The 278,107-nt window shown below is 45.1% G+C and overlaps 1 protein-coding gene across 1 annotated transcript; it reads left to right on the top strand.

Moving 5' to 3' along the window:
* Positions 1–89,556: 89,556 nt before the first annotated feature.
* LOC141059709 (scavenger receptor cysteine-rich domain-containing protein DMBT1-like) lies at positions 89,557–239,073 on the top strand. Its single transcript, XM_073555826.1, has 22 exons — positions 89,557–89,624; positions 93,324–93,356; positions 96,959–96,988; positions 97,486–97,800; positions 117,648–117,680; positions 125,656–125,685; positions 136,506–136,559; positions 137,546–137,587; positions 145,694–145,756; positions 147,635–147,664; positions 148,162–148,476; positions 159,296–159,322; positions 160,855–160,884; positions 165,039–165,080; positions 167,457–167,519; positions 183,918–184,077; positions 184,440–184,654; positions 185,171–185,309; positions 210,790–211,010; positions 221,919–222,094; positions 224,347–224,735; positions 238,686–239,073. The coding sequence occupies exons 1-22, from the start codon at positions 89,561–89,563 to the stop codon at positions 238,936–238,938; spliced, it is 2,724 nt and encodes a 907-aa protein (XP_073411927.1). The 5' UTR covers positions 89,557–89,560; the 3' UTR covers positions 238,939–239,073.
* The last annotated feature ends 39,034 nt before the right edge of the window (positions 239,074–278,107 follow it).

The following is a 278,107-nucleotide window of genomic DNA, read 5'->3' as shown; positions in this document are numbered from 1 at the left end:
AGCAATCAAGATTTCTGGCTCTCACAGACCTGTAACTTCTTCTTTAAGAGTCTCCTCTTTCCTCCACTCATTACCTGTAGTAATGGCACCTGTTTAAACTTGTTATCAGTATAAAAAGACACCTGTGCACACCCTCAAACAGTCTGACTCCAAACTCCACTATGGTGAAGACCAAAGAGCTGTCAAAGGACACCAGAAACAAAATTGTAGCCCTGCACCAGGCTGGGAAGACTGAATCTGCAATAGCCAACCAGCTTGGAGTGAAGAAATCAACTGTGGGAGCAATAATTAGAAAATGGAAGACATACAAGACCACTGATAATCTCCCTCGATCTGGTGCTCCACGCAAAATCCCACCCCGTGGGATCAGAATGATCACAAGAACGGTGAGCAAAAATCCCAGAACCACGCGGGGGGACCTAGTAAATGAACTGCAAAGAGCTGGGACCAATGTAACAAGGCCTACCATAAGTAACACACTACGCCACCATGGACTCAGATCCTGCAGTGCCAGACGTGTCCCACTGCTTAAGCCTGTACATGTCCGGGCCCGTCTGAAGTTTGCTAGAGAGCATTTGGATGATCCAGAGGAGTTTTGGGAGAATGTCATATGGTCTGATGAAACCAAACTGGAACTGTTTGGTAGAAACACAACTTGTCGTGTTTGGAGGAAAAAGAATACTGAGTTGCATCCATCAAACACCATACCTACTGTAAAGCATGGTGGTGGAAACATCATGCTTTGGGGCTGTTTCTCTGCAAAGGGGCCAGGACGACTGATCCGGGTACATGAAAGAATGAATGGGGCCATGTATCGTGAGATTTTGAGTGCAAACCTCCTTCCATCAGCAAGGGCATTGAAGATGAAACGTGGCTGGGTCTTTCAACATGACAATGATCCAAAGCACACCGCCAGGGCAACGAAGGAGTGGCTTCGTAAGAAGCATTTCAAGGTCCTGGAGTGGCCTAGCCAGTCTCCAGATCTCAACCCTATAGAAAACCTTTGGAGGGAGTTGAAAGTCCGTGTTGCCAAGAGAAAAGCCAAAAACATCACTGCTCTAGAGGAGATCTGCATGGAGGAATGGGCCAACATACCAACAACAGTGTGTGGCAACCTTGTGAAGACTTACAGAAAACGTTTGACCTCTGTCATTGCCAACAAAGGATATATCACAAAGTATTGAGATGAAATTTTGTTTCTGACCAAATACTTATTTTCCACCATAATATGCAAATAAAATGAAAAAAAAACAGACAATGTGATTTTCTGGATTTTTTTTTCTCAGTTTGTCTCCCATAGTTGAGGTCTACCTATGATGTAAATTACAGACGCCTCTCATCTTTTTAAGTGGTGGAACTTGCACTATTGCTGACTGACTAAATACTTTTTTCCCCACTGTACATCAGTGGATTGTTTCATCGCTGGAGCACACCCTTCTTCTTTTCTGCCAAAAACTCATTGTGGGAACGTCGCCTAAGGGAAACTGTTGGGTAGGAGAAAATCGGGTGTTACATTTTTGTTATTAGGGTGCAGACAGTTTTTGTTTCTAGAAATGTATAATGGTTGTCTGAAAATCTTTATGCAGGCCAAGTGCCCCCTTATCTCTAAGTTCTAATCCAGCCATGAAATAGGAGTATATTTCCTGAAAAGTACACAAATTTTTTTATATTATCTTAAGAGCTTCATTTAAAGGATTCCTAAAAAAAAACCAAAATCTCCCATGGCGAATAAATCTGCCCATTTACCTTTTATAATGAAAAATGGATGCCATCGTGTATGTGTTTTTTGTGACATATTCATAGGCTTGTCAAAAAGGACACATTTTTTGTCCTCTACAAGGGTCCCTCTGTTGTCATTTTTAGCACTACAATTCTCTTATGTGAAAACGAGGCCATTGGCTTCAGACCCACCAGCCTGGCGCTGCCTATATCCATAGCACTGAGTAGCTTATAGCAGGGTTAAATAGAAGAAATATCATTTTGATTAATTTGTCACTTTTTGTTCCATTCATGGAGGCTGGTGTTGAGTGATGGTTGTCCGTCACATTATATACATGCATTGTTAGCTATACGTTATCCATGCTTTCATTCATTGTTACAATATAGTCTGCAGCTCGTGTCCTATTTCCTATGGTTCAGATTTCACCTCCTTATGTTCTTTCACTATAATTAATGGGGTTATCTGGAACTATTTATTTTTTTAATACGGGCCTAAGATCTAGTAGGCAGATAGTTGCTACCTACCTGTCTGTTGTAGCCGGCACCGATCTCCGTTGACGTAGACCGCTCCTGCTGACAATTCTCCAGCTTCCACTGACGTCGCTTCGACATTGAAGCGGTTTCTCTTCCGTTGACTGCTGATGTCATGCTGATTGACTATTGGCTCCCTGCTGCCTAACTGCGGGGAGCCGGATGTAAATCACAACGACATGGGCAGTCACATCCAGAGCAACCCTGAAGAGCTGCTGTGTTGATGTGGAGCAGGAGCAGTCAATGACCACTCTCTGCTGACGCCCCGTAGAACATGCAGGTAGTTAACAACTACCCGACTGTTAGCTTTTAGGCCCTTATTAAAAGAAAAAAAAAATATTCCTGGATAAACCCTTTAAAGGCTTCAGTAGGCAGCACAAAGTTAGGAGACGACTAATCTAAGCAGCTGGAAAGATGTGTCATGGAGCCTAAGAAAAAACAGGGTATTTCTAGAGTTTAATTATTGGTTCTCCTGCAGAGGACCATTAGTGCAGCTTTACATGGTGACTGCAGGTTTTCATTACAGGGAACCTGTGTCGTTGCACACATTTTCAATCTGACAGGTTCGCTTTAATATATTTTTTTGGGGGGGATGTATGAGCTTTTGTACATAAAATTAGGTTGTAGACTCTAATTTTGTGGAGTATCCATTATTTTTTTTACCTTATCGCAGTTGAGACATCATAGGCTTGGTTGAGGTTCCTTCACTACAGTTCCTTCACTACAGCCAGGCGCCTACCTCGACACTACAGTTTGGGTGACGCACCGTGTAATCACTGGGTAGTGTACCAGCTGGCCTGTTCTACACTTCTTAGGAAAGCTCTATAGATTTCCTCTCTGTGAGAGTAAATTCATGACATTTCCTATTTGTATTCTTTTTAGGCTATGCTCTATTCCTCATATCGTCTAGATTGGGCTATTTTAACCAGATGACTATTTTTTTCATTTAATTATAAAAAAATAATAATTTATTTACCAATATGAAATGGCTCATTGTGATCTGCTTTACGTTGTGTGTATATATTGTAATGCATAAATTAGTATTTTTCATGTTTCTTAAATATCTATTTTCTTATAAATCAGATATGATGTTCCTTTTAATAAAAAGCTTTTAGTTGCACCACGTTTTGCTAGTGATTATTTGGCTGTGTGTGGTAACGGTAATGTCTGGTGTTTTGGGTGAATGTAATTGTGTCATTTTACTGACTTTTGCAAATTCTATTGGTTTCTGTTAGGCGTCGGATTTCTGCGTTTGCTCTGCAGGGATCCAGACCCTCACATTCTGTAGTCTCCTGCTGTTTACTGCAGAGGAGATTGCATTGCAGCAAATCTCTCCTGAGGCTAAGGGTACCGTTACACTTAGCGATGCACCAGCGATCCCGGCAACGATATGGATCGCTGGTGCATCGCTAAGTGGTCGCTAGTGAGCTGCCACACAGGCAGATCTCACCAGCGACAGGGATCGGGGGTCGCTACTTACCTGTCAGATGTGGCGATCCTGACGTCCTCCCGCCCGCGTCCACGCGTCGCTCAGGAAGCCCAGCAGGAAGCGCCCGACGAGAAGTGGTCCAGGACGTTCTCACGCGACCAGCGATGAGCAGCGGGGGAGCCGGTCGGAGGTAAGTATAAGACATAGCGATGTCGCTAGCAATATCGCTATAACGTTACAAAATCGGTGACGTTACAGCGATATTGCTAGCGATATCGCTATGTGTAACAGGGGGCTTAAGTCCTTCTGTTCTCTTACTGAGCATGCTCATGGGACAATCTCCCATTGGAGATTGGGAGTCATGTGCTAAGGTCCCGCTCCAGATCTCATTGGTCCATCTCAGAGTTCTGGAAGCTTGGGGAAGGTCCTGGCTGTTATTAAAGGCGCGCATGGCTGTTCCTTCATGCGCTAGTATAGACTTACTTGCTGCTCATTATAAAACCCCTTCCCTCTGATATTACGTATGTGGTTAGGGACTGAGTTTAGAATCAGCGCCAGCGCTCCTCTGCTGCAACATCCACAGCTGCTAGTGTCCGATATTGCGCTTGCGCCTTAGCCTTGTCGTTTAGTGGCAGTGTCCACGCCACGCTGCAGTAGCAGCCCCTTTGCGTCCACAGTTGCGACACTCCGCACACGGTAGGTCTAGATGGACGTAGTGCCGCCGTCTTGGGCTACTCCTGTGACCTGATACCGTGTGTGCGTTTTTACTGAGTACTGTGACCTCAACAGGCTCAGTCTTTTGTATTTGTATTTATTTGGCATTCCTGTTACTTAACAGATTGCTCTGCGCACCTGGGTGACGTTTAACTCTATGCGCATTACCGCCATATTGCTCCTGCCACCACTTAGCAGCGGTTATATCACCTACTGCACGGTGGACCCCGAGCGGCGAACGCACTTTATTATTATTTTTATTTAGTGCGTTCCGCCGTTCCTAACAGTTTCTCTATGGCAAATGTATGACTGATACTAAATACAGTGGAGGAAAAAAAGTACAGTATTTATTAAGCCACCAATTGTGCAAGTTCTCCTCCCACTGAAAACATGAGAGAGACCTGTAATTGACATCGTAGGTAGACCACAACTATGAGAGCCAAAATGAGAAAACAAATACAGAAAATCACCTTGACTGATTTGGCAAGATTTATTTTGCAAATTATGGTGGAAAATAATAATTGGTCATTAACAAAAGTTCATCTTAATAATTTGTTATATATACTTTGTTGGCAATGAAAGAGGTCAAATGTTTTCTGTAAGTCTTCACAATGTTGGCATACACTGTTGGTGGTATGTTGGCCCATTCCTCCATGCAGATCTCCTCTCGAGCAGTGATGTTTTGGGTCTGTCGCTGGGCAACAAGGACTTTCAAATCTCTCCAAAGGTTTTCTATGGGGTTTAGATCTGGAGACTGGCTAGGCCACTCCAGGACCTTCATATGCTTCTTGCGAAACCACTCCTTCATTGCCCTGGTGGTGTACTTGGGATTATTATCATGCTGAAAGACCCATCCACGTTTCATCTTCAATACCCTTGCTGATGGAAGGAGGTTTGCACTCAAAATCTCATGATACATGGCCCCATTCATTCTTTAATGTGCACGGATCAGTTGTCCTGGTCCCTTTGCTGAGAAACAGCCCAAAAGCATGATGTTGCCACGCCCTTGCTTCACAGTAGGTATGGTGTTCTTTGGATGCAACTCAGCATTCTGTCTCCTCCAAACACGACAAGTTTTGTATCTACCAATCAGTTCTAATCTGGTTTCATCAGAACTTATAACATTCTGACAATACTCTTCTGGATAAGCAGGGGGACACCTCAGGCACTGCAGGATCTGAGTCCCTGGCGGCGTAGTGGGTTACTGATGGTAGCCTTTGTTACGGTGGTCCCAGCTCTATGCAGGTCATTCACTAGGTCCCACCTTGTGGTTCTGGGATTTTGCTCACTGTTCTTGTGATCATTTTGACCTCATGGGGTGAGATCTTGCATGGAGCCCCAGATTGATGGAGATTATCAGTGGTCTTGTATATCTTGACAGCTCTTTGTTCTTCACCATAGTGGAGTTTGGAGTGTGACTGTTTAAAGATGTGGACAAGTGTCTTTTATACTGATAACAAGTTCAAACAGGTGCCATTACTACAGGTAATGAGTGGAGGACAGAGGAGCCTCTTAAAGAAGTTAGGCTAGTTTCACCTAGCGTTTGAAGGTGCAGCGGACACTTGCCGTGAAGCTCCACCCCTGCCGTGCCTCCTCCGGTCAGCTCTGCCTATGGGCGCAGGCCGCTGCATGCTGCCTGCGTACCCTATCTTTAGTATTGGGTAAACAGGCCGTGCGCAGGTATGCTTTTGCCGCCGCATGCGTCCTCCTGACGGTGCGGCGGCCGCACCAGAAATGCAACACGTTGCGTTTAGTACAGGTCGGCGCACAGTCAAAAAGACGCATGCAACGGTATACCTGCGCACGGCCTGCATTCCCAATGTCAAAGATAGGGTACGCAGGCCACATGCAGCGTCATGCGCCCATAGGCGGAGCTGACCAGAGGAGGCGCAGCATGGGGCGGAGCTTCATGGCGAGCGTCCACTGCGCCTCCAAACGCTAGTGTGCAACTAGCCTTACAGGTCTGTGAGAGCCAGAAATCTGGCATGTTTTTAGATGACCAAATTCTTATTTTCCACCATAATTTAACATAAATCTTGCCAAATCAGACAAGGTGATTTTTTGGATTTGTTTTCTCATTTTGACTCTCATAGCTGTACTCTACCTATGATGTCAATTACAGGCCTCTCTCATCTTTTTAAGTGGGAGAACTTGCACAGTTGGTGGCTGACTAAATCCTTTTTTCCCCACTGTAGGTCACTTTGCTTGTGCCCATATGTTACATATTTTACATAGTCATAATAGGGTAGATCCCTTATACACAATGATGCACCAAAAGTCAAGTGTGACAATCGCTACATCCATACGTTTCATTGGGGTTGTACAATGAGGAAAATGAGGAAGATATGGGGTCTCCGGACCCCCATTCTACTAATCCACGTTCATTGGGCATCCCACCAGTAATCATACATTTATCACCTATTCACAGGATATATTTTTGTGAGATAACCCAAGATCGGAACAAATTCAATATTGTCAAAGCCCCTGGACCAGATGGCATTCATCCATGGATATTAAGGGAGTTGAGTGCAGTATTTGTATCTCATCTTTTTAGAATCTCTTATTGGTGCCACAAGAATTGAAGATGGCTGACGTGATACCGTTATTTAAGAAGATTGTTCTGTGAAATTTGACATAAGTGATATCCAACATTATTGAAGGCATTATAAAAGTTGACCTGCAAAAATATATTGCAGAGAATATTATAATAACCGACAATCAGCATAGATTTATGAAAGAAGTTGTGTCTAACAAACATGCCGGGTTTCTATGAGTAGATGAGTGCAAATCTGGATATTGGCCATGTAGTTGATATGATTTATCTGGACTTTGAAAAGAGCAGCAGCCTCTTCCTGAACGTCAAGAAGGAGGCACTAGGTGACATTACAAGTTGTTTATATGTGAATGTAAATACTTATGTCCCCCCAAAAATTGAGAAAAGTATTCAAGTAGTGATACCTTTGTTGGCTAACCAGAGAAATTCTATTTGCAAGTAAGCTTTCAGGACTCAAAAGGCTAGATTACAAGTCAATTACTGAGAAGAGACAGCAACATTTAAATAGGACTTTCAACAGGACATGAGGTGATGCTTGCTAGAGACAGGCCAAGGAAATCAAATTAAGGTTTTTGTTACATATGCAGATGAGGACCAAGTGTTCTATTAGAGACCTGAAGACCTTCTTGTGGAGGTGTGAACCGTGTCCATGTAATGAGTCATGAATCCAGGTGTCAAATTCAGTCCTATTGTTAGAGATTGAAACGTTTATAAATTTGAACTCCCAAATTTTTCTTTCTCTGTCGCTATTAAAATGACCTTTCAATATTAGGACTTTTAGATCTGCAAAGCTGTGTCCAGGTCTAGAGAAGTGTATTCCTACAGGTGTGTCCAGCTCATTTTTTATCGTATGTCTATGCAGATTCATCCTTGTTTGAAGTTTTGTTTTGTTTCTCCTATGTATGTCCCTACATTGCACCTTGTACATTGTATCATGTACATGAAATTGGAGGATGTACATGAAAAATAGTCCATGATCTTATAGTCCTGATTTGTGTTGGGTATGTGGACTTTATCTGTTGGTGATATGTATATATGTGAAAAAGAAGAGGGTCCAATACTGACCCTTGTGGTACCCAACTGTTAACTGTGACCCATCTGAGTGTGTTCCATTAATAACCACTCTCTGTTTCTTATCAGTGAGCCAGTTGTTAACATATATTTCCAGTACGTCCATCTGACAGCACCATGGAGGACGTCCTCCTCCTCCTTACAGGGACAGGAAAAGCACACGAGAGGTTAAAAGGTCATGTCCCACCCCCTTTCCCTCAGTGTTTTTCCTGTCCCTGCACGGAGGGACACATGAGAGACTTACCGGAGGGGCTCAGGGGATCGTACGGCCAGTCCAAGCCTTCCCCTGTCAAGAGGTCCCGGGGCCGAAACTCTCCGAGGGGGAGTCCCTCTGCCCCAAAGGCCAGGAGCAGGACGACGCTCCTGGAGGGAGCCGTTCCTCCCTATGGGAGGCTCTCGGCTCCAGGACGGACAGCCATAGAGGCGATGGTCGGCTCCCCGTAGGCGGCTGGCCGAACCGGCACCGACGAAAGGATGGCGCGGGCGGCCCTGGTAGGCAGGAGTGAGGCCTCCAGCAGTCCGCCATATCGGGCGAAGGCCGGGCCCCCGTGGCAGAAAGACACAGCAGACCGCCGCAGCAGGCGGGGGTCGGCTCCCCGCGGCGGCAGGCCAGGCGGCCGACAAGATACCGGCGCGGTCGGCGCCGGGAGGGGAGCGACGGCTCCTACAGGCCGCCATAGCAGGCGGAAGCCACGCGGTCAGCCCGGGCAGGAAGTGGGACGGCGTATCGCGAGAGGTCGCGCGTCACATCCGGTGACGTCACACGCCGGCCTTGAATCTCAGCGTGCGCTACTGAGGTCCACAGAGCGTGCTCCTGAGGTCCACAGAGCACGCTACTGCCACAGCGCGCGCTTCTGAGCCCACAGCGCACGCTTCGGAGATCCACAGCGCTCTACAGGCCGCGCCAGGATGGAAGGAAACGCTCCAGCAGGTGGAGGGGTAAGTGCGTATAGCGCAGACCACCCTCCCCCATCCATCCCCACAACCCAGATCTAAGTAGAGCCCCTTCTGTATTATTAGGAGAAGGTAACCCCTGCAGAATCCCCCTCGGGGTGAAGGACCCGGCAAAGGCCACCTCCAAATCAGTCCGATGCCACATATGCAGGGTAAAGCTGCCAGACACCTATAACAAGACCCTATGCGGACCCTGTACCTCAAGGGTCATAGGCGAGGAACAGCCATCCCTCCTTGCCGAAATGAGATCACTGATAAGGGAGGAAGTCCGGGCCTCTACAGCCAGCCGCGCACGTCGTCAGTCCCCCAGCCCAGGGCCGAGTCGCAAACGTCCAAGGTGGGAGGCAGACCCAGAGTCGGAAGCAAGCCCTAGTGAGGAGTCTGACTTCCGGGACTCAGATCAGGAGGAAGAAGGCGAGATACTGGGGGACAGACAGGATCAGAGCAGGAAGTACCTGTTCAGACTGGAGGACACGGACGAGTTGGTCCAGGCAGTCAGGAACACTATGCAAATAGAAGAAGTCCCTAAACCACAGTCTAGACAGGACTTGATGTTTGGAGGACTAGTGGCCAGGAAACAGGTGGTGTTCCCCGTAAGTGAACACATCAAAACGATGGTCCAGGAGGAGTGGAAGGAGGCAGAGCGTCGGTTGATACTCTCCCGAGACTTTAAAAATAGACTGCCTTTTGATCCCGAGGAAACCCGGGCATGGGAAGAAGTCCCTGAAATAGATGTCCCAGTCGCCAAGGTTACAAAAAAAAAACGGCCATCCCATTCGAAGACTCATCAGGTCTTCGAGACCCGATGGATAGGAAGGCGGACGTCTTGTTAAAGAGAGCATGGGAGATGTCGGCGGCTCTTATTAGAGCCAACATAGCAGCCACCTCTGTGGCCAGGTCTATGTTTTTGTGGATGGGGCAGTTGGAGGAACGCCTAACCAACAGGACCCCTAGATCAGAGATCCTAGCGTCTCTTCCTCTCATGAAATCGGCCACGGCGTTCCTATCGGATACGTCGGCCGAATCAGTAAGGTTTGCAGCCAGAAACAGCTCCCTCTCTAATGCGGCCTGAAGAGCAGTCTGGCTTAAATCCTGGTCGGGGGACAACGCTTCTAAAACTAAGCTATGCTCCATCCCTTTCTCGGGCCTGAGGGTATTCGGGCCAGCCTTAGATAACATTCTAGAGCTGGTGTCCGATAAAAATAAGGGTTTCCCAGAGGAAAAACCAAGGCGGCCCTAGCCCTTTCGGAGAGGCTCCTTTTCTAGGAGACAGACTGAATTCAGGGGTTGGGCAAGGTCCAATAGAAGCTCCTATAGGAGCTCCTTCAGCCAAGGTGGGAGGAACAAGGGTCCCCCATTCACGTCAACATCTAGATCAAGGAGGCAATGACGCCATAGGTATTGGGGGGAGACTTCGTCACTTCGCAACAAACTGGTCCCGAGACACCCACAATCAATGGGTCCTCAGAACCATCGCGGAAGGCTACAGCATAAAGCTTTATTCTCCTCCCCCCGAGAGATATATTGCCCCCACTGTTGTCCTGGAGAACTCCGCAATGTGGAAGGATCTACAGGACATGGTAGACTCAAAGGTCATAGTACCAGTTCCCCCGACAGAAAGAGGAAGAGGGCACTACTCTTCCCTGTTTTCGATCACAAAGCCATCGGGCGAGGCTCGTACCATCATAAACCTGAAACCGCTAAATGCCTGGGTCAGGTACAAGAGATTTCGGATGGAATCGATCCGTTCCGCAATCCTCCTAATAGACAGGGACGCCATCATGTGTACCCTAGACCTAAAAAAGGCTTACTACCAGGTCCCTATCCATCCCTCATCCCAGAGGCTACTAAGGTTCGCGGTCAGTTTACCGGCCCGGACCTGCCACTTCCAGTTCCAGTGTCTTCCATTTGGGTTGGCCTCAGCTCCCAGAATCTTTACAAAGCTGGTGTTAGAAGTGGTGGCCTACCTGAGAGATCAGGGTATCGTGATCATTCCATATCTAGACGACTTCCTACTGGTGGCAAGATCCAAAGAAGAGCTCATTCGCGACACAAACCGAGCAATTACCGTAATGGAGTTCCTTGGCTGGGTGATCAATTGGGAGAAGTCGGACCTCAGGCCAGAGACCAGGAAAGTATTTCTTGGAGTCCTTCTAGACTCAGCCGACAGAATATCTTGGCTACCCGAGCAGAAGCAGAGGACCATTCAAGCCAGAACCAGAGACCTGTGGAGGCGTCAATGCTCCATAAGAGAGGCAATGGAGGTCTTGGGCCTCATGACGGCCTGCATCCAGTGTGTCCGATGGGCCCAATTCCACTCGAGATCATTACAGAAAGAGATCCTCGCGAGGTGGGACAGAAGTCAAGCATCGCTAGACAGACCCTTAAGGCTGCCAGAAAGAGTAAGGGAATCCCTTCGGTGGTAGACACAGTCCAGAAACCTTCAGGTGGGCGTACTATGGACAACCTCTCCATATGTGGTAGTCACCACAGACGCCAGCGCGTGGGGTTGGGGAGCCCACATAGAAGGGAAGATCTTCCAGGGGAGATGGCCAGTAGACATCAGGACCAGATCCTCCAACTTCAGAGAGCTCTTCGCGGTCTGGGAAGCGTTGCGAAGAAACCAGTCGGTACTAAAGAATCGTTACGTCCGCATACTATCCGACAATATGACGACAGTGGCATTCCTGAAGCACCAGGGAGGGCCCAGACATCAACCACTACAGGCCCTAGCGGGAAAGATATTCGCGTGGGCCGAACGAACAGTCCGATCTGTGACCGCAGTACACCTAGAAGGCTCTCAGAACGAAGTAGCAGACTACTTGAGCAGACAACGGATCCACCCGACAGAGTGGGAACTGAACGAAGAGATCTTCGACCATCTCTGTCAGCGTTGGGGGACCCCCAGTATAGATCTTTTAGCAAGCCGAAAGAACTCGAAGGTCCCCAGATTCTATTCCCTGAATCCGACGGACCACCCGGAAGGCGTAGATGCAATGAGCCAGACTTGGGGAGAATCCCTCGCTTATGCATTCCCACCACTGGCTCTCATACCGGCAGTGCTCAGGAAGATACGCGAGGACCACGCAACAGTGATGTTGATCGTTCCATACTGGCCAAAGAGAAGCTGGTTCCCTCTTCTAGGGGCCATGGCAGTAGGAAACCCAGTCGAGCTACCCCTGCGGAAAAACATCATCCACCAGGGCCCGATCTACCACCCAAACCCAGCAAGACTCCACCTATTGGCTTGGATCCTGAGAGGGACATCCTGAAGGCAAAGGGATTGTCGGATCAGGTCATATCCACCCTACAGGCCAGTAGGAAACCGGTGACATCCGCAATCTACCAAAAGATATGGAAAAGATTCTGTCTGGAAGGTGGCAGGTCCGATCTCGGGGCACTCTGAAAGTACAGATTTCCGACTTGAGCGCCTTCTTTGACTACCAGCTAGCCTCACATCCCTGGATAATCAGATTTATAAGAGCCACGCAGCGCCTGCGCCCCACGATTAGGCAGTTAACCCTGCCTTGGGACCTGGGCCTGGTACTCAGGTTTCTCTGTACGGAACCCTACGCCCTCAGCGAGAAAATAACCATCCCTGCTCTCACTCGTAAACCGGCCTTCTTAGTAGTCATTACCACGGCCAAAAGAATAGGGGAGATCCAGGCCCTGTCCACTAAGGACCCATATCTTCAGATAAGAGATGACCTTATAATCCCAAGGTTAGACACGGCATTTACCCCAAAGGTAGCCTCCGCAAAGAATCTAAACCAAGAGATAGTGTTACCATCGTTCTGTGACAATCCCCGTAATAAAAAGGAACGGCGTCTTCACTCGCTGGATGTGAGGCGCGCAGTTCTAGACTATCTAGAGGCCACCAATAGCTGGCGCATCGACCAAAACCTGTTCATCCTTTTTGGAGGTAAAAATAAAGGGAAAAAGGCCTCTAAGGCGTCCATCGCGCGCTGGATTACCTCAGTAATCTCTGACGCCTACCAAGCCGAAGGCGCCAGCCCGCCAGATTCCATAAAGGCCCACTCTACGAGGGTGGTATCGGCCTCATGGGCGGAACGGGTGGGGGCCTCGGTTGATCAGATCTGTAGAGCAGCAACCTGGGCCAACCTTAATACATTCTGCAAGCACTACAAGCTTGATGTGTTAGCTGGTCAGCAGACCGCATTTGGGAGAAAAGTTCTCCAGGTGGTAATCCCACCCTGAGGAGGTGCTTTGGTACTCTCCATGGTGCTGTCAGGTGGACGTCCTGGAAAATAGGTATTAGACCTACCGGTAATGATGTTTCCAGGAGTCCATCCTGACAGCACGGGTAGTTCCCTCCCTGTTATGTTATACTACGTTGTATTATGTTATGTCATATGCTGTAATATGATTGTTTCATTAAACTGTTACTAGCATCATCCACCTTGTGGTACTTGTTAAATCACTGAGGGAAAGGGGGTGGGACATGACCTTTTAACCTCTCGTGTGCTTTTCCTGTCCCTGTAAGGAGGAGGAGGACGTCCTCCATGGTGCTGTCAGGATGGACTCCTGAAAACATCATTACCGGTAGGTCTATTACCTATTTTTCCTCCAGTCCTATTGCGGTCGTATTATGTAACAACCTTTTAAGTTGCATCGTATCAAACGACTTTGAAAAGTCCAGATAGAGGACATCCATGGCATTACACACGTTCAGTCTTGAACTTACCTCTCCATAGAAGCTGATCAGTTTACATGTTGATACTGAGCTATTCTTATCAAGATACTCCAGGATAGCACCTCTTCTTATAAGACCCTCAAAGATTTTGCCCACAGTAGAGATTAATTTACCGGCCTATAATTTCCATGCACAGATTTTGTCCCCTTTTTGAATATTGGCACCACATTTTGCTATGGTATAGACCCTGTTATCATGGAATCCTTGAATATTAGAAATTATGGTCTGTCTGTCGCATTATTAATTCCTGTAGTATTCGGGTTGTCCACTTTAGTGTTATTGAGGCGGCGCCATGCTTTCTGCTTGGTTAAGCAGGTAACATTTAGTATGGAATTAATGGTGTCCCTGATCATGTAATCAGTCACTGGATTTTCTTGTGAGGAAGGTGTATAGTAAATTGGCCATATATGCAGTATGTAAGCTAGGGGGCAGGTCAGTGAGGGATCAGTGATCTGTCAGAAGCCGTACTGATGAATACCTAATCAGAGCACCACATGAAGACCCCCCCAGGCTACCCTGGGGCACAAGCATATCATTAACTCAAAACTGAAAATAAATGTTAAACAAGAACCACAAGACGGATTTCATCCACCAAGGTATCATTGTAATCAGTTTAACGGCGCCGATCTGACAATGTCTGTAGGTTACTGTGCACAATCCTGCTGACAGGTTCCCTTTAATGCTGGGAATAACCCTATAGAGAGATGAACAGAAAAATCTTGCGCAGTCTGATCCTGCAAACATATTGGTGTCCATCTGTCCCCTTACTTCTTCCTACGATCACACATTTTTAGAATTTTTTTTTGTTCTATAAGAAGTTTAAAAATTGGAAAAACAAAATCAGAATTGCTGGCATTTTCCATCAGTTTTTCTGTTAGTCACACATGACCTCCAAGATAGAAAAATAAGCAGCTGATTACAGATCCTGAGGCTTGTGCATTGTTACCATTTTTCAGGAGATGCAGCGCTCCATAGCGGGTTATAGTGACCTCCACTGGAAATCCTTGGGTACTACAACACCTCTGTTGGCTGCTATATATATAAATGTGGCAATTACCATGAAACTCGATCTACAGTAAAAATAATGAGAAACTAGAAACCATCATGAGTGGATACGCCGGTCTTCATACATGAGTTGCTTATTATTATTTATTTATATAGCACAATTGATTCCATGGTGCTGTACATGAGAAGAGGTTACATCAAAATACAAATATCACTTACAGTAAACAAAACTAACAATCACAGACTGGTACAGAGGGGAGAGGACCCTGCTCTTGCATGCTTACATTCTACAGGATTATGGGGAAGGAGACAGTAGATCAGGGGTTGCAGTAGCTCCAATGGTGTTGAGGTGGCCGCGCGGTCATTACAAGTTGTGAGCTTTCCTGAAGAGATGGGTTTTCAGGTTCTGTTTGAAGGATCCAAATGTGATGGATAAACGGATGTGTTGGGGCACAGAATTCCAGAGGATGGGGGATATTCGGGAGAAGTCTTAGAGGAAATTTGGTGAGGAGCAAAGAAGCGTGGAGGAGAGTAGGAGGTCTTGAGAGGACCATAGATTACGTGAGGTAAGATATTGAGAGATTAGTTTGGAAATATACTGAGGAGAAAGGTTAGAGTGACTTTGTAGGTCAGTGTAAGGCCTCTTTCACACATCAGTTTTTTTGCTTCAGGCGCGATCCGGCGCTTTTGACTAAAACCGGATCCGTCGAAATGCAATGCCGGATCCGGTTTCCCCCCCCATTGACTTGCATTAGAGCCGGATCGAGCCGGATGGCCATGCGTTTCATCCGATTTTCGCCGGATCCGGCAATGTGACGTGATCCGGCGTCTGGAAAAAACGTTGACTGTAATGTTTTTTGTATCCGTCAAAAAAGGCGGACACGCCGGATCCGGCGTGTCCGGCTTTTTCATACAATGAAAGCCTATGAGCACCGCAATGCGCCGGATCCGGCGACAGCCGGATCCGCCGGCCGGATCCGGTTTCTTTGGTCTGAGCATGCTCAGTAGCTCTGCCCACAGGACATATATAAAAGCAAGACAATGGGACCCTCAGCCACACCCAACATGCCACCCAAGCCAAGAACCAGGAGCAGGAGAAGGCAGCAGACATCTGCAGCAGCAGCACCATCAGCACCACCCCAAATGGAGCAGCATGCTGAACAGCGGGAGGGGAGTCCAGCAGCAGATGAGAGACGGTAATTATCAAATCCCCCATTCCTCCAAACTAGGGCTATGGAATATCAAGATATTCATTGGCCCTTTGTTTCTCTTTATTCAACAGCCGCCCAATAGATGCAGCAGCAGCAGCAGCAATGGCAGCAGCAGAAACACCACCCATAGCCATGGAGTCTGGCCATGAGGAAGACAGCACATCTTCAGGGAGCCCTCCCTCGCATCGTCAGCGTTTGACGGTAAGTTTTTATTTCCAAAATCCATCATCTCTGTAATATATGTGTATTCATTGCCTTTTATTTCAAAACAGGAATCACAAGATGAAGAGGAGCTCCCAGAAGAAGAAGGAAGGGGTGGACAGACACTTGGAGTGGGCTCACAATTGGTAAGTTTTTTGCATCAAACGCAGAAACACAACATCACACTACACACAACACATAGAAAACAATGTTCTGCAGACCACACACAGCAAACAAATGTCTACATCCAAAGACATAACATTTTTTGTTTTCTTCTCTAGTCTTCCCAATCTGGTGCTCGGCCAAGAGGTCCTCGCAGTGCCTCCCAGGGTCGTCGGCGACAGCAACGCGGCGGTCACCAGCGTGTAAGTATAAATATTTTTGCTTTGGTTTTTTTTGCACTTTTTATTTCATTTCTTTTGTGGAGGCTAATTATGTTATTTTTGTCTTTTTCTTTAACAGCCTTCACAGCGTGCTCCCGACTCTGACGGTGAGGATGGAGGGATTGATGTGGACCGCCTCATCGATCTCGTCAGAGAAAGGGAGCCGCTCTGGAATATGGCTGACCGACGCCACGCTGACCTGATCGTTACCCGACGACTCTGGGAGGAAATCTGTTCGCTCCTTGTGGACCGCTGGGAGGACCTCGAAGCTCGGGCCCAGATTAAAGAGCGTAAGTATATACAGTACCGGTTGCTTGATTTAAACCAGTGTTTCCTGAACTCCAGTCCTCGTGGTCCCCACGGATCATGTGTTCAGGATTTCTATTTACTTTGGAAATCCTGAAAACATGACCCCTGGGGACCATGAGGACTGGAGTTTGGGAAACACTGATGTTGTATACTAACCACTTTGTCCTTTCTCGTTTCAGGGGAGAGAATTGTGAAGGGGTGGCGGTCTGTGAGGGATCGTTTCAAGAAGGAGTTCAATAAAGAGATGCGGGCCCCGAGTGGATCTGGAGGACGCAGGAGCAAGTACAAGTACGCACAAGCCCTGTCGTTCCTCCGGGAGACAATGCTCACCAGAAGGTAAATATTACACACCACATGTGACAAAAAAATGTTTAGATGTAACTTTTTTTTTTCCAGCCAGGGCCATACCATGTCACTATTTTAATTGTTTTTTTTTCTCTTTATTCCATAGCACGGTGAGCAGCACTCGGGAGCCTGCACGATTGGACCCTTCTGAGGCGATCCCTGAGGAGACCGGCACCGAGGGACACTTCGACCGCCCCGGTACATCTGCACCTTCCCAGCCTTCCCACACATTCGAACCATCTGTCCCATCCACCAGCACAGGAGCATCGTGGCCGCCTACATTACATGAAGCTGCTGGTGAGGAGATCGCTTTCCCTTTACCCCACCCTTCTGCCCCTGCCACCTCTAGTACACCTGCGGGTACTGGGCGGCAGCGGCAGAGGGGTCAGGAAAAGACTTATGCGCCAGAGTTCTTGCATCTGAATGCATCTTTCCAGAACTGTCTAAAAGTCTTGTCAGAGCAAATCTCCGCAGGCTTTCAGCAGATCAACTCCAGCATTCTGGAGGTGAAGACACTTCTGCAAACCATGCATTCAGAAGCAAGATCTTCGCCAAACCACACCTTTTTCAGGTCTGTTGTGGAGCGCATGACAACACTATCTCCTACCCAGCAGATGCATGTAATGCATTCGTGCCACGGTGCTCTACAGCAGGTTACCTCCCAACCTCCACCTCCCACCACTGTAGTTCCTCCACCTGCACCCCCTCCAGCCACTTTCCATCCTCCCCCTCCTATTACATCTGCACCCCCTCCAGCCACTTTCCATCCTCCCCCTCCTATTACATCTGCACCCCCTCCAGCCACTTTCCATCCTCCCCCTCCTATTACATACCAGCAACCTCCCCAGTACCAGCAACCTCCCCAGTACCAGCAACCTCCCCAGTACCAGACATCTCCCCACTTCCAGCAACCTGCCCCGTACCAAACTCCTTCCCCGTACCAAACTCCTTCCCCGTACCAAACTCCTTCCCCATACAACTTTCCATCAACATCATCTGCTCCTACAGTCCCTGCCCAACCCTCCACTCCACTGCCCACCACCTCTTCTGCCTCCCACATGTCCACCCATTCTGTAGCTTTTTCCACACCATCACCTCTAACTGTTCCTTCCCCACCACGATCCCAGTCCTCTCTCCACACTCCCAGTGTCGAAGTGTCCCGCAGCCCCTCCAGCAGTATTTCCACCCCACACTACACCGATTTATAATATGTGTGTATTTTAATAAAAATGACCAGTTTTATGGTTTCAAAGCTTTATTAAAAAAGTTTATTAAAATTTAAATACAGTTTACTAAAAAAAACATTTTTCAATAAAAGTTAAATTATTTTACACTGGTTGTCTGTCATTTCTTTCTGCGGCCAAAAAGGTTAAATACAGGGTATTTAAAAGGTAAAATGGTATTCAAAACTAGGTATATAACTGTGGGTAAATTTTAGCTTTTTGCCACAGTTGTGTTCCTGGTTGTGTTTGAAGCAAAGTATTTCACCTAAAAAGTTGTGTTTATTGTTGGTGATTTCCTAACAATGTACACAACTTTTGTTAAAAGGTGAAATACTTTGCATAAAACACAACCAGGTACACACCTGTGGCCTAAAGCTAAAAATAGAGACCATGACAAGATAGCCAACTTTGGTTGGCAAAGGTATATACTGTTGGTACAGAAGGTACACAAGTTTGGTTAGGGCACAAATCTTTCACACTCTGTCATCCTGCCAGTGTACTCTGCCTTGAGGTGACATAAAGTATAGTGCAAAATTGTCCCTCATTACTGAAACCGTCACAGAACTTCTAGTGGTAATGTCATGGTAATCTTGCTAGGTGGTTTCTTCAGAGGTGTCCTCAATGGAAATGGGTTCCTTGCAGATAACAAAATTGTGGAGTACCACGCAAGCTTTGATCAACTCGTCAACAGTTTCTGTCTTGAGGTTGATCGCAGTCAATAGGACCCGCCATTTGGCTGTCAGAATACCAAAGGTACATTCAACCATTCTTCTTGCTCTTGTGAGGCGGTAATTAAAAATGCGTTTTGGTCTTGTCAATCCTCTGCTAGAGTACGGTTTCAAAAGGTGTTCTGACAGCTGGAAGGCTTCATCCCCTACACAGACAAATGGCATAGGTGGACCAGATGTTTGCGGCAGCGGTCTAGGTGGTGGGAACTGGAAGGTGTTTCCATACAGTTTATGCCCCATGGCAGACAGTTTGAAAACTTGAGAGTCATTGGAGCGGCCATAGGCCCCAATATCAACAGCAATAAATTTGTATTCCGCGTCAGCGATGGCCATGAGGACAATTGAAAAATATTTCTTGTAATTGAAATATTCCGATCCCGATCCGGCTGGCTTTACAATGCGGATATGTTTCCTGTCCACAGTGCCCAAGCAGTTGGGAAACTGACATATCTGTTGAAACTTGTCAGCAATTTCAATCCACCTCTCTGTTGTGGGCTCTGGTAAAAACTCTTCAGCTAAGGAGTCCCACAGTGCACGGCATGTGTACTTCACTATTCCAGATATGGTGGAAATCCCGAGTCTGTACTGGAAATGCAGTGACGAAAGGGATTCTCCAGTTGCAAGAAATCTGTGGGGAATTAAAAAACAATAAATTAGTTTTAAATCACAGCATTACATACCAAAACTCAGCTATAACACTTGGAGATACAAACTACCACCAACAAGATTGCAGTGAAAGTGTGCTCTGATGCGATCACATCCAATAAATGTGGCTTACCTTAAAGTCACCATCAGACACTCTGGGGGTGAAACAGAGAAGCGGGAATAGGTGTCTACTTTTCTTATGAGGTGTGCAATGCGCTCCACCAAGTAATCAAAATTCTCCATTTTCATCCGAACATATCCAAAAAATGTATCCGGGTTTCGCCGAAGGTCCATGCAGAGTGTAGAATAGACCCCACACGTCATTCTCTTGGCTGTGATGGGGTGGATCCACAAACGTCGTCTACGATGCCTGATGCGCTGCTGTCTCGCTCTCTCCTTCTCCAGAACAATCACCCTCAAACGATTCGCCTCCGCTATAAAATCCGCCAAATTCTTCAAAATATTTCCAATGACAACATCCATCTTCGCCAGTAACTTGCTCTTCTCTCCAACCTGCACTTTCTCCTCTACAACCTGTCAAAGAAGGGCTGTAGGAACACGCTATATATAGTTTTCCAGTAGCCAATCCCGTTCGGAAGGCCACAAGGGTCAATTTTAAAAACCGGATCCGGCGTAATCCGTCGAAAAACGGATAGAAAAACGGATGAACCGGATGAGACGGATCCGGTTTTGTCTGTCAAGAACAAGACGGATCGGCAGAAAACCGGATCCGGCACATCAGGTTTTACAAAACATTTGCCGGATCCGGCGTTCCGGCACGACGCCGGATCGCGCCTGACGCCGAAAACCTGATGTGTGAAAGTAGCCTAAATGGTAACTCCCAGCAGTCAACAATTAGGAAGGTGGAGAGCTTAGATTACAGGGGTTGTCCAAGACTAAGATATTGATATCAAGTTTGTGGATGTCCAATATCTGCTTGTTACCAGATGGCGTTATGCCGCCGGTGCTGGCTCCATTCCAGCGGTGTTCATGTTCGCTCTCCTGAAGCTTGTGTCACATCGTTACAGTATATCACGCGATCCCTGCGCCCAATTAGCGCTGGCTTTACACATGTCACCTTCAAACGAATCAAACATAAAGAGTAAGTAAGAGCTGTGGCATAACATTGTGACACGAGCTCTGGGAGAGCGAGCGCCAACACCGCTGGAAAGGCGCCAGCATCGGAGGCGAGTATAAGTGTCATTATTTTACCAGGGCAAACATGCTAATTGAGAAGGGTAAAAAACAAGAAAACATTTTTTTTTTCAGTTTACCACTGCACTTCAAACAGAGCCGCAATGTCCAAAAGGTCCGTGCACGGAATACTCCAGGCCGGCAACCTCGAACAATCAACACAGTAGTGATGGTAGAAAGAGGGAAAGACATAACTTTCAGCACAATAGAAAAAATGTCCAGTCAAAAATCTAATTTATTTATTAAAAAACTCACTTCATCAAAATGGTATGAAAAACTAAAGAAGGAGAGGAGAAAAGGAAAGAAAAGCATATGATCTTTACATGTTTCAGACTATAGGAAGTGCTTATTTGTAGCGGACAACATATATATATATATATCTAATATAAAAAGCTCAAAGTGTGTATGTATGTGTGTATGTCCGGGATAGGCATCCGCACCGTCGCAGCTACAGCCACAAAATCTGGCACAGTCTCACGTCCCCGAGAGCGTCCTAAGCTATGTTATGAGGTGAAATTTTAACCTCGCGCGTTCCAATTCACCAAACAATTTTGCCCCTGTCTACATAATGGGGAAAAAGTGTGTGCGTGTCAAGCCCCGCCCCTCATTATGATGTCATAATGCCCCTATCTACATAATGGGGAAACTGTGTGCGTATCAAGCCCCGCCCATCATTATATCATAATGCCCCTATCTACATAATGGGGAAACAGTGTGTGCGTATCAAGCCCCGCCCCTCATTATGATGTCACAATGGTTGCCATGGTGACGCTGATGTTATCAAGCCCCGCCGCTCATTATGATGTCATAATGGTTGACTATGGGATGGAGGATGTGTGATGGGTATATGGGCACTGGACTATGGGATCGTGGATATGTATGATGGGTATATGGGCACGGGACTATGGGATGGAGGATAATAATAATTTGTTATAACTAACCACAGTTAGTTACTATGCCGGGGCAGCGCCGGGCTCTTCATCTAGTTAAAATATATATGATATACAAAATATAATATACAGTATATTATATAATAAATATATTAAATTAATATATAAAATACATAAAATGTAATTCTATTGCTTGAACTTACATTTGTTTTGGAAAGGTCTCCTGATCCTTTTTGTTCTATACATGGTGGCTGGTATATCTCACGATATATGTGTGTTTATTAGAAATACGTTATTGATGCTTTCATTCACTGTTACAGCACAGTCCTAATCAATGCTAATCTATCACTGATCACTTTGTCATGTCATGATTGTCAGTGCTCAAGCGAGCAATGCCCAAATTCTGAGGTATGCAGGGGCACGTCTGAGAATCTAAAGGGGTTGCAGGACCACGATTCACATGATCTTAAAGGTGATGGGGGCATAGTTTATAAGCGAAAAAATTGGTAACAGGTTCCCTTTTATTAGTGATTCTGCACTGACAATGTAGCCGCACTGATTAGCAGCTCTTAATGCTGATTCTTGACTGCAGTTCAGTACTGAGCGGTGGCCACCAACAGGAGCCAGTGATGAGAGCCGACCATGACATCACACTTTGAGACTCTTGGAGAATGAAGCTCTCTGTTCTGATGGGGCATTTCAGAGCCCCGTTTATAGGATGGGTGGTAGACCCAGCGGTCAGACTCCTACTAATCCACAAAAGGATTAATATTGGAAATAAGCGTGCCTCAAGAGCTTCAGCCACCGTTTAAAAGGGGTTATCCTACAAAAACATGGTGATTGGACCCCGAGCGAACAGCATAGTAACTTTTAATCAGAGGCGTAACTAGTGTTTTGGTTCAGGGGGGCAAAACTTCTGAGCGAGCCTCTAACCAGGTAACTTTGATTACAACTCGGTGACGCCCCCTAATAGTGGATGTAGGAGGTGACTGCGCTATTACTGAAAATAATCTCTATATAAAGATCAACATGGATATTACCGCCATATGGTCAGTGGTAAATACCAGTCTTATAGAACATATAAGTGATTACTGCACAGTTATAGTTAGTGACTTACCGCTGACGTTCTTTCTGATGGAATCGTTCACTTTTCACGTCTTTTCCATCTGGACCAGACCGACAATGACAACGTCTCCAGCCAGGACTCAGCTACAAAGATTACAACAAAGACATGTTTCACTTCTCATATTCCAGCCCCATCACCATGTATCCCCAACCTGCATAAACCCCTTATTCTGCTGATACCCCAATGCTCAGCCGCTGCTGCCATATGTGTTCCTTTTACTGCACCTGATACCCCATTGCTGAGCCGCTGCTGCCGTATGTGTCCCTATTACTGCACCTATTGTGTGGTTCTGTGTGCCCTCTAAATTCTAAAGCATCCCACTATATATAGTAATGCCGGGTGCAAGTGCCCTAGAAAACAGTGACCACATTTTGTCCCCTAGAATGTAATAATGCCCTCTGTGCCCCATTTGACAGTCACAGTAAAATGAGTTCCCCTATAACAATAAGTGCCCACTTTACATTTAATAATGTTCTGATTCTCCCCCTGTACAGCTCCCCTATACACAGTATAATGCCCCCTCACTGTATATATACTGATCCCCCAGTGATGGCTCCAACACTGTATGATGGCCACCTCACTGTAATCTCCACATTGTATGATGGCCCCCTAGATAGCCTCCATATAGTATAATGCACCAGATAGTTCTCAATATAGTATAATGCAGCCCCCTTAGGCAGACTCTACAGTATTTTGCCGGCCCCCCTATGGGCAGACTCTAGTATATTGCAGCCCCCCATAAGCAGACTGTAATGTAAGGCAGCACCCCCCTATAGGCAGACTGTAATATAAGGCAGCACTCCCCCATAAGCAGACTGTAATGTAAGGCAGCACTCCCCCCCATAGGCAGACTGTAATATAAGGCAGCACTCCCCCAGCGACAGACTGTAATATAAGGCAGCACCCCCCCCATAAGCAGACTGTAGTATAAGGCAGCCCCCACCCTATAGGCAGACTGTAATATAAGGCAGCACCCCCACCCTATAGGCAGACTGTAATATAAGGCAGCACTCCCCCATAAGCAGACTGTAATATAAGGCAGCACTCCCCCCCATAGGCAGACTGTAATATAAGGCAGCACTCCCCCAGCGGCAGACTGTAATATAAGGCAGCACCCCCCATAGGCAGACTGTAGTATAAGGCAGCCCCCACCCTATAGGCAGACTGTAATATAAGGCAGCACCCCCACCCTATAGGCATACTGTAGTATAAGGCAGCCTCCCCATCCAATATAGGCAGACTGTAATATAAGGCAGCACCGCCACCCTATAGGCAGACTGTAGTATAAGGCAGCCTCCCCATCCAGTATAGGCAGACTGTAATATAAGGCAGCACCCCCACCCTATAGGCAGACTGTAGTATAACGCAGCCCTCCCCATCCGCTGTAGGCAGACTGTAGTATAATGCACCCCATAAAAAAATAAATAAATCTAATACTCACCTCTCTTGCTCCCAGCTCCTGTGCTGCTCACTGCTCCCGCTCATCTCCTGACAGCGGGTGCCGGGCAGCGACATCATCTCACCCGCTGTCAGTGAGAGGGGGATGATGGGATGTCAGCTGTATCGGCAGCTTAACCAGCGATCGATGACAGGTGGGGGGCCCACTGCTGATCGATTCTCCCTGCTCTGCCGCAGAATGTAACTGTATCGGCGGCCTGCACACGCCGATACAGTTACAGTAGCGTCCCCTCTGCCCCCCCGGTAGCTACTCTACTGCTTTTAATAATTAGTGATAACTTTTAATGTTGGGAATAACCCTATAAAGGGAAGAACAGACTGACCCTGTGCAATTTAATCCTTCAGACATATTGTCATCCATCTGTCCTCTGCTTCTTACTAAATACACTTTTTTTTTGCATTTACTGTTCAGTAACTGGTCTAAGAAGATGAAAAATCAGAAGACCATAATTGCCATCACTTTTCAATTAGTCCCACATGACCTCCAAGATTAAATAAAAAAAAAAGACTATGTCAGATAAAATATATTGAAACAGGGTGCAGCTGTACTGGGGAAAAATGTTCAGATGGATGGAGGAGATTTTATACTAGGATCTGGGGAAGAGAGGGTAGTTGTGCAAATAACAGGATAGAGTGGACACAGAGAGTGAGACAGTGGCGGTCAATAAGGATGGGGGGGGTTGAGACATGAAGGCAAAGTAGGAAGGTGAATAGAAGTAATAAATGTGCTAATAATATTAATTGACTGCTGGCAAATGCAAGATGTCATGGGTGACAAACGTAGAGGGTTACACTACTGTAGGAGTACGGTGCACAGGAAATAAAATGCTACAATGCTGTGGCCTGAACAAAACTCTGCGGAACTGATCTAAAGGAGAAAAGTTGCAGGAGGGACAAAATTAGGCAATGCTCTGGGTCAGGTGACGATGACATAGCCAGCCTTTAATATAAAAGGTCAGCATGTGTGTCAAAATGTGATATTTGTTGCCAAGGGAAGTAGTAGGTGCTTCTTCTGCAGCTCCAGCGGCCGAGACAGTAGGCCGCAGCCTTGTGCTACAGCAAGGCCCAGACTCAGATGATGGTCAATCACCAAAGAACAGAGCCATGCCAGTCAAGGTACAGACTTCACCCATCGACGGTCAAGGCTTGTGATCTAGACGACACCTGTCAACAGTCAAGGACCAGCCCTCATCGATACAGACCAAGGAGACACTTGAGGATAGCCAGTCAGACAATAAAGCTTGGGCCAGTCATCGGAGGAAACATGTGCAACGGGCCGTGACTTTCAGCACGAACTTACAGTACTGAGCGAGGGTTGCAGGACAGATGGGTCTGGATGATGCTAAAGCGTCCCAGAGGGCTGACAGACTTTGTTAGTAAATCGTGCAGCTAGTGAGATGGAGCAGCAGCCCTTGTCAGGGTCCAGAAAGTTGCAGATGTTCCTTGAGACTGTTCCCGCCAAATAATGTGTTTGCCTCCCCCTTCCCAAGTAGATCTCGGTTGGACTGTAGACCCTGAGCTGATCCTAAAATTCTTCATTGTATAGTAACCCACATATCTGTCTATATAATTGTTTGCCAGTAATTCTGTGAAAATTGTTCCTGTGTGATGTGCCTTTAATAATAACCCTTTTACACATATAATTCTGTTAAGTGAATTAAGTAAATTGCTGTTCCCGCCTGGTGCCGCTGTGGTTGCATTTAGTCCACCTGCTTCCACTACATTCAGAAAGGACAGGAAAGACAAAAAATGTGGAGGTGTACATTTTCGTTAAATCCCACTTAAGATCTGTTCTTAGTGAAGACATTGCCGGGGACTGCGCCTGTGTAGAGTATGGGTACATGTACATGAGGATGGAAATAACGGAAAGCTGGTTAACCCCTTTACTACCAAGGGTGGGTTGCACGTTAACTCCCGGGCCAATATTTACAATTCTCACCACTGTCCCTTTATGAGGTAATAACTCTGGAACGCTTCCATGGATCCTGGTGATTCTGATATTGTTTCCTCGTGACATATTGTACTTCATGTTAGTGGTAAAATTTCATTCATATAACTTGCGTTTATTTGTGAAAAAAACGGAACTTTGGCGAAAATTTTGAAAATTTTGCAATTTTCCAATTTTGAATTTTTATGCTCTTAAATCACAGAGATATGGCACTCAAAAAACGTAATAAGTACCATTTCCCACATGTATACTTTGCATCAGCACAATTTGTGAACCAAAATTTTTTTTTGTTAGGAAGTTATAAGGGTTAAAAGTTGACCAGCGATTTCTCATTTTTACAACACCATTTTATTTTTACGGACCACATCACATTTGAAGTCACTTTGAGGGGTCTATATGATAGAAAATACCCAAAAGTGACACCATTCTAAAAACTCCACCCCTAAAGGTGCTCAAAACCACATTCAAGAAGTTTATTAACCCTTCAGGTGCTTCACAGGAATTTTTTGAATGTTTTAAAAAAAAATGAACATTTAACTTTTTTTCACAAAAAAATTACTTCAGGTTCAATTTTTTTATTTTACCAAGGGTATCAGGAGAAATTGGACTGGAAAAGTTATTGTGCAATTTGTCCTGAGTAGGCCGATACCTGATATGTGGGGGGAACCACTGTTTGGGCGCATGGCAGAGCTCGGAAGGGAAGTAGCGCCGTTTGACTTTTTCACTGCAAAATTGGCTGGAATTTAGATTGGAGGCCATGCCACGTTTGGAGAGCCCCTGATGTGCCTAAACAGTGGAAACCCCCACAAGTGACCCCATTTTGGAAACTAGACCCCCCAAGGAACTTATCTAGATATGTGGTGAGCACTTTGAACCCCCAAGGGCTTTACAGAAGTTTATAACGTACAGCCGTACAATTAAAAAAATCATATTTTTTTTCCACAAAAATGATCTTTTCACCCCCTTTTGGAAGTGCATTGAGCAGCAGGGTGGTGTACTGGTAAAAGAGAAAAAAAAAATCTTTTAAATCTTCTGCCTGAGCGAGTGTGAACGAGCTGAGTGTGACCTGAGAGTAAGTGCGAACTGTGGTAAGTGTGTGACTTGAGATTCAGTGACTTTGGATTCAGGGAGTTTCCAAGGGAGGTATTACTGAATTGCTTTTATATTTTATTAATACTTTTTATTTATTTTTGCTTATCTTATTGTCTGGTGCACTCCCCATTAGTATGTGCTCCACTATTGCCAATGCAATCCAGTGCACGTCTTGTCGCATGTATGAAATCCTTGACCAGCCGGTCGAGGGTGCATACTGCTGTGCAAGATGTGAGCACGTTGTGCATTTGGAAGCCCAGATACTGGATCTAAATGTGCAGCTGGCAACACTGAGATCCATAGGCAATATGGAAAGGAGTCTTCTGCTCACTGAGCAGATGCTCAATGGGATAGATGGGGGGGATGCTATGTTGGAGCTGCAGGAAAATGAAGCAGCTAGCTGGGTGATAGTTAGAAGGCGGGGTAGAGGGAAGAGCACCAGGGAGGCTAGTCCTGATCTGGCACACCCCAATAAGTTTGCTAAGTTGGCAGATGAGGGGAGTGTTAGTGCAGGAGTAGCACTGCTGCAGCAAGGCATGTCTTCTGAAAGCCTGAGGAGTGTCTGCTCCAGTAAGGGTGGAAATAGGAGAGCAGGGCAGGCCAGACAGGTTCTGGTAGTGGGAGACTCAATTATTATGGGAACAGATAGGGCAATCTGTCACAAAGACAGGGATCGTCGAACGGTGTGCTGCCTACCAGGCGCTCGAGTCCGACACATCGCTGATCGGGTTGACAGATTACTGGGAGGGGCTGTTGAGGATCCAGCGGTCATGGTGCACATTGGCACAAATGACAATATATAGTCTGTTCAGAAATGACCGAAGAAATAAGCGAGGGGGAGGCGTGTGTTTATATGTAAAATCATCCTTAAAACCCATCCTTCGTGATAATGTATATGAATCTAATGAAAATGTAGAGTCCCTGAGGGTAGAGATAAGGGGAGGGAGGAAAAATAATAAATTACTGAATTACTGATAGGGGTTTGTTATAAGTCTCCAAAAATAATGGAAGCAACAGAGAATATCCTCATAAAGCAAATAGATGAAGCTGCGACTCAAGGAGAAGTCATTATTATGGGGGACTTCAACTACTCTGAAATACATTGGGGAAGCGAAACCTGCAGTTCCAGCAAAGGTAATAGGTTTATGACAACTATGAGAGACAATTACCTTTCACAACTGGTTCAGGACCCAACAAGAGGGGGGGCACTGCTAGACCTAATATTAACCAACAGGCCAGACTGCATATCAAATGTAAGGGTTGAGGGTCACTTGGGTAATTGGGTAATAGTGATCACAAATTAATAAGTTTTCATGTATCCTTTAATAAGATGTGTAGTAGAGGGGTTACAAGGACACTAAACTTCAGGAAGGCAAATTTTCAACGGATGAGAGATGATCTTGGTGCAATTACTGGGACGATATCCTGAGACATAAAAATACACAAAGAAAATGGGAGACGTTTATTAGCATCCTGAATAGGACCTGTGCACAATATATACCGTATGGGAATAAACATGCGAGAAATAGGAGGAAACCACTATGGCTAAATAGAGCTGTAAGGGGTGCAATAAGAGATAAAAAGAATGCATTTAGAGAATTAAAGCAAGTAGGTAGTGATGAGGCATTAACTAAATACAGAAGATTAAATAAATTCTGTAAAAAGCAAATCAAGACAGCAAAGATTGAGACAGTGAGACTCATTGCCAGAGAAAGTAAAAATAATCCTAAAATATTCTTTAACTACATAAATAGTAAGAAACTAAAAAATGATAGTGTTGATCCTCTTAAAAATAGTCTGGGTGAAATGGTGGATGAGGAGGATGAGGATGAGGAAAAAGCCAATATGCTAAATGACTTTTTTCAGCAGTATTTACACAAGAAAATCCCATGACGGATAACATGATCAGGGATAGAAATTCTCCATTAAATGTCACCTGCTTAACCCAGCAGGAAGTACGGCGGCGTCTAAAAATCACTAAATTTGACAAATCCCCTGGCCCGGATGGGATACACCCCCGAGTACTGCAGGAATTAAGCACAGTCATAGATAGACCATTATTTTTAATCTCTAAAGATTCCATAATAACAGGGTCTGTACCACAGGACTGGTGTATAGCAAATGTGGTGCCAATATTCAAAAAAGGGACAAAAACTGAGCTTGGAAATTATAGGCCAGTAAGTTTAACCTCAACTGTGGGTAAAATCCTGGAGGGTTTTCTAAGAGATACTATACTGGAGTATCTGGTGAAGAATAACCTCATGACCCAATATCAACATGGGTTTACCAGGGACCGTTCCTGTCAGACTAATCTGATAAGCTTTTATGAAGAGGTAAGTTCAGGACTGGACCAAGGGAATGCAGTGGACGTGGTGTACATGGACTTTTCAAAAGCTTTTGATACGGTGCCACACAAAAGTTTGATACATAAAATGAGAACAATGGGGATAGGGGAAAATATGTGTAAGTGGGTTAAGAGCTGGCTCAGGGATAGGAAACAAAGGGTGGTTATTAATGGAGCACACTCGGAGTGGGTCACGGTTAGCAGTGGGGTACCACAGGGGTCAGTTTTGGGCCTGCTTCTTTTTAACATATTTATTAATGACCTTGTAGGGGGCATAGAGAGTAGAATTTCAATATTTGCAGATGACACTAAACTCTGCAGGGTAATCAATACAGAGGAGGACAATTTTATATTACAGGAGGATTTATGTAAACTAGAAGCTTGGGCTGATAAATGGCAAATGAGCTTTAATGGGGATAAATGTAAGGTCACGCACTTGGGTAGAACGAACAAGATGTATAATTATGTGCTTAATTGTAAAACACTGGGCAAAACTGTCACTGAAAAAGACCTGGGTGTATGGGTGGACGACAAACTCCCATTTAGTGGCCAGTGTCAGGCAGCTGCTGCAAAGGCAAATAAAATAATGGGATGCATTAAAAGAGGCATAGATGCTCATGAGGAGAACATAATTTTACCTCTATATAAGTCACTAGTGCGACCACACTTAGAATACAGTGTACAGTTCTGGTCTCCTGTGTATAAGAAAGACATAGCTGAACTGGAGCGGGTGCAGAGAAAAGCGACCAAGGTTATTAGGGAACTAGGGGGTCTGCAATACCAAGACAGGTTATTACACTTGGGGTTATTTAGTTTGGCGAATCGAAGGCTTAGGGGTGATCTTATTACAATGTATAAATATATGTGGGGACAGTACAAAGACCTTTCTAATGATCTTTTTACTCTTAGACCTGTGACGGGGACAAGGGGGCATCCTCTACGTCTGGAGGAAAGAAGGTTTAAGCATACTCACAGACGCGGATTCTTTACTGTAAGAGCAATGAGACTATGGAACTCTCTGCCATATGATGTTGTAATGAGTGATTCCCTACTAAAATTTAAGAAGGGACTGGATGCCTTTCTTTAAAAGTATAATATTACAGGGTATATACACTAGTTTCCTTAATATTGCGTTGATCCAGGGAGCTAGTCTGATTGCCGTATGTGGAGTTGGGAAGGAATTTTTTTCCCCAATGTGAAGCTTACTGTTTGCCACATGGTTTTTTTTTGCCGTCCTCTGGATCAACATGTTAGGGCAGGTTAGGATAGGATATAGGTTGAACTAGATGGACTTAAAGTCTCCCTTCAACCTTAATAACTATGTTACTATGCTACTATGTTACCCCCAATTTTTATTTTCCCAAGAGTAACAGGACCCCAAAATTTATTGTGCAATTTGTCCTGAGTACGCTGATACCCCATATATGGGGGTAAACCACTATTTGGGCACATGGCAGCGCTCGGAAGGGAAGCAGCTCCATTTAACTTTTTTGGCTGGAATTGAGATCGGACGCCATGTTGCGTTTGGAAAGCCCCTGATGTGCCCAAACAGTGGAAACCCCCCAATTCTAACTTCAACCCTAACCTTAACCCTAACCTTAGCCCTAACTCTAGCCCTAGCCCTAACCCTAGCTCTGACCCTAGCCCTAACCCTAACCCTAGCCCTAATGGGAAAATGGAAATAAATAATTTTTTTTTTATTTTATTACTTTTCCCTATCTAAGGGGGTGATAACGGGGGGGTTTGATTTACTATTTATGGCGGTTTTTATGTTTGGCAGCTGTCATACGCTAAAAGACGCTTTTTATTGTAAAAATAGTTTATGCATCACCACATTTTGAGAGCTATATTTTTCCATATTTTGACCCACCTAGTCATGTGAGGTCTTATTTTTTGCAGGACGAGTTGACGTTTATATTGGTACCATTTTCGGGCATGTGACATCTTTTGATCGCTTTTTATTCCGATTTTTGGGACGCAGAATGAACAAAAACCAGCGTTTTGGGGGGTGCGTTTACTTTAGGGGGGGTGCGTTTACACCGTTCCGTGTGCGGTAAAATTAATAAAGCGGTTTTATCCTTTGGGTCAGTACGGTTACAGCGATACCTCTTTTATGTCTTTTTTTATGTTTTGGCGGTTTTATGCAATGAAAACAATTTTATATAAAAAATAATTATTTTTGCATCGCTTTATTCTGTGAACTATAACTTTTTTATTTTTTCGCTGACGATGCTGTGTGGCAGCTCGTTTTTTGCAGGACAAGATGACGTTTTCAGTGGTGCCATGGATATTTATATGCGTCCTTTTGATCGCGAGTTATTGCACTTTTTGTTCGGCAGTATGATAATAAATCATTATTTTTTGCTTCGCTTTTTATTTTTATTTTTTAAGCGGTTCGCTAAAGGGGTTAACTAATGGGACAGTTTTATAGGGTGGGTCATTACGGACGTGGCGATACGAAATATGTGTACTTTTATTTATTTTTTGTTTTTTTATTTTCAAAAAATGAATTTATTAGGGAATATTTTTTTTTTAAATTTATTTAGCGATTTTTTTAAAATTATTTTTACTTTTTTTTTAATTTTTTTTACTTTATTATAATGTCCCATGGGGGACATCACTGTCCTGTGACAGATCGCCTATCTGTCACATCACAGATCGCTGTGACACAGGAACTGCTGCAGGCTTACTCATGCCTGCGCTCTGCGGGCAGTGAGGAAGCCAGCTCCCTGCAGGCCCCCGAAGGTCCCCGTCGCCATATTGGATCCGGGGATCTGCAGGGAAGGCGATCCCCGCAGCGGCTCAGCACGTCGCGCTGCTGCGGGGGTCGCAGGGAAGCACGGAGGGAGCCCCCTCCCTGCCGATGCTTCCTTTAACCCCCGATAGACCGCGATCATGTTTGATCGTGGTGTGCCAGGGGTTAACGTGTCGGGGGCGGTCCGTGACCACGCCTGACACATTGTGCCAGGTGTTAGCTTTGATAATCAGCTGACACCTGGCCGCGATCAGCTGCGCTCCCCCCGTGAGCGCCGCTGATCGCATTAGACATACTATTCCATCCTTGGGACTTAGGTCCCAGGTCACATGGCTGGAATATTATGTCCATTGTAGGAAAGGGGTTAATAAAGTTTGCTGCACGCCTCCTGATAGAGCTGAACAGATGGAGGATGAAATGCTGCAACAAATTAAAAAGGCAGCATAAAATAATAGGGTCCTTATTATGTGGGATTGTATCTATCCAGACATTCAATGGGGCATAGAATCTTCTGGTTGTGCTAAAAGCTGCAATTTCTTATCCGCAGTTCAAGACAATTACCTCGCTTAGTTAGTAGATGAACTGACCAGGGGAGATAATCTGCTTGATCTGGTCCTGTCAAATAGACCAGATACAATTTCAGATCTACAGGTCAGGGAGCATTTGAGATGCGGCAACCATAATATGTTACGTTTCATTGAAATATTCAAAAAAACATTTCAAAGGGCAAATGCAAAAGCCTGAAACTTTAGGAAAGCTGATTTCAACAAATTAATGAAAGAGCTTAATCACGGAGATGTTTAACCTCCTTTCTGAATTCGAGCGTATATTTACGCCAATGTAGGACTCTCTCCCTTTGATGTGGCCACCGGCGATGAACCCACATCTTTCCCGGGACATGTCAGCTGTTTTGAACAGCTGACATGTGTCCACAGTAGCCACGGTTGGAATTGCGATCCACCCATGGCTATTAACCAGTTAAGTGCTGCTGTCAAACTCTGACAGCTGTTATGATTGGGTTACCGAGGAGGAGAGCAAGACCAAGCTAAGCCACAGAAAACCAGAGAGGTTGGTAACTAAGCGGATTGCAGACCCCCGATCCTATCCACACAACTAGCAGTAGCCGTGGAGAGTACCTACGATGACCCTAGACGCCTCGGCACAGCCGGAGAGCGAAATAAGCTTAAAGCAAGAAAGGGGAAATGTAAACTGGCCCAGAGCAGACCCCAAAGGAATAGATAGCCCCCAAACATATATTGTCGGTGAGACAAGATGAAAACACAAATGCAGGTAGGAAAATAGACTGAGCAAACGATGGGGCCCACAATAACTAGACAGGACAGGAAAGGAAAGACTCTGTCTGCAATCACGCAAAAAACCCTGCAAAAAATATCCAACATGTCTGATAGAAAAATACTGAAGTCGCACGACTTCGCCCACTATATCAGCACTCTGGTATATTCTGAAAGCAGAGCAAAAAGAGGCCAATATAATAAGGGACAAAAACAAACTGGCACAAGCAGTAACATATGGATGGAGATTCAGCACAGCCCCAGCCGGAGCTGGCTGACCACACAAAACTGAAATAGACAAAACCAGATCAAATGTGAACAATAGCAAAAGAACACTTAGCTGAGCATCCAGGGACTGATCTGGAAACTAAGACCTCAGGAGGCAGGAAAAAATCACCAGCAGGGATAGAGGGAGTTGGCAAGGGTATCATGGTCAGGTACCGATAAGTTGAAAAGCCGACCCTTGCGAAATTTACACCCAGGCATTAACTCAATTGCACAGTCATAACTCCTATGAGGAGGCAAAGATGTAAATCCAGTCAGAAACCCCAGATCTCCAATCGTCCTCCTCATTATCAGGTGGCAAGCCTCTGTTAATCAGATCAGCTCCATTACCTCCAGTAACCACCAGAAGGAGCCCACAAAGAGAACTCGCGACCCCTCTGTCAATATAACCAGCTCCACTACCTTCACTAGTAACCAGAGGTAGGCCAAAAAGCGAATTCACAACAGACAGCGGTATTTAACAAGCGTTTCCGGCAATCGCGCTGAAAATACGCACACCGGTGACCCACGTCACGTGATCGCAGTAATTCTAGCGCATAGAGGCGATCTGATCATCGCCTCTATGTAGCAGAGCCAATCGAGTTGTGGCATCTTCTAGTTTCCTATGGAGGCTATTGAACCATGACAAAGGTTAAAAAAAGTGTTTAAAAATATAAAAAAATAAAAATATAAAAGTTCAAATCACCCCCCTTTCGCCCCATTCAAAATAAAACAAAAAAAATAAAATCCCACATACACATATTAAGTATCGCCGCATTCAGAATCGCCCGATCTATCCATAAAAAAAGGATTAACCCGATCGCTGTAAAAAGTCAAAACGCCAGAATTACATTTTTTTTGGTCGCCACGACATTGCATTAAAATGCAATAACGGCCTACCAAAAGATCGTATCTGCACCAAAATGGTATCATTAAAAACGTCTGCTCAGTGTGCAAAAATAAGCCCTCACTCAACCCTAGAACACGAAAAACTAAGACGCTACGGGCATCAGAAAATGGCGCAATTTTCTATTTTTTTAAGAACCTAGACATTTTTGGTGTCTATGAACTCGTAATGACTTGGAGAATCATAATGGCAGGTCAGTTTTAGAATTTAATGAACCTACTAAAAAAGCCAAACAAAAAACAAGTGTGGGATTGCACTTATTTTACAATTTCACCGCACTTGGAATTTCAAGTAGGTAACGGAGACCAGAACACAACCTAGAGTACAGAGCAAGCACACACATATCTGATGAGCGAAGCTCCAATTGGTAATGGTCTGACCATTGTCAAAGAGCTAAATAGCCCTGTAATCACCTAGAACAGGTGACACCTGCAAGTGCTCTCACAAGACCCAGCCATAGCTGTCAATGAATTCACAAATATCTTTGCCTCAGAACAGGCAGCAGTGCTGTCACCCACAATCCTGACAGCTCAGCAAGGCCTTGATCCCATAGGGCGGCAGAATTGTCAGTCACAGCGTCCCTCAGACACTGTAAGTAGTGGAATCATGACTGTTCACCACCTGATATAACTAGTTTAACAATCAAAAAAGGGAAAAAAAACCCAGCTCACCTGTAGCTGCATGTGGTGAGTGGAAGCACAGAACCCGTGTAGTCTCACGTGCAGTCAATACAAAAGGGAGGAGTTGGTTCAGCTTCCAATAAAATCCCAAATTTATTACATTTTTCACAAAGGCAGTTGTACCTTAGTGTGCTCGAAATGCATAGCTGCTACAACTGCCTTTGTGAACAATGTTCTGCTATGACTCCTATTTATATTTAATGTAATAAATTTTGGATTTTATTGTAAGCTGGAGGAACTCCTCCTTTTTGTAATAACTAGTTGAACACAAGAAGAAGTGCATCTGTATCTCAGCAAATTAAACACTTACAAATCCCCCCGGGGCCAGATGGCATTCAGCCACAGATATTGAGGGAGCTGAGTTTAGTAATTGGCAGACTACTGTATCTCATCGTCTTAGACTCGCTTGTAATATGGTTGTTGCCATTGAAGAACTGGAGAATGGCTGACGTGGTGCCGATATTTAAGAAAGGTAAGAAGGTGGATCCAAGCAACTGCCGTCCGGTTAGTCTGAAATCAGTAGTGTAGGCATCATAAGAGATGACCAGCAGAGGTATATTTCAGTAAATAATAAAGTAAGTGACAACCAGCATGGATTCAAGAAAGATAAGTCGTGGCTAACCAACATGTTGGGTTTTAATGAGGATGTATGTGCAATTCTGGATGCAGGTAATGCGGCTGATGTGATTTATCTGGACTTTACAAAGGCATTTGATACTTTACCACATAAAAGCCTTATACTGAAGCTACAGAAGCAGGAACTGGGGGAAACTATATGCAGATGGGTAAGGAATTGGCTAAATGACAGGAAACAAAGAGTTGTCATAAGTGCAGGGCCGTATTTAGACTTCATGCTGCCCTAGGCACTTTTAGTGCTGCCTCCCCCATTGTGAAAGTAGCCTTTCTTCCCAGTGCAGCCATCTCCCTAGTGCAGCCATCTCCCCAGTGCAGCCATCTCCCTAGTGCAGCCATCTCCTCAGTGCACCAATCTCCCCAGTGCACCCATCTCCTCAATGCACCCATCTCCCCAGTGCAGCCATCTCCCCAGTGCACCCATCTTCCAAGTGAACCCATCTCCCCAGTGCACCCATCTCCCCAGTGCATCTATCTTCCCACTGCAGCCATCTCCCCAGTGCAGCCATCTCCTCAGTGCACCCATTTCCCCAGTGCACCCATCCCCCAGTGCAGCCATCTCCTCAGTGCACCCATCTCCCCAGTGCACCCATTTTCCCAGTGCAGCCATCTCCCCAGTGCAGCCAACTCCGCAGTGCACCCATCTCCCCAGTGCACCCATCTCCTCAGTGCACCCATCTCCCCAGTGCAGCCATCTCCTCAGTGCATCCATCTCCCCAGTGCACCCGTCTCCCCAGTGCAGCCATTTCCCCAGTGCACCCATCTCCCCAGTGTACCCATCTCCCCAGTGCAACCATATCCCCAGTGCAGTCATCTCCCTAGTGCAGCCATCTCCTCAGTGCACCCATCTCCCCAGTGCACCCATCTCCTCAATGCACCCATCTCCCCAGTGCAGTCATCTCCCCAGTGCACCCATCTCCTCAATGCACCCATCTCCCCAGTGCAGTCATCTCCCCAGTGCACCCATCTTCCAAGTGCACCCATCTCCCCAGTGCACCCATCTCCCCAGTGCAGCCAACTCCCCAGTGCACCCATCTCCCCAGTGCAGCCAACTCCCCAGTGCACCCATCTCCCCAGTGCACCCATCTCCCCAGTGCACCCATCTCCCCAGTGCAGCCATCTCCCCAGTGCAGCCATCTCCTCAGTGCACCCATCTCCCCAGTGCACCCATCTCCCCAGTGCAGCCATATCCCCAGTGCAGCCATCTCCCCAGTGCAGCCATCTCCTCAGTGCACCCATCTCCCCAGTGCAGCCATCTCCTCAGTGCACTCATCTCCCCAGTGCTCCCATCTCCTCAATGCACCCATCTCCCCAGTGCAGCCATCTCCCCAGTGCAGCCATCTCCCCAGTGCAGCCATCTCCCCAGTGCAGCCATCTTCCAAGTGCACCCATCTCCCCAGTGCACCCATCTCCCCAGTGCTGCCATCTCCCTAGTGCAGCCATCTCCCCAGTGCACCCGTCTCCCCAGTGCAGCCATCTCCCCAGTGCAGCCATCTCCCCAGTGCAGCCATCTCCCCAGTGCAGCCATCTCCTCAGTGCACCCATCTCCCCAGTGCACCCATCTCCCCAGTGCACCCATCTCCCCAGTGCACTCATCTACCCAGTGCACCCATCTCCCCAGTGCAGCCATCTCCTCAGTGCAGCCATCTCCCCAGTGTACCCATCTCCCCAGTGCAGTCATCTCCCCAGTGCAGCCATCTCCCCAGTGCACCCATCTTCCAAGTGCACCTATCTCCCCAGTGCACCCATCTCCCCAGTGCAGTCATCTCCCCAGTGCAGCCATCTCCCCAGTGCACCCATCTTCCCAGTGCACCCATCTCCCCAGTGCACCCATCTCCCCAGTGCTGCCATCTCCCCAGTGCAGCCATCTCCCCAGTGCACCCATCTCCCCAGTGCACCCATCTCCCCAGTGCACCCATCTTCCAAGTGCACCCATCTCCCCAGTGCACCCATCTTCCAAGTGCACCCATCTCCCCAGTGCACCCATCTCCCCAGTGCAGCCATCTCACTAGTGCAGCCATCTCCCCACTGCAGCCATCTCCCCAGTGCAGCCATCTCCTCAGTGCACCCATTTCCTCAGTGCACCCATTTCCTCAGTGCACCCATTTTCCCAGTGCACCCATCTCCCCAGTGCAGCCATCTCCCCAGTGCAGCCATCTCCCCAGTGCACACATCTCCCCAGTGCAGCCATCTCCCCAGTGCACCCGTCTCCCCAGTGCACCCGTCTCCCCAGTGCACCCATCTCCCCAGTGCAGCCATCTCCCCAGTGCACCCATCTCCCGAGTGCAGCCATCTCCTCAGTGCACCCATCTCCCCAGTGCACTCCGCTCATTCTCCACCCGGCTCACTCTCCCCCCCACACCGCTCACTCTCCATCCCCCCCACACTGCTCACTCTCCATCCCCCCACACCGCTCGCTTTCCATCCCCCCACCACCGCTCACTCTCCTTCCCCCCCAGCACCGCTCACTCTCCATGCCCCCCACACCGCTCACTCTCCATCCCCCACACCGCTTACTCGCCATCCCTCATGACGCTCACTCTCCATCTGGCTCACCTGCTGCTGCTTGTCTTGTCTAGCCAGGCACCGGTATCTGTTCTTCCTGTTTATGTGAGTGTGCGGTCACGTGGTACTGCTCATTAAGGTCATAAATATGGGCGCCACGCCTATGAGAGCAGACTGGCATCCATATTCATGATCTTAATGAGCGATACCACGTGACAGCACGCTGATGGGTCACCCCCGCTGGCTTCACCCAGGGCTGTGGGGTACTCGGTATCGGGCCGGTGTCAGGGGGATGATGTGTCACAGCAGCGGTGACCCGGTCCGTGGCCCTGAGCCTCAATATTAATGGCGGTGGTGTTTGTTTGTAATGTAAAGTTTGTGGCGCCACCCGTGGTATTTGGCAAGTAAGATGGTAAGCCAACGCTGCTTGCAGATCCACTGGGACTGATGATGTGATGCAGCTAAGATGGTGTAGCTCCCCACAGGTGGAGCTGTAGTCCCAGGGCAGTGTATAGGTGCGATGGAGGAGTAAGGACACAGAATGGTGTAGATATTGATACCCCCAATGTAGCGGTGCTGATGTGGGAATGAATGGAGGACACCAGGGCTTGCAGTTTCAAAGCTTTACTCACAGTTCGTAGTGCACACAGGTGCCCGCTTCGGTACCGTGTCCTCCGGGACAGAGGCCCAGCCAATCTCCAGGCAAGATAGGGCTCTCCCCGCCAGCACCCCTCCAACATGTGCCTTTGTTGAACGACTCCTCTATATCGCCTATTGGTGTGAAGAGCTCCAGCACCGTGGTTCTCTGAAGTTCCTCCTGTCAGATGTTCGTAACAACTCTCTCTCACTTGTATGACAGACAGCTGTAGCCTGCTTCGGGGTCTCCCTTCTCCTGAATCCCGGCTCTCTATCCGTTTCGCTGTTGTGTCCCAAGTCTTAGATGGGAGTAGTGCATTTACAGCCAACTACTCCACCGATGTCTGCTGCAGAACCATAAGTGTCCATACAACCTCGGGGACCGGGCCCCGGCCGTGCTCTGAGAACCTATAGGCAGGGTTCCTATCCAACCCACTCTTCCTCTCTGTTCTCCTTCCACTTCGTTCCGTACTTGTCTTTCTCTCTCTTATGGAAATGCAGGTTACAGTTCTACGTCTCTCTTTCTCTTTCTTCTCTTTCTTTCTTCAGGAGCTCTCCACTAAGACCAGTCATCAGCCTCTCCCAACTGATTGTCTTTCCTCCACCTGAGCTCCCAACAGGCTGACCTTCTGCCAGCCTGCTCTCCTCTGGGACTCACCCCAGACTCCGCTCCGGTCAGACTGACCTCGACGGCCCCCAAGGGACTGACCTCGACTCCCCTCTGGGAGACTGACCTCTAATTCTATCTTTCCCAGTCTTTTTATACTAACTCCACCCACCTCCCAGCACATCTCGTGTTACGAAGCAGCTAGTTGTCCCTGCTGAACTATCCTGTGTATGGGATGCAGGTGTTGGAGTGTGGCAGGGAGTTCCCACCTTACCTGGATGGTGGGGCACTACACCTTAGGAGAAGGTGCAGTACCTCTGTGGCGACTGAGCCTCAGGGGTGCCACACTGACACAGGAAGAGCAGATATCAGCGCAGCTCAGGAACATCGGAGCTGCAGTGCAGGCACCGCTGGAGGAGGTGATTATGATGGGGGGGACGAGGTGGAGGGACGACCCCCGGACTAAAAAAAACAAATTAAAAAAAAAACAAAAACCTTGCTCAGGTGCCGCCCTTCCGCAGAGTCCCACCCTAGGCACGTGCCTACGAGTGCCTAATGACAAATACAGCCCTGTATAAGTGGTACATTCTTTAAATGGGATATAGTCAGCAGTGGGGAACGCAGGGATCTGTGATAAAACCGATTCTTTTTAACCTCTTTATTAATGACCTTGTGGATGGGATTGAGAGTAAAGGTAAAGGGTCAGTCGATGATTCTTATTCTTTGCTTACGAGTCACGACACCAAACTTTGTAAGATATTAAAAACTGACCTTGACATTATAATATTGCAAAACTATCTGGATAAGATGTGTGATTGGACAAACACTTAGAGTAATGTAGAGTAATGCACCTACAACGGAGTAATCCTATTGCTTGTTTAGTTTAGTAAAAAGACGCCTCAGAGGAGATCTCATTAACATGTATAAATATATGTGTGGTCAGTACAAAACACTGGCACATGACTTATTCCTTCCAAAGACCATACTAAGGACCAGTGGGCACTCATTATGGGTGGAAGAAAGGTGATTCCGGCAGCTAACTAGGAAAGGTCTCTTTACAGTTAGAGCAGTCAGACTGTAAAATGCCCAACCATAAGAGATAAACTCTATTACAGCTTTTAAAAAAGGGCTGGATGATTTCCTTAGTGCACAATACAATGTGGGTTATAGATACAGTAATTTAATGATAAAGAATGCATAATTGGTGGAGAAAGGTTGAGCTTGATGGACCTAGGTCAATTTTCAACCTATGTCGCTATGTAACTATTGTTAAGGAACTTCACTCTGGGTTTGTAATGTGCAATGGTGACCTCCAGTGGAAATCATTGGGTACCACAATGCATCTACTAACTGCTTTATGAATGTGGCTACTAGTAGAGTTGAGCGAAACGGGTCGGTCATATTCAAAAGTCACTGACTTTCGCTGAAGTCGGGTTTCATGAAACCTAACCCGACCATAGCGTGAGGTCGGCCACGAGGTCGGCGACCAGAGCGCCAAAGTCGCGTTTCAAAAGATGCTTCCAGCGCCCTTTTTCAGCCAATGATGGAGGACGCACACTGTGGGCAACGCGATGACATAGGCATCGGTCACCACCATCTTTGAGAAGGGCATGCAAGTGATTGGCTGGCTTTGTGTGGCATCACAGGGGCTATAAAAGGGTGTGAACGCCGACCACCATCTTACTCATGCCGATCTCAGAATAGGGAGATTTGCTGCTGCTGCTGATTCTGTAGGGAGAGCGTTAGGCAGGGAAGAAGAACCAAAAAAACTGCTTCTGCTGTTAGCGATTTCCACTTACAACACATTGTGTGCAGTGACAGGGGAGGCTCTATTTTTGTGCATCAGCTCTGTTGGTTATTAGGCTGCCTTATAAGGCTCCCTGATAGCTGCATTGCTGTTTGCACATTGCTGTGCAAACTGCTTTTTTAAAAACAAAAACACTTTTCTTCCTCTTTTCTGCACAGCTACCAAGGGTTCATTTTTCCACCCTTTTGTGTGTGCACTGTGCAGCAGTCCTGCTTATTAGGCTGCCTGTGTCCATACTTGGACTGAGAGCATCATTGTCAGCGTCCTCAAATCTCTAGTGAGATCCAAAATCTCACCAATCCTATAGACACCCTCTACCTTGTCATACACCATCCAATTTCAGCCTGTTACATTGAGGTGTAATCTCTACTGGGCCAGAGACAATAGTTCTGCGTCCTCAAATGTATAGTGAGATTCAAAATCTCACCAATCCTATAGACACCCTCCACCTTGTCTTCACCATCCAATTTCAGCCTGTTACATTAAGGTGTAATCTCTACTGGGCCTGAGACAATAGTTCAGCGTCCTCAAATCTATAGTGAGATTCAAATTCTCACCAATCCTATGGACACCCTACACCTTGTCATTCACCATCCAATTTCAGTCTGTTACATTGAGGTGTAATCTCTACTGGGCCAGAGACAATAGTTCAGCGTCTTCAAATCTCTAGTGAGTTTCAAATTCTCACCAATAATAGATAGACCTTCTACCTTGCTTTACAGTACCATATAACTGGTGGTATTTTGGGTACATTTTCACAAAAATGAGCAAGTATGGTGGAAGACGCCATGGAAGTGGGCGGGGGTTGCCAGCTGGTCCCGATGGTGGTGGTGGTGGTGTTGCATCTGTTGGTAGTGGCAAAAGCACAATAGCACCTAAGGCAGGAGGTGTTGAGCCTGCGTCATCGTCTGGCTCCACAAGGCCTCGAAGGCTCTCTTTTCTGGGAGTAGGTAAACCACTTTTAAAGCCGGAGCTTCAGGAACAAGTTTTGGCTTACATTGCTGACACAGCCTCCAGCTCTCTCGCCTCCTCTTCTGAAGTTTCAAAAAATAAAAGCACTGAGTCATCATTGGAGGCTCCTGGTCAGGAACAACACCTTTCCTTGTGTCCTTCACCCCTACCAAAAGTGAAGGATGTGGCAGGCCACACTACCGATTACTCCATGGAACTCTTTTCACATACCATGCCTGGGTTAGCAAGTCAAATCGTGAATTCCCCAGTCCAAGATGAATCTGACATGGAGTGCACTGATGCACAGCCACTGCTAGATTTTTCTGCTGGTACATTCACTCAGAGCACTACATTGTCCTCGCAGTGTACTGAGGCAGAATCAGACCCTGATGAAACTCAGGTGCCCCTTCCCGCATACTAAACCACCTTACACGGTGACACAGAGGAAGGTACACATGAAATTGAAGAGGAGGTGATGGATGACCCAGTTGTTGACCCAGATTGGCATCCATTGGGGAAGAGGGTGCCGCTGCCAATAGCTCAGAAGAGGAGGAGGAGGATCCGCAGAAGGCAACGACATCGCAACAGCTGTTATCTGGCAGGACCATAGCAGTCCAAAAACGTGTTACAAAAACCAAAAGAGTTGCAGGACAGCTTGGCCAGACGGTCAAATTAGCACAGCGTGCAAGGTCTCAAAATGTCTTCCATAGTAGGAAGAGTGCAGTGTGGCATTTTTTTGAACAAAATCCTAATGATCAGGCAAAAGTTATCTGTAAGAAGTGCGCAAAGACCTTTAGCCGAGGGCAAAATCTGAGAAATTTGAATACCAGGTGTATGCTTAGACATTTAACCACCATGCACTTGCAAGCGTGGACGGACTACCAAACCTCACGTACCACATGTGCACCTACTCCGAATGAAGGTAGTCAGGAACGCTACATCGCTTCCCCCACTGTAAGCTCACCGGTTAGCACACCACCAGCAGCAAATGTCAAGGTGTCGTCGCAAGGGCAAAGCAGTCATGGAATCACAATGTTATAGCTATGAAAGACGGAATCTAGGTCATCAGCAACACCACCAACACCATCACCATCATCAATCCTCTCTCAGTCCGCCATGTCCACCGCTAGTTTCACCATATGCAGCTTTCAAGTCCAGCTCACCCTACCAGAGACTCTGAGTAGGACAAGAAAGTACTCATCCTCTCATCCGCGTACACTGGCTTTGAACGCCCACATTGCCAAACTAATCTCGTTAGAGATGATGCCCTACCGGTTGGTTGAAAGCAAAGCTTTCCTCGAGCTCATGGCCTACGCAGTACCATGCTATGACCTACCCAGTCCTTTTCGCGAAAAGCCATCCCAGCCCTCCAAGTGCATGTGAAAGACAGCATTGTCCATGCACTCAAGCAATCAGTGAGTGGAAAGGTGCACCTCACAACAGATGCATGGTCCAGTAGGCATGGCCAGGGTCATTACGTGTCCATCACTGCGCACTGGGTTAATGTGGTGGATGCAGGGTCCACAGGGGACAGCGGCAGAAGAACAGTGCTGCCTAGCCCAAGGTATAGGAAACAGTTGGCTGTAGGCGTTCGACCCTTCTCCTCCTCCAGAAGCGAAAGCTCGTCCACAGAGCGCACGAGCACTCCATCCGCAGCTGGCAGTGTTGCACACGAGGTGTCTCACTATCGAACAGCTAGTGGTAAGCGTCAGCAGGCTGTTTTGAAGATGATGTGTTTGGGAGACAACAGACACACCGCGGAGGTACTAGCCGACTACTTGCAGCGACAAACTGAGTCATGGCTGGGCAGTCTACATCTTGAGGCAGGCAAGGTAGTTAATGATAATGGCCGGAATTTTGTGGCAGCCATAGCCCTTTCAAAACTCAGACACATACCTTGCCTGGCTCACACCTTGAACCTGGTGGTGCAGTGCTTCCTCAATAATTATCTGGAGTTAACAGCCCTGCTCCATAAGGTGCGAAGACTGTGCTCGCACATCCGCCGGTCGCCCGTACACTCCAGTCGTATGCAGAAGCTGCAGCAATTGCTCCACCTTCCCAAGCACCACCTTATTATCGATGTTGCAACAAGGTGGAACTCCACCCTGCACATGGTTCAGAGGCTGTGCGAACAGAGGCAGGCTGTAATTCATTTGTGGGAGGATACACGGGCAGGCAGTTTGCAGGCAGACATGGAGTTGTCTGGTGTGCAGTGGTCGAAGCTGAAAGACCTCTGTAAAGTCCTTCAGTGTTTTGAGGAATGCACACGGCTGGTAAGCGTAGACGACGCCATCATAAGCATGAGCATCCCACTTATGCGTCTGCTCATGCAAACTTTGACGCACATTAAGGAGCAGGCGTCTGCAGCCGAGGAGAAAGAGGAGGAGGGAAGCCTTGATGACAGTCAGCCATTGTCTGCTCAGGGAAGTCTCATGGACGAGGTGGAGGAAGAAGAAGAGGAGGAGGAGGAGGATGATGGGGATGATTATTTTGGGGAGGAGGATGCTTCTTAGGGGGCAAGAAAAGATGTTGGCGTGGCAAGGTCAGGTACAGGGTTTGTGCGTGACTGGAGGGATGTGGATTTGCCAGAAAGTGCTCCTCCACCCAGCACTCGCAGTGCATCATTGACACCTGGAACATTGGCCCACATGTCTGATTTTGCCTTGCAGATCCTAAAAAGGGACCCCCGCATTGCCAAAATGATGAACGATCACGACTACTGGTTGGCCAGCATCCTGGATCCACGCTATAAAGGCAAATTCCAAAACATCATGCCACAGGAGAACCTAGAGCTAATATTGGCTAACAAACAAGCAGCTCTGGTAAACCGTTTGTTTGAGGCATTCCCAGCACACAGCAGCGGTGATGTTTTTCCAACAAGCCGTAGGGGGCAACATGGAAGAGGTGTTCGTGGTGCACACAGCCGAAGAGGCGTTGGACACAGGGGTTTCATGACCATGTTGTGGACTGATTTTTCAAGTACCGCTCACACGACTGGTAATACTGCATCGATCGAAAGTGACAGGAGACAGCAGTTGTCAACTATGGTAACAAACTACTTCTCCTCCCATATCAATGTTCTCCCTCACCGGTCATTCCCCTTTGACTATTGGGCCTGTAAACTTGACACCTGGCCTCAATTGGCACAATATGCCTTACAGGAGCTCGCTTGCCCTGCTGCTAGTGTGTTATCTGAACGAGTCTTCAGTGCTGCTGGATCAATCCTGACAGAAAAAAGGACCCGTCTGTTGACCCAAAATGTTGATGATCTAACCTTCATTAAAATGAACCAAGCATGGCTTTCAAAGGATTTTGTCCCACCCTCCCCTGCTGACGCATAGGTTGCCAGAAAAATGGCTTGCTTTTGTCCTCCTCTTCCGCGGACTTCTCCAATTACTCCATTTGCAGCTGCTGAATGTCCAACATCATCATATGACAATTTTTCCACCTCCCTAACTGGGCTGCCTCCCCCCACAGGGCCGGGGTCACCACCTGGCGCACGCACCCGTGCGAGTGCCATTGCCCTGGACAGGTGGGTGGGCACACTGTTTGGCAACGGCACTGGCACAAGGTCCCTCATAGTACAATCAAGTGTCTCTGACGGTGGGGGTGCACACTCGCCGTCAGACACACCGGCGTACTATGAGGGGCCTTGTGCCAGTGCCGTCGCCAATGAGTGGGCCCCCCTGCTTGCTCAGGATCACAGCACTTGCAAAGTTGAAATACTTACCTCTCCCTGCTCCACCGCCGTGACGTCTTCCGCGTTTCCTGACAGTGACTTTCTGGTCAGAGAGCACGATGACATCACGTCTGTATGCCCTCTGCCTAAACAGTCCAAGTGCAGTGAGATGGAAGATGGGGACGACGAGGAGTCCAGACTAGTACAGGGATTCCCTAGCGAGGAGACATTTAATTGTTTTCAATGTTGGGACAGCTATTTTTGGGGACCACTATACTCTGGAGAATGATATATGAAGCCCACCATACACTGGAGCATTCCAAAGGTGGACATCAGACACTGGAGCAGCATTTACAAGGCCCATTATGCACTGGAGCATTAGAATATGGAGCATTATTTGGGCCCATAACACAGTGGAGCTTCATCCATTGGGACCAACATATACTGTAGCATTATGTGGAGCTCATCATATACTGTTTCAAACATTATATGGGACCAATGATGGAGAAATATATGGGCCTCATTAGTCTGTATAGCACACTATGCGGTGGCCATAATACTGTATGGAGTAATATACTGTCTGTTTTTGGAGCTATTGGAGAATTTAAGATGGATATCAGTCATGAGATGTAAGAAGTGAAGTATTTTTCATTGTACTATACTGCTATTTCTCTGCCGTATCAGAGGATCATGAATTGTGGCATGTGTTAAAGGAGCCCATTGACACTCTTTGGCCCTGGGCCCACGAAAATCTGGAGCCAGCCCTACCCCCCCACAACTTTAGCCAAATAACCCCCAGTTTTCATTGCCTAACTATTATTATAATGTAAATTAAGGTTGACAGGCTTAAGTAATAAGAATTGATGTTTTTGGCATTAAAATGGGCACTGTAGGTGTGTTTCCTGTCCTCCACTCACTGCTGACTTTTCTTCCCCATTGGCTTGCATTGGGTTTCGTGTTTCAGTCAGCCTTCGACTTTTCACGATAATCAGCCGATTTCGTTCGACATGACTTTTGAGAAAGTCGGGTTTCATGAAACGCGACTCGACCCGGAGAAAAGGCAAAGTCGCTCGTCTCTAGCTACTAGTATGAAAGCATCATCTATCGCAAGGGTCAGGGTGCACAACCTTTTTTAGTCCAATGGCCCCATTGTCATGTTTTTCAACTTTTAAGAGCAGCAATGAATCTTAAGCCACTGTTAGTTGCACTAATAGAGCTTATGGTTTTGCAAGTCAGGCTGTAGTTTTAAAGGTACAATTTTGAGGTACTGTACATACAATTTTTTAATACATTTTTTTGAGACAGGAATGAAGATCAAAAAACAACAATGTCAGTGTTTATATATATTTTACTCTTCACAACGCTTTCCTTATGGGTTAAATAAAATTTTATATTTGGGTAGATCTGAAACCTATGCGTCAATACAGAATATGCTTATTTTTATTTTCATTTCTAGATTTTTCAATGGGAAAAATGGTATGTGGTAGAGTAATTTGAAATTTTAGTTTTTTTTTAATATGTTTAATATCTTTGTTTTTCCCCATTTGATTCAAAAAATCGCTACATCTTCCCTGCTCACCAGTTACCTAAATTTATTAACCCAAGGTTTACTTTTTTTTCCTGACATTTGTGATGCGGAGGCACCAACCTATGTGCCTGTGAGGACAAATATGAGGCTCCCCTTGTCAAATGGATCCACTAAGCCCCAGGTCTGAGAAGGTACATAGACCGCAGGCATTGGTATAGCTGGCAGGATGCCATGTGGGCAGCAAGGATGTGGCACACTTAGGAATATTAGGAGCAGCAGGACGGATGAAGTGGAAGTCAGCAGGGATTGAAGACTGGACTCCTTGTGCTTCCTCCCTCTACAAATGTACCTATACCCGACATTGCCATTTCTGTGTGTGGTTCCACTATTACTCCCCAGCAACATGCCTGCTGTCTTGGGGTCATACTTGACTCCGAGCTTTCCTTTGCCCCCCACATTCGATCACTGGCTCGCTCTTGTCATCTGCACCTCAAAAACATTTCTAGAATTTGACCTTTTCTTACTTTTGACTCAGCAAAAACTCTTACTGTTTCTCTTATTCATTCTCGTCTCGACTATTGTAACTCTCTTCTAATCGGTCTCCCTCTTACCAAACTCTCCCCTCTCCAATCTGTCTTGAATGCTGCAGCCAGGATCATATTCCTCACCAGTCGTTACACCGATGCCTCTACCTTGTGCCAGTCATTACACTGGCTACCCATCCACTCCAGAATTCAGTATAAACTTAATACCCTCACCCACAAAGCCCTCCATGGCTCAGCACCACCCTACATCTCCTCCCTTGTTTCATTATACCACCCTACCTGCGCCCTCCGTTCTGCTGAAGACCTGAGGTTAGCGTCTCACTCTTCAATAATCAGAACCTCCCACTCCCGTCTCCAAGACTTTACACGTGCTGCGCCTATTCTTTGGAATGCACTTCCCAGGTCAATATGATTAGTCCCCAATCCCCACAATTTTAAGCGTGCCCTGAAAACGTATTTATTCAGACTGGCTTATCGCCTCAACACATTAACCTAATCTATCCCTGTGTGGCACAGCCAAAAGTTTTACCATAACCAGGTTCCCCGCATCATGCTCCCACATGCTTTATGCATCCATTAGCCCTCTGTGTCTGTACTGTTACACACTTAACATTATGGCTGGTCCAAACAATCAGGGCAACTGTTACCACCCACCTTTCATGTCTACCTCTTTCCTCATAGACTGTAAGCTTGCGAGCAGGGCCCTCATTCCTCTTGGTATTTGTTATAATCTATGTGATTATTGTTATGCTGTAATGTCTATTGTCTGTACAAATCCCCGCTGAAATGTAAAGTGCTGCGGAATATGTCGGCGCTATAGAAATAAAATGTATTACTATTATTATTATTATTGAAGTAGGTTAAGAACACTGTACACAGAAAGTGGACTACTCCAAACTAAAGTCTTGAATCTCAACGCTAAGACCATGGGTGTGTGTCTTAATGCACCTTAAATAAGACTAGGGAGATGACGCCATTGAGCCATGCCGGGCAACCTGCAAAACCTTATGTGCAGCACAGCAGAGGGCAGTGGACTGAGGTGAAGAAAGCAGAGCCCGGGATATTTGGGAAAAGTATGTAGCAACCAAAAACCTTGTTTCTTTCTCATGTGAAACTTATTTTACTCTGCTAGTGCTTCCTCTGTATGAAATGGGAGATTATTTATTTATTTTATTTATAAGTATTGTCATATTCTCGTTTCTGAGTCAGTATTTTATACCAGGAAAGATCTTCAAACAAATAAACAGCATGTATGTAAGTACTTGGATAAGAATACAATAATTAACCAGAGTCAGCATGGATTTGAAGCAAACAAGTCATGCCAGACTAATCTAATTTCCTTCTATGATTGAATTACTGACTTGGTCAATCAGGGAAATGCTGTAGACATAGTATATATCAACTTCAGCAAAGCATTTGATAAAGTATCAAATACTATCCTTAGGCTAGTTTCACACTAGCTTATTTTCCACGCAGCGCTCAGCGCTGCTAAGCCCCGCCCCCTGCCAGATCCCTGCCCGCCCCATCCGGTCATCGCCGCCTACTATCGCACACGGCTGCATGCGATCTGCGCACCCTATCTTTAGCATAGTGTGCGCAGACCGTGCGCTGGCCATGTGCTAGTAGGATTTTAGTGTGCGCTGCGCACTTTTGAAGGTGCGCCGAGCGCGCCAAAATGCAATATGGTGCGTTCGACACTCACCGGCGCACCTTCAAAAGTGCGCAGCGTGCGCTAAAATCCTATTAGCGCACGGTCTGCGCATGGTCTGCGCTCCCTATGCTAAAGATAGGGTGCTCAGATCGCATGCAGCCGTGTGCGATAGTAGGCGGCGATGACCGGATGGGGTAGGCAGGGAGCCGGCAGGGGGCGGGGCTTAGCGGCGCCGAGCGCTGCGTGGAAAATAAGCTAGTGTGAAACTAGCCTTATTGACATTCCTCAACCAAGAATCTGCAAAAACCCTTGTCCATGCCCTCATCATCTCCCACCTTGACTACTGCAACCTCCTGCTCTGTGGCCTCCCCTCTAACACTGTCGCACCCCTCCAATCTATTCTAAACTCTGCTGCCCGACTAATCCACCTGTCCCCCTCTATTCCCTGGCCTCTCCCCTCTGTCAATCCCTGCACTGGCTCCCCATTACCCAAAGACTCCAGTTTAAAACCCTAACCATGACATACAAAGCCATCCACAACCTGAGTCCTCCACACATCTGTGACCTCGTCTCCCGGTACTTACCTGCACAAAACCTCCGATCCTCACAAGATCTCCTTCTGTACTCTCCTCTTTTCTCCTCTTCCCACAATCGCATACAAGACTTCTCCCATGCATTCTCCCTACTATGGAACTCTCTACCACAACATATCAGACTCTCGCCTACCATGGAAACCTTCAAAAAGAACCTGAAGACTTACCTCTTCCGACAAGCCTACAACCTGCAGTAACCACCGATCCACCAAACCGCTGCACGACCAGCTCTACCCTCGCTTACTGTATCCTCACCCATCCCTTGTAGATTGTGAGCCCTCGCGGGCAGGGTCCTCTCTCCTCCTGTACCAGTCGTGACTTGTATTGTTTAAGATTACTGTACTTGCATGTATTATGTATACCCCTCCTCACATGTAAAGCGCCATGGAATAAATGGCGCTATAATAATAATAAATAATAATTATAATTGAAAAAATGACCGAGTATGAGATTAACAAGGCTACGGTTAGGTGGATTCATAACTGGCTGTTAAGAGTGGCGGAAGGCACTAAAAAAAAAAAAAAAATTAACCCCTTCACCCCCCAAGGGTGGTTTGCACGTTCATGACCGGGCCAATTTTTACAATTCTGACCACTGTACCTTTATGAGGTCATAACTCTGGAACGCTTCCATGGATCCTGGTGATTCTGACATTGTTTTCTCATGACATATTGTACTTCATGTTAGTGGTAAAATTTAATTCAAATAACTTGCGTTTATTTGTGAAAAAAACAGAAATTTGTCAAAAATTTTGAAAATTTTGCAATTTTCCAACTTTGAATTTTTATGCCCTTAAATCACAGAGATACGGCACACAAAAAACTTGATAACTAACATTTCCCACATGTTTACTTTACATCAGCACAGTTTTGGAACCAAATTTTTTTTGTTAGGAACTTATAAGGGTTAAAAGTTGACCAGCGATTTCTCATTTTTACAACACCATTTTATTTTTAGGACCACATCACATTTGAAGCCACTTTGAGGGGTCTATATGATAGAAAATACCCAAAAGTGACACCATTCTAAAAACTGCACCCCTTAAGGTGCTCAAAACCACATTCAAGAAATTTATTAACCCTTTAGGTGCATCACAGGAATTTTTTTTGAATATTTAAAAAAAAATGAACATCTAACTTTTTTTCACAAAAAAAATACTTCAGGTTCAATTTTTTTTATTTTACCAAGGGTAACAGGAGAAATTGGACTGCAAAAGTTATTGTGCAATTTGTCCTGAGTATGCTGATACCTGATTTGTGGGGGGAACGACTGTTTCAGCGCATGGCAGAGCTCAGAATGGAAGGAGCGCCGTTTGACTTTTTCAATGCAAAATTGGCTGGAATTCAGATCGGACACCATGTCACGTTTGGAGAGTCCCTGATGTACCTAAACAGTGGAAACCCCCTACAAGTGACCCCATTTTGGAAACTAGACCCCCAAGGAACTTATCTAGATATGTGGTGAGAACTTTGAACCCACAAGGGCTTTACAGAAGTTTATAACGTACAGCGGTACAATTAAAAAATCATATTTTTTCCACAAAAATGATCTTTTCACCCCAATTTTTATTTTTCCAAGGGTAACAGGACCCTAAAAGTTATTGTGCAATTTGTCCTGAGTATGCTGATACCCCACATGTGGGGGTAAACCACTATTTGGGCGCATGGCAGAGCTCGGAAGGGAAGCAGCTCCATTTGACGTTTTTGGCTGGAATTGAGATCGGACATCATGTCATGATTGAAAAACCCCTGATGTACCAAAACAGTGGAAACCCCCCACAAATGACACCATTTTGGAAACTAGACCCCCTAAGGAACTTATCTAGATGTGTGGTGAGAACTTTGAACCCCCAAGGGCTTCACAGAAGTTTATAACATAAAACCGTACAATTAAAAAATCATATTTTTTCCACAAAAATGATCTTTTCACCCTCAATTCTTATTTTTCCAAGGGTAACAGCACCCTAACAGTTATTATGCAATTTGTCCTGAGTACGCTGATACCCCACATGTGGGGGTAAACCACTATTTGGGCGCATGGCAGAGCTCGGAAGGGAAGCAGCACCATTTGACGTTTTTGGCTGGAATTGAGAACGGACACCATGTCGCGATTGGAAAACCCCTGATGTACCTAAACAGTAGAAACCCCCCACAAATGACACCATTTTGGAAACTAGACCCCCTAAGGAACTTATCTAGATGTGTGGTGAGAACTTTGAACCCCCAAGGGCTTCACAGAAGTTTATAACATAAAGCCGTACAATTAAAAAATCATATTTTCTCCACAAAAATGATCTTTTCACCCTCAATTCTTATTTTTCCAAGGGTAACAGCACCTTAAAAGTTATTGTGCAATTTGTCCTGAGTACGCTGATACCCCACATGTGGGGGTAAACCACTATTTGGGCGCATGGCAGAGCTCGGAAGGGAAGCAGCGCTGTTATGATTGAGTCACCGTAGGAGGCAAAAACAGAAATGCTAGCTAAGTCCAGAAAACCAGAGAAGTTGGCAGCTATCGGATTGCAGACCCCTGAACCTATCAACACAACTAGCAGTAGCCATGGGGGGTTCCTACGATGCCCTAGACCCCTCGATCACAGCCGGAGAAATAGCTAGGCCTAAAGAAAGAAAGGGGAAAACTAAACTGCCCCAGAGCAGACCCCAAAGCAATAGGCAGCCCCCAACAAATAATGACAGTGAAGCAAGATGAAAACACTAACACAGGCAGAAAGATAGACTGAGCAAATACGGGGCCCAATCTAGCTAGATAGAAAAGGACAGGAAGGCTGCAGTCTGCAATCCGTGAAAAACCCTATGAAAATAAGAGCCAACAGACTGACAGTGAAAAAGGCCCTGAAGACGCTAGGCTTCAAAAAAGCTATGTCAGTACTCAGGAATATTCTGAAGACAGAGCTACAGGCAAAAGGAGATTCAGCTCACCCCAGCAGGGAATGGCAGAATCCAGAAAAGCAAGGAAAACAAAAACAAAACACTAATGCAAACAGGCAAAGCAGAAAAACTTAGCTTAGAGGAGCAGGAATCAGACTGGTGTCCTAGAAGTCCACAGAGAAATCACCCGCAGGGCAGAAGGGCGTCGGCAGCCTTATATCCAGTCCGTGACTCCACTCAGCCAGTCATCCTCATCAGGTTCAGGTGCCTGATAATCAGGCTCATTACCTTCCTTCACCAGAATAGGGAGTTCACCAGACCTCAGTGACGAAGGGGAAAATGAACTCACAACACAGCGCCATTTGACGTTTTTGGCTGGAATTGAGATTGGACACCATGTCGCGATTGGAAAACCCCTGATGTACCTAAACAGTGGAAACCCCCCACAAATGACACCATTTTGTAAACTAGACCCCCCAAGGAACTTATCTAGATGTGTGGTGAGCACTTTGAACCCCCCAGTGCTTCACAGAAGTTTATAACGCCCGGGCATGAAAATAAAAAAATCGTATTTTTTCCACAAACATGATCAATTAGTCCCCAATTTTTTTATTTTCCCAAGGGTAACAGGAGAAATTGAACCCCAAAAGTTGTTGTCCAATTTGTCCTGAGTACGCTGACACCCCATATGTGGGAGAAAACTACTGTCTGGACACACGTCAGGGCTCGGAAGGGAAGTAGTGACGTTTTGGAATGCAGACATTAATGGAATGGCCTGCGGGTGTCATGTTACCTTTGGAGAGCCCCTAATGTACCTAAACAGTGGAAACCCCCCACAAATGACCCCATTTTGAAAACTAGACCCCCAAGGAACTTATCTAGATATGAGGTGAGCACTTTTAACCCCCAAGGGCTTCACAGAAGTTTATAATGCCCGGGCATGAAAATAAAAAAATCGTATTTTTTCCACAAACATGATCAATTAGTCCCCAATTTTTTTATTTTCCTAAGGGTAACAGGAGAAATTGGACCCCAAAAGTTGTTGTCCAATTTGTCCTGAGTATGCTGATACCCCATATGTGGGAGAAAACTACTGTATGGGCACACGTCGGGGCTCGGAAGGGAAGTAGTGACGTTTTGGAATGCAGACATTGATGGAATGGTCTGCGGGTGTCATGTTGCCTTTGGAGAGCCCCTAATGTACCTAAACAGTGGAAACCCCCCACAAATGACCCCATTTTGAAAACTAGACCCCCTAAGGAGCTTATCTAGATGTGAGGTGAGCACTTTGAACCCCCAAGGGCTTCACAGAAGTTTATAATGCCAGGGCATGAAAATAAAAAAATCGTATTTTTTCCACAAACATGATCAATTAGTCCCCAATTTTTTATTTTCCCAAGGGTAACAGGAGAAATTGAACCCCAAAAGTTGTTGTCCAATTTGTCCTGAGTACGCTGACACCCCATATGTGGGAGAAAACTACTGTCTGGACACACGTCAGGGCTCGGAAGGGAAGTAGTGACGTTTTGGAATGCAGACATTAATGGAATGGCCTGCGGGTGTCATGTTGCCTTTGGAGAGCCCCTAATGTACCTAAACAGTGGAAACCCCCCACAAATGACCCCATTTTGAAAACTAGACCCCCTAAGGAACTTATCTAGATGTGAGGTGAGCACTTTGAACCCCCAAGGGCTTCACAGAAGTTTATAATGCCCGGGCATGAAAATAAAAAAATCGTATTTTTTCCACAAACATGATCAATTAGTCCCCAATTTTTTTATTTTCCTAAGGGTAATAGGAGAAATTGGACCCCCCAAATTTTTTTTCAATTTGTCCTGAGTAGGCTGATACCCTACATGTGGGGGTAAATCACTGTTTGGGCGCATGGCAGAGCTTGGAAGGGAAGGAGCACCATATGACTTTTTCAACTCAGAATTGGCTGGAATTGAGATCAGACGCAATGTTGCATTTGGAGAGCCCCTGATGTGCCCAAACAGTGGAAACCCCCAATTCTAACTCCAACCCGAACCCCAACACACCCCTAACCCTAATCTCAGCCCTAACCCTAACCCTAGCCCTAACCCTAGCCCTAACCCTAGCCCTAACCCTAATGGAAAAATGGAAATAAATACATTTTTTTTATTTTATTATTTTTCCCAAACTAAGGGGGTGATAACGGGGGGTTTGATTTACTATTTATGGCGGTTTTTATGTTTGGCAGCTGTCGCACGCTAAAAGACGCTTTTTATTGTAAAAATAGTTTTTGCATCACCACATATTGAGAGCTATAATTTTCCGTATTTTGACCCACCGAGTCATGTGAGGTCTTATTTTTTGCGGGACGAGTTGACATTTTTATCGGTACCATTTTCGGGCACGTGACATTTTTTGATCGCTTTTTATTCCGATTTTTGGGACGCAGAATGAACAAAAACCAGCGTTCCATGAATTTCTTTTGGGGGAGTGCGTTTACACCATTCCGCGTGCGGTAAAATTGATAAAGCGGTTTTATTCTTCGGGTCAGTACGGTTACAGCGATACCTCATTTAGGTCGTTTTTTTATGTTTTGTCGGTTTTATGCAATGAAAACTATTTTATATAAAAAATAATTATTTTTGCATCGCTTTATTCTGCGAGCTTTAACTTTTTTATTTTTTCGCTGATGATGCTGTGTGGTGGCTCGTTTTTTGCGGGACAAGATGACGTTTTCAGCGGTACCATGGATATTTATATGCGTCTTTTTGATCGCGCGTTATTACACTTTTTGTTTGGCGGTATGATAATAAATCATTATTTTTTGCTTCGTTTTTTATTTTTATTTTTTAAGGGGTTCGCTAAAGGGGTTAACTAATGGGACAGTTTTATAGGGCGGGTCGTTACGGACGCGGCGATACCTAATATGTGTACTTTTATTGTTTTTTTTTATTTTCAAAAAATGAATTTATTGGGGAAAATGTTTTTTTTTTTTTACTAATTTATTTTGCGATTTTTTTAAAATTATTTTTACACTTTTTTTTATTTTTCTTTTACTTTATGACATAGTCCCAGGTGGGACATAACTGTCCTGTGACAGATTGCTGATCTGTCACATCACAGATCACTGTGACAGATCAGCGATCTGTCACTGGCAGTGCCAAAGGCTTCCTCAAGCCAGCTTCCTGCAGGCCCCCGAAGGCCCCCGTCGCCATCTTGGATTCGGGGGCCTGCAGGAAAGGAGCCCCCCGCAGCAGCGCTGCACATTGCTCTGCCATGGGGGGCTCAGGGAAGCACGGAGGGAGCCCCCTCCCTGCCGATGCTTCCCTTTAACTCTCGGTACACCGCAATCGTGTTTGATCGCGGTGTGCAAGGGGTTAACATGTCGGGGGTGGTCCGTGACGCCCCGACACATTGTGCCAGGTGTCAGCTGTGATAATCAGCTGACACCCGGCCGCGATCAGCGGCGCTCACCACGTGGGCGCCGCTGATCGCGGTAGACGTACTATCCCGTCCATGGGCATAGGGGCCCGGGTCCCATGGACGGGATAGTACGTCTCATGTCAGAAAGGGGTTAAAGTGCCTTCGCCACTTGGGGTCCACCGTGCGGCAGATGGCAAAACCGCTGCTAAGGGGGGCAGTGCACTACAGCGGTAGTGTGCACAGGGTTCTAAATCACCCAAGTGTAAAAGAGGCAGTCTCTGTTATGGGACACAGAGATGCACAGAAAAATAATAAAGAAAAGGTAACGCTGAGCCTGTTAAACGCACAGGGACACAGCGGCACACGTACGGTAGCCGAACACAGGAGTAGTTAAAGTGGCACTACAACCAAACGGACTTACCATGGTCGCAACTGCGAACGCCACAGAAGTCTGCAACCGCAATAACGCAAGCGCGATGCAGGACGCTTTGCTGCTGAGATGGCTGAAGCTTGAGCGCGCTGGTGCTAGCGCTGCTACTGGCTGACCCAATCACTCACACATTCGTAATAACCGAGGGAAGGGGTTTCATAATAAGTCATCCACCAGACCAAGCATCCATCAACAAGCATACAGCAGCAAGTATCAGAAAATACTAGCGCATGGCATAACGGCCATGTGCAATTTTTATAGTGACTGGGACCTTCCGGAAATCTCCAGAGACCTGAGCTGAACCAATGGAATCAGGAGCAGGACCTGAGCACCTGACTCCTGAACTCCAATGGGAGCTCATTCCAGGAGCATGCTCACAAGCTGGCTGAAAGGACTTAGCCTCTGGAGATAAATGTGATGATCTGGATCGCTGCATTAGTATGGCAGGATACAGATTCCTAACACTGGCTCAGCAATCATACTCAAAGAGTAGTAATAAATGGTTGCACATCCAATTGGAAAAGTGTTTCAAGTGGGGTACCACAACTTAAGGCTCCGCCCTGGCCCTAATGTTGTTCAACATTTTTATAAATGATCTAGAAAAGGGAACTGAAGGTAAACTAAGCACATTTGCAGATGATTCAAAGCTAGAAGGGATAGCTAACACTAGAGAAGACAGAAAGGATTTAGAAGGACCTAGATAAGCTTAAACAATGGGCAGCATCTAATAGAATGGTATTTAACAGGGAGAAATGCAAGATTCTACATCTGGGCAAGAAAAATGAAAATTACATCTATAGAATGGGAGGAATAGAACTAAGCAACAGCATGAGTGAAAAAGACTTGGGTATAGTAATAGATCACAGACTGCACATGAGTCAACAGTGTGAGGCAGCAGCAAAAAAGGAAAACACAATTCTAGGATGTATTAAGAGAAGCATAGAGTCTCGATTACGTGAAGTATTTATCCCCTCCTCTTCTCCTTGGTCAGGCCTCATCTGGAATACTGTGTCCAGTTCTGAGCACCACATTTTAAAAAAGACATTGAAAAACTGGACCAAGTTCAGAGAAGAGCTACCAGGATGGTGAGCGGACTGCAAAGTATGTCCTATGCAAAACCAAAAAAACACAATGTGTGCATATACCCTAATGAAAATAAATAATTAAAAAAGCAAGTGCATGAAATAGTTAACATAGGGTATTTAGTAAACACTGTTTTTTGATAAAAAAAGCATAAAGCCGTCCCCCCGCAACAAGGTATACCTAATTTGGACTGTCCAATTTACTGTCCCATTTGGGTATAGCTTTTTGCGGTGGGACAGCTTTATGCTTTTTTGATCAAAATACAGTGTTTACTAAATACCCTATGTTAACTATTTAATGCACTTGCTTTTTTACTTAATTCTTTTCATTAGGGTATATGCACACATTGTCTTTTTTGGTTTTGCTTGTTTCTATGGCCAGTGTGAACATGCCTTTACATCATGCATGTTTTCAAGTCATACTCCAACTCAGTTTTCTGTTTTTTTTGTGTTTTTTTTCTAATGTATGTCCTATGAGGAACAGTTAAATTATCCCATAATGTTTAGCTTGCAAAAAAGAAGGCTAACAGTAGACTTAATAGCTGTCTACAAATATTGGAAGGGATGTCATAGTGTAGAGGGATCATCATTATTCTCATGTGCACATGGAATCATGAGAAGTAATGGAATAAAACTGAAAGGGAAAAGATACAGATTGGATATTAGGGAAAGCTTTTTGACAGTGATTGTGATCAATGAGTGGAACAGGCTGCCATGAGAGGTGGTGAGTAGAGTTGAGCGAATTGGGTCGGTCAAATTGAAAAGTCGCCGACTTTAGCTAAAGTCGGGTTTCGCCGATCGAAACCCGACCATAGCGTGAGGTTGGCCGACCCGCGCGCCAAAGTCGCGTTTCAAATAATGCTACCAGCGCCTTTTCTCACCCAATGATGGAGGACGCACACTGTGGGCAACGCGATGACATAGGCAGCGGCCACCTTCATCTTAGAGAAGGGCATTGAAGTGACTGGCTGGCTTTGTGTGGCGTCACAGTGGCTATAAAAGGCCGTGACCGCCGACCGCCATCTTACTTCTGCCGATCTTAGAATAGGGAAAGGTGCTGCTGCTGATTCTGAATAGGGAGAGCGTTAGGCAGGGAAGAAGAAAAAAATAGATTCTGCTGATAGCGCTTTTCACTGTACAGTTAGTGTGCAGTGAAAGGGGAGGATTTTTGATGTGTGCAGCAGCGCTGGTGGTGATTAGGCTGCCTTTTAAGGCTACCTGATAGCTGCATTGCTGTGTGCACACTGCTGTTCAAACTGCTTTTTTTAAAGCACTCCAACTTTTATTATTTTGTTCTGGTCAGTTACCGAGCGTTCATTTTTTCACACACTGTATAGCGGTGTACGCTCCTCACACACTACCATGTACCGGCTGGTATCACAGACAAATACAAGCATCTGTGTGTGACTCTGGAAAAACAAACCGAGGAAATTTTCCATTTTTCCAGACCTACACCGTAAAGAGCTATCCGCTTTTCAACAGTTTCGTATATCTGCTGTTTGATAACAGTCAAAACTATACAGAGACAGCGTGTGTCACTCCATATAAAAATAGACAGAGATTTACAATTTTCCATACAGACACCGTATAGCGGTGTACGCTCCTCACACACTACCGTGTACCGGCTGGTATCACGGACAAATACAAGCTATCTGTGTGTGACTCTGGAAAAACAAACCGAGGCGATTTTCCATTTTTCCAGACCTACACCGTATAGAGCTGTCCGCTTTTCAAACAGTTTCGTATATCTGCTGTTTGATAACGGTCAAAATTATACAGAGACAGCGTGTGTCACTCCATATAAAAATAGACAGAGATTTACAATTTTCCCTACAGACACCGTTTAGCGGTGTACGCTCCTCACACACTACCGTGTACCGGCTGGTATCATGGACAAATACAAGCTATCTGTGTGTGACTCTGGAAAAACAAACCGAGGAGATTTTCCAGACCTACACCATATAGAGCTGTTCGCTTTTCATACAGTTTCGTATATCTGCTGTTTCATCACGGTCAAAACTATACAGAGACAGCGTGTGTCACTCCATATAAAAATAGACAGAGATTAAAAAATTTTCATACAGACATCGTATAGCAGTGTACGCTCCTCACACACTACCGTGTACCGGCTGGTATCACAGACAAATACAAGCTATCTGTGTGTGACTCTGGAAAAACAAATCGAGGAGATTTTCCATTTTTCCAGACCTACACCATATAGAGCTGTCCGCTTTTCAAATAGTTTCGTATATCTGCTGTTTGATTACGGTCAAAACTATACAGTGGCAGCGTGTGTCACTTCGTATAAAAATAGACGGAGATTTACAATTTTCCATACAGACACCGTATAGAGCTGTCCGATTTTCAAACAGTATTGCATATCTGCCGTCCGCATTGCGGTCACATCTATACAGAGTCAGCGTGTGTGTGACACTCCGTAAATACATATACGGACATTTCCATTTCTCCATACACCGTATTGAGCTGTCCAGTTCTCAAACAGTATTGTATACCTGCTGTTCGCATTACAGTCACATCTATACAGAGTCAGCACGTGTGTGTGACACTCCGTAAATACATATACGAAGATGGTTAGTTACACAAAAAATGTATACAGCTGTACACTTCTGATACAGTACCGTATATCTGCTTGTTGGATTACGGTCAAATACATACTGGGAGAACGTCTATGACTAACAAAATATATACATAGATTTAATTTTTTTAATACACCTTACACAGCTGGACGCTCCTCATACAGTACCATCTCTCTGCTGGTATTTTTGGTAAATTTTCCCAAACATGAGGAAGTATGGTGGAAGAGGCCGTGGACATGGGCAGGGGGGCGTGGCTGGTACTGATGGTGGTGGTGCATCGGCTGGTTCTGACAAAAGCACAATAGCAGCTAAGGCAGGAGGTGTTGAGCCTGCGTAAACGTCTGGCCCAAGAAGGTCTGTAAGGTTCCCTTTTCTTGGAGTAGGAAAACCGGTTTTAAAGCCGGAGCATCAGGAACAGGTTTTGGCGTACATTGCCGAAACAGCCACCAGCTCTATTGCCTCCTCTTCTGAACGTTCGAAACCAGCAAGCACGGAGTCATCAGTGCAGGGTTCTGGTCAGGAAAAGCACCTTTCCTTGTGTCCTTCTCCCTCACCAAAAGTTAAGGATGCGGCAGCCCACACTTCAGATTACTCTATGGAGCGCTTTTCACATACCATGCCTGGGTTATCCAGTCAAATCCTGAATTCCTCAGTCCAAGATGAATCTGACATGGAGTGCACTGATGCACAGCCACTGCTAGATGATTCTGCTGGTACATTGACCCAGAGCACTACATTGCCCTCGTAGTCTTCTGAGCCAGAATCTGACCCTGATGAAACTCAGGTGCCCCTTCGCGCTTACTATACCACCTTACAGAGACAAGAGGAAGGTAAAGAGGTAGGTGCAGATGACTTTGAAGAGGAGGTGATGGATGACCCAGTTCTTGACCCAGATTGGCATCCATTGGGGGAGGAGGGTGGCGCTGGCAATAGTTCAGAAAAGGAGAAGGATCCGCAGCAGGCATTGACATCACAGCAGCGGTTATCTGGCAGTCCCGAAGCTGTCCAAAAACGTGGACAAAAAACTAAAAGAGCTGCAGGACAGCTTGGTCAGACGGTCAACTTAGCACAGCGTGCAAGGCCAGAAAATGTATACCATAGTAGGAAGAGTGCAGTGTGGCACTTCTTTGTCCAAAATCCTACTGATGAGGCAAAGGTTACCTGTAAGAAGTGCGGAAGGACCTTAAGCTGAGGTAAACAAGTCAGAAATTTGAATACCAGTTGCATGCCTAGTAGAGTTGAGCGACTTTTGGTTTTTTAGGGTCGCGTTTCGTTTCGTGAAACCCGACTTTTCCAAAAGTCGGGTCGAGCAAGATCGTCCGATTATAGGGAAAAGTCGGGGTCGTCCCGAAACACGAAACCCAATGTAAGTCAATGGGGAATAAAAGTCAGCAGTGAGAGGAGGACAGGGAACACACCTACAGTGCCCATTTGAATGCCAAAAGCATCAATTCTTCATAATACAAGTTACGCACTGAAAAATGGGGGTTATTTGGCTAAATTTGTGGGGGGGGAGGGCTGGCTGCAGGTTTTCATGTGCCCTGGGCGAAAGAGCGCCCCTTTAACACATACCACAACTCATCATGCTCCGATACGGCAGAGAAATAGCGGTATAGTACAATGAAAAATACCTCACTTTTTACATCTCATGACGAGGCCCATCTATTTCTCCATACAAAATCATTGGTCCCATATAATGTTTGAAACAGTATATGATGAGCTCCACATAATGCTACAGTATATGTTGGTCCCCATGGATGAAGCTCCACTGTCTTATGGGCCCAAATAATGCTCCAAACATAATGGGCCCCATTTCTAATGCTCTAGTGTATAATGGGCCCTGTAAATGCTGCTCCAGTGTCTGATGTCCACCTTTGGAATGTTCCAGTGTGTGGTGGGCCCCATCTATCATTCTCCAGAGTATAGTGCTCCCCAAAAATTGCTGTCCCAACATAGAAAACAATCAAATAAGTCTCCTCGCTAGGGAATCCCTGTACTTGTCTGGACAGGTGCTGTAGCTTGCTTAACAGCTCGCCAGCCGTTCTCACGCCCAGTATGGATTGCACGTGATTGCACAAAGGTTAGAAAGGGTACCGTATCCCTGGATAACATGTATGGATAGCGTACACATTCAAAATATATGTCTATACAGCATGAGGCAGGCTCAGACGGTGTTAGGCCCAGTATGGATTGCACGTCATTGCACAAAGGTTAGAAGGGGTACCGTATCCCCGGATAACATGTATGGATAGCGTACACATTCAAAATATATGTCTATACAGCATGAGGCAGGCTCAGACGGTGTTAGGCCCAGTATGGATTGCACGTCATTGCACAAAGGTTAGAAGGGGTACCGTATCCCCGGATAACATGTATGGATAGCGTACACATTCAAAATATATGTCTATACAGCATGAGGCAGGCTCAGACGGTGTTAGGCCCAGTATGGATTGCACATCATTGCACAAAGGTTAGAAGGGGTACCGTATCCCCGGATAACATGTATGGATAGCGTACACATTCAAAATATATGTCTATACAGCATGAGGCAGGCTCAGACGGTGTTAGGCCCAGTATGGATTGCACGTGATTGCACAAAGGTTAGAAAGGGTACCGTATCCCTGGATAACATGTATGGATAGCGTACACATTCAAAATATATGTCTATACAGCATGAGGCAGGCTCAGACGGTGTTAGGCCCAGTATGGATTGCACGTCATTGCACAAAGGTTAGAAAGGGTACCGTATCCCTGGATAACATGTATGGATAGCGTACACATTCAAAATATATGTCTATACAGCATGAGGCAGGCTCAGACGGTGTTAGGCCCAGTATGGATTGCACGTCATTGCACAAAGGTTAGAAGGGGTACCGTATCCCCGGATAACATGTATGGATAGCGTACACATTCAAAATATATGTCTATACAGCATGAGGCAGGCTCAGACGGTGTTAGGCCCAGTATGGATTGCACGTCATTGCAGAAAGGTTAGAAAGGGTACCGTATCCCCGGATAACATGTATGGATAGCGTACACATTCAAAATATATGTCTATACAGCATGAGGCAGGCTCAGACGGTGTTAGGCCCAGTATGGATTGCACGTCATTGCACAAAGGTTAGAAGGGGTACCGTATCCCCGGATAACATGTATGGATAGCGTACACATTCAAAATATATGTCTATACAGCATGAGGCAGGCTCAGACGGTGTTAGGCCCAGTATGGATTGCACGTCATTGCACAAAGGTTAGAAAGGGTACCGTATCCCCGGATAACATGTATGGATAGCGTACACATTCAAAATATATGTCTATACAGCATGAGGCAGGCTCAGACGGTGTTAGGCCCAGTATGGATTGCACGTCATTGCACAAAGGTTAGAAAGGGTACCGTATCCCCGGATAACATGTATGGATAGCGTACACATTCAAAATATATGTCTATACAGCATGAGGCAGGCTCAGACGGTGTTAGGCCCAGTATGGATTGCACGTCATTGCACAAAGGTTAGAAAGGGTACTGTATCCCTGGATAACATGTATGGATAGCGTACACATTCAAAATATATGTCTCAGGAGGCAGGCTCAGACGGTGTCAGGCACAGTATGGATTTGACGGCCCAGATTACACAGCGGAGAAGCAGGGAGAGGTAAAGATTGCAAATGCTGGGGCCCTGGCCAAGCAAGGGGGGCCCACTCGTGGGCGTCGGTACTGGCACTGGGCCCCTCATAGTACAGCGGTGTGTCTGACGGCGGGTGTGCACCACCACCGTCAGAGACACTTGATTGCACTATGAGGGACCCTGTGCCAGTGCCCGCGCCCAAGAGTCGGCCTACCCACCTGTCCAGGGCAACGGCACTCGCACGGTGTCGTGCGCTAGGTGGTGACCCCGGCCATGGGGGGGGAGGCAGCACAGTTAGGGAGTTTTAGAAAGTGGCATATGTTGATGTTGGACATTCAACTGATGCAAAAGGCGAAATAGGTGAAGTACCAGGAAGAGGTGGACCAAAGCAAGCCATTTTTCTGTCACCCTATGTGTCATCAGGGGAAGGTGGGACAAAATCCTTGGAAACCCATGCGTGGTTCATTTTAATGAAGGTTAGATCATCCACATTTTGGGTTGACAGACGGGTCCTTTTTTCTGTCAGGATTGATCCAGCTGCACTGAAGACTCTTTCCGATAGCACACTTGCAGCTGGGCAAGCGAGCTCCTGTAAGGCATATTGTGCCAATTCAGGCCAGGTGTCCAGTTTAGCGGCCCAATAGTCAAAGGGGAATGACCTGTGTGGGAGAACATCGATATGGGAGGAAAAGTAGTTTGTAACCATAGTTGACAACTGCTGTCTCCTGTCACTTTCCATCGATGCAGTATTACCAGTTGTGTGAGCGGTATTTGAAAAATCAGTCCACAACATTGTCATGAAACCCCTGTCTCCAACGCCACTTCTGCTGTGTGCACCACGAACACCTCTGCCAAGCTGCCCCCGGCCCGTACGGCTCGTGTGAGAACCATCACCGCTGCTGTGTGCTGGGAATGCCTCAAGCAACCGATTTACCAGAGTTGCTTGTTTATTAGCCAATATTAGGTCAAGGTTCTCCTGTGGCATGATGTTTTGTAATTTGCCTTTATAGCGTGGATCCAGGATGCTGGCCAACCAGTAGTCGTCATCGTTCATCATTTTGGCAATGCGGGGGTCCCTTTTTAGGATCCGCAAGGCATAATCTGACATGTGGGCCAATGTTCCCGGTGTCAATGATGTACTGCGAGTGCTGGGTGGAGGAGTACTTTCTGGCAAATCCACATCCCTCCAGTCACGCACAAACCCTGTACCAGACCTTGCCACGCCAACATTTTCACTTGCCCCACGAGATGCATCCTCCTCCCCTAAGTAATCATCCCCATCATCCTCCTCCTCCTCTTCTTCCTCCACCTCGTCCAGGAGAGGTCCCTGAGCAGACAATGGCTGAATGTCATCAAGGATTCCCTCCTCCTCTTCCTCCTCATCAACATTGGCTGCAGACGCCTGCTCCTTAAGGTGCGTCAAAGTTTGCATGAGCAGACGCATAAGTGGGATGCTCATGCTTAGGATGGCGTCGTCTGCGCTTACCAGCCGTGTGCATTCCTCAAAACACTGAAGGACTTTACAAAGGTCTTTCAGCTTCGACCACTGCACGCCTGTCAACTCCATGTCTGCTCTCAAAGTGCCTGGCCATGTATCCTCCCACAAATGCATTATGGCCTGCCTCTGCTCGCACAGCCGCTCCACCATGTGCAGGGTGGAGTTCCACCTTGTTGCAATGTCGATAATGAGGCGGTGGTTGGGAAGGTGGAGCAATCGCTGCAGCTTCTGCATACGAACGGAGTGTACAGGCGACCGGCGGATGTGCGCGCACAGTCTTCGCACCTTCTGGAGCAGGGCTGTTAACTCCGGATAATTTTTGAGGAAGCACTGCACCACCAGGTTCAAGGTGTGAGCCAAGCAAGGTATGTGGCTGAGTTTTGAAAGGGCTATGGCTGCCACAAAATTACGGCCGTTATCACTAACTACCTTGCCTGCCTCAAGATGTACACTGCCCAGCCATGACTCAGTTTGTCGCTTCAAGTACTCGGCCAGCACCTCGGCGGTGTGTCTGTCACCCAAACACATCATCTGCAACACAGCCTGCTGACGCTTTCCACTAGCTGCTCGATAGGGGGACACATCGTGTGCAACAGTGGCAGCTGCAGATGGAGTGCTCGTACGACTGCGCTCTGTGGACGAGCTGTCGCTTCTGGAGGAGGAGGAGGAGGAGGAGGGTCGAACGCCTACAGCCAACTGTTTCCTATACCGTGGGCTAGGCAGCACTGTCCCACCACCGCTGTCCCCTGTGGACCCTGCATCCACCACATTAACCCAGTGCGCAGTGATGGACACGTAACGGCCCTGGCCATGCCGACTGAACCATGCATCAGTTGTGAGGTGCACCTTTCCGCTCACTGTCTGCTTGAGTGCATGGACAATGCGGTCTTTCACATGATGGTGGAGGGCTGGGATGGCTTTGCGAGAGAAGAAGTGGCGACTGGGTAGGTCATAGCGTGGTACTGCATAGGCCATTAGTTCGCGGAAAGCTGTGCTTTCCACCAACCGAAAGGGCATCATCTCAAACGAGATTAGTTTGGCAATGTGGGCGTTCAAACCCAGAGTACGCGGATGAGAGACTGAGTACTTTCTTGACCTACTCATAGTGTCTGGGAGGGTGAGCTGGACTTGAGAGCTGCATATGGTGGAAGTAGCGGTGGACAGGGCGGACTGAGAGAGGGTTGATGATGGTGATGGAGTTGTTGTTCTTTCTGATGGCCTAGAATCAGTCTTTCGTTGATATAACAGTGGGATTCCCTGACTGCTGTGGCCTTGCAACGACACCTCAACATTTGCTGCTGTGCTAACCGGTGGGCTTACAGTGGGGGAAACAATGTAGCGTTGCTGACTACCTTCGTTGTGATCAGTTGCACATGTGGCACTTGAGGTTTGGTGTTGTGTCCACGCTTGCAAGTGCATGCTGGTTAAATGTCTAAGCATGCAACTGGTATTCAAATTTTTCAGATTTTTCCCTCGGCTAAAGGTCTTTGCGCACTTCTTACAGATAACCTTGGCCTGATCATGAGGATTTTGTTAAAAAAAGTGCCACACTGCACTCTTCCTACTTTGGCAGACATTTTGCGGCCTAGCACGCTGTGATCTTTTGACCCTCTGGACAAGCTGTCCAGCAACTCTTTTGATGTTTGGAACCTGTCTTTGGAGTGCTCCGGGCCTGCCAGATAACAGCTGTTGCGATGTCGATGTCTGCTGTGGATGCTCCTCATCTGAGCTATTGGAAGCAGCACCCTCTTCCCCCAATGGATGCCAATCTGGGTCAACAACTGGGTCATCCATCACCTCCTCTTCTATGTCATGTGCACCTTTCTCTGTGTCACCGTGTATGGTGGTATAGTGTGCAGGAAGGGGCACCTGAGTCTCATCAGGGTCAAAATCTGGCTCTGTACACTGCGAGGACAATGTAGTGCTCTGAGTGAATGTACCAGCAGAATCATCCATCAGCGGCTGTGCATCAGTGCACTCCATGTCAGATTCATCTTGGCCTGGGTAATTCACCATTTGACTTGATAATCCAGGCATGGTATGTGAAAACAGCTCCATGGAGTAATCAGTAGTATGGCCTGCGTCATCCTTCAATCTTGGTTGGGGTGAAGGACACAAGGAGAGGTGTGGTTCATGAACATGAGCCTCCAATGACGACTCAGTGCTTTTACTTTTTACAACTGAAGAAGAGGAGGCGATAGAGCTGGAGGCTGAGTCAGCAATGTAAGACAAAACTTTTTCCTGATGCTCTGCCTTTAAAAGCGGTTTGCCAACTCCTAGAAAACTAAGCGTTCGAGTCCTTATGTAGCCAGACGATGACGCAGGGTCAGCACCTCCTGCATTCGGTCCTATTTTGCTCTTGCCACTACCATCAGATCCACCACCAACACCATCATTACCAGCTGCCAACCCCCGCCCAATTCCACGGCCTCTTCCACCAGCCTTCCTCATTTTTGGTAGAAATGTAGACAAAATCCAACAAACTATATAGTAATGTAAAACAAGGTACAAGGTGTCTATAGGACAGGGGAGTTTTAGAATTTCTGCACACACTTGTGGACAGTGGACACTTGTGGATTGTGTGCGGCCCACTGATATCTGAGCGCTATGTGACACGCTCGATGGCACAGCTGCCTGTGACCAAAGTGACGAGAGGATAATGGAGATTTTGAATCTCTGCGTACACTTTTGGACACTGGACACTTGTGGATTGTGTGCGGCCCACTGATATCTGAGCGCTATGTGACACGCTCGATGGCACAGCTGCCTGTAACCAAAGTGACGAGAGGATAATGGAGATTTTGAATCTCTGCGTACACTTTTGGACACTGGACACTTGTGGATTGTGTGCGGCCCACTGATATCTGAGCGCTATGTGACACGCTCGATGGCACAGCTGCCTGTGACCAAAGTGACGAGAGGATAATGGAGATTTTGAATCTCTGCGTACACTTTTGGACACTGGACACTTGTGGATTGTGTGCGGCCCACTGATATCTGAGCGCTATGTGACACGCTCGATGGCACAGCTGCCTGTGACCAAAGTGACGAGAGGATAAGGGAGATTGGATTGCTTTTAAAAAAGCAGTTTGCGGAGCAGTGGGTAAACAGCAATGCCAGCCTGTCAGGAAGCCTTAGAAGGCAGCCCAACAACCAACACCACTGATACACCACAATATAGCCTCCCCTTGCACTGCACACACAGTGACTTGTGTGTTGTGCAGGCCAAATCGCTAGCAGCAGAAGCAGTTTTTTTGTCTTCTTCCCTGCCTAACGCTCTCCCTTCAGAATCAGCAGCAACCTCTCCCTATACTAAGATCGGCAGAAGTAAGATGGCGGTCGGCGTGCACGCCCTTTTATACCCCCTGTGACGCCCACCAAAGCAAGCCAATCACTTGCATGCCCTTCTGAAAGATGGTGGTGACCCGTGCCTATGTCATCACGTTGCCCACAGTGTCCGTGGATCCTGATTGGCTGAAAAAGAGCGCAAAACAAACTTTTGAAACGCGACTTTGGCGCGTAAGTCGCCGACCTCGTGGCCGACCTCATCCTAGGGTCGGGTTTCGTTTCATGAAACCCGACTTTGCCAAAAGCCGGCGACTTTTGAATTTTTTCGACCCGTTTCACTCAACTCTAATGCCTAGACATTTAATCAACATGCACTTGCAAGCGTGGACGGACTACGAAACCTCAGGTAGCACATGTGCACCTGCTCCGACTGAAGGTAGCCAGCAATGCTCCATCGCTTCCCCCACTGTAAGACCACCGCCACCGTTAAGCACACCACCAGCAGTATATGTTGAGGTGTCGTCGCAAGGCCAAAGCACTCAGGGAATCACAATGGTTTTGTAACACAACACTGAATCTAGACCATCACCACCAATACCATCACCAACCCCCTCTCACTCCGTCCGGTCCACCGCTACTTCCCCCATATGCAGCTCTCCAGTCCAGGTCACCCTACCAGACACTCTGAGTAGGACAAGAAAGTACTCATCCTCTCATCTGCGTCCACTGTGTTTGAATGCCTACATTGCCAAATTAATCTCATTAGAGATGATGCCCTACCGTTTGGTTGAAAGCGAAGCTTTCCGCGAGCTCATGGCCTAAGCAGTCCCAAGCTATGACCTACCCAGTCGGCACTTCTTTTCTCGAAAAGCCATCCCAGCCCTCCACCTGCATGTGAAAGACTGCATTGTCCATGCACTCAAGCAATCAGTGAGTGGAAAGGTGCACCTCACAACAGATGCATTTTACAGTAGGCATGGCCAGGGCCGTTACATGTCCATCACTGCGCACTGGGTTAATGTGGTGGATGCAGGCTCCACAGGGGACAGCGGTGGTGGAACAGTGCTCCCTAGCCCATGGTATAGGAAACAGTTGGCTGTAGGCTTTTGACCCTCCTCCTCCATAAGCGAAAGCTCGTCCACAGAGCGCAGTCGCACGAGCACTCCATCCGCAGCTGGCAGTGTTGCACACGAGGTGTCCCACTATCGAACAGCTAGTGGTAAGCGTCAGCAGGCTGTGTTATAGATGATGTCTTTGGGCGACAACAGACACACCGCAGAGGTACTGGCTGACTACTTGCAGCGACAAACTGAGTCATGGCTGGGCAGTCTACATCTTGAGCCAGGCAATTTAGTCAGTGATAACGGCCGTAATTTTGTGGCAGCCATAGCCCTTGCAAAACTCACACTTTGAACCTGGTGGTGCAGTGCTTCCTTAATAATTATCCGGAGTTAACATCCCTTCTCCAAAAGGTGCGAAGACTGTGTTCGCACATCCGTCGCTTGCCCGTATACTCCAGTCGTATGCAGAAGCTGCAGCGATTGCTCCACTTCCCCAAGCACCGCCTAATCATAGACATTGCAACAAGGTGGAACTCCACCCTGCACATGGTTGAGAGGCTGTGTGAACAGAAGCAGGCTGTAATGCATTTGTGGGAGGATACACGGGCAGGCAGTTTGAGGGAAGACATGGAATTGTCGGGTGTGCAGTGGTCAAAGCTTAAAGACCTCTGTAAAGTCCTTCAGTGTTTTGAGGAATGCACACGGCTGGTAAGCGCAAACGACGCCATCATAAGCATGAGCATCCCACTTATGTGTCTGCTCATGCAAAGTTTGACGCACATTAAGGATCTGGCGTCTGCAGTGGAGGAGGAACAGGAGGAGGAGGAGGAGGGAAGCCTTGCTGACAGTCAGCCATTGTCTGGTCAGCGAACTGTCCTGGACAAGGTGGAGGAAGAAGAGGAAGAGGAGGAGGAGGATGAGGGGGATGATTATTTTGGGCAGGAGGATGCTTCTCAGGGGGCAAGAGAATATGTTGGCATTCCAAGGTCCAGGGTTTGTGCGTGACTGTAGGGATGTGGATTTGCCAGAAAGTGCTCCTCCACCCAGCAGTGGCAGTGCATTATTAACACCTGGAACATTGGCCCACATGTGCGATTATGCCTTGCGGATCCTAAAAAGGGACCACCGCATTGCCAAGATGATGAAGAATGATGACTACTGGCTGGCCAGCATCCTCAATCCACGCTACAAAGGCAAATTACACAACATCATGCCACAGGAGAACCTAGAGATAATATTGGCTAGCAAACAAGCAATTCTGGTAAACCATTTGTTTGAGGCTTTCCCAGCACACAGCAGTGGTGCTGGTTCTCCCACAAGCCGTAGTGGGCACAATGGAAGAGGTGTTCGTGGTGCACACAGCCGAAGTGGTGTTGGAGACAGGGGTTTCATCACCGTGTTGTGGACTGATCTCTCAAGTACCGCTCACACGACTGCTAATACTGCATCAATTAAAAGTGACAGGAGACAGCAGTTGTCAACTATGTTTGCAAACTACTTCTCCTCCCATATCGATGTTCTCCCTCACAGGTCATTCCCCTTTGACTATTGGGCCTCCAAAATGGACACCTGGCCTGAATTGGCACAATATGCCTTACAGGAGCTCGCTTGCCCTGCTGCTAGTGTGTTATCTGAAAGAGTCTTCAATGCTGCTGGATCAATCCTGACAGAAAAAAGGACCAGTCTGTCGACCCAAAATGTTGATTATCTAACCTTCATTAAAATGAACCATGCATGAGTTTCAAAGGGTATTGTCCCACCTTCCCCTGATGACACATAGGTTGCCAGAAAACTGCCTCACTTTTGTCCTCCTCTTCCTCGGACTTGCCCAATTCCGCCATTTGCAGCTGCTGAATGTCCAGCCTACACATCAACATATGCCATTTTTTAAACCTCCCTAACTGGGCTGCCCACCCCCCCAAAGGCTGGGGTCAACACCAGGCGCACTCGGGCAAGTGCCGTTGCTCTGAACAGGTGGATGGGCCCACTGATGTCATAAGGCACTGGCACAGGGCCCCTCATAGTACAATACAGTGTCTCAGACGGTGGGAGGGCCCACTCGCCGTCAGACACACCAGCGTACTATGAGGGGCCCTGTGCCAGTACCATCGCCCACGAGTGTGCCCCCCTGCTTGGTCATGGCCACAGCACTTGCAAGTTGCAATACTTACCTCTCCCTGCTCCACCGCTGTGTAGTCTGAGCAGTTAAATCCTTCACAGGGACGGCCACTAGAAATTTGGTGTATTGATCGATGATGGTTAAGATGTAGCTATGGCCTGTCCTGCTGGCCTCTACCTTCAGATGATCAATGGCTACCATTTGTAATGGATGTCAACTTACAAGCGGATGCAGTGGTGCTTTATGATCACCTTTCACAGTTGTGATAGTCACAGACGTGTGACATTTCTGCCACCATTTTTCAATGTCTCCTCTCATGCCAATCCAATAGAATTGCCTATGGTCTGTGGCTTCTGTCTTTTGCACTCCAAAATGACCAGACACATCATGATAGGCAGTGAGGACCATGGGTACATTTCTCCCTGTGATCACAATTTGATGGAGACGAGTAACGGTGATGTGATCCACGCTACTGTGATAAAGCAATCCTTTCTTCACAAAGAACTGTTTTCGCTGTCTCCACAGACACAGTAATTGAGGGTCTGCATCGCCTCTGCAACATCTACTGGGAGGTTTTCCCGCGATGAGTATTTCCCAATTTTCTGCTAACACTCGACTTTCCGTCTCTACTTGTATCCTTGTAGCTTCCAGTAGCGGAGAGTCTGGACTGACTTACTGAGATTGAAGCATATACGAAGATTTAAAAGTACCACAACACTGTATACTGGTGTACGCTTCGAATACCTTTCCCTTTTTCTACTTTTTAAATTCTGGTGTAATACATACTGAGCCTGTGAGTGTCTGAGTCTGACTCCGGAAGTATAGATGGAAATTTACAATTACCCCTAGACTGGATACACCTGGTATGTGCTGATACAGTATCTTTGTTCAAAATTTTTTATTACGGTATCATCCATAGTGAGTGAGCGTGTGTGGTTTACACCTTCTATATATATGGTGAATTGGAGATACCAATTTTTACCCTATACTCGATACAGCTTGTATCTTGTTATACAGTACCTTTGTTTGACATTAAGTATTATGTCAAATCCATACTGAGTAAGCGTCTGAGAGTGACTATGGGACTATGTATATGGAGATTTCAATTGTACCCTATAATATATATACTTGCTATCTTCTTATCCAGTACATTTTTTACAACAGTTTTTATTAAGGTCAAACCCAAACTGAGTGAGCGTATGAGGGTGACTCCGAAAATATATACCGAGATTTAAAATTTGGCCAACACTGTATACAGCTGTACGCTTGTGATACAGTAACCTTTTTTGCTATTTAGATTCTGGTGTAATCCATAATGAGTCTGTAAACGTCTGTCTGTTACTCCGGAAATATATTTGGTGATTTAAGATTACCCCAACACTGTATACAGCTGTACGCTTGTGTTACATTACCCATTTACAGCTTTTCATATTCTTGTGTAATCCATACTGGGCCTGAGAGCGTGTCTGCCTCCTGAAATATATATGGAGATTCTGAATGTTTACGCTATACTATATATACCTTGTATCTGGTGATACTGTACCCTTTTTCAACTTTTTATTTTATTGTGTAATCCATACTGAGCCTGTGAGTGTCTGTGTATGACTCATGAAATATATACAGAGATTTACTGTTATCCCTAGACTGTAAAGAGCTGTATGCTTCTGATACAGTACCATATATCTGCTGGTATTTTGGGTCCATTTTCCAAAACATGAGGAAGTATGGTGGAAGAGGATGCGGACGTGGGCATGGGGGGGCCACCTGGTACTGATGTTGGTGGTGGTGCATCTCCTGGTAGTGCCAAAAACACAATAGCAGCTAAGGCAGGAGGTGTTGAGCCTGCGTCATGGTGTAGCTCCGGAAGGCCTATAAGGCTCCCTTTTCTGGGAGTAGGTAGACTGCTTTTAAAGCCGGAGCATCAGGAACTGTTTTTGGCTTACATTGCTGAAATAGCCTCCAGCTCTATCGCCTCCTCTTCTGAAGTTTCAAAAAATGCAAGCACTGAGTCGTCAGTGCAGGCTTCTGGTCAGGAGCAACCCCTTTCCTTGTGTCCTTCACCCACACCAAAAGTGAAGGATGCGGCAGCACACACTTCAGATTACTCCATGGAGCTCCTTTCACATAGCATGCCTGGGTTCATTAAAAATGGGGCCCATCATATACTAGAGCATTCCAAATGGGGGACATCAGACACTGGAGCAGCATTTACGGGGCCCATTATACACCGGAGCATTAGAAATGAAGCCCATTATATATGGAGCATTATTAGGGCCCATCATACACTGGAGCATCGTCCATGGGGACCAACATATACTGGAGCATTCCAAATGGGGACATCAGACACTGGAGCAGCATTTACGGGGGCCCATTATACACTGGACCATTAGAAATTGAGCCCATTATATATGGAGCATTATTTGGGCCCATAACACACTGGAGCATCGTCCATGGGGACCATCATATACTGTAGCATTATGTGGAGCTCATCATATACTGTATGGAACATTATATGTGACCATGACCAATTATTCTGTATGGAGAAATATATGGGACTCATTATTCTGTATGGCGCACAATGTGGTGGCCATAATACTGTATGGAGTAATATACTGTCCTTTTTTTGAGCTATTGTACAACTTACAATAGATCAGTCATGTCATGTAAGCAGTGAAGTATTTGTCATTGTACTATACCTATATTTTTGTGCCGTATCTGAGCATCATGAGTTGTGGTATGTGTTAAAGGGACGCACTGACACTCTTTGGCCCAGGGCACACGAAAACCTGGAGCCAGCCCTACCCCCCACAACTTTAGCCAAATAACCCCCAGTTTTCAATGCGGAACTATTATTATGAAGTAAATTGGTTGACAGGCTTCAGTAATAAAAATGTATGCTTTTGGCATTGAAATGGGCACTGTAGGTGTGTTTACTGTCCTCCACTCCCTGCCGACTTTGCTTTCCCATTGACTTGCATTGGGTTTCGTGTTTCAGTCGGCCTCCGACTTTTCCCTATAGTTGGCCGATTTCTTTCGACCCAACTTTTGTGAAAGTCGGGTCTCATGAAAACCGACTCGACCCTAAAAAAGGCAAAGTCGCTCATCTCTAGTGGTGAGTTCTCCTTCAATGGAAGACTTCAAACAGAGTTTGGACAGACATCTGTCTGAGATGGTTTAGTGAATCCTGCATTGAGCAGGGGGTTGAACATCATGACCCAGGAGGACTCTTCCTTCTCTAACATTCTATTGCAGCTGATGGTTGGTTACTGGTTTATGTCTCCTGGCATTCTCTGTATATTATGTTGTTAATTACAGTTGTGTTGAGAAGGTGGCATCCAAAACAGTTCATCCCATGCCACCTTCAATGTATAAATTCCATAATTTTTTTTTTCAAATTCTGCTTTTGTCAATTTTATCTTCAAAAGAACCGTAGGTCTGCGATAATCAAAGCTGCTAAGCCTAAGTTGGTTGAGCCCCAGAGATTCCAAAATTTAGAATCTAGAAATTCCTACATTCCCAAAAAAGGCATAAATTGTTCAATAACTAACCAATGGCCATAGAAACGTACACCAGTAAATAGACCTAAAAGTGCAGTACTCTAGTCCTTGAAGGCTTGGTACAATTAGATCTGCTGTGTTTACCGTGCAAAATAAGCCAATTATTTCAGGTATTGGAAAGATTTGCTTTTGTTTGCAAAAATTACATTGATCAAAGAGGATTTTCAGGTTCTAGACAAAAGCTTTAAACATAGGAAAGGGCAAATTAATTTATGTCAACATGAGAATGGGACGCTTCCTATCATGGCTGTCAGAAAAAGGTCACCTGATAAAACGATTATGTAAGTATCTAGGAGCTGATTACATTGTTCTACATATTTTCAAATGTTGTCAGGTTCGACTATGATATGAGCCATTTCTTAAAGATTTTGATCTCCTGAACTCAAATGTGACAATGAAAATATTTAGTTGTCTCTTGTTTCTTTGATATCAGAGCGTTTTCCTTTTACTGTTAAGATAATTAATGCAAAAAAATTTCAGTATTTTGAAGCATTATTAGTGTTTCAGATCTAAAGATGCAGAATATTTTGTATTGCCAGTTTTCTGATATTTATTTAGAGGAAGCTTAGCAACAATTGAAATAACTAAAACATGTCTAAACACTCTTGCGAATTATAAAGTTACAGAAATTGCACTACAAAATGTGGTCCTCATTCAGTAACAACTCATTTTTTCTTGTCTCTTATACTCCTCATCAGATCATCTCTTACAGTTGTCCAACAATAATCTGCAAACATTGATAATTCCATTTTACTTTGATATATTTTCTCCATCGCCACAATATCTTGGCGAAATCTCTCAGTGTGCTCGTTGCTCATAGCTCCCTAGTTTGAGATGTAAATGTAAAAAAATGTATCTTTAATTCCTTCACGACATGCGCCATACTAGTACGGCGCATATCGTGTCCCCCCCTTTGATGTAGGCTCTGGCGCTGAGCCCACATCTTTTCTGGCACATTAGCTGACATAATGTCATGATCTGTTTAGTTTGTGGGATTAGGTAGTTCAGAGGTTAATCTGGACGGCCTCACTCTGAGATTCTGGGAGGCTTCTTATAACCTCATTGTGGGCTCATTCCTCGTCGCTTATACTCAGACCCTTGGCTGAGTGTGTGTGACCCTGGTGTGCTTTGTGCTTGTGCTACTTTATGCTTGTTTGGTTTTGATCCAGTTCTGTCCCTGTTATGAGTTCTGCCTGTCCCTCTTGTACTGCGCAGCTATCTCCATGTATGACTCATTGCTTACGCTCTGACTATTCTCTGCTTGCCTCTCTGGTACCGCGCCGCCCTCTCCGTGTATGACCTCTGCTTGTCTGACCCGAGTTTCCCTCTCGTCTACTACAGGATCCCTGTAGTAAGTATCCTACAATCATCTCCAGCAGTAGGACACTAAGCCCCGCCCCCTGTGGTCACATGATCGTAGGTCCTTGTGCTTCTCACTACCTTCAGCATCACAGGTCCCGTCTGCCTGAACTTTCCCTGCAGTATCTGACCCCGGGCCCTCCCGCCGCGTGGGTGAGTCACCCTGCTCAGCCGTGGCAGTTCCCTGCACTGACAGGATCCTGATACATAAGAATGGAACAGCCAAGGGTGGAATCGCAATCCACCTGTGGCTGCTAACCCGTTAAATGCCACTGTCAAACTATGACAGCGGCATTTAACGCGCACTTCCAGCAATCGCGACAGAAATCCCGCCCATTGGTGACCCACGTCATGTGATCGTGGGTCACCGATGGGTCGGCATAACAACCAGAGGTCGATCAGATTATGACAGCTTGTAGTCTCCCATGGAGACTATTGAAGCATGCCAAAAGTAAAAAAAAAAGTTTTTAAAAATATTACAAAAATAAAAAAATATTAACGTTCAAATCACCCCCCTTTTACCCCATTCAAAACAGCACAATAAAAAAGCTAAGATACACATATTTGGTATTGCCGCATTCAGAATCACCCAATCTATTAATGTGAAAAAAGAATTAACCCAATCGCTAAGCGGCGTAATGAGAAAAAAATGTAAAACGCCAGAATTACGCTTTTTTTCGACGCAACCTTGCATTAAAATGCACTAACAGGCAATCAAAAGATTGTATCTGCACCAAAATGTTGTCATTAAAAACATCAGCTCGGCACACAAAAAATAAGCCCTCGCCCAACCCGAGATCGCGAAAAATGGAGACCCTACAGGTCTCGGAAGATGACGCAATTTTTTTTTTTTACAAACGTTGGATTTTTTTTTCACCACTTAAATAAAATGAGAACCTAGACGTGTTTGGTATCTATAAACTTGTAATGACCTGGATAATTATTATGGCAGGTCAGTTTTTGCATTTGGTGAACATGGTAAAAAAATAAACTAACAGTTGAGGAATTGCACTTTTTTTGCCCATTTTTGAGTACACAGTATGGTAAAACCAAAGGTGTAATTCACAAGTACAACTTGTCCCGCAAAAAACAAGCCCTCACATGGCCATATTGACGGAAAAATAAAAAAGTTATGGCTCTGGGAAGAAAGGGAGCGAAAAACAGAAACGCAAAAACGAAGCAAGGCTCCATCATGAAGGGATTAAGGACATGTTACAGCCAAGATCCTTATAGGTTTTGAAGAGATTTTCCATCAAATTCATAGTTATCTGCTCTTAAGTTTCCCAAAGATTAGTAACCACTATGGTAAATGCTACCCATTCAGCCTTTTCCTGGTCCTCCAACAAAAGGACAAACTCCTCATCTTGAAGAAGATTACGAATCTGAGGTTAAATAAAAACTCCTTCCTTTATCTTTGCTTAACTCAAACTTGGAAATTTATCAATAAGATACTTCAATGCTTTCACATTTTTATCCATTGTCTTTACAAAGTTCTTCATAAGGCCCAACTTGATTTGCAGTGATAACAAAATCTTATGTGAGTCAACAAGTGCTGGATGCAGGACATTTTTACTTCCTGGCTGATGTGAATGTCCGAGAGGCCAGTCTCTTTTATTGTAGTGATATTCTCTTGCTCGAATATCTCACTCACACAGAAAGCAGCAGTAGTGTATCCACCCTGGGTACCAAGTAAGAGGGCAACCACCTTTTAAGTCACCACAGAGGGACCATAAATGTTGGTCATAGTTCAGGCACCTCAACAGCTGTTTCATGTTGTCACAGGTTCCTTTCATGCGGACTACATTACCAACTGGTGTTGAAGGTAGCACATTGACAATTATGCAGCAAGACGGCTTTTAGGCTTGTTTTGGACGAATCAATGAGCTTCAATTGAACTGTTAGTGTTGTTACATGCCACAAAATCGCCCTCCATGAAGAAGTATTGGACAAGATATTTGTATGATGGAATGATTGGATACTGTAAAATCCTCTTCTTTTTGCTTGAAACTCCTTTCTTATTGGGGGACACTATGCAGAAATGGCAATTGGTATTGTGATTGGTTGGCTCTCTCCATATCATTGGGGCTTCAAAAAGCATAGATTGTCTTTTCCCATGCAACCACTGGGTAAGATGTGATATACTGTATGTCCATTGCAGCTTATGAGTGGAGCCCAACTCTTGTCCTAATTTCCTATTCTGCAGATGAAATTTCTTCTGTTACCTGATTATTTAGAATTTGAAAATTTTAAAAGGATTCTGTCACCAGTCTTTTAGCCTATCAACTAAAAATATCATCTACTAGAGTGTTAGCTATACATTCCCCAACTACTTTTGAAACCCCATGAATCCCCCATAAAAACATTTTATATTGCTCCCGCGCTGTATCTAAAACTATGTCCCTGAACACAGCAAAATACTTCCGAAAGATAGTACTTCCGGCGCATGGGCACTAATGTTTTTCTGCTTTGCCCGCAGTTGGGCCAAGCATACTGCGCACGCGTGGGAGGCAATTTGAACGCGCACCCGCAGGACCTGTACGCGAACAACGCTATTCACAGAATGGAATGCGTACAGCACGCCGATTTGGGGTGGAGAGAAGGACGAGAACCAACTCCCATCGGACCGGACTGAGGATATTTACATACAGCGCGGGAGCAATGTAAAAGGTTTTTATGGGGGATTCATGGGGAGTCAGGGGGTTTCACATGTAGTTGGGGAATGTATATCTCACACTCTATTAGATGATATTTTCAGTTGATAGGCCAAAAAACATCTGGTGACAGATTCCCTTTAAGCCTCAGTGTAAAATCTGTACACTGCTCTTCTCCTTTCATGCGCCATTTACACAACTAGTGTAATAAAAAGTGATCAATAAGTCATATGTACCACAAAATCATATCAATAAAAACTACATCTCAGTATGCAAAAAAAAGCCTTCCTATACTTCCTTTGAAGGAAAAATAAAAAACGGAGACACAAAGAAAAATTGGATCACCGTTTCAAGAACTCTTGTCCTAATGCCATTGTAAATAAGGTGTTACTCTTCATATCTTATCTATGACCAAATTACTTCTGCTCTTCCTTATCCCATGACACGGACACTCAGATTACAGTTTCTTAAGGTTCCTGTCAATTAAGATAAAAATTATGTAATATAAACTTATCGACAAAAAGAAAACTCTAAAGTCTAAATATAAACAGGCCAGCACGTCCAAGTATGACACAAGTTTGTTCTTTATTACTTTGTTTGATATTTAGAAATGCACTTATATGTTTATATATTCACAAGCTGTGATAATTTCAAAAAGGGGGTGCTAACCATGCAGGGTGCCCCCAAACTTTTGCATCGGCCCATTTTCCTTTTTGAAATTTGTAAAATGTAAACGATGAAAAGTTGAAAACATCTATTTTTTTGCCTAATATACAAAGGAAACTTGCCCTCTTTAGCGTTAGCTGTTTTGGAGACCATTTCATCTTCAGCTTGCCTAACATTTCACAATAACAGTAATTTTGACAAGTCCCCAATGCGCTCGCCATAAAACAAAAAAATAGCTTTTATTATACTCACCTATTGGGCGGTCTGCTCCGATGGGCGTCACTGTTCTTGATCCAGCGCCTCCTCTCTTCATGGTTCATGTGGATGAGGCGTTCTGCGTCATCGACACAATGTCCTCAGTATTGAGCTCCTGCGCAGGGGCAGTTTTTTTTTGTCTTGTCAAGGTCTGAGCAAGGTACAAAAGAAAAACCTAGCGACAGGTTCCCTTTGATCTCAGCGGTAGAGATGGAAAACATGGGCTCTCTACAGTACAGTACTGCTCTTCGTTCTGTAGGCATCAATTCACTATAGGCCCGTGGGATGTAGAACGGCATGGTGACACATTGGAAAAGTCATGGGCAAATTAACATGGTGATGTTTTTTCACTGGGACTCTGACGTTATGTATTGGCGATGATGTCACCACGTCAGTTCATTCACACCTTGTGACTGTCTGACAGTGGGCTTGCTGAGGTCCTGTCAGTAAATGATTTTTTTCTTTTCATTTTAAAAATACTTGTAGGGAGATTGTGGGGGCATCATTGCCTATGGGGATATTTAAAGATGTTATCTTTGATTTTTTTTCACTTTGTGCCTAAAAACCAACAGGCAGGTACTTGCTATACAGAGGCAATTACTTGGCTGTTGCACCCGGCGCCTGCTCAAAGTAGTGTCATGGTCACGCGCGACTGCACACACCGCCTCCAGCAGGGCGAATTTATATGACACGCGTGACCCTGGATACACCGGCTCCAGCAGGGTGAATTTAAATAATAACACGTGCAGCCGGATACACCGCCTCCAGCAGGCGAATTTCAGTAGTACACGTAAGTCTGGATACACCGCCTCCAGAAGGGCGAATTTCAGAATAAAGGGGAAAACCAGGGAAACAATTACAATGGTGGCCCTGCGATAGGGAAACGGGGAAGTGGAAACCTCCTGCACTCCCCTGAGTCAGTGTCTCTACACTCCTAACGATCCCTAGGCCGGTTCCGCACCGGGCGCCGATCAGGATACCTAATATCCCTAGCTCGCCCTGCACCTAGCCCTTTCTAGTGAAGTGGACGGTGCAGACACTAATCCCACCACTGCACTGAAACACACATAAGGGAAAGAGACAAAAAGGGCAACACCACTTAGCTTTGCTCTGTTGCTAATGCTCCCAGCAACAGAGTCCAACACCTGAGTGCATCTTCCTCTGCTCGAGTCCAACACCTGAGTGCAGCTTTACAGCAACAGCGTCCAGCACCTGAGTGCCGCCTTGGAGCAACAGAGTCCAGCACCTGAGTGCAGCTGTCCAGCAACAGAGTCCAGGACCTGAGTGCAACTGTCCAGCAACAGAGTCCAGCAACTGAGTGCAGCTCTACACCATAGCTGCCACTCCACCAAGCTTTGCAGGAATTCCTCACTGACACCATAGCTGCCACTCCAGGACTCTGACTGAGCTGCCCGGGACTCTCCTCCAGCTCCTTCCTTCACCATGGAAGGTTGGAAAAGACCAATAATATCACCAACCGTGGGTGAGCACAACTGACACACCTTTATTGAGCAATCACACCTGTTAGTGATTCCCGTGCAATAACACTAACCACCACCTGGGGCAAACTGGAAATAAAAACACCAGTGCAATGACCATAACGGCCACCGGGGGCAAAAACCAACCTTAAGCTCACAGCTTAAGGAAAAAAAATGTTACTTATACATTTATCTGTCAGATCCCACCTGGATCATGACAAGTAGTGACTGACCCCTCCTGCCGGTGATTCAGCTGCTCTTCATCAATAGAGCAGCTTTTCTTCATCCAGGCTGCTCTGTCGATGAGGTGTGACCACCGACGTTATTCTGATGGACAGCTGGCTTCCCACAGTTATGCAATGGGCAGCCAGCTGTCTATCAGCATGACGTTGGCAATTACATCCTGTCAAGATAGCCGAGTGGAAGATAAGTCACTGTTCCATTGGCATGGTGTCAGTGGCAGCTGCTGAATCGCCGTCAAGAGCGACCTCTGCTTGTGTCTTAGCACAAGACCAACACCAGCTTACACAAAAGGCAAAAAACTAAGACATCTAAATTCATTGCTATAAAAAAGATGGTTATAGTGAAGAAACAACAGAAGCACTATTGTGAAAAAGATTATCAGATAAATGTCACATTCTCACTGAGGGAAACAAGCGTATGCCAAGTGAGTCAGGAATGGGGAATTTCGGGTTATACATGGCGACCATGAAGATGAATAGCTGTCCATGTAATACAAGAATGGCATGGGTCTGCAACAATAGGAACCACTCTTCAATAGCATCTCTTCATTTGGCTTAGGCTAGTTTCACACTTGCGCCTTTTAGCGCTGCGTTTCGAGCGCACATCAAATGCATGGGAAAAACGTGTGCAAACGCTTATTAACGCTGCGATTTTTCGTCGCATCATCATGCGCATTTTGACAAAAAAACGCAGCGTTTGTATGCGTTTTTAAGCGTTTTCCATGCGTTTGCGTTTTTTATGCACATGATGTCACAATCACAGGAGGAAAATTCTAGAAAAATTCTTGCAACAGACACCACCAATGGGACATCAGTGGGTGTGTTATGGGAATTCTTTATATAGACCCTGTCTACAGCCGTATTCTTCACATTTGCTTTCTTTTTCTCGTGTCAACATGGATCTGCGCTGGAAGAGTTTTCACTTTAACTTGGATTTGGACATCGCGATGGCTCAGGCTTATGCAGTTGCTTACCATCAACAAAGGGAGAGAGACAGCGAAGACGGCAGCGGTGGCATTTGTGGATACATCCGATTGTTGAACTCCAAGAAAGCCGTGGAGCATACCACACCCTCTACAGCGAGCTACAGGCAAACCCGGAGAAATTTACTGATTACACACGGATGTCCCAACTAAGCTTCAGGGATTTACTCGCTCGTGTTCAACAATCCATCCGGAGACAGGACAAACAGCTCCGTCGTGTGATTCCTCCCGTGGAACGGCTCCTGGTCACATTACGGTACATTATATTTACCAACCAATGCTTGCATAATTTTCTTTGTTGTGACATGTACTTTTCCAAACCTGGCAGAATTATTTTTATGCTATGTACTATTTTTTTTTCTTTTATTGTTTTAAAAAACAATATACAGAAAGATTGAATTTTAAGAATAATTGTAAACTATTTTTTGCTTTGAAACCTAACTCATCGGGGAGCTCTGTGCAGCAGGTTAAAATTGTCATCTCCTTGCTGCGCGGCGATCCCCAGGATTGGGCCTTTTCTTTGACACCCGGAGATCCTATTCTGGCTCATGTGGACGCGTTTTTTCAAGCCTTGGAGTTGTTGTATGATGAACCTAATGCTATTGATCAAGCTGAGAAAACCTTATTGGCATTGAACCAGGGTCAGGATTCTGCAGAGTTATATTGTCAAAAATTCCGAAAGTGGGTGGTCCTTACTAAATGGAATGACTTTGCCCTAGCAGCTCTCTTTCGGAAGGGTTTGGCAGAAACCGTAAAGGATGTTATGGTGGGATTTCCTGTTCCCTCTGGTCTTGATGACTCTATGTCATTGGCCATTCAAATTGATCAGCGTTTACGTGAACGTAAGACTACATGAACTTTTGAACGAACTTCTGAAACCATGCAATGTGATAGGGTTTTGTCTAGGGAGCAACGTCAGGAGTTTAGAAGGTGTAATATGTTGTGTTTTTTCTGTGGGGATGCCTCTTATACTATTTCTGTCTGCCCTAAATGAGAAAAGCGTTTTGCTCACACATTTGCGGTGGGCAGTGTACAGCCTAAGTTCCTTTTGGCGATTACCCTGATCTGCTCCTTGTCTACATTTTCCGCTAAGGCTTTTGTTGATTCAGGAGCAGTTTTGAATCTGATGGACTTGGACTTTGCTAAATGTTGTGGTTTTCCCATGATACCCCAGCGGACTCCTATCCCTTTGAGGGGTATTGATGCTACTCCTTTGGCGGAGAATAAACCCCAGTTTTGGACCCAGGTAATAATGCGGGTCGCCCCGGACCACCAAGAAAATTGTAAATTTTTGGTGTTGCACAATTTGCATGATACTATTGTTCTGTGTTTTCCTTGGTTGCAAACTCATAATCCTGTTTTGGATTGGAAATCTGTGTCTGTGGTGAGTTGGGGTTGTCAATGTGTTCTTAATGACACTCCTGTTTTCTCCACCTCTCCCCAGTCTCATGATATTCCTGACTATTTGGCTGATTTTTCTAATGTATTTAGTGAGAGTAAGTCAGCATCTTTGCCTCCTCATAGGAGTTATGACTGTGCAATTGAGTTAATGCCCGGGTGTAAATTTCCCAAGGGTCGGCTTTTCAACTTATCTGTACCTGAACATGATGTTATGCGATCTTATATCAAGGAGTTGTTGGAGAAGGGTCATATTAGACCATCTTCTTCACCTTTAGGTGCTGTTTTTTTTTGTGGCCAAGAAAGATGGTTCATTAAGGCCATGTATTGACTATTGTTCCCTTAAGAAAATATCGGTTAAATATCAGTACCCGTTACCCCTGATTTATGATTTATTTTCCAGAGTTAAAAGTGCCTGTTGGTTTACCAATCTTGACCTCAGGGGGGCGTATTATCTTATTCGCATCAAGCACGGGGATGAATGGAAGACGGCGTTTAATACTCCGGAGGGACATTTTGAGTACCAGGTGATGCCTTTTGGGCTCACTAGTGCCCCTTCTGTCTTCCAATCTTTTATGAACGATATTTTCCGGGACTTTGTGGATACGTTTTTGATCATTTATCTGGATGATATTTTGATCTATTCCAGTGATTGGGAGTCTCATGTGGAACACGTCCGGACTGTGTCCCGGATTTTGAGGGAATATTCTCTGTATGTTAAGGGATCGAAGTGCCTCTTTGGTGTACAGAGGATTTAATTTTTGGGATTCATTTTGTCCCCATCTGCTATTAAAATGGACCCAGCCAAGATACAGGCCATTTATGATTGGGTTCAGCCCACTTCTTTGAAGGCTCTCCAGAAGTTTATGGGTTTTGCTAATTTCTACCGTAAATTTATAAGTAATTTTTCTGGTATTGTTAAACCACTGACTGATTTTACTATAAAGGGCGCTGATGTGGTGAATTGGTCTCCAGAGGCAGTTTCGGCATTTCAGAAGCTTAAGCGGAGATTCACTTCGGCTCCGGTTTTACGGAAACCTGATGTCTCACTCCCATTTCAGGTGGAGGTAGATGCTTCTGAGATTGGTGCAGGAGCTGTTTTGTCCCAAAGAGATCCGGTGACCTCTAAGATGAAACCCTGTGCCTTCTTTTCTCGAAAATTCTCCCCATCTGAACGTAACTATGACGTGGGGAATCGGGAATTGTTGACCATGAACTGGGCATTTGAAGATTGGAGACATTGGTTGGAGGGAGCTAGACATCAAGTTGTGGTCCTCACCGACCACAAGAATTTGATTTATCTTGAATCAGCCAAGCGCTTGAATCCTAGACAGGCTAGGTGGGCCTTGTTTTTCACGCGTTTTAATTTTGTGATCTCTTTTCTTTCGGGCACTAAGAATGTTAAGGCGGATGCCCTTTCTAGGAGTTTCTTTGCAGATTCTCTTGATGTGACCGAGCCTACTACAATTCTACATGAGGGTGTAGTTCTTTCCGCCATTTCACCCGATTTGAGATGCACCCTGGAGGAATTTCAGGAGGACAAGCCTGAACGTTGCCCTATGGGAAAACTGTATGTCCCTGACTAGTGGAGGAAAAGAGTAATGTCTGAAATTCATTGCTCCGCGTTGGCTGGTCATCCAGGTATTTTTGGTACCAGAGATTTGGTGAGTCAGTCTTTTTGGTGGCCTACCTTATCTCGTGATGTCAGGAATTTTGTGCAGTCCTGTGGGACTTGTTCTCGGTCCAAGCCCTGTTCTCGTTCTAGTGGGTAGTTGATGCCCCTGCCGGTGCCCAGGAGGCCATGGACCCATATTTCAATGGATTTTATTTCTGATCTTCCTGTCTCTCAGAGAATGACTGTTATCTGGGTGATCTGTGATAGATTTTCTAAGATGGTCCATCTAGTACCACTCCCAAAGTTGCCATCTTCTTCTGAGTTGGTGCCCTTGTTTTTACAACAGGTGGTTCGGTTGCACGGGATTCCTGAGAACATTGTGTTGGACAGAGGAGTCCAGTTTGTTTCCAGATTTTGGAGAGGTTTTTGTTCCAAACTGGGAATTCAGTTATCTTTCTCCTCTGCATTTCATCCTCAGACCAATGGGCAGACTGAGAGAACCTCGGTGACCCATTCATAACAATTGTCCTTGTGAAGCTGGTCATGTCTGTCCCACAACGGGACACGCTCCTGGACCAGTCGGATCAGGGGTTCATTATCCAGGTAGACGTCTTCATCCCGTTGTGGAACCTACAACAAAAAGAAGTAATTAGAATATTGGAATGTTGTGTGAGTTAAAAAGTTCTAAAAAAAGAAACAGAAAAGAAGAAAGATAGAAGGTAAAAAAAAGGGACATTCAAAATCATTTTATACTTACATTGTGTCTCACCGCCGGGACTTGGCTTTGCTGCTCCCCCTGTTCAGCCTCACTAGCCGTGTCCGCTGATGATGAAGTATGAAAAAAAAGAACAAAAATGATTAGACATTTGTAGATGCAGCAGCTATACTTACCCAAAGGCACGAAAATAATCACCTCACGCTCTGCTTGGGCCATTTCCTCCAGAGACGGTGAATAATTTGATCCCGATGACATACTGCATGTTAAAAAAAAAAACATTAGTACAGAATACATTTGCCAAGACAGGCATACATTTTAGATGTAAACAATACTCACATTCTTGCCGCTGAAGCTTGGATCCAAAATGCTCTCTTGTTTTGCAAGGTGTCTGCTCTCCAGGCTGTCTGTAGAGTTGTGGTACAGTACAGGCAGACACCTTCTTTATCTAGACTTATCTCAAACAATGTTTCTTGTGTAGGGGGCGGTTGGAACCAGTGTCTAGACATTTTTTACTCAAACTTTCCATGCGCTGATAAGCGCTGACGTGCGCTGAGCCATGCGCTCGTTAGCGCACCCATAGACTGTAAAGTTTTTTTTTGCGCATTACGTGCGCATACGTGCACATGCACTTTTTTTAAGAGGTTGGGCGGAACAAAAAATGCAACATGTAGCGTCTGGCGCGTATGGGCGCACACCTAGAAAATGCGCAGCACACGACAAATGCTGATGATCGCGTGCAAGCGCTAGACCATGCGCACCCATGTTAAAGATAGGGAGCATTGCGCATGCTTACTATAGCGCATGATGCGCTGCGCGATAAAACGCTAATGTGAAACCAGCCTTACAGAGGGTAGTCGTGAGTGGACCTGCTCGTGTAGACACTCAGACTGTAGGGATGAGTAAACCCCTGTGGAAGCTTGGGTGTACGGTACGAACCCATAACAGTTTGGGTTCGCTGATCCCCATCAGACTGCAGTCCAAAATGCAATCTCGTTTGTTTCAGTGTAGGTCAGAGATTTATTTATTATGCGTTGCTTATATAGACCTATTGTATTCCGCAGCGTATTACATACATTGTCATCACTGGGTTGCACAATCTAAATTTCCCTTAAGTATGTCTTTGGAATGTGGAGGAAACCAACCCAAACATCAGGAGAACATACAAACTTCCTGCAGCTGTTGTCCTTAGTGGGATTTGAACCCAGGATCCCAGCGCTGCAGTGCTATCCACTGAGCCGCCTAGAGCTTAAGGAAACATAATAATAATAATAATCTTTATTTTTATATAGCACTAACATATTCCGCAGCGCTTTACAGTTTGCACACATTTTCATCACTGTCCCCAATGGGGCTCACATTCTAAATTCCCTATCAGTATGTCTTTGGAGTGTGGGAGGAAACCGGAGTGCCCGGAGGAAACCCACGCAAACACGGGGAGAACATACAAACTCCTTGCAGATGTTGTCCTTGGTGGGATTTGAACCCAGGACCCCAGCGCTGCAAGGCTGCAGTGCTAACCACTGAGCCACCATGCTGCCCTATGGTATAATAATGACATAACGGCCATATTATCAAACCTTAGACAAATTTACCGTAAAATTCCTGATGTTAAGCAGTCTAGGATTGCAGTTTTGAGACGTCACATGAAGACTTATGTTTATTTATGTTTCTTTCCATCCGTAACATGTAATATCCCCACACTAAGCGTTATCTCTATAGCTGTTATGTGCCAGTTTCCTGATTTTTCAAAAGCTTTATGTGAAGGTGCCAGGAATCAACAGCTTTATATACTAGCGGACAACTCTGATGTGCTCATAGACTTGTCATCCAGCATGGCGACTACGCTTCTACTGCTCTCACTTGTGCTTGTTGCGCTGCCATCTCTCTCTACGACAGGTAAGAGTAGGGGCATTAGTGATACGGGCACTTACCCCCTTTACATTCTCATTCTATTTCATTTATTGGACATTCCATGTATTTTGTGGTATTTTCTTCATATGCCAAATTGTTCCCAATTATCTCTCATATGTAAAGAGAACCTGTCCCTAGGTCAAAAGAAACAGTTTTTGGCTCCTATTTTATTCCGGTTGCTCTCCTGAATATTCTTATTATTAAAAGTCAAATACATTAATAATGGCTATACATTAAAAGTTGCAAAGTGAGTGCCCTAAGGGTAAAACACCTTTCTAGGGTCGTCATAGGGGGCTCACAGCTCTAGACGAGAAGGAGCAGGGGAGCCTTCACTTTCGTTGCCTATCAGGGTGTCTACCTCCACGGATAGGTGAGGCTTATAATTTATGAGGACCTTACAGGGATATAGCTGTGGTAACTTTGTCACATTGCCCCCCTTTTTATGTACCTTATTGGATTGTTATTATTTATTCATATATATATATAGTTTTTTTTTCTTTTTTCTCACTTCACAACTTTTAATGCCTACCCATTAAAGTACGGTATTCGTCTTTCAATAATAATGGTTCCTTCGCTTATACAACTGACTTTTGAACTTTCCATTTATTACAATTTGGTTCCCGTGAATAATCCATTTACTATTTTTTTCTATAAATCCTACATATGGTCCCAGAGATATGAGCCTTTTTATTTAGTGCTAAATGAGTGATTGCACGCCCTTTGGGTGCGTGCTGGGATTACGAACCACGCAGTGGGGTGTAACCACACATCAGACTGACCTCGCAATGGGGTGTAACCATGCACTAGACTGGCGTATGTGAAGACTAACAGCAAACATAAATACCTGGTGTACCTCTCCTGCCACTCCTACCTTGTGTATGAAAAAGCACTGTAGTTAATAATGTTCGGGTACAGTAATTCGATAGCGCTATCCATGAAGAAAGTGCATGGGTAGAGAGGTAGTACTGCAACGGTGATTTTTTTCTTGTTGATCTTGATTAGATGGTATGGATGGTAGATCAATGTCACCAATTCCTTGATGTTGCACAATTAGGGAAATTGGAGTTGTCAAATTTATTGTCCATCCACTGTCCCCATATGGGAATAGAAGTGGATATGTCATTGCATCACACTTTCTGTGAAGAAAGCTGATTCAAACTGTTTGGTTTTCACTTTTCAGTTGAACTCTGATGTCCCTATTAAATGGGGGTTCACCCAAAGCATTTTGATAAATTATAGCTACTTCATTGCACCTTGGTGCATCGTAGCGCCTCTGGTCATCATTGTAGTCATTTATAATTGACATTGTTATTTCGAGTGGATCGCGATTTTCTAATTCAGCAATCCTCTCTTACTCTCTTTCAAATTCCCTCATCATTGTGAAGGCTCTTGCGAGTGGGTTAATTGCTTTCATTGTCTCGACAAGAGATGACAGCAGTGCTGGGAGGCACTTTTTATTTGCTTGACTTATTGTACGTAATGTTTCTTCACTGTCCAAGATATAAATCCTGGGCATACTTGGGAGTACTACCCACAGCAGGATGCAATAGGGCAGTTCTGTGGTAATTTGTCCATGAATTCGAAAACAGTATGGACCATGCCCAGGAGGTGGCGCTACTTGTGCTCCCATTGATGCCAAAGCAAGAGAGCTATTGTATTGCCTTATATTAGCCATAAAGTTCTTGGAGTGCTGATGCTTTCCTTTCATCAACTTGACTAATTGATCATCCATACGAATGGGACGTAATTGGATGCGCCCTCTCTTGTAGCAGGAAGGGAATGTTTTGTCCTGCGCTATTTCATCTTTGAAATTGGCAGAACTGACATTGAAATGTCAGTTCGCCAGCATAGTGCTCTTCAATACTTGACTCATCAATTTGATTAAGAAGCCCTCTAGCGGCAAATGTAATTTGCTGTCGTCGTGTGGCTCTTGCATTTTGGACACGTCTTCTATCTTGTTCTCGTCTTTGTGAAATTTGTGTATCACTTTGTGCATTGCGTGTTGCTCGTTGTCATGCAGCATTAGATGTTTTACATGATTTAGTTAATGCATTCGTTTCTCTTGCTCTGGCTGCCCTCTGTCGGGCTGCATCAGCAGTTCTTCGACAATTTAGTTAGTCTAAGACGCAGGTTACGCATCCGTATGCGATTTGCTTCTCTACGTGCAGCAGAGAGATTAGTTTGATCCATCTTTGCAATATTGCCACACAGTGTTGCCTCAATGTTCAAAAAAGGCTTATGCCGTAACTCGTCACCAGGGAGAGCTCCTCTCCTTATTAGATATGCCACTTAGGGGTCCCGTTACATTTAGCGATGCACCAGCGACCCCGACAACGATACGACCCGGTCAGGAATGGTGGTGCATCGCTAAATGGTCGCTAGTGAGCTGCCAAACAGGCAGATCTCACCAGCAGCGCAGCAGCGATAAGCGATCCGTCGGTGGTCGTTCTTACCTGTCACACGACAGTGATGATGACGATTTCCGCCTGCGTCCATACGTCGCTAGTCGGCCAGCAGGATGCCAACGAGGAAGAAATGGCCCAGGACGTTCAAGCGCGATCAGCGATATCCAGCGGGGGGGGGGGGGGTGGTCGCAGGTATGTGTCACACAAAGAGAGAACGCTAGCGATACCGCTGTTGCGTCACAAAATCGGTGATGCTTTAGCGATGTCGCTAGCGATGTCGCTATGTGAGAAAGGGGCTTAACTCCTATACAGGGCCTTACAGTACTTAGGTATCCATGGTTATGCCCACGCATATAGTCAGTTAGCTGCTAGTGGTAGTAACTATGGATACCTAAGTTACTGTTGAGCTGTGGATGAATCATTGCACCCAGACAGACGGTTGGGCTGTGGATGACTCATTGTGCACAGACACACGGACACGTCCAAATTAGGTATATGGATTGCATGGTCTTTACAAGGGGGCGGTGCTCACAGGATAATTATGCAGAGCAGTCTGAAGACACGCCCCAGAGGCTCCTGTCAGCAGTCCCTTATTAGTAAAGATATAACAATTAGCAGAATGACTAAAAGGCCCATATCTCCGGAGCTGGCCACTTTTGACATTGTGATAGGTGCATCAAAAAAGCAACAGCTTACAGTTTCAGTATATGGGATTTTTAGAAATCTCCTGCCCAATGTGCTTTTTTTTTTTTTAAACCAAATCCACTCTGCAAGGCCAAGTGCACACCACTGTATTTTCTGAGTGCAATCTGAGAAAACATCGAATCGCACTCGGACCAATATTACTCTATGGGGCCGTGCACATGTCTGATTTTTTTTCCTCTGACTGAGTTGATCTGAAGAAAGAAACCTCTGCATGCCCGAGTCTGATCTGATGTTCGGATCGCACTCGACCATGCAAGTCAACGAGTGCGTGGAAATCATCGGGACTGCACTCGGATGACATCTGAGTGAGGCTCGATTTCCGTGGCCTCACACAACGGAGAAGATGGAGTCATTTTTTTCAAACTTCTCTTCATCCGACAGTGCTGACACTCTGATCAGAACGTCACTTGCAATATCAGAGCGATTCTGTCAGATGAGAGACTCTACGGCTGTCTGACCCTAGCCATGTGTGAAAGATCATCTTACAATCTATAGACAGTAGTTTCATTAATTTTTAAATGTATTTTATATGTTCACTCAGCTTCTTATTACATTTCCATTGTATTCCTTTTAGTCACAACACCAATTCAAGGTGCCACAAGTCAAGGTAGGGCCTTTATATACATGTAAATTATATTTTGGTATTTTTGCTTTACAGGCTCCTTTACAGCAATTCTCCATCCTCCAATTTAAATACTTGTAATCGACCCTATATATGTCGAATAGTGTTGAGCATTCCGATACCGCAAGTATCGGGTATCGGCCTATATTCGCTGTATCGGAATTCCGATACCGAGTACCGATATTTTTTCAATATCGGATACCGAAATCGGAAGTCCCTATAATGCAATGAGCCACTGTTGTGGCTGTGATTGGTTGCTGAAATGATGTCATCATGATGCGCGGTCTGTGCGCATCATGATGCGCGGTCTGTGCCGACTGCGGGGGGTCTGTGCCGACTGTCGGGGGTCTGTACGGGCCTCTCCTGGGTCTGTACAGGCCTGTCGGGGGCCTGTGCCGGCTGCCGGTGGTCTGTACGGGCCTCTCGGGGGCCTGTGCCGGCTGCCGGTGGTCTGTACAGGACTCTCGGGGGTCTGTACAGGCCTGTCGGGGTCCTGTGCCGGCTGCCGGTGGTCTGTACGGGCCTCTCGGGGGCCTGTGCCGGCTGTCGGGGGCCTGTGTTGGCTGCCGGTGGTCTGTATGGGCCTCTCGGGGGCCTGTGCCGGCTGTCGGTGGTCTGTGCCGGCTGCCGGGGGCCTGTGTCGGCTGCCGGTGGTCTGTACGGGCCTCTCGGGGGCCTGTGTCGGCTGTTGGTGGTCTGTGTCGGCTGCCGGTGGTCTGTGCGGGCCTGCCAGGGGTCTTGTGTGTGTGCAGATTTCCCGTGGAGAACAGCAGCATCAGCTGATGCGATCATTCTCTAGGGGCTTCAATCCAATGACGGGAGGTAGGTATCCTTCTGCGCTGTATTCCTCCGCCACTGTAAAAAAAGTCCCTAGTCTCACTTTTGGCATTGCTGTGTTAGAAAGTTCCCACACAGCTTTTGCCATAAAGTGAGACCAGGGACTATTTTTTTACAGTGGCGGAGTAATACAGTGCGGAAGGATACCTACCTCCCGTCACTGGATTCCTGGAGCCCCATAGAGAGCAGTCGCATCAGCTGATGTTGCTGTTCTCCATGGGAGATCGGCGTGGGACACGCATGGATTTCTGCGGATCAGGGAGTATATTGTTTGTTTGTTATTTTCATATTTTTCCACAGATGACACTGGCTTCGGGGATCAAAGTGACAAGTGATGGTGAGTATGTACTCTATGTTATATGTACTGTATGTCTATATGTATGTATTGTATGAATGTATTGTATGTAGTATGTATGTAGTATGTATGCAGGATGTAGTATGTATGTATGTATGTTGTATGTCTGTAGCATGTTGTATGTATGTATGTAGTATGTATGTACTATGTATGTATGCTGTATGAATGTAGTATGCATTTAGCATATATGTAGTATGTAGTATGTATGTATGTTGTATGAATGTAGTATACATGTAGTATGTATGTAGTATATATGTATGTTGTATGAATGTAGTATATATGTAGCATGTATGTAGTATGTATGTATGTAGTATGAATGTAGTATATATGTAGCATGTATGTAGTATATATGTATGTTATATGAATGTAGTATATATGTAGCATGTATGTAGTATGTATATATGCTGTATGAATGTAGTATATATGTAGCATGTATGTAGTATGTATGTATGTTGTATGAATGTAGTATATATGTAGTATGTATGTAGTATGTATAGTATGTATGTAGTATGAATGTAGTATATATGTAGTATGTATGTAGTATGTATGTATGCTGTATGAATGTAGTATATATGTAGTATGTATGTATGTTGTATGAATGTAGTATATATGTAGTATGTATGTATTATGTAGTATGTATGAATGTAGTATATATGTAGTATGTATGTAGTATGTATGCAGTATGTTTTTTTTTTTTTTTTACATTCAACACATTAGCCGGATGATGGGACTACTACTGTCCCATCATTGGCTAATGTGTCAATCACTGTCATTGTAGCAGGCATCGCCCGATGGGACTTCCCATCGGACGATGCCTGCACACACACAAGACCCCCGGCAGGCCCGCACAGACCACTGGCAGCCGGCACAGGCCCCCGGCAGCAGGCACAGACCACCGACAGCCGGCACAGGCCCCCGAGAGGCCCATACAGACCACCGGTAGCCGGCACAGGCCCCCGGCAGCCAGCACAGACCACCGACAGCCGGCACAGGCCCCCGTCAGCCGGCACAGACCACCGACAGCCGGCACAGTCCCCCGAGAGGCCCATACAGGCCACTGGCAGCCGGCACAGGCCCCCGACAGTCGGCACAGACCCCCGAGAGGCCCGTACAGACCACCGGCAGCCGGCACAGGCCCCCGACAGTTGGCACAGACCCCCGAGAGGCCCGCACAGAGCCCGCCCGCACACACAGACACGCACAGTGTCCACCCACGCACCGCCCACACTCTTCCCCCCTCTCGAACAGGATGTACAAGGCAAGAAAGGTTTTTTTTTAAATTCCAATATTTCTGTCCCATTGAATTGAATGGGACTTCCGGGATCGAAATCGGCGATACCCGATACTTTTTTCATATCGGCCGATCCAATCCTATCCAATATTTTTCAATATCGGGTGGTATCGCTCAACACTAATGTCGAACATTTAGAATTTGTCCTTTTTTTTGCAGCGTATTTAATTTTGGAACATTTTGAATTGGGTATTTTTCTGGCTTTTCGACATTGTAAAATATGTCAGAAAAAAATGCCAGATCATGCTGCATTAAAAAAGAAAAACAGCTGAAACAGCACAGCACCGTACACCTAGCAGGGCTACTCTTGGGTACTCTGCTGTAGGAGGCCGAGCTCTGCCATCTCTGTACGCTGTGTATATTCGGCCGCTGCAGGAGTCTCAGTGATCTGATATTCAATACCTACAAGTGCTTCTCACAAAATTAGAATATCATCAAAAAGTTAATTTATTTCAGTTTTTCAATGCAAAAAGTGAATCTCATATATTATATAGAGTCATTACAAACAGAGGAATCTATTTCAAGTGTTTATTTCTGTTAATGTTGATGATTATGGCTTACAGCCAATGAAAACCCAAAAGTCATTTTCTCAGTAAATTAGAATACTTTATAACACCAGCTTGAAAAATGATTTTAAAATCCGAAATGTTGGCCTACTGAAATGTATGTTCAGTAAATGCACAAGTCAGCCACAAACCAATATATAGGGTTGCTGGGTTTCGCCCCGTACAACACTAAATTCCTGCTGCTGGAGCATTTGTCACCTGAATGGTGGGGTACGTCGAAAGTCGGACCACCACTGATCTCATAACGATGACAAAGGATAGCAAATCAATTGTTAATTGCTGGACAACCTCATTGTGCACCAAAACGTAACTGTCCATGTCTTAGTCAGGGAGCACATGTATGGTGTGTGCTCAGGAGCTGAGCCTGCAACATACTAATTAAAAAAAACCCAAAAGGTATGACCTGGCATATAAACTGGTGTTTTCTTGAAGAAAACAATAATTTTTTTTAACAACGGACAACACCTTGAAAAATGTTGGCGAAAGGTCATTATATTTTATCTGTTTCTACTGTTTTACATCTGTCCTTTATTTGCAGGCTCTCCAGTCCCAAAACTCAGCAGTTCAGGTAAGTCTCCTTCTCGTCTAAATCCGGGATATGGACGCGGTATTGAGTAGATTTTTATTATTAGTTTGTTTTCGGAGCTATTTCAATATTTGATCAGTTCTAGTATTTCTTTATCTATAATCATAGAAATCGGATTAAATAAGGATAATGATGAAAAACCTCCACAGAAATAGCCCAACCATGAAATTGTTAGATTATTGCTTCACAGCAAACAAAATATAAATAAATTTGAATTTAAAACACCTAAAAATATCTTACCTGTTGCATCTGTCTACTGAAGATGTAACCCTATCCATTAGGAAGAGTACAGATAGAAGAAAGTGTGAAGAATCAGACAACATAGATGCACTTGTAGTCTGTAACCATGATGGAGAGGTAGACAATCACATAGGAACTGTGCGCACAGTTGCAGAGGTGGACATGGATTTTAATAGTATTATAACTTCTATCTTTTACGAAAATGTGCACTGAAACGTATTATTATCCCTTTTGTGCAGCACCAGCGTTGTCTCTGAGACTGGCAAATGGAAGCCGATGTTTTGGCCGGGTTGAAATCTACTTTAAAGGAGAATGGGGAACAGTATGCGATGACAATTGGGTTATGAGCGATGCAGAAGTGGTATGCCGCCAAGTCGGTTGTGGCCCGCCCATTTCCCCTCACATAGGCGCCTACTTTGGCCAAGGAAAAGGACCTATTGTTTTGGATGATCTGAATTGTCGTGGAAATGAAACTTATCTGTGGAACTGCTCCCATCGAGGACTGGGCATACATAACTGTGGGCATCATGAAGATGCCGGAGTTACATGCAGAGGTAATATTTGATCAGATTTTTTTTCATCTCATGAAATGTTCAAAATGTATTGGGATGGTGATCGAAAGCCTCATACCTACACACATTATTTGAAACACTTCTTATCAAATTTAATCAAATCAAAGAATGCTTGAGTTGGAAGGACCTCCAGGGTCATCGTTTCCAACTCCCTGCTCTATGCAGGATTCACTAAACCATCTCATACAGTCCAGCCTCAGTTTGAATACTTCCATTGAAGGATGTGGCGCCCTTGAGGCTCAGTCGCCACAGAGGTACTGCACCTTCTCCTAAGGTGTGGTGCCCCACCATCCAGGTAAGGTGGGAATTCCTAACCACGCTCCAACACTCGCACCTCACACAACAGGGTAGTTCAGCAAAGCCACATGGCGGCTCTTTGCTTAGAGTGTAGCAGAGCACCTTTGGTGGCTCCCTGCTTGGAACACGAAACATGCTGGGAGGTGGGTGGAGTTGAGAATACATAAAAGAGTGGGATGGTTTAGGATTTGGGGTCAGTCAGTCACATAGAGAGGAGTGAGGAAAGGAGATCCCTGAGAGAGGGATGGAGGAAGGAGTGCTGCAGCAGACCTGAGTGACCCGGGTCTGCTGGCACGGGAAAGGAAAGAAGGAGAAAGACATTGAACTGAAGCCTGAGCTTCCATAGGAAAGAAAGAGAAGTACGGAACGTAGCAGAATAAGGGAACACAGAGGACGTGGGTTAGAGGAAGAACCCTGCCTAGTAGTTCTAAGCGCAAAGCCAGGGCCCGGTCCCCGAGGTTGTATGGACACTTATGGTTCTGCAGCAGACACCGGTGGAGTAGTGGACTGTAAATGCACTACTCCCATCTAAGACTTGGGGGCACAACAGCAACACGGATAGAGAGCCGGGACTCAGGATTAAGGAGTCCCCGAAGCAGGCTACAGCTGTCTGCCGTACAAGTAGAGTTCTTGGGAACATCTGATAGGAGGAACTCCAGTGAAACTCAGTACTAGGAGATCTTCACACTTGAAGGAGCTATAAGAGGAGACGTTCAGAAAGGCACATGTTGGTGGAGCATGGGAAGGGAGCATTCCATCTTGCCTGGAGGTTGGCTGAGTCCCTGACCTGGAGGACATGGCATGGAGGCAGGCACCTGTGTGTACTACAGACTGTGAGTAAAACTTTGGAACTACAAGCCCTGGTGTCCTCCATTGATTCATGCGCCAACACACCCAGCACCGCTATATCTGGGTATCAGCTTCTACACTGCCTGCACCTCTCCTCCGCCCCTATATCCACACTGCCCTGGGGCTACAGCTCCACCTGTGGGGAGCTTCACCATCTTGGCTGCAATCCATCACCATCCCCAGAGGATCTGCAAGCAGCGTCGGCCTAACATCTCATTTGCCGAACACCACAGGTGGCGTCACGAACTATTCATTAACTACATTCCACCATTTTCATTCCCCAATTACTTGGGCGCCCAGGGCCACGGTCCGGGTCACCGCTGCTGTGACACATCCCGCTGACACCGGCCCGGTACCGAGTATCCCACGGCCCTGGGAGGGCGACCCAACTTGGCGTCACGAACAGGATGACGAGACCCGATGCCATCGAACAGGATGACGAGACCCGATGCCATCGGGTTCTGTGTGCCTAAGATCTGTTGGACTTAAACCTTTTGAGAATATGCAGAAGACCCAATTTAATAGACTGTGAAATGAACATTAAAAATGGCCGCTGGCGCGGAGAAGAAGGGCGTGATGATATGGGAGGTCCTAGGAAAAGACCGCGAACAGTCTTGGGCCTCCCCTGCCTGAATTACTATGTGACAGCGACATGACCCACCCCCCCGAGGGGTTCGTAAACTGGCTTGGTATAGAGGCGCTGGAAGAAGACGCCGCCCCAGGAAGGAGGGGCAGAAGCCAGTGGCGGGAAAGGGGCTGAGGCAGGAAGAAGAACGCCAGAACGCCATGATGAAAAGAGAAAAGGAGTCAGAAGAACGGGGGGAGGAGAAGTCACTTGCCCCCGGGCCTCACCTGAGGAGGCTGCGACCGCTGATACATCCTCTGCAGCGTCCGCCACCAACTTACAACCGATATTGCCATTGGATAAGTCCCGTCCGGAGGAGAAATATGAGGGCTCTAGAGCGGAACAGAGGGCCGGGACCGCGTCCCCGTCTGGACCGAGCGCGGTTGCACCGGCCTCCACTGACAACCCCGGCTGAAATCGGCTTTGCCCCTGTCCGAATCCGACTGCGGTCCACCCCATCAACAACTTCGGGAGTTGCAACTGCCCCCGTCCACCACCAGGTACCGGAACCGCAGCTGGGAGCGCCAGATGTGATTACCGCTCCAGGTCTGACCCTGGTTTTAGGAGTGGAACCCACGAATAGGAATGGCCCAATTGACCTCCGCCGGTGACCTCCGAATGCGGTGCCGCTAGCTGAGGTCCCGATGGACACAGAAGAATCGGACTCCGAGGGAGCAGCGTCATCACCGACCGCAGCTGCAGTGCCATCGGTGGTAGCAGATATGCCGTCCCTGCAAGCAGTTGACATTTCTATGGCACTTTCAATTACCCCGACCAGTCCTTATCTCTCCCTTTGGGAGGCAGAGTACATGCGCTTGGCAAGAAACCAGCAGTAGGATGAAGACACCCAAAGTATTGCATCTGGTAGCAGTTCCCAGTTACCAGCTTCCAGAATCCCAGGAGGGGACAACTAGCCATAACCTGCAAAATAGCTAACTTTGTTGTCCAGGAGGGTATTTGCACCGTTGTGCTTTCTTCTATTTTGTTCATCATGTTTTTCTGTTTCCAGTTTTGTTGCCCAGTTTGTTTGGCAGCGTTTCTTCATTTGGAACTGTGGAGATCATGAATGCTGAATGATCCAGTACTGTTTGTAAATAGTTGCACCTCTTTAGGTGCCCTCTCTTGGTTTTACATGGACACTTTGCGAAGATAAAGTCTACCTCATGTGGAGCGTGACTCCAATCAAAGGACACTGCAAGAGATCCCGGCTGGGAGCAGTGTCCAGCATTTATAAGAATTATTGAAAGTTTTAATGTGAAGTATTTGATGATGTGTCTTATGATAACTGTTATATAAGATGTAGGAATGTTTTAATAAAGAGATGAGAGATTTGAATAAAGCATGAGAACTTGGAAAATGTAGATGGTGAACCAAGTATATAGAAAAGTTGAAAGTGTGAAAAAGGAAAGATGATGAAGAATACTGACGTGATAGTGAGTAATAGATAATAGCATTTTGAATTTATTGAGAATTGCGCTTTTGAATTAAGACTTTAGATAGTTAATTAAGACTTGTTTGCAACGTACAAGAATGAGTACCTCCCACATTGGGAAGTTTAGTATAAGAAATGTTTGTTCAGCATTACCAAAAATTTGTATGTTCCTGTGTTGTCAACTTTGCTTGCCTTGCAGCCCGCGGACGTGCTGTGTTTAACGGGGGGTATGTAGCGCCCCTGAGGCTCAGTCACCACAGAGGTACTGCACCTTCTCCTAAGGTGTGGTGCCCCACCATCCAGGTAAGGTGGGAATTCCTAACCACGCTCCAACACTCGCACCCCACACAACAGGCTAGTTCATCAAAGCCACATTGCGGCTCTTTGCTTAGAGTGTAGCAGAGCACCTTTGGTGGCTCCCTGCTTGGAACACGAAACATGCTGGGAGGTGGGTGGAGTTGAGAATACATAAAAGAGTGGGAAGGTTTAGGATTTGGAGTCAGTCAGTCACTCAGAGAGGAGTGAGGAAAGGAGATCCCTGAGAGAGGGATGGAGGAAGGAGTGCTGCAGCAGACCTGAGTGACCCGGGTCTGCTGGCACGGGAAAGGAAAGAAGGAGAAAGACATTGAACTGAAGCCTGAGCTTCCATCGGAAAGAACGAGAAGTACGGAACGTAGCAGAATAAGGGAACACAGAGGACGTGGGTTAGAGGAAGAACCCTGCCTAGAAGTTCTAAGCGCAAGGCCGGGGCCAGGTCCCCGAGGTTGTATGGACACTTATGGTTCTGCAGCAGACACCGATGGAGTAGTGGGCTGTAAATGCACTACTCCCATCTAAGACTTGGGGGCACAACAGCAACACGGATAGAGAGCCGGGACTCAGGATTAAGGAGTCCCCGAAGCAGGCTACAGGTGTCTGCCGTACAAGTAGAGTTCTTGGGAACATCTGATAGGAGGAACTCCAGTGTAACTCAGTACTAGGAGATCTTCACACTTAAAGGCGCTATAAGAGAAGACATTCAGAAAGGCACATGTTGGCGGAGCGTGGGAAGGGAGCATTCCATCTTGCCTGGAGGTTGGCTGAGTCCCTGACCCGGAGGACATGGCATGGAGGCAGGCACCTGTGTGTACTACAGACTGTGAGTAAAGCTTTGGAACTACAAGCCCTGGTGTCCTCCATTGATTCATGCGCCAACACACCCAGCACCGCTACATCTGGGTATCAGCTTCTACACCGCCTGCGCCTCTCCTCTGCCCCTATATCCACACTGCCCTGGGGCTACAGCTCCACCTGTGGGGAGCTTCACCATCTTGGCTGCAACCCATCGCCAGCCTCAGAGGATCTGCAAGCAGCGTCGGCCTAACATCTCATCTGTCAAACACCACAGGTGGCGTCACGAACTATTCATTAACTACATTCCACCATTTTCATTCCCCAGTTACTTGGGAGCACAGGGCCACGGTCCGGGTCACAGCTGCTGTGACACATCCCGCTGACACTGGCCCGGTACCGAGTACCCCACGGCCCTGGGAGGGCGACCCAAGGAGAACTCACGACCTATCATGGTAGCCTGTTCCACTCATTGATCACCTTCACTGTTGAAAAGTGTTTTTCTAATATCTAATCTGTAGCTTCTCCCTTTCAGTTTCACTCCATTGCTTCTCATGTTTCCATGTGCATATGAGAATAAGGATGATCCCTCTACACTGTGACAACCCTTCAGATATTTGTAGACAGCTATTAAGTCTCCTCTTATCCTTCATTTTTGCAAGTTAAACATTCCCAGATCCTTTAATTGTACCTTGTAAGACATGCTTTGCAGCCCACTCACCATGCTGGTATCTCTTCTCTGAACTTCCTCCAGTTTTTCAATGTCTTTTTTAAAATGTGGTGCTCAGAACTGGACACAATATTCCAGACGAAGCCTTACCAAAGAGGAGTAAAGGTGGATAATTACTTCACATGATCTAGACTGCTTCTCTTAATACATCCTTGAACTGTGTTTCTTTTCTGCTGCTGCATCACAGTGTTAAAATAAAATAAAAACACATGAGACATAAACAAAAGTGAACAAGTCTGTAGGACAGTGTTCACACCACCCAAAGACTGAAACACAGAAAAAACACAGTACAACAAACGTGCAAAAATACGCTGTTCTAAAAAATATATATAACAGTAAACAGCAAGTGCTAGTAAAAATATGATAACAAAAACAGGGTATTTAGTTGATACGCTTTTTGCAAAAAATGTATACTAAGCCACTCCGCCAACGTCACGGTATACCCATCTCTGAGCAGTCCTCTCTAATGTATTTAAAACCTGATCATATGAACAGTACCTGTTAGGCGTCTGGTTTCTGCATCTGCTCTGCAGGAATCCAGAGCCTCACATCCTGCGGTCTCCTGCTGTCTATCTACTGCAGTGAAGATTACTTTGCAGCAGACCAATCCAGAGACTAAGTTCCTCTGTGCTCCTACTGGGCATGCTCACAAGGTGCCCAGGTCCTGCTCCAGATCTCATTGGTCCATCTCGGAGATCTGGAAGGTCCCGCACGGCTATAAAAAGCGCGCATGACCGTTTGGCCATGCGCTAGTATAGACATTACTTGCTAGATGTGTGAATGGTGACGGATGTATGATTCTGGTGACTGACTCATTTGAAACCCCTTCCCTCTGATATTACGCATGTGGATAGGGAATTAGTTCAGCAGTCAGAGCCAGACAGTGGCAAGCCTTAGGCCACTGTGCACACCGCGCCTCTACACTAGCGTCTGATTGTGCTACTCCTCACGGAACTATTGTCTCGTGGCAGTGTCCTATGCCGCGCTGCAGTTGCAGCTCTCTTTGACGCCCGCAGTAGCGACGCCACACACACGGTAGGTCTAGAGGGACGCAGTTCCTTCTGCCTTTGGTCCTGCACCTGTGACCTGATACCGTGTGTGCATATATCTGAGACCTGTGACGCTAACTGGCTCAGCCTTTTTTTGTTTACCCTTACTGGCATTTCTGTGATTAAACAGTGATTGCTCTGCGCACCTGGGTGACGTTTAACCCCATGTGCATTATACCGCCATATTGTGCGTCTGCCATTACTCAGCAGCAGTTATAACACCTTCTGCACGGTGGACCCCGAGCGGGGAGCGCACTTTATTATTTATTTTATTTAGTGCGTTCCGCCGTTCCTAACATTATACTAGCGCCAGGGTCTGGCTAGTAATGGCAGATCAGCAGCAACTCCTTCAGTGCATTCGCCAGCTAGAGGGCCAGTTGGCTACTCTTGAGAGTGTTATCTCAGCGGTGAAGTCTTTGGAGGCTGCTGTACAGGCGATCGCAGAGGCGGTTTCACGTATGTCCACGTCCTCCCCTGCGCCGACAGTCTCCCTCCTCCCGTTGCCCGATAAATTTCCTGGCGATTGCGCCTCCTGTAGGGGTTTCGTGAGCCAGTGCGCTATCCAGCTGGCGTTACTGGCTTGCTTGATTCCCTACAGAACAGGCTAAGGTGGGGTTCATTATTTCCCTTTTGTCGGGCAGGGCGTTGGAGTGGGCCACGTCACTGTGGGAGCGTGGTGACCCTGAGGTTCGGACCGCTGCTCAGTTCTTAACATCTATCAAGCAGGTTTTCCTGGGACCACGGGTCACGCACGATACCTCTCTTCAGCTCCTTGCATTAACTCAGGGATCCCTCTCGGTCAGCCAGTATGCCGTTCGTTTTCGGACGCTGGCTTCTGAGCTGGAGTGGTCTGATAGAGCCCTCATCCCAGTGTTTTGGAGAGGTTTAGCTGAGCATGTTAAGGATGCTCTATCTACCAGAGAGGTTCCTGCAAGTCTGGAGGAGCTGATTGCCATTGCCACCCGCATTGATCTCCATTTCTCGGAGCACAAAGCGGAGCGTGCTCAATCCAGACGGAGGGTTACTCCGGCTCCCAACCTCTTTGAACCTCTGGAATCACCCGAGCCAGAGTGTTCACTCCCAGAGCCCATGGAGGTGTCTTACACCAGTCTCGAGGCGCGTCCGGCACTAAGCTCCACTAAGCTCCACTCTGTTCCCCAGGATAATGGGCCCCGCAATGGCCAAACTCTGTACCACCGGGCAAGACCTTTGTTCCCCCTTGCCTTCGGCTGAAGGTTCTCGCGTGGGCCCACGCGTCCAGGGCGGGTGGTCACTGTGGCTTCATGTAGACCACAAAACTCCTGTCAGGGTCGTATTGGTGGCCGCACAGGGCTCGGGACATTAAAAAATATATTCGGGCTTGCGCCTCATGTGCTCGGGATAGCCTTCTTAAACAGAGAGTGGAAACATCCGCCGACACACCGCGGCGTTCCACTTCAACCTATGCTCCGGGCGGCTCTGCGGCTCCCGTTGTCTCCCACGTGTCCCTTCTTAAACCTGGCGATCTTGCCGCCTCTAATATCTTCCACGTGTCCCAGTTTTCCGTGTCATCTACCGGGACATCAGACTTGCCTTCGGACCAGTCCGAGACCTATGCCTCTGATGGGCACAAGATGGTGGATTGGAAGGCTCAGAGGGGAGGGGGCCCTAGGAGGGGGGTAATGTTAGGCGTCTGGTTTCTGCGTCTGCTCTGCAGGAATCCAGAGCCTCACATCCTGCGGTCTCCTGCTGTCTATCTACTGCAGAGAAGATTACTTTGCAGCAGACCGCTCCAGAGACTAGGTTTCCCTGTGCTCCTACTGGGCATGCTCACAAGGCGATCTCCCATTGGAGATCGGGAGTCATGTGCCCAGGTCCTGCTCCAGATCTCATTGGTCCATCTCGGAGATCTGGAAGGTCCCGCACGGCTATAAAAAGCGCGCATGACCGTTTGGCCATGCGCTAGTAGAGACATTACTTGCTAGATGTGTGAATGGTGACGGATGTATGATTCTGGTGACTGACTCATTTAAAACCCCTTCCCTCTGATATTACGCATGTGGATAGGGAATTAGTTCAGCAGTCAGCGCCAGTCAGTGGCAAGCCTTAGGCCACTGTGCACACCGCGCCTCTACACTAGCGTCCGATTGTGCTACTCCTCACGGAACTATCGTCTCGCGGCAGTGTCCTATGCCGCGCTGCAGTTGCAGCTCTCTTTGGCGCCCGCTGTAGCGACGCCGCACACACGGTAGGTCTAGAGGGACGCAGTTCCTTCTGCCTTTGGTCCTGCACCTTTCACCTGATACCGTGTGTGCATATATCTGAGACCTGTGACGCTGACAGGCTCAGCCTTTTTGTGTTTACCCTTACTGGCATCTCTGTGATTAAACAGTGATTGCTCTGCGCACCTGGGTGACGTTTAGCCCCATGCTCATTATACCGCCATATTGTGCATCTGCCATTACTCAGCTGCAGTTATAACACCTACAGTACGGTGGACCCCGAGCAGCGAACGCACTTTATTATTTATTTTATTTAGTGCGTTCCGCCATTCCTAACAGTACCTATATCAGCAGGATACAGAAAGGCGCTGCCCGATGTGGACACGCCGTGCAAGACAACTTTTTTTTTTTTCCAAAATCATTTTTATTAAATTTTCAAGTTTTTCATACAGTTGAACATTTCTGTAAACTTACATATTATCTCACAGATAAAGGCAGTATGTGATCGAATCCCCATAATAACAAAACCCCAAAAATAATGAAGAAATTAAAATCATGTTTGCGCGCAGCCCAGGTCCACCTTCCTCATTTCAGGCATGTGTTCATTCACATAGTTTCAGACCTTCAGATTCCCCAACGTTCCCCCTATGCTCTCGAGTAAATACCAGTTCAAGCGTATAAATGGCTTCATTACCTCTATCCTTTCGTCTTTTGTCATTTTGTTCTCAATAAACCTCCTCCATTTCCCCATGAATTTAGCTGTTTCCCTGTCTTTGTTTCTCATCGCCTCTCTTTTATCAATGTCCAATGCTTTTTTAAGGCCCAGTATCATATCTTTTCCGTCTGGGAGTGTCATGCGTTAGCCAGTTCCTCAGGATTAATCGTTTGGCCAGTAATGCTATAACATGAAATAATTTAGGAACACTCTCTTCCCTCCCTCTATTTCCTGTATGGTGCAGTATCCAACATATGGGTTCAAGTTTCACCTTAACCCCACAAATTTCCTCGGTGAGCCTCTGTACCATCGCCCAAAAATTCTGTGTATATTGACAGTGCCACATCCCATGGATCATGTCAGTTCTCTCTTTCTGACATTTAGGGCATTTCTCTCTTCTGTTTGGGCAATTTGCTGAAGGAGGAATGTTAAAACCAAGCACTAGGCCGTGCATAATTCGAAAGTGTCTGTCTCTCCATTTTTCGGAGATGATGTGTTTCCTTACTCTTCCCCAGCCCTCCAAGACACATTCCATCGCGTCCTCTGAGTGTAATTCTCGAGTCCAACAGCTAAACATTTTGTCTGACCCTGATGGTAACAGGATTTCTCTTGCATAACTATATATTTTTGAGATATTCACATCTTGTATATCCCATTTGGTCATTGTGTCAAATTCGTTAGTCCCTATTTCTTTGGTCACCTCCCGAAGTTTTCCCAAAATGTGAAATTTCACTTGGTTATATTGGAGGATTTGAGACTCTTTGAGACTGAATTTCTCTATTACCTCTGCCCCCTTCAACCACCTGCCTTCCGCCTCTTGTAACAGGTCACCCACGTTTCTCACCCCCTTCCTCTTCCACTCCTCAAACAAAGCATTCTCACGTCCTAACTTGAAATCTGTGTGTGCCCATATGTTCAGGTGTTTGGAAATTGACCAAGACAATTTGAATTTCTTCCTCACCACCTTCCAGGTCATGAGAGTGTCTCTAAAAATCATGAGTGTTTAACTTCGCTCGGCACCCCACTCAAGGAAGCGTGCAGTAACGAAACTTTATCCCATGGTTTGCACAGTTGGGATTCCAGAGCACCTCGATGTGCCCTTTATCCAATCAATTATATGATGTGTCAGACAAGCCAAATTATAACCACGCACATTGGGTAGACCTACCCCCCCTCTATCTTTATGACCCATCAATATTCTGGCGCGTAGTCTTGGCTTTTTGCCCCCCCCAATAAACTTTTAGAAAGCCCTGTTAATTCTGTTGCAATCTACATGTTTGATCAGAAGGGGTATGGTTTGCATGGGATATAACAGTCTGGCAAAACTCACCATTTTCAAGAGATGGCATCTCCCCAAGAACGACAGCGGTAGCCCTTTCCACCTCTCCAATTCTTTTTCAATTTTGTCTATGAGGGGTCTATAATTCAGCACATATACCTGACCTGGGGATCTCCCAATTTGTATGCCCAAATACTTTAGTGAGGATTTCATTATCGGGATCCCTACCAAGTTATCTCTTCCCTGACTTTCTTTCCCTTCCCTTAACATCAATATTTCACATTTTGCCCTGTTTAATTTAAATCCAGAGAAAGCCCCGAATTTTTCGATTTCCCTTAATAGGCGTGGCAAATCTCTTTTTGGGTTATTCATGTATAGGATAATATCGTCAGCGAAAAGCACAGACTTAACTACCATTGATCCTACTCTAATCCCCTCATGTGAATCTTGCGAGTTAAGGAATCTAGAGAGGGGTTCTATCGCTAGGTTGAATAGCAATGGCGATAAAGGGCATCCCTGACGGGTTCCTTTATACAGTTTGAAAGCGTCAGACAAAAATCCCGGTGTATATACTTTGGCTTTGGGGTTTTTGTACAAGGTCGTTAAATAGTCTCTGAATGGACCCACCATTCCCATTTTGTCCAGTACCATACCCAGCCACGGCCACCTCACATTGTCAAATGCTTTTTCTGCATCCAATGTGACCATGGCTGGGCCGGCACGTGGATCTAATTTCCTAGCTCTAATTGCGTCTAGGATCAGTAGAGTTTTTCTCACGTTCGTGACTGCTGATCGACCTTTGATAAAACCCGTCTGGTGATTTGTGATTATTTTTGGTAACAGCATCGCTAAGCGATCAGCAAGTATCTTAGATAATATCTTGATATCCTGGTTAATCAGTGATATTGGCCGGTATCCCGAGGGTGAATCTTTATCTTTATCCCCTTTTGGGAGCAGTTTGATATAAGCCGTATTCATGTCCTCTGACAAGCTTTCCCCTTTCAATATGTTGTTAAACATTCGTGTCAGGGTGGGTGTTACCTGCGATCTAAGTTCTTTATAGAATTCCCCATTCATCCCATCCGGGCCGGGGACTTTATGCGCTCCCAAGTGTCTTATTGAGGACTGTACCTCATCCTCTTTGATGTCCATATTTAGAAAGCATTTGTCTTCCTCTGTAAGTGGGGTCAGTGTTATTTTCTCTAGCCATTCCCTCCCCCCCCGTGAGATTGTCAGATTCGTCTTTGTATAACTTTGCAAAGTATGTACCCAAAATCCCATTAATGTCTTTGGGATTAGTTACCATATCCCCTTTTTTCCCCTTTAAAGCTGTTATTAGGGTTTGCGCGCGTATGCCTCTCGCTAGATTAGCCAGGAGTTTGCCAGATTTATCACCATACCTGTTCAATTCTACTTCTCTTTGCCCCCATACTAATTGCTCCCTCCTCTCCACCAATTCCTCATATTTATTTTTGGCCTCTACCCATTTCTGTTTGTTAGAATCATTTGGACAAGTTTTAAAAGCTGTGTACCTAGTCCTTACCTCATTACTCGCTAATACATATTGCTCCCTGATCTTCCTCTTCAGCTTTAACGTGTAGGCTATGATCCTTCCCCGTATTACCGCTTTCCCTGCTTCCCAGAATAATTTTGCGTTCTGTTTATGTTCGGTATTTAACAACGCATATTCTGTCCACCATTCCCTGAGTTGTTTTCCAAAGTCTCCATCTTTTAGTAAAAAGGAGGGGAAGCGCCATAAAAAATCCTGCCCCCTCTGAAATTTTTCTGACAATTCTATCGCTACTGGGCTGTGGTCTGATATGACCATATCTTCTATGGTCACCCGCCGTGTCCTTTGTATCATGTTGTCGGACCCCAATATCAAATCTATTCTAGACCATGAATTTTGAGCATGTGAATAATGGGTATATTCTCTCTCCTGCGGATGCAACACTCTCCAAATGTCTTTGATGTGTAGGTGCGAAGTCATATCTTCCAGATAATTCCTACCTGTTCCCTGTCGTTCCCCAGTATTACCCTCTCTACACGATAATCTCTTTCTATCTTCTCCCTCTCTCATAACCTGATTGAAGTCGCCTCCTAATATCACAATGGGCTCTGCATCCCTCAGGATTCTGTTTTGTAACTCTGTAAAAAAATCTTTTTGAGATATATTAGGTGCATAAACATTGTATAAGCTGAATTTTTCCTCGCATACCTCGATGAGTAGATGTAAGAGTCTCCCTTCCTCATCCCCTTCTTTTTGCATTATTCTATGAGCAAATGATTTGTTTATTAGGATCATTACTCCCCCCTTTCTAGTTGAGGTCCCCGAACTGAACACTGCGCCTACCCACATCTTATGCATCCTAAATGCTTCGCTCTCCCCCAAATGTGTTTCCTGAAGCAGGGCTATATCCGCCTTCAGTCTTCTTAAATGTCTCAGAACCATGCTTCTCTTGTTAGGGGACCTTAGGCCTTTCACATTCCATGTTACTATCTTTGGCATATCTGAGCTCTGGGAGGGTTTCCTCCTCCGCTGTTTTTATATCTCAATTTATAATTTTCTCCATATGAGGACCTGAGCTCGCGACCCATTCTTGTCATTATCCCCCACCTTCTTTCAGTTTGGAACCATATATAAAAACCCTCTTTTAAAGAAAATTCCCCACCCTTCCCCTCACATTTCTCCTCTATTTTCCTCCACTTATTTTCCCCATTTTCGACTTCCATTTTTTCTACCCCTCAAACGTCGACAATCCCTTCCCGCCTCCCCTACAGAGCCTTTTAACTGACCCGCCTATAAACAAGAATGACCAACCTCTCTGCAATATATCTTACATATGTGATCTTCTTTAACTATAACAAATTTCAGCTAAACCCTGTCTACCCTCCCAAACCTCCCCCGGTTGTTTGGTCACATGTCACTCTTACCAACAATAAAAATGTGTATAATGTGGAAAAAGGGTAGGGAGAGAGAAAGAGAAAAAAGAGGGGGGGCACAGAGCCCGCAGGGGGACTAGAAGGATAACAGACAGCGAAAAGGAAGCAAGAGGAAATGGAAAGCCACGCACAAGAGAGTACTTGGGGGAGTGAAAATATCAGAATTCAATTAGCAAATTAATGGTGAAATTTCGTCTCTCCGCTGGTCGTCGCATCCCATCTTTTCTGGATCGCCCTACTGTTTGATCACCTCCTCTTCTGGGACATGAAACGGGGAGTGAAATCTTTCAGCGGTTGTTATGTTCCTGATCCGATTTTCCAAGTCCATTTCTTCAATATCAGTGTTTATGTGAAGTTCCTGGCGTGAATCCTCTTCTCTCGTTACGTTGGTGTCTTTGCGTTGTTTTCTCATATCTAGTTGACTGTTTGATCTCATAGCGTCTTTCTCCTCATGTCCGTTTTGTGTTCCACAACTGCTTTGTATAATGTTTAACTCCTCATTGGGATCAGATATTATTTTCATTTTACCCTCCTGTGCTCTGAAACGGAGTATGGCTGGATACATCAGGTGAAAACGAATGTTTTTGCGGAACAAAATTGTACACACTTCGCTGAACGCTTTACGTCTTCTGGAGACATCTATGGAGTAATCGTTGTATACCAGTGTCTTATGACCTCGTATTAATAGCGGCTGCCGCCTGCTCTTAAATGCTCTAAGCACCTCTTCCTTATCCTTATAATCAAGGTATTTCACCACCACTTGGCGGGGTTTTGTGATATTAGGACGCTGTGGTACGCCATTCCGAGAGTTTACTGTCTCTGATTCACGAGGTGGGCCCACCCTGTGAGCTCTTTCTACTCTGCAACGGTGCGAGAGCCCCAGCGCTTTGGGGAGGTCAATTTCACATATCTCATCAAGTGCTCTGGGTCCCAGTGATTCCGGCAGCCCCACCAGTTTTAAGTTGCTCCGTCTGGAGCAGTTTTCCAAGTCATCTATTTTGCCCGCCATATAGGTGGACTGTTTTTGCAGGTCATTTATCTGTGACTTCATCTCCTCTGTCTTATCCTCCGCTTCTGACACTCTCTGTTCAATTTCCTGAATTCTGACCTCTTGCTGTGTTGAGGCATTTTGAAGCTCAAGCAATGAATTGTGTACCACTTCTTTAATTGTTAGCATTACATCTTCTTTTAGTGAGGTAACTACTTCTCTTGCCAGCAATTTATAGTCGATTAGTATATCCCTGGCTTGTGTAGTTTTCCTCCTCTCCCTTTTATGACCTGTCTCCGTCTCACCTCTGTCTTTGCAGCGTTGCACACTGCTGCTCCCGTCTCCCTCCTCCCCCTCCTGCACTCCTCCACTCTCCTCGTGTGTCAGCGCCATCTTGCCAGAAGCTTCTTCATCTCGCTCTCTCCTCTGCCCTCCATCCTCCTCCTCTCTCCCCGCACTTCTAAGGACGTAGCGATCCATCACTCCTGCTCCTATCACACCACTCGCTCCTATTTGTGGCCTGGGATCGCGGCGGGCGGTGAAATATGTACCGGTATGTGGCGGGTCAGGCGGGAGCTCCTTCACCTTGCGTCCTCCAGGGCAGCACCGGAACCGGAAGTTCTAAGACAGCTTTTTATGTGCATGTCTCACAAGAGAGGGGCAGGAATCTCCCAAAACTTGCATATGCAAGAAACTAATAGATTAAAAACACATGAGACATGCACAAAAGTGAACAAGTCTGTAGGACAGTTTTCAAACCACCCAAAGACTGAAACACAGAAAAAACACAGTACAACAAACATGCAAAAATACTCTGTTGTAAAAAATATATATAACAGTAAACAGCAAGTGCTAGTAAAAAGATAACAAAAACAGGGTATTTAGTTGATATGTTTTTTGCAAAAAATGTATACTAAGCCACTCCACCAACGTCACAGTATACCCATCTCTGAACAGTCCTATCTAATGTATTTAAAACCTGATCATATGAACAGTACCTATATGAGCAGGATTCAGAAAGGCGCTGCCTGATGGGGACACGTTTTTTCTGTGTTTGCATCACACAGTTGACTCATGTGCAGTCTGTGATCTATTAGTATACACCAGTCTTTTTCATACATGTTATTGCTTAGTTCTACTCTTCCCATTCTATATACCATATATACTTGTGTATAAGCCGACCCCCCCTAATTTTGCCACAAAAAACTGGAAAAACTTACTGACTCATGTATAAGCCGAGGGTGGTGCAGTACAAGGGTTAATGGTGGTCCTAGAAGATGCTCCATAGATAAATCCCCCCATAAAATGCTGCACAAGGGTTAATGGTGGCCCAAGAAGATGCTCCATAGATAAAAAAACCCATATGCTGCTGCACAAGGGTTAATGCTGCCCCATAAGATGCTCCTTAAATACCCCCCATATGCTGCTGCACAAGGGTTAATGCTGCCCCATAAGATGCTCCATAAATACCCCCCAATATTGCTGCTGCACAAGGGTTAATGCTGCCCCAAAAGATGCTCTATAAATACCCCCATAAAATGCTGCTGCACAAGGGTTAATGCTGCCCCATAAGATACTCCATAAATACTCTCATATATTGCTGCTGCTGGAATTAAAAAAAAAATGGCATACTCACCTCTCCATTGCTGGTGGCCAGGTGCCAGTGTCCTGAGCAGGCGGTGACAACAGTGCGCTATGGGGGCCAGGTGCTGGGGTCGCCACTTGCTCAGGCCCCCAGCACTGGCGATGTTTACCGGTCCTCTCGTCGTCCACCGCTGTGTCTCCCAGGTCTCTGCAGTGATGTTCAGCAGAGGGCGGGCACTGACTACGTCATCGCACCCTCTGCTGAAAATCACAGCAGGAGGACCCGGAGACACAGCGGTGCATGGCGTTGGAACAGGGACAGGTGAGTATTGCTCTGCCCCTGTCATACTCACCCCCTCCTGGCACATGGTCTTCTCTGCAGCCCCTGCTTCTCTCTCGGTCGTCTTCTTCCTGCATTCAGCGGTCACGTGGTACCACTCATTAAACTCATGAATATGCACATATTCATGAGTTTAATGAGCGGTACCACGTGACCGCTGAATGCAGGTAGAAGACAGCCGAGGGAGAAGCATGGGCTGCACAGACGTGCCAGGAGGGGGTGAGTATGATGTCTGACACCCCCACTCCCCCTCCCCCACTGACCTCCAGTATATGACTCGCATATAAGCCAAGAGGGGGACTTTCAGCCCAAAAAATTGGGCTGAAAATCTCGGCTTATACGTGCGTATATATGGTATGTAATTTTTGTATTTCTTTCCCAGATGTAGAATCTTGCAATTCTCCATGTCAAATACCATTCTATTAGTTGCTGCCCATTGTTCATGCTTATCTAGATCCTTCTGAATCCTTTGTCTTCTCTAGTGTTAACTATCCCTCTTAGCTGTGCATCATCTGCAAATTTGATTATTTTTGCTTCAGTTCCCTTATCTAAATCATTTATAAAAATGTTGAACATCGACTTGGGCCAGGACAGAGCCTTGTGGTACCCCACTTGAAACACTTTTCCAATTGGATGAGCAACCATTTATTGCCACTCTTTGAGTACGATCACTGAGAATGTTATGAATCCACCTAACCTTAGCTTTGTCAATTCCATACTTGTTAATTTTTTTTAATACGGATAGTATGAGATACTTTATCAAATTCTTTGCTGAAGTCAAGATATACTATATCTATGGCATTTCCCTAATTCACCCAGTCAGTGATTCCATCACAGAAGGAAATTAGATTAGTCTGGCATGACTTGTTTGATACAAACCCATGCTGGCTTTAGTTTATTACTGTATTATTATCCAAGTACTTACATACATGTTTAATAACTTGTTCTAATACCTTTCCAGGTATAGAAGTAAGGCTCACTGGCCTGTAATCTCCTGGCTCGGTCTTCTTTTCCCAATCTTCTGGGAATTTTCCTGTTTCCCAGGATTTTTCATAGATTCTGACTAGTGGTTGTGCAATTTCCTCTGCTAACACTTTCAATACCTAGGATGTAATTAATTTGGATCAGGATATTTAAATTCATTTAAATTAATTAAGTGTTCCCTCACCATCTCTCTGTCTATGGATAGTGTGGATTCTTTTATTCCTTCAATGGCACCATGAAAATCAATTGATGTTTCAATTGCTCTTTTAGAGAACACAAATGCAAAATAGGAATTTAAATGTTTGGCCTTCTCAACATCATTTTTGACCACTTCACCCTTTTCATCCTGTAAAAATTCTATATGACTTTTCTTTTGCTTTTGACATATCCTCTAAATCCTTTTTTACTGCTTTTGGTCTCCCTTGCAAGTTTTAATTCATTACTGGCTTTACTTCATTACTGGCGTTAGCTCTAACACTTGCCCTGCATTCTCTGCAAACAGCATTATATTCTTCTTTAGATATCCCCCCACTTTCCATTTGATATGCATTTATTTTTTCCTTTTTAACAAGTGATTAAGTTCTGTTTTCTTCCACCCTCATCTCTTTAAATGCTTACAATTCTTTCTTCTTTTCAGAAAGTTACCCATTGTGCAGTGATAATTTTATCTAGCAAAATCTCCCATTCTTGTTGGACATTTCTGTCCTTTAGAACATCCAGAGATTGGATCTTTCCCACCCTCTTTTTGAGTCTATTAAAATCTGCCTTTCTGAAGTCCAACCTTAAAGTTTGAATACTCAGTGGTCTCCCTCCTCTTGTAATCCAAATTCGAGGATAGCTCGAATTGCTACCTCCTAAATTCCCACCCACCTTTACTTCATCAACCATTTCTTCCTTGTTGGTAAGAATTAGGTCCAAGATTGCATATCCTCATGTTCTCTCTTCTACCTTCTGATAGATAAAGTTGTCAGCAAGATAAGATAAGAATTCTCTGGACACAGTACTTTTACCTGAGAGAGATTCCCAACAAATATGTGGATAGTTAAAATCTCCCATGATCACTATGTCGTTCTTTTTTGAGAATAGAGATATCTGATGTAAAAAGAGTTCATCCATATCTTTAGACTGTCCAGGGGGCCTATAGTAAACAGCTACAATAGTGTCCATTCTGTTATTCTCTCCTTGAAATCTTACCCAAACAGTTTCTACAGAGCTACCAGTCTCTGAAGTTCGAATCTCTGTGAAGATATACGTTTTCCTGACATACAATGCATCACCTACTCCCTTCGAGTTAATCCTGTTTCTAATAAATAAGCCTTCAAGGTTTGCATTCCAAGCATGTCTATCTTTCCAAGTTTCAGTGATGCCTATGACATCATATCTCTCTTCCTGTGTTAGCAGCTCCAACTCTCCTTGTTTGTTTCCCATGCTCTGTGGATTTAAATAGACACATTTTAGTTTGTAGTCGGTTTGACTTGCTCCTCTATTTTCATTCAGAATTTGCTGTTTTTGTACTTCCTTTCCACTTCTAATAGCAGCATTTTCAAAAGAATTCATTAGCTGCATATTTTTTTCCTGGCCGTCTATTTCCCATCCCATATTGCTCTAGTTTAAAAAGCTCTCCTTATGAGTGTAGCAAGGCATCTATCAAACATGTGTTTTCCTGTTTTTGTAAGATGCAACCCATCTCTAGCAAGGAGTCCATCATACAGGTAATTCACTCGATGGTCAAGAAACCCAAAACGTTGTTCATGGCACCATCATCTTACTAGTTGTTCACCTCGGTTCAATCTCCATGGTCCTTGTCCATCCACTAAGGAGATGGATGAGAAGACCATCTGCGCTCCCAGTTCCTTCACTTTCTTGCCTAGGTCTTCAAAGTCTCTGCATATCGTTTCCAGACAGCACACTTCTCGTGACGTAATATCCGGTTGGCAGATAGCAGCTTCTGTTCCTCTCAGTAGGGAATCCGCCACGAGCAGCACTCACCTTTTCTTCTTCACCATAGCACTTCTTTTTCTACCTTCAAGAAGCTTCTGATTTCCTACTGGGATGTTCTTTGTGGGCAAAGCACTTTTTTGATGTAAATCTTCATAATTGTCCTGCTTGAGAGCCTGGTAGCTGTTCTTCTCCGGTATGGGTGCTAATGGGGGTTAATGAGAGAGTTTTCTTATCATGTTAGAATACTCACTGGCCACTGCCACTTTCTCTCATATATTGCACTGACTGCGGTTGTGTTTTGCATCATTGATTTATCTTATAGTTCTAGGGGCCTATAATACTAACACAAGCAGACCGTCTTCGGGCTCCAGATAACAAGATCATATCCAAAATGATATGGAACTAGAAACTGAAAGGGGTTGTCCAGAAAACAAGTTATCACCTATTCACAGTATAGATAACTTGCGGACTGGTAGGTATCCCACCACTGAGACAGGACTAATCGGATAATCAAGGAATTTTTTTTTATCTCTGATGGGGAATTGTTATCCCCGTTCTGGTTTCTTGATCGTGCTGCTTAAATTCACTATGGGCCTGCCAGAAAAAAAGAACCCATCAGATCACATGTCTCTCTACTCATTATGTATGATTATGTGAAGCTCCTTTTTAGCTTCTGCATCATTTATAGGGGGGCTCCATTATATATATATATATACATACAAGGAGATAAACAAATCAACAAATCATATTCTTCTCTTACAGACCAAAGTATAAATATCAATTCTGCAACATCAGGTAATGAATTACTAGTCACCCTATAATAACTGAAATCATGTTATATTATTTTATTAAAAATTATTAATATTAATGTTGTTTTACAGTTTTTAGTTGTATTGGGTACAGAGCACAAAATAATGCACTTGGCTTGTAAGTCTTTTTTGATTGGCTTAAGAAATATTTCCTGTGGTAGATCGGCTCACTCGGCTGCACATGGAGGTAGACACAGGTACTCTGTCTCTTTAAATCTTCCACTGGTTTATTATATACATGTGGCATATACCAGTGCGAAACGAAAATAAACATGACCCTTCAGGCAAAATAGGAAAACAAAACAAAATGGTATACAGTCTCTGCAGCTGCGGGGATCCGCCCGCTCCGAATATAACAACCGGGTTCAGTATGGTTTAACACAAACACTTCTCTGGAGCTGCCGACTCCAGACACACAGGAAGCCGAGTGACTCAGAAGGCTGTCTATTTAACTGCTACACCCGACCCTGGGAAGGAGATATGGTGAACAGACTCCTACCCGCACTTCAGATGTTCACAAAAAAGCCTAGCCTTTAAAATGGTCGATTAAGCCTTCTCAGCACTTAGTGGGCTGGAGCAAACTTCTAAGTTTCAGATCACTGAAGCCAACAGCCTCAGTGAAACATACACTCACTGGCCACTTTATTAGGTACACCTGTCCAACTGTGTGTTAAGACTTAATTTCTAATCAGCCAATCACATGGCGGCAACTCAGTGCATTTAGGCATGTAGACATGGTCAAGACAATCTCCTGCAGTTCAAACCGAGCATCAGTATGGGGAAGAAAGGTGATTTGAGTGCCTTTGAACGTGGCATGATTGTTGGTGCCAGAAGGGCTGGTCTGAGTATTTCAGAAACTGCTGATCTACTGGGATTTTCACGCACAACCATCTCTAGGGTTTACAGAGAATGGTCCGAAAAAGAAAAAAAATCCAGTGAGCGGCAGTTCTGTGGCCGGAAATGCCATGTTGATGCCAGAGGTCAGAGGAGAATGGGCAGACTGGTTCGAGCTGATAGAAAGGCAACAGTGACTCAAATTGCCACCTGTTACAACCAAGGTAGGCAGAAGAGCATCTCTGAACGCACAGTGCGTCGAACTTTGAGGCAGATGGGCTACAGCAGCAGAAGACCACACCGGGTACCACTCCTCTCAGCTAAGAACAGGAAACTGAGGCTACAATTTGCACAAGCTCATCGAAATTGGACAGTAGAAGATTGGAAAAACGTTGCCTGGTCTGATGAGTCTCGATTTCTGCTGCGACATTCGGATGGTAGGGTCAGAATTTGGCGTAAACAACATGAAAGCATGGAACCATCCTGCCTTGTATCAACGGTTCAGGCTGGTGGTGGTGGTGTCATGGTGTGGGGAATTTTTTCTTGGCACTCTTTGGGCCCCTTGGTACCAATTGAGCATCGTTGCAACGCCACAGCCTACCTGAGTATTGTTGCTGACCATGTCCATCCCTTTATGACCACAATGTACCCAACATCTGATGGCTACTTTCAGCAGGATAATGCGCCATGTCATAAAGCTCGAATCATCTCAGATTGGTTTCTTGAACATGACAATGAGTTCACTGTACTCAAATGGCCTCCTCAGTCACCAGATCTCAATCCAATAGAGCATCTTTGGGATGTGGTGGAACGGGAGATTCGCATCAGGGATGTGCAGCCGACAAATCTGCGCCAACTGTGTGATGCCATCATGTCAATATGGTCCAAAATCTCTGAGGAATGCTTCCAGCACCTTGTTGAATCTCTGCCACGAAGAATTGAGGCAGTTCTGAAGGCAAAAGGGGGTCCAACCCGTTACTAGCATGGTGTACCTAATAAAGTGGCCAGTGAGTGTATCTACCCTCCAGTGCTTTGCCAGTGACTAAGGCTACTTTCACACTAGCGTTTTTTTGCGCTGCTTTTGGAGCGAACATGAAACGTATGTCAAAAGCGCATGCAAACGCTGGTAAATGCTGCGTTATGTATCATTATTGTGCGCATAACTAAAAAAAATCGCAGCGTTTTTATGCGTTTTTAAGCGTTTGCATTTTTTATGCGCAATAAGCTGAAGAAAAAATCCTTGAAAAATTCTTGCAACACACTCCACCAATGGGACACCAGTGGACGTGTCTATGGAAATTCTTTGTATAGACCCTGTTTACACCTGAATTCTTCACATTTGCTTGCATTTGACTTGAGAAACATGGATCTGCGCTGGAAGAGCTTTTACTTTGACTTGGATCTGGACATGAGGACGGCTCAGGCTTATGCCATTGCTTGCCATGAACAGAGGGAGAGAGAGAGGCAGCGAAGACGGCAGCAGCGGAATATGTGGATACATCCCATTATTGAACTCCGGGAGAGCCGTGGAGCGTACCACACCCTCTACAGCGAGCTACAGGCAAACCCGGAGAAATTTACGGATTATACCCGGATGACCCAAGAAACCTTTAACTATTTGCTTGGTCGGGTCAAAGAAGTCATCCGGAGACAGGACACGCAGCTCCGGCGTGTGATTACTCCTGAGGAACGACTCCTGGTCACATTAAGGTAGGTAGTTTTGCTAAACCAATGCCTGTTGATTTTTCTTGCTTGTGACATGTACTCTTCCAAATCTGGCATAATTACAGTTCTGCCATGTCGGTAACTACAAGTTGCGTTAATTTTTGGATGGCATGTATTGAACCAAAGGCTGCAGAATTTTTTTTTTTTTTTTATTTAACGTGTTAAAAAATGTATGTATACATAAATATTAATTATTGTTTTCTTTGTGTCACAGATTCATGGCTACTGGAGAGACCCTCTCGTCACTGCACTTCCAGTACCGGATTGGAATCTCCACGTTGTCTGGAATTGTAGCGGACACCTGCCGAGCTCTCTGGAACGTTCTTTGTCCCGAACTCATGCCCATGCCAACCGCAGAAAAGTGGTTGGAAATCACCGAAATATTCTGGACTGTCTGCAATTTCCCTAACTGTTTGGGAGCGGTGGATGGGAAACACATCCGGATTATCAAGCCCAAAAGAACAGGCTCTGAGTTTTTAACTACAAAAAGTACTTTTCTACTGTACTGATGGTCATTGCGGATGCAGACTGTTTGTAGCAGTGGACATTGGAGCATTTGGCAGTGGGAATGACTCCCAGGCTTTTAAGACCTCGGACATGGGCAGGAGGTTGTATGGCAACAACTTCAATTTCCCCATGCCACGTCCTCTTCCCAACACCGAAGGTCCGCCACAGCCATTTGTAATGGTTGGTGATGAAGCGTTCCAGATGTGCCAAAACCTGCTGAAACCCTACTCCAGCCGGGACTTGGACCACAACAAAAGAATTTTCAATTACAGGCTCACCGGGGCTGGAGAACAGTAGAGGGTGCATTTGAAATCCTTCTATCTAGATGGCGCATTCTTGGCACAGCTATTAATCTGAAACTGGAAACAGTGGATGAGGTGGTCAAGGCCTGTGTTGTTCTACATAACTTTGTACTTTCTCGAGAGCACCCGAACTTTGATCTTGATGATGTTGATCCTAATCCATTGCCTGAATTTACACAGCACCCTCTCAGGTAATCCGTTGAAGTTGGCCAAATGAGGGACCAATTTGCGGCATACTTCAACTCAGATGTAGGACGGGTGGAATGGCAAGAACAAATGGTTTAAAATTTTTTTACTGCATGTTCTTTGTATGTTAATAAAAAAAACTGTTTTGATACCTGTACTGAGTGCATTCTCTGTTTTTACACTCCCAATACCATTAGCAAGTAGCCAGGTGTATCAGTGAATTTATGATGCTGTGTTTTGTGCATCATGATTTAACTAATACTCCAGAGTAGGTTACTATATAGATTATGTGGTTATTTACAAGGTATATCTATAGTTCCTTGCCTTTTTGTCTAATAGTTAAATGAGAACAATAGATATGCCTTGCACTCAACACCATCCTCTATAGCCATGGTTTTCAAAATGCAGTCCTAAATGTCAACCAACATATCATGTTTACTTTTTTTTTTTTTAACTCAAATTTAATTACTAACATGCTATGTTGGTTTGCTTTGAATACTGTAGTTGGGAAACCCTGCTCAATTCAGTGTGTGCAATACACCAGATATCTCGATTACTGACGTTTCTTGTGTCAGTCTTGGAGATATGTTTTGTCAACGAAACCAACCTACATGACTTGTCTTGTTCACAGCAGTGTCGACATTCTAGTAATATTGCACTGACAGACTGGATCCAGCAGGGTTCCCCAACTCCACTCCACAAGGTCCAAAACCAGATCATGTTGTAATGAAATCCATAGCTCCGTTGATAACTGTTTCACAAGTGCCCAAAAAAAGAGGATTCCATACAACATGATCTTTTGGCGGACCTTGAGGACTGGAGTTGGGGAACCCTGCTGGATCCAGTATGTGCAATATTACTAGAATGTAGAGACTGTTGTTGAAAAGGCAAGTCATGTAGATTGGTTTTGTTTTTTGGACAACACATATCTATATGACTTGTCTTTTCCACAGTAGTCTAGTCTCTACATTCTAGTAATATTGAACAGACTAGATCCAGCAGGGTTCCCCAACTCCACTCCACAAGGTCCACCACCAGATACCAGATCATGTTGTAATGAAATCCATAGCTCCGTTGATAACTGTTTCACAAGAGCCCAAAAAAAAGAGGATTCCATACTACATGATCTTTTGGTGGACCTTGAGGACTGGAGTTAGGGAACCCTGCTGGATCGAGTATGTGCAATATTACTAGAATGTAGAGACTGTTGTTGAAAAGACAAATCTGGCTGGCGATGCTCTGTTGCTGCGGAGTGCTGGCGGTGCTCCTTTGCTGATGAGTGCTGGCGGTGCTCTGTTGCTGCGGAGTGCTGACGGTGCTCTGTTGCTGCGGAGTGCTGGCGGTGCTCTATTGCTGGCGGTGCTCCTTTGGTGTTGACTGGTGGTGTCGGTGGCCCAAGCAGGTTCTGTTGTGGTTTGGCTCCAAGCTGGTGGTGCTGTGGCGGTGGTGGTGCTCCATACAGGAGCAGCGCTTGCCATAGTGGTGGTGGCGGAGGAGTGTCCAGCAGCACTCAGACTTGAGGTGGTGTAGTGATGTCTGGCTTCGCTGGGAATGCAGGTGGTCGTGCAGTGGTATGCAGCAGAAGTTGGTAGTGTGGTAAAGCGAGTCAGCGGTGGAACTGTTGGAAATGACACCACTGACTGCTGAACATACCGATTCTGCTGCATAGCCTGCAAGTAAGTAGTGTTGCAGGCCTGTAACACACTCAGCTGTTGCTCAGGACTAAGGTGTTCCGTCATGCCCTGTTCAATTTTACTGAAAAAATGGTGCGCTGGTCTGTTGAGGTCGGCCTCCAGACAGTCAAGGCGCTGGTCATCAGAGTGGAAGCGGTGTTCCATGTGATTAAAACCACGTTCCATCAGGGAAAAAACGCTTTCCGTTCTGGCGGCCAGCGCCTTGAGGCTGGGCTTAAAGGCCTCACTCAAGTACATGAACTCGGGCATGACATTCCTGTCCAAGGCCCTCTGCCGCTGGCGGGTAGTGCCCGCATAACCTGTGACAGAGACCTGGGACAGGGGAACACCTGATGGACCAGCTTCCTGGTCACCAGCTGTCTGTGTTGCTGACCTGCAAGATACTTCCTGGCTGTCGGATGACTGGGACGGGTCCGAGGTCGATCGATGAAGAACCGCTCCCAGGACAGGGACAGGTTGCAGGGTGCTGCTCCAAGTGCTGTGGAAAGAAAGGGAAAACATGAGTATCATGCATTTACAAGAAGCATCACCTGTGGAATAGAAAAGCACATAGTAATAACAAACCAAAAAAAACCACTTAAGCTCCGCTGGCAAGTACCGGTCTAAGGAAAGCCAACTCGCGATGATAGCGGTACTTTCTTCTGCGCCTTGCCGCAGAACCACTCCGAGCCTGTCCCTCAGCACGAACATCAGTGTTGAAGCGGTCCTTCATCGAGCGCCAACGTGTGCGGATTTTGTTCACTGATGGGAAAAAAAAGAAAAAAAAATTAGAAAATGCACTTAAGGCAACTTAATTATCAGCACACACACCGGATAGAACTTTGCAAACAGTCAATGCTGCAGCACAAATAAAATTCTAGACACAATGCAGTCACTGTTGATACTGAGGACACTGTTATGTTTCCTGCTAGAATATATGTATCAGCGAAAACAACAGTATCATCAGGAGCAAGAGTGTTGGCGAATACATTGAGCCAGAAGAAGACATGCTGAAAAGAAAAAAAAAAATACATTAGTACATTATAAAATTGTACAGGACACACAGACATTATGTTGAAGAATACTCACATTTTGGCTCCTGAAGCTTGAATCCACACTTGTAGGCTCTTGTCTGCTCTCTGCAAGGCTGTCTGGAGAGTAATTGTCTGACCCTGAACACACCTTCTTTTATTTACACTCCTCCAAAACAATGTTGCTTGCTTAGGGGGAGTTCTAGACAAGTGTCTAGACATTGTTTATTCAAATCACATGCGTGCACAAGGCGCTGACGTGCGCGGTGCAAAGCGCTCGTCAGCGACCACATAGACTGTAATGCTATTTTTTTGCGCACACTGAGCGCACACGTGCGCGCGTGATTTTTTTAACGATGTCGCCGGGAAAAAAATTGCAACATGTAGCGTACGGCGCGTCTGGGCGCACACGTGTAAAATGTGCAGCGCACGCTAAACGCTGAAGAGCGCGTACATTCGCAAGACCCTGCGATCACCATGTTAAACATAGGGGAACATTGCGCATGCGCCCGATAGCGCACGATGCGCTGCGCGATCGAACGCTAGTGTGAAACCAGCCTAAGTCACAGTCCCCACTACATTCAATGATATATACTGAACACTTTACCACATTTTTCCTTGTTTTACAAGCTTGTGTTGTCCTGTTCAAATTCTTTACAAAATTGTCTGTATGTCATAAATACTGTACATACCAGAACACTCTTACCCATAATAAGGTGCACTGTGCAGAGTCCCACTAGCCATGCTCTCTATCATGTGTTTCTCATGTTCCCACTTGCTTCCTCAGGGAGTACACTAATTATTGCACCTCCTGAGGAAGCAAGTAGGAACACATAAAACACGCTTTGGGGAAAATGGTTAGACTCTGCATTATCTATGATCTGGTTATGTCATCTGCTATATTTTTGGTCTTATAGTCGTTTTTTAGCATCCTAAATCTTTTTAACTTTACTTGTTCAGTCTACAAACAGTTTTTTGGAGTCTGTTACCATGGTAGAAAATGTCTGAATATTTTTAATGAAGACTATTGACAAATTTGCTTATTTCTTATTTTCATGCATTGGATCAATGATAGAAAATTTATTGCAAAAAAAATGTATCCTTTACTGAAACATTTCTGACAGTGAAGTACATAGAAGAGAGGTGTTCCCATAGGAAAATCAGAATGGGTGCTCATTATAATGCCATTTTTGTCATTCAAAGAGAATAATGTTGGATTTTTTTTCGATCTTTCCAATCCTTTACTCTTGGGACAATTTTTTTAAATCCATGGTATGTATACTTCCACATACTGCAGATGGCAATTCAAAAATTAAAGGGATTTTTACCTAGAATTAAATCGCACAAAATAGCAAAAGAACCATTACTTATTTGATAAATGCCTGCATTCCAGCACTATCACTCCACTCCGGTGCTCGCCTACCCAACAGTGTTATTCCTTCAGCCGTCCTGAGATGTTAACTCATGTGACTGCTGCAGCCAATCACTGGCGTCAACAATCTCGTTCCACATTCACATAAATCCCTTTAACACTGAATTAAGTAATTCTTAGTTATGTAATAGTCTAAAACAAGTTTGCGACGTCAGCAAATGTAACTCTGCATTTTAAATATTAATTGCTACTGATTATTCTCTCCTAGGCCAAAACTCAATAACTTCCTTTACTTTTCACTCATGCACTTAATTGTTTGGTTCTTTTACAGGTCCACAGCATTTTATTTCTCCAACATCAGGTATAAACAACTGGTTCCTTAGATAATGTCTTTGCTTTTTACACCTAATGTATCATATCTTGCAAATTATATATATATATACAGTGGGGCAAAAAAGTATTTAGTCAGTCAGCAATAGTGCAAGTTCCACCACTTAAAAAGATGAGAGGCATCTGTAATTTACATCATAGGTAGACCTCAACTATGGGAGACAAACTGAGAAAAAATAATCCAGAAAATCACATTGTCTGGTTTTTTTTCCTTTTATTTGCATATTATGGTGGAAAATAAGTATTTGGTCAGAAACAAAATTTCATCTCAATACTTTGTGATATATCCTTTGTTGGCAATGACAGAGGTCAAACGTTTTCTGTAAGTCTTCACAAGGTTGCCACACACTGTTGTTGGTATGTTGGCCCATTCCTCCATGCAGATCTCCTCTAGAGCAGTGATGTTTTTGGCTTTTCGCTTGGCAACACTGACTTTCAACTCCCTCCAAAGGTTTTCTATAGGGTTGAGATCTGGAGACTGGCCACTCCTTCGTTGCCCTGGCGGTGTGCTTTGGATCATTGTCATGTTGAAAGACCCAGCCACGTTTCATCATCAATGCCCTTGCTGATGGAAGGAGGTTTGCACTCAAAATCTCACGATACATGGCCCCATTCATTCTTTCATGTACCCGGATCAGTCGTCCTGGCCCCTTTGCAGAGAAACAGCCCCAAAGCATGATGTTTCCACCACCATGCTTTACAGTAGGTATGGTGTTTGATGGATGCAACTCAGTATTCTTTTTCCTCCAAACACGACAAGTTGTGTTTCGACCAAACAGTTCCAGTTTGGTTTCCTCAGACCATAGGACATTCTCCCAAAACTCCTCTGGATCATCCAAATGCTCTCTAGCAAACTTCAGACGGGCCCGGACATGTACAGGCTTAAGCAGTGGGACACGTCTGGCACTGCAGGATCTGAGTCCATGGTGGCGTAGTGTGTTACTTATGGTAGGCCTTGTTACATTGGTCCCAGCTCTCTGCAGTTCATTCACTAGGTCCCCCCGCGTGTTTCTGGGATTTTTGCTCACCGTTCTTGTGATCATTCTGACCCCACGGGGTGGGATTTTGCGTGGAGCACCAGATCGAGGGAGATTATCAGTGGTCTTGTATGTCTTCCATTTTCTAATTATTGCTCCCACAGTTGATTTCTTCACTCCAAGCTGGTTGGCTATTGCAGATTCAGTCTTCCCAGCCTGGTGCAGGGCTACAATTTTGTTTCTGGTGTCCTTTGACAGCTCTTTGGTCTTCACCATAGTGGAGTTTGGAGTCAGACTGTTTGAGGGTGTGCACAGGTGTCTTTTTATACTGATAACAAGTTTAAACAGGTGCCATTACTACAGGTAATGAGTGGAGGAAAGAGGAGACTCTTAAAGAAGAAGTTACAGGTCTGTGAGAGCCAGAAATCTTGATTGCTTGTTTCTGACCAAATACTTATTTTCCACCATAATATGCAAATAAAATGAAAAAAAAAAAAAACAGACAATGTGATTTTCTGGATTTTTTTTTCTCAGTTTGTCTCCCATAGTTGAGGTCTACCTATGATGTAAATTACAGACGCCTCTCATCTTTATAAGTGGTGGAACTTGCACTATTGCTGACTGACTAAATACTTTTTTGCCCCACTGTATATATATATATATATATATATATATATATATATATATATATATAGTGGTGTAGTGACCACTGTGTTCACTAGGAAGTGCTGTGTGGGTGTCCCAGGGCAGGCGTATAAACATTTCCAGTGTCCTGATAGGAGTAGGATGCTGAATGATCGTAATGTATCTCAAGGTGGGTGACCTTGGGTTGAAGGCTTGATTATGTGCTGATTAGCAGAGCTGATCTTTCGTGCCAATGTTTTAGGGAGAGCTACCTACAAATCCACCCAGGGGTGTGTCTGAAAAAGCTGGTAGTAAAAGACTATGTGAGGGTGAAGGACCTGTGATAAGATCATAGCCATGAGACCCAGTGAGCGTGGCTACAGAACATATAAGGTGGCCAGGGTAGGTCACATGAGAGAATGCTTGGACCCGGTTGGTCCGTTGTGGAAGGTCCCGCTGGGAGATGGGGCTTCCTGCCTGACAGCACGTGAATGCTGTGAGTAATGGCTGCAAGCGTCTGACAGTTCCCAGGGAGAGGGAATGAACATCTGCAGTGAGCTGAAGCAGCCATGAGGTAACACTGACGGGGTGAGATATCTGTGAGGCTGAAGAGCCTGAGTACTGGAAATTGCGTAACCTGTGTGACCACAGGCTTAACAGAGGGAAGCTCTGTCATGAACACTATGCTGATTATATGAACTTTATGTTGTTGCTATGGGTTTATGATGCCTGAATAAACCGCATGGATTGTTATTGTTTTATGGAAAATCCGTGCCGGACGTGATTATTTGGCTGCCAAGCGAGTGTCCCCAACCTTGAATGACAGCGCTACCTTACAACTGGTGGAGAAATGCTATGGGCAGTGTTGTAGCCTTGTTGCTAGGAGCAACGGAAGAGGACTGCAAAATTCAGTTGCTAAGGGCAACGGTTTCCAAAAGCACATGGTGCAGTGCTGGCAACGCTGAGCCAGGAGGGCTGATGGTCTTGAAAGCCGTGTGATATACTGACCGGGGTCAGTGGAAAAGACTTATAGGACACCTCTGCGGTAGAGGGGTCCGAGAACCTGCGCAGCCAGCAGGTGACGGTTGTGAAAACCGTGTGATGTGCTGACCGGGGTCACAGAAAGAGACTTTGGATGGTGATAGGGTGCCTCTGTGGATATGAGGTACCCGAGGACCTGTGTGGTCGACAAAGGTAACGGACAGGTGTTCGTGTTGTACTGACTGAGGTCAGTGAGAGAGACTGTGTTGAGAGTCAGTGTTGGGAGGTTCTGGGAGAAGAATCGGATTCCTGGAGCACGTGTGACCTTGGACCTGGTGAGGTGTGAGTGTTGGGCTGTCTCAGGCAGAGATGGATGTCCTGAATAGCACCCGCTGAGCCCCTGGACCTGGTGAGGCCGGTGTGTTGGGAGACCTGGGAGGAGGGTTGGCTCCCTGAATAGCACCCGGTGCGCCCTGTGTGTTGGATGGTCTCAGGAGAGGAGACGGACATCCTGAAGAGCACACAGACAGGACACGTGAGTTTTGTGTTGCATGTGTGTTTCTTTTCTTTTCCCTTTCAAGTCAGCTTGCTGTAACTCGGCGGGGTTACGAAGGTGACAAGCGGCTTGCTGTAACTCGGCGGGGTTACGAAGGGGACAAATGACTTCCTGTAACTCGGCGGGGTTACGAAGGTGACACCAGCAGTTGTGTGTGAGCGGCAGCCAGTGGTGTCGGAGATCAGTGACAGCAGGAGGTGTGGTAGTGTCAACAAGGACTTGTGTGGTATCGTAAAAGAGACATAAACTGTGCTGTGTGAACTGTGGTCTAAGAAGACCTGTAGAATGGACATGGGAAAATTCCAAAAAGGGGCGGTGGCCCAAATTGGGGTGGTAGCCCAAAAGGGGGTGAAGTCCCAGAGGGGGGCGGTGACCCAAATCGGGGTGGTAACCCAAAAAGGGGTGGAGTCACAGAGGGGGCGGTGACCCAAATTGGGGTGGTAACCCAAAAAGGGGTGGAGTTCCAGAGGGAGGCAGCGACCCAAATCGGGGTGGTTCAGGAAATGGCAGCACTGGTTGCCTCAGTGGGTATGTCTGGGGAACCGCAGTGTGTGTGTGTGACTTTTGAAGAATCGGGGACAGTCTTTCCGGAAAATGACGGGCCGCAGGTGTGTACCGTGATGTGGCACTGAGGAGTCTCTGGACGGTTGGACTCAAAGAATCAGGTGACTCTGACAGGAACTCCTCTCGCTTTCTCTCTGACCGAGAAAAACGTTAGGGTTCGCTGTAAACACGGGGTCACGGTGGACTATGCAGTAGACAGAGTAATGTTTGAGGGGACCAAAGGTGGTGAGTGCCAAGGGGGCGGGATACCACATGACTTAGTGCATGCCTTGGAGAGGGGCCGGGATTTTGTTTTGTTTGATGACGTATGGTCAGACGATGGAGACGTTTCGACTGTGGGGCCAGCAGACACTGAGACGGTGACGCCTCCTAAAGTGGACAGGTCAGAGGTAGAACTGACCGGAAGAAGGGGTACGTCTGCCCAACGGATGGACCTGACGTCTCGTGACAGGACTGACGTTGACCTGATTGATAAGATGGCTAAAGAATTTACACGGTTAGTGGGTAACTGGAAGGATTACTTGACAGATCGGGGTGACTCTGACTCTGGGGGTGACTGTGGGTCTGAGAGAGAAAGGGAACACAGAATAGAAGAGCTAGAGAAAGAAGTCTCTGAGCTCAAAGATCACCTGTCAATGTGGCAAAACGTGAACAAGACCCTTAGGGAAGAGATGGAAGAACTCAGAGGAGTAGTAAAAGGTCTTCTGCGGGAGAAGGGCTTGGACGAAGATTTACAGCTGCTGAGCTCGAGTGATAACAAGACGGAACTGCCAGTATCCATCTTGGCAAAGGGTCGTGAAGAGATAAAATCTCATGAAGTTGGTGAGCAAAGAGCTGAAGAAGACAGTCATCCGGTTGGGTCAACTGTAGAAAGGGAAGTGTCCGTGGTAAAGCCAGAGCCTTCTTTCCAGGAAGAGAGCAAGGCCACGACCTTCAAGTCTGTGATTGACGTGCCCGAGGACATGGAAGAAGCCTGTGCTGAGGAAGGTGTGCATGAGGCTTTTAAAGAGGCGGTCAAGGCGTGTAAGGTTCACTGGGCGCCTGAGACGAGGCAGTTGGTGATAATATCAGCCAGGGAAGATACAGCAAACCAGGTAGCTGTCCTGAAAGAGATGCATTTGCAATGTCTCCACGTCAAACAGCTGGTCAGGCGGAGTAATATGAAAGCTGCTCTATGCATAGCGTTAGCAAGGGAGGCTATGGATCGGCTGGGTTTTGCGGAAAGATGTAGTTCCGGTACCCAAAGGTCTGATTGGGAGAATCATTGGAAGATTCGGGAAGGTAATGGAAGACCTTGTGAATATCTCCGGAGTGGTGAGGGTGAGGATCCCTCCTGATGATGAAGAGGGTAGGATTCCCATCATGGTGGTTGGCTCCGTGGAAAGCCTGAGAAACTTTTGGATGCTCTTGGAGTATCGAGTGGGATACCTGCAAGAGATTGAGCAGTTGAGGCTGGACCGTCGGCGGATCAATAAAGAGGTACAGAACACCAGGTGGCAGCCGCCTTCAACCCAAGAAATAAGGACCTGAAGGGCTTCTCCAAGTAGTGACATGGCAGATGGCTGAAGAATGTCAGCAAGTGGTAGTTTGACTGGCAGGACAAAGCTGAGAGACTGTAGTTCCTGTGAGACGCTGAATGAGTCAGACTCATGCCAGACAGTAGGCTTGACTAAGACTTATGACCGCACCAACCGGGGGAGCTGGTCGGGGAACGGAACAGACAAGGAGAGGAATGTGATGAATAAACAGTGTCTGATGACAGACTGTGACTGGAGGGCCAAAGATCAAGGCCGATATTCCGACTGCTGGGGGCGGGGGAGGCCTAGCGTAGAGATGAGGCCGTATGACAGACGGAGACAGTTCTCTCGACCTGTGGGGCAAGGTGTAATGAGTGCCCAGTCTCGAGATCCCGGGGTAATGTGTGTTCAACCCCACAAGTTTGAACAGAGGGAGGAGGTATGTGGTGTAGTGACCACTGTATCCGCTAGGGGGCACTGTGTGGGTGTCCCAGGACAGGCTTATAAGCATTTCCAGTGTCCTGATAGGAGTAGGATGCTGAATGATCGTAATGTATCTCAAGGTGGGTGGCCTTGGGATGAAGGCTTGATTATGTGCTGATCAGCAGAGCTGATCATTTGTTCCAATGTGTTAGGGAGAGCTACCTACAAATCCACCCAGGGGTGTGCCTGAAAACGCTCGTAGTAAAAGACTATGTGAGTATGAAGGACCTGTGATGAGGTCATAGCCATGTAACCCAGTGGGCGTGGCTACAGACCATGTAAGGTGGCCAGGGTAGGTCACATGAGAGAATGCTTGGACCCAGTTGGTCCGTTGTGGAAGGTCCCGCTGGGAGATGGGGCTTCCTGGCTGACAGCACGTGAATGCTGAGATGTCCAGAAGGCAGTCATTGACACACTCCACAAGGATGTTAGGCCTCAAAACGTCATTGCTAAAGAAGCTGGCTGTTCACAGAGTGCTCTATCCAAGCATATTAATGGAAAGTTGAGTGGAAGGAAAAAGTTTGGTAGAAAAAGGTGCACAAGCAACCGGGATAACCGCAGCCTTGAAAGGATTGTTAAGAAAAGACCATTGAAAAATTTGGGGGAGATTCACAAGGAGTGGACTGCTGCTGGAGTCATTGCTTCAAGAGCCACCACACACAGACATATCCAGGACATGGGCTACAAGTGTCGCATTCCTAGTGTCAAGCCACTCATGACCAATAGACAATGCCAGAAGCATCTTACCTGGGCCAAGGGTGAAAAGAACTGAACTGTTTCTTAGTGGTCCAAGGTGTTGTTTTCAGATGAAAGTTAATTTTTCATTTCATTTGGAAATCAAAGTCCCAGAGTCTGGAGGAAGAGTGGAGAGGCCAAAATCCTAGCTGCTTGAGGTCTAGTGTGAAGTTTCCACCATCACTGATGGTTTGGGGAGCCATATCATCTGCCGGTGTAGGTCCACTGTGTTTGATCAAGACCAAAGCCAGCGCAGCTGCCTACCTGGAAATTTTTAGAGCACTTCATGCTTCCCTCTGCCTACAAGCTTTTTGGAGATGGAAATTTTATTCTCCAGCAGGACTTGGCACCTGTCCACACTGCCAAAAGTACCAATACCTGGTTTACAAACAACAGTATCACTGTGCTTGATTGGCAGCAAACTCACCTGACCTTAACCCTGTAGAGAATCTATGGGGTATTGTCAAGAGGAAGATGAGAGACACCAGACCCAACAATGCAGACAAGCTGAAGGCTGCTATAAAAGCAACCTGGGCTTCCATAACACCTCAGCACTGTCACAGGCTGATCGCCTCCATGCCACGGCGCATTGATGCAGTAATTCGTGCAAAAGGAGCCCCAACCAAGTATTGAGAGCATTTACTGAACATACATTTCCATTTCAGTAGATGAAAATTTCGGATTTTAAAATCATTTTTCAAGCTGGAGGAAGAATCAGAAATTGCGAAGACAGAATTATAACATTTAGAAGTTTGTTATTTTTCTGGAAATCTTATATTTTTTTCTTGTTTTTACGATTTTTAATTAAATCTTTTATTTACTGAAAAATTGTATTCTAATTTACTGAGATAATGACTTTTGGGTTTTCATTGGCTATAAGCCATAATCATCAACATTAACATAAATAAACACTTGAAATACAGTTATGGCCAAAAGTATTGCCACCCCTGAAATTCTGTCAGATAATACCAGCTTCTTCCTGAAAATGATTGCAAACACGAATTCTTTGTTATTATTATCTTCATTTAATTTGTCTTAAATGAAAAAACACAAAAAGAATTGTCCTAAAGTCAGATTGGATATAATTCCACACCAAACATAGAAAAGAGGGTGGACAAAAGTATTGGCACTGTTCGAAAAATCATGTGATGCTTCTCTAATTTGTGCAATTAACCGCACCTGTAACTTACCTGTGGCACCTAACAGGTGTTGGCAATAACTAAATCACACTTGCAGCCAGTTGACATGGATTAAAGCTGACTCAACCTCTGTTCTGTGTCCTTGTGTGTACCACATTGAGCATGGAGAAAAGAAAGAAGTCCAAAGAACTGTCTGAGGACTTGAGAAACCAAATTGTGAGGAAGCATGAGCAATCTCAAGGCTACAAGTCCATCTCCAAAGACCTGAATGTTCCTGTGTCTACCGTGCGCAGTGTCATCAAGAAGTTTAAAGCCCATGGCACTGTGGCTAACCTCCCTAGATGTGGACGGAAAAGAAAAATTGACAAGAGATTTTAACGCAAGATTGTGCGGATGTTGGATAAAGAACCTCGACTAACATCCTAACAAGTTCAAGCTGCTCTGCAGTCCGAGGGTACAACAGTGTCAACCCGTACTATCCGTTGGCGTCTGAATGAAAAGGGACTGTATGGTAGGAGACCCAGGAAGATCCCACTTCTTACCCCCAGACATAAAAACGCCAGGCTGGAGTTTGCCAAAACTTACCTGAAAAAGCTTAAAACGTTTTGGAAGAATGTTCTCTGGTCAGATGAGACAAAAGTAGAGCTTTTTGGGCAAAGGAATCAACATAGAGTTTACAGGAGAAAAAAGAGGCATTCAAAGAAAAGAACACGGTCCCTACAGTCAAACATGGCGGAGGTTCCCTGATGTTTTGGGGTTGCTTTGCTGCCTCTGGCACTGGACTGCTTGACCGTGTGCATGGCATTATGAAGTCTGAAGACTACCAACAAATTTTGCAGCATAATGTAGGGCCCAGTGCGAGAAAGCTGGGTCTACCTCAGAGGTCATGGGTCTTCCAGCAGGACAATGACCCAAAACACACTTCAAAAAGTACTAGAAAATGGTTTGAGAGAAAGCACTGGAGACTTCTAAGGTGGCCAGCAATGAGTCCAGACCTGAATCCCATAGAACACCTGTGGAGAGATCTAAAAATGGCAGTTTGGAGAAGGCACCCTTCAAATATCAGGGACCTGGAGCAGTTTGCCAAAGAAGAATGGTCTAAAATTCCAGCAGAGCATTGTAAGAAACTCATTGATGGTTACCGGAAGCGGTTGGTCGCAGTTATTTTGGCTAAAGGTTGTGCAACCAAGTATTAGGCTGAGGGTGCCAATACTTTTGTCTGGCCCATTTTTTGGAGTTTTGTGTGAAATGATCAATGTTTTGCTTTTTGCTTCATTCTCTTTTGTGTTTTTTCATTTAAGGCAAATTAAATGAAGATAATAATACCAAAGAATTTGTGTTTGCAATCATTTTCAGGAAGAAACTGAGTATTATCTGACAGAATTGCAGGGGTGTCAATACTTTTGGCCACAACTGTAGATCACTCTGTTTGTAATGATTATATATAATATATGAGATTCACTTTTTGTATTGAAGAACCAAGATAAAGTAAATTTTTGATGATATTCTAATTTAGTTAGAAGCGCTTGTACATACACTGTGTTCCAAATTATTATTCAAAAAATATTTCCTCATATTCTTTCTAAATTACCTATATGAATTGCAGTCATTGTTATTTTCCAGTAATCTACTATTCTAGTATAATTGCAATGTTTTTGTACAAACTGCCTATGAAAACAGTATATTTTTTAAAATAAGAAACACTCAAAATGCATGTTCCAAATTATTATGCACAGCAGAGTGTTCAACCTTTTTATTTTTATTTTGAACAAAAAAATGGTCAATTGTGAAATTATAAGCATTATCAGCTTATTACAAAATGAAATCAAACAGTTTTCAAGTCAAAACTTTATTCTAGGTGATGTTACATTTGAACATAGGACCCCTTGTTCGAAAGAAGCTTCTGAACTCTCTCGTCCATTGAATTTGTCAGTTTTTGGATGGTTTGTGCTTCAATTGTTTTGCATGTGGCCAGAATACCCTCCCAGAGCTGTTGCTTAGATGTGAACTGCCTCCCGCCATCATAGACACTCCTTTTGATGATGCTCCAGAGGTTCTCAATGGGGTTTAGGTCAGGGGAAGATGGTGGCCACACCATAAGTTTGTCCTCTTTTATGCCCATAGCAGCCAGAGATGCAGATGTGTTATTTGCAGCATGAGACGGTGCATTATCATGCATGAAAATGATCTTGCTGCGGAAAGCACGGTTCTTCCTCTTGAACCATGGCAGGAAGTGCTGTTTTAGAAACTCCACATAGATTATGGAGTTCATCTTTACCCCTTCAGGGATCCTAAAGGGGCTGACAATCTCTCTCCCCATGATTCCAGCCCAAAACATTACTCCACCTCCTCCTTGTTGGCGCCTTAGCCGTGTTTTCATGGGGTGTCCATCAACCAGCCATCCTCCACTCCATCCATCTGGACCATCGAGCGTTGCACGGCACTCATTGGTGAACAAAACAGTTTGGAAGTCAGTCTTCATGTATCGTTTGGCCCACTGGAGCCGTTTCTGTTTGTGTGCAGTGGATAGAGGTGGTCAACAGGATGGCTTACGCACAGCTGCAAACCTCTGAAGGACCCTGCATCTTGTTGTTTGGGGGACGTTGGAGGCACCAGCAGCTTCAAAAACTTGTCTGCTGCTATGACAAGGCATTTTTGCAGCTGCTCTTTTAACCTGACGCAATTGCCTGTTGGAAAGAGTCCTCAATTTTTCCTTATCAGCACGCACACGTGTGTGCTGGGAATCGGCTACATACTTCTTGATTGTGCGATGATCACAATGAAGTGTCTTGGCAATGCTGATTGTAGTCATGCCTTGACATAAATACTCCACAATTTGTTGCTTTTCAGCAGCCGACACATCCTTTTTCTTTCCCATTTTGGCAAAAAATGTAGGCTGCTTAATAATGTGGAACAGCCTTCTTAAGTAGTCTTGCCTTTATTTGGACACACCTGCCAAACTAACTTGCACGGGTATCTGCAATTGCTTTCAGTGATATAAAGAGCCCTGACACACATCACCATCAATGAGTTTAAATGACAAACAAAAAAATTCTAACCTTATCCCTCCTAAACTCTTTTTGCATAATAATTTGGAACACAGTTTATACTGTGTTATGTCAAGGGACTAGGGTTTTGTTCTTTGATTTTCTGCACAGTCAAAAAAATATATTTAACTAAATCTGCCACTATTACTATATTCCATGGCTCATCAGTGTTTTCAACCGGACCCTCACATACTACCCAGAAATCTATATCTGCAGCTTCTGGTAAGTTCATTAAGAATATGAATTGTGTGCAAATTGTGCAAGATGAGTACATTGGCTCAGTCCTATATATAATGTCGTCATATTGCCCAGACTTTCACATTTCTATCATTCATATCTCATTTTATTATTTATTTTTTTTTAACTTTTTCTCATAGTTATTTCAATAATTTTTTTAAATATGAAAACAGAATTTTTGTAAGTTATTATTATGTTTCCATAATACTGTATTTGACTAAATGTACAGTACACATAGGTAAGTATAGTCTGCATACTGCTGCGTACTAAAAGGTTATTCCGAACAATACAAGTTATCACTTATTCATGGCATATGTTATAATTTACTGATTGGTGCTGATTGGACTATTTGGACCCCAACTGATTTCAAGAATGGAGCTCTGAAAAGCCCCATCTGAATGAAGCTGTGGCCAGGCATATGTACCTTCTCTCCATACCAAGGGGTAAAGTTTCTCCTTGCATAGAATGACATGTCAAACATGCCGAGATGAGGAGACTTTTAAGCCACAATGTTCCCCTGGGAAATATGCAAATTGTCTCTTCAGAGAGGAAGAGAATTAGAACTATAGTGCCTCCTATACAAAGTAGCAATCATAAAAGTCAAAGTCCACCCTTTAACGAGCCTTGTTACATGATTTAGGATAAATGCCAAAACCAGAATTTCAATTTGCAGACACTGTGTTTCGAGTTGCTGCCCCTCGTCAGTGCAAAGTATGAGATTTGGTTTGGCTGGTAAGAGGCGTCTGACCGGGGTCACGGTAAGACGCCTCTCACCTAGCCAAACCAAATACCACTTTTTGACAAATCCTATTGATTTATAATGGGGCCTTTTGGATTCTGGTTTGGTGTCTGCATTTGGAAAGGATTACGGATTGAATGTGACCAGGGCATAAAGGATGAGAGTCAGATAGCATATTTCTCTATAGTACTTGTAATTTTTTAGTATTTATTGCTTCTTTAATTTTTTGTAGGTACAAGTCCATCAATGTCTGCAGAGAGGACTACAGCCTCAGGTACATTAGCCCAAAAGTCTCTGCTATCTGACTGTAAAGCGCATTTTCCCCTTTCCGTGTACCAAATAGTTACATTTTTAAGTCATATTAATTGAATGGAAAAACTAGATTATTGGCAAATTTTGTAACTAGCATTATAGGTCACTCATGGTCATTGATTATCACCAGGGGCTACCTGCCATTTGGATTATACTGATTGGGGTGTTTTTACTGGCAAGGTTATAAGTCCTTAGCTATCACTGAGTGATATTAAAATATATTTTCACCTGCAACTAGAGAAAGTTCAGTGAATATATCCCCTGAATAAGAAGATTCGGTGAAACATGTTAGAGGGGCTTAGTTAGATTTTTAATATGGACAGCAGACCGTGAATATATAGTGTGGTGATATGGAGTGACATGTAGAGACCTGTTTTATGTTTTGTGGTAGAACTCAAGGAGACACACAATTAGTAAGGAAATTGTCACGGGGCAGTAAGGGGGAAAACAGGTGATGTGGAACCAGGGCCCCTGAACTGCCCCTCAGGCTATGGGGGTGCACTGTCTTTCCTTAACTTGGGGGTACCCTTAATGGTAGTGAAGCCCAAATCCCCGACCTGTCCCTGTCTCCTGTTTAGCCCTGAGCTAAAAGGCCCCAACCCCCTCCCCAGGAGGTGAGACAGGGAAAAAGTGTACTACACAAAAAACCCAAAGGAAAGATTCAACAGACAGGGAACTCTGTCAGCTCCTGAACTCCAGCTTGGTCGGTCTCCCAAGAGCAAGTGTATCACCAACAATGAGCAGCAGCACCTGGTGAGTTTTTAAAAAGCTGGGAGTGGTCAACCACCTGCATAGCAAAACAGACCAGCCATGCAATTACACCAGCGGCCACCGGGGACAAAACTGACATTAACCCCCAATGGCCTGAAAGGAAAAAGTTTATATGAGGAAATCCAGATCTGACACAGATCCAAGAAATGGATCGTGACAGAGATACTCGGTTCACAATGTTTTTAATATAAGCTCTAATGAAATTTAAATAAAAGTGAAGTTTTAATACAGGATTACATGACATGACTAAGAAGTGTTGCCAGAAGAAGGGTTTTAGTTAGCTGTAGTCAAAATTGGAGTTAATGGTGAATACAGATGTGAACAGCTTCTAATGAGTTTCATCTTATCCAGTGCCGGTTTTAGACAAAGTGGGGCCCTGGGCAAAAGTTTAGAGTGGGGCCTCAAATGCTCACATACTGCACCATCACACAAACATTTTTATTACATTTACATGCGCTCAGTTCGGGCTGTTATGCGAGCATGATCGATAATATTGAAGTCATTCGACGCTTGTTCTCGAGTTTCTTTTCACCGGCTGAGGAAGAATGATGGCACAGATAGTCCTCAATACATAATAATGCAGGTCCCATATAATATAATGCACTCCCCATGGTCCTTGATAGAGTACAATGCAGCCTCCTCACAGTATACTGCAGCCCCCCTCATAGAGTATACTGCATCCATCCACACACTATAATGCAGACACATACACAGCATAGTGCAGACACCCACACACACAGTATAGTGCTTCCCCCCATACACAGTATTATGCAGCCCCCACACACATAGAATGAAGTCCTCACACAGTATAATGCAGCCCCCAACTCACAGCATAATGCAGCCCTCCATTCACAGTAAAATGCAGCCCCCACTCACAGTATAGAGCAGCCCCCATACAGAGTATAAATCACCCCCACACAGAATAATGCAGCCCCCACCCTCATACGTATAGTGCAGCCCCCACACACAGTACAGTGCAGCCCCCTCACAGTATAATGCAGCCACCCACACAGTATAATGTAGTCCCCCACTCACAGTATAATGTAGCCCCCCACACATAGAATGCAACCCCCATGCACAGTATAATGCACAGTATAATGCAGCCAACACACATAGTATAGCGCAGCCCACACAGTGTACACATACACATATACACACACACATAGTACATGTTAGGCATCAAGTTTCTTCCACTGCACAGGGGGCGTCTTGATCCTTGTCCTCTGCGGTCTCCCATTCTTCTGCAGCCACAGAGGTTCCTGCTCAGCAGAGACGTCTGTCATGATCCATGCTGGATTGTGACAGATAAAAGCATTTGTAACCTTTTTTTTCTTTAAGCTGGTTGCTTAAAGTTAGTTTTGCCCCCGGTGGCCATTAGGGTCATTACACAGTGGTGACTTTTGTTCTAGTTTACCCCCGCTGGTGGTTAGCGTTATTACACGGGAATCACTAACAGATGTGATTGCTCTGGCTTAACTATATAGGAGTGTCTTATTCTCTCACTCACTGTTGTTGATATTGGTCATTTCAACCATCCTTGGTGGGGGAAGGAGCTAGAGAGAGTTCCTTGCAGCTCAGTCTGAGTCCTGGTGTGGAAGAAGCCACAGAGAGGAGTTCCTTGCAGCTCTGGCAAAGCTTGATGAAGCAGCAGCTATTCAGGAGGAAAGCTGCATTCTGGTGCTGGACTCTGTTGCTGGGAGCAAGAGCGACAGAGCAAAGCTAAGTGGTGTTATCCCTGTTTGTACCTTTCCCTTTGTGTGTTTCAGTGCAGTGGTGGGATTAGTTTCTGCACTGTCCATTTCACTAGAAAGGGCTAGGTGCAGGGCGAGCTAGGGTTTTTAGGTATCCTGCTCGGTGCCAGGTGCGGAACCTGCATAGGGACTGTCAGGAGTGTAGAGACAGTGACTCAGGGGAGTGCAGGAGGTCTCCACGTCCCTGTTCCCTATCGCAGGGCCCTCCATTGTATCGGTTTCCCTGGTGTTTCCCTTTATTATTTAAATTCGCCCTGCTGGAGGCGGTATCCAGATACACGTGTAATTCTGAAATTCGCCTGCTGGAGGCGGTGTATCCGGCTGCACGTAATATTATTTAAATTTGCCCTACTGGAGGCGGTGTATCCAGGGTCATGTGTGTCAGAGAAATTAGCCCTGTTGGAGACGGTGTGGCTTGTCACACGTAACCATCACATTATCACCAACCCTACATTTTTTCTTCTGAGCCATGGACCCAATGCAGACCTTTGCCCAAATGCTGCAGATATTTACTGATGAGATTAGGGGGCTGCACGGTGAGTTGATGCAGCAACTGCAGCTGTTGGTGGGCTTTGAGGGCTTGGTTCAGGAACAGGCTCAGCCAGAACCCAAGATATCCCTCCCTGACAGGTTTTCTGGAGGGAGAGATCAATTCTTGGTTTTTCATCAAGCCTGCAAATTATACTTCAGGCTGCGCCCTCGTTCATCAGGGAGTGAAGAGCAACGGGTGGGAATCATTATGTCCCTTCTTAAGGGGGATCCCCAATCCTGGGCCTTCTCCCTGCCGGACGATTCACCATCATTAGAGTCCGTGGATGAGTTTTTTGCGGCTTTGGCGCTAGTGTATCGGGATCCTTATGGCGTCTCCCTGGCAGAATCCCGACTCCGTAGGTGTAAAAAGGGAGCCCGGGTTGCTGAGGAGTACTGCTCAGAGTTTAGGAGGTGGGCCACTGACACTCAGTGGAATGACCCTGCACTTAGGAGTCATTTTGTGCAGTGTCTGTCTCCAAAGTTGCAGGATACTCTGGTGCAGTACGCTGCCCCCAGGTCGCTGGAGGCCGCCATGACCCTTGCCATCCGGGTGGATAGACGTCTTAGGGAGAGACATACACAAAATGTGCCCCCTGTAGTACTCGCTAGGGAGGAGGACCCACCAGTGTGGATGGAGGAACCCAAGCAGCCCGGTGTTGTTGGTACAAAAAAGGGGTTGTCTGCAGTTCACCGTGGTGGGGGGGGCTTTCCTGTGGGAAGCTGGGCCATTTCATGAGAGCCTGCCCAGTGCGTGCCAAGCCTCCAGATGAACCTATGCAAGTAGGAGGAGCTAGTTTTGTGTTCAGGCCTGCCAACGGTTCAGGGAGTGGTGGAGGCATGTTTTTACTGTGGGCAGACTGGTCTTGTCCTTAAGGCTTGCCCAATGCACGCCAAATTATCTGTGTCATCTCAGAAGCCGCACTCCCCTGGTCGTTTGGAGGGAGACGACCAGGGAGTGTATATTTCCTCCATTTTGCCCTCCCAAGGTACTATGTCAGCAGAGGTGTTGGATGGCGGATTACCGGAGTTGATTGATTGGTGGCCGATGGAAGTAGTCAGCTGGGGGCAGTCGTGTGAGAGCTGCTGCCTAGGGACTACTGTCTCTGCCGTCTCTTTTCAACCAACCCCTTCCTCTCCAGTGAGAGCAGCAGGTGCGCTGCAGGAGAGTAGGGGCAAGTCTCAACCCTCGCCATTAGCCAACCCTGGGAGTTGCAGACCTCGTGGTGGAAGGGGTTGTAGGGTGGTGTACCCCTTTGTGAATTGCGGGGGGTGTGAGTGTGGTGACACAGGGGGACACCTGTTGTCAATCCCAGAAAGAGTTCACCGAATTGTGACAAACGAATGAGTGGCAATAAACATTCAGGTCCGGACCCGTGTGTGAACGAGCATGTATGGGTGGCCACCAAAAAACATCCAGTGGAAGTGTGTTGTGGAGTCTTACTACCTCGATTTAACCCCAAACATGCACATACTCAACTCGTTCCCCAGGTCAGCGCTTCGGAGATGTGTGATGCCTTCAGAACATATGTTGCCAATACCAGCGGTGCTCGTTTGTCATCAACCTGATGCAGGTAGTTGCAGGGGTGAACTCTGGATCTGGGCATCCCCTCTGTAGGTGGTTCCCTGATGAGGAGCGGTCTTTAGGGTCCAGAGGCCCCTCATTAAGGGAGGGTACTGTCATGATCCATGCTGGATTGTGACAGATAAAAGCACTTGTAACCTTTTTTTCTTTAAGCTGGTTGCTTAAAGTTAGTTTTGCCCCCGGTGGCCATTAGGGTCATTACACAGTGGTGTCTTTTGTTCTAGTTTGCCCCCGCTGGTGGTTAGCGTTATTACACGGGAGTCACTAACAGGTGTGATTGCACTGGCTTAACTATATAGGAGTGTCTTGTTCTCTCACTCACTGTTGTTGATATTGGTCATTTCAACCATCCTTGGTGGGGGAAGGAGCTAGAGAGAGTTCCTTGCAGCTCAGTCTGAGTCCTGGTGTGGAAGGAGCCACAGAGAGGAGTTCCTTGCAGCTCTGACAAAGCTTGGTGAAGCAGCAGCTATTCAGGAGGAAAGCTGCATTTTGGAGATGGACTCTGTTGCTGGCAGCAAGAGCGACAGAGCAAAGCTAAGTGGTGTTATCCCTGTTTGTACCTTTCCTTTTGTGTGTTTCAGTGCAGTGGTGGGATTAGTTTCTGCACTGTCCATGTCACTAGAAAGGGCTAGGTGCAGGGCGAGCTAGGGTTTTTAGGTATCCTGCTCGGTGCCAGGTGCGGAACCTGCATAGGGACTGTCTGGAGTGTAGAGACAGTGACTCAGGGGAGTGTAGGAGGTCTCCACGTCCCCGTTCCCTATCGCAGGGCCCTCCATTATATCGGTTTCTCTGGTGTTTCCCTTTATTATTTAAATTCGCCCTGCTGGAGGCGGTGTATCCAGATACACGTGTAATTCTGAAATTCGTCTGCTGGAGACGGTGTATCCGGCTGCATGTTATATTATTTAAATTCGCCCTACGGGAGGCGGTGTATCCAGGGTCATGTGTGTCAGAGAAATTCGCCCTGCTGGAGGCGGTGTGTCTAGTCACACGTAACCATCACAACGTCGGTCCCAGCATCTTGCCCAGGTTAATGCTAGACATCTGGTTGCTCCTCTAGGCTCAGCTATTCTACCATGCATGAGTTAGCGGAATACTGAAAAAGATAAATTTCAGCTCACCTCTTGTAGGTTCGTAAGAACTATTGAAAAGCTCTGAGCGCGGACACGTCTCTGCCAGGACGTATAATGACTCCAAGAATAGGAAGAAAGGTCCAGTTCCAGAAATTTAAAATCCTGGATTTTTATTATATCATGTTTAAAATACATTCATGGCTGCTTGTGATCAAGTAACGGCAACAAAGTTCACCGCATGGGGATATTCTCCAGGTCTCTGTACGCGTTTCGAGCACAAGTGCTCTTAGACTCAGAACAACGATATGACCTGGTCATGATCGCTGATGTGTCGCTACATGATCGCTGGTGAGCTGTCAAACAGGCAGCTCTCACCAGCGATCAGGACCAGCGACGAAGTGGGTAACAAGCGCAGGCGTCGCTTAATTACCCACTGTGTACCCTGGACACCAGCGTGCTCGCGCTGGGAGCTGGTATCCAAGGTAAACAGCGGGTAACTAAGCGTTCACGGCGCTTGATTACCCGCTGTTTACCTTGGATACCAGCTCCCAGCGTCTGCTTACAGCGCTGGGAGCTCGCTGATCGATGGTCTCCCGCTGCCACACGCAGCGATGCGTGCTGGCCAGTGGGAGACCAGCGATCAAAAAATTGCCCAGGATATTAGAGCACGATCAGCGATACCCATCGGGGGGCCGGTTGCTGATACATGTCACACACAGCGAGATCGCTGGTGAGATCGTTGTTGCTTCACAAAACTTGTGACTCAGCAGTGATCTCGCTAGCGATCTCTCTAGCGATTTTGCTTAGTGTGACGGGGCTTAAGTCCTGCTTTTCTCCTACTGAGCATGCCCGTGGGACGACCTCTCATTAGCGGTCGGAGCTCACATGCTCAGGTCCTGTTGCTGCTCCGATTGGACCACCAGGAAGGTCCCGGAAGCCTGCAACTATAAAAGCTTAGCATGGCCGCCCAGTCATGCATTAATACAGATAAAGATTAGACCATGTGGAGTGAGTGTTGTATGCTTGTTTGAATGTCTCTGGTGAATGACTCATTAAGAAACCCTACCCTTGGTACGCATGTGTTGTGCAGCCTAGTCTGTTATGCGCCCAGGCTTAGGTGTAGGTAGAGGCAGAGTCAGAGACTGGCATCTGCGTCCACCGGTGGCTCTACACGCCACGGTGCACGTGCTCGACACTCCACCATAGTCAGCATCTATAGTGGCGTCCGCAGGTGCGACGCCACGCGCTCAGAAGGTCTAGAGGGACTCTGACCCCGTGTCTTTGGGGCAGAGTTCTGTGACTGCATTCTGTGCACTCCCTTGCCGAGCTCTGTGAGTTCTAACAGACTCCGGCATTTATGTTCCATGGTAGTGCGGCTCTGTGACGTAACAGAGTCCGCTCTTGTACACATCAGGTGATTATTTACCTACGTGTGGTCTTGTATACCACCATATTGCATCTGCCATTACTAAGCAGCAGTTTACCACCTCTGCACGGTGGACCCCGGGCTGCGAATGCACCTTACTATCATTTTATTATTTGGTGCATTCCGCCAGCCCTAACAGTACACATATACAGTACTCACCACTCCTCCTTGTTCCTCGTGTTGCTCCAGGCTCTGCTCTGGTCTCATCAGCTCCACTCCTGGCACAGAGTGGCACACAATGACGTGACATCATCTTCTGCCCGCTGAGTCAGAAGCAGAGGGGGAGTGAAGGGAGATGGAGCGTCAGATGACGCTCTCTCCACCATCACTGCTTTCAATATGAAGCAGACAAAATACTGTGGTAGTTTAATGTATGATGAAATAACCACTGTATTTTGTCTGCTTCATATGGCTTTTACTATTTTTTGATATTTATATATGCATGGGGATTTCACATGAATATGACAACATCTGGATAATGTTTGTCTGAGTATTTTTTATACACTACCTGTGTTGACCCACTTTTTTCCTATATACCTGCGGTGCCTTCTTTTCATTATTATTTTATATCGTCTTTTAATATGTTTGAATAAACTTTATATATTTTAAATGTTCACACTTTGGCCTCCTTGTAAAGTTTTTCACTTAGGTGTTTTTATAGATTTTTTGTTTTACGGCCACAGGATAAGATAAATTATTGGTGTAATCAAAAATTCTGAATAGCCAAATATTTTGATGCAATCTGTCCAAAAATGCCACTGGGCATTCTAGAAAAATGCACAGTACCACTGGTACCATAACGGAACTGAAATTATAGTCATGATAATTTTCAAGCTTTAGTAGAAATTGATAAAACTAAAGATTATTTTAACAACGTAACAGAAGATCCAAACAATAATATGTAACTATCTCTAATGCTTTACTATATGCCAAGGTTCATCAGCATCTTCATCAGGACCCTCATATATTACCAATAATTCCACTTCTACTGCATCTGGTAAGTTCATTACTAATATATACACACAAGGTGATTATGGTGGCTCAATCCTCTATATAACCTTATATTGTTTAACCATTCATATTTCTACCTGTTATATCAGAAACACCTACAAATATTTCCCATGATAGTAAATGGAAAAAATAATATATTGTTCTAATACCTATAAAAGAAACACCCAGAAAAATATGGAGGACACATCCACACAGAAACGTGAGCTGCAAACTACTTGGATAAGTATTAATAGACTAGAGGTGGGCCCTCTATCGCATTGGGAGGGCAGTGTGTGTGTGTGGGGTGTGTGTCCCGCCACTGCCTGCCCACCCACCTCCGTGCAGTCACAGCCAGCAGGAAAGAGGGTGGTTTGCGGCCTGTGCTGGAGATGGGGTGCGGCGCGGGTCCTGGCAGAGGTCCGGCAGCGGGTCATGGCGGGGGTCTGGCGGCGGGTCCTGGCGGGGGTCCAGCAGAGGCGGCAGGCCTGTGCTGGAGATGGGGTGCGGCGCGGGTCCTGGCAGAGGTCCGGCAGCGGGTCCTGGCGGGGGTCTGGCGGCGGGTCCTGGCGGGGGTCCAGCAGAGGCGGCAGGGGGGTCCGGTGTGGGTGTCCTGGCGGAGAGTAAATAAATAATCTACACTGACAGGTAAAACATGGAAAGGGCAAAAATCACTGAATAACCAGTAAGAATAGAAAGGTAAAACAAGGTACACAAAGTTAAACATAAACCATGAGGCAAAACACCAAATACTGAACGTGTGAACGTGAACGTGGCCTAAGACATCGTAGGAAGATGTCAATTTAACTATATACTACAATACAGCAAGATATATAGCAAAAATGATCAAATATTCACAGATCAAAGTCCTCGTAGGGACTAAAAAAATACAATTAAAAATGTTTAAATAATATTTAAAAATATAAAAAATGTTGAAATCACTAAACAAAGTAATAAAAAAAATATATAAAACAGAGTTGGTATCTATTCTCCACGTGTTAAAGTCCAGTCTATCCAAATTGAAAGGTATTTAAATCATACATTGAATTCTGCGAAGAAGAAAAATATTGACTCCAGATTTCTTTTTTCAGTCTTTGCACTTCTCCAGAAAGATGCAAAAAATAAGATCAGTCCATCCTATGTACCCCAAAATGGTATTAAAAAAGGTCAGCTCAGCACATCGAAAGCAAGCCCTCATACAGCTGCAGCCATCGAGAAAAAACTTACGGGTCTCAGGAAATGGCGAGACAAACTACATTTTTCTATTTTTACAAAGTTCTGTATTTTTATTTTTTTTTTACCACTGATATGTAAAAAGAACTAGACTGTTTTGGTATCGCCATAATTGTACTGATCTGTAAGTCATTTTTACTGTATTGCACAATTTTTTTATAATTTTACTCCACTTGGAATTCCCCCCCCCCCCATTTTTCAGTACACCAAATGCTAAAATGAATGGTCTCATTCCAAATTACAGCTTGTCCTACAAAAAAAATAAGCCCCCTTATGGCAACATCACCAGAAAATTATTAAAAAAAATAGCTCTTGAAAGAAGGGGGGAGGGATGGAGAAAAAAAAACGAAACTGCAAAAGTGAACAATTGGCCAGTCTTGAAGGGGTTAAAAAGGTGTCAAGGATACAAATCAAAATGTCTGCTGTCTTCCTGGAACAGCACCACAGCTGTCCACAGGTTGAGCCTGGTATTACAGCTCAGCTCCATCAATGTGAATGCAGCTGATCTACAATACAGCCTGTAGACAGATGTGGCGCTGTTTTCTTGAAGAAAACAAAAACTTTTTTAACAACGGACAACACCTTGAAAAATGTTGGCGAAAGGTCATTATATTTGATCTGTTTCTACTGTTTTACATCTGTCCTTTATTTGCAGGCTCTCCAGTACCAAAACTCAGCAGTTCAGGTAAGTCTCCTTCTCGTCTAAATCCGGGATATGGACGCGGTATTGAGTAGATTTTTATTATTAGTTTGTTTTCGGAGCTATATCAATATTTGATCAGTTCTAGTATTTCTTTATCTATAATCATAAAAATCGGAATAAATAAGGATAATGATGAAAAACCTCCACAGAAATAGCCCAACCATGAAATTGTTAGATTATTGCTTCACAGCAAACGAAATATAAATAAATTTGAATTTAATACACCTAAAAATATCTTACCTGTTGCATCTGTCTACTGAAGATGTAACGCTATCCATTAGGAAGAGTACAGATAGAAGAAAGTGTGAAGAATCAGACAACATAGATGCACTTGTAGTCTGTAACCATGATGGAGAGGTAGACAATCACATAGGAACTGTGCTCACAGTTGCAGAGGTGGACATGGATTTTAATAGTATTATAACTTCTATCTTTTACGAAAATGTGCACTGAAACGTATTATTATCCCTTTTGTGCAGCACCAGCGTTGTCTCTGAGACTGGCAAATGGAAGCCGATGTTTTGGCCGGGTTGAAATCTACTTTAACGGAGAATGGGGAACAGTATGCGATGACCTTTTTGATATGAGCGATGCAGAAGTGGTATGCCGCCAAGTCGGTTGTGGCCGGCCCATTTCCCCTCACATAGGCGCCTACTTTGGCGAAGGAAAAGGACCTATTGTTTTGGATGATATGAATTGTCATGGAAATGAAACTTATCTGTGGAACTGCTCCCATCGAGGACTGGGCATACATAACTGTGGGCATCATGAAGATGCCGGAGTTACATGCAGAGGTAAAATGTGATCAGATTTTTTATCATCTCATGAAATGTTCAAAATGTATTGGGATTGTGATCGAAAGCCTCAAACCTACACACATTATTTGCAACACTTTATTATTATTATTATTATTATTATTATTATTATTATGCATTTATATAGCGCCATTTATTCCATGGCGCTTTACATGTGAAAAGGGGAAATATAGACAAGTATAATAAACATGTGTAAGACAAGGGACACACAAGTACATAAGGAGAGGGGACCCTGCCCGCGAGGGCTCACAGTCTACACTTCTTATCAAATTTCATAGAATCATAGAATGGTAGAGTTGGAAGGGACCTCCTGGGTCATCGTGTCCAGCCCCCTGCTCAATGCAGGATTCACTAGACCACACAGATTTCTGTCCAGCCTCAGTTTGAAGACTTCCATTGAAGGAGAACTCACCACCTCTCATGGCAGCCTGTTCCACTCATTGATCACCCTCACTGTCAAAAGTTTTTTCTAATATCTAATCTGTGTCTCCTCCCATTCATCTTCATTCCATTCCATTGCTTCTAGTCTTTCCTTGTGCAAATGAGAATAAAGATGATCCTTCTACAATGTGACAGCCCTTCAGACATTTGTAGACAGCTATTAAGTCTCCTCTTAGCCTTCTTTTTTGCAAGCTAAACATTCCCAGATCCTTTAACCGTTCCTCGTAGGACATAGTTTGCAGTCCGCTCACCATCCTGTTAGCTCTTCTCTGAACTTACTCCAGTTTTTCAATGCCTTTTTTTAAATGTGGTGCTCAGAACTGGACACAGTATTTTAGATGAGGCCTGACCAAGGAGAAGTAGAGGGGGAGAATTACTTCACATGATGTAGACTCTATGCTTCTCTTAATACATCCTAGAACTGGGCAGGAGGCTGTAAGTCCTGATAGCAGCACTAATCACACGGCAACGGCACTCAAGTATTTCATTATATCCTATGTGTTTAAAATACGCTAAATCACTTCAGCTATGTACCGCAATCTCTTTTATCTGTCACTTCTGCTAATACACTGTAGGCACTATGGATACCTGTATGGGAAAATGACACCAGTTTTGGGTTATAGTATGGCAGACTAAAAAGAATATACGGTATATGTGAGATATTAACTGTGCTAGCTTTCAAAGTGTTTTTACTTGGCAATATAGTAACATACTCCATCCATTGATGAATTTGTGTAATGTTATAAGCTTGGTATATTTGTGAGCTTTCTAGTATGAGGCAAAAGCATCACCCGGTAACCAATTTAGGAAACAGCAACTACAAATTATTTTTGATTATAATAGCAGTTTATGTGATAGTAGCAAATTTCATGCATCATGCACTTTAAAAATTAGATAAAGATAATAATTGCACTTGCATTTTATATTGAGCTAAGTTTTTTAAAAAAAAAAAAAAATAATCATGATTAAACTGTGAAAGGAGTTTTTTTTATTGATTTTTTGCCATAATAAGTCATTTATGTGGACTTTATAAACAGCCTCCATTTTTTCCAGTACCATTTGTTCCTGTATTTTTAAAGATTTTTATTGATGAATTAATAAACTTCAGTATTTTAACCCCTTTACCCCAAGGGTCATTTGCATGGTAATGAACTGGCCAATTTTTACAATTCTGACCACTGTCCCTTTATGAGGTAACAACTCTGGAACGCATGAATGGATTCCGGTGATTCTGACATTGTTTTCTCGTGACACATTGTGCTTCATGAAAGGGGTAAAATTTATTATATATATCTTGTGTTTATTTGTGAAAAAAATGGAAATTTGGCAAAAATTGAGAACATTTCTCAATTTTCCAACTTTTAATTTTTATGCCCTTAAAACAGAGAAATATGTCACACAAAATAGTTAATAAATAACATTTCCCACATGTCTACTTTACATCAGCACAATTTTGGAACCCAAATTTTTTTTGTTAGGAAGTTATAACGGTTAAAAGTTGACCAATGATTTCTCATTTTTATAACACCATTTTTTTTTAGGGACCACCTGACATTTGAAGTCTCTTTGAGGGGTCTATATGATAGAAAATACCCAAAAGTGACACCATTCTAAAAACTGCACCCCTCAAGGTGCTCAAAACCACATACAAGAAGTTTATTAACCCTTCAGGTGCTTCATAGGAATTTTTGGAATGTTTAGAAAAAATGAACATTTAACTTTTTTCACAAAAAATTTACTTCTGCTCCAATTTGTTTTATTTTACCAAGGGTAACAGGAGAAATTGGACCCGAAAAGTTGTTGTGCAATTTGAGTACGCTGATATCCCATATATGCAGGTAAAGCACTGTTTGGGTGCATGGCAGAGCTCAGAAGGGAAGGAGCACCATTTGACTTTTCAATGCAAAATTGGCTGGAATTGAGATCGGATGCCATGTCGTGTTTGGAGAGTCCCTGATGTGCCTAAACAGTGGAAACCCCCCACAAGTGACACCATTTTGGAAAGTAGACCCCCTATGGAACTTATCTAGATGTGTGGTGAGCACTTTAAACCCCCAAGTGCTTCACAGAAGTTTATAATGTAGAGCCATAAAAATAAAATATTTTTTTCACAAAAGATTTTTTTCGTCCCCACTTTTTAATTTACTCAAGGGTAGCAGGAGAAATTGGACCCCAAAAGTTGTTGTGCAATTTGTCCTAAGTATGCTGATACCCCATATGTGGGGGTAATCCACTGTTTGGGTGTATGGCAGAGCTTGGAAGGGAAGGATCGCCGTTTGACCTTTCAATGCAAAATTGGCTGGAATTGAGATCAGATGCCATGTCGCGTTTGGAGAGCCCCTGATGTGCCTAAACAGTGGAACCCCCTAATTCTAACTCCAACCCTAACCCCAACAACTCCTAACCCTAATCCCAACCCTAACCATAACCCTAACCACAAACTTAACCCTAATCCCAACCCTAACCCTAATCCCAACCGTAACCCTAACTTTAGCCCCAACCCTAACCCTAACTTTAGCCCCAACCCTAATTTTAGCACTAACCCTAACCTTAGCCCTAACCCTAGCCCTTTCCCTAGCACTAACCCTAAAGGAGGTGATAAAGGGGGGTTTGATTTACTATTTATAGCGGGTTTCTCATAGTGGCTTTTTATATTTGGCAGCTGTCACACACTAAAACACGCTTTTTATTGCAAAAAATAGTATTTGCATCACCACATTTTGAGAGCTATAATTTTTCCATATTTTGGCCCACAGAGTCATGTGAGGTCTTATTGTTTGCGGGACGAGTTGACGTTTTTATTGGTACCATTTTCGGGCACATGACATTTTTGATTGCTTTTTATTCCGATTTTTGTGAGGCAGAACGAACAAAAGCCAGCAATTCATGAATTTCTTTTGGGGGGGCGTTTATACCATTCCGTGTGTGGTAAAATTGATAAAGCGGTTTTATTCTTCGGGTCAGTACGATTACAGCAATACCTCATTTATATCATTTTTTATGTTTTGGCGCTTTTATACAATAAAAACTATTTTATATAAAAAAATTATTATCTTTGCATCGCTTTATTTTGAGAGCTATAACTTTTTTATTTTTTTGCTGATTACGCTCTATGGGGGCTTGTTTTTTGTGGGACAAGATGATGTTTTCAGCAGTACCATGTTTATTTATATCCGTCTTTTTGATCGCTTTTTATTCCCCTTTCTGTTCGGCGGTATGATGATAAAGCATTGTTTTTTTGCCTTTTTTATGGTGTTCACTAAAGGAGTTAGGTAGTGGGATAGCTTTATAGGGTGGGTCGTTACGGATGTGGCAATAGTAAATATGTGTACTTTTATTGTGTAGATTTTTTAATTAAATATTTATTGATTGAATAAATATTGATTTTTTTTTATTATTTTTTATTTTTTAAAATATTTTTTCAATTATTTTACATTTTTTAAATGTAATTCTTACTTTTACGCTGTGTCACACTATGGAACACTCTTTTTCTGCAGGCTGATCGCTTCTATAGCATGCAGATCTGAATGGATTGAGGTATAAAAGGGTCTCTGATGCATGCACGTGTGCTAGTACCATTTAATATTCCATGTGTCTGTGTGAACACAGCATCTGTGTGTTCCATGTCAGCGTGTGCTCAGGGCCGGCTATACGCTGTTAGGAATTTTGGCTTAACCGGAGAGGAGCTTGCTTGTGTACATACAGGGCTGGCTTCTAGAGCCATTAGGAATTCCGGCACCTCCGGAGAGGAGTTCTTTGCATGCACTCGCTGATTGTGTGGGATCACAGTAGCTTACACCCGTGAGCGGGTGTATACTATGATTTATTTTTAATGGTTTCAACACTCCAATTAATTAATACCAACTATTGATATAGTTTCAATCAGTTATAATATATATATATATATATATATATATATATTCAGCTCTTTGAACCTTCCTAGAAGGTCATTGAAACTTGTTTCAACCAGATGGTCAAATTGTCCAAGCAGAGCAAATAACTGGCTTACACTTATCTACCAACAAAGGACCTTCCTTGCCATAATTAGATTGGGTGTGTACACATTTCCCAAGGATGTTATCTGGTCAGGGGACTTTCTCATTAGCATTCAAGGATAGATCAAAGCTTTTCAACTAAGACACATTTGGATGCTTTTAGGGGGATAAAAGGAGGGTAGATGAGTAGAGAGGGAGCGAGACACAGAGAAAGAGATGTGACAGACCAGAGAGGACTGAGATGAGACTATCTGAATAATGTAATGTATGAATAATGCCTGATTCTGATTAATGCATATGTATTTATAGTTTTATATTGTTTATTATTTGATCTTATCACTTTATATACTAAATCAATTTAGTAAATTCAATTCTTGTGTGAGCATTTTCTTATTCATCACAATCCTTTGGAACCCTTACAATACAAATTGGTGTCAGAAGTGGGATTGTTTTGAATAAAAATGTTTGCAAAATTGAATAAGTTTGTTAAGAGTAGGAAAGCAGTTGAGAGTAGTGTCAGATCTTTGCCAGAATGGGTGTTACCAGGAAAGTGGACCCCAATGGCACAGGAATGTAACAAATATATGGAGGGACAGCGCTTATCAAATCCTCAGGATGTGGCTGGCAAATTTGATCTCTCAAGGTATGATGCAAAAGAGCAGAAAGCTGCAGCAGCCTTTGGATGGATCTGTGTGCAAGTGTCCCAAAGATTACAGGAGGAGATAGACAATTTGCGTTTAGAGCTGCATACAGTTTTAGAGCAAAGGATTAGCTTGCAATCAGCCTTAAGAGACCAAATGAAACAGCATGACAATATGCAAAGGAATTTTGAAGCTTATGTAATGAAAAATGTGAATAAGAATAGGCGCAGGAGGAGACAGCGGCCAGTGTCAGATAATCATACTGCACAGATTAGAACCATGATTGCACATGAGAAATGGTCAGATTTGCTAGAATGGGATGGCTGTGAGACAGATGAGGCAGAAAAGCAAGCCAGACCGATTGTGACTACTAAAACTAGGAGAGAAGTCACACAGCGTAGTGGAGATAGGATGGATGCAGGAAACGCAGCTACAGGAGCAGAAGCTTCAATGACCGAAGAAACTAGGAATTATACAGCAGGAGAATTATCAGAATTAGCTACCAGGTACTTGCAGCAAGCAGGAGAACCTTTGTTAGCATGGATTCTCAGATTATGGGATCAGGGAGCCGATACTATAATTTTGAACCATCTTGAGGCAGTAGGACTTTGTAGTATTTGTATTGATCCTATGGTGCGTCTAAAAATGAGACGTGCAAGGGACACTGCAGAGAATTTCTCTTTGTTGCATTTGGTGAGGGATTCTGTGGCACAAGTGTATGACTCTCCCATGGAAATAATACCACAGACACGATGGGAGACTCTTGCAGCACTCTCATTAGCATTCAAGGATAGATCAAAGCTTTTCAACTAAGACACATTTGGATGCTTTTGGGGGGATAGAAGGAGGGTAGATGAGTAGAGAGGGAGGGAGACACAGAGAAAGAGATGTGACAGACCAGAGAGGACTGAGATGAGACTATCTGAATAATGTAATGTATGAATAATGCCTGTTTCTGATTAATGCATATGTATTTATAGTTTTATATTGTTTATTATTTGATCTTATCACTTTATATAGTAAATCAATTTAGTAAATTCAATTCTTGTGTGAGCATTTCTTATTCATCACAATCCATTACAATACAGCGGGTTATGTTCCCTGTGAAGGTAACAGGGGATCGTATCTAGCGCCATTCCTCTAAACTTAACACCAAGTTGCACCGGTCAGTTTAGAGGCAGCTCTATTTCTGCACTCGGTTCACACAGCGTGATGTTTAACCCCGTGTGTTCTTTGTGATCGTTCACCGCACTGCTCTGCCATTTGCCCACTAGCAGCAGCATGTTACCATCTCTGCACGGTGGACCCCGGGTTGCGATCGCACTTCATTACTCATTCTAATTAGTGCGATCCGCCAACCCTAAGACCATCTTCTTTCCCTTTTTGAAAATAGGGGTAACATTCAATGGCACCATGATGGCACCAAGTTCAGTTGATGTTACAATTGCTTTCTTAGAAAACACAAATGCAAAATAGGAATTTAAACTTTTGGCCTTCTCAACATAATATTTGACCACTTCACCCTTTTCATCCTGTAAAAAGTCTATAGTATCTATGACTTTTCTTTTGCTTTTGACATACCCCCCCAATCCTTTATGACTGGTTTTGGTCTCCCTTGCAAGCTTTACTTTATTACTGGCTTTACTTTATTACTGGCTTTACTTTGTTACTGGCTTTAGCTCTTCTAACGCTTGCCTTCCATTCCCTGCAAACAGCATTATATTCTTCTTTAGATATGCCCCCTCTTTCCATTTGATTTACTTTTTTTTACTTTTTAACAAGTGATTAAGTTCTGTGTTCATCCACCCTGGTCTCTTTAAATGCTTACAATTCTTCCTTTTTTTCGGGATTGTTACTGCTTGTGCCGTGAGAATTTCATTTAGCATCCTTCTTGGACATTTCTGTCCTTTAGAACATCCAGCCATTGGACCTTTCCTACCCTCTTTTGGAGTCCATTGAAATCTGAATTTCTGAAGTCCAACCTTAAAGTCTGAGTCATCGCTGGTCTTTCTCCTCTTGTATTTCACCTTTACTTCATCAACCATTTTCTCCTTGTTGGTAAGAATTATGTCCAATATTGCATATTCTCATGTTCTCTCTTCTACCTTTTGAAAGATAAAGTTGTTACCAAGAGAAGATAAGAATTTTCTGGACACAGTACTTTTGCCTGAGAGAGATTCCCAACAAATACACTCACTGGCCACTTTATTAGGTACACCTGTCCAACTGTGTGTTAAGACTTAATTTCTAATCAGCCAATTTCATGGCGGCAACTCAGTGCATTTAGGCATGTAGACATGGTCAAGACAATCTCCTGCAGTTCAAACCGAGCATCAGTATGGGGAAGAAAGGTGATTTGAGTGCCTTTGAACGTGGCATGATTGTTGGTGCCAGAAGGGCTGGTCTGAGTATTTCAGAAACTGCTGATCTACTGGGATTTTCACGCACAACCATCTCTAGGGTTTACAGAGAATGGTCCGAAAAAGAAAAAAAATCCAGTGAGCGGCAGTTCTGTGGCCGGAAATGCCTTGTTGATGCCAGAGGTCAGAGGAGAATGGGCAGACTGGTTCGAGCTGATAGAAAGGCAACATTGACTCAAATTGCCACCCGTTACAACCAAGGTAGGCAGAAGAGCATCTCTGAACGCACAGTGCGTCGAACTTTGAGGCAGATGGGCTACAGCAGCAGAAGACCACACTGGGTACCACTCCTCTCAGCTAAGAACAGGAAACTGAGGCTACAATTTGCACAAGCTCATCGAAATTGGCCAGTAGAAGATTGGAAAAACGTTGCCTGGTCTGATGAGTCTCGATTTCTGCTGCGACATTCGGATGGTAGGGTCAGAATTTGGCGTAAACAACATGAAAGCATGGATCCATCCTGCCTTGTATCAACAGTTCAGGCTGGTGGTGGTGGTGTCATGGTGTGGGGAATTTTTTCTTGGCACTCTTTGGGCCCCTTGGTACCAATTGAGCATCGTTGCAACGCCACAGCCTACCTGAGTATTGTTGCTGACCATGTCCATCCCTTTATGACCACAATGTACCCAACATCTGATGGCTACTTTCAGCAGGATAATGCGCCATGTCATAAAGCTCGAATTATCTCAGATTGGTTTCTTGAACATGACAATGAGTTCACTGTACTCAAATGGCCTCCTCAGTCACCAGATCTCAATCCAATAGAGCATCTTTGGGATGTGGTGGAACGGGAGATTCGCATCAGGGATGTGCAGCCGACAAATCTGCGCCAACTGTGTGATGCCATCATGTCAATATGGTCCAAAATCTCTGAGGAATGCTTCCAGCACCTTGTTGAATCTCTGCCACGAAGAATTGAGGCAGTTCTGAAGGCAAAAGGGGGTCCAACCCCTTACTAGCATGGTGTACCTAATAAAGTGGCCAGTGAGTGTATATGGATAGTTAAAATCTCCCATGTTCACTATGTCGATCTTTTATGAGAACAGAGACATCTGATGTAAAAAGAGTTCATCCATATCTTTAGACTGTCCAGGGGGCCTATAGTAAACAGCTACAATAGTGTCCTTTCTGTTCTTCTCTCCTTGAATTCTTACTCAAACAGTTTCTACAGAGCTACCAGTCTCTGAAGCTTGAATCTCTGGCGAGATATATGTTTTCCTAACATAGTGCAACACCTACTCCCTTCTGGTCAATCCTGTTTCTAATAAATAAGCCTTCAAGGTTGAAGAGATTCTTCTGCTCTGTCAAGGGAATCCTCATCTTCTTTGATGAGCTTCAGTGTAGCTATTCTCACCTGAAGACTTTGCACCTTTTCGTCTAACAGAGTCACAAGCTTGCATTTCTGGCATGTACAGTTTGTCTTTTCCTCTGGCAAGTCTGTAAACATATAGAACATATTGCAGCACACTATATGGGTAACCTCCTCCTCCATATTTAACAAAACAAATTTCTGTGGAATTGCTGTTAGGCGCAGTTTGACAATTTCTTCCTAGCAGTTCAATCCAGCTACACTCAAATTTAAAGGGAGTCTGTCACCAGGAATTTGCTGTGTTATCGCAGAGCACCATGATGTTGGGGAAGAGACCCTAATTCCAGCGTTGTGTCTCATACTGGTCTTATTGCTGCAGTTTTGATAAAATCCCTGTTTTCTCTGCTGCAGATCTACCAGTTCTCTGAATGCAGTGCCCTGTATAACCTTACCCACACCACTGATTGGCAGCAGAAAGCTCACAATCAGTGTGGGGGGTGGGGTTCCACAGAACAGTAGGACTACATGACACAAGACAACTAGTCCTCTAGTGATAATCTCCTGATGATTCAATAAAATCACTGTAATAACAATCAGCCCAGTGACATATCGATTGAATCAGGATCTCTGTCCCATCATGCTCCTTTCAGATTAAATAACAAAAGTTTGCTAATAGATCAAAATGTTTGGCCCCTTGAAATAATAAAGCTTATACTCACCTCCCGTGCCGGTGCTGTTCCTGCTGTGTCACCACTCGTGGTCCTGACGCTTTCATGCAGTTCTTATGAGACCTGACACTTGGCGCCCAATCAGCGCTGGAGTCACTGCCTCTGTCTTCGGACAAATCGAACATGAAGAGGATGTCCGGGCTGCTGATGATCTCAGACTTCCTCTTCATGTTCAATTCAACAGGAAGTGAGCAGAGTGATGCCAGCGCTGATTGGGTGCCGGCGTCATTTGTTACAACAACGGTACTGGAGACTCCGGGAGAGCACGGGAAGTGAGAATAAGCTTTATTTTTTGAGGGCCAAGCGAGGGGTATGACAAGAAGTAATCCAAGTAGTGGACAACTTATTTAACTGTAAACGGGTTGTCTAGCCAAGATAAAAAAAAATAAGAGTTCAGAATGGCTTAAAAATATAAAAGAAGTCATACTCACTTCATAGATTCTTACTGGTTTTGCTGAAACACTTCCTGATCTCCTGAAACTTTCTGTACCTCCAGATACAGCAATATTGTTTCGACAGTGACCCACTACCACCACAGTGATTTTTTTTGAAGTGGTCACTACTGATGAGCGCAAGTGCTCGTGCTTGGGTATGCATCGAGTATCGAGGGAGCTCAAGTGGCATGTTCGAGTCTCCTCGGCCGCAAGTATTGCAGCTGTTGACAGCCACAAAACATGCGGGGAATGCCTGACATAGATATAGATCTATTCAGAAGAGGGCTTTAATAGAATATACCTAAGCACCGACCCTGTGGGGTGCCACAGAATAGTTAATGAGAGAGCTTTATTATCATGTTAGAATACTCACTCGTGAATTGCACTGACTGCGGTTGTGTTTTGCACCATTGATTTATAATATAGTTCTAGGGGCCTATAATACTAACACAAGCAGACCGTCTTCCGGCTCTTAGCACGATCATATCTAAAATGATATGGAGCTAGAAAATTGAAAGGGGTTGTCCAGAAAACAAGCTATCACCTATTCACAGTATAGATAACTTGCTGACTGTTAGGTATCCCACCACTGGACCAGCACCAATCGGAAAATCAAGGAATTTTTATCTCTGACGGGGAATTGATATCCTCGTTTTGAATTCCTGCTTGTGCTGCTTTCAATCCCTATGGGCCTGCCAGAAGTAAAGAACCCATCAGATCAGATATGTCTCTCTACCCATTATATATGGTTATATTTATAGGAGGACTCCATTTTTTCTAGGTATAAAGTAACAATGTGAGATGTAACAAATCTTATTCTTCTCTTACAGACCAAAATATCAATTCTGTAAAATCAGGTAATTAATTACTAATCACCATATAAAATCTGAAATAATGTTATATTATTTTACTATAAATGATTAATATTATTATTATTTTACAGTTTATAGTTGTATTGGGTACAGAGCACAAAATAATGTATTGACTTGTAAGTCTTTTTTGATGGGCTTAGGAAATGTCCTGTGGTAGATTGACTCACTCAGCTGCACAAGGAGGTAAATCTTCCACTGGTTTATTATATACAGTACATGTGGCATAAACCAGTGCGAAATGAAAATAAACATGACCCTTCAGGTAAAATAGGAAAACAAAACAAAATGGTATACAGTCTCTGCAGCTGCGGGGATCTGCCCGCTCAGGATATAAAAACCGGGGTCAGTACAGTTTAACACAAACACTTCTCTAGAGCTGCTGACTCCAGACAAATCGGAAATTGAGACTCAGAAGGCTGTCTCTTTACAACATATTTTCCTTGCTTTACAGGCTTGTGTCGTCCTGTTAAATTCTTTTCAAAATTGTCTGTATGTCATATATACATACGAGAACAATTTTACCCATAATAAGGTGCACTGTGCAGAGTCCCACTAACCATGCTCTCCGATATGTGTTTCTCATTTTCCTACTTGCGTCCTCAGGGAGCACACTAATTATTGCACCCCCTGAGGAAGCAAGTAGGAACATGCGAAACACGCATCAGGGAAAATGGTTAGACTCTGCATTGTCACCTATGATCTGGTTATGTCGTCTGCTTTATTTTTGGTTTTATAGTCATTTTTTAGCAACAAAAAATCCTTTTGACTTTTCTTGTTCAGTCTACAAACTGCTTTTTGTAGTCTGTTACCATTGTGGAAAAAGTTTGAATAATTTTAATTTGGACTATTGGCAAATTTGCTTATTTCTTATGTTATATACATTGGATCAATGATCGAAAATTTATTGCAAAAAATCTGTATCCTTTACTGTAACATTTCTGACAGTGAAGTTCATAGAAGAGAGGTGATCCCATAGAAAAATTAGAATGGGTGCCCATTATAATGCCATTTTTGTCATCCAAGGAGAATAGTGTTGGATGGCTTTTTTGATCTTTCTATTCCTTCACTATTGGGACATTTTTCTTTAAATCCATGGTATGTATACTTTCGCTTGCAGATACTGCAGATGGCAATTCTAAAATTAAAGGGGATTTTACCTAGAATTAGAATTAAATTGCACAAATTAGCAAAAGAACCATTACTTATTTGATAAATGCCTGCATTTCAGCACTATCACTCCACTCCGGTGCTCGCCTACCCAACAGTGTTATTCAATCCATGTGACTGCTGCAGCCAATCACTGGCCTCAACAGTCTCGTGCCACATTCACATAAATCCCTTTAACACTGAATTAAGTAATTCTTAGTTATGTAATAGTCTAATACAGGTTTGCGAGGTCAGCAAATGTAACTCTGCATTTTAAATATTACTTGCTACTGATTAGTCTCTCCTAGGCTAAAATTCAATAACTTCCTTTACTTTTCACTTATGCACTTAATCATTTGGTTCTTTTACAGGTCCACAGTACTTTAATTCTTCAACATCAGGTATAAACAACTGGTTGGCAGCAATACCTCCCAGCAAAAACTCTGGAAGTTTATTGAATATACTTGGTTTTATCAGTTGTACAGAAAGGAGTGGTTACTCATTAACATAAAGGCTTTACTTCTTAGCTAATTGGTCAGTTTTAATGCATAAACATATATGGGCGTCGACCTAAGGTGACTTAAGCATCAGATGATATACTGCTCTTTGTCTTACAATGTCAGCAATGTTCTGATATCGGCTGGCACATCTGGCCTAAATTTCCTCTTTCTATGTCTGGGACAAATATCACAAGACAATGCTATCATAAGATACCATCTGCTCCCCAGACTCTCTCATGGGGGGGCAGTAGGTCATTTCCACCAACTAGTTACAAGGTTCAAACTGTGAATATGTATCTGTGTGCAGTATATATGAGTATATAGCAGTATATAGCCTATATAAGAGTACATGAGTATATAGCCTATAGCAGGCAAGTAAGATCTATATGAAATACATATATATTTCCATAACAGCGCCAAAGAGTATATACCGTACAGTTGCTAAGGTGGGGCCTTGACATGGGATATTCACCACACACGGGGATATGAACACACATACAAAATGCGCCACACACTACCACGTGCTTCAACACATATGCCACCCTCAGCACACATTTCACCACACATACACCAACCTCGCCACATAAAAGTCGAAACACAAAAGTCGTCACTCAAAACTCGCCACGCTGTCCCAGAGCTGTTTAAAAGATGAAAAATGAGCTGTGATTGGTTGCTATTAGCAACAGTTTTCTTTGTAGACAGTTGTGGTAACTGAGGCCTATTATTCTTATCATTTCTATGGTGTTATCGTCATTCTGTAAAGCTAGAAATAACACAATTTATTACGTTGCAAACACAGAGCACCTTCTGACACAGACTGCAGGGGAGCCCAGTATCACACAGGATAGGATTAGATACATGGCTCAGCAGTCAGTATCACACAGGATAGGAGTAGATACACAGCTCAGCAGTCAGTATCACACAGGATAGGATTAGATACACGGCTGAGCAGTCAGTAACACACGATAGGATTAGATACATGGCTCAGCAGTCAGTATCACACAGGAGAGGATTAGACACATGGCTCAGCAGGCAGTATCACACAGGTTAGGATTAGATATGCAGCTCAGCACACAATATCACACAATAGTATTAGATACACGGCTCAACAGACAGTATCACACAGAATAGGATTAGATACATGGCTCAGCAGTCAGTATCACACAGGATAGGATTAGATGCAAGGTTTTTATGTGCAATATAATCATCATAATTTGTTATAACTAACCACAGTTGGTTACTATGTCCAGGCAACGCCGGGCTCTTCAGATAGTGTGTGTATATATATATATATATATATATATATACAGCTCCTCCAAAAATTAAAAGACCATTACACAGTTTTATAAAAATGAGCTTCTCTACATGTCTGACAGCTATTCCATTCCAGTGTCAGTTGAATTTGAACCAGAGTACACCTGATTCTATTTAATGTGCTTCTGATTAGCTGATCACCTGAACCAAATCTTATTTAACGAAGGAAAGCATAAAAAAACCCTGCTGGGGTGTTCACAATCCTCTTGCAATAGGACAAGCTGGATGGCAAAACAAGTGCTAGTAATATCCCAAAAGTAATAGGAATGAAAAAATAACTTTTAACCATGCCAAAGGAGTTGAAAAGAAAAGTCTTGAGTGAGGAAAAGAAGGGCTCAATTCTGGATTTACTAGCAGAGGGATACAGTGAGCATCGTGTTGACTCCATCCTTAAAATTTCTAAGACGACATTCCATTACAATAAGGTCAATCAGCAAACATTGGGGACAACAAAGCTACATACCAGCAGAGGGCGAAAATGCTCCACTGACCGGGATGACCGTCATCTTATTCGAATGTCACTCAGCAACCGCAGGATGACATCAAGTGACCTACAAAAGGAATGGCAAATGGCAGCTGGGGTGAAGTGCACGGCAAGAACAGTTTGTAACAGGCTCCTAGAGACAAGGCTCCAGTCATGTAAAGCTAAAAAAAGCCTTTCCTCAATGAGAAGCAAAGGAGAGCCAGGCTGAAGTTTGCCAAAGGCCATAAGGATTGGACCATAGAGGACTGGAGTAAGGTAATCTTCTCTGATGAGTCTAATTTTCAGCTTTGTCCAACACCTGGCCATCTAATGGTTAGATGGAGACCTGGAGAGGCGTACAAGACACAATGTCTTGCACCCACTGAAATTTGGTGGAGGATCGGTGATGATCTGGGGATGCTTCAGCAAGGCTGGAATTGGGCAGGTTAATCTTTGAGAAGGACGTATGAATCAAGTCGCATACAAGGCTATCCTGGAAAAACAGTTGATTCCTTCTGCTCAGGCAATGTTCCCCAACTCTGAGGACTGGTTTTTCCAGCAGGACAATGCGCCATGCCACACAGCTAGGTCAATGTGTGGATGAAGGACCACCTCATCAAATCCCTGTCATGGCCAGCCCAATCTCCAGACCTAAACCCCATTGAAAATCTATGAAATGTAATCAAGAGGAAGAAGATGGATAGTCACAAGCCATCAAACAAAGAAGAACTGCTTACATTTTTATGCCAGGAGTGGCATAAGGTCACACAAAAGCAGTGTGAAAGACTGGTGGAAAGCATGCCAAGACGCATGAAAGCTGTGATTAAAAATCATGGTTATTCCACAAAATTTTAATTTCTGAACTCTTCCTGAGTTAAAACATTAGTATTGTTGTTTCTAAATGAATATGAACTTGTTTTCTTAGCATTATTTGAGGTCTGCAAGCACTGCATTTTTCTGTTACTTTGACCATTTCACATTTTCTGAAAATAAATACAAAATTTAGTGCTTGGAACTACGAAGACATGTTGTCATTGTCAGTAGTTTACAGAATAAAAGATCAATTTACATTTTACTCAAAAATATACCTATAAAGAGAAAAATCAGACAAACTGAAAATTTTACAGTGGTGTCTTAATTTTTGCCAGAGCTGTATATCAATATCAATATCAATATAATACACTTCCCAGACTTTCACATTTCTATCAGTCATCCCATTTTATTATTTCTTTTTTACTTTTTGTCATAGTGATTTTTAATAATATTTTTATTTAGAAAATAGATTTTTTTGTTAGTTATTATTATGTTTCCATAATACTGTATTTGACAGTACACATAGGCAAGTATATTAGTTTGCATACTGCTGCGTATTAAAAGGTTATTCCCAACAATACAAGTTATCACTTATTTATAGGACATGTTATAATTTACTGATTTTAATTATGAAATCTGTCACGCTAATTAGCATGACAGATTTCATAACTACAAGTTATTTTCTGTTGTATCAGCATTGGAATCCAGACACAGATTCCATTATCTGCCTGTAACTTTTTAGCACTTCTAATTCTGTTCCCTATCTTTGAAAGGCGATGGTGTATTCTATAATTTTTTAGCATAATTTATTGATTGATGCTGGTTGGACTATTTGGATCCCAACTGATTTTAAGACCGGAGCTTTGAAAAGCCCCATCTGAATGAAGCTGTGGTCAGGCATGTGTGCCTTCTCTTAATAAAAAAGGGGTACTGTTTCTCCTTGCAGAGAGTGACATGTCAAACATGCTGAGATGAGGAGACTTTTAAGCCACAGTGTTCCCCTGGCGTTATGCTAATAGCGTTAACACAGTCCATCAATGCTATGCGTTGAAAGTACTGCTTTAATGCAATGTGAACCTAGCCTTAGAGTAAATGGAGCTGTGGTGCATTTAATTGAAATGGAGCACTCCATCATCCTGTTCTTGGAAAGGTGATAGCTTGTAATGTTGGGAATAATGATAAAAGTAACCAAGTAATCATTTCTGGGTTTGTCAGTCTATGAGATTGTCGTCACGGTTTGGAAACTTCCATTGCTCCCCTGAATTCATCATAAGACTGATACCAGTTTTTGAGAAATCCTAATGATTTATAGAGGGGTCTTTTGTATTCCGGTGTGGTGTCTGCCATTTTGAAGGGATTACATAATGAACGTGAACAAGGCATAAAGGATCAGTCAGATAGCATATTTCTCTATAATACTTGCAATAAGTTTTTAGTATTTATTGCTACTTTTATTTTTTTGTAGATACAAGTCCCTCAATGTCTACAGAAATGTCTACAGCCTCAGGTACATTAGCCTAAAAGTCTCAGCTATCTGAGTGTAAAGAGCATTTTCCCATTTCCGCGTAGCAAATAGTTACATGTTTAAGTCATATTAATTTATTGGAAAAACTGGATTACTGGCAAATTTGCAACCGGCATTATAGGTCACTCATGGTCATTGATTGTCACCAGGGGTTACCTGCCATTGGGCTTATACTGATTGGGGTGCTTTTACTGGCAAGGATAAAAGTCCTTAGGTATCACTGAGTGGTATTAAAAATACATTTTCACCTGCAACTGCAACTAGAGGAAGTTCAGTGAATATATCCCCTGAATAAGACGATTTGGTGAAACATGTAGAATACTGTGTACAGTTCTGGTCTCCGGTGTATTAGAAAGACATAGCTGAACTGGAGCGGGTGCAGAGAAGAGCGACCAAGGTTATTAGGAAACTAGGGGGTCTGCAATACCAAGACAGGTTATTACACTTGGGGTTATTTAGTTTGGAGAATCGAAGGCTTAGGGGTGATCTTATTACAATGTATAAATATATGCGGGGACAATACCAAGAGCTTTCTAATGATCTTTTTACTCTTAGACCTGTGACGGGGACAAGGGGGCATCCTCTACATCTGGAGGAAAGAAGGTTTAAGCATACTCACAGATGCAGATTCTATACTGTAAGAGCAGTGAGACTATGGAACTCTCTGCCATATGATGTTGTAATGAGTGATTCACTACTAAAATTTAAGAAGGGACTGGATGCCTTTCTTGAAAAGTATAATATTACAGGGTATATACACTAGTTTCCTTAGTGTTGCGTTGATCCAGGGAGCTAGTCTGATTGCCGTATGTGGAGTCGGGAAGGCATTTTTTTCCCCAATGTGAAGCTTACTGTTTGCCACATGGGTTTTTTTGCCTTCCTCTGGATCAACATGTTAGGGCAAGTTAGGATAGGATATGGGTTGAACTAGATGGACTTAAAGTCTCCCTTCAACCTTAATAACTATGTTACTATGTTACTATGTTACTATGTTAGAGGGGCTTAGTTAGATTTTTAATATGGACAGCAGACCCCCTATATATATATGTGGTGATATGGAGTGACATGTAGAGACCTGTTTTATGTTTTGCGGTAGAACTCAAGGAGACACACGATTAGTTGAGCGTTCCTCGGTTCACAATGTTCTTAATCTAGGCTCTAATGCCAATTAAATAAAAGTGAAGGATTAAATGACTAAGAAGTGGTGTTGGAAGAAGGTTTTTAGATAGCTGTAGTCAAAATTGGAGTTAATGGTGAATACAGATTTGAACAGCTTCCTATGAGTTTCATCCTATCTGTGTTAACTAATATACAGTACATCTAGTTATTATTTAGCCCCCTATGTATAATTAACAGAGCTAAAAATGGCAGCAGTATTTATCTGCCCAGGTCTCAGAACTAATTGCACACAGCAAAAAAGGCCAAAAATCCTGGGCTTAGCTGCACCCTGAAAAGTCACGTGCAAAAAAATACTGTATACAGAATAAGAGGTATGAGGTGAGCATTTTTGGCTTGGTAAAACTAGGGTGTCTGTTCTCATGGGGCGCACTTAGATAGTGTGTGACCAACGCCCTATAGAAGGCGATTTTGTGCTATCTAATACTAAGCAATCACCCCTCCATGAATTGGTAAGTTGCTAGTGGTGGTCTCATCAGTATTTTGCCCATCTGTTGCCGCCACCTTTACTATATGGGTTTGCTGCACCCTGAGAGTGCATTAGTTCTGAGACCTTGGACAGGTAAACACTGCTGCCCCTTTTTTGCTTTGTTAATTCTTGAAATTTTGGAGGATTTGTTATTCCTCTTTTTGTGGCTTTGCTTTTAATTTCCAAGTATGTAAAAGAAAACTGTAAATTGTCCTGTAAATGATTAATAGCAATGGACTGTGTACGGCTGACAAGTGAGAAAAAAATCGTCCCATTTTTCTGGATGAAACTGATTTTTTTTATATGTTCGTGTGCACCTACCCTTATTGGGCATCATTTTCGGTTTTCAAATTCTATCACAGAACAGAAAAAGTCATTTATAAAATAAAAAAGAGTAGAGATGCGGCACTCACCTGATAGCTGTGAAAACATAGTCCTATTCAACCATCGTTGGTTTTAGACATAGTTCATAGGACAAGCAGGTAAAGGAAGCATGCGGGGAAACGGCCGTTTTGCGTACTTGACGCTTCTACAGTACGGGCCCATTTGCTGAGCACCAAATACCCATCGCTAAATGCCTACCGCTAGTTATCTGCCGTACAGGATCCTTTACCATATGCGTATGGACTTGACACCTTAGTGCCACTCATTTGTTTTCTTGATTTATTCAGAAAATGTCATTGCCTTTCCCTAATACTCTACTTTATTTGTAGCTTCATCAGTGCCTACACCAGGACCCTTGTATGCTATCCAGGCTTCTACCTCTGCTCCTTCTCGTAAGTTGATCATTAATATATTATCTGCACATTCTGCAAGATGAGTCTATTGGAGCAAATCTGTACATGACATCACATTTTTCCATATCTTACCAAAAAACAAACTGTAAATCAAATATATAATCTTTATACTGTACTGTATGTATGGACCAAACATATCACAGGTATAGACACTAATTACCACCGGAGATGTGTTTAATTACAGTGAACATTCTACATTTCCTATTAAGATTTATATAATTTATTGTGGGGAGGATTGAAGATGGTTGTGAGTTTCGCTGTAATTTACACTTTTATAGAAATAGTGTCTATGAATTACCGTATATACTCGAGAATAAGCCAACCCGATTATAAGCCGACCCCCTAATTTTGCCACAAAAAAACTGGGAAAACTTATTGACTCGAGTATAAGCCTAGGGTGGGAAATGCTCCATAGATTATTCCCCATATGCTGTCCCCAGAAGAAGCTCCATAGATTATTCCCCCATATGGTGTCCCCAGAAGAAGCTCCATAGATTGTTCCCCCATATACTGCCCCCATAAGAAGCTCCATAGATTGTTCCCCATATGCTGCCCCCATAAGAAGCTCCATATTGTTCCCCATATGCTGCCCCCATAAGAAGCTCCATATTGATCCCCCATATACTGCCCCCATAAGCAGCTCCATAGATTATTCCCCCATATATTGCCCCATTAGAAGCTCCATATTGTTCCCCCATATACTGCCCCCATAAACAGCTCCATAGATTATTCCCCCATATACTGCCCCCATAAGAAGCTCCATAGATTGTTCCCCCACATACTGCCCCCATTAGAAGCTACTTAAGATTATTCCCCCATGTGCTGCCGCTGCTGCAGCATGTAAAAATAAAAAAATGACATACTCACATCTCCGTCGCTGGGTGTCAGATACTCACCTGTCCTGAGTCCATGGCTGCTCACCGCTATCTGCCACGTCATCAGTCAGTGACGTTCAGACTGCAGGGGGCACGGCGCGCACTAACCACGTCACCGCGCCCTCTGCTGTCTGAAGTCACTGACCGATGACAGACAGCAGCAAGCAGCAAGCAGCCATGGACGCAGGACAGGTGAGTATCGCTATACTTACCCGTCCTGAAGCTGTCGCTTGAGCCCCCAGCTTCTCCGCGCTCTCTCTTCCTGCGTTCAGCGGTCATGTGATACCGCTCATTAAAACTCATGAATGTGCGCATATTCATGAGTTTTAATGAGCGGTACCACGTGACCGCTGAAGGCAGGAACAGAGAGCGCGGAGAAGCTGGGGGCTCAAGAGACAGCGTCAGGATGGGTAAGTATGACCTGACACCCCCACCCCCTCTCCCCCTCCGACCCCCCGGTGTATATGACTCGAATATAAGCCGAGAGGGGGACTTTCAGCCCAAAAAAAGGGCTGAAAATCTCGGCTTATATTTGAGTATATACGGTATATTCTTTAAGAACTGCAAACTACATGACCGCGTATGGCCAATATGGGTTTTTCTTACCTGATAACCTGCCTTATGCCCCACCCGTACTGGTAGACAACGCCACTCTTTCTTTAAAATAACAACACTACACAATATAATTTTTGGATAATTTTGGCCACAGCTGCCAGTTTATTAACAAACAAAAACATAAACCTTATTTAACAATAAATATTAAATATGTCATATGTAATGACATGAGGGGAGGGTTCTTGGAGCCCATAAAAAGATCTGGCTTAAAATTTGGCAAAATGTCCAACGAGAACTTCAACCGCCACGTTACCCTCAGCCGTACACCACCAGCTTGAGGGCACCATAACTCCCGTTCCGGGAAGGCCAACCACCAAACAGCTCCCGGGGTAAAAACCCCGTCCAGAGCCCATAACCAAATGCTACAATTCCTTTTTACGCTGAATCAGCGTCAACTCCAAGAAACCCACCCCCCCCACCACACACGAACAGCCCTGACCACCTCAGGCTCGTGAGTGCCCCAACACTGCAACCGCTCTCTCAATTCCTTCTTGCATTGCAAGTGCCCACAAATTAATCCCTATCTCATTCAATTGAACCCCATCATCTCTCCAAAAATTACCCACCCCAGCTTCCAATTCGAAATGCCGCACACTGATACCCCCATTACTTGAAACAAAACTCGACACGGCCCTATTCAACTTCACCCTAGCCCTATTGATTCCCTTTACAGATCGGGCCGCCCTCCAGTTTAGCCTAGGAACGATATCCGACCATACAGTCACGACCCCGGGAAAAGACGTCCACAACCTAAGGAAGTCAAATCGAATATCCCTGATCAACTCCCTGACAGGTCTAACGCCCAAATCATTCCCTCCCAAATGCACCACCAAGATGTTGGGCGCTTTATCCAAACGGGCAAATTTGGAAAACTCAGGTAACGCCCTGCTCGATACCATCCCTCGAAAACCCAACCAGCGAACAACTACCAGGTCCCTGTTAAAACCCAGTTGCCTACCATCCGGCTTCACGTCCGCCCGAAGTGCCCCCCAATGGATGAACGAGTGTCCGAAAATCCAAGCCAAGTAGGGCTGCCGACTTGAAATACATAACCACAACAAAATCGTTAATTCCCCCGTCCAAGCCATGCCACTCCAATCAATGACGCACATATGTTCGGTAGCAGCCCAAACTCCAGCAGCCAATCCGCTTGATCGCGTCTGCCCCCATGCCAAGACTTCAGATGCTACCCCAATCCTAAAGGAATGCGACCCATGCATGTCTGGTGGGATGCCCAACTCTCCTAAACCCCTTTTTAGCAGCGCAATGAACTGAAAACGGGACAAGAATGCCCCGCCTTCATGGCACAGCAATGGGCCGACCTGGCCACAAACGCCAATACAACTCCATACACCTTTTTGGGCACATCAAAGCCCCTTCCATGCTCCCCAACACCACACGCTTACCTCTTCCGAGCTGATCAGTTTTTGAATACCGAATCCAAAATGCAATACCTCCCGCCCCCAGTTCCACATCCTCAGCAAGCAGGCCACCTGCCCTGCCCCTATTGAGCGACATTAGTTCACCTATATGCATAGCCCCAAAGAACGCTAAAGAAATAGCTAACTTGAACAATGCCGCCTCAAAATTAGAACAGCAAATCGTCTCTAGGACTCTCCCAGCCGTTCCAAGATACTAAAAGAGATCGGTCTACACCTGTCAAAAATCTGGTTACCTTTCCAAAAACCTTTTAGAGCCTGTTTTACCTGAAAATCCTTTGTCACATCAACCGAACCCTCCATCTTAAAGCCGAAAGCCAGACCAGCAATAAATTTGTTAACCTTTGAAATAGACCAGCCTATTTCCGCTGCCCTGCCGACCAAAAACAAAACCCCCGACATTTTATCCTCCACAGACCCCAAACCTCCCCAATGGGACACCCAACTCCGCCATATTTGCCATGATGCCTCGTACGACGCCCAAGTCTGGCTTGTAACTGACTCACGAATCAACCTTCCTGCTCTTCCATAACAATCCACCACAAGTGAGAAGGGTATTTCCGTTCCGGAGATCTCCGCTCCTGGTGCCAGCTCCCGAAACCGCTCCCACTGTAAACGAGACAAAGCATCCGCTATAGAATTTTGCACTCCCGGCACATGCACAGCCGAAATCCACGCATTCAATTCCATGCACCACAAAACAAGTTCTCTCACTAGCTTAATAACTGGGGGGGAAGACGCTGACAAAGTGTTGATCACTGACACCACACTCATATTCACTGCTGAGGCACGGCGGTGCCTGCATCCCCCACTGCGCCACCAATGTTTTTTTGCCATACCAACAGGATCTCTGCTCCTCTAGCACCTGGACTATTGGCTATATTGGATAATCCACATTTTTTTGAAATATTGCCTAGCAGTGATAAACTATCAACCGGTGACTACCAAAACTCTACTTCAAAAGGGCGACTATGTGATAAAGGCCGTTGTTAGGCCGAAACGTCAGCTGTCGCTTCATCACCGTCAATTAAATAATAAAAAGCTCTGCGGTTCTCGAACATTTCACCCCAAATCAATACTGCCACAACAATGGGGAACAACTCCAACAACGCCAGATTTTTTGTGAATCCTCTCTGACGCCAGCAATCCGGCCAGCTTCCAACGCTCTAACGCCCTCTACAAAAAGCCCCGTAACCAACACCACCTGCTGCGTCCGTATAAATTTTGCAGTCGAAATTATTCAATATCTCCTGTTGAATCAGAGATTTACCATTGTAATTCTCCAAAAACCGCTGCCACACCGCCAGATCTTCCCGGTGTTCACTATTCAAACGAATAAAGTGGTGTGCCGACCTTGCTCCCGCCGTCGTGCCCGACAACCTATGGCAGAAAATTCGGCCCATGGGCATGATCCTGCAGGCAAAATTCAACCTGCCTAAAAGCGACTGCAATTCTTTCAAATGTCACCTTTCGCAGTCTCCTGACTCGCTACACTTCCAGCCTCGGCAACGACAATTTGTCCTCTGGTAACCGACACTCCATTTTTTCTGAGTCAATCAGTATACCCAAAAAACTTAAGACCGTGCAAGGACCCTTGGTCTTATCTCTCGCCAACGGCATCCCAAAAAGCACTGACAGCCATTGCATCGCAGCCAACGTATTCTGACACAAAACTGAATCTGGTGGACCTATGAGCAAGAAATCGTCCAAATAATGAATCACAGACGGAATGCCGGCAACATCCCTAACCACCCATTCTAAAAAAGTACTGAACGTCTCAAACAGTGAACACGAAATTGCACAACCCATCGGCAAACATCTATCCAAATGGTAACCTCTGTTCCAAAAACATCCCAACAAGGGGATGCTATCCGGGTGTACCGGTAGTAGTCTGAAGGCCGACTCAATGTCGGTTTTTGCCAACAAGGCCCCCTTGCCGTACCTGCGAACCCATTGTACTGCCATGTCAAATGAGGTATATACTACCGAACACAACTCTTGATCAATGCCGTCATTGACCGACAACCCCTTTGGGTAAGATAGATGTTGAATCAACCTGAATTTATTTTGTTCCTTCTTAGGAACCACCCCCAATGGGGAAACAATCATCCCTTCTACTGGTACCAATGTAAATGGACTTGCCCTTTTACCCAATTCAACTTCTTTCATTATTTTGGCACTCACCACCTCTGAATGCAGGTCAGCCGACCTCAAATTCTTAACTGAAAAAGGGACCGTGTGGCTGGGAGAAGGGATTCTAAAACCATCTGCAAAATCATCCCGTATCACCCCAGCCTTTTCCTGATCAGGGTACCTATTTAGAAAGGGGGCCATCCTTTGAAGCCTCACCGGCGTCTCCCCCTTGACCGGCCGCCACTGCTGGCTTACCCCTTGCTTTCTTAAAACATTTGGATGCCTCATGCAAACTACCGTTGCAATGGGAGCAAACATGCTTGAACTTGCAGGTACTGCCATACTTGCATTGACCCTCGTTGAACTGCCAGCACGCTCCTGACTTCTCTTTTGCCCCTGACGCCCCCTGACTACCACTTCCGTGTCCTCCCTGCTGATTGCCACTCCCTCCGCTGCCAAGAAAGGACTGCCCATACCTAACTGGCGCCATCACCTTTAACCAAAGCCCGATGTCTTTTTGGTCCCACCGAATCTCCGGCCGCACCGCCTTCCTCTGCCTAAATTGCTCATCGTAGCGCAGCCATGCCTGACCTCCATACGTACGATGAGCCTCCCCAATCGCATTCAGATAACAAAACAAGCCAGAAAAATTGCCAGGAGACTTTTCCCCAATCACACTCGCCAATATTGCAAATGCTTGCAGCCAATTAACGAATGTCTGTGGAATCAGCCGCCACCTCCGCTTTTCTTCTTCTTCCTTCTTACTATCATCCTTCTTCCCCTTGTCCAAATTAAACTTTTCCAATGGAAGAAGGGAGAAAATCTCCTTGTACTCATCCTGCCAAATCTTCTCTTTCACTTCTTTCTTTAAATGCGCACCCAAAGGCCCCTCAAAACACACATGTACCTCCCCTTTTGCTCGGTCATCCAATTTCACTGAATCCGCTTTTTCTTTTTCCGTCTGAACCGACACGGATACACCTGCCACTGGTATTTGGTCCCCTCCAACCGGCCTCACTGCCTCGCTCACCATGTGCGTCCCTGACATGACCATGGGCGATCCACGCCCCCGCCGGTGACACCCCGGACACGGGTACTCCCGCCGCATGTGCTTGCTCCCCTCCAACCGGTCCCAATGCCTCACCCGCCATGGCTTGCCCAGGCCCCATCTCCAAGGTCCATGCTGCCGCTGGTGACACCCCGGACCCGCTCGCCACCCCACCTTCCATCCTCCTTAAAATTTGCGACATGCTAAGCAAAATATCACGCAGGCAAGGCGTCTCTGGTCCAATCGCTCCACCATCTCCCTTTCTACCGATCCAGACCCCCGACTCACTCCTGCTACATTAGTTACAGCCCCTATGGCCGACAGACAATACATAGACTCATGCTCACCAAGCTGCGCGGGTGCTGCGCCCCTGGCAGCCGGACATCCTGAATCCTGCTGCTCTCTGTCCTGCTGCTGCTCACTGGTGGAGTCGGAATCTTCTGCGCCGCTCAGCTGCCCCAGGCCCACGCCCCTGGCCTCCTTGTCACCAGGGGGGGACCGGAGCGCCCGCAGTGCACCGCACCACTGACCTCAACCTTGATCGCGAACGCGTCCACCCGCGAGACCCAGGCCGACTAGCCTGGTCCCACCCACGTCCCCTGCTAGGCAGCTTGTCCCTGCTGCCCGCCGCTCCCCCGGCCAGCTGATGAGTGCCAGGGCCCGGCAGCAGAGCGTCCCACTGGTGTTGCCTGCCCACTGGAGTCCTCTGCCTTGTGGTCTTCTTCGCTGGCCCCCCTCTACGGCCACTACCAGGGATGCCAGCTGCACCGCTGCTCCCGGCATCCGCGACGACATCTTGGCTGGCCGCCGTCGGCCTCCTCGCGGTCACTGCTGCAGGTTCGTCCCTCCGGGAAGCCTCCCCCCTCCCGGGCCTGCCAGCCGGCTGCTCGGATTCTCCTGCCGGAGGTGGTGCCGTGGGAGGGAGCCGTGCCGCTGCACCCAGCCTCCACAGGGTCCCCGGAGGGGCTCCGGAGCTTGCGCCTGCCGCGCGTGGCTACCTCCGGGGAAAGTCTCTCTGGGGGCCGCATTCTCCTCCTGCCCACATTCTCCCGGGTCCCGGCTTCACCCAACAAAGAAGACAGCTGCTCCTCCAGCCATCCTCCCCTTCTGGACCTCGCCACGTCTCGCAGCCTCCCGACCAGTGCCTCCACCGACTCCATCCAACCAGGTCAGTTATGTCTTCTCTTGGCGTCCTCCTGTGCAAGAGTGCGGTTTTCCCGCACTATTCCCCCAAGCATCCTCCGCCCCTCCCAATACTCCTGCCTTATCCTGCCTCCACCAATCCCCTCCAAGTCCACCCTGTCTTCAAAAAACCCTGACCTGCCCAGCGCAGTCATGGGGGCCTCCATCTAGCTGTGCTTATTTCCAGCCCCCGTCTGGAATAAGGGTAATGAACAGGGCAGACCTGGAACATCACAATATGGATTCACAGCTGGCACATTTTAACTATGATTATTTTTCTTTCTGATATTATCATAGAATCGTAGAGTTGGAAGGGACCTCCTGGGCCATCTGGTCCAACCCCCTGCTCAAAGCAGGATTCGCTAAATCATCCCAGACAGATGTCTGTCCAGCCTCTGTTTGAAGACTTCCATTGAATGAGAACTCACCACCTCTCGTGGCAGCCTGTTCCACTCATTGATCACTCTAACTGTCAAAAAGTTTTTTCTTATATCTAATCTGTGTCTCCTCCCATTCAGTTTCTTCCCATTGCTTCTAGTCTTTCCTTGTGCAAATGAGAATAAAGATGATCCTTCTACAATGTGACAGCCCTTGAGATATTTGTAGACAGCTATTAAGTCTCCTCTCAGTCTTCTCTTCTGCAAGCTAAACCATTTTTTTATCATATGTACATACAGTAAAGGATGATGGAGATGGTATTGTTTTTTTTTTCTTTTTTTTAAATACCGGAAATACATCAGGAAACTGAAAGAAGGACATAAGTCGTAGAAAGACAGATGTGATGGTGTTATTTTTGCTCCCTTATACCCTTTCTTATTTCTCTTCTAAAACAAATTACACATAACTATAAGTTCTCTTTCTTAGTACTTGTATAAAAGGGTGGGTCTGTGAACATTTACCACCTACAGGACCCACTGCAGAAATCCGCAGTAATCGCAATTAAATTAGTTTTATGTTCCTCATTAGGATGAAATGGTAATCATGCACGTACACTACCAAGGGGAACTTTGGTAAGATTAGATACCGGAAATGCTTGTTTTTGCATTAGCTATCTCTCGCTTTCCATTTTCGACCCTCGTCATCTTGGAATTTTACAGTGGCTTCTTTAGCTACTAGGTGTCAGTCCTCCTTCTGGGAATGAGCAACACGTCTTTTACTGGGATAGCTATAACTAGAGCACCCCATGAGGACTTTATGTCCAATGCCTTTTGCATTTATTTTAATGCCATTAGCAAGATAGATTGTTTCTTTGTTATTTAAAGGGGTTTTACTATTTGAAAAATCATGGCCCTTAAGGCTTTCATACAAATAAGATAAGAAACACAAGCACTCCCCTTCTTTGGGTCCAGCACAGGCACCCAACCGCTATTTCTGGTCTGATAGCAAGACTACAGTGCACTTTACAGCTTCAGACAATCACTGAGCTCAGCAGCTTATGCTATCTACACCCAAAGAGAAACTGTGCTCAGTGATCGGTTGCAGCGGTGATCTCACCACTGAGACGGAAAAACACAGACTTTGGAGCAGCTGTGAAGAGCTGATGCTGAACTCTGGGAAGGTGAGTACTTTATTGTTAAATTATATATATTAGCCTCAATTCACATCTTCTGTACACGTCCATGTGCTGTCCGTTTTTCAAACAGACTGCACACTGAATCATAGAGTTTAATTGATCCATGTACACATCAGTTTTTAATATATTTCTGTATTTCTAATCTGTGATACACAGAGCAAGCCCTATTCTTGATAGTTTTGTGGATCAGACTCAGCCATTAAAGACTATGGGGATCCATTAAACACTGATAAAACTATTATTATGAAAGTATGGTCTCTGTGCAGTAATAACCTACAATAATTCATCTCTAGAATAGAAAGGAACAAATATGAACCTAGCACTCAATTTAAAGGTATTTGTAAGGCGGTTTATTGTAGTACACGAAAAAAGATGTTTCGGTCAATGTGACCTTCTTCAGTTACGTGTGGTATATAGATTGTGTAGAGCTTATAGGCATCTATCAGAAAGGACGATGGTGCTTTAGGCATTGAGGAGAATGATCTCTCTAAGGTAATGAGCTTGTCAGTATATAGGAGAGGGGCAAACGTGCCTCCAGATGCGGTGCCCACCTTTTTTCGTGTACTACAATAAACCGCCTTACAAATACCTTTAAGTTGAGTGCTAGGTTCATATTTGTTGCTTTAACGGTTTGGGAACCTAACCTTAGCACCATCTTGAGTTGTGCTCACGGTGTTCTTTCTATAGAATGTAAAGGAAACCTGTCATGTTCCCAAATGCTGTTAATCTGCAGATAAGGGATTAATCTGCAGTTAATATTGTTGTAAAGCTGCACTGAGAGCCCCACTGCCAGGAGTAAATTATCTTTATTCCTCCCTGCAGCTTTCAGCTTTGGGTATGCTCACACTGGCATATAACAACAGAAATACAGCCTGTCCGGCTCAAATGAAAATAAACATTCCATACACAGTCCTGCCCAGGTCCTCTAGGACAACACATACGGCAGGTCTCGCAGGAGCTAGCAATCTGGAGGCTTGCTTTCCTCCACACACATGGACAGAGAAAAACTGGCTGGATATTCAACTTCCCTCCAGCAACATCCTGGAGGTGGAAATATGGTGGGAAATCTGGAGGAGCTCGCTGGAGCAGTTACTACCGCCGCTGCCCAGTGAGCTGCCTGAGCCTGCCCTCAGCCCTGCCCCTGGAGGACACTAGTCTGTATGGTACACAACACAGGCCAACACCAGGTCAGTTGTTTTGATATTCTGTATGTGCATTGCTGCTGCCTATTGGGGGCCTGTGTGTGTTGTGCTGCCTACTAGGGACCTGTGCAGTGTGCCTGCGTAATGGGGACCTGTGCTGCTTATTGGGGACCTGTGCTGCCTATTAGGGACCTGTGCTGCCTATTAGGGACCTGTGCTGCCTATTGGGGACCTGTGCCTGCCTATTGGGGACCTGTGCCTGCCTATTGGGGACTCGTGCTGCCTATTAGGGACCTGTGCCTGCCTATTAGGGACCTGTGCCTGCCTATTAGGGACCTGTGCTGCCTATTGGGGACCTGTGCTGCCTTATAGGGAACAATGCTGCCTATTGGGGACCTGTGTCTGCCTATTAGGGACCTGTGCCTGCCTATTAGGGACCTGTGCCTGCCTATTGAGGACCTGTGCTGCCTATTGGGGACCCGTGCTGCCTTATAGGGTGCAATTCTGCCTATTGGGGACCTGTGCCTGCCTATTAGGAACCTGTGCCTGCCTATTAGGGACCTGTGCCTGCCTATTAGGGACCTTTGCCTGCCTATTAGGGACCTGTGTCTGCCTATTAGGGACCTGTGCTGCCTATTAGGGACCTGTGCTGCCTATTAGGGACCTGTGCCTGCCTATAGGGAACAATGCTGCCTGCCTATTGGGGACCTGTGCCTGCCTATTGGGGACCTGTGCTGCCTATTGGGGACCTGTGCTGCCTATTGGGGACCTATGCCTGCCTATTGGGGACCTGTGCTGCCTTATAGGGAACAATGCTGCCTATTGGGGACCTGTGCCTGCCTATTAGGGACCTGTGCCTGCCTATTGGGGACCTGTGCTGCCTATAGGGAACAATGCTGCCTATTGGGGACCTGTGCCTGCCTATTGGGGACCTGTGCCTGCCTATTGGGGATCTGTGCTGCCTTATAGGGAACAATGCTGCCTATTGGGGACCTGTGCCTGCCTATTGGGGACCTGTGCCTGCCTATTGGGGACCTGTGCTGCCTATAGAGAACAATGCTGCCTATTGGGGACCAGTGCTGCCTATTGGGGACCAGTGCTGCCAATTGGGAACAATGCTGCCTATTTGGGACCTGTGCTGCCTATTTGGGACCTGTGCTGCCTATTGGAGACGTGTGCTGCCTATAGGGAACAATGCTGCCTATTGGAGACGTGTGCTGCCTATAGGGAACAATGCTGCCTTTTGGGGACCTGTGCTGCCTATAGGGACCAATGCTGCCTATTGGGGACCAATGCTGCCTATTGGGGACCTGTGCTGCCTATTGGGGTCCTGTGCTGTCTATTGGGGACCTATGCTGCCTATTGGGGACCTATGCTGCCTATTGGGGACCTGTGCACTGTTCTGATCTCATTCCAATTTATTTTTTTTTTTCAACTGTTTGACTGCGCCCCTACTTGTATATATTTGAGGAAAAAGTGCGTGTAAATGGGTGTGGCTTAAAATGGGTGTGGCTTTCCTACACACAAACACAGAACCTGTTGTTAAAAATTTGAATCCCACCACTGGATATGTGGATCACACATCCCCATAAAAGTCTATGAGTGCGTGTGAAATATCAGACTGCAGTTTGATGTCATCAGAGTACAGTCTAGCGTACACTCACAGACAATGGAGAAGAGGGAGAAATTAAGTTCTCCTTCTTCTCCGTACCTGTGCTGTGATTCTCTCATGCGAGAGAATCGGAGAACACTCAGATGACACTCTGATCAGTGATATAGTTTGATCCGAGTGTCATTAGCATAATCAGGCCGATTCTCTCGTATGAATCTACACCACTGTGAGCGTACCCTTTTAGTCAATGAGGCGCGACCGATGCTGCTTCAGTCACCACTTAGTACATAGTGAGTGATGACTGTAACCATGCCCTAGCACTGACTGACAGCCGACTCACCAGTGTATGACCTAAATTGCCAACACTAATGTTGGAAAAGATGGCACAGAGGCCACCACTTCTTGGTAAGTATATAAAGCCCATCGACTTAATGAAGACTGGTGCTCGGTTGTTATAAGGGCTGGGATAAGAGCTAATGATAGGTAGAAGATTCATTCAATAGCATATGTTTCCCTACTGTTAGGCTATGTTCCCAAGGTCAGAAATCGTCAACACTTTGGACGCAGCACATGTCTGCTGCGTCCAAAGTGCCGCTGGCTTTTGAACATACGTGATTCCACATGTGTTCACTGAACCATACAGAATCACCGCGTCCCATACATTGTATGGGTGAAATTTATTTTGCGGAGACATGCTGCGGTCTGGAAAGATGCGCCGCATGTCCGTCTCCGCGGATGATCCGCAGGCGCCGCTACATGCATAGCGGACATAGGATTTCTTGAAATCCCATCCACTATGCTGTAACATCTGGATAGGATTTCTTGAAATCCCATCCACTATGCTGTAACATCTGGATGCTGCGGGTTGCATGCTGCAGATGTACACGGAGTCCAACCTGCAGAGTTTACTGACCGTGGGAACATATCCTTACAGTCGCAGCCTGAAACTCGCCTCCATCAGGGATGTCCTGTGGTTTCAGAGTTCAGACTGATTTAAAGTCAGGCATACTCCACCTCACTGTCTTTCTCATAGGTTCCATTTCAGTGCTTTAAACGTCCTTACTGGTCTCTTGTTCTACTTCTTTGTCCTGTTTCAAAATATCAGAAAATGAAGGAAATGCCCACTCAGCCAATCACTTGGTTAGACAGGTCACTGCTGTGGCCAGAACGGGCATTTCCTGTCATTACATTGTCTACAGATTAGCCCATGAAGTGGAGACCTGTAGGAGCCAGGTAAGGATGGAATAGGAGCTGCAGGAGATTGTTGGGGTAAGTATGTAATCTTTTATTGTTTTATACCAGTCTGAACCATTTTACAAATATTTTTATCCACAGGACAACATGGGACGCCCTCGCACACCCAGGCCAGCGGGGTTACTCTGTACCGGGCCGGTGTCAAGGTGGGAAAGTGTCACAGCAGCAGTGACCCGGTCCGTGGCCCTGGACTCCCAATATCAATGGTAGTGGTGTTAATGGTGTTAAAGTTTATTAGGTAGTTCGTGACGCCACCCATGGTGTTTGGCAAGTAAGATGGTAATCCAACGCTGCATACAGATCCGCCGGGACTGATGGTGTGGTGCAGCAGAGATGGTATAGCTCCCCACAGGTGGAGCTGTAGTCCCAGGGCAGTGTAGGTGCAGTGGATGAGGAGAGGCGCAGAATGGTATGGATGCCGGTACCCAGGTGTAGTGGTGCTGGAATAACTGGAGGACACCAGAGTATGCGGTTCCAAAGCTTTACTCACTGTTTGCAGTTCACACAACTGCCTGCCTCCGTACTGTGTTCTCCAGGTCAGGGCTCCAGCCAACCTCCAGGCAGGATAGGATTCTCCCCTCCACACTCCGCCAACATGTACCTTACTGAGCGACTCCTCCAATGCGCCTTTAGGTGCGAAGCACTCCAGTACTTAGATACCCTGGAATGCCTCTCTCTAGGTGTTCCTAGTCTTTACTTGTATGACAGACAGCTGTAGCCTGCTCAGGGACTCCTCACTGCGTCCCAGCTCTCTATTCAGTTGCTGTTGTGTCACAAGTCTATGATGGGAGCAAGGCATTAGCGGATCACTACTCCTCCGGTGTCTGTTGCCGGACATAAAGTTCCAATCAATCTCGGGGACCGGGCCCCGGCCTTTTGCGCTCTCTGGACTGGAAGGGTTCTCTCTCTTTCTCAACCTGCTTCCCACCGTCCTTCTATTCTCCTTCGTTCCCATCTGTTCTCTCTCTCTTATGGAAGGTTAGGTTATCAATCTTATCAGTCTCTTTCTCTGGTCTTTCTCGTGCCAGCAGCCCAGATCACTGGGACCTGCTGCAGCACGTCCCTCAGACACCCATCTTCTCTCTTCTCTCTCCTCTAACCAACTAACCAATAACTTTCACTCTTCCCACTCTTTTGTATCATCTTACTCCACCCGCCTCCCAGCACATCTCGTGTTACGAAGCAGGGTTCCATGAGGGTTGCTCTGCTAACCCCCAGCATGAAGCTGTTAGGTGGCCCCACTGAACTATCCTGTGTGTGGAATGCAGGTGTGGAGTGTGGTCAGGAGTTCCCACCTTACCTGGATGGTGGGCACTACACCTTAGGAGAAGGTGCAGTACCTCTGTGGCGAATGAAGCCTCAGGGGCGCCACAAATGTCTTTAAATAATCTTCATAGTCTGGGTAGTGTTGAAGGGAAAAAATACTAAGGATAAGTGTGTTGCCCATGAAGCTCCAGTCGCCACAGACGTACTTCACCTCAGCCAGAGGTGTGGTACTCCGTTCTCGGGTAAGGAGGGGGCACTACTCAGGACCCAAACACTTGCATCCAACACCAGACCTCTCAGGCGCAGGGAGAGACTAGGTAGAGGGTGTGGGTGGAGGAAGTAGAGAAGGGGAGGAGTCAGAAAGTGTTGCCATGGAAACAGGAGTCAGTTGGAGGGAGAAGACAGTTGGTGCTGGGGACTGGAGGAGTGAGGAGCACATCCCTAGACTAGCACAGGGTGGGAGGAAAGAGGAGTGAAGAAGGGGTCCTACGCACACGGGAAGTGAGGAATCCACCCGTGGGGCCCGAATCCATGCCGACCATAGTCAGGTGGATGGACAAGATTGCAGTAGGGGACTGTTCCCAGACTAGTGGAGAAACTAAGGACTCAGCTAGCAAACCGGAGGCTGTAGCGACTGTATGTGCTACAGCCAACTCCATACACGTTTGCTGAAAAGGCAGCCAGATTAGGGTCAAGGGCACTAAGAGAACGTCGCCTGACAGGATCCGAGGCTGCTGGCTTGGGACACTGTGTGTGAAGGCGTCGGGCAGAAGAGTTGGGAGCCAGCGCAGAGAGACATCCAGGAAAGTAACATCAGAAGGGAGTTCTGGTACAGAGGACCCCAAACTACCTGATAGCTGGCTGGACCACCAACCTGGAGGACCCAGCACCTCAGCTGGGGATTGTAACTGGAAGAAATGTGAGTAAAAGTGTGAAGACTGCACCCCACTGTGTGCTCAGATTATTTGCTGCGCCATCCACTCTGCACTACAACAAACATCACCACTATCTTTAACATTATAAGTGCCCTGGGACTTAGCTCTACCTGTGGAGAGCTGTACCAACTCTGCTGCATCACCATCAGCCCCAATGATCTCTTTAATCAGAATCCATCCTTTCCTCAACCCTCAATCTACCAAAATGCTGGTGCATGCCCTCATCATCTCCCACCTCGACTACTGCGACATCCTTTTCTGTGGTCTCCCTGCTAACACCCTCACACCTCTCCAGTCCATCCTTAACTCTGCTGCCTGACTAATTCATCTTTCTCCTCGCTACTCCTCTGCGTCTCCCCTCTGCAAATCTCTTCACTGGCTCCCATTCCCTCAGCGTATCCAGTTCAAATTACTAATACTGACCTACAAGGCCATCTATAACCTGTCTCCCCCATATGTCTCTGAACTAATCTCCCGATACCTTCCCTCATGTAATTTCAGGTCCTCCCAAGACCGTCTTATCTCCTCCACACTTATTTGCTCCTCACCCAAACACCTCCAAGACTTCTCCCAAATTGCCCCTATCCTCTGGAATTCTTTGCCCCAACAAGTCCGACTATCAACCACATTTGGATCCTTCAGACGGAACTTGAAAATCCACCTCTTCAAGAAAACCTACAGCCTGCAATGACCCCGCAACCTCCTTCTCTCTCACCACTACCGGAGATATCACCTCAACCAACACCGGAACTGCAGCAACCCACCAACCTACTGTCTCCTTCCCCACCATCCGGTAGCATGTAAGCCCGAAAAGGCAGGGTCCTCTCCCCTCTGTATCAGTCTGTCATTGTTAGTTTGTTTACTGTAAGTGATATCTGTAATTTGTATGTAACCCCTTCTCATGTACAGCACCATGGAATCAATGGTGCTATATAATTAATAATAATAATAATAATAATAATAATAATAATAATAATAAGCAGCGTCGGTTATCCCTTGCCGAATACCTCAGGTGGCGTCACAAACTATATCTTATAAACTTTATTTCCCTTTTAACATCATTTTATTGGACGCCCAGTGCCATGGACTGGGTCACTGCTGTCGTGACACTCCCCTTAAGAACCGGCCCGGTACGGAGTATTCCCATGGCCCTAGCGGGCGCTCCATTAGGAGGACTGTGTGGTCTAGTTGGTGGTGAAGGCAAAGTATGGGCTAATGTACTCTTTTACTCCAGTCATTATTCTGCTGCTGGCTTGTAAATTTTATATTATTTAGTAAATGTAATTTATTACTGTTCTTTCAGAAAGAAATGACATTTACACATGTGGAGAAATATTAACGGGAAGCTCTGGCAGATTTACCAGCCCCTTATATCCCAGCGTTTATCCTCTCAATAGTCACTGTACATGGGAAATCCGAACAGCACCAAATACTTTTATAGAACTCATCTTTCCAGGCATGGAGTAAGTCTTGGTTGTGTCTCCAGATAAGGGGTTAATAATGATAATCTGCTGGTATTATTGATGACCTGATGTATAATGTGAGGTCCTCAGTATTTCCCACCACCTGCATATGCAATAAAATCTGTCCTTCACCTTATGTCTATCCTCACAACTATTTCTTAGCCAAGTACTGTACATCAAGGAGAAAATCAATGCTTGATCTCCAGGTCATAGCATTATAGTGGATGTTATAATCTCTGCTATTATTATTGAACTGTACTTTGCGGAATTCATATACAGGGGATATTATTGTACATGTGTGTATGTGATCTTTTTACTGTTTTACTTTTGTCGTATTTTTCCCTTTTTATTTTTTGAAACAGATTGGAAAGTTCTGAAAATTGTAATCATGATTCCGTGACCGTATATGATGGACCTCCTGGAAGTTCTATACTAGGGAGGATTTGCCAATCAAGAAAACACACATTTCATTCATCATCAAATATAATGACTGTTGTGTTCATAACTGATGGATCTGTACAAAATTTTGGTTTTGAAGCTTATTATAATACGTCAACTTCAACCAATTCAATGTCAGGTACAAGAATTCAAATGTATGAATAACAATACCCCATACCCCATAATCAGTGCAGTCACAGTGACCCCATTTAAAATTCCAGTAAAAGATTATTTGTCAGAGTGCACCCACCCCCTACACCCCCAGCAATCCAGTCTGACCCTATAAACTGTGCTATACCTTAGTTTTGAAGGGGTTGTTCGCTATTTATATTGCTAGTATTCTCATTGGAGATACTTTGGTGAAAATCTAGATGTTTAAATGCAGCAAATAACTAAAAGATCGCACTTTATAGGTTGCGTGTTTGTTTGCAATCTTTCACTATGTATTGACTGTATTTTTTCAAAAGCTTTGGAGCAATGAATACTGTATCGCAAATGAGCGCATAAGTAAAATTTGCTAATGACTGGAAGCCATCTTGAGACACAACTCCGTTTTCCTATTCTGCCTCACATGAATCTGTTTCTAAAATTAAATTACAATTTGACTGTCTTTAGAGATTACGCATTGATAATATTTGCTTTCCAAAATTTGCAGAGAAATGTGGAGGCATCTTTACAAATTTACAAGGAGTATTTCATTCACCCAGGATTGCTTCTCCAGATTCTGACTACTGTGTCTGGCACATCAATGTTAACAACAATTACAAGATTCAGCTTCAATTTTCACAGTTCCAGTAAGTGTGAGAATATAATTAAATAGTAATAAAATGATAGTTTATTTCTTCAAAAAATAGAAAAAATGTGAATGCATTTTAGTTATTTGGGTTTCTAGACTTAAAGGTGTTGTAGAATATACATAGTAACATAGTTATTAAGGTTGAAGGAAGACTTTAAGTCCATCTAGTTCAACCCACAGCCTATCCTAACTTGCCCTAACATGTTGATCCAGAGGAAGGCAAAAAAAACCCATGCGGCAAACAGTAAGCTTCACATTGGGGAAAAAAATTCCTTCCCGACTCCACATACGGCAATCAGACTAGCTCCCTGGAACAACGCAATATTAAGGAAACTAGTGTATATACCCTGTAATATTATACTTTTCAAGAAAGGCATCCAGTCCCTTCTTAAATTTTAGTAGGGAATCACTCATTACATCATCACATGGCAGAGAGTTCCATAGTCTCACTGCTCTTACAGTAAAGAATCCGCGTCAGTGATTATGTTTAAACCTTCTTTCCTCCAGACGTAGAGGATGCCCCCTTGTCCCCGTCACAGGTCTAAGAGTAAAAAGATCATTAGAAAGGTCTTTGTACTGTCCCCGCATATATTTATACATTGTAATAAGATCACCCCTAAGCCTTTGATTTTCCAAACTAAATAACCCAAAGTGTAATAACCTGTCTTGGTATTGCAGACCCCCTAGTTTCCTAATAACCTTGGTCGCTCTTCTCTGCACCCGCTCCAGTTCAGCTATGTCTTTCTTATACACCGGAGACCAGAACTGTACACAGTATTCTAAGTGTGGTCGCACTAGTGACTTGTATAGAGGTAAAATTATGTTCTCCTCATGAGTATCTATGCCTCTTTTAATGCATCCCATTATTTTATTTGCCTTTGCAGCAGCTGCCTGACACTGGCCACTAAATGTGAGTTTGTCGTCCACCCATACACCCAAGTCTTTTTCAGTGACAGTTTTGCCCAGTGTTTTAGAATTAAGCACATAATTATACATCTTGTTTGTTCTACCCAAGTGCATGACCTTACATTTATCCCCATTAAAGCTCATTTGCCATTTATCAGCCCAATCTTCTAGTTTACATAAATCCTCCTGTAATATAAAATTGTCCTCCTCTGTATTGTTTAGTGTCATCTGCAAATATTGAAATTCTACTCTCTATGCTCCCTACATGGTCATTAATAAATATGTTAAAAAGAAGTGGGCCCAATACTGACCCCCTGTGGTACTCCACTGCTAACCGTGACCCAGTCCGAGTGTGCGCCATTAATAACCACCCTCTGTTTCCTATCCCTGAGCCAACTCTTAACCCACTTACACATATTTTCCCCTATCCCCATTGATCGCATTATATGTATCAACCTTTTGTGTGGCACTGTATCACAAGCTTTTGAAAAGTCCATGTACACCACGTCCACTGCATTCCCTTGGTCCAGTCCGGAACTTACCTCTTCATAAAAGCTTATCAGATTAGTCTGACAGGAACGGTCCCTTGTAAACCCATGTTGATATTGGGTCATGAGGTTATTCTTCTTCAGATACCCCAGCATTGTATCTCTTAGAAAACCCTCCAGAAGTTAAGCTTATTGGCCGATAATTTCCAAGTTCAGTTTTTGTCCCCTTTTTGAATATTGGCACAACATTTGCCATACACCAGTCCTGTGGTACAGACCCTGTTATTATGGAATCTTTAAAGATTAAAAATAATGGTCTGTCTATGACTCTACTTAATTCCTGCAGTACTCGGGGATGTATCCCATCCGGGCCCGGGGATTTGTCAATTTTAGTGATTTTTTGACGCCACCGTACTTCCTGCTGGGTTAAGCAGGTGACATTTAATGGAGAATTTTTATCACTGATCATGTTATCCGTCATGGGATTTTCTTGTTTAAATACGTTTGAAAAAAAAGTCATTTAGCATATTGGCTTTTTCCTCATCCTCATCCACCATGTCACGCAGACTATTTTTAAGAGGGCCAACACTATAATTTTTTAGTTTCTTACTAGGGATGGGCGAATCTACTCGTTAGGACTCGTTACTCTGCGAGTAGTAGGGGACTCGCAGGAGTCGGTACTCTGCGAGTTTCCAAGCGATTACTCGCACAGTAACGAGTCCAATGCAAATCAATGGCAATCCTAGTTTTTTCAGAGTTTAATACAAGCAATCCTAGTTTCTTAGCGATTTTGTGTCCCGCTGTCAGCAGCGAGTCTTAGCGAGTCTAGGACTCCTATATACTGTATTCGGGACTCGCAGAATACAGAATATGTTAATTTTCAGAGACAGCCTAGTTTGTTAGGTGAGAAAACTGTGAAGAGCACTACTATGATTGGCTGCTGTCCATCGTGATGCCTATGTCATGTATCACAGGCAAGGCTGTATATAAACCCTGCCCCCGCCATTTTGGGCACATTCCTGTGACGATCTGAGCTAGTGCAGGGCGAGTTGGAGACATAGAGCAGATCTAGAGACTGTTAGTCAGTGTAGGACCTCAAGATTCCTCACATATAACACAAAAGTTCTTTTCAGAACTACCAGGACGGAGGAGTACTGTAGAGGACTGTAGGCAGGGAGAAAGGCAGGAACAGCCTTACAGTGCATACAGCACCATCCTCAGAGCTTAGCTTACTCACTCAGCTTCCATCAGAGCTGAAATCAGAAGCATAGCTGAGCAAATTTTCTTTTTTTTTTTCCACCAGATATTATTGGGGTCATATTTACCCCTGCAGCGTTATTGTTTCTGTGGCAGACCAGTGCGTTGCTGCTATCTATCCCACCAGCTAATAGCACGCACGCTGCCTGCTTGTGTGCACTAAACAATTTTTTCAGGGAGAGTGCGTTGCTTCTCTGCTAAGTTACAGCACGCACTTCACCCCAGAGCGGTGATGCAGACAGCACCACAGTCCACCTAGGTGACTGCCTTTGCGCACTAAACAATTTTTTCAGGGAGAGTGCAGGGCTTCTCTGCTACCAGCTAATAGCACGCACGTTACCTTCCTGCTGTGCCAATACGCATCACTAGCCTTGATTGTCCTCCTATTACAGTCCCCTGTAGTTATCCCCTTTGCACTGTGCATCCCCTGAGACTACAGCACGGGTCACATCACATCCCCCAGTGAAGAAGACCCCGGCCCGGTGCTGGGTACCACGGTTTCAGTGCGTCACAGACGCCAATGGTGACACAAGAAATCTCACTCTCTCCTAATCCAAAAAAGGGTACAGTAAAAGAAAATAGAAGAAATGACATCACATAACTCTTACCCATGTTTGCCTGCCCATCTTCTCCAGCGTGATCAAATGACGGGAACATACTTCTGGCGATGGACCTCCAAGCCATATTTCGCTGTCTTTCATCACCATAGCCAGGGTGGGTGGGCTGCCACAGCTGGGGCCACTCTTCAACCAGGCCGATCAGCCTCTCTGTATCACATCTGCTACACATCTTTGGTGGGCCTGTGTGTGCAGATCTGATTGCCCTGTGTGTGCAGATCAGATCGCCCTGTGTGTGCAGATCAGATCTGCCTGTGTGTGCAGAATATCAGATCAGCCTGTGCAGTAAATCGGTTAGCACAGGCGACTTCCTGTTTAGCTTCTAGCGTGATGTAGAAACGATTTTCTGTGCTTTAGGGATGAATTCTAAATCGCTAAGCTAGGGGCCACTTGCGAGAGTAAAGAGTAAAAAAAATGGCAGCACAGGAATCGCTGCAATACTCGCATCCCCATTCATTAACATTGGACTCGCTAGACTTGCAACGAATAGCGAGTTTCCGAGTCGGACTCGTTAGAGTCTAGCGATTCCGAGTATTTCAGGATTCGCCCATCCCTATTTCTTACTATTTATGTAGTGTGAGAATCATGTGGGAATAGTGGATGAGGGCAGGTATATCGCGCCCAGATACCTTTCCTATGTGGCCTAGTCTGGTCAGTATCACACCTGGTTACTAATGAATAATGGGAGGCGGCTATAAAAGGATGCCAGGTGGTTGTGTGAGTGTCTCAGCCTGGGGACACAGAGAGCCTGTCTGTGTGAGAGACACACGTGAGTGAAAGCAGTGCCCACTACAACTGTGGTTTGGCTGGACGGGAGAAGCCCGCCAATTGGTAGTTAGGTCGGATCTTGTTTAGTTAATGCCGGATAGGCAAGGATTTGTTTTATGTTTTATTTCCTTTATGCATTGCTTTCACCATTAATAAACCTGACCCAGTGTCAGTTATACCCGGACCCCGGCTGTGCGCCTGAGTTTCATGCTGAACGCACGTGACCTTTGACCCCAGCAAAGGCGATCCCGGAGTGTTTTATCACATTGTGGTGGAGAATGCGGGCATCACGTTGGAAGCATGAGCATGGAGGACGTGGTGAAAGTGCTGGTACAGTCCACCGCCGTCCAGCAAGAAGCTAATCGGGTGATGATGCAGGCTCAAGGAGCCCAAAAAAGAATCTATGATAGGGGCGCCAAGATCCGTACGTTTGCACCCGGAGATAGGGTGTTGATCCTGGTCCCCACGGTGGACAGTAAGTTCCTGGCAAAGTGGCAGGGCCCCTTTGAGATTAAGGAAAGAGTTGGTGAAGTAAATTACAAAGTATACCAGGCAGGTAAACGGAAACCTGAACAGATTTATCATGTAAATCTGGTAAAACCCTGGAAAGATCGGTCTGCCTTGTCAGCGGAGCTGGCCCGTCCCGTCTGCTCGCATACCGTACCGGAGGTACGGGTTGCAGAGACTCTCTCGGAGCGGCAATAGACTGAGGTCAGGCAGTTTCTACTTCACAACCAAAAGTTTTTCTCAGAAAAACCCGAGCAGACTACGCTAATGAAACATGACATCGTAACGGAACCTGGTGTCACAGTTCACGTAAAACCCTACCGAATCCCGGAAGCGCTCCGTGAAGCCGTTTCCCGAGAAATAAAGGCAATGTTAGAGTTAGGAGTCATTGAGGAATCGCACAGTGCTTGGTCCAGCCCGATTGTGCTAATTCCTAAACCGGACGGCACCATCCGGTTCTGCAATGACTTCAGGAAACTGAATGCGGTCTCAAAATTTGATGCCTACCCTATGCCCCGGGAAGACGAGTTAATAGATCGGTTAGGAAAAGCCCGGTATATTACGACCCTAGATCTAACAAAGGGGTATTGGCAGATCACTCTGGCTGAGGCTGCCAGAGAAAAGACGGCATTTGCTACGCCGGAAGGTTTATTTCAGTATGTGTATATGCCGTTTGGACTGCATGGAGCACCGGCGACCTTCCAGAGACTGATGGATCAAGTCCTGAGGCCACATAGGCGGTACGCTTCGGCCTATTTAGATAACATTGTCATTTACAGCTTGGACTGGGAGACTCATCTCCAGAAAATACAAGCTGTGATTGACGACCTGTGGGAGGCAGGTCTAACTGCGAACCCCAAGAAATGTCACATCGGGCTAGAAGAAGCCCGGTATTTGGGGTATGTAATTGGGAGGGGTATTGTTAAACCCCAGCTCGATAAGATTCAGGCGGTTCAGGACTGGCCGCAACCTGTCAACAAGATGCAGGTGCAAGCCTTTCTGGGGATCGCCGGCTATTATCGCCGGTTCATACGCAATTTTGCAGCCATCACTACCCCCCTGATGGATCTTACAAAAGGGAAAGACTCCGTCATGATTAAATGGAGTTTAGCGGCTGAAGAAGCCTTCCATAGCCTAAAACGGGCACTTTGCTCTCAACCAGTACTGGTGACTCCGGACTTCTGCAGCGAGCTTGTGGTACAAACGGATGCCTCTGATACCGGTATCGGGGCCGTACTGTCACAAGTGAGGGATGGAGTGGAGCACCCAGTCCTCTATCTCAGCAGGAAGCTGAACAAACATGAGCAAAGGTATGCAGTCGTAGAAAAAGAGTGCCTAGCCATTAAGTGGGCTCTAGAGGCCCTCAAATATTACCTGGTGGGCCGAAAGTTCAGGCTGATCACTGACCATGCCCCTCTCAAGTGGATGCACATCAAACTGGAGCAAGTTCAGAAAAGAGCGACCAGAATGGTGACCGGTCTGCAAACCCTGTCTTATGAGGAAAGGTTGCAGGATTTGGGAATGTTTAGTTTGCAAAAGAGAAGACTGAGAGGAGACTTAATAGCTGTCTACAAATATCTAAAGGGCTGTCACATTGTAGAAGGCTCAACTTTATTCTCATTTGCACAAGGAAAGACTAGGAGCAATGGGATGAAACTGAATGGGAGGAGACACAGATTAGATATTAGAAAAAACTTTTTGACAGTTAGAGTGATCAATGAGTGGAACAGGCTGCCACGAGAAGTGGTGAGTTCTCCTTCAATGGAAGTCTTCAAACAGAGGCTGGACAGACATCTGACTGGGATGATTTAGCGAATCCTGCTTTTAGCAGGGGGTTGGACCAGATGGCCCAGGAGGTCACTTCCAACTCTACGATTCTATGATTCTATGATTCTATGAACAAGGAACGGAATAGCCGGGTGACCCGGTGGTTCCTTGCCCTACAGGCCTACACTTTTACGGTGGAGCACCGCCCAGGGGTACAGATGGGGAATGCAGATGCCCTGTCCCGAGTGCACTGTTTGGCGGGTGTCATTGCTCGACCGGAGTGGTCTGAGCAGAGGGGGGGGATATGTGAGAATCATGTGGGAATAGTGGATGAGGGCAGGTATATCTCGCCCAGACACCTTTCCTATGTGGCCTAGTCTGGTCAGTATCGCACCTGGTTACTAATGAATAATGGGAGGCGGCTATAAAAGGATGCCAGGTGGTTGTGTGAGTGTCTCAGCCTGGGGACACAGAGAGCCTGTCTGTGTGAGAGACACACGTGAGTGAAAGCAGTGCCCACTGCAACTGTGGTTTGGCTGGACGGGAGAAGCCCGCCAATTGATAGTTATTTTTGTCACTTATTGCGCCCCCTACAGCTCTGTTTACCCATAGTGGTTTTCTTTTATTTCTAGCATGTTTATTCCCATACGGTATATATTGTGCACAAGTCCTATTCAGGATGCTAATAAACGTCTCCCATTTTCTTTGTGTAATTTTATGTCTCAGGATATCGTCCCAGTTAATTGCACCAAGATCATCTCTCATCCGTTGGAAATTTGCTTTCCTGAAGCTTAGTGTCCTTGTAACCCCTCTACTACACATCTTATTAAAGGATACATGAAAACCTATTATTTTGTGATCACTATTACCCAGGGGTGGATTAAGGGTAGCCAGGGCCCGGGGCAGTTCAGACTCTGTGGGCCCCCCTCGTCACGTGACGGGGGTCACGAATCGTAGAGCCACACACTACATAGAGAATAATGGGGCCTCCGACACCGACCTCCACCCGCAGAGCCGCACTCCACATAGAGAATAATGGGGCCTCCAGCACCGACCTCCACCCGCAGAGCCGCACTCCACATAGAGAATAATGGGGCCTCCGACACCGACCTCCACCCGCAGAGCCGCACTCCACATAGAGAATAATGGGGCCTCCAGCACCTACCTCCACCCGCAGAGCCGCACTCCACATAGAGAATAATGGGGCCTCCGACACCGACCTCCATCCGCAGAGCCGCACTCCACATAGAGAATATTGGGGCCTCCAGCACCTACCTCCACCCGCACTCCACATAGAGAATAATGGAGCCTCCGGCACCGACCTCCACCCGCAGAGCCGCACTCCACACAGAGAATAATGGAGCCTCCAGCACCGACCTCCACCCGCAGAGCCGCACTCCACATAGAGAATAATGGAGCCTCCAGCACCGACCTCCACCCGCACTCCACATAGAGAATAATGGAGCCTCCGGCACCGACCTCCACCTGCAGAGCCACACTCCACATAGAGAATAATGGAGCCTCCAGCACCGACCTCCACCCGCAGAGCCGCACTCCACATAGAGAATAATGGGGCCTCCGGCACCGACCTCCACCCGCAGAGCCGCACTCCACATAGAGAATAATGGGGCCTCCGACACCGACCTCCATCCGCAGAGCCGCACTCCACATAGAGAATAATGGAGCCTCCAGCACCGACCTCCACCCGCACTCCACATAGAGAATAATGGAGCCTCCGGCACCGACCTCCACCCGCAGAGCCGCACTTCACATAGAGAATAATGGAGCCTCCAGCACCGACCTCCACCCGCAGAGCCGCACTCCACATAGAGAATAATGGGGCCTCCGACACCGACCTCCATCCGCAGAGCCGCACTCCACATAGAGAATAATGGGGCCTCCAGCACCTACCTCCACCCGCACTCCACATAGAGAATAATGGAGCCTCCGGCACCGACCTCCACCCGCAGAGCCGCACTCCACATAGAGAATAATGGAGGCTCCGGCACCGACCTCCACCCGCAGAGCCGCACTCCACATAGAGAATAATGGAGCCTCCGGCACCGACCTCCACCCGCAGAGCCGCACTCCACATAGAGAATAATGGGGCCTCCGACACCGACCTCCATCCGCAGAGCCGCACTCCACATAGAGAATAATGGGGCCTCCAGCACCGACCTCCACCCGCAGAGCCGCACTCCACATAGAGAATAATGGAGCCTCCGGCACCGACCTCCACCCGCAGAGCCGCACTCCACATACATGGCTGCTCTCAGTGTTCTGTGCTGTGCGCACAGGACCTGTGATGAGGTCACAGGAGGGGAGGAGACAGGGGTCACATGATCGGGGGCCCTGACACCTTACCTCCTGTGATTTCATCACAAGCCTTTGCACGCTACCAGCAGCATCAGCGTTCACGCTACTTGTAGATGCTGCTGGTAGCAGAGCACATAATGCCGCCCCCACGGTCACTCACTTTTAGGTGGGGAGAAGATGGAGTGCCATTGCAGCAGCCAGCAGGAATGTGGTGGGGGCCCCCTTAGAAGCTCTTGTGGTGGGGGCCCCGGGGCTGAAGCCCCGCCTGCCCTGCCTTTAATCCGGCCCTGCGCGGTGGCGGATTATAATGGGGCAATTTACTGGCCTGGGCTGTGGGCCCCTTAACCCCACTGGGCCCGGGGCAACTGCCCAAATTGACCTCATTATAATCCGCCACTGCTATTACCCAAGTGACCCTCAACCCTTACATTTGATATGCGGTCTGGCCTGTTGGTTAATATTAGTTCTAGCAGTGATCCTGAACCAGTTGTGAAAGGTAATTGTCTCTCATAGTTGACAAAAACCTTTGCTGGAACTGCAGGTTTCGGTTCCCCAATGTATTTCAGGGTAGTTGAAGTCCCCCATAATAATGACTTCTCCTTGAGTCGCTGCTTCATCTATTTGCTTTATGAGGATATTCTCTGTTGCTTCCATTATTTTTGGAGACTTATAACAAGCCCCTATCAGTAATTTATTATTTTTCCCCCTCCCCTTATCTCCACCCACAGGGACTCTCCATTTTCATTAGATTCACATATATTATCACGCAGGATGGGTTTTAAGGATGATTTTACATATAAACACACGCCTCCCCCTCGCTTATTTGTACGGTCATTTCTGAACAGACTATAGCCCTGTAAATTAACCGCCCAGTCATGGCTCTCGACCAGCCATGTCTCAGATATCCCCACCATGTCATAATTATGTTCCACCAACATTAATTCTAATTCCTCCATTTTGTTGGTGAGGCTTCTGGCATTAGTATACATGCACTTTATGTATGTCTCTGTGCCTCTATTCTTTCTTAAAATTATTAACTGTTCTAATGCCACCCCTTATACCACCCCCACCCCCAATTTCATTATTTGTGCCCAGGTCTCTATCTGCACTGTCTTCCCCTCCTATAAAAGGAATACCCTCCCCCCAGTCCCTAGTTTAAACACTCCTCCAACCTTCTAGCCATTTTCTCCCCCAGCACAGCTGCACCCTCCCCATTGAGGTGCAGCCCGTCCTTAGCGTAGAACCTGTGGCCAACTGAGAAGTCGGCCCAGTTCTCCAGTTCTCCAAGAACCCAAACCCCTCCTTCCTACACCAATTCCTGAGCCACTTATTAACCTCCCTAATCTCCCGTTGCCTCTCTGGCGTGGCACGTGGTACAGGAAGTATTTCCGAAAATACCACCTTGGAGGTCCTTGCTTTAAGCTTGCAGCCTAATTCCCTGAAATCATCTTTAAAGACCTTCCACCTACTTCTAAATTTGTCATTTGTGCCAATGTGCACCATGACCGCTGGATCCTCACCAGCCCCTCCCAGTAATCTGTTTTATACTTTTCAGAATATGCCAAAAATGTCTGAAAAATGCAGGTATGACCTCTGGAGCACTTATTTTAAGAATCTGTAGATATGCCGTAAATTTTTGGAATAGGAATACCCTCAGCTCACTTGAAGAACCTAATAAATTTGTGCATTAGACAGTTCATTAATTTCAGTACTCCTGTATTGAGAATGAGCTACCTACTACCAAATTCACAATCTGCAGCTGATTACTAGGGTTCAGTGAATTTGTACGAGTCCATGCGATTATAATAAATATTCAGTGTAAATTAAGGAAAATATGGAAAATGTCTTTACTAAGCCAAGACCATGAGCCAAAAATTAGCCTGTCCTTGCTTTATGCTTTTTCTTTTTGTAAGACACTCACGAAGCACTAAGCAAAGGGAGACATGACTTAACTCCTGCAGCTTTGTTTGTATAACTGTGTAGACTTTAAGCAAGAGTCATTTTGCTTTAAGACGAAGAAACAAGAATGTCTGGGCCTGGTGTCTTAGGTCACGTGCACACGTTGAGTATTTGATGAACTTTTTGCCTCAGTATTTGTAACTCTAAACCAGGAGAGGAACAATCAAAGGAAAAGTAGAACAGAAACACGTCACCACTTCTGTGTTTATCACCCACTCCTGGTTTTGGCTTACAAATACTGAGGTAAAAAAAAAAAATCACCAAATGCTCAACATATGAATGTAACCTTACTGTGAAGAGGGTGCAGCCTATAGAGAGGATGTAACCCTCTCTGTGATCTCTCTCCTTCATACTCTTCACCAGAAGATCTGGAGGAAACATGTCTGCAGTGTCAAGGAGCAGGGCTGCCACCAGGAATTTCAAGGCCCCATACTGGCAAAATTTTCGGGCCCCCTTGAGACTCTACCACCTCAGTTCCACCTCCAACCCTCGAACCATGTGAAGTGGCTTTAATTATTATCCCATATGTTGTATATAGGGTAAAGGATAAGTATTAGGTTACTACAGTATCCCCTTTAAGACAGGAAGCTGTACCTTACTGCAGGTTGACAGGCCGCAGCCAGTGGGGTTGAACTTAGTAGTACTTAGTAGTTTGCAGGCAGCAGACAGAGACGGCCTCCAACTTCACATTGCACAAGCAGAGAAGGGGGCACAAGAAGAGTAGCGGGTGGGAGAATGGGAGGTAGGATGTGGGAATGGGAGGTTGGACGGGCGAGTGGGCGGGTGTGCACACCTCATTACTTTTGGGTCTTCAACTCCTACATATAATGTGCCACTGCTGCCCGGTGTACATCGGCAGCTTAGGAACAGAGGGCAAGCCGCCATTGTCTGACATCACTCTGATGTCAGATGGAGTTGGCCCCCAATGTAGCTGCAGCGGTGAATGACTGGGGCCCTACGGATTAATAAAGCAAATATAAGTAATAAGCCCTGGCCCCAGTGTGTCACACAGTCTGTCTGGTTGTTTATACTGTACAGTGGCCAGGCTGTGCTGCCTCAGTGCAGGTTGTGCAGCTTGTCTCACCCCATCCAGGCGTCCCCTCTTTGCTTCTTCTCGCTGAGCCCCATACACCAGTAATGGCAATAATGCCCTGATGGCGGCTCTGTCAGGGAGTATAATACCTCACATAACAGATGATAGGATCATATTCACCTCAGACACCATATACTAGTGTAGTATCAGCTACTATATCCTATATTTGATCAATATTACCTTGGAAATTCATGTAGCCGCCATGTTACCTTATGTATCGGCTACAACTTACATTACACACTGCAGAGTCAGCTCCAGTGTGACCTCCCTGAGACATGGTTGATATATTATTATTATTCATTTTTATAGCGCCATTTATTCCATGGCACTTTACATGTGAAAAAGGGGCATTCATAGACAAGTACAATAAACATGAGCAATACTAGGCACACACAAGTACAAAAGGAGAGAGGACCCTGCCTGAGAGGGCTCACAGTCTACAGGGGATGATTGAGGATACACTAGAAGAGGGTAGAGCTGGTCGTGCGGCGGTTCAGTACACTGAAGATCACTCTAGATTGTAGGCTTGTCGGAAGAGGTGGGTCTTCAGGTTCCTTTTGAACGTTTCCGTGGTAGGCAAAAGTCTGATGTGTTGGGGTAGAGAGTTCCAGAGTATGGGGGAAGCACGGGAGAAGTCTTGAATGCGGTTGTGGGAAGAAGAGATAAGAGGGGTGTAGAGAAGGAGATCTTGAGGGGATCGAAGGTTGTGTGTAGGTAAGTACTGACAGGCCATGTCACAGATGTATGGAGGAGACAGGTTATGGATGGCTTTGTATGTCATAGTTAGGGTTTTGAACTGGAGCCTCTGGACAATATGTAGCCAGTGAAGGGCTTGGCAGAGAGGAGAGGCTGGGGAATAATGGGGAGACAGGTGGATTAGTCAGGCAGCAGAGTTTAGGATAGATTGGAGTGGTGCAAGAGTGCTAGAGAGGAGGCCAGCGAGTAGGAGGTTGCAATAATCGAGGCGGGAGATGATGAGGGCGTGCATGAGCGTTTTTGCAGTTTCTTGGTCAAGGAATGTACGGATTTGGGAAATATTTTTGAGTTGGAGTCAGCAAGAGGAGGCAAGGGCTTGGATATGTGGCTTGAAAGATAGGGCAGAGTCGAGGATCACCCCGAGGCACTGGGGAAAGTGAGCAGCTATTGACATTGATGGTTAGGTCTGGTGGAGGGGTGGCGTGAGATGGGGGAAAGATGATGAATTCTGTTTTGTCCATGTTCACTTTTAGAAAGCGAGCAGAAAAGAAAGATGAAATAGGGGACAGACATTGTGGGATTTTGTTCAGCAAGGAGGTGATGTCAGGCCCAGATAGGTAGAGCTGCGTGTCATCAGCGTAGATATGATACTGCAAACCGTGGGATTCTATGAGCTATCCCAGGCTGAAGGTGCAGATGGAGAAGACTAGGGGTCCTAGAGCTGAGCCTTGTGGAACACCGACAGACAGGGGGTGAGGTGAGGAGGTGGTGTGGGAGAGGGAGACACTGAATATTTGGTCTGCTAGATATGACGAGATCCAGGATAGGGCCAAATCTGTGATGCCAAGAGATTAGAGATTAGTGTCGCTTGCTCTTGGCGATTAGTAGGTCATTGACTTTGGTTAGGGCAGTTTCAGTTGAGTGATGCAGTCAGAAACCAGATTGTAAGCGGTCAAAAAGGGAGCAGGAGGAGAGAGGGGACGACAGTTCAAGATGGACATGCTGTTCCTTTAGTTCTGAGGCATAGAGAAGTGATATCGGGCAATAGCAAGACACAGAGGATGGGTCGAGGGAGGGCTTTTTGAGCATGGGTGTGAACTAGGCATGTTTGAAGGATGAGGGGAAGACACCATTTGCAAGTGAAAGGTTGAAGAAATGGGTTAGGGTTGGGATGAAGTCGTCAGGTTAGGGATGAGGTGGGACAGGAGCTGGTCAAGTGTGCAAGTGGTGAGATGTGATCTTGACAGAAGGGTGGAGAGCTGATCTTCTGTCATGCTGGAGAAGCTGGTTTTGGAAGAACAGGGCTGAGCAGTTAATCAGTTGATATATCACACATTACTGCTGGATTATACAGAGTATTCATGATCTCTGGGGGTTAATGACTTTATCGTATCATAGAGGGAACACTCTTGCCAGTCTCACAAGCTCGCTGCCTCAAGGGTAAATCCATGAAACTGATCTCTCCTTCAAACCACATATCCAAGCCCTTTCCACTTCCTGCCGACTTCAACTAAAAAATATTTCACGGATCCGTACATTCCTCAACTAAGAATCTGCAAAACCCTAGTCCATGCTCTCATCATCTCCTGCCTTGACTACTGCAACCTGCTGCTCTGTGGCCTCCCCTCTAACACTCTCACACCCCTCCAATATTTTGTAAACTCTGCTGCCCGACTAATCCACCTGTTCCCCCGCTGTTCCCTCTACTCCCCTCTTATCTCCTTTTCCCACAATCGCATACAAGATTTCACTTGCACATCACCCCTACTCTGGAACTCTCTACCACAACATATCAGACTCTCGCCTACCATGGAAATCTTCAAAAAGAACCTGAAGACCTACCTCTTCCGACAAGCCTACAACCTGCAGAAACCACTGATCGACCAAGCCACTGCACGACCAGTTCTACCCTCGCCTACTGTATCCTCACCCATCCCTTGTAGATTGTGAGCCCTCACGGGCAGGGTCCTCTCCTCCTGTACCAGTTGCGACTTGTATTGTTTAAGATTACTGTACTTGTTTTTATTATGTATACCCCTCCTCACATGTAAAGCGCCATGGAATAAATGGTCGCTATAATAATTAATGATGATGATGATGATAATAATAATAACAAGGGCTGTGAGCAGATATCTGCCAATACAGTGCCATACTGGGAGGACAGAGCATGGACACATACAGTGTTTGCTATTACTGTGTCATAGTGGAAGGACAGAGTATGGACACATACTGTGTTTGCCATTACTATGCTCTCAATGGTGGAGCTGGGCAGTCGCATGCACATTCACCACCTGTAATGACATTCAATTGGGTAAAATCCACAGCGCAGATTAGCGTCTCCCATCCACTGTGTTTATAATGTAGAACACAGCGTTTTGGACTCATCGCTAATGCTCTGCATTCAAAATGCTGCTATTCCTCATTGTGGGCATATAGCCTAAGGGTAATAATCTCAAGAATGTTACCCTGGTGTGGAAGGGTGACCACTTGGTCCCCTGATGTTGGAGGGGTAGCCATCACAGTATGGCTTCCGTGTGTAGAGGGGGTAACAATCTCAGGTATGGCCCTCTGGTATGGAGGGGTAACCATCTCAGGTATGGCCCCCTGGTGAGGAGGGGTGACAGTCATGGTATGGCCCCCTGGTGAGGAGGGGTGACAGTCACAGTATGGCCCCCCTGGTTTCTAGAAACATTCATACCCTGCTTTGGTAAAATCCCCGGGAATCATATTTTGTATACCTACAGAATAAATTGGCTCCTCCGAGCCAGAAACAGCGGCTGAAGGGGAGAAGAAGAAGAAGTAGGCATGTTTTTCAATACAATATGTAGCTTCAAGGACCCTCTCTTTTTTTCTGTGCGACTTTATATTGTCCAACTCCTGTACCTTTCAAGGCTTTTATAGGGACAATGCAGTAATCTAATGCATTAAAATGAAGAGCAATGTACCTAATCTGGGTGCCCTTGAGTTGGTGGGAGCGGCTAAGGATAATGCAATCAAGTGCATTAACACATAGGGCAATATGCCTATACTGGGTGCCCTTCAGCCAGTATGAATGGCTAGGGGTAAATGTCATCAAGTGAACTAAAAACTAAGGGCAATATATGTCTAGTCTGGGTACCCTTGAGTTGGTGGGAGCGGCTAAAGTTAAATGTCATCAAGTGCCCAAAAATGATTGACAAGGAAGTGACAGGATTATTAATAATGCCTTCATAGACTTTTTCTGCTATAGATTTATTTCTGTTACTATGTACAAATATTTTAAATCTTTCTTAATGGTTAGTTATTAATGTTGATGTTACATGTATATACGTTTTTAAGTACTCTCTGTTTATAATACTCCTCACATTTTGATTAGTGGCATAAGGGGGTTTAAGAAATAATACTGCAAGGCCTTGCATACAAAAATAGAAATAAATCTAATAAATGCATTTTTGGCTACTGTACATAATAATGGTTTTCTAGAACCAGAAACTGTTAATTGATGAATTATTATTAGTAGTTACAATTAGAGTTGAGCGAAACGGGTCGAAAAAATTCAAAAGTCGCCGACTTTTGGCAAAGTCGGGTTTCATGAAACGAAACCCGACCCTAGGATGAGGTCGGCCACGAGGTCGGCGACTTACGCGCCAAAGTCGCGTTTCAAAAGTTTGTTTTGCGCTCTTTTTCAGCCAATCAGGATCCACGGACACTGTGGGCAACGTGATGACCTAGGCACGGGTCACCACCATCTTTCAGAAGGGCATGCAAGTGATTGGCTTGCTTTGGTGGGCGTCACAGGGGGTATAAAAGGGCGTGCACGCCGACCGCCATCTTACTTCTGCCGATCTTAGTATAGGGAGAGGTTGCTGCTGATTCTGTAGGGAGAGCGTTAGGCAGGGAAGAAGACAAAAAAACTGCTTCTGCTGCTAGCGATTTGGCCTGCACAACACACAAGTCACTGTGTGTGCAGTGCAAGGGGAGGCTATATAGTGGTGTATCAGTGGTGTTGGTTGTTGGGCTGCCTTCTAAGGCTTCCTGACACGCTGGCATTGCTGTTTACCCACTACTCCGCAAACTGCTTTTTTAAAAGCAATCCAATCTCCCTTATCCTCTAGTCACTTTTGTCACAGCTGTGCCATTGAGCCTGTCACATAGCGCTCAGATATCAGTGGGCCTCACACAATCCACAAGTGTCCAGTGTCCAAAAGTGTGCGCAGAGATTCAAAATCTCCATTATCCTCTCGTCACTTTTGTCACAGGCAGCTGTGCCATCGAGCCTGTCACATAGCGCTCAGATATCAGTGGGCCTCACACAAACCACAAGTGTCCAGTGTCCAAAAGTGTGCGCTGAGATTCAAAATCTCCATTATCCTCTCGTCACTTTTGTCACAGGCAGCTGTGCCATCGAGCCTGTCACATAGCGCTCAGATATCAGTGGGCCTCACACAATCCACAAGTGTCCAGTGTCCAAAAGTGTGCGCAGAGATTCAAAATGTCCATTATCCTCTCGTCACTTTTGTCACAGGCAGCTGTGCCATCAAGCCTGTCACATAGCGCTCAGATATCAGTGGGCCTCACAAAAACCACAAGTGTCCAGTGTCCAAAAGTGTGCGCTGAGATTCAAAATCTCCATTATCCTCTCGTCACTTTTGTCACAGGCAGCTGTGCCATCGAGCCTGTCACATAGCGCTCAGATATCAGTGGGCCTCACACAAACCACAAGTGTCCAGTGTCCAAAAGTGTGCGCTGAGATTCAAAATCTCCATTATCCTCTCGTCACTTTTGTCACAGGCAGCTGTGCCATCGAGCCTGTCACATAGCGCTCAGATATCAGTGGGCCTCACACAATCCACAAGTGTCCAGTGTCCAAAAGTGTGCGCAGAGATTCAAAATCTCCATTATCCTCTCGTCACTTTTGTCACAGGCAGCTGTGCCATCGAGCCTGTCACATAGCGCTCAGATATCAGTGGGCCTCACACAAACCACAAGTGTCCAGTGTCCAAAAGTGTGCGCTGAGATTCAAAATCTCCATTATCCTCTCGTCACTTTTGTCACAGGCAGCTGTGCCATCGAGCCTGTCACATAGCGCTCAGATATCAGTGGGCCTCACACAATCCACAAGTGTCCAGTGTCCAAAAGTGTGCGCAGAGATTCAAAATCTCCATTATCCTCTCGTCACTTTTGTCACAGGCAGCTGTGCCATCGAGCCTGTCACATAGCGCTCAGATATCAGTGGGCCTCACACAATCCACAAGTGTCCAGTGTCCAAAAGTGTGCGCAGAGATTCAAAATCTCCATTATCCTCTCGTCACTTTTGTCACAGGCAGCTGTGCCATCGAGCCTGTCACATAGCGCTCAGATATCAGTGGGCCTCACACAATCCACAAGTGTCCAGTGTCCAAAAGTGTGCGCAGAGATTCAAAATCTCCATTATCCTCTCGTCACTTTTGTCACAGGCAGCTGTGCCATCGAGCCTGTCACATAGCGCTCAGATATCAGTGGGCCTCACACAATCCACAAGTGTCCAGTGTCCAAAAGTGTGCGCAGAGATTCAAAATCTCCATTATCCTCTCGTCACTTTTGTCACAGGCAGCTGTGCCATCGAGCCTGTCACATAGCGCTCAGATATCAGTGGGCCTCACACAATCCACAAGTGTCCAAAAGTGTGCGCAGAGATTCAAAATCTCCATTATCCTCTCGTCACTTTTGTCACAGGCAGCTGTGCCATCGAGCCTGTCACATAGCGCTCAGATATCAGTGGGCCTCACACAATCCACAAGTGTCCAGTGTCCAAAAGTGTGCGCAGAGATTCAAAATCTCCATTATCCTCTCGTCACTTTTGTCACAGGCAGCTGTGCCATCGAGCCTGTCACATAGCGCTCAGATATCAGTGGGCCTCACACAATCCACAAGTGTCCAGTGTCCAAAAGTGTGCGCAGAGATTCAAAATCTCCATTATCCTCTCGTCACTTTTGTCACAGGCAGCTGTGCCATCAAGCCTGTCACATAGCGCTCAGATATCAGTGGGCCTCACACAATCCACAAGTGTCCAGTGTCCAAAAGTGTGCGCAGAGATTCAAAATCTCCATTATCCTCTCATTACTTTTGTCACAGGCAGCTGTGCCATCGAGCCTGTCACATAGCGCTCAGATATCAGTGGGCCTCACACAATCCACAAGTGTCCAGTGTCCAAAAGTGTGCGCAGAGATTCAAAATCTCCATTATCCTCTCGTCACTTTTGTCACAGGCAGCTGTGCCATCGAGCCTGTCACATAGCGCTCAGATATCAGTGGGCCTCACACAATCCACAAGTGTCCAGTGTCCAAAAGTGTGCGCAGAGATTCAAAATCTCCCTTATCCTCTCGTCACTTTGGTCACAGCTGTGCCATCGAGCCTGTCACATAGCGCTCAGATATCAGTGGGCCTCACACAATCCAAAAGTGTCCACTGTCCACAAGTGTGTGCAGAAATTCTAAATCTCCCCAGTCCTATAGACACCTTGTACCTTGTTTTACATACTATATAGTTTGTTGGATTTTGTCTACATTTCTACCAAAAATGAGGAAGGCTGGTGGAAGGATGCCGTGGAATTGGGCGGGGGTTGGCAGCTGGTAATGATGGTGTTGGTGGTGGATCTGATGGTAGTGGCAAGAGCAAAATAGGACCGAATGCAGGAGGTGCTGACCCTGCGTCATCGTCTGGCTACATAAGGCCTCAAACGCTTAGTTTTCTAGGAGTTGGCAAACCGCTTTTAAAGCCAGAGCATCAGGAAAAAGTTTTGTCTTACATTGCTGATCAGCTCACCAGCTCTATCGCCTCCTCTTCTTCAGTTGTAAAAAGTAAAAGCACTGAGTCGTCATTGGAGGCTCATGTTCATGAACCACACCTTTCCTTGTGTCCTTCACCCCAACCAAGATTGAAGGATGACGCAGGCCATACTACTGATTACTCCATGGAGCTGTTTTCACATACCATGCCTGGATTATCAAGTGAAATGGTGAATTACCCAGGCCAAGATGAATCTGACATGGAGTGCACTGATGCACAGCCGCTGATGGATGATTCTGCTGGTACATTCACTCAGAGCACTACATTGTCCTCGCAGTGTACAGAGCCAGATTCTGACCCTGATGAGACTCAGGTGCCCCTTCCCGCACACTATACCACCATACACGGTGACACAGAGGAAGGTGCACATGACATAGAAGAGGAGGTGATGGATGACCCAGTTGTTGACCCAGATTGGCATCCATTGGGGGAAGAGGGTGCTGCTTCCAATAGCTCAGATGAGGAGCATCCACAGCAGACATCGACATCGCAACAGCTGTTATCTGGCAGGCCCGGAGCACTCCAAAGACAGGTTCCAAACATCAAAAGAGTTGCTGGACAGCTTGTCCAGAGGGTCAAAAGATCACAGCGTGCTAGGCCGCAAAATGTCTGCCAAAGTAGGGAGAGTGCAGTGTGGCACTTTTTTGAACAAAATCCTCATGATCAGGCCAAGGTTATCTGTAAGAAGTGCGCAAAGACCTTTAGCCGAGGGAAAAAATCTGAAAAATTTGAATACCAGTTGCATGCTTAGACATTTAACCAGCATGCACTTGCAAGCGTGGACACAACACCAAACCTCAAGTGCCACATGTGCAACTGATCACAACGAAGGTAGTCAGCAACGCTACATTGTTTCCCCCACTGTAAGCCCACCGGTTAGCACAGCAGCAAATGTTGAGGTGTCGTTGCAAGACCACAGCAGTCAGGGAATCCCACTGTTATATCAACGAAAGACTGATTCTAGGCCATCAGAAAGAACACCAACTCCATCACCATCATCAACCCTCTCTCAGTCCGCCCTGTCCACCGCTACTTCCACCATATGCAGCTCTCAAGTCCAGCTCACCCTCCCAGACACTATGAGTAGGTCAAGAAAGTACTCAGTCTCTCATCCGCGTACACTGGGTTTGAACGCCCACATTGCCAAACTAATCTCGTTTGAGATGATGCCCTTTCGGTTGGTGGAAAGCACAGCTTTCCGCGAACTCATGGCCTATGCAGTACCACGCTATGACCTACCCAGTCGCCACTTCTTCTCTCGCAAAGCTATCCCAGCCCTCCACCATCATGTGAAAGACCGCATTGTCCATGCACTCAAGCAGTCAGTGAGCAGAAAGGTGCACCTCACAACTGATGCATGGTCCAGTCGGCATGGCCAGGGCCGTTAGGTGTCCATCACTGCGCACTGGGTTAATGTGGTGGATGCAGGGTCCACAGGGGACAGCGGTGGTGGGACAGTGCTGCCTAGCCCACGGTATAGGAAACAGTTGGCTGTAGGCGTTCGACCCTCCTCCTCCTCCTCCTCCTCCTCCAGAAGCGAAAGCTCGTCCACAGAGCGCAGTCGTACGAGCACTCCATCTGCAGCTGCCACTGTTGCACACGATGTGTCCCCCTATCGAGCAGCTAGTGGAAAGCGTCAGCAGGCTGTGTTGCAGATGATGTGTTTGGGCGACAGACACACCGCCGAGGTGCTGGCCGAGTACTTGAAGCGACAAACTGAGTCATGGCTGGGCAGTGTACATCTTGAGGCAGGCAAGGTAGTTAGTGATAACGGCCGTAATTTTGTGGCAGCCATAGCCCTTTCAAAACTCAGCCACATACCTTGCTTGGCTCACACCTTGAACCTGGTGGTGCAGTGCTTCCTCAAAAATTATCCGGAGTTAACAGCCCTGCTCCAGAAGGTGCGAAGACTGTGCGCGCACATCCGCCGGTCGCCTGTACACTCCGTTCGTATGCAGAAGCTGCAGCGATTGCTCCACCTTCCCAACCACCGCCTCATTATCAACATTGCAACAAGGTGGAACTCCACCCTGCACATGGTGGAGCGGCTGTGCGAGCAGAGGCAGGCCATAATGCATTTGTGGGAGGATACACGGCCAGGCACTTTGAGAGCAGACATGGAGTTGACAGGCGTGCAGTGGTCGAAGCTGAAAGACCTTTGTAAAGTCCTTCAGTGTTTTGAGGAATGCACACGGCTGGTAAGCGCAGACGACGCCATCCTAAGCATGAGCAGCCCACTTATGCGTCTGCTCATGCAAACTTTGACGCACCTTAAGGAGCAGGCGTCTGCAGCCAATGTTGATGAGGAGGAAGAGGAGGAGGGAATCCTTGATGACATTCAGCCATTGTCTGCTCAGGGACCTCTCCTGGACGAGGTGGAGGAAGAAGAGGAGGAGGAGGAGGATGATGGGGATGATTACTTAGGGGCGGAGGATGCATCTCGTGGGGCAAGTGAAAATGTTGGCGTGGCAAGGTCTGGTACAGGGTTTGTGCGTGACTGGAGGGATGTGGATTTGCCAGAAAGTGCTCCTCCACCCAGCACTCGCAGTGCATCATTGACACCGGGAACATTGGCCCACATGTCAGATTATGCCTTGCGGATCCTAAAAAGGGACCCCCGCATTGCCAAAATGATGAACGATGACGACTACTGGTTGGCCAGCATCCTGGATCCACGCTATAAAGGCAAATTACAAAACATCATGCCACAGGAGAACCTTGACCTAATATTGGCTAATAAACAAGCAACTCTGGTAAATTGGTTGCTTGAGGCATTCCCAGCACACAGCAGCGGTGATGGTTCTCACACGAGCCGTACGGGCCGGGGCCGCTTGGCAGAGGTGTTCGTGGTGCACACAGCAGAAGTGGCGTTGGAGACAGGGGTTTCATGACAATGTTGTGGACTGATTTTTCAAATACCGCTCACACAACTGGTAATACTGCATCGATGGAAAGTGACAGGAGACAGCAGTTGTCAACTATGGTTACAAACTACTTTTCCTCCCATATCGATGTTCTCCCACACAGGTCATTCCCCTTTGACTATTGGGCCGCTAAACTGGACACCTGGCCTGAATTGGCCCAATATGCCTTACAGGAGCTCGCTTGCCCAGCTGCAAGTGTGCTATCGGAAAGAGTCTTCAGTGCAGCTGGATCAATCCTGACAGAAAAAAGGACCCGTCTGTCAACCCAAAATGTGGATGATCTAACCTTCATTAAAATGAACCACGCATGGGTTTCCAAGGATTTTGTTCCACCTTCCCCTGATGACACATAGGGTGACAGAAAAATGGCTTGCTTTGGTCCACCTCTTCCTGGTACTTCACTTATTTCGCCTTTTGCATCAGCTGAATGTCCAACATCAACATATGCCACTTTCTAAAACTCCCTAACTGTGCTGCCTCCCCCCCCATGGCCGGGGTCAACACCTAGCGCACGACACCGTGCGAGTGCCGTTGCCCTGGACAGGTGGGTAGGCCGACTCTTGGGCGCGGGCACTGGCACAGGGTCCCTCATAGTGCAATCAAGTGTCTCTGACGGTGGTGGTGCACACCCGCCGTCAGACACACCGCTGTACTATGAGGGGCCCAGTGCCAGTACCGACGCCCACGAGTGGGCCCCCCTTGCTTGGGCAGGGCCCCAGCATTTGCAATCTTTACCTCTCCCTGCTCCTCCGCTGTGTAATCTGGGCCGTCAAATCCATACTGGGCCTAACACCGTCTGAGCCTGCCTCCTGAGACATATATTTTGAATGTGTACGCTATCCATACATGTTATCCAGGGATACGGTACCCTTTCTAACCTTTGTGCAATCACGTGCAATCCATACTGGGCCTAACACCGTCTGAGCCTGCCTCATGCTGTATAGACATATATTTTGAATGTGTACGCTATCCATACATGTTATCCAGGAATACGGTACCCTTTCTAACCTTTGTGCAATCACATGCAATCCATACTGGGCCTAACACCGTCTGAGCCTGCCTCATGCTGTATAGACATATATTTTGAATGTGTACGCTATCCATACATGTTATCCAGGGATACGGTACCCTTTCTAACCTTTGTGCAATCACGTGCAATCCATACTGGGCCTAACACCGTCTGAGCCTGCCTCCTGAGACATATATTTTGAATGTGTACGCTATCCATACATGTTATCCAGGGATACGGTACCCTTTCTAACCTTTGTGCAATCACGTGCAATCCATACTGGGCCTAACACCGTCTGAGCCTGCCTCATGCTGTATAGACATATATTTTGAATGTGTACGCTATCCATACATGTTATCCAGGGATACGGTACCCTTTCTAACCTTTGTGCAATCACGTGCAATCCATACTGGGCCTAACACCGTCTGAGCCTTCCTCATGCTGTATAGACATATATTTTGAATGTGTACGCTATCCATACATGTTATCCAGGGATACGGTACCCTTTCTAACCTTTGTGCAATCACGTGCAATCCATACTGGGCGTGAGAACGGCTGGCGAGCTGTTAAGCAAGCTACAGCACCTGTCCAGACAAGTACAGGGATTCCCTAGCGAGGAGACTTATTTGATTGTTTTCAATGTTGGGACAGCAATTTTTGGGGAGCAAAAACTATACTCTGGAGAATGATAGATGGGGCCCACCATACACTGGAACATTCCAAAGGTGGACATCAGACACTGGAGCAGCATTTACAGGGCCCATTATACACTAGAGCATTAGAAATGGGGCCCATTATGTTTGGAGCATTATTTGGGCCCATAAGACAGTGGAGCTTCATCCATGGGGACCAACATATACTGTAGCATTATGTGGAGCTCATCATATACTGTTTCAAACATTATATGGGACCAATGATTCTGTATGGAGAAATAGATGGGCCTCGTCATGAGATGTAAAAAGTGAGGTATTTTTCATTGTACTATACCGCTATTTATCTGCCGTATCGGAGCATGATGAGTTGTGGTATGTGTTAAAGGGGCGCTCTTTCGCCCAGGGCACATGAAAACCTGCAGCCAGCCCTCCCCCCCCCACAACTTTAGCCAAATAACCCCCATTTTTCAGTGCGTAACTTGTATTATGAAGTTAATTAAGGTTGACAAGCTTAAGTAAGAAGAATTGATGCTTTTGGCATTCAAATGGGCACTGTAGGTGTGTTTCCTGTCCTCCTCTCACTGCCGACTTTTATTCCCCATTGACTTACATTGGGTTTCGTGTTTCGGGACGACCCCGACTTTTCCCTATAATCGGACGATCTTGCTCGACCCGACTTTTGGAAAAGTCGGGTTTCACGAAACGAAACGCGACCCTAAAAAACCAAAAGTCGCTCAACTCTAGTTACAATACATAGAGTAATAGTTTTGAGATATGACAGAGGTCCCTATAAGAGATGAGGGAACATTGTCGGCTCCCTCCTTATTCGGCTAGCTATAGTGCTTACTGAAGAAGCTGCATTGAAAACCCGGCTACCTGGAGCGCTCCCGATAATCGGCTGTTTGGCGCCGCAGCTGCATGTGTTTCGGCTGTGTGACAGTGACGGATTGATGGCTTTCTTAGGCATGGTTGATGGCTGTCAAGTCTATTTAAAGTTTGAAATGGCCCCTTTGGTGGCGGTTTAGGAGTCAGGTGGAAGTTGCAGACAAGTTAAGGTGGACTCATTTTAACTAATGGAGGATAGTGGTGAACAGGCTTGGCTTTGGAGGCCAACCTGAGGATGTGGCAATGGTAACGTCAATCAGGGGTGGGCACGGTGTTAAGCACAGGAGTGAGGATAATAGGGTCATTGGTGCCCTGAAAGTTTACTGGATCTGCCTGAATGGCAAACAAGAGCGTGCCGCCCCTTTATGGCTGTCTGGCCTGGTGCTGTATGTCAGACAGCTGGGGATATCACAGTACTTGTGAATCCCAATATGCTACCACTTCACCTGCTATTATCCTGTTAATTAAATAAAGCTGTGGTCATTTTGACAACCAAAATAATGCATTGTGCTCCAGTGTCTAGGTTTACTGTAGTTATGGTTGTTTTAAGGTAGAGTGGGGGTCCGTCCCATATCGAAAAAGCATGCACTTGATTTGACTGAAATATATGGTTTAGATTTTGTCTTTTACTGAAATGTTATTATTAGTATTTTATCCTTTTTATTTTATGTTATTCTATTATATCATCTTTAACTTTTTATTTCTTGTTAGCTTTTGTACTATAATATAATTTGAGTTGGATGATGGTAATGACTTATTGTGCACTGTCATTTTCTTTGGCAATGAACACAGATATTTTGTTCTTTTTTGCCTTTTCAATGGTTAGAATGAAAGATCCCATGTCCTGTCACTCCTTCTCCTTGTCGGTCCATGATGGGACACCACAAAGATCACCCTTACTAGGACAACTCTGTGAGACAACTGCTCGGTATTTCAGCTCCTCATCGAACAGCATTAGCATTGTGTACACCAGACTGCATGATGATACCGACTTGGGCCTGGAGTTCTCTGCTTCATATTACTCTGTCTTCCAGAACAACACAAATGGTAATGTATAGTATAGTTCAGTAACTAAAAGAGCATTTTGTCCTTAAAATTTAGCTCTTTTGTAGGAACTCATTGAAAATGTGTAAATTCTGCTGGAGTGGAAAATGTTATAGGAAATTTTCCCTGGGAAAAGTGTACAAAATAGCTCTTCTCCAGAAAGACTCTATTTCTCTAGTATAGAGATATGAAAAGTCTACACACCTAGCAAAATGCCAGGTTTTTGTCATGTTTAAAAATCATACTAATAATTATCATTTCAGAATTTTTCCACCTAATGCCACCCATAATCTGCACCAATCCACTGAGAAACAAATTAAAATCCTTTTGGAGGGGAGAAATAAACATAACAAAACTAAAATAATGTAGTTGCATATTTGGGAACATGATTGGCTAATTCTGAGTACAATCACATTTAAAGGTGTTGTCCAGTACTTTAATATTGCTGGCCTATCCTTAGGATGGGTCATCTGTATCTGATCAGTTGGGATACAGCACTTGGCACACCTGCTGTTCCCAAGGCCGGGTGTGCAAAGTTGGGAAATGCATAACACAACTCCATCAACTGCATAGTGGCCATGGCCAGGTGGATCTTCATTAACTGACCCCGGACACTATTCTTTTGACGGCTCCGCATCTCAGCACATCCAGCCGCTGCCAGCACAGTAAACAGCTGATCACCATCAACATAATAGTCTTGGACAACCCTCTTATTCTCATGTTAAATAGTAGTTAGTATACAGCTGCCATCATTTAAATTCACTCTGATGGACCTCATCTAAAGTTTAGCTGTTCTATTAGGATTTTCTTAAAATTTTTAGTTGTATTTTACGGCTAAATCATGATCCATCAACGGTTTACAACACAGCAAAGGGATCTCATTATTGAAAGTTATGTCAAGAATTGAGTACAAAAAAATTCCAAGGCAATCCAAGATATACCATGGAACTGTCACTCACCTGTCTCCGAAATCTCAAGCTCTTCTTCCTTTCTGTGACATTGGCGGCCGTGCCTGCCGATGCCACATCAGCAGCGGCAACCGCTGCAGCCTCTCCTCACCTGCGCTCCTCCATCTGCGCGCCCTCCCGCCCGGTCTTGTCCTGTTGCGGCCACACGCCCTGGCCTTAGGTCGCGGGCGCGAGCCCGGCCGCTCTCTTCATCTGGCGGTGGGCGTCACTGAAGGGCAGGGCTTGGGGCGCACTTCCTGGCAGTAAGGTATTTCAGGTGTCCTCTCTATGGGGAAGACGCCTGGTGATTGTGTGGCACCGCCGCACTGTTCTGGCCCATATAGTTCCTCTATAGCGCTCTTATCTAGTGTCTGTCCTTGTTTCTGTTCTCTCACCGTCCTCCCTGTTTGCCTCGGCCTCCTCCTGTCTGTACTTCCCACTCTGTGTTCTCCCTGCCTTCCGTCTGGTGTACGCTTCCCCTGGTCCGTTTCCTTCCTCTCCTGGGGTTCCGGTCCTCTGCCCGTCCTTTGTTACATTCCCCCTGGGGTTCCTCATCTACACTCTCTCGCCTTCTTGCCCTTCTCTTGCTGCCCCTACGGGTATTGCTGCCTGGTTCCTTCCTCCTCTGATACCCTCTGCTCTGGTACCTTTGACGCTGTCCGTTATCCCTGTCCTGCCTTTTGCCTAGCTTGTCCTTCGAGCCGTCCCTCTTGGTACCGGCTGTCGCTGTTCTGACCTCTGTGGTCTTGCCCCTAATGATCCCTGTACAGGGGTCGGTCATCACCTGGTGTGCTCGGCCCAGGGGCTCCAGATCCACGACCCAAAGGGTCCACTCTCGGACGTTGCTGGCTCCTAAGCGTCACACTTTCCCTGGGGTGCTACCCTCTGTTGTGCTCCATGTCTGGTTTTGCAAGTTGGCAGACATGATTTTGTTCACTCTGTGAGCTCAGTCTTCAGCTACATGCAATAATAATAATAATAATAATCTTTATTTATATAGCGTCAACATACAGTGGGGCAAAAAAGTATTTAGTCAGTCAGCAATAGTGCAAGTTCCACCACTTAAAAAGATGAGAGGCGTCTGTAATTTACATCATAGGTAGACCTCAACTATGGGAGACAAACTGAGAAAAAAAAATCCAGAAAATCACATTGTCTGTTTTTTTTTCATTTTATTTGCATATTATGGTGGAAAATAAGTATTTGGTCAGAAACAAGCAATCAAGATTTCTGGCTCTCACAGACCTGTAACTTCTTCTTTAAGAGTCTCCTCTTTCCTCCACTCATTACCTGTAGTAATGGCACCTGTTTAAACTTGTTATCAGTATAAAAAGACACCTGTGCACACCCTCAAACAGTCTGACTCCAAACTCCACTATGGTGAAGACCAAAGAGCTGTCAAAGGACACCAGAAACAAAATTGTAGCCCTGCACCAGGCTGGGAAGACTGAATCTGCAATAGCCAACCAGCTTGGAGTGAAGAAATCAACTGTGGGAGCAATAATTAGAAAATGGAAGACATACAAGACCACTGATAATCTCCCTCGATCTGGTGCTCCACGCAAAATCCCACCCCGTGGGGTCAGAATGATCACAAGAACGGTGAGCAAAAATCCCAGAACCACGCGGGGGGACCTAGTGAATGAACTGCAGAGAGCTGGGACCAATGTAACAAGGCCTACCATAAGTAACACACTACGCCACCATGGACTCAGATCCTGCAATGCCAGACGTGTCCCACTGCTTAAGCCTGTACATGTCCGGGCCCGTCTGAAGTTTGCTAGAGAGCATTTGGATGATCCAGAGGAGTTTTGGGAGAATGTCCTATGGTCTGATGAAACCAAACTGGAACTGTTTGGTAGAAACACAACTTGTCGTGTTTGGAGGAAAAAGAATACTGAGTTGCATCCATCAAACACCATACCTACTGTAAAGCATGGTGGTGGAAACATCATGCTTTGGGGCTGTTTCTCTGCAAAGGGGCCAGGACGACTGATCCGGGTACATGAAAGAATGAATGGGGCCATGTATCGTGAGATTTTGAGTGCAAACCTCCTTCCATCAGCAAGGGCATTGAAGATGAAACGTGGCTGGGTCTTTCAACATGACAATGATCCAAAGCACACCGCCAGGGCAACGAAGGAGTGGCTTCGTAAGAAGCATTTCAAGGTCCTGGAGTGGCCTAGCCAGTCTCCAGATCTCAACCCTATAGAAAACCTTTGGAGGGAGTTGAAAGTCCGTGTTGCCAAGCGAAAAGCCAAAAACATCACTGCTCTAGAGGAGATCTGCATGGAGGAATGGGCCAACATACCAACAACAGTGTGTGGCAACCTTGTGAAGACTTACAGAAAACGTTTGACCTCTGTCATTGCCAACAAAGGATATATCACAAAGTATTGAGATGAAATTTTGTTTCTGACCAAATACTTATTTTCCACCATAATATGCAAATAAAATGAAAAAAAAACAGACAATGTGATTTTCTGGATTTTTTTTTCTCAGTTTGTCTCCCATAGTTGAGGTCTACCTATGATGTAAATTACAGACGCCTCTCATCTTTTTAAGTGGTGGAACTTGCACTATTGCTGACTGACTAAATACTTTTTTGCCCCACTGTATTCAGCAGTGCTTTACAGTTGAACAGTTTCAAACACAACAGTCATAGGTAATAACGTTAACAATAAAATAATTAAAGCGAAATAAGACGACCCTGCACGTGGGAGCTTACAATCTACAATGAGGTGGGGCGATACAAAGCACAGGTTTGTATTTACAATGATGTATTTACAATGATGGCCCAGCCATCTTCAGGGGGTGGGGGAAAGATGGAGAAAGTGAATGGGCTACACACACACAAGCATAAAATGACTTTGATTACTGAATGTGATAGGCCGCTCTGAACAAATGTGTTTTGAGTGAGCGCCTAAAACTATGCAAATTGTGGATGGTCCTAATATCTTGGGGTAGAGCATTCCAGAAGATTGGCGCAGCACAGGAGAAGTCTTGGAGTCAGGAGTGGGAGGTACGGATTAGGGCAGAGGTTAGTCGAAAGTCATTTGAAGAGCGCAGTGGTCGGTTAGGCCAATAGACAGAAATGAGGGAGGAGATGTAAGAGGGTGCCGCACTGTGGATAGCTTTGTGGGTGAGAACAAGTACTTTGAATTGTATCCTGTAATGAATGGGCAGCCAGTGTAACGACTGGCGAAGAGCGGACGCGTCCGAGAAACGATTAGCCAGATGGACAACCCTGGCTGCTGCATTAAGGATGGACTAGAGAGGGGAGAGTCGAGTGAGGGGGAGGCCAATTAATAGAGCATTACAGTAGTCCATGCGGGAGTGGATCAGGGCAACAGTGAGGGTTTTTGTTGTTTCCATGGTGAGAAAAGGGCGGATTCTAGAGATGTTCTTTAGGTGTAAGTGGCACGAGCGGGCAAGAGATTGTATATGGGAGGTGAAGGAGAGATCGGAGTCAAACATAATGCCCAGACAGCACACCTGCTGTCAGAGTGTTATTATGGTGCCACCCACAGAGAGGGAAATGTCAGATTTAGGGAGGTTAGTAGATGGCGGGAGCAGAAGAAGTTCAGTTTTGGAGAGGTTGAGTTTCAGATAGAGAGCAGACATGATGTTGGAGACTGCAGACAGACAGTCAGTGGCGTTCTGTAGTACAGCGGGGGTAAGGTCAGGGGATGATGTGTATAGTTGTGTGTCATCAGCATAAAGATGGTACTGAAAGACAAATATGCTGATGGTCTGTCCAATTGGGGCTGTGTAGAGAGAGAAGAGAAGGGGGCCAAGGACTGAACCCTGAGGTACCCCGACAGTGAGAGGAAGAGGAGATGCATAGGAATACATTCCGTTTGTAGTCTTTATCTAAATATCTTGGTTTGACGTGGTTTATTGTCTCCCACCAAGAGTCCATACTTGATTACAACCTTGGTTAACAAATCCCACCAGTCATACATGCATACCCTGCTCTCATGAATTTGTTAAGAAAGTTTGGAGAAAACCACCGTGGGAGGTATAATGGATTCTGTTATGATTGAGTCACCGTAGGAGGCAAAAACAAAAATGCTAGCTAAGTCCAGAAAACCAGAGAGGTTGGCAGCTATCGGATTGCAAACCCCTGATCCTATCACAACAACTAACAGTAGCCGTGGGGGGTTCCTACGATGCCCTAGACCCCTCAATCACAGCCGGAGAATTAAATAGGCCTAAAGAAAGAAAGGGGAAATCTAAACTGCCCCAGAGCAGACCCCAAAGCAATAGGCAGCCCCCAACATATAATGACGGTGAAGCAAGATGAAAACACTAACACAGACAGAAAGATAGACTGAGCAAAGACGGGGCCCAAAACTACCTAGATAGGAAAGGACAGGAAGGCTGCTGTCTGCAATCCGTGAAAAACCCTATGAAAATAAGAGCCAACAGGCTGACAGTGAAAAAGGCCCTGAAGACGCTAGGCTTCAAAAAAGCTATGTCAGTACTCAGGAATATTCTGAAGACAGAGCAACAGGCAAAAGGAGATTCAGCTCATCCCAGCAGGGAATGGCAGAATCCAGAAAAGCAAGGAAAACAAACACAAAACATAAATGCAAACAGGCAAAGCAGAAACTTAGCTTTAGGGAAGCAGGAATCAGACTGGTGTCCTAGAAGTCCATAGAGAAATCACCCGCAGGGCAGAAGGGCGTCGGCAGCCTTATATCCAGTCAGTGACTCTACTCAGCCAGTCATCCTCATTAGACTCAGGTGCCTGATAATCAGGCTCATTACCTTCCTTTACCAGAATAGGGAGTTCCCCAGAACTCAGTGACGAAGGGGAAAATGAACTCACAACAGTACCTCCCCCTTGAGGAGGGGTCACCGAACCCTCAACCACGCCACCAGGGCGATCAGGGTGAGCCCGATGAAAGGCACGCACCAATCTTTTGGCATGAATATCAGAGGCAGAGACCCAGGAATTATCCTCCTGACCATAACCCTTCCACTTAACCAAATACTGGAGTCTCCATCTAGCCAGACAGGAATCCAGTATTTTCTCTACCTCATATTCCATGTTACGTTCAACCAATACAGGGTCTGGAGGTGCCACCCCAGGAACAACTGGTTCAACAAACCTCTTCAACAAGGACTTCTGGAACACATTATGGATTTTAAATGTGACAGGAAGAGCCAAACGAAAAGAGACCGGATTAATAATCTCCAAAATCTTGTAAGGTCCAATAAATCTAGGCTTAAACTTAGGAGAAGCCACCTTCATAGCAATATTTTTTGATGATAACCACACCATATCACCAATCTTAAACTGGGGACCAATGGTCCTATGTCGATTGGAAAACCACTGGGCCTTTTCCTGGGAGAGAGATAACTTATCCACCACTTGGTCCCAGATCTGGTGCATTCTCTCCACCACAGTGTCAACACCTGGGCAGGCAGAAGGCTCCACCTGCCCTGAAGAAAATCGAGGATGAAACCCAAAGTTACAAAAAAAAGGTGACATCAAAGTGGCAGAACTAGCTCTATTATTTAAAGCAAATTCGGCCAAGGGCAAAAATGAAACCCAATCATCCTGATCAGCGGAAATAAAACATTCTAAATATGACTCCAAGGTCTGGTTTGTTCTCTCTGTCTGCCCATTGGTCTGAGGGTGAAAAGCAGAGGAGAAGGACAACTGAATTCCCAGCTTGGAACAGAAAGTCCTCCAAAATCTAGACACAAACTGAACTCCTCTGTCAGATACAATGTTCTCAGGAATCCCGTGCAAACGAACCACCTGTTGCAAAAACAGGGGCACCAACTCAGAGGAAGATGGCAACTTAGGGAGTGGTACAAGATGAACCATCTTAGAGAACCTATCACAAATCACCCAAATAACAGTCATTCTTTGAGAGACCGGCATATCAGAGATGAAATCCATTGAAATATGGGTCCATGGCCTCCTGGGGACCGGCAAAGGCATCAACAACCCACTAGAGCGAGAACAAGATTTAGACCAGGAGCAAGTCCCACAGGACTGCACAAAATTCCTGACATCATGAGACAAGGTGGGCCACCAAAAAGAGCGACTCACCAGATCTCTAGTACCAAAAATACCTGGATGACCAGCCAATGCAGAGCAATGAACTTCAGACATCACTCTCTTCTTCCACTGGTCAGGAACATACAACTTTCCACTGGGACAACGCTCAGGTTTGTCCTCCTGGAACTCTTGCAGAGCAAGTCTCAAATCGGGCGAGATGGCAGAAAGAACTACCCCTTCACCCAAGATGGTAGCAGGCTTGGTCACCACAGGAGAATCAGCAAAGAAACTCCTAGAGAGGGCGTCTGCCTTGACATTCTTAGTTCCAGGAAGAAAAGAAACCACAAAATCAAAACGTGTAAAAAACAAGGCCCACCTAGCCTGTCTAGGGTTCAAGCGTTTAGCCGACTCTAGGTAAATCAAATTCTTGTGGTCAGTGAGGACCACAACTTGATGTTTAGCTCCCTCCAACCAATGTCTCCACTCCTCAAATGCCCATTTCATGGCCAACAGTTCCCGCTTCCACACATCATAGTTACGTTCAGATGGAGAGAACTTTCGGGAAAAGAAAGCACAGGGATTCATTTTAGATGTTACAGGATCCTTTTGGGACAAAACAGCTCCTGCACCAATCTCAGAAGCATCCACCTCTACCTGGAACGGGAGTGAGACATCCGGTTGCCACAAAACCGGGGCGGAGGTAAATCTTCGCTTCAGCTCCTGAAAGGAAGCAACAGCCTCCGGAGACCAATTCAACACATCAGCACCCTTCTTAGACAGATCAGTCAATGGCTTGGCAATACTAGAAAATTTTGCTATAAATTTCCGATAAAAATTAGCAAACCCCAAAAACTTCTGGAGGGCCTTCAAAGAAGTGGGCTGAACACAATCATAAATGGCCTGTACCTTGGCCGGGTCCATTTCAATAGTTGACGGAGACAAAATAAATCCCAAAAATGAAATCCTCTGTATTCCAAAAAGGCATTTTGATCCTTTGACATACAGGGAATTCTCCCTCAAGATCCGGAACACAGTCCGAACATGTTCCACATGAGAATCCCAATCCTTGGAGAAGATCAAAATATCATCCAGATAGATAATCAAAAATTTATCGACAAAGTCTCGGAAAATATCGTTCATGAAGCACTGGAAGACAGAAGGGGCATTAGTGAGCCCAAAAGGCATCACCAGGTACTCAAAATGTCCCTCCGGAGTATTAAACGCCGTCTTCCATTCATCCCCCTGCTTAATGCGGATAAGATTATACGCCCCCCTGAGGTCAAGCCTGGTAAACCAGCAAGCACCTCTAACTCTAGAGAATAGATCCGAAATCAGGGGTAACGGATACTGATATTTAATAGTAATTTTATTGAGGGCACGATAATCAATACAAGGCCTTAAAGAACCATCCTTTTTGGCCACAAAAAAAAAACGGCACCTAAGGGTGAAGAGGATGGTCTAATATGACCCTTCTCCAACGCCTCCTTAATATAGGACCGCATAGCCTTGTGCTCGGGTACAGATAAATTGAAGAGCCGACCCTTGGGAAATTTACACCTCGGGCTTAGTTCAATTGCACAGTCATAACTCCTATGAGGAGGCAAGGACGCAGACTCATTCTCACTAAATACATCATAAAAGTCCGCCAAATAGTCAGGAACATCATGCGACTGAGGAGAGGTGGAAAAAACCGGAGCCTCACTAAAGGCACACCGACAACCCCAACTCACCACAGACACAGACTTCCAATCCAAAACTGGATTATGAATTTGCAACCAGGGAAACCCCAGAACAACGGCATCATGCAGACCATGCAACACCAAAAATCTGCAATTTTCTTGATGGTCTGGGGCGACCCGCATGACCACCTGGGTCCAAAACTGAGGTTTATTTTTAGCCAAAGGAGTAGCATCAATCCCCCTCAAAGGGATAGGCATCTGCAGAGGTGTCATCGGAAATCCACAACGTTTAGCAAAATCCAAGTCCATTAGGTTTAGCGCTGCTCCCGAATCCACAAAAGCCTTGGCGGAAAATGTGGACAGGGAGCAGATCAGAGTAATTGCCAGAAGAAACTTAGGTTGAACACCACCAACAGAAAACGTGTGTGCAAAGCGTTTCTCTCGTTTAGGACAAACAGAAATAATATGCGAGGCATCTCCACAGAAAAAAACACAGCTTATTATGCCTTCTGAACTCCTGACGTTGCGCCTTAGACAAAACTCTATCACATTGCATAGGTTCAGACGTCTGTTCAACTGGTGGCAACACCTCTCCTGCAATCCTGCGTTTACGTAAACGCTGATCAACCTGAATGGCCAATGACATAGAATCGTCCAGACCAGAGGGAACAGGAAATCCCACCATAGTATCTTTTACGGCTTCTGACAAACCCTTCCGAAAGAGAGCAGCCAAGGCATTATCATTCCAGGTAGTAAGGACCGCCCACTTTCGGAACTTTTGACAGTACAACTCTGCAGAATCTCGACCCTGGTTTAATGCCAACAGGGTCCTTTCAGCCTGATCAATAGCATTAGGTTCGTCATACAACAACCCCAAAGCTTGAAAGAATGCGTTCACATTAGTCAGAATAGGATCATCTGGGTTCAAAGAAAACGCCCAATCCTGGGGATCGCCACACAGCAAAGAGATGACAATTTTAACCTGCTGCGCGGAGCTCCCTGACGAGTTAGGCTTCAAGGCAAAAAATAATTTACAATTATTTTTGAAACTCAAAAATTTAGATCGATCCCCAAAAAATACATCAGGTGTAGGGATCTTTGGTTCAACAGCATGCGAACGAGCAAGGTAGGCGGAAATTCCCAGCACTTCCGCAGCGAGCTGCTCCACACGATCAGACAATTGCTTTATCTCCATTGAGAGAAAAAAAATTCCCCCTACGGCCTCAGAGATATAGAGGAAAGAATATACACAACTTTTTTTTTTTTTTTTTCTAAACACAATTCTTTCCTGCTATTGAGTACCCTAGGATCTGCGGTATGGCGGGTGATTCTGTTATGATTGAGTCACCGTAGGAGGCAAAAACAAAAATGCTAGCTAAGTCCAGAAAACCAGAGAGGTTGGCAGCTATCGGATTGCAGACCCCTGATCCTATCACAACAACTAACAGTAGCCGTGGGGAGTTCCTACGATGCCCTAGACCCCTCAATCACAGCCGGAGAATTAAATAGGCCTAAAGAAAGAAAGGGGAAATCTAAACTGCCCCAGAGCAGACCCCAAAGCAATAGGCAGCCCCCAACATATAATGACGGTGAAGCAAGATGAAAACACTAACACAGACAGAAAGATAGACTGAGCAAAGACGGGGCCCAAAACTACCTAGATAGGAAAGGACAGGAAGGCTGCTGTCTGCAATCCGTGAAAAACCCTATGAAAATAAGAGCCAACAGGCTGACAGTGAAAAAAGCCCTGAAGACGCTAGGCTTCAGAAAAGCTATGTCAGTACTCAGGAATATTCTGAAGACAGAGCAACAGGCAAAAGGAGATTCAGCTCATCCCAGCAGGGAATGGCAGAATCCAGAAAAGCAAGGAAAACAAACACAAAACATAAATGCAAACAGGCAAAGCAGAAACTTAGCTTTAGGGAAGCAGGAATCAGACTGGTGTCCTAGAAGTCCACAGAGAAATCACCCGCAGGGCAGAAGGGCGTCGGCAGCCTTATATCCAGTCAGTGACTCCACTCAGCCAGTCATCCTCATTAGACTCAGGTGCCTGATAATCAGGCTCATTACCTTCCTTTACCAGAATAGGGAGTTCCCCAGACCTCAGTGACGAAGGGGAAAATGAACTCACAACAGGATTCCATGTTTTTTGAAGGGATGTGATGGATCTAATTGTTACCTGGGGGGTGGTATCTGTTTTCTGTTGTGATATTGTCTTTGCGTGTTATAATAAATCGAGATAAAACTTATTCTTTACATTTTGCAGTAACTTTGTCCTGCCATTCAGACCACATGGACGCACGAGTATCTTCACAGTATCTAGACTCCTTGGGTTACTCTCCAAATAATATTTTTCTAAATGATCCCCAGTGCCGCCCCCGTATTCTGACTGACGGGTTGGAATTTCACGTTCCTTATCAAAGATGTCAAACAGTTAAGCAGGTAGGAAAATTTGTATATGAGACATATAACTGAGGTGTAGGTCCCAGTGACATTTATCTTCTATAGGCTCCCATTGTAAAATAAAAAATAGACTTAGTAAACATTTTCTATTGCATGGATATTAATATTACTTTATTAGACATAAATATGTCAGAAAAAGTATAACTGCCCTATTAAGGCCAAAGGACAATTTTTTGAACAGATGGCACTTTTTTTGGGGGGTGGGGGGGCTGGTGTCTGCTTGCCCTGTAATTTCCTTACAATGTGTACTGACAGTGCCCTCTGTTGCCAGCTCGTTGCTTCTAATTAAAGCCAGCGAGGGAGCGCACTGTCACTATGCATTGAGAAGAATGTTGCACAATAAGCAGGGAGCTCGCAATGAGCATATGTCAGAATCGACAACTGAGACATGCTCAGTACAGCAAAGGAAACCGACATCACTGATGATGTGGACGCCACATCTATTAATAATGCCCCTTTAACCAATGAAAAAAAACTTTGAATCTCACCTCTTACTTTTCACACAATGAGCATCATTCCTGCTGTTCAGAACCCAGTGGTATCATAGGACCATCATGTAGTCTACATGGGTTGAGAAGGGTCCTGTTTAAAGTACTATCCTTAATCATCATAAAATAGTAAAATTACAAGCATTTGAGACCCTACCACTGTCCTATACATGTTTATATAGTCATGGCAGAAAGTGTTGGCACCCTTGAAATTGTTCCAGAAAATTAAATATTTCTCCCAGAAAAATTATTGCAATTAAGCTTGTTTTGTTACACATGTGTTTATTTCCTTTGTGTATATTGTAATAACACAAAAACAGAGAAGAAAAAAAGCACTTTGGACATAATTTCACTCCAAACTCCAAAAATGGGTTGAACAAAATTGTTGGCACCTTTCCAAAATTGTGGGTAAATAACTTTGTTTCAAGCATATGATGCTTGTTCAAACTCACCTGTGGCAAGTAACAGGTGTGGACAATATGAAAATCACATCTGAAACCAGATAAAAATGGGAGAAGTTCACTTAGTCTTTGCATTGTCTGTCTGTGTATGCCACACTAAGCATGGAGAAGAGAACTGTCTGAGGACTTGAGAACCCAAATTGTTAAAAAATCTCAACAATCTCAAGGTTACAAGTCCATCACCAGAGTTCTTGATGTTCCTTTGTCTGTAGCTAATCTCCTTTGATGTGGACAGCAGAAAAAAATTGATTAACAGTTGCAATGCAATATAGTCTGAATGGTAGTTAAGCAGTCCCAGTCAAGTTCCAGAGAAATTCAAGCTTACCTGCAGGCTCAGGGTGCGTTTTTGTCAGTGAGAACTATCCGTTAACATTTGAATGAAATGAAACGCTATGACAGGAGACCCAGAAGGACCCCCCTGCTGACACAGAGACATAAAAAAGCTAGAAGCTACATTGCAGTTTGCCAAAATGTACCTGAGTAAGCCAAAATCATTCTGGAAAAGCGTCTTGTGGACAGTTTACTGAAAATGGAATAAGGCCTACAAAGAAAAGAACAGAGTACCTGCAGTCAAATATGGTGGTGGTGTTTTGGGGTTGTTTGCTGCCTCTGGCACTGTGTGCCTTGACAGTTTGCATCATGAAATCTGAAGATTGCCAAAGAATTTTAGGTTGCAATGTACTGCCTAGTGTCAGAAAGCTGGGTTTGTGTCCTATGTCATGGGTCTTTAAGCAGGACAATGACCTCAATGACCCAAAGCATAAATCAAGAAGCCCCAGAAATAGACAAATTGCTGAAGAGTCCTGAAGTGTCCAGCAATGAATCTGGATCTAAATCTCATTGAACACCTATGGAGAGATCTTAAAAATGCTGTTGGAGAAGGCGTCTTCAAATATGAGAGACCTGGAGCAGTTCGCGATAGAAGAATGGTCCAAAATTCCAGTTAAGAAGGTGTAAGAAATTTGTAGATGGTTATAGGAAGCGATTGATTGCAGTTATTTATTCCAAAGAGTGTGCAACCAAATATTAAGTTGAGGGTGCCAACAATTTTGTTCCATCCATATTTGCGGTTTTGTGTGAAATTATGTCCAATTTGCCTTTTTCATCTGTTTTTTTGTGTTGCCTCAGTACACACAAAAGAAATAAACATGTGTGTAACAAAACGTGTAAGTGGAATAATTTTTGGGAGAAATACTTCATTTTCTGGCCAACGCTTTTGCCCATGACCGTAGGCTGTGATGTAACGCTGAGCTTGGATATTCATTTTCTTTCTTCTCACCAGGTTGCCAATGACACCATCAGCTATACAAACACTCTGTTCACTTATTCTATGGAACCAACAGTAATTCACAGAAGGAAATTAAGTCTCACTCTGAGATGTCAGATGTACCAAGATACAATAGTAGATTCCTTGTACTTTGCCGATGACATCATGGAGAACTCCTTAACCCAACATGGCCTGTATTCTGCTAATATAACCTTCTTCAACTCTCCGAGTTTCCTACACCCGGTGCAGCAGTATCCGTATTATGTGGCACTCAACCAGGATTTGTACCTACAAGCCACCTTGGACACCACAGATCCCTCCCTGGTCTTGTTTGTAGATACGTGTGTGGCTTCTCCGGATCCTTTTGACATGTCAAGAAATGTTTATTATCTCATTCGTAATGGGTAAGTCATGGCACTGTGTGGGTGTTGGTGACATCTCCCTTTGGTGTAATTATGTTTTCTCTCTAAGAAAAATGCAAATTGCACTTAACAAATGATAAATGTACATTTGCTACATTTCTGTGTGCAAACATATGTGGCCCTATAGTTGATTACCCTGGGTTTTTTCTCCTACTTCTCTGGCCCCACTTTAGAAAGAATCCGTTAACAGATTTTTTCCACCAAATTTTAGGGCAGCATAATGTAGAGTCAGACTCTGATTTCAGTAATGTGTCACATACTGGGTTGCTTGCAGTAGTTTTGATAAAACCATTTTTTTCTGCAGGAGATTATCAATAAAGGACCAGTACACCTGCCGCCATGTAGTGCTATATATTCATGAGCTCTGTGTAACCCTGCTCCATCACTGATTGTCAGCTTCCTGCCTATGCACAGTTTACACAGAAACCTGCCAATCAGTGGTGGGGGCGGGGTTATACAGAGTTCAGCATTCAGTGAACAGTAAGATCTGCAGTTAAGATGAGAATTTTATAAACAAAACACCATACATAATGAGTGATACATTCCTGAAATCTGGGTCTCTGCCCCTACATCATGCTGCTCTCAGATAGGGTAGTAAAAATATGGTGACAGATTGCCTTTAAAAGGTTTGTTCTCTTACAGTCAATGCCCTGCCTTGGATGCGGTTTGTTAGTACATAACAAACCACACTGTGTTCACTTTCCCCGGGTCCACTGTTGAGTCTCAGTCACTAATCTGAATGTCTGGCAGTGGTTACGGCGCTGACAAGAGCAAATCGACCAAACAGCAAGCAAACTCAGCAGCTCTGCCCAAGTAGGTGGAACCCATTCATCAGAGTCGTTGTACTTATTGATTTGCCACCACTCAGTGGAGACTCATGCTGAGTATAACCAGGTTTATGTTTTAACAAACTGCAGCCGGAGTAGAATATTGTCTCATAGGGAAAAAAACTTAAGACATTTAAGAAATAAGTTAAAGGGCGTATCTGCTGTAGAAAAAAAAACAATTAAAAAAAATATATAAAAGGAACTCTGAATAAATAAAGGGGTCATCCATTCAGGGTTCACATGTATTAGCCTTAGACTCAAGTTTAGTTGAAATCTATTGCCATGCAGGACAGCTTCCTGCACTGCAATAGGAGCCGCCAACCAAAGAACCAGAAGCTGGCAACACACACGTCGCCGACGTTTGATGTCACTGTCATGCGGCAGCGCATCCGCGCCTCAGATGGTTGGGGAATAGAGCGCCGTTGGACACTGGTCAGGTAAGGAGAATTTCTTTTTACTGAATTCCGCAATATGTTGGGTGGAGCGACAGGGTGAGAGGACATATTTGGGGGACAGGATGAAAGGATATATATGGGGGCAGGATGGAGATATATGTGAGGGCAGGATGGAGACATATGAGGCCAGGATGAGAGGACATATATGGAAGCAGGATGGAGACATATGGTGCCAGGATCAGAGGACATATATGGAAGTAGGATGGAGACATATATGGGGGCAGGATGAAGACCTATGGTGTGGGTCAACATGGAGACATATGGGGCCAGGATGGGAGGACATATGGGGGCAGGATGGATACATATGTGGGGGCATGATACAGACATATGGGGGGCAGGATGGAGACAGGATGGAGGCATATGGGAGGGGGAGAGTAGATACATATGAGACCAGGATGGGAGGACATATTGGGGGTAGGATGGGAGGACATATGGTGGGCAAAATGGGAGGACATATGGTGGGCAGGATGGGAGGACATGTGGGGGACAGAATGAAAGGACATATATGGGGTAGGATGGAGACATATGAGGGGGCAGGGTGGGAGGATAATTGGGGGCCCAGGATGGGAGGACATATGGAGCCAGGATGGGAAGGCACATGGGGCCATGATGGGAGAACATATGGGAGCAGGATGGAGACACATGTGAGCCAGGAATGAGACACATGAAGGCCGGGATGGGGGACATTATTACAGGAAGGTGTCAGGTTGTAGGATGTTATTACTGTAGGGGCTAATTAAGGGATATTATTACTGCTGTGATGTATTTTATTTTTGAGGTTACTGTTTCCAGTGGGGAAATACTGTTACTGTGCAAGGCGACACAGTTGCTTTTTTTCTTCATCTGGTGTAGTGTAGAAGTTGGAGAAAAATTGGGGAATGTATTCTAGACAACTGTGTGTTATTTTCTGCAGACGAGTCCTGGCTGGAAAAAGTGATGGCGGTCTACACTGGATGAAGAAGAAAACCAAAGATGAAGGACTTCAACTAGAGATGTCACCAGTGATCAATGTATTACTTGTACACTGACTTTATACACTGTATACTCTGTATAGAGTTCCTGTGTATAGTGGCACTTATGGTAATTTTAGTATTGTGTTTTTTTATTAATGATTAGTATTGTAGTATATTGTCACTGTGGTGGTAATATGTCATCAAGTCATGGTATGGAGGTATTTGTTCCTTGTTTGTGGTACTATTCGGTTACTATGTGGTGGTAATATGTGATCTGGTCATGTGTGATAGTATTTGTCCCTGGTATGTCATCTTATTGGTCATTTTAAAAAATGTATGTGACACATACACCCTTAAAGAAAAATAAATAAAAAATTACCTTCAAAGAGTATTGGATATTTTAAGAAATGTTTAATAGGTTAGAGTAGAATAGGAAAGGTCGCACTCAGCGGGATAAAATATAGCTCGTTTATTGACACATATTTACATGTCAGGTCAGAGTGGAGTGACAAGAGTGTTCACAAGCTGACAACGGCCGTTTCGCGCTGTTCTAGCGCTTCCACGGGTCAAAGAGCAGGAGGAAATGACGGACTCATATGCTAATCGCCTCATCTCGTCTGCCCTCCTGCTACAGCTGATACATAAGTGATAAGTGAATTAAAACCATGTGCACTATACAATTCACAAAATACACCATGAAACACACATTTCATTAACCGCTAAGCTGCGGTAAGATTACAATACCATTACTTTATACTATTTTTTCTATATATACTGGCCTGTAATTTATTATAGTTTCTTATCCTTTTTCTGTGGAACAATTAAACAGAAATTTATGCCCATAGATATTAACAACTATAACACATATACATGAATAAAATTCTGCCCAATAATATTCTCATTGGTGCAACTAATCTGCGGGATAAAAGTTCCTCATATAGATAAACAACAAGATTGCAATGCCGTTTCTATATACTATTTTTTCTATATACTGGACTGTAATTTATTATAATTTCTCTTCCTTTTCTGTGGAACAATTAAGCAGAAATTTATGTCCATTGATATCAACAACTGTACCGCATATACCTGAAAAAATTCTACCCAATAATATTCCCAATGATGCAACTAATCAAACAATGCAAAAAGTCACCAGACTGAATGACTACAAAATATCAACTATTTATAACAAACATATATACAACTTTTGATTATCTGAATGAATATTTCAACATACTAATTAATTTGTAATCTCTTCTGGCTGTTACATACTAATCATATAAGTGACATTACTATGTACAGTATATGTGACTCATGAGAATACATATACTCCCCTCACATATATGGAAATAAGATCAGATCTATATATTACTTCTGATCAAAATTATTTACTCAGGGCCCTCTATTTGTGGATATCTATTATCAAAGGAAAATAGCCATATCGACTCTATCATTAAAGCCCGCTGGACCCGTTGCTCGTGTATTAAGGATCCATTTAGATTCCCTTCTTAATAATAATTTATTAAGATTCCCCCCTTGTGGGGGTAATACTACTTTTTTAATCCCCGCAAAAGAAAGGACACTAGGATCCATTCCATGTACACTCCTGACGTGGTCAATCAAACGCGGAACACCTTTTCCTGTTGTAATCGATTTAAAGTGTTCACGAAATCGAACATATAGGGGCCTTATTGTTTTACCTATATAATAAAAACGGCACGTACAAAAAATTACATAGACTACATGATCCGTCTTACATGTGATAAAATCCATCACAGTGTGTTTAACTGCGCCCATCTGTAATGTGCGATCAATACAATGATATTTACAATATGAGCAATGCCCACATTTAAAATTTCCCTTAGGGATACCTCGCTCCAACCAAGTGTCTCGTCGATTATGGACCAATATATCCCTAATTCTAGTACTGCGTTTACATGAAATTAACGGTCCTCTTGACACTACATCACTTAGTTCTCTATCCTGTTCCAAAATATGCCAATTCTTTCTGATTACAGATCTAATTTGTTGGTCCATGGGACCATACCGAAAACAGAAAGTAAATCTTTTTTCTTTCTTAGTGGATTTGTGTTGCGAATACATCATACCTCTCTTTTTATCTGCCCATTGTGATTTCACTTTTCTAAGTGTAGCATCTAACAAAGTATCAGGATATCCTCGTTGTTTTAGTCTGTCGTATAATTCCTTAGATTGCAATTCCGCCCCTTCTGGTGTATTATTTAGGCGAAATATTCTCAGGAATTGACTATATGGCAAAGAATTAACTGTATGTGGAGGATGAAAACTATCATATCCTAATAGTGAATTAGTTGCTAACGGTTTTCTGAAAACCGAAGTGCAAATATTTTCTTCTTTTATTTCCACCCAAACATCCAAAAATTCCAACTTTGAACCTCCAAAATTGTTTGTAAATAACATGTTCATTTGATTCTCCTCATTTACAGTCATGGCCAAAAGTATTGACACCACTGCAATTCTGTCAGATAAAACTCAGTTTCTTCCTGAAAATGATTGCAAACACAAATTCTTTGGTATTATTATCTTCATTTAATTTGTCTTAAATAAAAAAAATACAAAAGAGAATGAAGCAAAAAGCAAAACATTGATCATTTCACACAAAACTCCAAAAATGGGCCAGACAAAAGTATTGGCACCCTCAGCCTAATACTTGGTTGCACAACCTTTAGCCAAAATAACTGCAACCAACCGCTTCCGGTAACCATCAATGAGTTTCTTACAATGCTCTGCTGGAATTTTAGACCATTCTTCTTTGGCAAACTGCTCCAGGTCCCTGATATTTGAAGGGTGCCTTCTCCAAACTGCCATTTTTAGATTTCTCCACAGGTGTTCTATGGGATTCAGGTCTGGACTCATTGCTGGCCACCTTAGAAGTCTCCAGTGCTTTCTCTCAAACCATTTTCTAGTGCTTTTTGAAGTGTGTTTTGGGTCATTGTCCTGCTGGAAGACCCATGACCTCTGAGGGAGACCCAGCTTTCTCACACTGGGCCCTACATTATGCTGCAAAATTTGTTGGTAGTCTTCAGACTTCATAATGCCATGCACACGGTCAAGCAGTCCAGTGCCAGAGGCAGCAAAGCAACCCCAAAACATCAGGGAACCTCCGCCATGTTTGACTGTAGGGACCGTGTTCTTTTCTTTGAATGCCTCTTTTTTTTCTCCTGTAAACTCTATGTTGATGGCTTTGCCCAAAAAGCTCTACTTTTGCCTCATCTGACCAGAGAACATTCTTCCAAAACGTTTTAGGCTTTTTCAGGTAAGTTTTGGCAAACTCCAGCCTGGCTTTTTTATGTCTTGGGGTAAGAAGTGGGGTCTTCCTGGGTCTCCTACCATACAGTCCCTTTTCATTCAGACGCAGACGGATAGTACGGGTTGACACTGTTGTACCCTCGGACTGCAGGGCAGCTTGAACTTGTTTGGATGTTAGTCGAGGTTCTTTGTCCAACATCCGCACAATCTTTTGTTGAAATCTCTTGTCAATTTTTCTTTTCCGTCCACATCTAGGGAGGTTAGCCACAGTGCCATGGGCTTTAAACTTCTTGATGACACTACGCACGGTAGACACAGGAACATTCAGGTCTTTTGAGATGGACTTGTAGCCTTGTGATTGCTCATGCTTCCTCACAATTTGGTTTCTCAAGTCCTCAGACAGTTCTTTGGTCTTCTTTCTTTTCTCCATTCTCAATGTGGTATACACAAGGACACAGGACAGGACAACCCATGTCAACTGGCTGCAAGTGTGATTTAGTTATTGCCAACACCTGTTAGGTGTCACAGGTAAGTTACAGGTGCTGTTAATTACACAAATTAGAGAAGCATCACATGATTTTTCGAACAGTGCCAATACTTTTGTCCACCCTCTTTTTTATGTTTGTTGTGGAATTATATCCAATTTGGCTTTAGGACAATTCTTTTTGTGTTTTTTCATTTAAGACAAATTAAATGAAGATAGTAATACCAAAGAATTTGTGTTTGCAATCATTTTCAGGAAGAAACTGAGTATTATCTGACAGAATTGCAGGGGTGTCAATACTTTTGGCCATGACTGTAAATATTTAACAAACTCTTCAAAGGTATTCTCAGTACCATCCCAGATTATAAACACGTCATCCACATATCTAAGATATAATCTAATATGTCCAAAAATTTTTTTGTATTATAGACATACTTCTCTTCGAATGCCCCCAAAAACAAATTAGCAAATGTGCACGATACTGGAGTACCCATCGCAGTTCCCACATTTTGACAATACCACGACTGATCAAATGTAAAAGCATTATGGGTTAATATGAAGCTCACCGCTTCACATACAAAATTCACAAAATCCCCTCCTTTTCTGTGGTATCTAATATCTCTCTAATAACTTCTGCTCCCAATTTTTGGGGAATTCTCGTATAGAAGACACTCCGTCATTTGTGGTTATTAATTTAACTAGTCATGTTCTGGACGATGCGCATCATACATTATTATCTAAAGGTTTGAATTACTGTATACCTAACAATTCTGATTTAACGGAGTTTAGAATTGATCTATTTAAGTCTATCAGAAAGATCCACTTATATAAGCATTTTTTAACGAAATCAGTTGATGAGACCTCATTATCAGGGGAATTACAATGTAAGGTGGGTCCTTTAGGATTTATGGCAGGAACGGGCACATTAGCTGAGGTACGAGAAGATGCTGCCTTACTTTTGAGTATTACGGAACCAGAGAGGAATTATAGTGTTCCACAAGTGGGTGATATACCATTTATAGGAGGAGTGCCATCTGAGTATATGCCCCCTATTTCCCCTGGGAATTCCATAGATATATTTGAGAAGCAAGTTATAAATGATATAGAGTCAATAATATACCCAACAGTTCCCCCAAATTTAACAGTAATGGAACAACAGGCCATGAAAGAGATTAGAGGGCCTGTCCTGGGCCCTGTATTGTTCAACATCTTTATCAACGATTTAGATGAAGGAATTGAGGGTAAACTGATTAAATTTGCTGATGACACAAAGCTAGGAGGGATAGCTAATACTAGAGAAGAGAGAGGATTCAAAAAGATTTAAATAAACTGGAGAAGTGGGCAGCAACTAACAGAATGGTTTTTAACAGGGAGAAATGCAAAGTACTACATCTGGGCAATAAAAATGAAAAAAGCATATACAGAATGGGAGGAATAGGGCTAAGTGACAGCACATGTGAAAAAGACTTGGGTATACTAATAGATCACAGACTGAATATGAGTCAACAGTGTGATGCAGCAGCAAAAAAGGCAAATGCAATTCTAGGATGTATTAACAGAAGCATACAGTCTAGATCACGTGAAGTCATTATTTCCCTCTACTCCTCTTTGGTCAGACCTCATCTGGAATATTGTGTCCAGTTTTGGGCACCACATTTTAAAAAAGACATCAACAAACTGGAGCAAGTTCAGAAAAGAGCGACCAGAATGGTGACCGGTCTGCAAACCCTGTCTTATGAGGAAAGGTTGCAGGATTTGGGAATGTTTAGTTTGCAAAAGAGAAGACTGAGAGGAGACTTAATAGCTGTCTACAAATATCTAAAGGGCTGTCACATTGTAGAAGGATCAACTTTATTCTCATTTGCACAAGGAAAGACTAGAAGCAATGGGATGAAACTGAATGGGAGGAGACACAGATTAGATATTAGAAAAAACTTTTTGACAGTTAGAGTGATCAATGAGTGGAACAGGCTGCCACGAGAAGTGGTGAGTTCTCCTTCAATGGAAGTCTTCAAACAGAGGCTGGACAGACATCTGACTGGGATGATTTAGCGAATCCTGCTTTGAGCAGGGGGTTGGACCAGATGGCCCAGGAGGTCCCTTCCAACTCTACGATTCTATGATTCTATGATTCTATAGATCTTGGTCTGACACTGTAGTGAGACCTTCAGACAAAGGAGGGTATACGGTATTATTGTCAAGAGAAATGTATATCGCAGAAGCCTATCGGCAGCTATCTGATGTGGTGACTTATACTAAGTTGAAAGCAGATCCAACTTTCAAGTTCATTAAAAAATTAAGGTCTCTTCTCAGGAAACATGTTATGAATAACGTAATTTCTGAAAAAAAGGCAGATAAATTGTTGCCTGAATTTCCCATACGTCCACATTGGTACCACGTACCTAAGATACATAAATCATCCACTAGTCCACCAGGACGCCCTATCGTATCAGGGATAGGGTCGGTTACTGAGCATTTATATGTGGACTGGCTATTACGTCAATTATTAACACAGATTCCATCATACATAAAAGATACGAATGCGTTTTTACAAGTAATACATGATTTTGCTTGGCAACCGGGGTTTAATTTAGTATCGATAGACATAGAGAGTCTCTATATGAGAATTCCCCAAAAATTGGGAGTAGAAGTTATTAGAGAGATATTAGATACCACAGAAAAGGAGGGGATTTTGTGAATTTTGTATGTGAAGCGGTGAGCTTCATATTAACCCATAATGCTTTTACATTTGATCAGTCGTGGTATTGTCAAAATGTGGGAACTGCGATGGGTACTCCAGTATCGTGCACATTTGCTAATTTGTTTTTGGGGGCATTCGAAGAGAAGTATGTCTATAATACAAAAAAATTTTTGGACATATTAGATTATATCTTAGATATGTGGATGACGTGTTTATAATCTGGGATGGTACTGAGAATACCTTTGAAGAGTTTGTTAAATATTTAAATGAGGAGAATCAAATGAACATGTTATTTACATACAATTTTGGAGGTTCAAAGTTGGAATTTTTGGATGTTTGGGTGGAAATAAAAGAAGAAAATATTTGCACTTTGGTTTTCAGAAAACCGTTAGCAACTAATTCACTATTAGGATATGATAGTTTTCATCCTCCACATACAGTTAATTCTTTGCCATATAGTCAATTCCTGAGAATATTTCGCCTAAATAATACACCAGAAGGGGCGGAATTGCAATCTAAGGAATTATACGACAGACTAAAACAACGAGGATATCCTGATACTTTGTTAGATGCTACACTTAGAAAAGTGAAGTCACAATGGGCAGATAAAAAGAGAGGTATGATGTATTCGCAACACAAATCCACTAAGAAAGAAAAAAGATCTGTAATCAGAAAGAATTGGCATATTTTGGAACAGGATAGAGAACTAAGTGATGTAGTGTCAAGAGGACCGTTAATTTCATGTAAACGCAGTACTAGAATTAGGGATATATTGGTCCATAATCGAATTGTAACAAGACGAGACACTTGGTTGGAGCGAGGTATCCCTAAGGGAAATTTTAAATGTGGGCATTGCTCATATTGTAAATATCATTGTATTGATCGCACATTACAGATGGGCGCAGTTAAACACACTGTGATAGATTTTATCACATGTAAGACGGATCATGTAGTCTATGTAATTTTTTGTACGTGCTGTTTTTATTACATAGGTAAAACAATAAGGCCCCTATATGTTCGATTTTGTGAACACTTCAAATCGATTACAACAGGAAAAGGTGTTCCGCGTTTGATTGACCACGTCAGGAGTGTACATGGAATGGATCCTAGTGTCCTTTCTTTTGCAGGGATTGAAAAAGTAGTATTACCCCCACAAGGGGGGAATCTTAATAAATTATTATTAAGAAGGGAATCTAAATGGATCCTTAATACACGAGCTACGGGTCCAGCGGGCTTTAATGATAGAGTCGATATGGCTATTTTCCTTTGATAATAGATATCCACAAATAGAGGGCCCTGAGTAAATAATTTTGATCAGAAGTAATATATAGATCTGATCTTATTTCCATATATGTGAGGGGAGTATATGTATTCTCATGAGTCACATATACTGTACATAGTAATGTCACTTATATGATTAGTATGTAACAGCCAGAAGAGATTACAAATTAATTAGTATGTTGAAATATTCATTCAGATAATCAAAAGTTGTATATATGTTTGTTATAAATAGTTGATATTTTGTAGTCATTCAGTCTGGTGACTTTTTGCATTGTTTGATTAGTTGCATCATTGGGAATATTATTGGGTAGAATTTTTTCAGGTATATGCGGTACAGTTGTTGATATCAATGGACATAAATTTCTGCTTAATTGTTCCACAGAAAAGAAGGACAAGAAATTATAATAAATTACAGTCCAGTATATATAGAAAAATTAGTATATAGAAACGGCATTGCAATCTTGTTGTTTATCTATATGAGGAACTTTTATCCCGCAGATTAGTTGCACCAATGAGAATATTATTGGGCAGAATTTTATTCATGTATATGTGTTATAGTTGTTAATATCTATGGGCATAAATTTCTGTTTAATTGTTCCACAGAAAAAGGATAAGAAACTATAATAAATTACAGGCCAGTATATATAGAAAAAATAGTATAAAGTAACGGTTTAGTAATCTTGTTATGAATCTATATGAGGAATTTTTATCCCGCAACTTAGCGGTTAATGAAAAATGTGTGTTTCATGGTGTATTTTGTGAATTGTATAGTGCACATGTTTTTAATTCACTTATCACTTATGTATCAGCTGTAGCAGGAGGGCAGACGAGATGAGGCGAGTAGCATATGAGTCCGTCATTTCCTCCTGCTCTTTGACCCGTGGAAGCGCTAGAACAGCGCGAAACGGCCGTTGTCAGCTTGTGAACACTCTTGTCACTCCACTCTGACGTGACATGTAAATATGTGTCAATAAAGGAGCTATATTTTATCCTGCTGAGTGCGACCTTTCCTACACATGGATTCAATGATTTGATCACTGCGAGGTCAAGCACCCAGGAGCATTGGATGACAGCTTGCTGCCAGACGCATACCGTCAGCTGATATATGGTAATAGCGGTGCCGACCGCAGTTTCTACTTTTTCACTTTTTGTGTTAGAGTAGAATAGGCCAAAAGAGTCTACCTTGTCGTGGTGGTGGCTTAATAAACTTTTTGGCCAAAACAAAAGCTGCTGGCTATGTATGTGATATGGTGTTCGATGGGAACTGTTAGGCTGTGTGCACACGTTGCAGATTTTTAGCGTTTTTGCTGCGTTTTTTCGCGTTTTTATGCTTGCAAAACACTAGTTTTTTGCGGCAATTCTGCATGTCTGCACATAGCCTTAATGTATGATTGGTGAGGATGTGGTGCAGAAGTGGCGTTTTTCGTAGAATGGCAGTGGGACTGTAGAAGGATTGAGGGGTGCAGGAGGAGCTGGGGTGGAGCCTGGGGGGAGCTGGGATGAAGCCTGCGGGGTTTGAAAATTTTGTGAGTATGGGGCCCTCAAATTCCTTGTGGCAGCCCTGACCTTAGGTAAACTCGAGTAACGAGCAATTGTGCTCATCACTAGTCATGATCATATGGGGTCCAGTTATATGTAAGGCAGCCATGGACCCAGCACCATACGCAATGCATATATGTAATTGAGAACTGGGTAGTGCTTCACTTGACCTGTGGCAGAGCTGCAGATTGAAGCTGATTATTTGGGAACTCTGAAACAAGATATATTGTGATGAGTATAATATATGTTTTTTTTTTTTTTTTTTTTTTTACAAAAATTGTTTATTTAACCCCTTAATGTCCAATGACGGACACAGTCCGTCATCAGACATTTCCCCTGCTTTGATGAGGGCTCCGGCGCTGAGCCCGCATCAAAGCTGGGACATGTCAGCTGTTATGAACAGCTGACATGTGCCCGCAATAGGCGCGAGCGGAATCGCCATCCGCCCGCGCCTATTAACTAGTTAAATGCCCGCTGTCAAAGCTGACAGCGGGCATTTAAATAGAATTTCCGGCCGCCGGGCCGGAAATGACGTCATCGCCGACCCCCGTCACGTGATCGGGGGTCGGGGTCACGTTGCCTGGACAACCAGACGTCTCTATGAGACCTCTATGGTTGTTCCAGGCATAAGGCTTTCAGCGCCACCCGGTGGTCGGCGCTGAAAGCACAGCAGTAAATCTGCTACATATGGGCAATCTGCTCATCGCCCATATGTAGCAGAGCCAATCGGGTTGCGCATGCTTCTAGCCTCCTATGGAGGCTATTGAAGCATGCCAAAAGTAAAAAAAAAAAAAGTTTAAAAATAAAAAAAAATTAAAAAAACCTAAAAGTTCAAATCACCCCCCTATCGCCCCAATCAAAATAAAACAGTAAAAAAAAAAACCCAAAAATACACATATTCAGTATCGCCGTGTTCAGAATCGCCCGATCTATCAATAAAAAAAAAGCATTAACCCGATCGCTAAACGGCGTAGCGAAAAAAAATTCAAAACGCCAGAATTACGTTTTTTTGGTCACCAAGACATTGCATTAAAATGCAATAACGGGCGATCAAAAGAATGTATCTGCACAAAAGTGGTGTCATTAAAAACGTCAGTCTGGCACGGAAAAAATAAGCCCTCACCCGACCCCAGATCATGAAAAATGGAGACGCTACGGGTCTCGGAAAATTGCGCAAATTTTTTTTTTTTTTTTTTTTTTTTTTTTAGCAAACTTTGGAATTTTTTTTCACCACTTAGATAAAAGAGGACATAGACATGTTTGGTGTCTATGAACTCGTAATGACCTGGAGAATCATAATGGTAGATCAGATTTAGCATCTAGTGAACCTAACAAAAAAGCCAAGCAAAAAACAAGTGTGGGATTGCACTTTTTTTGCAATTTCACCGCACTTGGAATTTTTTTCCTGTTTTCGAGTACATGATATGGTAAAACCAATGATGTAATTTAAAAGTACAACTCGTCCCGCAAAAAATAAGCCCTCACATGGCCATATAAACGGAAAATTAAAAAAGTTATGGCTCTGGAAAGAAGGGGAGGGAAAAATGAAAATGTAAAACCAAAAATACCCCTGGTCGTTAAGGGGTTAAGTGGACAAGTCCTTAGTTTACTCATTATATAACATCAAACTGCATATAGTTTCCTTTCCTGGTAACGTCACCATAAAGTCCAGTTGTCCTTTAAAACAGGGTTTCCCAACTCCAGTCCTCAAGGCACACCAACAGATCATGTTTTCAGGATTTCCTTTGTATTGCACAGGTGAAGCAATTATCACCTGAGCAATACTAAGGAAATCCTGAAAACATGATCTGTTGGTGTGCCTTGAGGACTGGAGTTGGGAAACCCTGCTTTAAAAGATATCTCTCTGCAGGATAATACTATGCAATATGAGTGCAACATAATGTAGGGGCAGAGAACCTGATTCTAGTGATGTGTCACTTACTAGTCTGTGTGTTGCTGTTTCAATACAATTAGTGTTTTGTCACAAGGAGATTATCACTACACGACTAGTTGTCTCTTGCTTACTTGTCCAACCATCACTAATTAGCAGCTTTTTGTCAATTAGTGACTAATTAGTGGTCTCCATCACTATTTAGCAGCTTGTTGTCAATATACCATGTATATAGAAACCTGCCAATCAGAGGTAGGGGCGGGGTTACACACAGCTCAGCATTTAGAGAACTGCTAGATCTGCAGCAGAGAAAACTGTACCCAGTTAGATAAGTGATACATTGCTGGAATCTGTCTCCCTGTCCCTACATTATGCTGCTGTCAGAATACATTGCAAAAACCTGCTGACGGATTCCCTTTAATAACATCTTCTTGGCTATTTGATGTTCATCTTATGGGACATACAATATTTGCGATATAAACCTAAAAGAGGTCTTTTTTCCTTATTAAATTGCAGGTGCTCCAGAGTCCCAGACTATCACACCTTTCCGTCGTCCTCACCGAGCACAGTGAGATTCCGATTCAGTGCGTTCAGCTTCTTGGAGCGTTTCTCTAGTGTGTATATTCAGTGCCAGCTCGTTGTGTGCAAGCAGTCGGATAGCGGGTCTCGTTGTAACCAGGGTTGTAAGGCAAGGCACAAGAGAGCGGTGGAGCCCCATCACGAGCAAATTCATGCTGTCGTCGGACCTGTTACGCGCCTGAATTATTAACCGTTATTGTCAGGTCAAAGTGAAATGTAACGTAGAAATGTTTGCTGTTCTCTAGAGAAGGAAACATTCACTGCAGAGTAATAGTGAACACTTGGATCATTTTCACTCATGTAGAAACAATGGAGAGCAAATAAAACGGTGAAAAAATTACTATGTTTGTTGAATTTTTGTTCTGAAGAAATGTAATCTAACCTAATGCGCAAACCTCCTAATATACAGGGTTTATCAAAACTAGAGCAAAGCAAAAGTGGAATAGTCTATAGTAACCGTCTCATTGATGTCATTTAGTCCAGGGTCACACAACCGTATTTTCTCTCATCGGCTGGAGTCACACTGCCTAATTTCTCATGCGATAATCGCATCGCACAGCACGGACTGGCCGGCACCTCTCCTGACCTGAGCATGATGGATTACTATGCAGCTGTCAAGCTCAGGTCAGGAGACAGCCAGTGGGAGTTTTACGATGCAATTCTCAGACGAAAAATACACCAGTGTGTCTCTGCCCATCCAAGAAAATCGGTCCAATTATGATGATCAGAGCGCGGTCCAATTTTCTCAGATTTGAAGGAGATGCAAAAAAGAAACCCAAAAAAGCTCTCCATCTTCTCCATTCTGTCAGTCTGTGATGCCATCCGATTTTTGTCCGATTCTTATTTTTATTTTTTTACCGACCCATTGACTAGCATGGCCTAGTGCGATCCGATTTACAGATGCAAATTGTGCAAGCTGCGATTTTTTTTCCTTCAATAGACTCAGATCGAGGAAAATATCAGACATGTGCACGGCCGCATAGAATAACATTTCTCCGAATGCGATGCAATATTTAGTGGGATCGCACCGGAAGCAAAAATATGGACGACTACACGAGCCCTTATCAAAGGCCATTTGAGAAATAAGAATTGTGACTTTTTCCCCTGACTGCCAATTTCAGGGGGCACAATGTCCAATCATTTTGATTCCTGTAACTGTACAGTATATACTGATGTTACACCTTCTATACAATACACTAAGGCTTTTTAGGTCCATCTGAAAGGGGTTGTCTGGAAATTTGAGAAAATTGCCTAAGAGCTGAACAGGGGCGTACATAGAAATCATGGGGCCCCATAGCAAAAGCCTGAATGGGCCCCCCCCCAAAAAAAAAAAAAAAAAATCAACAGGTGCTCTTAACTCCAGGCATGCATGTTATAGGTCAAACAATTAATTTTATAGCTAGTCTTTGATTTTTAGTTCACTATGATGAGTGATACATAAAGGAATATTAAATGGCAACAGCTACACATTGTGTCTTCCCATCACCTCCCAGGGGTGTTCTAAACAGACAAAAGGCACGATCATCATATCTAGGATGCAAGTATACGTTTTGTCAGCGAGAAGGGGTTAAAGAATTCTTGCCCACACATTAATCCTCTATATGCCTTAGCTTCTTGCAAACATCTGTAATCCTGCCCCAGAGTCATAGCGCAGCATAGTGCTATCTCCTCTCCGGCAGCATCGCTCGTCCTCCATCCAATTAGTATTTAATCGCCGTTGCGCTCTGCTGATTACAGCTCTTCGCTCATTACTCAGGAAAATCAGCTCATTTTCACATTTTTTTCCCCTTCCTGATGTTTATTTTTTCACATTTGGTCCCATTTCTTGTACAGCTGGACGTACTGTAGCATTTAATGCTTAATTGCCTTCTTTATCTATGTTAGCATGTAATCTGGATCAGGATGCATCAGGATTGCTACGCATCACAACGCACCGTACCAAAACACTAGTGTGAACGCAGCCCCACTCGTACAGCCCCTAACCAGGTGCCCCCATGTTATATACATGCTCCCAATACATTTTATTATCATTACCACACTGTAACATAGGACACAAGCTCTTCTAGTGATGCAGGAAAGATCACTGTATGACAGAGCAGCATGCGGACGTAGTCTACATTATGTCTGCAGTCTGTTCCCAGACAGTTTCATCACTTTCCCATACAGCACATCCCTCGCTTCCGAGCATGCTCAGTGCTGCAAAACGGATCCCTGCACATGGATCCGTGTTCTCCTGGATCCGTGCTCCATAGAGCTCCAAGTTAATTCCAGATGTGTAGCGGCGGATCCGTGCGTCTCCCTGTGCCTGCGTGTTTTTCAGATGACACAAAGCTGCAACAAGTTAAAATATCCAGACACACGGATCTGTGGGAAAACGGTGACAAATGGATGCACACGCAAGTCCCATCCGTCACCACTGAAAGTCAGTGGTGATGAAAACGGATCCGTGTGCAGCCAAAATATGCAAGTGTGAAACCAGCTGAACTCTATATAATGACTGGAGCTGGACCTAGATCTCTCCACAGGTTTTACCTAAAATCACTTTATATTACTTCCCCTACCCTTAGGGCTCATACTCACTTGCGAGAGAGTCGCGTGATTCTCGTGCGAGTCTCTCGCATTGAAACCTGGCACTGCCGCCTGCACTCGGACCGGAGGGGGCGGCTGCATAGAAATACATGTACCTGCACGCTTCAGTGCCAGTGCTGGCGACAGTGCCAGGTTTCCATGCGAGAGACTCAGACGAGAAACACGCGACTCTCTCGCAAGTGAGTATGAGCCCTTAGCAGCAACAACTGACGTCATCTATCCTCCTCCCTGTAGTGTTGTCCTGAATCCTCTTGGCCCTGCGTTCAACGGGATCTGTTACATAGCGGCACTAACGCACCCTTTGGCTGCAATGATACTAACGCATCCAAAATCGTCATGATGCGTTACTTCATGACGCACCCTGGTACGCGGTCTGCAGCATTTGGGGGTGCGCCATGAAGTAACGCATCATGCGTTTGGATGCGTTAGTATCATTGCGGCCAATCGGTGCGTTAGTGCTGCTATGTAACGATCCTGTTGAACGCAGGGCCATTAATGCAATGTGAACCTGGCCTAACGCTATGAGAAGATGATATACCAAACAATGTGCTGAGCCTCTCCTCCTGAACATACCACACACTGTATGTATATGCCATGGATGAGGGGCCAGTTAAGTGTATCTTTATTTGGGACTAAAGGTAACGCACAGGTCATTGCAGATGATGATGACAATGTGCAGAGTCCCTCCTACTACACGTAATCACATGCCATATATGCCATGGAGGAACTGGCAGTGTATATTTGGGACTGAAGGGTTAACTCACATGCTTTTATTTACAGGCCACAACTCCACATCTCCTTCTCTCCTGATCGCTCTTCCACCCAGATGAGTCACAGTCAGGCTTCACTAAACTGAAGCTGCCAGGCGCCAGAAAAAAAAAAACAAAAAAAAAACTTGGCTGTTCTCCCTGCAGAGCCGGCTCATTTCGTTCACAGCAGGGAGCCGGCTCTTTGAATCGGATCGTTCATGAACGACACATCACTACTGAAGAAGCAATGTTATGTCACAATTCACAGGGAGGAAGCCAAAGTCCTTCACACACCTCATCCACCTCCTGACAGATGGCTGGGTCTCCTCCCTCCTCACAAGGAGCAACATCTTAACTCCTTCTTGTGAGCTCATGTTCTGCAGGGGGAACACACAGCGCTCTGCTACATCCTGACCAAGCACAGCCCACCACTTACAGACAGCCTACACGTGCAGACAGGACCCTTCATTATAAAACATCACCTTGTACATGTAGCCCATCAGCACCAGACACCCTTGCTACCTCTCTGGATGCTAGGAGGCGTGGCGTTCTTATGCAAATCCAGCCAGAGACTTCAGCCAATTGCTGACCAGGAAACAAGGAAAGCTTCAAGGGGCCCAGCCAGGGGGTATACAGCCGCCGGCGGCCGTCGCTTACATTTAATTAAAGGAGGTAGTACTGTGTCAGCACAGCTGCCAAACTGCAGCGGCCGTCGTAGGCCCCCTCACCCATCCAGGCCCCCTCACCTCTCCAGGCCCCATAGCAGCTGCGTGGTCTGCTACTATTGAGGTTATGCTCCTGCCCCTCACCCATCCAGGCCCCCTCACTTCTCCAGGCCCCATAGCAGCTGCGTGGTCTGCTACTATTGAGGGTATGCTCCTGCCCCTCACCCATCCAGGCCCCCTCACTTCTCCAGGCCCCATAGCAGCTGCGTGGTCTGCTACTATTGACGGTACGCCCCTGGAGCTGGAAATGGTAAAATAAATATAAAAAAATCAAATCTTTACTTTGTAAAATTTGTGGCTATTCCTTCAGCAAAAATGTAAAAAAAACTTTTAGCAAAAATTGCTGTAGTGTGAATAGTCACTAATTTATTCTTTGACTAGAATGCTAATAAGTAAAAACATGCAAAACACAAGCCACAGAGACACCATCACATGTTTCTCAACGCAAGCAATGACTAGCCAGGTCTTTCCCTGGGAAGGAACAACCACGGGAAAGGCAGTCTCCAATGAAGGAAACCACCTATGCCAAAACATGGTATCCATCCACAGACAGCTGTTTCGGGGTATTGCCCCTCATCAGTGTGGAGTAGGAAACTGGCCAGTAGGAGCAATGCCTAGTAGAAGACTGTGAAAAATGAGGATGAATGAACTCATGGAGATCAACATCCAACACTATAGAGACACCATCACATGTTTCTCAACGCAGTGATTCTAGAGCAATGCCCCCATCCCTTATGGGAAATATGTAAAAACATGCAAAACACAAGCCACAGAGTTCATTCATCCTCATTTTTCATAGTGTTCTACTAGGCATTGCTCCTACTGGCCAGTTTCCTACTCCACACTGATGAGGGGCAATACCCCGAAACAGCTGTCTGTGGATGGATACCATGTTTTGGCATAGGTGGTTTGCTTCATTGGAGACTGCCCTTCCCGTGGTTGTTCCTTCTCGGGGAAAGACCTGGCTAGTCATTGCATGGGTTGAGAAACATGTGATGGTGTCTCTGTGGCTTGTGTTTTGCATGTTTTTACATATTTGCCATAAGAGATGGGGGCATTGCTCTAGAATCACTGCGTTGAGAAACATGTGATGGTGTCTCCGCAGTGTTGGATGTTGATCTCCTTGAGTTCATTCATCCTCATTTTTCACAGTGTTCTACTAGGCATTGCTCCTACTGGCCAGTTTCCTACTCCACACTGATGAGGGGCAATACCCGGAAACAGCTGTCTGTGGATGGATACCATGTTTTGGCATAGGTGGTTTCCTTCATTGGAGACTGCACTTCCCGTGGTTGTTCCTTCCTGGGGAAAGACCTGGCTAGTCATTGCTTGCGTTGAGAAACATGTGATGGTGTCTCCGTGGCTTGTGTTTTGCATGTTTTTACATATTTCCCATAAGGGATGGGGGCACTGCTCTAGAATCACTGCATTGAGAAACATGTGATGGTGTCTCCGCAGTGTTGGATGTTGATCTCCATGAGTTCATTCATCCTCATTTTTCACAGTCTTCTACTAGGCATTGCTCCTACTGGCCAGTTTCCTACTCCACACTGATGAGGGGCAATACACCGAAACAGCTGTCTGTGGATGGATACCATGTTTTGGCATAGGTGGTTTCCTTCATTGGAGACTGCACTTCCCGTGGTTGTTCCTTCCCGGGGAAAGACCTGGCTAGTCATTGCTTGCATTGAGAAGCATGTGATGGTGTCTCTGTGGCTTGTGTTTTGCATGTTTTTACATATTTCCCATAAGGGATGGGGGCATTGCTCTAGAATCACTGCGTTGAGAAACGTGTGATGGTGTCTCTGCAGTGTTGGATGTTGATCTCCATGAGTTCATTCATCCTCATTTTTCATAGAATGCTAATAAGGCTGCATTCACATGTTATGGCGCTTTTGCTGCTTTTCTCCACTATCACGGAGTAATCCGGGGAACAGGTTGAGTTAGTGCTCCCCTAGCGTTAGGGACAGACAAGGAGCAACTGGTCCTGGGACACCTGACAACAGAGTCAGGACACGTATAGTTTGGTGACCTTACATAACCCCCTCACACCACAAAGTATGATACCCCCACAATGATCCCAACACAATATAATGGCCTCGACACAGTCCTTCATGCAGTTTAACGGCCCGCACACAATATGATGATATGATGGCCATGACACAGCCCTCCGAATAGTCCAGTGGCCCCAGCATAGCCCTGCAAGCTCCATAACGGCCCCCACATAGCTCTACAAATAGTATAATGGCCCTTACATAGGCCTCCAAATAGTATAATTTCTCCCACATAGTCCTGCAAACAGAAAAATGGTCCTCACATAGCATAATGGCTCACACATAGCCCTGCAATCTGTACAATGAATCCCACGTAGCCTTCCAAATAGTATAATGGGCCCCCACATAGCCCTCCAAATAGTATAACTGACCCCATATAGCCCTGTAAACTGCATAATGGCCCCCCACATAGCCCTCCAAATAGTATAATTGCCCCATATAGCTCTGTAAACTGCATAATGGCCCACCACATAGCCCTCCGAATAGTATAATGGCCCCCACATAGCCTTGCAAACTGCATAATGGCCACCACATAGCCCTTCAAATAGTATAATGGCCCTCACATAGGCCTCCAAATAGTATAATGACCACAACATAACCCTATAAACAGCATAATGACCCCCATTGATTTGATAAAAAAATAAGCAAAAATACTCACCTCTCCTCATTCCCCCACTGTTCCGATCTCCTCAACGTGTGGTCTGCACTGCTCGACACATGGGGCATAATGTAATGTAACTGATTGTATAGATCGACTCTCTATTCTGGTTCATAGAGTGGGTCCCTAAGTTGGGAAGCTCCTCTTTGTTAGTTCATCTTTAATGCATATGAAAGTCAAGGAGGTCAAAAGTAGCCCAGTTTTGCTCTTAGTTCATTCTTGATGCTCCCCTGAGTATTCTATTTTTTTTTTAAATGTTCCAAACTGTTCTAGAGATACGGGTCTTTTTTATTCAGTGCTAATTTTTGTGGTCTTTATGAAGGGGGCAATGCACACAGGGTAATAACACAAAGCAACCTAAAGACACACCCCCACAAAATCCTGTGAGCAACACCCTATTAGTAAATACCATAAAACAAGCCGCAAATAAAATAGGGACACATAACTGGAGCCATATAGCAGATTTATGATCAAAATAGAAAAAATAGTAATTACCCCCCCCCGTTTATCATCCCCTTAGTTAGGGAAATATAATGAAATAAAGAAAATATATTTATTTTCATTTTTCCATTAGGGTTAGGGTTAGAATTAGGGTTAGAGTTAGGGTTAGGGTTGGAATTAGGGTTAGGGTTAGAATTAGGGTTAGGGTTGGAATTATGGTTAGGGTTAGGATTAGGGTTTGGGTTGAGATTAGGGTTAGGATTAGGGTTAGGATTGGGATTAGGGTTAGGATTACAGTTAGGGATTAGCATTAGGGTTGGGATTAGGGTTAGGGTTGAGATTAGGGTTTGGGGTGTGTTGGGGTTAGGGTTGGAGCTAGAATTGAGGGGTTTCCACTATTTACCAACTTTGGGGGTCTAATTTCTCCTGTTACCCTTGTGAAAATAAAAAAATTGGGGGCTAGAAAATTACTTTTGTGAAAAAAAAGGATTTTTTATTTTCATGGCTCTGCGTTATAAACTTCTGTGATGCACTTGGGGGTTCAAAGTGCTCACCATACACCTAGATAAGCTTCTTGGGGGGTCTAGTTTCCAAAATGGAGTCACTTGTGGGGGGTTTCTACTGTCTAGGCACATCAGGGGCTCTGCAAATGCAACATGACACCCGCAGAGCATTCCATCAAAGTCTCCATTCCAAAATGGCGCTCCTTCCTTTCCGAGCTCTCCCATGTGCCCAAACTGTGGTTACCCCCACATATGGGGTATCATTGTACTCAGGACAAATTGCACAACAACTTTTGTGGTCCAATTTCTCCAGTTAGCCTTGTGAAAATAAAAAATAGTGGGCTAAAATATAATTTTTGAGGAATAAAAAAGATTTTTTATTTTCACTGCTTTGCATTATAAACTTCAGTGAAGCACTTTGGGATTCAAAGTGCTCACCACACATCTAGATAAGTTCCTTGGGGGGTCTAGTTTCCAAAATGGAGTCACTTGTGTTTTTTTTCCACTGTTTAGGCACATCAGGGGCTCTCCAAACGTGACATGGCGTCCAATCTCAATTCTAGCCAATTTTGCATTGAAAAAGTCCCTTCCCTTCTGAGCTCTGCCGTGTGCCCAAACAGTGGTTTACTCCCACATATGCGGTATGGGCATAATCAGCACAAATTGACCAACAACTTTGGGGGTCTAATTTCATCTGTTAGGCTATATACACACATAGCAGAAAAATTCTGCTGAAAAACCTGACTCCCTTCCCAGAAACTGTGCGTTTTTGTGCAGAAAACACGGTTTTTATGCGTTTTTTTCAGTGCGTTTTCAAGACGCATAGAAAGAGCCAGAAATGCAGAAAAATCCATGAAATTAATGAGCATGCTGCATTTTTTACTGCGAAGCATTTTTTTTGCGGTAAAAAACGCATCAGTATGCACAAAAAGTGCAAGATGCATAGAAATGAATGGGAAGCTTATTTTTAGTGGTTTTATAGTGGTTTTATTGGAAAATCCACTAAAAATACCGCTAAAAAAGCGCTGTGCGTAAACACAGTCTTACCCTTGTAAAAATAAAAATTTGGGGGCGAAAAGATCATTTTTGTGGAAAAAAAATGATTTTTTATTTTCACGGCTCTACATTATAAACTCCTGTGAAGTATTTGGGTGTTCAAAGTGCTCACCACACATCTAGATAAGTTCCTTAAGGGGTTTAGTTTCCAAAATGGTGTCACTTGTTGGGGGTTTCCACTGTTTAGGCACATCAGGGGCTCTCCAATTGCAACATGACGTCCGATCTCAATTCCAGCCAATTCTGCGTTGAAAAAGTCAAACGGCGCTCCTTCCTTTGCGAGCTCTGCCGTGTGCTCAAAAAGTGGTTTACCCCCACATATGGGTTATCGGCGTATTCAGGAGAAATTGCACAACAAATTTTGTGGTTCATTTTCTATTTTTAACACTTGTGAAAATAAAAAAAAATGGTTCTGAAGTAAGTTTTTTGCAGAAAAAAGTTAAAATGTTAATTTTTTTCCTTCCACTTTGCTTCAGATCCTGTGTTAATAAACTTCTTGAATGTGGTTTTAAGCACCTTGAGGGGTCCAGTTTTAAGAATGGTGTCACTTTTGGGTATTTTCTGTCATGTACACCCCTCAAAATGATTTTAAGTCTGATGTGGTCCCTAAAAAAATGGTTTTGTAAATTTTGTTGTAAAAATGAGAAATCGCTGATCAACTTTTAACCCTTTTAATTTCCTAAGAAATTTTTTTTTTCCCAAAATTGTGCTGATGTAAAGTAGACATTTGGGAAATGTTATTTATTAAGAAATTTGTGTGACATATCTCTCTGATTTAAGGGCATAAAAATTTACTTTGAAAATTGCAAAATTTTCAAAATTTTTGCCATATTTCCGTTTTTTTCATAACGAAACACAAGTCATATCGGAGAAAATTTACCACTAACATGAAGTAAAATATGTCATGAAAAAACATTCTCAGAATCAGGGGGATCAATTAAAGCGTTCCAGAGTTATAACCTCATAAAGTGACAGTGGTCAGAATTGTAAAAATTGTCCTGGTCATTAAGCTGCAAAATGGCTCTGTCACTAAGGGGTTAAAAGAGTATCTTGTTTTAGAGATTTTATTGTATGGTCTTTGTGGTGTTTTTCCTCAAAACGTAATGTAAGCAGATACGATTCCTGTTAAAAAAAAAAAGTTTGTGCATATTCTATAGTCTATTCCAGGGGTTCTCAAACTACGGCCCGCGGGCCACATGCGGCCCACCAAGGACTTTTATCCGGCCCCCCCGCCAGGCCGACATTGAACTCATGAACTGCACTGCAGTTCAATGCCGGCGGGCCCTGTAATCACGGGCGGGACGAGGCGCCGAGGAAAGGCGTTACGCAGCCCTCCATATGCAGCAGAGCACAGTGCACACAGATGGCGTGATTGTCATCATGCCGCCTGCGCGGCCTGATGACGTCATGCCGCCTGTGCAGGACTGAGATGAGCGGGCGCTTCTTCAGAGCAGCGGGGGACACAGGTGAGTACTGTTTTTTTTTATTTTTTTAACGCCGGGTCCTATTGGGGTCATTTACCTGCCTAATGGGGACATGTGCTGCCTAATGGGGACATTTACCTGCCTATTGGGGTCATTTACATGGCTAATGGGGACCTGTGCTGCCTAATGGGGACATTTACCTGCCTAATGGGGACATTTACCTGCCTAATGGGGACCTGTGCTGCCTAATGGGGACATTTACCTGCCAATTGGGGACCTGTGCTGCCTAATGGGGACCTGTGCTGCCTATTGGGGACATGTGCTGCCTAATGGGGACCTGTGCTGCCTAATGGGGACATTTATCTGCCTAATGGAGACATTTACTTGCCGAATGGGGACCTGTGCTGCGTAATGGGGACATTTACCTGCCTAATTGGGACATTTGCCTGCCTAATGGGGACCTGTGCTGCCTAATGGGATCTGTGCTGCCTATTGGGGACCTGTGCTGCCTAATGGGGACTATGCTGCCTATTGGGGACATCTACCTGCCTATTGGGGACTTGTGCTGCCTAATGGGGACCTGTGCTGCCTATTGGGGACATTTACCTGCCTAATGGGGACATTTACCTGCCTAATGGGGACATTTACCTGCTTAATGGGGACATCTACCTGCCTATTGGGGACTTGTGCTGCCTAATGGGGACCTGTGCTGCCTATTGGGGACTTGTGCTGCCTAATGGGGACATTTACCTGCCTATTGGGGACATTTACCTGCCTATTGGGGACCTGTGCTGCCTAATGGGGACCTGTGCTGCCTAATGGGGACATTTACCTGCCTAATGGGGACCTGTGCTGCCTAATGGGGACTGTGCTGCCTAATGGGGACTGTGCTGCCTATTGGGGACCTGTGCTGCCTAATGGGGACTGTGCTGCCTATTGGTGACATTTACCTGCCTATTGGGGACCTGTGCTGCCTAATGGGGACCTGTGCTGCCTATTGGAGACATTTACCTGCCTATTGGGGACATTTACCTGCCTAATGGGGACTTGTGCTGCCTAATGGGGACATTTACCTGCCTATTGGGGACATTTACCTGCCTATTGGGGACCTATGCTGCCTAATGGGGACCTGTGCTGCCTAATGGGGACCTGTGCTGCCTATTGGGGACATTTATCTGCCTAATGGGGACCTGTGCTGCCTATTGGGGACATTTACCTGCCTATTGGGGACCTGTGCTGCCTATTGGGGACATTTACCTGCCTATTGGGGACATTTACCTGCCTAATGGGGACCTGTGCTGCCTAATGGGGACCTGTGCTGCCTATTGGGGACATTTACCTGCCAATTGGGGACCTGTGCTGCCTAATGGGGACCTGTGCTGCATATTGGGGACATTTACCTGCCTATTGGGGACCTGTGCTGCCTAATGAAGACCTGTGCTGCCTAATGGGGACCTGTGCTGCCTATTGGGGACATTTACCTGCCTATTGGGGACCTGTGCTGCCTAATGGGGACCTGTGCTGCATATTGGGGACATTTACCTGCCTATTGGGGACCTGTGCTGCCTAATGGAGACCTGTGCTGCCTATTGGGGACCTGTGCTGCCTAATGGGGACATTTACCTGCCTATTGGGGACCTGTGCTGCCTAATGGGGACCTGTGCTGCCTATTGGGGACATTTACCTGCCTAATGGGGACATTTACCTGCCTATTGGGGACCTTTGCTGCCTATTGGGGACCTTTGCTGCCTATTGGGGACATTTACCTGCCTATTGGGGACCTGTGCTGCCTATTGGGGACATTTACCTGCCTATTGGGGACCTATGCTGCTTATTGGGGACCTGTGCTATCTATTGGGGACATTTACCTGCCTTTTAGGGACCAATGCTGCCTATTGGGGATTCTTGCACCACACCAGTCTGAGCCTGAGGTAAAAGTGGAGTTCCACCAATATGGGCACTGGTGAGGCTGCATTGATGGGCACTGGTGAGGCTGCATTGATGGGCACTGATCAGGCTGCATTGATGGGCACTGATCAGGCTGCGCTGATGGGCACTGATCAGGCTGCATTGATGGGCACTGATCAGGCTGCGCTGATGGGCACTGATGGGCACTGATCAGACTGCATTGATGGGCACTGATCAGACTGTATTGATGGGTACTGATCAGACTGCATTGATGGGCACTGATCAGGCTGCATTGATGGGCACTGATCAGACTGCATTGATGGGCACTGATCAGACTGCATTGATGGGCACTGATCAGACTGCATTGATGGGTACTGATCAGACTGCATTGATGGGCACTGATCAGGCTGCATTGATGGGCACTGATCAGGCTGCATTGATGGGCACTGAGCAGGCTGCATTGAGGGGCACTGATCAGGCTGCATTGAGGGGCACTGATCAGGCTGCGCTGATGGGCACTGATCAGGCTGCATTGATGGGCACTGATCAGGCTGCATTGATGGGCACTGATCAGGCTGCATTGATGGGCAGTGGAGTTTGTATGTCTCTGTGTGGGCAATTTTACTGCTGGTATATTGTTTTTGTAGCGCTGTATATATGTTGGTATTTTACTAACAGCAATTTTGAATCCCTAGGAAACAATGATATCAAGAAAGAGTAAAAATTGACTCAAAGTGTAGGATATTCGAAGAACCCAAAAAATCGGTAAGTTTGATGATTTAACTTCATTTTAAATCTTGTATTTGTTTTATTACCTCTAAATAAGATATGTGCAGTGTGCACAGGAATTTATTCATAATTTTTTTTAAACTATATTCCGGCCCTCCAACGGTCCGAGGGACCGTGATCTGGCCCCCTGTTTAAAAAGTTTGAGGACCCCTGGTCTATTCGATTAAGTTCAACAACACTAGGAAAATCACTAGATTTTGCTACAAGGTGAAAGTACAGGACTACTCATGCCAGGATAAATTTGCACAATTTTTCCACATCTGACTAAACTTCAGCAGAACAATGGTTGGAATCATTTCACGGTTACTAAGAAGTCGCTACCTGTGTTCATGGGTTGTAATTAGATTGCATTGTCAAAATGAGTTCCAGATCCAGGATGAAGGCTTGAAGTAATGAAATGTGTACATGTGCCAATATTTTTTCTTAGACTAATTGCAAAATTACTTTAATGATTCAATCATAACTTTTTGTATAGTCAAAGGGTATAATCCATAACGAGGTTTCCTACCAATACTTCCAACTCATTATTTTTGCCGCCTGGGCGTCAGGAGTTAATTCATGACCTCTCCACTCCTAGTTAGTCGGTGAGGTAGACAGGGGTACAGGCGACACTACATGTTTTGAGCTGTACATACCTAGAAAACATACTGCCAATGTGGAAGATATATTATAGCCAAGAAAATATAACACAATAAAACAAAAAAATTGAGAAAGCAGTATAACCAAATGCTAGTGTTATGTACTGAAAGTGATCACAAATTACCTGAAATACAGATGCGTCTCACAAATTATCATCAAATTTAATTTATTACAGTTTTTCAATAAAAAAAGTGAAACTTATATATTATATAGAGTCATTACAAACAAAGTGACCTATTTCAAGTGTTTATTTCTGTTTAGGGCTCATTCCCACTTGCGATGAAATCGGACGAATGCAATCCGATAAAAAATCGGATTGAATTCGGACTAATGTAATTCTATGATTGTGTATTCATCTGCGATTTTTTTTCCAGCTCGGATCAGATCACGATTGGACTGGAAAAGAGTCACAGCATGCTGCGATTGTAATCGGAATTCGGATCGCATCCCGCAATAGAAGTCAATGGGTGCGAGAAAAAAATCACACAGCACTCTGTCCATGCGAGTGCTGTCTGAATTTTACACACCGATCGCATTTGAAAAAACGGTTATTCATATGCGGGTACAGTAAAATCACACTGACAGGTTAAAATAGAATAGATAAATACACATAGAATACATATACAGTGTATATTATAAACAGGGATCCCATATAGATTGCTAAATTACCGATGGGTGATATCAAAACAATTTGTTCACCCACGGCATAAGCCATATCAGCTCCTATAATCCATTGAAAACCAGAGAAAAGGGAGCAAACGATAATTGCAAAAAATATCAATCATTTTTATTATTACATAACATACAAAAAGTGCACAGAGTCATATTAAAGTGTCAATGCAACGCAGATGAAAAGACACCCGACCAACCCCTCTCCATCCAAGATGGAAATAATATCCTCATATAATGTAAATATCCTGGCCATAATGCCTAGAAAGTGGAAGCACAATATATAATGCCACCCTGTAAGGGGTTAAATGGCCATGTGGCTCGAGTTGCTCCAGATACCTTCCTGAGCACAGCTCAGGATCATTACAAGAAATAAATGCCGTCCTTAAGATACAGGGAGTGTAGGCACAAACAAATGCAGGCCCCACTATAAGACAAAAGTAATTATGAGTCAGCGATCTTACCAGAGGATGAGGAGGAGAGGGGGAACGTCTGGCAGTGACCCCCGACGCGTGTTTCGCGGCGCAGACCGTCCGCTTTATCAAGGGTACAGTAAAATCACACTGACAGGTTAGAATAGAATATATAAATACACATAGAATACATATACAGTATATATAGATGTCAGTGACACACACATATATATGTATCTATATTACATATATAGATAGAAAGCTAGACGAAAAGCTGGCAATTTAGCAGCCACGATAGTGTAAAATCAGAGCAGGAGCTGACAGGATAGAAGAGATGCATTACATACAGTAAATACAAATGGAATAGGTAGATATATAGATGTCAGTGACAAATTCAATTACTACAGTGTGTGTGCAAATTAGCAGACATGTATTTAATTAATAAAAGATTATTTTTTGAAAAATGTGGTGTGACCTCCCACGCAGATTTTCGTAACCAGCAGAGGGAAATCCGATGGCTGGGCACAGATGTTTATAGCCTGGGAAGGGGGTAATACACATGGAGCTTCTCAGGCTATTAATATCAGCTCACAATGATGTAGGGTCCCCCTATAATTAATAACCAGCAAAGACTATGCAGACAGCTGCAAGCTGATATTAATAGCCTAGGAAGGGGCAATGGATATTGCCCCCCAGGCTAAAAACATCAGCTTTCAGCCGCCCCAGAAAAGGCACATCTCTAAGATGCGCCAATTCTAGCACTTAGCCTCGCTCTTCCCACTTGCCCTGTAGCGGTGGCAAGTGGGGTAATAGTTGGGGGGGTTGATGTCACCTTTGTCTGGTGACATCAAGCCCCAAGTTTAGTAACGGAGAGGCGTCAATAAGATGCCCCCATTACTAACCCCATAGTCACATTGTAAGAAAACACAGGCACCCAGAAAAAAGTCCTTTAATTGAAAGAAAGACAGACTCCTTTAAAAATCTCAATTAAACCATACTTACGACCTCATATAATTCCAGCAAAGCCCTCGATCTACTGTAATAAAAGTAAAATAAAAAAACAACAATATACCATACCTGTCTGTTGTTCTGTCCCACGCCATAATCCATGTCTGGGGGATAAACAGTTTTCAACCTTGACGGTGCCTATATGCCACTGTCCCGGCTGAAAACCACAGGTGAATGAACTGCTGAGAGCGCAGCTTCAGTGACTAGTGGTGACGTCACTGAGGCTACGCTGCCAGCCTCCCTGAACTGGGGTGACCTCTGGACCATGAGTGGTAGGTGGAGGAGTGTTTAGTGGTAGGTGGTATGCTCTATTATGAGCTTTGTGCAATGTGTCATATGTTTGACCATTTTTAATGTTTTTAACAATTTTTTGTCTGTTTTTCTATGTTAAATAAAATTTGAATTGTTTATGCTATCTCCTGCCTAGGGTGATCCCCTGCTTTGTGGCCTATTTCTTTGTTAATCACTTGCCACCGCTACAGGGCAAGTGGGAATAGCGAGACTAAGTGCCAGAATTCGTGCATCTTAGAGATGTGCCTTTTCTGGGGCGGCTGAGATCTGATGTTTTTAGCTTGGGGGGACCAGTATCCATCGCCTCTTCCTAGGCTATTAATATCAGCCCACAGCTGTCTGCATAGCCTTTGCTGGTTATTAAATATAAGGGGACCCTACGTCTTTTTTAGGGTCCCCCATTTTAATATTCAGTAAAGGTTAAGTATACAGTTGTGAGCTGATCCTAATAGCCTGGGAAGCTCCATGGGTATTACCCCCTTCCCAGTCTATAAACATCTGCCCCCAGCCGTCAGCTTTCCCTCTGCTGGTTACGAAAATTGCGCGGGAGCCCACTCCATTTTTTTCTGAAAACCAATCTTTTATTAATTAAATACATGTCCTGTAATTTGCACACACACTGTACTAATTGTACTTGTCACTGACATCTACAGCTCTGGCAAAAATTGAGAGACCACCACATCAAAACCCTGTCATGGGCAGCCCATTCTCCAGACCTGAACCCCATTGAAAACTTCTGAGGTTCAAGAGGATGATGGATAGTCATAAGCCATCAAACAAAGAACTGCTTAAATTTTTGCGCCAGAAGCAGTGTGAAAGACTGGTGGCAAGAATGAAAGCTGTGATTAAAAATCATGGTTATTCCACAAAATATTGATTTCAGAACTCTTCCTGAATTAAAACATTAGTATTGTTGTTTCTAAATGATTATGAACTTGTTTTCTTTGCATTATTTGAGGTCTGAAAGTACTGTTTTTTTTTTAATTTTGCAATTTTTCTTTGTCAGAAAAAAAATACAAAATTTATTGCTTGGAAATTCAGAGACATGTTGTCAGAAGTTTATAGACTAAAAGAAAAATTAACATTTTAATCAAAAATATACCAATAAAGAGAAAAATCAGTCAAGCTGAACATTTTGCCAGAGCTGTATATATGTGTGTGTGTTTTGACGAATATTTCTTTTGAAAACTATGTGTAAATGACATAGAGAATTACACTATGTAAAAGCTCATGTTAAAATCGCACTGCACTCGGATGTAAATCGGATGCTAGTTGTGAAGATTGTAAAGGGGAAAGGAGTGGCTAACCAAGCTCAGTTGTGAGCACAGGGATTTCCAACATGGCCAACTAACCCCTGTTCTGCCGGAAGAAATAAACACATTTGCAATGAAAGAGAAGTGCTTCTTCTCAGCACTGGAGTAGGAGCAATCAGATGTTGCTGTTTTCTGGCTCCACACTGTTGCGATAACCCCATGATAGTACCCTCTCTTCTATGAGGGACCACTGGAACGTCAGGAGCAGGCCTATCAGGGTGTGCCACGTGAAAATCCTGGACCAGTCTGGCAACATGAACCTGTTGCTGGTGCCCACATCCTCTCCTCAGGACTGTACCCCCTCCAATGTACCAGATACTGAAGTGACCGACGAACAACACGAGAATCCAAGATCTCTGCAATCTGAATCTCCAAATTTCCATCAACAATGACAGGTGATGGTGGAAGAGGTGATGGTACTGAAGATGCAACATATTTTCTGAGGAGAGATCGATGGAATACATTATGGATCCTAAAGGTAGGCTGTAAAGCAAGGCAAAATGCTATGGGATTGACGATGGCTGCGATTTTTTAAGGACTGATAAACCTGGGATCCAGTTTCCAAGACTGAACCTTAAGCTTAATGTTCCTAGAGGACAGCCACACCAAGTCACCAACACACAGGTCCAGACCTACCAAACGTTTCTGATCAGCCACGCTCTTATATTTGGATCCCATCTTCCTCAAATTATTCGTAACCCCCCTGACATATGGTGGTAATTAAACATGAAAACCGTTCTTCTTCCGATAATCCAGAAGGGTGATTATTATTAAATGAACTAAACTGAGGATGGAACCCATATTCCCCAAAAAACGACTTACCGGTCGATTCCTGACAATGCTCATTTACAACAAATTCGGCTAACGGTAAATAGGTAACCCAGTCCTCCTAATTTTTAGATACAAAACACTTGAGGTACGTCTCTAGATTCTGCTTACCCCATTCAGTCTGCCCATTACACTCTGGGTGAAAAGCAGAATAAAATTACAAGTGAATCCCCAGACAGTTGCAAAATGCCCTCCAAAACTTGAAATCAAATTGCACCCCCTGATAAGAAACAATACCAGTAGGGATCCCATGCAATCAAATTATTTCCCTGACGAAAACTTGCACCAAGGATTTGGTGTTCGGTAAAGCGATAAAATGAGACATTTTACTGAATCTACCTACCACCACCAGTATTATAGTATTTCCTTCCGCCCCAGGAAAATCTGTGATAAAATTGACTGACAAGTGAGTCTAAAGTCTACTGGGAATCTCCAACGGTTGGAGAGCCCCCACAGGCGTGCATAAGAGGTCTTAGAATGCTCACAGACACTGCAGGTGGCTACATACTCTTGGACATCCTGATGAGCACCTGAACACCAAAGATGCCGAATAAGCAGATCAGCGGTGGCTTGATTACCAGGGTGTCCGGCCAACACTGAATTGTGATGTTCGGTAAGGAATCTAAGACCGAGATTAACAGGAACAAACAGTTTACCAAGTGGACAGGCAGCACGGGCGTCCCCTTGAGTGTCAACAACCACTCTTTCCAGATTGAAGCATATAGATGCTATAACCACCCATTTTTGAAGAATAGGTATTGGTTCACACTTATCTCATCCCCCAGGAAAGTAACGAGATATGGCATTTGCCTTAATGTTTTTGTTCCCTGGCCTATATGTGACAAAAAAGTTAAACCTGGTAAAGAACAAAGGCCATCTTGTCTGTCGAGGTCTTAGACGTTTCGCCGATTCCACATATACCAGATTCATGTGATTACCATAACTGGGAGAAACGCTCTCTCCAAAAAATGACGCCACTCTTCAAAAGCCCATTTGATTGCCAAAAGTTCCCTGTTACCAGGGTCATAAATTTTCTCAGCAGGTTACAGTTTTTTTTACAAAAATAAGCACATGGTTGCCATTTACCAGGAGACGCACCTTATGACAATATAGCCCCCACTCCCACCTCAGATGTATTGACCTCATCGATAGAAGGCTGAGAGATGTCAGGCTGTATAAGGATTGGCTTAGAAGAAAAACACCTCTTCAACATATCAAATGCCTCCCTGGCAGGACTGGACCTCTCGAAAACGTCCTTCCCCTTCCATGTCGTATCCGTAAGAGGTTTGGCTACTACCAAAAAGCTCTTTATGAATTTACAGTAGTAGTTGTCAAAACCTAAAAACCTTTGTCAGGCTGGTTTCACATTAGCATTTGATCACGCAGCGCATCGTGCGCTATCCGGAGCACGCGCAATGTTCCCCTATCTTTAACATGGTGGTCGCAGGGTCTTGCGAATGTACGCGCTCATCAGCGTTTAGCGTGCACTTCGCATTTTACAGGTGTGTACTCAGACGCGCCGTACGCTAAATGTTGCATTTTTTGTTCCGCCTACATCGTTAAAAAAAATCGCTCGCGCACGTGTGCGCTCTGTGTGCGCCCAAAAATAGTATTACAGTCTATGTGGTTGCTGACTAGCGCTTGGCAGCGTGCACGTCAGCGCCTTGTGCGCGCACGCAATTTGAGTAAACAATGTCTAGACACTTGTCTAAAACTCCCCCTAAATAAGCAACATTGTTTGGGAGGAGTGTAGATAAAAGAAGGTGTCTTCAGAGACAATTACTCTACAGACAGCCTTGCAGAGAGCAGACAAGAGCCTAGAAGAGCCTTCCACCTGTGGATTCAAGCTTCAGGAGCCAAAATGTGAGTATTCTTCAACATAATGTCTGTGTGTCCTTTACAATTTTATAATGCACTAATGTATTTTTTGTTTTCATTTCAGCATGTCTTCTTCTGGATCACTGTATTCGCCATCTCGGCAAGAACTGGCCCAAGCTGATCATGAGGTGAGAATCTTGATGCCTTTGGGTAAGTATAGCTGCTTCTAGAAATGTAAAAATATTTTTGACAACCAACGGCGCTGCGTGGGGGTATAAGGCTGGTTTCACATTTGCGTTTTTTTGCGCTGGAAAAAAACGCATACGTGCGCATGCGTTTTTTCCCCTATATTTAACATGGGTGCGCATACCTGCGCGCTGGTAAGCGCATGTATGCGATTTTCATGCGCTGCGTTTTTTTGGGGTGTGCGTTGGTATTTTCCAGACGCAGCATGTTGCATTTTTTGGCCCTTGAAAAAATCGCATGCGCACGTATGCGCACGTTTTGCGCTAAAAATGGCCATTATAGCCTATGGATGCGCATACGTGCGCACTGGCATGCGCAGGTATGCGTTTTTTTAGCGCTGCGTTTTTTTGGTGGTGTCCACTTGTTGTCCTAGTTATAATCTTCTAAAGTCAAAAAAAAAAAGTCTATATAAAGGAGGTGCCTGCCAAAACTCTGCCACTACTACACTGACAGATTGAAGAGCAGACAGTCAACCAAGAACCCATTATATCAGCGAAGAATGTGAGTATATTACATTATATGCCTGTCCTTTTAAATTATGTATGTACTAATGATTTTTATTATTTTTACATGCAGTATGTCTTCAGAATCAGAGTATTCCCCATCGCGGCAGGAATTGGCGCAAGCAGACCGTGAGGTGATTATTTTCGTGCATCTGGTAAGTATATCTGCTGCTTCTCCAAATCTCTTACGTTTTTTCAACTTTTTTAAGACATCGTCATCATCATCTTCTGCGGACGGGACTAGTGAGGGCGAAGAGCAGGAGCAGCGAAGCCAAGTCCCGGTGGTGATACGGAATGTAAGTATCAAATGATTTGTAATGTTCTTTATTTTTTATCTTCTATTTTTACTCTTTTTTATGTTTCTTTTTTTGTAACTTTTTATTCAATTTAAATTTGATTATTCTAATGAATGTGTTTTGTCTAGGTTCCACAATGGGATGAAGACGTCTACATGGATAATGAGCAGCTCATCAGCCTGGTCCAGGAGCGTTCGCCGTTGTGGGACAGCCGTGACCGGCTGCACAAGGACATTGTGGTGACCCGGCGGCTATGGAATGAGGTGGCCGCAGCGTTGATGGATGGCTGGGACAGCGCCACAGCATCCTCCAAAAAGGCGTTTAGTGAGTATTTCCCTGCTCTGTATTGTGCCTCAGTGACTGTTGTCCTTGACGGCACTGTTGGGTTTCGTGCTAGGCGTATTCTAGCAGGAAACCCAACAGTGTCATCGGGGTCTACAGTGACTGCTTTGAGTATTGTATTGCTACATTGTGCCGCAGTGACTGTTGTCCTTGACGGCACTGTTGGGTTTCGTGCTAGGCGTATTCTAGCAGGAAACCCAACAGTGTCATCGGGGTCTACAGTGACTGCTTTGAGTATTGTATTGCTACATTGTGCCGCAGTGACTGTTGTCCTTGACGGCACTGTTGGGTTTCGTGCTAGGCGTATTCTAGCAGGAAACCCAACAGTGTCATCGGGGTCTACAGTGACTGCTTTGAGTATTGTATTGCTACATTGTGCCGCAGTGACTGTTGTCCTTGACGGCACTGTTGGGTTTCGTGCTAGGCGTATTCTAGCAGGAAACCCAACAGTGTCATCGGGGTCTACAGTGACTGCTTTGAGTATTGTATTGCTACATTGTGCCGCAGTGACTGTTGTCCTTGACGGCACTGTTGGGTTTCGTGCTAGGCGTATTCTAGCAGGAAACCCAACAGTGTCATCGGGGTCTACAGTGACTGCTTTGAGTATTGTATTGCTACATTGTGCCGCAGTGACTGTTGTCCTTGACGGCACTGTTGGGTTTCGTGCTAGGCGTATTCTAGCAGGAAACCCAACAGTGTCATCGGGGTCTACAGTGACTGCTTTGAGTATTGTATTGCTACATTGTGCCGCAGTGACTGTTGTCCTTGACGGCACTGTTGGGTTTCGTGCTAGGCGTATTCTAGCAGGAAACCCAACAGTGTCATCGGGGTCTACAGTGACTGCTTTGAGTATTGTATTGCTACATTGTGCCGCAGTGACTGTTGTCCTTGACGGCACTGTTGGGTTTCGTGCTAGGCGTATTCTAGCAGGAAACCCAACAGTGTCATCGGGGTCTACAGTGACTGCTTTGAGTATTGTATTGCTACATTGTGCCGCAGTGACTGTTGTCCTTGACGGCACTGTTGGGTTTCGTGCTAGGCGTATTCTAGCAGGAAACCCAACAGTGTCATCGGGGTCTACAGTGACTGCTTTGAGTATTGTATTGCTACATTGTGCCGCAGTGACTGTTGTCCTTGACGGCACTATTGGGTTTCGTGCTAGGTGTATTCTAGCAGGAAACCCAACAGTGTCATCGGGGTCTACAGTGACTGCTTTGAGTATTGTATTGCTACATTGTGCCGCAGTGACTGTTGTCCTTGACGGCACTGTTTTTTTTTTATCAACAGTGGACAAAGTCCGAACACGTTGGCGTTCGATCAAGGACCGCTTCAACAGTGATGTTCGTGCTGAGGGCCAGGTTCGCAGTGGATCTGCGTCAAGGACCAGAACTAGATACCGTCACTATAACGCGTTGCAGTTCCTAAGACCGGTCCTTGCCACGAGATCGTAAGTATTATAAATTTTGGGTTTTTATTTTTATTAATCTGTGTTTTTCTAATCCACAGCTGATGCTTCTTGTAAAGGCATGGTAGTAATGATTTTCCTTTCTTCAACAGCACCTGGAGCAGCACCCTGCAACCTGGCCCTGGAGCGGTCCTTCCTCGGACGTCCTCTGACCCGTCCCAGCCATCCGACAGCCAGGAAGCACCTTGCAGGTCAACCACACACACAGCTGGTGACCAGGAAGCTGGGCCATCAGGTGTTCCCCTGTCCCAGGTCTCTGCCACTGGTTATGCGTGCACTACCCGCCAGCGGCAGAGGGCCTTGGACAGGAATGTCTTGCCCGAGTTTATGCATTTGAGCGAGACATTTAATTCCAGCCTCAAGTCACTGTCCGACAGAGTTGAAAGCGGTTTTGCACTCATGGAACGTGGTTTTAACCACTTTGAACACCGCTTCAATTCTGTAGAACAGCGCCTTGACCGTCTGGAGGCCGACCTCAACAGACCAGCACACCATTTTTTTAGTAAGATTGAAAAGGGCATGGCGGAACACCTTAGTCCTGATCAACAGCTGAATGTGCTGCAGGCCTGCAACAATGCTTTCTTGCAGGCTATGCAGCATAATCGGTACGGTCAGCAGTCAGTGGTGTCCTTTCCACCTGTGCCACCATTGACTCGCTTCACCTCACTACCGACTTGTGCTGCATACCACTGCACGGACACCTCTATTCAAAGCCAGGACACCCACCGTTACACCACCACAAGTCTGAGTGCAGCTGGTCACTTCACCGACACCACCATGGCAAGCGCTGCTCCTGTCTGGAGCACCACCGCCACTCCCATGCATGCGTGGAGCTCAGCCACCACTAGGCAAACATGGAACAGCCCTGCCGCTACAACAACGTGTAGTAGCCCTGCCACCACCACTCTGCAAACCTGGACCATCACTGCCGCCACCAGTCCTCCTGCAAGGACGAGCACTGACAACGAAGAGCAGCAGCAGCCACCTCAGCAGCAGCTCCAGCCACCTCATCAGCAGCCACCTCAGCAGCAGCAGCAGCCACCTCAGCAGCAGCAGCCACCTCAGCAGCAGCTGCAACCACCTCAGCAGCAGCAACCACCTCAGCAGCAGCCGCCACCTCAGCAGCAGCCGCCACCTCAGCAGCAGCAGCCGCCACCTCAGCAGCAGCAGCAGCCACACCTGCAGACGGGGGACCTACACTCAATATTTGCCCCTAGTTCAAGGCGAAATCCATCAAGGCGGGCATTGGGCCAAAGTCGGTCCAGGCACACAAGCCTACGGTGACATGCCATTACAACTAATGTACCTGAACAGATTTCCTCTCCTCCAAGTGTTCCTAGTTTGATTCCCTTAACTGGACTACCTTCCCCCACAAGTTTTGTTGCCCCTTCCCCTCAAACACCGTCTTCAACAGCAAGTGTTGCATATTCCCTGCACACCCCCAAATTGAAACCATCTGCCCCCAAACGCCAGAAAAAATAATTTTTTGGTTTATTTTTGTGATAAAAAATAAATTTACATTTGTGGTTCACCATTACTAAGTTTCATTAATGTTGTTTGCGCCGCTCACACACACTGATGGGTAAATACATGTTAAAAACCAACCCAAGGCCTAGTATAGTCATATGTGAAATAACACGGACTAGTATAGTCATACCAAGGCCTAGTGTAATAACTCGAGTTTTACCAACTTGGATCTGGTTTCATGAAAAACAAACTGTTGAAACTTGTCTTAAAAATAAGTTTCTTTCTAGTTTCACCAGTTTGTTTTTTGTGAAACAAGATGCTAGTTGTTAAAAATCGAGTTATTACAGTAGGCCTTGGTATGACTATACTAGGCCGTGGTATTTCACATATGACTATACTAGTAGGCCCAAGGCCTACTATACTCATATTTGAAATACCACGGCCTAGTATAGTCATTCCAAGGCCTAGTGTAATAACTCTAGTTTTACCAACTAGAATCTGGTTTCATGAAAAACAAACTGTTGAAACTTGTCTTAAAAATAAGTTTCTTTCTAGTTTCACCAGTTTGTTTTTTGTGAAACAAGATGCTAGTTGTTAAAAATCGAGTTATTACAGTAGGCCTTGGTATGACTATACTAGGCCGTGGTATTTCACATATGACTATACTAGTAGGCCCAAGGCCTACTATACTCATATTTGAAATACCACGGCCTAGTATAGTCATTCCAAGGCCTAATGTAATAACTCTAGTTTTACCAACTAGAATCTGGTTTCATGAAAAACAAACTGTTGAAACTTTTGTTTCTTTCTAGTTTCACCAGTTTGTTTTTTGTGAAACAAGATGCTAGTTGTTAAAAATCGAGTTATTACAGTAGGCCTTGGTATGACTATACTAGGCCGTGGTATTTCACATATTACTATACTACTAGCCCCAAGGCCTACTATACTCATATTTGAAATACCACGGCCTAGTATAGTCATTCCAAGGCCTAGTGTAATAACTTGTAAGTTGGAATGGAGCAGATTACATTCATCCACTCAATGCTGACTTGTATTCCCCATGGACTTTCATTGGGGTTGGGTTTTGAGGGTTGTGTTTTGAGAAAATCACATACTTTGTTTTCAACTAGTTGCATAATTTTCTCTTGAAAAAAAATGGTTTCCTGATTCATGGCCTGCAGCTTTGCTCGTTCCAATATATTTCACGCAGACTAGCAATGCTGCATTTTAACTCATATGTGTATTTACCTGCCCAGGTGTGTGAACATCAAAAAATTCAGTTATACATGGGAAGTTTTTTATTAAATTGGAGTTTCAAAAATATAGTGCACTCAGTAATGGTATCAAATAAGGTTTTTTATTACCATAAACAAACAAAAACATTACACCATTTCATCTTGCCAGTGCACCCGTCCTACATCAGAAATAAAGTAGGCCGCAAATTGGTCCCTCATTTGGCCAACTTCAATGGATGACCTGAGAGTGTGCTGAGTGAATTCAGGCAATGGGTTAGGAGCATCATCGTCCAGTTCAAAGGTCGGGTGCTCTTTAGCCATCACAAAGTTATGTAGAATCACACAGGCCTTCACCACCTCATCGACTGTTTCAAGTTTAAGATTAATGGCCGTGCCCAGAATTCGCCATCTGGAAACAAGAATCCCAAAAGCACACTCGACAGTTCTTCTGGCCCTGGTCAGCCTGTAATTAAATATTTTTTTGGTGTGGTCCAAGTCCCGGCTGGAGTAGGGTTTCAGTAAGTTTCCGCACATTTGAAAAGCCTCATCGCCAACCATTACAAAGGGCAGTGGCGGAGCTTCGGTGTGAGGAAGAGGCCGTGGCATAGGGAAATTAAATTGGTTGCCATACAACCTCCGGCCCATGTCTGAGTTTTTAAAAGCCTGTGAGTCATTACCACGGCCAAATGCTCCAATGTCCACTGCTACAAACATACATCCGGCATCCGCAATCGCAATGAGTACTATTGAAAAGTACTTTTTGTAATTATAGTACTCAGATCCCGTTCTTTGGGGTTTGATGATCCGTATGTGTTTACCATCAACAGCTCCCAAACAGTTGGGAAAATTGCATACTGTCCAGAATTTGTCAGCAATTTCCATCCACTTTTCAGCGGTGGGCAGGGGCATAAATTCTGGGCAAAGAACATTCCAGAGAGCCCGGCAGGTGTCAGCAACAATTCCAGACAAGGTAGAGATTCCAATACGGTACTGGAAGTGTAGTGAAGATAGGGTTTCTCCAGTCGCCAGGAATCTGTGAACAGACAAAGAAGTAAAATTAATATTTATGTATATTATTTTAAAAAACTATAAAATAAAATATTAGTACATTCACGAAAACTAATTACCCACGGTTTTGAATACTAAATTTAAAAAAAACCCATCAGACCGCACCCCTTCGTTTTTAAAACATACCGTAATGTCACCAGTAGCCGTTCCTCAGGAGGAATCGCACGACGGAGCTGTGTGTCCTGTCTCCGGATGGATTGTTGGACACGAGCAAGCAAATCCATGAAACTTTCGTGGGACATCCTGATATAATCTGTAAATTTCTCCGGGTTTGCCTGTAGCTCGCTGTAGAGGGTGTGGTATGCCCCACGGCTCTCCCGGAGTTCAACAATCGGATGTATCCACATACGCCGCCGTCTTCGCTGCCTCTCTCTCTTCCTTTGTTCATGGCAAGCAACTGCATACGCCTGAGCCATCGCGATGTCCAAATCCAAGTTGAAGTGAAAACTCTTCCAGCGCAGATCCATGGTCACGAGAAGAATCAAGCAAATGTGAAGAATACTGTAGACAGGGTCTATATATTAACATACCACACCCACAATGAAGTCCCATTGGTCTTGTGTGTTGTTGAATGGTTGTTTTTTCATTTTTGTGGGGTTTTTCCAAAATCTGTATAAAAACGCAAACGCACAAAAAACGCATACAAACGCGCAAAAACGCTGCGTTTTTTTCCTGCATGCGCATAAAAATGCTTGAAAAAAACGCAGCGTTTGTATGCATTTGTATGCGTTTTTTTAATGCGTTTTTTTGCGGGAAAAACGCGCTGCAAAAAAAAGCAAGTGTGAAACTAGCCTTACAGCCGCAAATTAGCAGACAATGTCACCTTTTTGTTTGAATGTTAAAACAATTAAAAGTAAAGAAGGAAATTGCGCTAGTGATACCCACATAAATGAATGTTCTCACCTCTTAAAACAGACAAATGTAAATAAATATAATCACTCTCCCTAAGGAAAGCAAAGTAATTGCCAAGAATTTAAATATACATCCGTATAAAACAATAGTATTGACACCCCTTTGTGTCTGTGGGGGTGTATTATAAATATATATCTCACTATAAAAAGTGAGTAACCATCTAAAAAGTGCAACCAATCTTACTACTAAATGTACATAGGTGCGTCTCTCACTGAAGGGAGAGAGTCATACTAACCGTCCAGGTTACTGTTCATACCATACGCGGTGTTGGCAGTCTTAGATTCAGCACGTGGCAGCTCCTCTCCTGATAGACTTTAGTATATTCCAATGGTGGTATATTTCTCAGTACCAAAAATAATGTGAATGATGAAAAGTTGCAGGCTAATAGTGGGTAAAATCCAAAATAGTCACCTCTACTGATGGTGCTGGCGTTTTTTGGCAAGATATATTCTTGCATTAAAAACACCAATGCCATGTGGAAAAAAGTGATTGCTTTGTCAACTGCTGTCTTGATCCGGTTTTCACTCTTGCTCCTGATGATACTGTTGTTTTCACTGATACATATATTCTAGCAGGAAACATAACAGTGTCCTCAGTATCAACAGTGACTGCATTGTGTTTAGAATTTTATTTCTGCTGCTTCATTGACTGTTTGCAAAGTTCTATCCGGTGAGTGTGCTGATAATTAAGTTGCCTTAAGTGCATTTTCTAATTTTTTTTTCTTTTTTTTCCCAACAGTGAACAAAATCCGCACACGTCGGCGCTCGATGAAGGACCGTTTCAACACTGATGTTCGTGCTGAGTGACAGGTTCGGAGTGGTTCAGTGGCAAGGCGCAGAAGAAAGTACCGCTATTATTGAGAGTTGGCTTTCCTGAGACCAGTCCTTGCCAGCAGAGCGTAAGTTTTTTTTTTTGGTTTGTTATTACTATGTGCTTTTCAATCCCACAGGTGATACTTCTTGTAAATACATGATACTAATGTTTTCCCTTTCTTTCCACAGCACTTGGAGCAGCACCCTGCAACATGTCCCGGGAGCGGTTCTTCATCGATCGACCTCGGACCCGTCCCAGCCATCCGACAGCCAGGAAGCATCTTGCAGGTCAGCAACACAGACAGCTGGTGACTAGGAAGCTGGTCCATCAGGTGTTCCCCTGTCCCAGGTCTCTGTCACTGGTTATGCGGGCTCCTCTCGCCAGCGGCAGAGGGCCTCGGACAGGCCTTTCATACTCGAGTTCATGCTCTTGAGTGAGGCCTTTAAGGGCAGCCTCAAGGCGCTGTCCGCCAGAATGGAAAGCGGTTTTTCCCTGATGGAACGTGGTTTTAACCACATGGAACACCGCTTCCACTCTGTTGACCAGCACCTTGACCGTCTGGAGGCCGACCTCAACAGACCAGCGCACCATGTTTTCAGTAAAATTGAACAGGGCATGGCGGAACACCTTAGTTCTGAGCAACAGCTGAGTGTGTTACAGGCCTGCAACACTGCTTACTTGCAGGCTATGCAGCAGAATTGGTATGTTCAGCAGTCAGTGGTGTTATTTCCAACAGTTCCACCTCTGACTCGCTTCACCACACTACTGACTTCTGCTGCATACCACTGCACGGCCACCTGCATTCCCAGCGAAGCCGGACACCACTACACCACACCAAGTCTGAGTGCTGCTGGACACTCCTCCGCCACCACCACTATGGCAAGCGCTGCTCCTGTATGGAGCACCACCACTGCCACAGCACCACCAGCTTGGAGCCAAACCACCACAGAACCTGCTTGGGCCACAGACACCACCAGTCAATATCAAAGGAGCACTGCCAGCACTCCTCAGCAACAGAGCACTGCCAGCACTCTTCAGCAACAGAGCTCTGCCAGCACTCTTCAGCAACAGAGCACCACCAGCACTCCTCAGCAACAGAGCACAACCAGCACTCCTCATCAAAGGAGCACCGCCAGCACTCCGCATCAAAGGAGCACCGCCAGCACTCCTCATCAAAGGAGCACCGCCAGCACTCCTCACCAAAGGAGCACCACCACCACTCCTCATCTTAAGATCACCGCCACCAATACTCCTCCTCGGAGTCCCCCAAGAACTTTGGCTGAGATCCCAGACAGGCAGCCTCCTGCTCGGAGCACCGACCCAACTTTCTCCCCTTCTAGGAGCACCGCCACTGCCACTTCTAGCAGCACCGCCACCGTCACCACAGAGCAGCAAAGGGGTGATCCGCATTCCCTATTTTATGGGGCAACAACACAGTCCACCATCACCAGGCGGTCAACCAAAGTAAGGCGGTCACAGGATGCAAGACGGTCCGGGCAGGATATTCCTGTGCCAAAGAAAAAAAAAAAAAACTTTGTTCGTCCATCCACCCTCTCCTCCTAATGTGTCTCAACCTGCCTCCATGTCCATTCCAGAGCTCCCTTCCCCCAGTACTTTCATCGCCCCTTCTCCTAGATCCCCTTCCTCAACCTCCAGTCGTTCCTAGTCTCTCCACACACCCAAAGTATCCCAATCTTCCCCCAAACGTCGTTCCTAATAAAAAAGTTTTTTTTATTTTTTGTTGCAAAATAAATGTGCAATTGTGCTTTCAAAATATTTGGATTGGTTACTGTGTCAATCGCCGAATACACACACTGCGCCGTACACACACTGTGCTGTACACACACTGTGCTGTACACTTAGCGTTTTTGCCACCAGATATCTCCATTACTGAGACATGTTTCTTGTGTCAGTCTTGGAGATATGTGTTGTCAACAAAACAAATCTACATGACTTGTCTTTTCAACAACAGTCTCTACATTCTTGTAATATTGCACAGACTGGATCCAGCAGAGTTCCACAACTCTAGTCCTCAAGATACACCATCAGATCATGTTGTATGGAATCCTCTTTTTTTGTGCTCTTGTGAAGCAGTTAGCAACGGAGCTATGGACTTCATTACAACATGATCTGTTGGTGGACCTTGAGGAGTGGAGTTGGGGAACCCTGCTGGATCCAGTCTGTGCAATATTACTAGAATATAGAGACTGCTGTGGAAAAGACAACTCATATAGATATGTGTTGTCCAAAAAACAAAACCAAACTACATGACTTGTCTTTTTCACAGCAGTCTCTACATTCTTTTAATATTGCACAGACTGGATCCAGCAGGGTTCCCCAACTCCAGTCCTCAAGGTCCACCAACAGATCATGTTGTATGGAATCTTCTTTTTTTGGGCTCTTGTGAAACCGTTATCAATGGAGGTATGTATTTCATTACAACATGATCTGGTGGTGGACCGTGAGGAGTGGAGTTGGGGAGCCCTGCTGGATACAGTCTGTGCAATATTAAAAAAATGTAGAGACTGCTGTGAAAAAGACAAGTCATGTAGATTGGTTTCGTTGGCAACACATATCTCCTTGACTGACACAAGAAACATCAGTAATTGAGATATCTGGTGTATTGCACACACTAAATTATGGAAGGGTTCTCCAACTAGTGTTAAAAGCCAACAAACAAATCATGTTTTTAGTAATTCCATTTGAGTTACAAAAAAAAAAAAAAAAAGGAAACATGATCTGTTGGTTGACATTTACGACTACATTTTGGAAACCCTGGCATAGAGGATGGTGTTGAGTGCAAGGCATATCTATTGTTACCTTGCCTTTTTTTTTCCGTTCGCATTTAACTATTAGAGAAAAGGCAAGGAACTATAGATATACCTTGTAAATAACCACATACTCTATTACGTGTTTGTGGAAGAAACACATTACCGATGGTGAAAATAAATGTTATATATACTTCCCAAATACCCTGACCTTGCATCACTATCACACCTGGGCAGGTGAATTGATTTTGAACCTGCAGCGTTGCTATAACTCTCCATATATTTTGCAGAAGAGTGTAGTGATGCAGCAGTTTAATCTGTATTGTAATGGCCATTTGTGATAAGTATTCAGCATGACACAAGGCCTGGGTATTTTACCTGACACAGTTGTATTATCTCCACCATCGCTGTTAATTGAACACACTGTAGAGATTATAAAGGTAATACAACATGTGTGTGTGTATGTCACCTACTCAGGAGTATTAGTGAATTCATGATGCACAAAACACAGCATCATAAATTCACTGATACACCTGGCTACTTGCTAATGGTATTTGGAGTGTAAAAACAGAGAATGCACTCAGTACAGGTATCAGAGCAGTTTTTTTATTAACATACCAACAACATGCAATAACATTTTTTTACACCATTTGCTCTTGCCATTCCACCCGTCCTACATCTGAGTTGAAGTAGGCTGCAAATTGGTCCCTCATTTGGCCAACTTCGATGGATGACCTGAGATGGTGTTGTGTAAATTCAGGCAATGGATTAGGAGCAACATCATCAAGATCTAAGTTCGGGTGTTCTCGAGAAATTACAAAATTATGTAGAACAACACAGGCCTTGACCACCTCATCCACTGTTTCCAGTTTCAGATTAATAGCTGTGCCAAGAATGCGCCATCTAGATACAAGTATACCAAATGCACACTCTACTGTTCTCCTGGCCCTGGTGAGCCTGTAATTATAAATTATTTTGTGGAGGTCCAAGTCCCGGCTGGAGTAGGGTTTGAGCAGGTTTTGGCACATCTGGAATGCTTCATCACCAACCATTACAAATGGCTGTGGCGGACCTTCGGTGTTGGGAAGAGGCCATGGCATGGGGAAATTGAAGTTGTTGCCATACAACCTCCTGCCCATGTCAGAGGTCTTAAAAGCCTGGGAGTCATTCCCACGGCCAAATGCCCCAATGTCCACTGCAATAAACATACAGTCTGCATCCGCAATGGCCATCAGTACAGTAGAAAAGTACTTTTTGTAGTTATAGAACTCAGCCTGTTCTTTTGGGCTTGATAATCCGGATGTGTTTCTCATCCACCGCTCCCAAACAGTTAGGGAAATTGCATACAGTCCAGAATCTGTCGGCGATTTCCAACCACTTTTCTGCAGTTGGCATGGGCATGAATTCGGGACAAAGAACATTTCACAAAGCCCGGCAGGTGTCCGCTACAATTCCAGACAACGTGGAGATTCCAATCCGGTACTGGAAGTGCAGTGATGAGAGGGTCTCTCCAGTAGCCTGGAATCTGTGACACAAAGAAAACAAAAAAAATAATATTTGTGTATACGTAATTTTTTTACACACGTTAAATTTAAAAAAAAAAAAAAAAAAAAAAAATCTGCAGCCTTTGGTTCAATACATGGCATCAAAAAATTACGGCAGCCTTTAGTTAACGACATGGCAGAACTGTAATTCTGCCAGATTTGGAAGAGTACATGTCACAACCAAGAAATATCAGCAGGCATTGGTTTAGCAAAACTACGTACCTTAATGTGACCAGGAGCCATTCCTCAGGAGTAATCGCACGCCAGAGCTGCGTGTCCTGTCTCCGGATGACTTCTTTTACCCGACCAAGCAAATAGTGAAAGGTTTCTTTGGTCATCCGGGTATAATCCGTAAATTTCTCCGGGTTTGCCTGTAGCTCACTGTAGAGGGTGTGGTACGCTCCACGGCACTCCCGGAGTTCAATAATGGGATGTATTCACAAACGCCACTGTTGCCGTCTTCGCTGCCTCTCTCTCCCTCTTTTCATTGCAAGCAACGGCATAAGCCTGAGCCATCCTCATGTCCAGTTCCAAGTCAAAGTCAAAGCTCTTCCAGCGCAGATCCATGTTTCTCAAGTCAAATGCAAGCAAATGTGAAGAATTCAGCTGTAAACAGGGGATATATAAAGAATTTCCATAAGACACGCCCACTGCTGTCCCATTGGTGGAGTGTGTTGCAAGAATTTTTCAAGGATTTTTTCTCCAGTTTATTGTGCATAAAAAATGCAAACGCATGAAAAACGCTTACAAACGCATAAAAACACTGCAATTTTTTTTAGTTATGCGCACAATAATGCTGCAAAAATCTGCAGCATTTACAAGCGTTTGCATGCGCTTTTGACATGCGTTCCATGTGCGCTCCAAACGCAGCGCAAAAAAATGCTAGTGTGAAACTAGCCTTACGCCTTCAAATCCTCAGGACGATCCGAATCCATTACCACCTGGACTTTCGCTGGATCCACGCGAAAACTGGTGGAAGACAACACAAATCCTAGGAAAGTGATCTCCTGAACTGAGAACATACATTTTTCGGTTTTTACATATAATTTATTGTCTCGGAGTTTACGTAAGACCTGCCTGACATGTACCTGGTGTGACTCAAGCTGAGGTGAATAAATTAATATGACATCCAGATAGATAACCACGAATCTGCCTACCAGGTGACTAAAGATGTAATTTATAAAATGTTAGAGAAATGAGGGAGACACAAAAGCGCAAATAGGGTCTTATCAAACGTTACACAGAGTTGCCCACCAAGAGAACTACTCACCTGGTGAGAGTGAAGGAAAGACATATATTAATGGCGGCTGCTGCAGATCCACAGGTCAGTGCAGGACCTGGTTGAAGCGTACACTTAGGTAGGAAGGAAGGATCATCCCCGCGCTGCTGCAAGAAGAATTCCAAAAATTGTAGAGGTTCAACATGGTTTATTCTACACGTTTCAGGGTTCAGCTGCGGCAGCGCGGGGATGATCCTTCCTTTCTACCTAAGTGTATATTTATAAAATGTTGAAAGATGGCAGGTGCGTTTTTCAACCCAAAAGGCATCACCAGATTCTCATAGTGTCCCTCGGGCGTATTGAACGATGTCTTCCACTCATTCCCCACTTTAATGTTGATGAGATTATATGCCCCCCTGATGTCCATCTTAGAGAACCATTTTGCCCCTTACAATTTGATTAAATAGGTCTGGAATGAGAGGGAGCAGATAAGGATCACAGACAGTGATTGTATTGAGTTCTTGGAAAGCCAGGCAAAGGCGTAATGTTATGATTCGGTAACCGAGGAGGATTATGGGAAATTCAAGAGAATTCACAACAGCGTAAACCACGTCTTTTTCTTTACAAAAAAGAACCCCTTGGCAATGGGAGATGAGGATGGTCTGATATGACCTTTAGCCAGTGTCATGATCCAGGTTGGATTTTGACAGATAAAAGCACTAGTAATCTTTTTTTTTCCTTAACCTGAGTGCTTAAAGTTGGTTTTGCCCCCGGTGGCCATTAGGGTCATTGCACTGTGGTGATTTCAGTTCTAGTTTTGTCCCCGGTGGCCATTAGGGTCATTGCACTCTGGTTACTTTAGTTTAGTGCACAAGATTATAAAGCAGGTGAGATTGCTCTGGCTCTGACCTATAAAAGAGTGTCAGGTGTTGCAATCACTGTTGGTGATATTGCTCATTTCCAACCAAGACTGGTGAAGGAAGGAACTACAGAGAGCAGCTCAGGGGAGCTCTGGTGTAAAGTCTGGTGAAGGAAGGAATTACAGAGAGGTAGGAAAGCTTGGAGAAGTAGCAGCTATTCTGGAGGAAAGCTGCATTCTGGTGGTGGACTCTCTTGCTGGGAGCAATGGCAGCAGTGCAAAGCTAAGTGGTGTTTCCCTGTTTGTATTTTTCCTTGGTGTGTATTAGTACAGCGGTGGGGCCAGTGCCTGCACCACCCCGCTCCCTAGCAAGGGATAGGTGTAGGGTGTGCTAGGGTGACAGGTTCCGGCTCGGCGACAGGTGAGGAGCCTGTATAGGGAACGTTAGGAGTGTGAGGGACACTGACTCAGGGGAGTGCAGAAGGTCTCCACGTCCCCGTTCCCTATCACAGGGTCCACCGTTGTAACTGTTTCCCCTTCCCCCGTGTCTTGTTGTGTTAGTTCCCGGCCTGCGGTTCGTGTCACACAGGACGCGTTCAAGTGACTTTATCACCAACCTAACTTTTTTTCAGGCACAGGCTCAGCCAGAACCCAAGATATCCCTCCCTGACAGGTTTTCTGGAGGGAGAGATCAATTCTTGGTATTTCAGCAAGCCTGCAAACTATACTTCAGGCTGCGCCCTCGTTCATCAGGGAGTGAAGAGCAGCAGGTGGGAATCATTATGTCCCTTCTTAAGGGGGATCCCCAATCCTGGGTCTTCTCCCTGCTGGACGATTCACCATCATTAGAGTCCGTGAACGAGTTTTTTGCGGCTTTGGTGCTTGTGTATGGGGATCCTGATGGCATCTCCCTGGCAGAATCCCAACTTCGTAGGTGTAAACAGGGAGCCCGGGTTGCTGAGGAGTACTGATCAGAGTTTAGGAGGTGGGCCACTAACACTCAGTGGAATGACCCTGCACTTAGGAGTCAATTTGTGCAGGGTCTGTCTCCAAAGTTGCAGGATACTCTGGTGCAGTATGCCGCCCCCAGGTCGCTGGAGGCCGCCCTGTCCCTTGCCATCCGGGTGGATAGACGCCTTAGGGAGAGACATACACAAAATGTGCCCCCTGTTGTCCTCGCTAGGGAGGAGGACCCACCAGTGCGGACGGAGGAACCCAGGCAGCCCAATGTTGTTGGTACAAAAAAGGGGGTGTCTGCGGCTCGACGTGGTGGGGGGTGTGTTTTTCCTGTGGGAAGCCGGTTCATTTCATGAGAGCCTGCCCAGTGCGTGCCAAGTCTCCAGACGAACCTATGCAAGTAGGAGGAGCTAGTTTGTGTACGGAGCTGCCTATGGTTCGGGGAGTGGTGTTGGCATGTTTTTACTGTGGGCAGACTGGTCATGTCCTGAAGGCTTGCCCAACCCATGCCAAATTATCTGTACCATCTGAGAAGCCGCATTCCCCTGGTCGCTTGGAGGGAAGTGACCAGGGAGTGTATATTTCCTCCATTTTGCCCTCCCAAGGTACTATGTCAGCAGAGGTGTTGGCTGGCGGGGTACCGGAGGTGATACCGGTGCTTATGGACAGCGGAGCAGGAGTCAGTCTGGTGGATGCTCGCTTTGTCCAGACTCATGGCCTGAGGTGTAGGACGCTAGCCCAACCTATAAGCATCCAGGCCATAAACTCTGTTCCAATGAGTCAGGGGAGCTTGACCCAACACGTAGAAAATATCCATCTACATATAGGACATCATGAGGAGTCCTTATCATGCTACGTCTTGGAGGGAATGCCAGTAACTATCGGTTTAGGCCTCCCTTGGCTGAAAAAACACAACCCGGTAATAGATTGGCGGGCGAGGGAAGTGGTCAGCTGGGGGCAGTCATGTGAGGGCTGCTGCCTAGGGACTACTGTCTCTGCTGTCTCTCTTCAACCGACCCCTTTCTCTCCAGTGAGAGCAGCAGATGTGCTGCAGGAGAGTAGGGGCAAGTCTCAACCCTCGCCATTAGCCAACCCTGGGAGGCGCAGATCTCGTGGTGGAAGGGGTTGGAGGGTGGTGTACCCCGTGGTGAATTGCGGGGGTGTGAGTGTGGTGACACAGGGGGACGCCTCTGTTGTCAATCCCATAAAGAGTTCACCTAATTGTGACAAACGAATGTGTGACAAACGTTCAGGTCCGGACCTGTGTGTGAACAAGCATGTATGGGTGGCCACCAAAAACATCCAGTGGAAGTGTGTTGCGGAGTCTTACCAGCTCGAGTTAACCCCAAACATACACATACACAACTCGTTCCCCAGGTCGGCGCTTCGGAGATGTGTGGTGCCTCCAGAACATACATTGCCAATACCACGGTGCTCGTTTGTCATCAACCTGACGTGCAGGTAGTTGCAGGGGTGAACTCTGGATCTGGGCATCCCCTTTGTAGGTGGTCCCTGATGAGGAGGGCTCTTGAGGGTCCAGAGGCCCCTCATTGAGGGAGGGTACTGTCATGATCCAGGTTGGATTATGACAGATAAAAGCACTAGTAACCTTTTTTTTTTCCTTAAGCTGTGTGCTTAAGGTTGGTTTTGCCCCCCGGTGGCTATTAGGGTCATTGCACTGTGGTGATTTCAGTTCTAGTTTTGCCCCCGGTGGCCGTTAGGGTCATTGCACTCTGGTTACTTTAGTTTAGTGCACAAGATTATAAAGCAGGTGAGATTGCTCTGGCTCTGACCTATAAAAGAGTGTCAGGTGTTGCAATCACTGTTGGTGATATTGCTCATTTCCAACCAAGACTGGTGAAAGAAGGAACTACAGAGAGCAGCTCAGGGGAGCTCAGGTGTAAAGTCTGGTGAAGGAAGGAATTACAGAGAGGTGTTCCTTGCAGCTCTGACAAAGCTTGGAGAAGTAGCAGCTATTCTGGAGGAAAGCTGCATTCTGGTGGTGGACTCTCTTGCTGGGAGCAATGGCAGCAGAGCAAAGCTAAGTGGTGTTTCCCTGTTTGTATTTTTCCCTGGTGTTTATTAGTACAGCAGTGGGGCCAGTGCCTGCACCACCCAGCTCCCTAGCAAGGGATAGGTGTAGGGTGTGCTAGGGTGAATGGTTCCGGCTCGGCGACAGGTGAGGAGCCTGTATAGGGAACGTTAGGAGTGTGAGGGACACTGACTCAGGGGAGTGCAGGAGGTCTCCACGCCCCATTACCAATCGCAGGGCCCACCGTTGTAACTGTTTCCCCTTCTCCCGTGTCTTGTCTTAGTTACCGGCCTGCGGGTCGTGTCACACCGAACGGGTCCACGTGACAGCAAGGCTTTCAACAATGTAGTTCTTCATGGCCTGTCTCTCTGGACCAGATATATTGTAGAGTCTGCTCTTTTGCAGCTTGGCACCAGGAACGAGATTAGTGGCACAATCATAAGGACAATGGGGGGAAGTTCTTGGCACACCTGGTCTGAGCATGGATTCCTAAAATCCGACAGGTAACTAGGCACAGACTGGGTATGCACCCTAGCAATCAGGATACCCAAGTAGTGTCCTTGACAATACCCACTCCATTTTACTACTTCCTGAGTCTGCCAATCTATTACAGAATTGTGCAGCGCGAGCGAGTTTCCAAGTCGGACTCGTTACAGCCTAGCGATTCCGAATATTTCAGGATTCGCCCATCCCTACTGGCTGGGAACATATAATTGAGCTGGCTGCTCTTGAAGGTTGCTGGTGATTTTTCCTCCTTTTGCATTTGGAGTTCTCTTGTCCCCTGCCTGATCTGCATGGTTGAGTTAAGTGATTATTTTGCTAATCCTTTGCATCTAATCTGGTTGTTGTCTTTTTTGCTTTCTGCTTTGTTGCTAGGGTTCAGCGTGCTCCCTGCTGGGGGCAGCGCTGGGCCCTGCTTCACATGTTACAGCTTGTTCAGTCCTTTGTTATGTTAGTATCTTTATGCTTTGCTGCCAGTTTATACCAGGGTGCTGATCTAGCGGGGTTGAGGTCGTGTGACCTCAGGTTTTTTGTATATCAGAAGTGTTGGACTTTTTTAGGGTTTTGTGCGTGATTGCAGACAGTCTGTTCTCTGCCTGTGTTTGTGTCTCATCTTGTCTCACCGACAGTATATGTTTGGGGATGTCTATTCCTTTGGGGATCTGCTCCGGGGCAGTTTAGATTTCACCTTTCTGTCTTTAGGCTTATTTAGTTCTCCGGCTGTGATGACGCATCTAGGGCATCGTAGGAACGCTCCACGGCTACTGCTAGTTGTGTTGATAGGATCAGGGGTCTGCAATCCGCTTAGTTACCAACCTCTCTGGTCTTCTGGTGGCTTAGCCTGGTCCTGCCATCCTCCTCGGTGACCCATTCATAACAGAATGCGTTCCCACAAAATGTCCCTTTTTTTTACCAAAATGGAAACGCACTTGCCCCTTATGCCAGACAAAAGGTAGTTTACCAGAGTGAGGTGCCGCACCCACCTGCATGGGTCCCTTAGTAGGCTCAGTGCTGATCTCCCTTGACCCCAAACCTCCCGCACACAGAGGTGACTCCCTATGTCTCTGGCAAAGATGGTAATCAACCCGGATCACCAGAGACATGACTGCCTCAAGGGAGTTTTTTAAAATGCTCCTTTCCTAATCCCCTGGATTAACGTCCTGTCACACATAATCTACTACCCATAAGTTATAATATTATTTTTTTTAAGAAAGTCATCTAGATCTTTCTTAGTGAATCGACCATTGCAATATCATG

The sequence above is a fragment of the Dendrobates tinctorius genome, unplaced genomic scaffold (assembly GCF_039654945.1).
Source record: "Dendrobates tinctorius isolate UK_male_01 unplaced genomic scaffold, ASM3965494v1 ptg000230l, whole genome shotgun sequence".
In the NCBI taxonomy this organism is placed as follows: domain Eukaryota; kingdom Metazoa; phylum Chordata; class Amphibia; order Anura; family Dendrobatidae; genus Dendrobates; species Dendrobates tinctorius.
This window is presented reverse-complemented; position numbering and strand designations above follow the sequence as displayed.

Excerpts from the sequence above, each read along its gene's own strand:
- LOC141059709 (XM_073555826.1), top strand. The coding sequence starts at position 89,561 with ATGGCGACTACGCTTCTACTGCTCTCACTTGTGCTTGTTGCGCTGCCA. Across the intron at positions 147,665-148,161 it reads ACCAAAACTCAGCAGTTCAG|CACCAGCGTTGTCTCTGAGA; the intron begins GTAAGTCTCCTT and ends CCTTTTGTGCAG. Across the intron at positions 224,736-238,685 it reads TATTATCTCATTCGTAATGG|GTGCTCCAGAGTCCCAGACT; the intron begins GTAAGTCATGGC and ends ATTAAATTGCAG.